General features: G+C 38.5%; 1 protein-coding gene and 1 long non-coding RNA gene across 8 annotated transcripts; both read right to left on the reverse strand.

The window, feature by feature from the left end:
• Positions 1-1200: 1200 nt before the first annotated feature.
• Positions 1201-37331, reverse strand: LOC130919357 (uncharacterized). The gene is made up of 3 exons (XR_009063947.1): positions 37254-37331; positions 1577-1667; positions 1201-1358 (listed from the first exon to the last, which is right to left on the reverse strand). It is a non-coding gene; the product is annotated as an uncharacterized LOC130919357 (long non-coding RNA).
• Positions 37332-59716: 22385 nt separating this feature from the next.
• elavl4 (ELAV like neuron-specific RNA binding protein 4) lies at positions 59717-239873 on the reverse strand. Of its 7 annotated transcripts, none has more exons than XM_057842254.1 (9): positions 239283-239873; positions 238610-238750; positions 183691-183777; positions 171847-172093; positions 132127-132230; positions 116607-116760; positions 89381-89606; positions 73448-73486; positions 59717-66135 (listed from the first exon to the last, which is right to left on the reverse strand). In XM_057842254.1, the coding sequence occupies exons 1-9, from the start codon at positions 239328-239330 to the stop codon at positions 65808-65810; spliced, it is 1374 nt and encodes a 457-aa protein (XP_057698237.1). In that variant the 5' UTR covers positions 239331-239873; the 3' UTR covers positions 59717-65807. The 7 variants fall into 7 exon arrangements, with proteins under 7 accessions (XP_057698237.1, XP_057698236.1, XP_057698241.1 ...); XM_057842253.1 differs by having other exon boundaries at positions 89381-89614; positions 116606-116760; XM_057842258.1 differs by lacking the exon at positions 238610-238750 and having other exon boundaries at positions 89381-89614; positions 116606-116760.
• Between the last annotated feature and the right edge of the window lie 1004 nt (positions 239874-240877).

A 240877-nucleotide genomic window follows, 5' to 3' on the forward strand; every position in this document is an offset into this window, starting at 1 on the left:
AGGCTATTTATTAGTCGACTTACATTCCTACCATCACCTATGCCAGGGGTGGGCAAGCCGGTCCTCGAGGGCCGCAGTGGGTCCTGGTCTTTGTTCCAACTGACCCAGCACAGAGAGTTTAACTAGTTTATCCAATTAGGTTTCAGCAGAAATGAGAAGCACCTGCCAGCAATCGACTGATTGCACTTCAGATTGGTGAAAAGGTGTCCTCTTAATGGGTTCCAACAAAAACCCGCACCCACTGTGGCCCTTTGTGGAATAGTTTGCCCACCCCTGACCTATGCTCACAAGCTGTGGGTTGTGACTGAAAGAACAAGATCCCGCATACAAGCGGCCGAAATGGGTTTCCTCCGTTGGATGTCCGGGCTCTCCCATAAAGATAAAGGTGGCGTAAGTGGCATTCATTGAGCTAAAATGTCTCTCCGATCCATCCTCTGAGATACCTATCCCTTTCAATGGCACTGAATGAGTTAACTTCAAATGGCTTGCACTTCAATGGCAGTCAATTACAGTATTAATTGATGAATGTTAGGAAACAACACGATCCTAACTGACAAGAGCCACCTTTTCATTTTCATTTGATGGGAATTGTGCAATATACCAACATACTGCAGATACAGATATGCAAATATTCTATAAGTTCATATCCTGTAATATATGTAGATGTCAATTGCCCATGTCTCATTTGTCATTGTGAATTTATCATTGCCTAGCCAGAAACATATCAACACTACAGCAGTCTTTTAGTGGGAGCGTGGAAACTGATTAATTAGCAGGCAAATTGGGTTAATTAAGGTGCTGGGAGCTTGTATTCTAAATGTACTGGGTGAGTCATTGGTTTCATTTCACCCTAACAGCTCACAGTTTCATTGTTTCAAATAGAATCATGTTGAATTTACATGAATGCTCCACACGTTCCTATTACAGAAAAGCACAGTGTACTTGTGTTAAGACTGAGTTTCATTTTAAATGACTTTTATTTAAAGCCCAAGACTCCAGCAGTGACAGAAGCCCAATAGAGGGTCGGATCAAGCTGCTCAACTACAAGAATTTTCAAAGTAACATTGCACCAAATGGGAATGGTTGAATATTGAAATAAAGTATGTTTTCGTAAGGTGTTTCAAACTCTTGTTCCAAAGGTAGTGCTTACTATGTCTGCTCAGTGAACATTTATCATTGTTGCACATTCCTCGTCTTCTCACATTGACAGTCTTTTCATGAACTGCACTTGATCCAGCCACATGATCCCTCTCATTGAATTCTGCTGCTCTGCGGTCGGTATGATTGCCTTTTGGCAGCCTGTTGTGCGCGTTGACATGCACAGTTCTGTTGTTTGACGCTACAGAGGCACTGATGGCCTGCGGGTATTAGGAAAAGGGAAGTACAGATCAGGGATGATGGTAAATTTTATCACGACTTTAGCACCAGGAATTTCTCAGTCTTCAAATTAGTAGCTAGCGATTCATATGATGATCTTAAATACTCAGAAACCACATTTACTCATTTAATTAATTGCATGTCAATAATTGTAGTATGAACAGCAATATTTGAGTGACATCACATCGTTTTTTTTCACCTCAATTTTTTTGTGGGAACGAAAGGGACTCCCCAGCAGACTGTGCACGAGTGGCCGAAGCACTCCTCTCTATAGTGGTCGCATTACACATCTAAAAAAAATAGTCATGCTTTAGGCTGCATGGGTAGTTCGAACAATGATCTGCATTTTGAATTTATTTGACTATGTTAGAGCTGTTAATATAGTTTTTATTGGCATGCTAAACAGGCACCATTGCCTCACGTTAGCTTAGCCACTCCAAAGCCCAGAAACTAAAAAATAACTGACAAATTGCACGGAATTTGTTGAATTCTACTCCACCAACTAATTAAATCCCCGCTAACTCAAAGATTAAGCCTAATGTCAAAAAATTTTACTCCCCCTTTAAAATAAGGACTTAGCCGTTAAAGTGTTGCCTATAAAAGGTATAAAGCAATAAAACAAACAATAAAAATGAATTAAAATGATCAAGAATCCTACGAAATATTTCAACATTATTTTTCAAACAGATAATGTGACTAGTACCTAAGAGACTATCCATTTGCTTTGCTTAGCCAAAACTATGGATTTTTTTTAAAAACATAAGCTTTCAAAAGCTTCAACAACAACTGAGCATGAACTGAGGATTGAGTACGAACAGTGTCAAGATACATATTGTACCTTAATTTTATTGCTGACCCTGCGTTACGGGGTCATCAACATGCCCCCCCCCCAAAAAAAAGTCAAACTCGCCTATAACAAGCGCTTGTCAAAATGCTAGAATTCAACAAGTGTCGTTTTCAGAATATCCTAAAAAAACTGTCAACATTTTGTATGAATTCAAAATGATTTTTTCACTTTAGAAACTTTCACTTTAATGTAAAGCTGTGTTTAAGAGTGAATTTTGTTTTTTAAGCTGACCTATCATAAGCTTTGAGAAAACAAGTCCAAAATTTTTGAGGCGGGTTCACCATGTTGCAGATACAGTAAGTTACTAAAGCCCTTTTCACACACATATCCCGGTAAATTCCCATGTAAGGTGGCGCGAGATTTACTCGCGTTGTTGCTTTCACGCATTTAGACATGTCCCGAGTTCACATGTTCCTGCTGGCATGATTTTAAAACCCAGACATTACATCATTTTTGGTTGGCTGTCACAATGTTGATCAAATCGTGTTTTGTTCCAGAGGGAGCGATCCCAATGTCGTAACTGCAGACAATTCAAACCCATCAAGACAGTATTTAAGCCAAGGCGATTCGAGAGAAGGGTGTCGGGATGTTAACTTGCTGGGCGCCATTCGACACCTCTGCCGCCCTTGTTTTGAAATCCCCTACGTTGTGCTGGTATTTCATATGATGGCTTCTAACCGATGGCGAGCCAGCCCAAAAGTAGTCAGGGGAAGGAAGAATCCCGCTGGCTTTATTTTGTTGTCTTATTGCCGCGGACCGGTACCGGGCCGCGCAGAAATAAATAATTTATTAACGACTGCATTCTGGCCGATTGACTTTGGCCTGTGCCGCTTAACACACCAATATCCCTGTCTACTCTAGATATACAACTACAGGATAGGAGGTCGTCATAGAAATGCATTGATTGGACTGTTAGCAGTACGTCTTGTTTTGTATATCTATGTGCGCTTGGCCTCGATAATAACGTATGACGTAGGTCGTCGCCCATCACATTTGTTCCCGGAAATAATTAGCCCCCACACAAGAATGACTGAAAAACAGACGTCTTTGGACAGATTTTTTTACGGGGAAAAGAGAACCTGACGAGCCAAAAGATGAGCCTACAACCTCGAAGAAAACAAAATCTATGCTACTTTCCAATCACTAAAGACCCACGAACTGCGAAGGAGTGGATTCGTGACCCCTGAATAAACCGAGTGATTCGAGCATGTCTGTGCAACAGGAATATCAGCTTGTAGAGATCGCAAATCACGGCGACCTTAAACATACATTTGAACAACAACTTTACCGAGGTTCTGGATTAAAGTCATTTCGGAATATCCTGATATCGCCAGGAGAGCGCTGAAAACTGTGCTACAATTTTCAACATTGTATCTTTGTGAAGCGAGCTTCTCTCACTCTCCCATCTCGGGACCATCTCGTCTAAAACGAAACAAGCTCAGGCCTCCCACTGATACCACGGATGAATTGTATTTTCCCTGCACTTAACACGACGGTGCTAAAACCAAATGTTATTTCATAGTTTGCTGTATTTTTCTGCTGCACATTGCCGATGTTCTGACAAATTGGCATGCGCGTAACGTTAAAAAAGACCGCGAATGCAGAGATTCCAAAGTACACACTCAAAACTTTCTTTAAGGAAAGGAACATTAAGTTATGTTTGCCATGTTAGCTGCACACACAACTGCACGCAGCTCTGTCACTTAATGACTTCGCCGTGTCGTTAAGAATTAATTTACACCATTTTCGTGTTGCACATGTATGTTTATGATGTAAATAGTTTTTTAGCACCGTTGGATATAATTGAGAGTCCAACTGAATATAAAAGGCTTTTTTCATCGCCTCAAAAGCTTTGGGAGCAAAATTTTATAAGGGTGGAAAATTTGACAGAACACTGGCCCGTGAAAAAAAAGACCCAAATCACACCGGTCCGTGGTGCAAAAAAGGTTAGGGACCCCTGTCTTATCAGCTCTCTGCCTACTGCTTAGGTTAGTATTATTGATCCCCGTTGACCCATTGTCACAGACCCATCGTGTTATTCCCACTTTTCCGGGATTGCGTGTATATTTTTGTTTGTATTTAACAAACCTTTGAACGCTTCCCTCCGTTGTTTTGTGCTTTGAAGTACGACCTTGTTTCCGCAGTAGCGGACCCAAACATCGGCAACAAAATAAACCACACATTTCCAGAGATGGACGATGGACTCTCTCCAGCTCTACGACTCCGTAGCAATTTAATTTCGTTATTTTTTCAATTTAATTTAGCTATTTCCAGCTTTCTATGTTGATTATTGCGATGTTTGTTTACTAAGAAATGTGAAATGTCCGCGTAATCTCCGTGTCAGTCGACCTGGGAAATTTGTTTCACACATAAGGGCTACCCGTTTGAATCCTGCAATTTTCCTGGTATTTCGGCGTGTGTGAAAGGGGCTTTAATAGCCAATTGTCTCATCTTCTGTGGCCGCATCCCTCCCCCAAGTTTGAAAGATCTTGAATTTCACAAAGAAAAAACACATGATTAGGTGTGAATGGTTTTTTTTCTGCATGGGACTGACTGGCAACCAATCCATGGTCCACCCCGTCCATTCTCCACAGTCAGACCATTCCTAAATAGGGCAGGAATTATAAAAATTGGATGCATATCTTCAACGCATTAGATGTAAAAACCCCGAAACATGAAAAACCATCAATGATATATGTTTAGAAACCCTTTACTCCGCAGCACATTTATAGTAGCATGTGAGTGAAGAGGAAACGAGTCGAGGCAAGGACGCTAAAGTCGACGTTCTCCGTTTACTGTTTTTTTAATTCTCTTAAATGAACAGAAGATGACAACACACAATTCATATAACAAATTAAAACAGGAATTATGAATAAAACATGGAACAAAGTATTAGATTGAATGAGTACAAAAAGACAGGAAAGAATCATTTTAGAAAGCCCAATTGTAAACCAGGCCTCGCCCCCATCATTGATGGAAGAAGAGAAAGCTTCTCTGGGTGAGTTGCACTGAACGCCGAGCCGTGTAGAGTTTATGTTTCTTATGCAAATCAGACAGTTCATCTCTGCCTCCGGGGCATAGCCATAGTTTCATACGCAATGGAAAATACAAAGTGTAAACAATACATTCCTACGTCCCCCCTATCATATTTTTGTGGAAGAGAGTTCAAATGTTTACAAGAAAGGAGTACAGGTACTTTGGGAACAAGCCTGAAGATGGTAAAAGAACAGCAATGAATGAATACGTATACCGTATTTTCACAACAATATAGCGCACCGTATTAAAAGGTGCAGGCTCATTTTCGGGTGATATTTTTGTATTTTATACACACACAAGGCACACCGCATTATTGGGCACATGAAAAACACACTAGCATGCACGCTAGTTTATTTATTTATTTATTTATTTTTTTAAAGGCAGCGGGAGCTAAACTGAGTTTAATTGTACTTTATTAAAGAATTTAACAAAGTACATTAATCTTAATCAATACACAAATCCATCAAAGCCATCATCATCTGTATCTGAACTGAACAGCTGGGCTGCTTCTCCATCAAACACGGCAGCGTCTTACTCTTAAAAATCAACGTAGGTGGCAGTTTTGACGATAATTACACATGATTATATAAAAACATATTCCTTTCATGACACATATTAAAAGGGGTTGGAAAATTACAGTAAAATTCCTTTTTTTTGAATGGCGTTTTTACGGTGCGCCGCACAGCCCAAACCATTTGACCGACCGCCACTGTTCGAATGCCGAAACGACCAAAATTTACACGAGACTCGGAGACTTTTTCAAGCGTCCCGAAAAATTTGCCATTCGGCCATGAAGGTGGATTTTTCGGTAAAAAAAAAAACAAAAAAAATTCAATAATTTACGCAAGAACAAATCCAGGATGGTAAGGGGCATAAAAGTTGTATGCAGAATTTGGAAAAAAACCTACAGTTCCCCCCAAATTTCCCCAAAACTGTCCCATTCATTTCTGATGGGATGCCATTGACGGCAATGTATGTCCAAATTTCCCATTCATTTTCAATGCCAGGAAAACAAGGTCCTCGTCATTTTTTACCATGACATCCCATTGACATTCAACTGGTGCCCAAGTAAGTCGATGGCATTGACAGCCATACACATCTATGCCATTGACGGCAATGTACGTCCAAATTTCCCATTCATTTCTAATGGCATTTACATATCATTGACGCCCACGTACACAGATGCCAATGGGGGTTATGCACGTCCATGCCATTGACGGCCATGTATGTCGATTCTCTCGATGCCAATGTACTTGCATTCCATTGACGCATATGTAAGTCGATGCCATTGACGGCACATTTTCCATTCATTTTCAATGGCAACAAAAAAAAAAATCTGTGTTCCCATATCAACTGTGAGTGACCGGATATCATCAGGACGTGTCCCCGAAATGTCCCCAAGTCAACAGAGAGTGACCTGATATCAACAGGATGTGTCCCCGAAATGTCCCCAAATCAACCTGGGCGGGTCTTACATTTGTATATACTACAGCTAATCCCGAAGTAGTTTCTCCGGAAATATCAGTTTCTAGTTAATACAGTGCTCTTTTTTAGTTCGATGAATTTAACAAGTTCACATTTTTATAAGAAAAATTAGAAGGACTATGGGGAAAAAAAAAAAAAAAAAAGTTATATCAACTTGTTTGAAATCTTCGTTTACCAGTGAGGATGACAATGTGGATTTATGATTTTGAGTCTTAATGCAGTATATGGATGATGAGCTAGATCTCTATCGATATTTTGTCCTACCACGGGTGGTATTAGCGGGGGATTGGGACTGAGCATGACCACCTATTGCGAATCTCCGCAATTCACACTCCCTGGTAGAAATTCCACCTACACACAAAGATGTCGAATCATTCATCCATGAACAAATGTGTGGATTCAACCATATCAATTAATAATTCAAACAAGCATGTAAGCAATGTATTATGCATATGACAACATGAATAAATAAAATTATAATAGAGACATAATGTGCTCAAGTACGTTATTATATGTATACGTAATTATAATTTTGAGCTGGTTCATCAACTTTCAAAACAATCATCACATACCCAAAAATATTTTAAACTATAATACACATTAAACTTGTGCATTATTAGAATGACAACAAAACGATTAGTCTTGTATCCGTTCCATAAGACATGTAATGCCTTTCCTTACCTATTAATCAATACCATAACAGCCTTCTCAATGCGCTTTCAGTCAATTTCCAGTTTCCTAATGAAGGCACATTAATTATATTGAATTGTTGTTGCTGTAATGCAAGGGGAAATGAGGCCGGGGGGTTGGGGGTTCCAGCTATGGAAGTGACTCACCTGACCACTGGGTGGGGTTGTTAGTCCAGCTATCATCTTCCAGGTGAAAGGCCAACCGTGGGTGTTATTTTGGAAGCGTTTCCGCAAATATGAAAACATTTAAAGCAAAAATATTGAAGGGAAAAAAAGTGAAATAAGGATTATGTTAAAGCAACCACAGTCATGTTTACTTTAATGACTTCTGGTCTCACCGTGCCAATGTTCTGCTTTCATCTAATAAACAGCAAACCCAACTCTAATGAATATGAATGTTTGTTTTTTTTGTATGATGGTAACAATAACAACATCTTCTCAGGAAACGCCATTTAATGATGTCAACTCTCACCATCTGTTGTTCAAAAACAAGGTGAGGAAGTCTTAAAAAAAATGAACACACGACTGATTAATATCACAATTATGAAGATTAGCTACGATTAACGAAGGCCGACACAAGACAATCATTTCGGTGTTTCCCATTTCATATTCAGATTTTGTGCTGTTCCAGCCTTAGGAAGGAAAAAAACAAAGCCACTAATCACAATAATGTCCCGGGCAGACTTTAATAGCTGCATTAGGGTTGATATACCCCTGGGGTGAATGGGTTATTGCTCATAAAGCAGAACCAGTCTGACTATGATATCAGATTGTGTTACAGGTTCATTGAAGGCAAGCCACATTATAATTTAGACATCAAGTAAATGATCAAATGCAAAGTAATTGTAATAAAGGGAGGCATCTGGACAAGAATATATTAAATATTAAGTGATGTGTCTTCAGCATGAAAGAGCTCAGAAACTGTTTGTATTTTGTATACACGTTTGTTGCTTTACAAGTGATTAGAGTGGATTTTTAAAAAATAATTTACTGTAATTTTTGGATTATAAGGGGCACCTGTCTATAAACCGTACCCACCAAATTTGACAAGAAACCGTAGTTTCTGCTCTTGCACTCCTCTTTAAAAGAAACTGCTGTATTTTAAGCCAAAATAACTGTTGTGTTTGATAGACAAATAGGTCTATATGCTGCCATAGCAGATTCATGGCGCATTAAGCCCCAGAACCATTTTCAATTTGCCCATTTTACCCTGAAAACCTCCGTTTACAGACGTCGCGCAACCGCTTTTGTTTCAAACCAGCCAGAAAAGGAAGGTAATTAATTATAGTTATTATTCAAAATGTCTGTCATTTTTAGCTTCGAATCATTAATTGATGTCTAATATTTCGTTTAGAAAAAAAAAAAACGACTTAAAAAAAATATTCACTCGCATATTTTTAACTTTTAAACAAATTACGCCACAATGAAAAAAATGGTGTGTGTAAAAAAGTGACAGATATTTACCTCATAACTATCGCTTAATTGTATTTTTTTTTTTGGTTTCTGTTGCATTTTTCCGAGATGTTAGATGATAAATAATTGATCCAATCAAAGAAAAAAAAAAAAAAAACGTGTACTAAAAAGGTAAATATATGAAAAAGAAAATCTCGACCACTCCTTGTTGTATTACCCTGTTTCACCCATAAAATTCCCAAAAAATGCAGCTGTTGCCATTCACAGCTGTGTCTTGACACTCTGTGATACATGCTACATGGAGTTTTCGGATCGAAACAAGGTAAGAAGAAAGTAAAAAGTCCTCTCTCCCTCCCTCCCTCCCTCCCTCCCTCCCTCCCTCACTCTGTCAAGTCAGCTGTACGGTGCGTTCAGGTACACCACGCAAAACACATCCGCCACATTAAAACCCCATTCGTTACATTATTGCATTCGATTATTTTATTATTTATCTGATTGTATTCATAATTAATTTGTTTTGCTCTGTGTAATTGCTATTTGCAATAGTACGATCAGCATTTATTAAGGGCTTAGTGTAGGTTTTCAGGCTGTGGAACGAATTAATTAGATTATAATTAGGGCTGTCAAAATTATCGCGTAAACGGGCGGTAATTAATTTTTTAAATTAATCACGTTAAAATATTTGACGCATTTAACGCACATGCCCCGCTCAAACAGATTAAAATGACAGCACAGTGTCATGTCCACTTGTTACTTGTGTTTTTTTGGTGTTTTGTCACCCTCTGCTGGCGCTTGGATGCGACTGATTTTATGGGTTTCAGCACCATGAGCATTGTGTAATTGTTGACATTAACAGTGGCAAGATACTAGTTTATTTATTTATTACAAATTTTACAAATTTTATTAAAACGAAAACATTGAGAGGGGTTGTAATATAAAATTTCTATAGCTTGTACTAACATTTATCTTTTAAGAACTACAAGTCTTTCTATCCATGGATCGCTTTAACAGAATGTTAATAACGTTATAATAAACAAATACAGTACTTATGTACTGTATGTTGAATGTATATATCCGTCTTGTGTCATATCTTTCCATTCAAACAATTTACAGAAAAATATGGCATATTTTATAGATGGTTTGAATTGCGATTAATTCCGATTAATTAATTTTTAAGCTGTGGTTAACTCTATTAAAAATTTAAATCGTTTGACAGCCCTAATTATAATGTATTCTCATAGGAAAATCCTGCTCTACATACGACCATTTCGACTTACAAACAAGGCCCTGGAACGAATTAACTTCGTATGTAGGGGTGTATATATATACCAGTAATATTGCCCAGTTCTACATTTTAAGCAGTACATAGCATACAGTTTTTTTTAAATATGCACTGCTACGTGAATGAAAATGTGTGTTCTATATCAATAAAGAATCCACAACGGCAACATTAAAACAGGTTGTTATTGAGGTAAAGTCATAAATGTTTGTATTATATTGCTGTGCAATAATCCTGGTATGTAAATCTGCATGTTTAGGTTTAGACTAATTGATAAGACTTCTCAATTGCATCTGTTCATAATCAGACTCGGATGAAGCCGAAAAAAAAGCTGAACTTCTTTGGTGACTCTGATGTTAATGTGCGATTAAAATAATTAACTGTGTTAATTCTGAGTTGACTACGAGTTAATTTGTTAATTTGCCGGGCCTTAATTATTTTACGTCGTCATACATTTGAATTATCCCATGTACAGTAAGCGTACAGAATTAATGAAATGGTTTCTAACATACATTAATAATGTTTATCACTGCACAAACCAATATTTCAATGCCCGTCCAAAAGGATTATTAAACGTGTGTAAGCAAGCATGTCCACACATACCGAATGAATGTAATCAGGCCAGAAAAGTGTCAGAATTGGCCAGTAAAGACAGTGACAGTCACACAGCGGGGCCAATTGTATGAACTAATGTGTGAGGAATAAATGTTGAAATAAAGTTCAAATGGCATGTGTGTGTGCGTGTGTGCCAGCTGCTGTTTCATGGCAGATTAAAGCCTCCTGTGGTCAATTTGCTCTCCCTAATGTCAAGTCCCCTCCAACAACTGGAATGACTGGTAGCCTAGCAACCATGGCCACAGCTAAGGGAAGCGCATCCATGCATACAAAATCCACACTGCTTAGGTGTGTTTATGTGCATTTATATTCTGCATGTAAATCCACCACGGTCACACTGATTTATTCCACGGTGTGTGTGTGTGTGTTTGGGGGGGGGGGGGGGGGGGGGTTGCGTGCGTGTGTGAGAGTCTAGTCTGTTTGTTGAGTGAGGAAAAACCCCAAATCCCACGCAATTTCAACTCCCATTTTCCCTTAAGTTCCTCTTTTACGGCACCATCTTGCCTGTTCAGAAACAACGTTTCCCTCTACAGCTTTTGTCTCCAGCCTCTCAATCTTTGGTTAACTTTTTATTGAATAAAAGCTTTAAGCTGTCCTTAAGGTTATTTTTTACCACCACTATATTACATTTTAATATAAAATTGTTTTTGAAATGAAAGTGGAAAGTTTTTTGAAAGCACAATTTTAAGAATGGTTATGAATACCTTCATTTCCTGCCAATTCAGATGCTTATTGGAGTGTAAAAATGAGGTATGACATATTCTAGAGGCAAACATATATGTATAAATATTAGGGCTGTCAAAATTATCGCGTTGACGGGCGCTAATTAATTCTTTTAATTAATCACGTTAAAATATTTGAAGCAATTAATGCATATGCCCCGCTCAAACAGATTAAAATGTCAGTGTCATGTCCATTTGTTACTTGTGTTTTGTCACCCTCTGCTGGCGCTTGGGTTTGACTAATTTTATAGGTTTCAGCACCACATGGGCATTGTGTAATTATTGACATCAACAATGGCGAGCTACTAGTTTATTTTTTGATTGAAAATTTTACAAATTTTTATCAAAACGAAAACATTAAGAGGGGTTTTAATATAAAATTTCTATAACTTGTAGTTCTTAAAAGATAAATGTTAGTACAAGTCTTTCTATCCAAGGATCGCTTTAACAGAATGTTAATAATGTTAATGCCATCTTGTTGATTTATTGTTATAACAAACAAATACAGTACTTATGTACCGTATGTTAAATGTATATATCTGTCTTGTGTCTTCTCTTTCCATTCCAACAATGATTTACAGAAAAATATGGCATATTTTATAGATGGTTTGAATTGCCATTAATTACGATTAATTAATTTTTAAGCTGTAATTAACTCGATTAAAAATTTTAATCGTTTGACAGCCCTGATAAATATATAATATATATAAATATGAAATCACTTTGAATAACTTCTCACCTCAGAAACTTTCACGAAATTGTATTTTTGTGTTCTATTCTAGGCAGACCTAGGCACTGAGAAAAAAGCTGAAACATACCGTTTTCTGGTTTTTGAGTCACTTTCACCAACTTTTAACCTGGCATGCCGAATTGATTGTTCCCTATATCCACTACCAGGGAGTATTAATTGGCGTAATTTGGCGACCAAGGCGAAGGTTTAGCTTGGCGCACCCCAAAAGGACAGTATACCGTGCTACGTCTTCATACAAAGTTAATTCGTTCCAGGACCTTGTTTGTAAGTCAAAATAGTCGTATGTCAAGCAGGATTTTCCCATAAGATTACATGATTATTCATTCCACAGTCTGAAAACCTACACTAAATCCTTAATAAATTCTGCTGGTACCATTACAAATGGCAAATACACAAATAATTTATTACCAAAAAAAAATTCTGAATAATAATATCATGATAATAATAATTTCTGATGGGTTTTGAGTGCTGTACCTAAATGCACCACTTGGCTGACGTGACAGTGGGATAGGTGCGGTAGAGATTTTACCTTCTCTTTTAATGTTTTTTTGTTGTTGTTGGCGTCAACTGCGGAGGACAGTATGAGAGTTGTGTTGCACAAGTTTTGAAATAAATGATTAAAACCTGATGGAGCTGGTGATTTCTTTGCCGATGTTATAACAATAATAATTGTCACCTTAACTTATAAAGACTGGCAAACGGAGGTTGGAGGAGGACCGACAAGATTTTAAACATTCTACGGCAGTATTGTCGAGGAAGATCACAGACGCTCATACCATGCTCATGTTTTTTTATCATTTCCAACTTCATTTCATTGATAAACGTCATCTTTTTCCTTTTTTCACCACCTGCACTAACCTCTTGATTTCTTGCACAAGAAAATTGGCCATGCGTCGGTCTTTCGGTAAAACAGAGCAACTGCGGTGCTGTCATAAATCATCGTATTTCGAGCATGTCATCAGATATAGAAACAAATGGAGAGTCAAATTTTACGTCGAAAAGATCGTGTGTCGAGGTACCACTGAATTGTACATATTGTATACACAGGTAATCATCGGGTTACAACGTACCTGACTTATGTGACCTCGACTTTACGACACCGGATTCTCTTGCCTGCCATTTTTTATTTTATTAATATGACGTATAATACATGTTTTTGGATAGTTATTTTTGAGATTTAGGTGGTATTTTGGGGAATTTAGAGGGTTAATTCCGACTTTAACGGAAATTCAGGTTACGTCGCCAGCATAGGAATGGAACTCGTTCATAACCTGGGGACGACCTGTATTGTATTTCCACAACTTCAAGGCTATATGTCACCTCAAACGAGTCGATAGCGGTTCCATTCCCTACAATAAAGTCCCATTTAAAGCGCCTGTTTTTCCTCCACCTCCTTTCATCGCTTTTTTTAAAGCACTACCTAACGGCTTGGACATTTACGTATTAAAAGTCCTAAATGTCATATTGAAAGCAACAGAAGTGAGACATTCATTTTTCAGTAGTACTAGCCGCTAACACAGTGAGATGATGCGCAACCACTCCCCCTTTATACGTTACAAAATGTTCTGGAAGCATAGGGTGAGAATTTTTTTATCTCCAGAGTATTTTTTTTCCCCCAAAGCAATTTGGCGACACCTCCATTAGATGGAGCCCTAGGCAAGCGCCTAGCCCGCCTATGCCCAAGGCCAGCCCTTTCCGCTACGAATATTTTCCACATATCAATCTGGGAAAGATCCAATCAAGACCTATTTCATGGGAGGAACCTTCAAAAATATACAGCTGCAGACTGGACGATGGATCTTCTCGTCATTGTCATCGTTTCCCGTCATAAAGCTTTTAATGACATTCTTCTTTGCTCCTTTTAATAAAGAAATTAAATGTATTTCAGAAAAAAATTGGGAAATCGACTTATCTACAAAATACCCTTTGCATTCCACCATAGTATTCAAGCAGATAGTCGCTTCCTGGTCACGTCTGCAGCTCCCGCCTCTTTCTCTTGAAAATCGGATGACCGGGGAAGTGCTTGGACAGTTGAGGTTTGCAAGACGGTACTGCATGATAAATCAATGAATCAGGAAGTACTGTCTTGCTTGCAGGGCTACCAAATCATAGATATTGATGAAAAATCCCCGTGGATGGTGGCGCGAATTTTCCACACATGACAAAAATGAGTGTCAGAAGTCAGTCTCCATCTATTTGAATAAAGAACACTTGCTGGAAGGAGCAAATATGCCTTATGGATTGTTTGGCCACTTTGTCATATATTATGATTTTGAATTTCCTCAAGTTTGAAGGTGAAAAATGTGATGACATCAACACACCTAATCTGATTTAAATTATCTTTGCAGTTTTGAAGAGATTGTCCAAAGCAAAATAAGGACCCCTCACTCAAATGTTATTTTCCCATTTTTGACCCAAGAGTCTGATTTTGGCTCATGTTTAATACCTTTGCATTTTTTATGTATATTTTTGTATGTGCAAATAAACAGACGTGCACACACCTCATATACCGTATATAAAGGGTAAGTGTATTATTGTTTGTTGCTACCCAACCTACCTGACTGCATTTTTAAAATTATTTTCTTTTTAAAAGAATGTTTGATGAACCTCCATTTGGATGTTTCATGCTGCAGCTTGACAAAACAAAACATCGCCAGCTTCTAATATTATCATATAAATGAGTCTCACACATCTTAATCAATGCACCAGTCAGATCCTGACATTTGAAAAAGAAAGCAACTCTTCATGTCGCGGTATTGATAATCTGGTAATTTGTTCTCTACTTGGAAAGTGTGTTGTTTTGAGTGAGTTCACTTATAGTTACCGAATCTCCTTCCATGTTCCGATTGTCTCCACACGAACTAAGGTAGACTTGTCAATCGAGAGCTCCCACTACAGTAATTGGAGTCATTGAAATGGAGAGTGATTTTGGATCGATTGGTTGAATGAGTCAAAAAAATAAAAATACATTGCTGGCCCAAAGTATTGGCACTCTGCAATTCTGTCAGCTAATGCTCAATTTCTCCCAGAAAATGATTGCGATTACAAATGCTTTGGTGGTAATATCTTCATTTATTTTGATTGAAATGAACAAACACAAAAGAGACAGAAAAATTCTTATAATTTCACACAAAACTCCAGAAATGGGCTGGACAAAAGTATTGGCACCCTCAGCCTAATACTTGGTAGCACAACCTTTAGACAAAATAACTGCGAAAAACCGCTTCCGGTATTCATTCTTACAATGATTCTTACAATGTTCTGATGGAATTTTACACCATTCTTCTTTGGCCAATTGCTCCAGGTCTCTGAAATTTGAAAGGTGCCTTCTCCAAACTGCCATTTTCAGATCTCTCCACAGGTGTTCTATGGGATTCAGGTCTGGACTCATCGCTGGCCACTTTAGAAGTCTCCATTGCTTTCTCTCAAACCATTTTCTAGTGCTTTATGAAGTGTGTTTTAGGTCATTGTCCTGCTAGAAGACCCATGACCTCTGAGGGAGACCCAGCTTTCTCACACTGGGCCCTACATTATACTGCAAAATTTGTTGGTAGTCTTCAGACTTCATAATGCCATACACACGGTCAAGCAGTCCAGTGCCAGAGGCCGCAAAGCAACCCCAAAACATCAGGGAACCTCTGCCATCTTCGACTGTGGGGACCGTGTTCGTTTCCCTTGAAGGCCTTGTTTTTTTGCCCTGTAAACTCTATGTTGATGCCTTTCCCCAAAAAGCTCTACTTTTGTCTAATCTGACCAGAGAACATTCTTCCAAAATGTTTTTGGCTTTCTCAGGTAAGTTTTGGGAAACTCCAGCTTGGCTTTTTTATATCTCTAGGTCAGAAGTGGGGTCTTCCTGGGTATCCTACCATAGAGTCCCTTTTCATTCAGATGCTGACGAATATTACAGGTTTACACTGTTGTACTCTCGGACTGCAGGATAGCTTGAACTTGTTTGGGTGGTAGTCAATGTTCTGTATCCACCAGCTGCACAATCTTCCGTTGAAATCTCTCGTCATCCCCCCCGTCCACATCTAGGGAGGTTAGCCACTGTGCCATAGGCTTTAAACTTATTAATGACACTGCGCACGATCGACACAGGAACATTTAGGTCTTTGAAGATGGACTTGTAGCCCTGAGATTGCCCATCCTCCGTCGCAATTTTGCTTCTCAAGTCCACAGACAGTTCCTTGGTCATTTCTTCTCTCAATGCTCAATGTGGTACACACAAGGACATAGGACAGAGGTTGAGTCAACTTTAATCCATTTTAACCGGCTGCAAGTTTGATTTAGTTATAGTCACCACCTGTTATTTGCCACAGGTACGTACCAGGTGCTGTTAATTACACAAATTAGAGAAGCATCACATGATTTTTCAAAGGGTGCAAATACTTTTGTCCGGCCCATTTCTGGAGTTTTGTGTAAAATGATAATGATGTAATCCCCCCCTCCCCCATTCTCATTTGTGTTTTTTCGTTGCAATTAAATTAAATGAAGATATTACTTCCAAAGCATTTGTAATTGCAATCATTTTCTGGGCGAAATGGAGTATTATCCGACAGAATTGCAAGGGCGCCAATACTGCAGTGTATGTTTACGGAATATCTCTTCCATGTTCCGATCGTCTCCACACGAACCAAGGTAGACTGGTCAATCGAGAGGCGTCACAACTACTGGAATGTGGAGTGATTTTGGATCGATTGGTTGAACAACGAATAAAAAAAAAAAAAAATAAAGATATGAAAAAAAATGACAGTGAAATACCATTTTCTGCCAGTATGGATTTGAATGACTAAATACCTTTGGTGATAGCCAACTAAAACAAACCAAATAGGTAAAAACTTTCATCAAAAGAGCAGCTGAACATGCGCCAGCGATTGTGCTTACACTTTGATAAAGCAAAGAATAATAACAGGATGGGAGATCCATGAGCCAGCACTAGCAGGAATAGCAGTAGCAACAGAAGCACTAGATTACATTAGCAAGGCATGAGGCAGCCAGAAGGTCAGTGAATCACATAGCCGTTCAATACAAGTCAGATGACACTAACAGAGGCGTCCGAGCTGACTGCTGAAGAGCTCTCGTGGTGCTGACAGAGAACATTGCTCGCTCCCAACATCGCGTTTTTATGCCTCAGCATGCTGTGTCGATGCATGTGCTAAAGTGTGCATTGTGGAAGGACCTTGCTGAGTTGGGAAGGTGCTTCATGCTAGCACTCATGTTACATTGAGGCAAACCTGCAGAGTTTTTTTTTTTTTTTTGCATAAGGAGAATGCGAGATAAGTTTCTGCCAGAGCGATGTAGAAAGAGACTTGTGACACCCGCTGATCTCGCCGCGAGTGGTTACGTGGTTCGCAGCAATGTAATAGTTTTCGATGGAACTGACAACAGTAATTGCAACATTTATGGTAAAAATAAGTTGTTAATAACGGCATTAGAGTATAACTGCGTTAATAACAGCATTATTTTTTTCTAATTAATTATTTTTCCCAATTTTGCAACGCCATTACCGTTACTGAAGATGTGAAGGGGCGCGTGAGCGATGTTACTACAATTTGGTTGAATGAACCACTTGTTGTCTGATTTTGTCACACCTGCCTGGGAGGTAGCAGACTGGGAGGGGGGAGGAGGGAAATGGCTGTTGCAAACGCGATGCTAGGTGGCTCGGTGCATTAGCATAGGATTCGCGTTCCTGTTAGCATTAAGCGTGGCGAGCGTCATCTTTAAACCCTCTTTTTTTGCATACAGTTCGTGGCGTCCAGGTGGGAACAATTAATTGAAAATAATGTAGCCTACTGTTTTCCTGTTGAGTATACCAAGTTGCCGTTGCCCTTATAGATGCCACAATATAACAATACACATTTATTATTATTATTATTACCAAATATAGTCACTTGCCCGAAACTTTTCTTGAATGACGTATCCGTGTGTGATTTAAAAAAAAATAAAATAAATAAAAACAACGAGAGCAAAGACAGGAGATGCAGGATATTCAGAGCCTCACCTGTATATTGAAAAATATATACAGTGGGGGCAAATAAGTATTTAGTCAACCACCAATTGTGCAAGTTCTCCTACTTGAAAAGATTAGAGAGGCCTGTAATTGTCAACATGGGTAAACCTTAACCATGAGAGACAGAATGTGGGAAAAAAACAACAGAAAATTACATTGTTTGATTTCTAAAAAAAATTATTCCAAATTAGAGTGGAAAATAAGTATTTGATCACCTACAAACAAGCAAGATTTCTGGCTGTCAAGTAGGTCTAACTTCTTCTAACGAGGTCTAACGAGGCTCCACTCGTTACCTGTATTAATGGCACCTGCTTTAACTAGTTATCGGTATAAAAGACACCTGTCCACAACCTCAGTCAGTCACACTCCAAACTCCACTATGGCCAAGACCAAAGAGCTGTCGAAGGACACCGGAGACAAAATTGTAGACCTGTACCAGGCTGGGAAGACTGAATCTGCAATAGGTAAAACGCTTGGTGTAAAGAAATCAACTGTGGGAGCAATTATTAGAAAATGGAAGACATACAAGACCACTGATAATCTCCCTCGATCTGGGGCTCAGTTCTTCTGGCTTAAAATACAGCAGTTAATTTAAAGAGGGGTGCAAGAGCAAAAACTGCTTTTTCAGCCTTGTCTGTGTCTTCCGCCATATATATTAGGGGTGTGACAATACACACAAGTGCGGGTCCAGTACAACAGGAAAAACAAAAAGCCTTTTTTCTCACAGCATTTAAAAGCTAAAGTTTGTATAGCATTACACTCCTATAGGTGAAAGTGTGACCTATGTTTCTTTGGAATTAAAAAAATAAGTTCAATTCAATCAGTTAATAAAAACATATTTGATGTGGAAAAATGTTATAAAATGTTGATGTGAAAGATGTTATATAATGGAACATGTAATAACGTGTAGAACATCAAAAGTAAAGTCACTTTGCTGAGTAACTAATTATTCTTAAAATGAGGTAATTGAATTACAAACTCAATTACTTTTTGGGAGAATTAATTTGTAAATAATTACTTTTAAAGTAAGATTAAGATGTAATATTAATAACACTGGTAAAAATTGATAAAATCACATTATCTAAGTACTTGTTTGATTATCTCATTAGGGGCCAGCCCGCGTCGAAGCGATGGATTGGAACTATTCGTGGCTCCGTTACCCGGAAGTAAAATCGTATAATGGAACACTATTGGAGTGTCGCAACTCCTCTTTCTACATCGCTGTGGCTTCTGCAAGACAGAGCAAGTGGCATTGTGTGTGTGTGTGTGTGTGTGAGTGTGGGGGGGGGGGGGTTGTTTTCTTGAAATTACAATATTTAGAATTTTTTAGGTTACTACTTCTTGTTTTTGTACCATTGTTGTGTGTTTATTTAACTAAGTCAATGTTGACAAACAATTTTGTAATTCATTTTTTAATGCAGTCTTGTTTTGTACACGCTGTCAGTGTACATATTAAGCAAAATGATGATACTTAATGTCAGTTGCTAATAAATCAAAAACTGTTACAAAGACTAGATGATGCCCTGCGAAATCACCACAAATCAATTTGACCGAGAATGCCAAAATTTGTTGCCCATTAAGTTGGAATGAATTCTGTTTAAATTTTATTCTTCTAAAAGTGTAATTTTACAGGTAGTGTATCTAACCGACTAAGTAGTCGCCACTCGACTGAAAAACACCCCTTCAATTCTGATTACTTAACAGCATGATTTCCCCTCAGGATAAAACGCATCCTATTTTACCATCAAAAGAAAAAGGACCTTCATGTACTAAAGGCTTGATGCGCTTTCTAAAAATCAATTACACCTGCTAAAGTGCCATGTCGCGAATGAAGCTAAATTCTGAGTGTCTGTTATGTCTTTCACAGAGCACATTGACTTAGATATTCTCTCTCTACTTTTAATGGGCAGCACTTACAGTAGATGAGTAGTTCGGCACTCTTAGCCCATTATACTGTTAGTGGACACACAGTGCAAATCAGGTGGGTCAAAGATTTTAGTGTGCTCCATCGGTGAAGTGCAATACTCGGTTGAATTCTAATTAACCTGCTTTAAAGATGGTTGGACCTCTTCTAGTGAAACGGAATAAGGACGAATAGTTACATTCGCTGTTAGTAGGAATTATACAAATAATATTGACTGATTGCCTGAAGTAGGAGTCGAAAAAATAAAGACATGCAAAAATACAATTTTCTGCCAATTGGAGATTGTCGTCGGTTATAATGTGTTGAAAGTCAAATCAAAGTTGGTTAATGAATGACATCACTGATATCTTCCAAGCACAATACAATGGCCTCCACTGTTCTGATTGTTATGATTATTTTAAATCTTAAAAATTGAAAGAAAATGATACAATATTTGCTGATGTCACAAGGTTTTCCACAATACAATTCAATTCAAAGGCCTTTGATCAGTTCAACTCTATATTCGGCACTCATTTCACTCATGGGCTGCCATTGGGAGGTCTGGCAGCGATTCGCTGCATCCCAGTCGAAAAAGGTAGGACGTCTAGCACCGTCAATGACAGTCAATTAATTAAATATTTATATAAGTTGGCTGACATAGTATCTCTAGGAAGAAAAACATACTGTAACTACAATGACATCCAGTCCCATTTTGACAGAAGTTGGTGACCATTATCTTCAACTTCCATCACATTCCATCACAGTGTACATGAGGCCATAACCAGAGTGTAGTTCAATTTTATTCATTTAAATGTTAATAATTTGGTTTACTTTGCATTATATTCGTTTATCATTTTTATGCATAAAAAATATAGAAAAATAAAAATTTAAATGTATAAAATTATAGTTAAGACCTGAGGTCTACATACTTGGACAACACATTTTGGGTCATGTAGGCCAGTGATACCCAATCACCAGGCTGGGAACCGGTGTTCGGCCATTCCTTACTAGCAGGGGTGAAAGTGGGCCAGAACGGTCAGGAATGCAGTTCCAGTATAAGATTCAGTGCCAGAACGCAGTTCCGGTATAAGATTCAGGACCGGAATGCTGTTCCGGTACACGGTGCTTTGATTCCGAAAATATGACGGCAACTGTTAAAACGCTTTGTTTAAAAAAAAATAATAATAAAAAATAAAAAAATTGCTGCCACACATGCATTTCATCTCCAAGAAAAAATAACAGTCTATCCAAACAATCCATCAGATTTACATAAGTGTTATCAACGAGCATAATAAAGTGCTTGTGTAACGTAATCCATTTCCACCGATATTTAATTTATTCCACGGACGGCATGGAGGTTTCCCCAACTGCTGCATTTATCAGAGTCAGACGATGATGAGTCACGTCAATGTGCGAATGCACGCAGCAAAGCAAAACGCCTGAACTAATTTATCCTTTCAATTGGCTGACATAGTGACATGTGATCACCAGAGATAGTTAGCTGTGATTGGCTCAAATGTGCATGTTTTCTGCAACAGCAAAAAAGGTTGTTGAATTGATGCGACAAAAAAGGGCAATGCAACATAAAATGGATCAAATCTTTAAGAGCAACGAAAGATTTCAGGAGACTTATTTATCATATTTCTCTGATCGGGAGGTTGAAAACAACTTAGCTGTCAATGTGCACTTTGGACTTTTATTCATTTATTTCATTTATGTTAGGCTACTTATTCATTTCGTTATGATTAAAAAAAAATCAATGTTTGCACGATCTTCAAAATATATTCCATTTCACTCTGAATAATGTAAGTCATTTGTACTTAATTTTCTGAATGTGTTACTTATATCTTTATTATTAAAAGAAAAGAAAAGTAAATGTTTACATTAGCGTCAATTTTATTATACATTCTATGTTCTTAAATAGTTAAAACTGAGATTTGACATTTAGTATGTGAGGAAATGAGGGAAAATAAAAATTAGGAAATGGAGGTTGGGTTATTGCTGTTTTTGTTAACTTTTATTTTGCAAATCATTGATAAAATACAATTTTGAATGAAAATCAGTTTTTGTATGTGTTATATAAATAACTGTGCTAAAACAGTTTTCTTTGCATTTCAGTAGTTTAAGAGGTTTGCTCCTCCCCCCAAAAAAATGAAAGGGAAAAAATAAATAAATAAATAAAATTTCTGGCTCCGTGGCAGCCTTCACTTTGGGGAGTTCCGGCAAGAAATTCTAGCCACTTTCACCCCTGCTTACTAGGCGGCGAAACGTGCTACACAATGCTCAGCGCACTTGCGCAAGCATCCACATGCATGCGCACATCAGTTAGAAGCGTCGAGTTCTCACTATTTTTGTTTTTATTTAGTTATTTAGAACCTTTTCACTGCCTCAAAGATCCTTTTTGCATGTATTACCCTCTCGTACTTTTAACCATTGTGTTTTTTTGTGTTAGCTTTGAAGCAGTTGACCACATTAGTCACGTAGTGTATTTAAACAGTCCTTGATATAACTACATTTAAGTATTTTCTACAGTCATTTTTCAAATACGTTATTCCTGTATGCATCTAAACAAAACAAGTTTAGAGTGCACAGTAGTTATTTGGGTGTCAAATTCAACTAATGTAGGACATTTCGCCGATGTACCGCCTGTTCTACCAAAATCTGCTACCGGTCTGTAGCGCATTTGCTACTGGCCCGTCGGGAAATTATATATATTTTTTTAACCTGTCCAGTTCAGACGCTTGACATGGGGAATGGGAAAATGATTATCCTATTGGTCTAAACATTTTAATTTGTCACATGAGAGAGTATGATATACGCCCATTGTGATTATTCATTGTGTTTTGTTTATTAGAACAATGCAGCAAAAAAGAAGGGGTGATTGGGGGACAGAAAGGAAACTAGAAAAGGAGAGACAGAAGGGAAGAACAAATAACAAGAGATACATTCAATGACTACGCTAACTATGAATATTAGGGGTGTGACAAAATATTGAAATGGTGATATATCTTGATACTTTGTATCCCAAAAGGTTATCGACATGTGCCTGCCAAGAATCAAGATATCGTTTTAAAAAGGTTTCAATGTCTAAAAAAAATAAATAAAAAGGAACCAACAAGGTGCTACCAAAATCTTCAACCATAATAGTGTAACAGTTTAATCTAAAGCTGCATTGACGGTGCTCGACGCCCAATCCATTTAGGCTGGGAACGTTCGTTCAAACATTCCCAGTCATTCTGTCCGATTTTCAGGGCATTTACAGGTCACTGGCTGTTCATTTTAGGGCATTTTTAGGTCATTTCCTGTTGAGTTTGAGTCACTGCCTATTTATTTGTGTGATTCCCAGGTCACTTCCTGTTCTGTAACTCAAAATAAACAGGAAGTGACCCATAAAATACCCCAAAATCAACAGGAAGGATCTGAAAATCAACAGGTAAATTACCTTAAATGGCCCAAAATTACCTCATTGTCTGGCATTGGCTGCCACTGACGGCCATAGACGTTCAATCCGTTTAAAGTGGGTGGGATGGCAGCGAATAAACGAATGTTCATTTGCTGGCACCCTCCCATTTCAACTGGATTTGACGTCTGCTAGTGATAAACTCATTACAATTCACAGCAGAAGCTTGTTTTTCTGTTTGTTAGTTGTTGGTCACAAATCATTCTCGGATATTCTACAAATGTATCGATAATCGTTGTAGCGCCATATCGTCAGATCATCGTTATCGTGAGCTTTGTATCGCAAATCGTATCGTATCATGAGGTACCAAGAGGTTCCCACTCCTATTAGGTGTTTCCCCTCCCTACCTGGTGTCTCCTCGGTTCAAATGGATTGGACGTCTACTAGTGATAAACTCATTCCAATTCACAGCAGAAGCTTGTTTTTCTGTTTATTAGTTGTTGTAGTATATCCTACAATGATTTCCTGACAAATGGATCGATAATCGCTGTATCACCATATCGTCAGATCATCGTTATCGTGAGCTTTGTATCGCATATCGTATCGTATCATGAGGTACCAAAAGGTTCCCACTCCTAATGAATATAGTAGTGCTATCGTAAGCCAATTGTATTTCCGGTTGACACCATGTGAGGGCCCTGATGACAGAGGAGAAAAAGGAGGGGGGAGAGTCAGAAAGAGATGTGATTAAGTGGGGTGGAGTGTACACAAATCAGCAATGTGAGGTGCAGAACCCAGTATTATGTGAATCACTAGTAAGTGTGGATATGTTGACATCCTATTCTATACTGCCTTATCGCTAATCCTGGCACCGATAGTGTCTCTATTTAAAAAAATTGTTAAGAACCGCAATCTGGCCTGTTCCCCTTGACCACTGTTGTTAATCTTACTTTTAAAAAGTGAATAATTACAGTTACAAATTACTTCTCCCAAAAAGTAATTGCATTAGTAACTCAGTTTCCTGAATGTAAGAGTAATTAGTTACTTGGCAAAGTAACTGGTGATAATTTTCATAAACAGGTCACACAATGTGAAGTTTAAAGGGTTTTTGGGACAATTGGCCTTAGCCCAATTCTTTACCCTAAACTTAACTAGACACAGGGGTATTGCGGATATTGCGATCACTAGATCTTTGCTATGCGTGGAAGTCATTTAATGTTGTGAATCAACCGTTAAAGTTATTAAAATTGCTCCCGTTATTGCATTAGTTCCCTTCTGTCTATTTTCGACATGTGTAAGTTTTAAAACAATTTCATCATTTAAAGATTTAAGTTTTGCCGATTTAGAAGCATTTTAGATAAAAAGTGGCTTAGGTTCGCTAAGAGGGTTCTCGACAACAGAGCCTTAATGAAAGGTTTACTGCTTTAAGATGGCGGCTGTTTACTAACGCATCTAGTTCTTTATCATACATGTTGCTAATGCCTCCGTGTCTGTCATTTGCATCTAGTTCAATATGAGATATCTACCAAAGCATCATGTGGGCGTAGTTTGTAGGCTATCGGCTACAGTCGGGTATTATTGGAGCCACCTAGCATAGTAGCATCGCGTTTGCAATGGCGTCACACTCCCTTGCCTCCTCCCCACTCCTGCTCTGCTCTCTCGTCTCCGTGAGTCCGTCTTTTTCAGACTTTTCCCGCGTCAGTCAACCAACATCGGAACGCATAGTAACCCACGCCTTTCCCGCCTCAGCAATGGTAACAGCCTTGCCAAGATGAGAAAAGTAATTAATTAGATTACTCTCTACTGAAGAAAATAACACCGTTAGTAACGCTGCTATATTCTAACACCGTTGTTAACAATGCTCTTGACACACCAATATGCCTGTCTACTCTTTTGACAAATCTGAGTAGATTTGAGTAAGCCGCTCTCTAGTGGTTGGTCTCCATTACTGGGGTGTTTGCACACCTATAGCAGCCCAGCGTCAGTCACTGTAAACAGTAACGTTAGCTGTTGTTGGCTTTGTGCGTCGATGTCTTTGGACAGCGTTTCTACGGGGAAAAGGCCACCTGCTGAGCCAGAAGAGGAGCCCACAACCAAATCCATTCTGCATAATATGTGGCTAAAAGCTAGCAAACGAGGCAACATAAGCGAATGCACTGAGAGCATCATACCTCGTGGCGAACCATATCGCTAAAGCCAAGAAACCTTTTACGATTGGAGAAGAACTCATTATGCCTATGACCAAGGATATTTGCCGTCAAGTTTTAGGAGAGGCCACTGTTAAAAAAGGTTGATTCAGCTTATGATGAGTTACATTTTCCCTGCACTTGATGTTTGTTTTTAGCCTTGTCATGTTATTTATATTCACTGTAATTTTCTGCCACACATTGCCGGTCCGTGAAAAAAAAAAAAAAAAGGCCGATATTACACAAAAATGTTCGGGACAGCTGATGTAGGCCACACTTGTGTACCAAGTAACAAAACTGTGGCCTAGATTACCCAAAATATGATGTCCACAGATGTGGATGCCAGTGGCCTATACTACGAAGCCAGTTTTCTGGCTTAGCAGGGTAACTTCGAGAGTAACTTCATCACGTGCGACCTAAGTTCGCAGCTAAGCGAGACTACGAAAGGTGGATATGTTGGAACCAAGAAGTGTTGCCATGGCAACACACGCCACACGCCAAACCTGGTCGTCTCAGAGTTAGATCTTGCTTAACCCCAGAATTCTAATTAACCACGCTATAATTAAACAGCACTCCTCCGCGGACGTGTCCTCCTGACAATGACAGCGTACCTGGACGACCCATACGACATTGGCGCGCGGATTGTGAGGGGCTCTCTTCGGAGTGCACGGGTTTTTGGAGACCGCCAGAATCCGCTGGCGTACCCGGAAGATGTTCTCCATGAAAGATATAGATTTTCAGCTGAGGGAATTCTTTACCTGTGCCAAGTGATCGAGGCGGACGTCACTATAATGTAACCCGCCGAAGTCAGGCCCTCAAAAACGGGCAGATTGTGTGCCTCTCCGTGCGCTCTTTCGCCAGGGACAATATATGCATTCCAATGGTGATGCTGAATATCTGCGTAAGAACACTGTATGCCGTGCGATTCGAAGTGGGGTATGGAAACGCTTCAAATTGATCGTTGAAATTGCTGAATGTAAACGAATGCGGAGCCTTGTTATTTCGTTGTGTAAATGAGTTAATAATAATCATAGAAATGTGCAGACTATTTAAACATTGAGAAAACTTGCGTTTTTTTCTGCCAACTCGAAGAGATTATTAAATGTCAAATCCACTGATAGGACAGACGCACAAATATAAAAGATATAAATGTTTATTGAATACTCATCTTACAGTCTTGTTTAACTGTGAAAATTCGTTACAAAAGACGGGCTTTAATTCACGCAACAACGCATGGCATCCGCGCATTTCCTTCTTCTCCTGAGTCCCCACAAAGATAACATAAAATTTTGGAGGGGGGGGGTCGGGCTCGGGCCTGCAGATCAAGTTAATTGATGGGCTCGGGTCGGGTCGGGCTTGATTTTTTAGGCCCAAACTAAGGGGAAAAAAAAGGACATACGTATTCATACAGCCAATGGGACTAAACATACAATTATCCTGCTTCATATGGTGATGCGCGATAAATTATTTCTTACTGGTAACGTACCAAATCTTATTTTATTGTCCTGACAGCAGGCTTCATTTCTTTGCATTGACATAAGTAAACTGGCATATTGACGCATTCACAAATCACACGATCTGTAAATTCGCTGTCAACAGACCCGTCGCGCTCTACTCGCCGAAACGGTGTTCGATTTCGCGGTGAGGGTGGATTTTAATTCCTCATAACTCCGCATGATCATCGCGCATTCCTTCTCCGTGAAGTAAGGTGCCCGTGCCAACGTCACAAGTAGTGTTTGACTCTGGTCTCCGCCCCCTTTTATGTGAACGCGCAGTAACTCTGACTGGGTTGACACAGGTTCGACTAATCAACCTCATAATCAGCGTTGTAGCACCGACTGACCACAAACTAGACAACCAGGTTTTGTCAACTCTGGTTACCCGCTGGTAAACTGGATTACTTTTGGGGAGGTTAAACTCAGTTCGCAGTATAGGCCACAGGTCTTTATGGGATTGTTATTATTACAAGACCAAAAATAGTCATTTGTCCCAGAAAGAGTTTATATGATAATATATGCACTTTTCCACACAATCAGGTCCATTTTACCTGAAGCAAAAAAAACAAAACAAAACAAAACAAAAAACATACAAAACAATTTTGATGTTGTTGACAATTTTGTCACTGAAAATTTTTACATTTGAATAAAGAAAATAAACACACAAAACAGCACGTTTTAAAGATATTACAAACTGTATTGTTTTGCATTTTGACTGATTTTGATTCAATCTCTTTTTAACCAATTGATATATAGATCGATTAATTGTTACACCCCAACTATTCACACTAAATGTGTATCTAAAACCACATGTGGGACAAGTATATTTTTTGTAGACCATCCTTTACAATTAGGATTAGAGGATTAGGTCAAAATGGATTTAGGCAAGACTTGTGTTTTCCGAAATTTCCGGGTTCTGTTGTTGTTTTTGTTGTTGTTGTTTTCCTATGTAGACCAGTGGCCTATACTACGAAGCCAGTTTTCTGGCTTAGCAGGGTAACTTCGAGAGTAACTTCATCACGTGCGACCTAAGTTCGCAGCTAAGCGAGACTACGAAAGGTGGATATGTTGGAACCGAGAAGTGTTGCCATGGCAACACACGCCACACGCCAAACCTGGTCGTCTCAGAGTTAGATCTTGCTTAACCCCAGAATTCTAATTAACCACGCTATAATTAAACAGCACTCCTCCGCGGACGTGTCCTCCTGACAATGACAGCGTACCTGGACGACCCATACGACATTGGCGCGCGGATTGTGAGGGGCTCTCTTCGGAGTGCACGGGTTTTTGGAGACCGCCAGAATCCGCTGGCGTACCCGGAAGATGTTCTCCATGAAAGATGTAGATTTTCAGCTGAGGGAATTCTTTACCTGTGCCAAGTGATCGAGGCGGACGTCACTATAATGTAACCCGCCGAAGTCAGGCCCTCACAAACGGGCAGATTGTGTGCCTCTCCGTGCGCTCTTTCGCCAGGGACAATATAGGCATTCCAATGGTGATGCTGAATATCTGCGTAAGAACACTGTATGCCGTGGGATTCGAAGTGGGGTATGGAAACGCTTCAAATTGATCGTTGAAATTGCTGGATGTAAACGAATGCGGAGCTTTGCTCTCATATACAAGAAATATATTTAACGGACTTTTCCAGCGTTATTTCGTTGTGTAAATGAGTTAATAATAATCATAGAAATATGTAGACCATTTAAACATTGAGAAAACTTGCGTTTTTTTCTGCCAACTCGAAGAGATTAAATTAAATGTCAAATCCACTGATAGGACAGACGCACAAATATAAAAGATATAAATGTTTATTGAATACTCATCTTACAGTCTTGTTTAACTGTGAAAATTCATTACAAAAGACGGGCTTTAATTCACGCAACAACGCATGGCATCCCCGCATTTCCTTCTTCTGAGTCCTCACAAAGGTAACATAAAATTTTGGAGGGGGGGGTGGTTGGCTCGGGCTCGGGCCTGGAAATCAAGTTAATTGATCGGGCTCGGGTCGGGTCGGGCTTGATTTTTTAGGCCCAAACTAAGGACATAAAAAAAAAAAAAGGACATACGTATTCATACAGTCAATGGGACTAAACATACAATTATCCTGCTTCATGTGGTGATGCGCGATAAATTATTTCTTACTGTTAACGTACCAAATCTTATTTTATTGTCCTGACAGCAGGCTTTATTTCTTTGCATGGACATAAGTAAACTGGCATATTGACGCATTCACAAATCACACGATCTGTAAATTCGCTGTCAACAGACCCGTCGCGCTCTACTCGCTGAAATGGTGTTCGATTTCACGGTGAGGGTGGATTTTAATTCCTCATAACTCCGCATGATCATCGCGCATTCCTCCTCCGTGAAGTAAGGTGCCCGTGCCAACGTCACAAGTAGTGTTTGACTCTGGTCTCTGCCCCCTTTTATGTGAACGCGCAGTAACTCTGACTGGGTTGACACAGGTTCGACTAATCAACCTCATAATCAGCGTCGTAGCACCGACTGACCACAAACTAGACAACCAGGTTTTGTCAACTCTGGTTACCCGCTGGTAAACTGGATTACTTCTGGGGAGGTTGAACTCAGTTCGTAGTATAGGCCACAGGAAGAAATTGACAGCCTTAATTTCAGACTGAGAAACTGTTCTTCTGTTCTTTAGTACCCAATAAAACACTCATGTTAAAGTCTTTAAAACTGCATAAGCACGAACAGTATATAGCTGAAGAAGCTTTATTGGCACCAACGAGTGATCAATAAAATCTAGTCTGTCCATCCAAAGATCTCAGTTTCAAGGAGTTTCCTTTCTGCCTAACTTTCCAGAAGATTACAGGGAACTAGTCACTACTTCTCAAAGAAACCTCATTACACTATCAAATTACATGTATTAAAGTGCAGAGTCAGGCCTTTTTGTTTGTAACTTTAGCCAACTAATCCTCCATCCTACTCTGTAAAGGATAAGACAATGAATCGATGAGAAGCACACAGGTAGAGATCTCGCCAGTGCTACTGGCAAGCCAAACGCTTACTCACTACCTATGTATATCTGGTGCGTGAATAAGATTCCGTGACAGGCAAGGCGAGATCTATTTTTCAGGAGAAGATTGAACTATTCATGAGATGACAGGCAGCTCACACGAGACTGTTCACATCAGCGTGTTTGGAATCCTTCAAAGCAAGGTCTTCTATATGATCTCATACTAGGAGGTGAAAGGGCTGCATTATTTAAAACCAGTGGTTTTTCAAAGTGGAAAAAAATATGACATCAGAAGTCAATGCAAAATTAAAGGCCAAAAGTCACACGTGCACAAATGCACAAATCTTTTCACATTCTCCAACTGAAGTTATTCCACAGCAACCAAAAGATACTTGACTTTGACGTTTGCTCAGCTTATCTGTTCAATTCAGGTTTGCAAACCACAATCACAGCAATGCCTGACCCAGACGACAATTTTTTTTGGTCGTTCCTGACAATCGCAGTGTCACATTACACGACATTTTGTGATTTTGGTGCATTTACAAGTCATTTCCTATTGATGTAGGTGTATTCTTGGGTCATTTTTTATTAATTCAAGTTCAATTTCAGGTCACATCTTTTTTGATTTTAGACAGAGGGACAGACGGTAGAGTAGCCAAAATATGTAATCAAGTAAGAGTAGCGTTAATTCAAAATAATATTACTCAAGTAAAAGTAAAAATTCCAAAATTTCCTCAAGTACAAGCAAAAATGTATTTTTTGAAAGAAATACTCAAGTAATGAGCAATATTGTGAGTAACTGCTTACAAAGTCAGATTAAAAAAATAAAGGTTTGTTTTTTCCTCAGCACAACTACATTTATATGAACTGTTTTTATTATAACTGTACTACAACATATTAGATGGCCATATTGAGCCAAAAGATGACACAAAAATCATCAAATTTCAGACCAGAACAAATGCATGAAACATCACCCGTCCAACAGCATGAGTGCCCTCTAGTGGAGAAAAAAATGTTACCTCTGATTGGTATAATGGAGTCATGTGGTTATTGTTATGTCTCATTGGTGAAACTGAAATGGCCACTGTCGGCATCTCTTGCAAAAATAAAGTCAATATGTAAAATAAAGATGAAAAATATAACGACTCTAATGCAGCCCAAAGTAGTGGGGTAAAAGAGTAGTGTTTCTTCACAAACCTATTCAAGTAAAAAGTATTGAGTGGTTAAACTACGCTAAGAAGTACATTTTTCTCAAAAAATTACTCAAGGAAATGCAACTGAGTAAATGTAACACGTTACTATCCACCTTTGATTTTGGGGCATTTCTGGGTCACTTCTCGTTGATTATAGGTCAGCACTGAGAAATTTCCTATTGATTCTGGGGCATTTCTAGGTAACTTTGTTGATCTGGGGCATGTTTGTGTCACTTTCTGTTGATTTTTGGGGTATTTCTGGGTTTCTTCCTATTGATATTAGGTCATTTCCATGAGAAATATAATTTTCAAAATTTCATTGTATTTAAAATATTCTATAAAGGGAACAATAACCCGAGAGCTGCTTCCTCTTGGTCACAGCTAGATGCCGTGGCGCATCATCGACTTAACCGAGCAGTGATAGAAGTTCAACATTGTAGATTGTTTTGATCCTCAGACTTTAAGACTTGTAGGCTTTAATAAGTCACAATTGTCTCTTCTACTAAAATATGTTATTAGAAACACATAAATTATGCCATTGATTTAAAACCTATAATATTTTGTACATGTTATGACCTACGGAGGGCGTCATGTTTTATGCACGCAATGGACGCTCGGGGTAATGACGTAGTTTGTCACTGTCACAAGACGAAGACTACCGGTGTTCTGCAATTCCTTCCTACGCGGCGAGACGTCCAACACATGCGCATATCGGTTAAAAGCGACTACTAACTATTTGTGTTTTTATTGAGTCATTTTATTACCTTTTCATCGCCTCAAAAATACTTTTTGCATATGTTTCCCTGTCATACTTTTAAGCATTGTGTTTTCTTGTGGTAGCTTTAAAGCAGATTGTTGATCTGTTGACCATATTAGTCACGTAGCGTATTTAAACTACATTTATTTGATATTACTACGTTTAAGTATTTTCTTAAGGCATCTTTAGTATGTTCTGTCTGTATGAATCTAAACAAAACAAGCTGAAAGCGCTTGGTAGTACTTTGGCTGTCTAATTTGCCTCTTGGAGGACGTTTCACCGGTGTACCACATTTTGGCAGAACACCGGTTTTGTCCTACTCTCAGCTCATCTCATCCAGTCTTTCCTGTTCATTTTGCTTTTGCTGCTTGTTTTGTGAAATATCGACAGTGCTGTCATGCTCATTAATGTTCCTCTTGGGTTCAAATTGAAAGGGCTCAACAGATGACATATTTAAGCCGTTACAGTCATACTCTGGAAGCCCCGGCAGCGTTATCCAGTGACGTCACTGCCCTGTGACTTCGTCAACAATGGCGACCTACTAGTTAAACTAATTTTACAAATTGTATAAAAACGAAATCATCAAGAGGGGTTTTAATATCAAATTTTTGTAATTCATAATAACATTTATCTTTTAATAACCACAAGACATTAAAGCTTGTTCAGTGAAAGAAGTCAAAAGAAGACACAGGCAATCGTTTGAAAGCTGCCCACGTGTTACATCGGACTGCTCTTAAGCTTTACGACCACACTTGTTCATCTGAGTCGCTGTGAACTTCCAAACAAGCTGCAACTTGGAACTGACACACTTTTGCCAACAGCCAGGTCCAAGGGGTGGCCTTTGTGCAATAGTTAAGTTTGCGAGTGTGAGTCAGTGCGTCTGCTGATAGCAGCATGTGGCAGACATTGCCATTGTACGGGTGTGTGTGTATGTGTGCGTGTGGTGTTGGCGTGGCAGAGCATTGCTGGAAAATAGAGCGAGGACGCTAGAAGCTGTTGGAAAGAGATGATTGGCTTCAGAACACGGTGGCCCCGTGGTGACAGATGGTTGGGTGGCGGACTCGCCGAGCTGAAATCACCCACTCACACACACTTGCAGTATTTGGCTTTTACCGACGCTTGCTTGCGTGTGCACAACAACACATGTGCACTATGGAAGACAAAAAAATGGCAGCACATGCACTGACATACAGTTTTGGGCAAAACTCTTTGGCCAAGATCAGCTTGGTTGTTTGATGACCTCGTTCACAGGTCATTTGAACATAGTAAAACAGTAAATAGTAGACAACACAGATTGCAGCAGCAGTTGATTTACCGAGTACATGTTTACCATCTTAAGAAGTCTACTTAATAGTGACCAGTCTCGGGCAGTTTTTCATTGTGGACCACTTTAATGTCAGACGGCAAAAACAGTTTTTGTTACTGAATAAGAAAAGGTGCACAAAATGTGTATGTGCAATGTAATAATTTCATTTAACATTTATCATAAGCTTCATAAAAGTATTGACGGGACATATTCCCCAAACACTGCGCCACGCCTTATAGTAGGAGGCCGTCCCACACTCCGCTTCAGTCGGTCGAAGTCGGTCACAGTTATTCTCAAACACATGCAGCGATCCAACGCCGGATTTATGTTGGACAAATTACGAAAGCTTTACCGCATACAAATAGGAAGGATTGTCTTAAGAGTGATTTGTTTGAGGTTTCAAGGTAATTATTATATTTTTCGTACCATGCATGCATTTTGAAACGTGAAAAAAAAATCAATGGGAGAAATTAACTGCTACGGCATTGGCATTATAATTCGCAATATACTTAAAATAAATGCTAACTGCCTGGTTTTTTGCTATTAAACAAGAAATGACACTGTTTTACGTTCATATCTATAAAGAATTCAGGGATGTAAGCATTTATTCACAAGAATTTTCAACGTAAAAAGCTCTTTGTGGTGATAAGGCGGCAGCACAGTGGTTTAAAGTGTAGCAGCACATTCAACATATTTACGTAAAATAAATTTCTAACTGCCCAGTTCTTTTGCTTTTAACAAAGAATCGAGACTGATTTACGTCCATATCTATAAAGAATTCATGGGTTTTAAGCATTTATTCACAAGAATTTTCAACGTAAAAAGCTCGTTGTCTGCGTTTCCACTCGGTCAGCTTTGACGAAAATAGACGCCCTAAAAATCGGCCCCACCCCCCGTCAATATATAATGAAGTCTATGCATTTATATTCTGTTTAAATCATGTTTTTGCTTAATTGAATAAGGTGATTAAATTTCATCAAACAACTTTGTTTTTCTTCGGTGAAAGGATCGCTATCAATGATAATCGATAAATTAAAAACACGGAACAAAAATGTTTTTGTGGGTCTATTTTTAAACAGATTAAAGGCATCTATTTATTTGAACAAAGTAATGTCATCTGCTTCAAGATTAAATTGAAGTTGGATCATGGAATGAATTGAGCTTGTTGGTCACGGTACCGATGTAGTTTGTTATCATAAAAGGACAGGCAACAAATGTAATGCAAATGTACTAAGAAGGTTGCTCAATTGTTTAGGTATACAAAGGGTGAATTGCCTAGGCCTCTGAAAGAGAAGAAAATAATATTTAAATGCAAAATATTACACTGCATACAAGCACAGCAATTTTGTGACGTTTGACCCACACACACAAAAACAGACCCAAGCATAGGTGCATGCGACAATGGGTATTAATGACATCATGAGCATAGGCCGGGGAATCTCGGATGGGAATCTTTGATTGGTGAGAATAGATGATAAAATGCTTGCCCGCACAAACAACAGACATTACCTTCATTTTGAGTTATCTTTGTTTTTCTCAACTACAGTATAACAGGAATTGAAATTCTGCATTTTTTCAATGTATGAATCACTATTCTTTCCACTGTAATGCAAAACATATGTATGTATTTATGTGTATCTATTGTCCGTCATTTTAAGAAGATCAAAACACCGTCAGTGATTAGAGGTTGAACTACAACCACGTAATCTTTCAAATCCTCCGAGTGGTGTTATTCCATTCTAAACAGATGCTTCGAGAATATTTGAACTATACTGAGTGACATTTTGAGTGACACGGTTGATCACAACATACTACTCAGCAAATTGGAACAGTGGGTAGGGCTTACTGACACTATTCTTCAGTGGTTCACACATTATTTACATGATAGGGATTTCTTTGTGTCAATCGAAAACCATCAGTCAGAACGAACCAAATTCACGTGTGGATTCCCTCAAGGGTCAATTCTTGGACCACTCTTATTTAACATCTGTATGCTTCCCCTAGCTTATGGAACAGTATGACATCTCCTATCACACCTATGCAGATGACAAACACAACTCTACATTTCTGTGTCCCCACATGATTATAGTCCCTTAGTCTTCCTGAGTAAATGCATTCATCAAATCACTGAATGGATGTGCCAGAATTTTCTCCAGTTAAATGTGGAGAAGACAGAGGTGATCATTTTTGGGCCAAAAAAGGAAAGGTCAAAGATAAGCAGGCAACTTAGATCAATGTCACTTACAGCTAAAAATCAAGTCAGAAACCTTGGCGTAATTATTGACTCAGACCTAAAATTTGGTAGCCATCTAAGGTCAGTCACTAAATCCGCTTATTACCACCTAAAAAATATAACCAGAATTAAGGGGGTTCTGACTCAACAAGACATGGAAAAACTTATGCATGCATTCATTTTCAGCAGATTGGACTACTACAACGGTATATTTACAGGGCTTGATAAAAAAATCAGTCAGGAGGCTGCAGCTAGTACAGAATGCTGCAGCCAGAGTCCTCACAAATACAAGGAAACTGGACCACATTACACCGGTTTTGAAATTGTTACACTGGCTTCCAGTGAGTCAAAAGATAGACTATAAAATTCTACTGCTCATCTACAAAACACTTAATGGCCTTGGACAAAATACATGCTTGATTTGCTAGATTCCTGTGAAACATCTAGACCCCTAAGGACTATGCTCATCACCTCTGGAACAAGTTACTTGATGGTCTAAAGTATAATCAAACTGTTAGTTCCTTTAAATCAGGGCTAAAAACACTTTTGTTTCACACTGCATATCCATAACTGTCTATATATTTCAATCTATTTGCTTTCTATTCCTCTTGTGCTTATCTCCATTGCTGAATTCAGTTATTAGCAGTAGTATTAGTATTTATTATTTTATTTATTTATTATATTTCTTTTATTCTATTCGTGATTAAATGTGATTTTTATGTATAATTTTACTTCCTATTTCGATTGTCTTTGTTTTTACGTTCTATTGATTTTAATGTGATTTTTATGATCTTCATGTGATGTAAAGCACTTTGAATTGCCTTGTGTTGAATTGTGCTATATACATAAATTTGCCTTGCTTTGCCTTGCCTTAAAACAGTAAAGCAAAATACTACTAAGTTTGCATGCCCTCACATCCCTTCCAGATGCACATTCAAACGAACAAGCAACCACCATGCGCTCTAGGCAGTGCCAGTATTTGGCTGTGACTGTGGGGGGTTTGCTGTGCGTCTCCCTGAGCAAACAGGAGGGGGAATGAAGGGGGGTCTGCTGCCTCCACCAGCCAACAACAGCACCCTCTCACTGTCACTGCCACCATTATCACAGCCATCAGCGTCCAAGCGACAAATAGCACCAGTGCGCTTGACACGGAGGCGCACGCCAAAAGCAAACACACGAGGGAGAAAATGTCATCATAAACTGAAAGAATATTTTTCTGTTGGGGGACAACACAAGCAGGGTGGATGCTGGCTTTGGATTACATCTCACATTGGCTACTTAAGGCCCAAGCGGTGACTTTGCACTAACAGAGCCCCCTATAAAGAAGATTTATGATCTACTTAAGTGCTTTGGCAAATGAGTTTGCACTAAATATACTTTATGCCTTTGTTGTGCTGACTATATATTTTTTTCAAATGGCTTCCATCTTCTACTGCTGAGGAAATGGATGCATGGTGGTTTGAAATTTTTTACAATCTGGGCTACATTGTGTTTTGCAATCATTATTCAACAACATCACAAAATCAGGTAAACCTAAATACATAAAACATAAATTATTCATTTAAACAGGTTTCTCACCTGACATGGTGACGATTCAGAATTCCTACCACTTTGCCAGATTATTTCAACAGAATCAAATTCCACTTAGGAGGTTCTTTGTGCCAGTGTTGGTGAGCAGGTGACACAAATTGGCCTAATAAGCTCTGCTTCCCATTCAGGAAGTTGTCATACGGCACTCCTGGGAGTTTTCATCGTTCCGGTGCGACATTTCCAGCATTCTCAAATCACACTGTTCTTGCTTAGGGGCGACAATCTGTTGTCTGTTGCTCACGCCGAGACGCGTTTCATGCCATCATTAGTGGGAATGAGCAATAATAGTAGTCGGAATCAAATGTGAAAACTGCAAATTGACTCATTTTTTAAACAACACAGCCCATGGCTTGGTGAAACAGAACACAATCTTTAGTCTTATTAGTTTAGGCTCCTGATACACTCTGCACTAACGTCTTTCAATGTGCTGGAAGTGACAGTGACTCCTTCTGCTGATGATGTGTTTGTCTGTTTGGATGTAATTAGAGTTTGGGATTGGTAGCAGAGGTGGGTAGCATAACCAAAAAGTTTACTCAAGTAAGAGGAGCGTAACTAAATACCGTAGTTTTTCGACTATAAGTCACAGTTTTTTTCATAATTTGGCTGGGGTGCGACTTATACTCAGGAGCGACTTTTGTGTGAAATTATTAACACATTATGATATCATTTCACATGTTCTTTTGGTGTTTTGGAGTGACACTGATGGTTTGGTAAAGTTGTTAGCATGTTCTTTATGCTATAGTTATCTGAATAACTCTTAATGGCTATGGCCACGTTCGCGTTCTGCCTTTGGCAATGTGCGTTCAATTGTATTATTGACTTTTTTATATTTAAATGCATGCTTTTAGTTTGTGGCGCTTTCACGCCCACGTGAGGGTGCACTCGCACTTGTTTATATGAAGAAGACCGCTCACATGCCAGAAGAAGACGGACAGCTGCGCAGCTTGAGTGAGTGGAGAGTTAGCGAGAGAGAAACACGGCTGCGAACCTATGTTCATTGTTTATGCTTGTAAAATATCTCTACAGAGGCAACGCCTGTGTGTATCATCTTTTCTGTTGTTGTTGTGTGTTTTCCACCCACGATCAGACACTTAAAGCCAGTTGTGTGGTTGTTTGAACGATGTGCTAATGCTAGCGAACGCATGCTAACCGTTTGTGTCATTGCTGTAACAGCACCTAATTATCATTTCTTTACGTTGATGCGAACCTGTTTGGTATCGGGGACGAAATTGATTCCGCAAATTATATGGACGTCAAGCATCGTCATTTGGGAGTTTAGCTCGCTGTATAGCCAGGACCGAGCCGTAGCGTCCTGGTGAGGACAGTATATTCGCATTTCGTTGTTCATTCACTGTACACTTATTCAGCATGTTTTTCCTCTATTGTATTTTTATATTAAATTGCCTTTCAAGATGACAGATCTGTTCTATGTGTTGGATTTTATCAAGTAAATGTCCCCCAAAATGCGACTTACACTCCGGCGTGACTTATATATGTTTTTTTTCTCTTCGTTGGGCATTTTATGACTAGTGCGACTTATACTCAGGTGCGACTTGTAGTCCGAAAAATATGGTAATGTTACTCAAGGAAAAGTAAAAGTACAGTTATCCAAAAATGTACTCAAGTACAAGTGAAAATGTATCGTTGAAAAGAACACTCAAGTGATGAGTAACACTGTAACTGCTTACAATGTTGGATTTTTTTTTGTTAATAATGGTATTTTCTCAGCACAACTTAATCTACAGTGGGGAGAACAAGTATTTGATACACTGTCAATGGGAAAACCCATCGGCACAACTTAATCTACAGTGGGGAGAACAAGTATTTGATACACTGTCAATGGGAAAACCCATCGGCAGTGTATCAAATACTTGTTCTCCCCACTGTAGATTAAGTTGTGCTGAGAAAATACCATTATTAACAAAAAAAAATCCAACATTGTAAGCAGTTACAGTGTTACTCATCACTTGAGTGTTCTTTTCAACGATACATTTTCACTTGTACTTGAGTACATTTTTGGATAACTGTACTTTTACTTTTCCTTGAGTAACATTACCATATTTTTCGGACTACAAGTCGCACCTGAGTATAAGTCGCACTAGTCATAAAATGCCCAACGAAGAGAAAAAAAACATATATAAGTCACGCCGGAGTGTAAGTCAATGGGAAAACCCATCGGCAGTGTATCAAATACTTGTTCTCCCCACTGTAGATTAAGTTGTGCTGAGAAAATACCATTATTAACAAAAAAAAAATCCAACATTGTAAGCAGTTAGAGAACAAGTATTTGATACACTGCCGATGGGTTTTCCCATTGACAGTGTATCAAATACTTGTTCTCCCCACTGTATATGAACTGTTATTATACTGTACAGTGGTACTTCAGCATATGATCGCTTCGAGACACAATCTTTTTGACATCCGTCAACATGCTCGAAATACGATTTATGACAGCGATTTATGAGTTTCTTTGTTTTGCCGTAAGACAGGCACACGGCGGATTTTCTTGTGCGAGAAATCAACATGGGTTCCAAGAATATTAGTGCAGGTGGTGAAAAAAAGGAAAAGGTGAGGTTTACCATTAAAATATATGAGTATGGTGTGCGCATTCGTGAAATGGCTTGACAATATGACCACAGAATGCCTACAATCTCGACAGTCCTCCTCTGACCTCCGTTCGCCAGTCATTTTAAATTAAGGTCCATCCGTCCTTCCATCCATCCAAACAACATCTACTGCTTAATCTGGGGTCGGGTGACAATTATAATTTTTGTAACAACCCCCCCCCCCAAAAAAAAAAAAAAAATTGCCATCTTTGTCAGGTTTTTAAACATTTATTTCAAAACTTGTGCAACACAATAAAGTAAAAAGTCCTCCCTCAAGTCTCTGGTACGTCAGCCATGCAGTGCGTTCAGGTACACCACGCAAAACACATCTGCCACATTAGAACCTGATTTGTTACAGGTATTATCAGTATTGTTACTTTTAGGATATTATTATTCCAATTTTATTCATAATTTTTTGTTTTGCTATATGTAATTGCTATTTGCAATAGTACCAGCAGTATTTATTAAGGATTAAGTGTAGGTTTTCGGGCATTGGTGTCAGAACTGGACTACAGCAGGACCCAGACACAGAGTTTTCTTGGTTACCAAAAATGATTTATTCAACAATGTCTCTCTCAAGGTAAAAACAAACAAGGCAGGTTCTTCTTCAAAAAATAAAAATCACTTCACCAAGGAAGGCAAAAACGTTATCAAAAACACAAAGTAGCAAACAAACTCAGAAATGCTTACAAATGATTCAAGATCGGATTTTCTTCTATGGCTGTGGGCAAGAAGTGAGCTGGGGTGACACTCTGGCACAAAATAAAGGGGAGCTTGACTATATATACACTCACAGAAGGTAATGGGGAACAGGTGGAAACAATAGGTGATTAGGTGACAAGAGGAAGGGCAAGTGCTCTGAAACAAGGAGGTTTGAGACTTACAAAATAAAGCAGGAAATGACCATGACACGACAGAACCTCACCACTGTGTGACAATTGGAACAAATTAATGGAATTATAATGTATTTTTATGGGACAATCCTGCTCGACATACGAACATTTCAACATTTTACCTTCTCCGTTTCTGCTGCTTCGAAATGCAGAATAGTAATTAGGACTGTAATTAAATGCTGAAAATATTTTAATGTGCCACAGGCAAGCTCGGTTTACTCCCTTTATAGTTTTTTATATTGTGTTGTTTTTGCAGAAAATACATCTGGACAGAGGATAGAGAGGAAAAAAAGATCGGAGGACAGTGATCCAAAAAAATTATTGAATATACAGTATATGCTACTTAGTAACGTGGCAAGCTTCATTACGACTACCTTTACTGAGGAGACACCACGTAGGGAGGGGATACACCTAATAGGAGTGGGAACCTCTTGGTATCTCACGATACGATATGATTTGCGATACAAAGCTCACGATAACGATGATCTGATGATATGGCGATACAACGATCATCGATACATTTGTAGAATATCCAAGAATGATTTCTGACCAACAACTAATAAACAGAAAAACACGCTTATGCTGTGAATTGGAATGAGTTTATCACTAGTAGACGTCCAATCCATTTGAAGTGGGAGGGTGGCAGCGAATGAACGAATCCCTCCCACTTCAAACGGATTGAATGTTTATGGCCGTCAGTGGCAGCCAATGCCACTGACACTGACAATGAGGTAATTTTGGGCAATTAAGGTCATTTACCTGTTGATTTTCAGCTACTTCCTGTTGATTTTGGGGTATTTTACAGGTCACTTCCTGTTTATATTGAGTTACTGAACAGGAAGTGACCTGGGAATCACCCAAAGGAATAGAAATTGACTCAAACTCAACAGGAAATAATAATAATAATAATAATAATAATACATTTTATTTCTAGAGCGCTTTTCAAACCACACAGACGCTTCACAAGAGACACGGAATAAGAGTACGATAAAAAAGGTATTAAAAGGATAAAAGATTAAAAGCACAATAAAGAGAAGTAAAGATATAACAGAGCTAGGGGTTATGGTGGGTAAGAAAGAGCAACCAGGTGTGTTTTCAGTCTTGATTTGAAAAGTGATAGGGTAGATATTAGAGGTGGGAATCTTTGGGCACCTAACGATTTGATTGCGATTACGATTCAGAGGCTCCGATTCGATTATAAATCGATTATTGATGCTCCAACAACCCCCCGCTTTTAATTTTTTGTACACTAGTTCCAAAATTGTTCAAAAATCCTCTCAGGCTAAACAAACTACCATTTCAGTATCAAGTTAACCGTTAAAAACAGTAAATAAAATACTCAAGTCCTCATTCTGTATCAGCAGCTTTAAACTACATTCAATTAATTTAATGTTGTGAATCAACCGTTAAAGTTGTTAAAATTGCTCCCGTTATTCCATAATTTCCCTTCTGTCTGCTGTCAACGTGAAAGTTTTAAAGTTAAGATTTTTCCGATTTAGGTTCGCTACAACAGAACTTTCTAGAGAATGTCTACTGCTTTAAGATGGCGCCTGTTTACTAGCGCAGAAAAGTCTGTCATTTCGCATCTAGTTCTTTGTATATGATCTAACGCGACCGTCGTCTATCATTTCACATCTAGTTCTAGATATATGTGATATCTACCATATCCGTATGTTGCCGTATGTTTGTAGCAACTAGCAACTGGGCGCTGTTTGTAGCGGCTGATGAACAAGAGAGTCTGGCTGCAGCCTGCAGCCAGACCCCTCTCGATGGCCGCAATCAGGTATTGTTTTTTTTTTTTTTTTTTAATCTAGCGGCATGAGTTGAACATGATATTTACTCTCGGTCCGTTCCTCATTGCGTCCTGAAGACCGCACTGACTGTGTTTTATTTCCACTTTACATGGTATACTGTAATTCAATAATCGGAATTTGGATGTTTGTGAATCGTTCTCGAATCTTCCACGGCCGAATCGCGAATAATCTCTAGTAGATATGCTGCGAAGATCAGGGGGTAGGAAGTTCCAGAGGTGGGGGGCACACTGACTAAAAGCTCTGGAACCAAATGTGGAGAGGCGGACATGGGGGATGGACGAAATGACCAATAAATGCCCTAAAATGAACCGCAAGTGACCTGTAAATGCCCTGAAAACCCCCAGTCTAAAAGGATTGAGCATCGTGCACCGTCAATGCAGCCTTAGAGTTAACTGAGACACTATTATGGTGGAAGATATTGGTAACAACTTGTTGGTTCCTTTTTATTTATTTTTTTTAGGCATTGACACGTTTTCAAAACATTATCTCGATTCTTGGCGGGAGCATATCGATAGCCTTTTGGGAAACAAAGTATCACGATATATCACCATTTTGATAGTTTGTCACACCCCTAACACCTAATAACCAATAGATGGGTAGGGAAGATAGGTGAGATTAGGGTGCGACAGGTCACAACCAGTGCTAATGTGGAGTAGAGAGCGCAATATTAAGACAAATCACCTGTGCGCAGTAGCGAGTCGACATCTTCATTTTGACCGCAGACTCGCTAAAACGGTCTCGACAGTTATATGCCAGTGTGTGTCGTGATGTCTAGTGAAATTATCTAAAATGAAGCATGCTTGTTCCAAGCTGTTTATTTGTCAAAGTTGAAGAACTTTGATGATAGTTTATGTCACACGAAATAAATTGGATTTTTTTTTTTTATTTTTTTTTTTACAGTATATACAGTACAAGGACTACATAAGAATGAAAGAATTGTGTTATCAAACTTTGTACCTATTTCTATACTTTTATTTGTTTGTTGTTGCCTGTTAGTGTTAAAAACAGTTAAAATACCCTAAAATGGTTTGGCATTATGTAGAAATGCATTGTGGTGGGTAGTAGAAAATGAGTTAAAAACTTACAATGGTGCGAACATTGAGCCATGATATAGATGGAGGTTGACTGTATGTGCTTATCAGTTTGGGTACAGTTACACCACATGGTAGCGCACACAGCATGCGCTCTTGAGACGGACCATTTTCTTATTTGCATGTGCAAAAAGTTGCAGCTGAGATGAACTGAGCTATTTTGTGCATCATGCAGCAGAAAACATGCTAGCGAGCAAGAGCGGCAGATGGCGCGTAAATAATATATACGCTCTCACGAGAGCACCCGAGTCTGTCTGGTTTGAGTTTGATGCACCAGCCTGGACTCCCACTCACAGTGACCCTGTAGTTGTAAAAGACCAAAACGTTGCCTTCACGTGAGCCAAGAACAAGATGATCCAAGGTCAACTACACGCCAAACTTATTCTTACCTGCTTTAATCCTGCCAAAGCGATGTCATTTTGCACAAGGTAAAAAACTGTGATTCATTCTTTGCCATTGTTATATTTACATGACGACACCTGCTGATGAGTTTGTGTGTGTGTTCCAGAGGGAACGCCTACTGCAGAATGGAGCAAATCGCTGTTGCGGAACAGCACTCCTGTTGGCTAGAGCTCCTTGGGATTCAATATCTTTTCGCAGGGGCACTTCATCTGGCCATGTTCTTGTCATCTCAAGGGCCTTCTCTTGTCACACCATGTTTTCACAAACACCACAAAAAACCCCCAACACATTTTATACTCCACACTTGATACCTTTTAAAAAAATCAAAGTATCCCCCCAAAAAGTGAAAACATCTTAAATGTAAGTATTCTCCGATTTTGTCATTCTCCCTGAAAACAGAGTGGCTATCTTTCTTTAATCAAAATAATACATTACAGAATATCTGTTTTTACTTGGAGAAAATAATTGTAAAACATCAATGCCCATTTTCTGACATGTCAGACTAAAACTGAAACTCGATCAGAATCAATTCATGGTTAAGAATTTTCTGCACTGTCAATTACAAATAATGTAGTTTTTAAAAATAAAGGTTAGGGAAACAGTATTGTTTTCGTCAATGACAGGACCATTGACTGACTCGCTCTAGCTTAGCCACTCCGGAGCCCTGAAACTAATACATAACTAACAAACTGCACGGAATTTGTTGAAATCAACTCCACCGACTTATTAAACCAATGCTAACTCGAACATTGAGCTGAAGGTAAAAAATTCAGAACTTCTGCTACTACTACTACTTCTACTTTGGAAAACTTTTAACAGATACAGTTTGTGGCGTCCACGTGAGTTTAATTCACTGAAAATAATGTACTGTTTTCCTGCTGAGTGGGTATTATCATCACGCAGATGGTGGTGTCCTTGTAGACTCTACATTTATGTGCTCGTCTGTCAATGTTCATTTGTTGGAAACCTTTTATTTGTTTATTTATTCATAAAACTTTTGAAGTTTATCGACGAAAACATTTTGAGTAACTCAACTAAAACTAGACGAGTTTTCGTTGACTAAAACTAGACGAAGACACATTTCTAAATGACAAAAATATGACTAAGACTTAAGTATTTTATTTATTCATTTTTGTTTATTTAAGACTAAGACCAAAATTAAAAGGGCTGCCAAAAACTACAAACTGATGGGAAATAGTTTTTCTTTCCTGATTAAATAAAGATTTAAATTTAAAAAACAAAATTTTACTATCAAATAATTAAACATACGCTAAAATGTGACAAAACAAATGTAAAAATTAGTGCTGTCAAAATTATGTTGTTAACGGGTGGTAATTAATTTTTTAAATTAATCATGTTAAAATATTTGACGCAATTAACGCACATGCCCCGCTCAAACAGGTTAAAATGACAGCAGTGTCATGTCTACTTGTTACTTGTATTTTTTGTGTGTGTTATGTTGCCCTCTGCTGGCGCTTGGGTGCGACTGATTTTATAGGTTTCAGCACAATGAGCACTGTGTAATAAATGACATCAACAATGGTGAGCTACTAGTTTAATTTTGGTTAAAAATTTTACAAATTTTATTCAAACAAAAACATTAAGAGGGGTTTTAATATAAAATTTCTATAACTTGTAGCCTACTAACATTTATCTTTTGAGAACTACAAGTCTTTCTATCCATGAATCGCTTTAACAGAATGTTAATGCCATCTTGCTGATTTATTGTTATAATAAACAAATACAGTACTTATGTACAGTATGTTGAATGTACTGTATATATCCGTCTTGTGTCTTATCTTTCCATTCCAACAAAAATTTACAGAAAAATATGGCATATTTTATAGATGGCTTGAATTGCGATGAATTACCATTAATTAATTTTTAAGCTGTGATTAACGCGATTAAAAATTTTAATCGTTTGACAGCCCTAGACAAAATATATCAAAACTAGGGCTGTCAAACGATTAAAATTTTTAATCGAGTTAATTACAGCTTAAACATTAATTAATCGTAATTCATCGCAATTAATCGCAATTCAAACCATCTCTAAAATATGCCATATTTTTATGTAAATTATTGTTGGAATGGAAAGATAAGACACATGACGTATATATACATACAACATACTGTGCTGTATTTGTTTATTGTAACAATAAATCCACAAATGGCATTATTAACATTCTTTCTGTTAAATTGATCCACGGATAGAAAGACTTGTAGTTCTTAAACGATAAATGTTATAGCTACAAGTTATAGTAATTTTATATTAAAACCCCTCTTCATGTTTTCGTTTTATAACATTTGTAAAAATTTCAATCAAAAGTAGAGTTAATATAATAATAAGAAGAATAAAAATAACAATAATAAAAATAGAGTGAAAAGTTTTACGTGTATTTTGCATAGCTAAATTGATATGGAATGCCAGTTTATTTAGCATTGTTGTTTAACTGTGTGTCAGAATAGGGCCTCATTACTATAGACTGAAGTGCTTTTCTTTTTGAGAACATTTTTTTTTTTTTGAGAGATAGAAATATTATTTTTGTTGTGCTTTCATTAAAGGATACTTATGTTTGTTGTGAAGGAGAAGCTTATGCCAATAAACGGCGCACCTGTGTCCACTCGCCTTTACTGTATAACATATACAGTGGGGAGAACAAGTATTTGATACACTGCCAAAAGGCAGTGTATCAAATACTTGTTCTCCCCACTGTATCTGTACATATCTTACCCAAAATAAAACAAGAGACACATAATTGCCACTAAAAGAAAGAAAACTTACCGAAATATGTGTGGAGCACAAATAGCAATTTGCATTGCATTGTGAATACAGCATAAACGTCTCACAACTACTAATTCTCCCACGTTTAGAAGACATAACATGAGTATGGAACGGCGCTGCCCCCAAGCGGTCGGTGGCATTCTCTTCACTCTTAATGTCCATAAACGGCCTCATTGTAATGTTTGAGGCAATATGCCAGCGGGTGCGTTAATTGCGTCAAATATTTTAACGTGATTAATTAAAAAAAAAAAAATTAACGCCCGTTAACGCGATAATTTTGACAGCCCTAATCAAAACGTACAGATATTGTGCAGTATTCTTTATCCTCTTCGATTTTAAGATTTTGGAATACTTTACTCCCTAGTCCCTACTAAATTGTTATTCATTTTTGTATGTTGAACACAATCAATCAATTCCTCCAAAATCCTGTATGAGCTGAACAATATTTAACAAAGCACATAAGTTATCTAAAGACTGTTGAAGATATAAAGAGCAGCTTGCCACGGATCAAAGGAAACGTGGTCTCAAAGGCTAATAAAACAATCTGTGTGATCGCTGCGTGTGTGCATGCTTGAACAGAAGGAAAAGAGGGCCTAGCTCTCACGCACACCTTTTAATAAATAGCACGCACTGAAGTTATGAGTCTTCAGATTCAGAGAAGCAGACAAAACGGGTGAAAGGAGCAACGCCGTTAACGTCAGAGCGTACCGAGGGGAGCTGGAAAGAAACAATAGCTCCCCCAGTGCAGATTTGACTAGGGAAGATTTGCCAAAGACAAGGAGCTCCTTATGATATAATATGCTTCCGACTGTGCCTCCTCTCGCTTGTCATTTGGCTGAGCTGCCTTTTGCATCGCGGCGCGGCAGGATGCTGACATTCACACCGCGGAGCGGGTGTTATTCGCTCTCACCAAAGCAGATGAAAAGTCGTTTATATAGAAGCTGAGAGTCAGTATCATATGGTTGCAGCAGGTGACGGAACAAGGCGAGCAGCCTCCCGTGCTGTGTGTTTTATTTTGGCCTCTTCATTTACAGTGTTTTGTGAATTGCCTTCATGAAACCTTATTTTACTTAGTAACATTCATACGAGTTCTTTAGAACTTTTTTGTTCTGTTCGCAGGTGAGTTGGCGTTCACCCCAAGATACACCTGCAAGAAGTTATATAAAACACGCTAAAAACACTTGCTTTATTACAGTGACAAATATAATAAACATTGCCTGATTTCAGACACAATAGACCCCAATCACCAACGTCACACAATCACGTGATCGCTGAATTGTGCCGCCATATTATCCGTCATTGTGTGTCCGTATTGTCAATGATCTTAGTTTCTAAAGGTGGATTCACTTGCAAATTATGGAAGTCCCGGTGCTTTCAGACGCTGTAAACTCATTGGATTTGTTGCATAAAAGCCGTTATTTGGAAAAGCTTCGGTCAATCAAGTTGCCAGATCCATATTTGATGCCCAAACCGATGTTTCCTCCCGTCCGGTCCCGTCCCGTGCGTCAGAGCTCGTCCTGAGACCACAAAATTTCCAATCATACTCCAGTTTATGTCACGATGAGTAATGGTAAATGGTGTTACACTTATATAGCTTTTCCACCTTTCAAGGCGCTCAAAGCGCTTTACACTATCTCACCATCCACCTACTGGTGACGCAGCACCAGGAGCAACGTGGGGTTCAGTGTCTTGCTCAAGGACACTTAGACGTGTTCATCAGGGCGGAGAATCGAACCCACAACCTCTGGGTTGGGGGACAATTACTCTACCACTGAGCCACACCACCCCAAGGATGAGGAGTCGGGTACCCAAAATCGGCACAGGCCCGAATATAAACCGACATTTGCTGAGCGTCACCGTTGTCACGATAAATAAAATGAAACTTGATCGACAATGGGCCGGTGTGTGCCGAAAAGTAGCTGCCCCGCGTGAAATGTCCCCCCTGACGGGAGCGCTTATCTATAACGCTTTATTGACGTGAAAACATTAGATGTTTTCATGGACGCATTACAGTAATGGATTTACGACTGTAAGATCAGTTTTAAATAATTAAATTCCACAAAATATTAGTACTGTATTTTAGTAACAAATTGTGGACTGGGCCACATAACCATCTTTGAACAGATGTTGTGTGCTGCTGTTCTGTATTAGTCTACAGGTTTATACGACCATATCCCAATGACAATTACACAGGTATGACATTTATTAGTTCAAGCAGAGTAAAATAATATATATTCACGGTACAAGAAAGTCATTTCTGTGTGGGCGCTCCCGTCAGGGGGGACATTTCACGCAGGGCGGCTATTTTTATGCACAACACCTGTTGTTTCGCTCACCTTCTTGCTGCGCGACCGTGGCGACGAGCTTCGTAGTCTCTGTCTGATGATGTCTGCGATCGTGTTGGCGTCATATTGATGTTTTCGCCGCTGTCTGATGGATGTCGACACAAACGCATCATGGACCAAGATAAACAAACCGTGCTGCTTTAGAGATTTGCCCTTTTAACAATGGGCACACAGCAACTACTAAAATGACCGTTTATCTTCTCTGTTACTGCAACCAACCGCCACACATGCCTTCACCATTTTGATTAATCAATGTTAACGATTGTCAGGAAGATTTTTGGGTCCGTTTACTAGGCGGTGATTCCTTAGACAAGCAGAAAAACATGCAGTAATAGGAGGAATGTACGTAGCGGTAATATGTAAACACGATGAGCTGACGGACAATATGGCGGCACCAGTCAGGGGGGCGGGGTTGTGACGTCACGTGATTGGGGTCTATTGTCTTCAAAAAACAATTCTAAGAAATTTGGATAAAAAATAGGGCTGTCAAAATTATCGCGTTAACGGGCGGTAATTGATTTTTTAAATTAATCACGTTAAAATATTTGACGCATTTAATGCACATGCCCCGCTCAAACAGATTAAAATGACAGCACAGTGTCATGCCCACTTGTTACTTGTGTTTTTTTGGTGTTTTGTCGCCCTCTGCTGGCGCTTGGGTGCGACTGAATTCATGGGTTTCAGCACCATGAGGATTGTGTAATTATTGACATCAACAGTGGCGAGCTACTAGTTTATTTTTTGATTGAAAATGTTACAAATTTTATAAAAACGAAAACATTAAGAGGGGTTTTAATATAAAATTTCTTTATCTTGTACTAACATTTATCTTTTAAGAACTACATGTCGGAGTCCGCGAGCGCGGCAACAAGGTTGGACTCACAACAGACAAAAAACGACTGAGGGGAGCGTACAAGGGCTTATTAAATACAAAACAAAAACACACGCGATCGCGGTAAAAAGGGAAATAACAAAAAGGGTCCGTGACAGGAGGTCGACGGGGATCAATATACAAACGCGAGGGCAAACCAAGGTGGTAGGCAGAGAGCCAATAAAACAACAAAAATACACTCACGTACCTGCACAAGGTAGAGGCATACAAAACTAAAGCGACAGGCGACCAAAACCCACGGCAGGGGCGAAATTACACAATTAACAAGCTACTCAAATACGAGGATGTCGAATGGCGACCAGCAAGGAAAATATCTCGGCGTCCTTCCAGTGGATCGCCTGTGTCTTTATACTATTGTTGATTAGCAGTGATTAGCTGCAGGTGCGATGTCGGGAACGCCCCACAGCTGGTTCTGCAACAACACAAAATCTGACCAGGAGCAGAACATGACACTACAAGTCTTTCTATCCATGGATCGCTTTAACAGAATGTTAATAATATTAATGCCATCTTGTTGATTTATTGTTATAGTAAACGAATACAGTACTTATGTGCAGTATGTTGAATGTATATATCCGTCTTATCGTTCCATTCCAAAATAATTTACAGAAAATTATGGCATATTCTATAGATGGTTTGAATTGCGATTAATTACGAATAATTAATTTTTAAGCTGTGATTAACTCGATTAAAGATTTTAATCGTTTGACAGCCCTAATAAAAGCACTACACACTTAAAGTGTGTATGACACCAAAAATCATGTTTATTTAATATTTCACGCGGTGTTTTATGCTCCTGAATGAAATGGACCGCTTCGATGTGTGTGGAAGAAATCGTTTTGTATATTCAATTTTTGAACCCCACGCTATGAAAATGAGTGACTGAGTGACTTTCGGTTTCAGTCTCGGGTTTAGGACGAATGCGAATGTGATGTCACTCGGGTCAGCATCTCACAATATAGCATTGCTTTATAGCATGCAGATGGACTGCGGATTCATCTGATTTTGCAGATTAATTCGTTTATTTTTCGCATCACGCCAGCCAAACTGCTGTAGAAAATTTATGCTGCAGCAGCGAGATGTGTGTGAGCCTTTTTGGGTTTCAAAAGGTTCCCGTTCACCGCGGATATTGGCCAAAACAAGCCCTACTACTGTGGGACCATTGGACTTAAAAGGAAGTGGGTAAACATCGTATTTTGTATTATGTCATATACTGGGATCATTGCACGTTTTAATACGGAGGTGGGAATTTGTGGCTGATTGTCCACCATCAATGTCACTCGGGTGACGACCGGCGGCTTGTTTGCACACCCCCCTCTTTACTCTGCTTATTGCCCTACTTCGTGTGCCCGGTGTTCTGTCAAATTTTCAACCCCATCAGAAATTGCAACTTTGTGTTAAAAATAGCTGTGAATACAGCGATTACAAATTAAACATTTATTTACGTTTGATCATGGATGGACATGTAGAAAAGTTCTCAGACACATCCTGCCCTGTTCAATCGACACAATCGACAACCCCGCCAACATGTGATATGTCCGGGCTAGTTTTGTGTGATTTTTTTTTGCAACGAAAAGCAAGAATAGGACTTTGAGACGTCACTCTGTTCGGGTTAGCATGTCGGCTAGCTGTCACGCCTCTTGGTTTGTTTACATTCTCCAAAACCGGGGCAGGGAAATGACAAAAGCCTGACTAACTACGGTGGCATAAAATATGGTTCGGGAGGTGCGGAAGTAAAGGAGAAGTCGACAGTGTTGACCATTATAGAGTAATTTTGCCATGTCGTACTGAATAAATGCATTTTTATTATTTCATATTCCATTTAGCACAAGACTGTTATTTGTCATAACCATACCATTTATTTAGCATTGGGGAAAAGTAATTCGATAAAAAGAATGCTGTAAAAATACTGGAGTAGTGAGACTGAAATGATGACATTTTGAAGCTCTCTTTGTCGCATTTTCCTCGTTCTGAATAATTCCCCCTCAATGGGTTGAATTCTAAATCATATGAAACCATGACCCTGCCGACGTCATCCTCCTGTTGGGGACGCTAGAGCCCTATAATGGTAGGCGTGGCTAAAAAGCGGATTAAAAGACTAATTTCTTGTCATCTGCGCTTTGCCAAATTGTTGTATATAGTCGAATTGTTCAAAATATGACACTAATTCACCTAAGAATGCTATTTAAGACTTTTTTATCCTGTCGTACGCACTTTAAAACCCACATTTTGTTCACAAGGAGCAAACCTGTCAGAGGCTACCTAGCTACAGTAGCTGGCTAACAAGCAAGCGAAACTGACAGTGCAGTCCACATCATTCTTCAAATAACACAAAACGACGGGCTTGGACATTCAGCATTAGGTTCTTAACAATTATCCGCTGAATAATGGGTTTAAGACACTGGTAGTGCCAGTACGTCTGAAGACAAGCACAGTTAGCGCAGTCATCCACGTTACTACCAGCGATCATCCGAGGCGAGCAACTATCATGACAGTGAAACAACCAGACAAAAATACTTGGAATCCTCTGGAGCAGGGGAGACAAACTCATTTTCATCATGAACCATATTGTAGTTAGCCTTTCCCTCGGAGGGTCATGATTGTAAAACTGTCTTAAATGTTTTTACAAGCACATTGGAATTTGTTTATTGATATTAAGGGTCATCCATCCCTCCATCTGTAAAGCTTCTTCCCATTAGGATCGCAGGTGTGCTGGAGCCTTCCCCATCTGACATTGGGCAGGAGGTGGGGTACACCCTGAACTGGTCGTTGGCCAATTGGAGCCAAATTTACAGGTTCATTATTTAAACCCAGCTTTTCTTACCACCCAAAATGTTTTTTTTTTTTAAATCATTCATAGTCTTACATTGTCTGCAAAATGTAATTTAATAAACATAAAATTAAAATGAATGAATTGCTGTCGCCTAAAAATGCCATGAAACACAACGGCTAATAATGAAGCGACTGTCTTTTATCACTTACTATCTTTTAAGACTGAACAAGTAAATAATTGTCATTTTAAAGGGATCCACAGATAGAAATACTGGTAGTTCTTAAAAGATAAACTTTATTATGAGTTAAAACAATTTCATATTGAAACTCCTCTTGATGTTTTCGATTTTATACATTTGTAAAAATAAGTTTAGCTAGTAGGTCGCCATTGTTGACGTCGCAGGGCGGTGACGTCACATGGTTACGCTGTCGGACTTCTAGAGTATGATTCTAGCTAGCGACATAAACATGTCATCTGTTCAACCCTTTCAATTTGAACCCAAGAGGAACATTAATTAATGAGCATGACAGCACTGTTGATATTTCTCAAAACAAGAAGCAAAAGCAAAATGAACCGAGAAGACGGGATGAGACGAGATTTGAGTAGGGAAAAAAAATACGGTGATCTGCCAAAATGTGCTACACCGGTGAAAAGTCCTACAAGAGGCAAATTTGACACCCAAAGTACTACCGTCTGCTTTCAGCTTGTTTTGTTTAGATGCATATAGACAGAATATACTAAAGATGCCTTAAGAAAATACTTAAAGGGGAAATGTGAACTAAGGTTGGCCAACCATGTTTTTGAATAATATCAATGGCTAAACAATTATAAGCATATTTTCATTTTTTTTTTTTTTAACGCAACCCTTCCAGATTATTTGTTTAACCCATAGCAACGCCCCTGACAACGAAAATGCTTTTCTTCGGCAATCTTCGGAAATCTTCGGAAATTACGTCACACCGGGAAGTGCGAGGGAAGTCCGCCATAGAACAGTATTGTTTGTTGCATTGCTTCTCGCTAAGATGCCACGGTGGTGTGTGGCGATGTTTTGTTCTCACTCAAACAAAAAGTTGTATGAGTGGCCAAAGGATAGCAGGGCACGTAAATGGACATCTTTCGTTCGCACGAAGCGAATGAATTTCACGCCATCATCGAGTAGTGTTCTCTGCTGCAAACACTTCGAAGATGCCTGCTTCCTTAACCGGTCTGCTTATGATCAAGGATTAGCCAAAAAGTAAGTGTGATTTTTGGATAGATGACGGATGACTTTGTCAAAGCACAGCTGCCAACTGTTGTGGAATGTACAGTAGAAGCTAGCGACGTTAGCCGAAAGCCAACTCGTGGCAATAGTCGTGGCATAGTTGTTGTTGTGTTCGATAGTGTTACGTCCCAAGGACGGCTCGCGAAGGGCGTAACATAAAACGAGGCACACAATTTCACAAGTGGCACAAAATTTACACAACAAACTCGCAATGAATATGGTAAATGGTGTTATACTTATATAGCGCTTTTCCACCTTTCAAGGCAATATGTACAAAATATAGATGAAGCGCGGCTTCAGGGTAAGCCCAGGCCAAAGCAACAAACAAAAGGAATCTACACTTGAACCCCAACCGCTAACTAAACCCTGATCATGAAAAAGAACGAAGAAAAGACATCCACTAACCTAGCTTCTTACGCAAAAAAAAAAACAGGAGAAAACGGGTTGAACAGAAATGGCGACTTACCCCTTCTTGCTTCAGTGCTCTTATTTACAGTGGTGAACAAAAACGATCCAATAACGAATAAACACAAAAGAGCTCACCGAAAAAGCGGGAGTGTATCAGACTAGTGATCAAATGCAACAGTTGGCGAGCTAACAGCTGGCGAGGAGGACCGCGGCAGAATGCTGTCAAATGTGAACGCTGACAGCTCAAGTCCCGCAGTAAATCATGGGAAATGTAGTCTCGGGACAACACTGAAGTGGTGCTTTGTAATCTGTTTGCTTGTGTGAAAAAACTACATTTCCTCACGCCATTAGACGCCACTTCCTGCCGTTAGCCCCAGGAAGTAGTAATAGCTGGTAGTACGAGGCGAGGCGGAGATGAGCGACAAGCAAAACTTTGTGGTCGAATGTGGCGGCAGTCCGCTATTATTTTGTTTTCTTATTGTTGCCACAATAAAGTGGAGAAAGCCATCAACGACTCATCTCCCCCCCCAACGTTTTTATATTATTATTTTATATGCATGAGCGCTGCCGGATCTGCCAAAATGAACATGCAGTCTGATTATTATTTTTTTAAACAATGTCATCAGATAGACAAAAACATAAAATTATGTGCAAATGTCTGCATCTTCAAATCATGAAAATAATAACAGCCTATATCTTACCAATCTTGTAATCTCGATGGGTCTTGTCTCCATTCGATGTCAGGTAGTCTGGGCACATTGTTTGCATCCTGATTAGCGTCTGGCTAATACATGTACGATCCAACATAAAATTCCAACCTCCTCCTCCTCTTCCTCCAACTCTTCAAAAACTTGGGTCTCCTCACTTGCGCTTGATCTATCACTTATATCGCTGTTTGAAGCATTGTTTGAAGGGCTTTGTAGGGCGGCCGTATGGAGCGCTGCCATCGCTGTTCTCGGTGTGACGTATCACTTCCGGGTTCATCCCCTTTCAGGCTCGAACTTCGGAAACGCGATTATTTTGTCAAATATACAACATATAAATTATTTTTTTCATGCTTTATTTGTTGGACAATGTTTAATTACTTTAATTGTGACCCTATTTGGCATGTTATGAAATTACTTCACATTACAGCTTTAAACATAGTAATATCAAATAAGGGTGGTTTAAATGCTAAGTGACTAATGTGGTCAACAGATCAACAATCTGCTTTAAAGCTACCACAAGAAAACACAATGCATAAAAGCATGAGAGGAAACACACGCTGAATATATTTATTCATTTTCCACGCCGCTTTTCCTCTCGAGGGTCGCAGAGGTGCTGGATATTTTTGAGATAATAAAAAGGTAATAAAAGTCTCAATAAAAACATACTCGCCACTTTTAACCAATGAGCGCATGTGTTGGACGTCTCGCCGCGTAGAAGGAATTACAACAATTGTGGCTTATTAGAGCCTACAAGTCTTTAAGTCCGAGGTCCCTCTAAATACCGTATTGGCCCGAATATAAGATGACCCCCTCTTTTTCAAGACTCAAATATTTCAATGCAAAAAACACCGTGTTATATCCGGGCCAATATGGTAAAAAAAGACTACTCTGAGCCTATTTAGGGCTTTAATGACAATTGCCATTTTTAAAAATTGCAAAAAGAGTCACAGATAATATGCAAACTCCTCAGAGGGAGGCTGGAGCCCAGATTTTAACCCACGCCCACTGTATGTGGTAATCAGTCATTGGGTCTGTTTAAATGGACACTTTTATTTGGATTAAAAGCCTGGTTGGAATAAAAATGCTTCATGTACACACCCATTTCGGAATATTGTAACCTGATCCAGCGCATTCTGATCACAATTTCATTCCGAAAGAGAAAGGTGGTTTATGCTGATTGATAATCCGATCCGTGCGCATTTAAACAATGTATTCCAAAATTTTGGAACAAACCCTCCTTACCTGTGACGTCAGTATATGTGTTTCTATTATGCTCAGAAGCTAGTAGAAACAGAGCGAGCAGAAGACAGGGTAGGCGCAACTTGCACAAGACTTAACTGATTTGTACAGTATATGAGACGAACACATTGCTGGAGATATACAAGGGAGGAGATAAATTATACGAGATATGATGTTGAGAGAGTTGACTGTGGAAAAATGCACGAAATAACACTATCGTTTCAGGTCTAGATGGACTGAACAATGCTTTTTCTGATATATTTAGTCACGCAAAACGTGCAAATAACAGTGACAATAAATCTTTTTTAAAACTTAAGCCCCTTTCACAAATACTGTATATCCAAGTAAATTCCCGTGTAAGGTGACGCAGGATTTACTTGCGTCATTTTTTTCACGCTTGTAGAGATATCCTGGGAATGACGTGGGTTGGACACTTTCACAGAGTTGTCCCGTGTTGCCCACTAGCACTCTCTGTACGGGGAGGGCTGCTGGCTAAATTTTAAACTCGGACATTACGTAATTTTTGGTTGGCATCAGCTGTCACAATGTTGGTAAAATCGTATTTTGTTACAGAGCCGGTTTTGGGAGCGTTCCCGATGTCGTAACAGCAGCCAGTTCAAGCTCATCAAGACTGTATTTAAGCCCAGGCGATCCAAGAGAAGGATGCCGAGATATTAACTTGCTGGGCGGCATTCGACACCTTGTACTCTCAAATTTCGTGCATTTGCTAGCTTGTTTGTCTGCCACCCTTCTTTTGAAATGCCCTACGTTGTGCTGTAATTTGAGTGTATTTGTTTTGTCGTCTTATCGGCTCTCTGCTAATCTCTTAGGGTAGAATTATTGATTCCCGTCAACCTACTGTCACGGCCCCATTGTGTTATTCCCCTTTTTCTGCGATTGTGTGTATTTTTGTTTGTATTTAATAAACCCTTGGACGCGTCCCTCCGTTGTTTTTTGCATTGAGGTAAAACCTTGTTTCCGCAGTTACGGACCCTAACATCAGCAACAAAACACATTTCCAAAGATGGATGATGGACTCTCTTCCTCGACCTTCCGATCCAGTAGCAATTTAATTTCGTTATGCTTTCAGTTTAATTTAGCTATTTCCAGCTGGCTACGTTGATAATTGCAATGTTTGTTTACTGCTTTTCATCATAGACTTCATAATGATATTGACATGTCACATCCTCAGACACTGCGTCACGCCTTCATGTAGGGGGCCGTCCCACACTCCGCTTCAGTTGGTCGAAGTCAGTCGCAGTTATTCTCAAACATGTGCAGCGATCCAACGCCAGATTTCGGTTGGAAAAGTACGAAAGCTGTACCGTTTACAAACAGGAAAGAACAGGAGTGATTTGTTCGAGGATTCAAGGTAATTATTATATTTTTCATACCATGCAAGCATTTTGAAAGTTTGTGAAAAAAGATCAAAAGGAGAAATTAACCGCTTCAGCATTGCCGTCATAATTCGCAATATTTACGTAAGATAAATGCTAACTGCCCGGTTTTTTGCTTTTAACCAAGAATCGAGACTGTTTTTTCAGAATTTTCAACGTAAAAAGCTCTTTGTTGTGATAAGGCAGGGCCACAGTGGCTTCAAGACTAGCAGCACATTCAACATATTTACATAAAAAATGCTAATTGCCCGGTTTTTTGCTTTTAACCAAGAATCGAGACTGTTTTTTCGGAATTTTCAACGTAAAAAGTTCTTTGTTGTGATAAGGCGGGGCCACAATGGCTTCAAGACTAGCAGCACATTCAACATATTTACGTAAAAAAATGCTAACTGCCCAGGTTTTTTGCTTTTAACCAAGAATCGAGACTGTTTTACGTTCATATCTATAAAGCATTCAGGGATTCAAGCATTTATTCACAAGAATTTTCAACGTAAAAACCTCTTTGTGGTGATAAGGCGGCGCCACAGTGGCTTAAAGACTAGCAGCACATTAGACATTTTTATGTCAAATAAATGCTAACTGCCGGTTTTTTATTTTGTTTTTTTTGTTGCTTTTAACCAAGAATCTAGACCGTTCTCTACATATATCTATAAAGTATTCAAGTATTTAAGCATTTATTCACAAGAATATTCAACGTAAAAAGCTCTGTGTTTCCAATCGGTCAGCTTTGACGGAGATAGGCCCCCTATTAATCGACCCCGCCCCCCGAAAACTTAGACTTCATAATATATGAATATTATGAAGTCTATGTTTTCATCATACTGCGAAAAAAGAGGAAGTCACGATGGCCCGCCATGATACTTACGTCATCAGCCATCGTGCTGTGACACAGGAATGTGTAACGCTCGCTTTCACGCACACCTCTTCCCGAGAAAGTCCCGGACATTATACTAAGACGCGACTCTTTAAATGTCCACGTAATCTCGGTGTCATTCGACCCAGGAAATTGCTTTCACATACTAGGCCTGCCCGTTTAAACAGTGTTCAGGTGTATGTGAAAGGGGCTTAAACTTCTTACAGTATTTGCCATGATTACGACACCACATGAACGCAGCCAATCAGTCTGCGCACACTGAAATACTTTATTCCAACGGACGTTGTGATGCATGAACACGCAAGACCTATTTGGATCAATATTCTTAGTGTCCATGAACACAGTGCATCCAATCCTAATTTTAATCCGAAACGCTAATCGGATTGAAGAAATTTTGTCCATGTAAATATACCCATTAAGAGGCATAATAATAACGCTAGCTTTAAATTGTAGGCCTAACACTTTTGCTAGGTTTCTAGTGTACAAGCTTAGTTCAAATGAGTCTTCAATGTTAAGTGATTGGAGCTTTCTAAGCCTGAAGGAAGTGGACTCAAGTTGACTCCGCTTTGGCATCGACCTTGATGAGTGTCAGGTCATTAAGTTTCTAACAAAGCGAAAGGGAAGACAAGTGTGTCTGGACATATCATTTTCTAACAGCCATCATTTCCTCCACAAGCTCAGTAATACTCTCTGGTGTGATTTAGGTTTTATAGGTGTCATTATGGTACATTACTGCCTTGTCTGTTCTTCTTTGAATAGTGATTTTCAGCCTCCTGGCATAATCTTCCTCTCCCTCTCTTTTCTTCTGAAGGAGGAAAATATGAAGTAAAAAAGAAAAAAAAATCATTCATCATCAGTAGAAAAAAAAGTGTATTTCAATGTCAAGACAACAACAAAACAATGTGCTGTAGTAATCAGTGCGTGAATCTGTGTGTGTGCACGTAATCACTTGAAAACCACACCTCCGAGCTCTTGACACCTCATTTTATTGTCCCAACATTCAAAAGTACAAATAATTCAAACACAACAGTTTTATGAAAAAGAAAAAACAAACATTTACAGCAAGATTTTCTATTTTGTTTCCAGTTTCAGAAATGACCTAAACTAGCAAGGATAACATGAAGTCATTCATCGCAGTAATTGGATTAATAATAAGAATAAGAATACTAAGAATAATAGCAATAATAACCATAATCATAATAATAATCATCATCATTGTTAATAATTGTTAAGTAATAACATAAGCAGTAGAGAATAGAGAGAAAGAGAGAGAGAGAGAGAGAGAGAGATAGAGAGAAAGAGCCACAATCCACCGGGCTCTGCCAACTTTTTTTTTTTTTTTTTTTCGTTTTTTTGTCTTTTAGGATTTTGTTTTATAGATTTTTTTTTCAGATAGTAAACAAACACGTCTCGGGAGGGGAAAAAAAGAAAAGAAAACTGACAAGAAGAAGAGCCGAGTTCCTCTGTTCACCTTCCCTCCTCCACTACTGGCTGCCTTGTTCCTACCGGCAGCCTGCCACTCAACGACTATAAGGCGCTACAGGGATGGTGGGAGCCACTGGGGTGGGACATGGAGCCAGGTGACACAGCCCCATGACTTGCACCACACACACAGGAGGACACACCTATACTTGCCACATGATTATGAGCGTCAGAACAATCGAATGTTATCAGATTTAAGAGCTCTATTACATATTTTACTTAATAATATTCAGAGAGGTATTTGATTCATTCATTTTGGTTTCCAGTCAACGGCTGGAAAGATTTAAACAAAAAAACAAACAAACAAAAAAACATAACACAGAGGAATAATTATGCATATTCAATGGAGATACGTACAGGTTTTTGGAATTCGTTAAGTGAGACAAAATGCTAACACACAATGCATACTCAGGAAAATTGGGTTTTTAGTCTGAATCTCAGAACTGTCACTTAGAAAATGCCTCCCCAAAAAAACCATGTGCCATGTTTGCCTTTAAAAAGTCTTTACCAACTGTCCTTTGTTTACAAAAACACTTAGACAATCATTTTGATCACTTATGGAACATTGGCCCCACCTACTCCATTTGTTCGGTATTGGGTTAAGCAGCAACAATATAGTTTGCAACTTTGTGGTAATTTCTTTTTTCTCAGTGGTCATGATTGACACTATTCTAGAATACCAACCTTGAAGTGAAACTGTCTGAGGTGAGGGTTTATGCAGTAATTTACCAAGTATTTGGATTACCGTCAGAGGTGGGTAGTAACGCGTTACATGTACTCCGTCACATTTACTTGAGAAACATTTTGAGGAAAATGTACTTCAAAGGTAATTTTACTAAGCCATACTTATGACTTATTTCTTTGAGTCGATTTGTGAAGAAAAAAACACTACTCTTACCCAGCTACTTTGGGCTACGGAAGAGTCGTTACATTTTTCCTCTTTATTCTACATATTAGAATCATTATTTTTTCACCAGTGATGCCAAGAGTAGCTCTACCAATTTCACCAATGAGACGTCGCAACAATAATCACATGACTCCATTACACCAATCTGACGGAAGCTTGCCGTTCTGATCACACCAGCCTGTTCAATCACGTGGTGTCTTTAAAGCACTGTAAAAATGTAGTATTTGACATACAGTAGAGCACTGCCCTTAACATGACTCGAATGCACAGATTTAAACCTCTCCCCCAGTTTTTATTTTGCCACAGAAAACCGGAGATATGATTCTTTTAAATTTCATACTAGTAACTATGAAGGAACTATTCACTATTCAAACTAGTTACTATTTTCTCCACTAGAGGGCACTCATGCTCTTTAAACGAATAATGCTTCATTTTTTGTTCTCTTTCGCTGGAATTCAATGACTTTTTTGTTTTTTTTTGTTTTTTGTATTTCTTTGGCTTAATATGGCTATGAAATGTGTTATTGTACAGTATCATTATAACAACAGTTCATATAGATAAGTTTGTGCTGAGAGAAAAAAAATACCATTGTTTAAAAAAAAATCTAACAATAATAAGCAGTTACTCATTTCTTGAGTATCCTTTTCACTAGATACATTTTTTTTTTACTTGTACATGAGTACATTTTTTTGGATGACTACTTTTACTTCTACTTTAGTAACATTATTTCGAAGTAACGCTACTCTTACTTGAGTAACATTTTTGGCTACTCTACCCACCTCTGACTATCGTGTACTGTTAGCAGAATGTCTTTCGATCCGACCTGCACTGAATAGCAAAAAATCAGTAAAAAGTTTCATAGTTGACTTTGGATGCTACATGGTGGCAGCAAAAGAAAAATTGTCAATGGCAGGCAAATAGTTAAATACTATATAATTTGGTCAACTTTAAAGTGCTACTTAGGACCTTAAGCAGTGTGTATTTTTTTCACATTAATTTAATCAATTGTGTTTTATTAATATTTTTGAACTATTTGAATTTATTTTTTTACATTTATTCATGAAGTAATGTTAAAAATACAATAATTAATCATCATCATAATAAAAACAATATTGAGACCTGGGGTCGACATATTTGGACATCACATTTTGCGTCATACTAAGTAGGCCACAATATCAACATTTTGGTATATACGTGTGATGTCCATGTATGTGGTTACCACCAAAAGTAGTCACTTGCCTGATAAAGAGTTAAACAGTGATTTAGCAGACCAGGAAAAAGCAGGTTTGCGATTTAAGGGACAGCACCTTCCAGAATAGTGGTGTCCAAATGCAACACCAAAAACTTTATGTAATTAAAATTGTGATATTAAAGGGCAAATATGTGATACAGCTCTCGTATCGGATCTCATTAGACTGTGCAAACGGTCATAATGTTGTGGGTGATCGGTGTAAACAAACACCCAAACGGAGACACTCATACACACACATAGGCGGAACACAGGCACGCATATCAGGAGGTCATACAGTGTAGGCAAGTGACACATCAGAACAACATTCTACTGGGGTCGTTGCATAAATTCAAGCCCCCGACAATGCCGTTACGGCGACGAGAGGCATGAGGGGGTCTGTTTGTGTGTATGACGGCGCATTTGGTAATAATGATGTCGCATGAGATGCGTGCGTTTTACTGACACGCACACGTCCTTCATGCTTTGTAACAAAAGAATCCAATTCTATATATTTATACGTCTGAAACCCTACCTTTTACCTTTCAAAATATATAATATATATCATATGAGAGTATATAAAATATAGAATCGGTACAATCCCTTTTCATCCCTCCGAAGTACTTCCTCAGTATATTAGTTTTCTATTTTTAAACATGACGCAATTTGAAAACTTGAAAAGAAGTCTCGAAAACCAATTTAGTCGACCCTCAAAACAGAGCGGGCGTTATAACGTCGACACGCCCGAGCCTCCGTGAGTTGAATGTTACAGTAAATACGCAGACGTATGCTTTCAGACGTACAGTTTTGCATAAAGGTTTCATCACAAAGCGGTAGTAAGTGGAGGGAGGGTGTGGACGGAGTGGCTTTAGAGAACTACACAAACTTATCACAGGTTATATTGAACCAGAACGACTGTTTATAACATTCTATTAAGACTAAACTTCATTGGAAAAGATCTAAAGATTTCATTTGGAACAAGACAAGAAAAAAGCAATAGCAAATTGAACTATTAATAACTAGGTTATGCATAGCGAGTAACTGTTTCTAGTAATAAGGGAAGAGCGTTCCCTGACCCTCCAGACACTTTTTTTTTTTCTAGTTTTCCTGACTTTTAGATTTTTTTTTATATGGTCATTTTGATATATTGGTACAAAGCACAAACGTACTAAAAGTTCTCTCAGTGCAGTGGACTACTGGAAGAGCTTCTCCACTAGTCGCTTTGTTCCCTTTAGCTCAGAAACGCCCCCCTCCCTGTACCAGAATCACGCAAAAACACAGACAATGAAACCAAATAAATACATAAATACACAGATAAATTAAGTGGTTCATAAATACGTAATAAATACAAATAAATAGAAAAATAAATAGTTGAAATAAAATAGATAAGTAAATCCAAATACACTTATATTCAAAGCTTTTTGTTCGGTTTCTTTTGCCGCGGTAGGTAACATAAAGTTAATCCAAACCTTTTTTTTTCTCCACAAGCAACATGACAACAATTGAACAGTTTCCTCACAAGTTTTTCTAAGTAACTGAACCACCACTTCATAATAAGTTGCCATATGAAAAAGACAAGCTCCAACTAAAGAACAGTGACAACTCAGATAGTACAGTAGATATTGTAAAACAAATGTAGACTATGTATATATAGATATATATATAGATAGATCATCTATTTGTACAGAGCAAAGAAAGACACAGTAGTCATAGATCGCCTTTTCAGGAAACAAATATCTAGACTAAAGGAACTAGCTAATCATCGGTAAGTTTGGACAAACGCTTCACGCTCGGCAAGTAACGCAAAAGCCAGCAAGCCAAAGAAACAAGGCAAAAGAAATAAATTATATTTGTTCAGTGATTTAAATTTTTTTTTTAAATATATATTTATATAGATTTTTTTAAATATTTTTTTTTACACTACCCAAATGTGTTGATCTGTTTTTCTGCAACAAAATAGTCTCACCGGACTATTTGGGCCAACAATAATCAAATAAGCTCAATTCAATGCCAACATCAACATAGTATTTTTTTTGAAACAACACATAGAACAACCAACTCGGATATTTAAGATATGTGAATAATGCAGTATAGCACCTACTGTTGATCGCTAAAAGGAAGTTTGCACACAAACGCAGAGCAAAGAGAAACAATATCATGTATAGTATGCCTTCTAAATGGATAGATGTGCATATATTTAGGTACTGATAGCCCGTACGGACTGTTGACAATAACAGGAAAAGAAGCAGACAAAGGGTCTCCTTGCTTTGGGCTCTGGACGATAAGGATGGTTCCCCTCTCCCTTCCCTTGTGGGTATTCAATAATCACGCACTAGTACATGTGTGAAAAATTAGCAAAATCACCCGCCTTGGTTTGACTTTTTCACAAAACCTTCCGCCTAGAAAATGGCCGCCGCCGACGTGGCTTCCTCGGAAAACAACGAGCGCTGAGCCTAGAAAGTACCATGGCAGAACGACAAGACAAGGTGGCGCCCCCCCTCCCCTCCCAGTTAGCCAGTCAAAATATTTTTCTCTTTTTTCAAATCCAGATTCTTGTAAAAATTTCTCAATAATTATTATTTTAATTATCATTTATAAAAATAGATTCTTCTTTCTATTTATTTTTATCTTTTTTTTTTCTAAACACATTTTTTTTCCAAGCAAAGAGATCTTCTCTTTGGCAACAGTGTTATTTTTTTTTTTCTATTTTCTTAAATTACTTAATGTGTCTTCAGGAAAGCTAACCCATCCCCCACCCCCGTACCCCATCTCCCTGTGAGGAAAGACGTTATGTTTTGTTTGCGATACAAAACAAAAACAATGTTAGAAAGTCTTTTTTTAACCTTACTACATCAGAATCTGTGGGAGTGTGAAATCCCATCTAGAATCAATAAGGGGAACTTTTAATACGACTATAAATGAATGAGTGGTTGGTTGACCAATTGTTAAAAAAGAGCCCCCTCCCGACAGTGACTGGGAGGTACAGGATAATAACGACAGTGGATCCGGATATATAAAAGAAAAAGCTAATCCTCAATCGAGACAGTGGTCTAAAAACGATATTCTCTTCTCTAAAGTTAGGGGGGATTTGCTACTGTTTAGACAGAAGAGAAAACTCATTTTAGCAACCAGAACAAACAGAAAGAATATACAACAAAGAGAAGCCTGCATTATCTCAGGAACTTCCCCAAAACTTAGGAACATTTTCTTCATTTTTGTAATACTTAGGCAACATTGGCTTATAGGTCCAAAGTTATGATATAAGCCATTTCTAGTTCAATTGGGTTGGATGCTTGCTTTATGTTCCAGTTTGGGAGGTGGTCATGATGGTGACTGAAGGGGCTAAAGGGAGGGGTGGAGGTGGGGGATGGTGGGGGTTCTTTTTGGAGCGGACAGAACGCAGCTGCGGCTGCCGAGCGACTGCTTCTACCTTGTTCGAGTTCAGGACTTGTGGGTCTTGTTAGTCTTGAAGGAGACTTGCAAGACGCGGTCACCCAACCTGTAACCGTTGAGACTGGCGATGGCCATGGCCGCCTCGTCGTAATTTGTCATGGTGACGAAGCCGAAACCTTTGCACTTGTTGGTGTTGAAGTCTCGGATCACCTTGACGTTGTTGACGGCGCCGAACGGCCCAAAGAGCTGCCACAGCACGCTCTCGTCCGAATCTGGGGACAGGTTGTAGACGAAGATGCACCACCCGGTGCCGGTGTGCCCGGGGATGTTCATTCCCACCAGGCTGGTCATGCTGTCGATGGTGATGGGAGAGAACCTGAAAAAATAAGCGGGAAAGACAAAACATAGACATTTAAACGTATGGGAAAAGGAACGGAAAAACATCTACATCAGCTTCATGTATTTCAACAAGGTGCTGGAGTGTGTCTGCGGGAATTTTTATCCAGTCATTCAGAAGAACAGTTGTGAGGTCCCTCTGAGACTAAGCGCCGTCTCATCAGGAGTCTGCCCAGACATTGTAGGCAGTGCATACAGATTACAGATTCAGAAAGATTCTTCCATTCCATTAAACATTTTTGTATTCACTGTGGGAAAACTGATCTCTGGAAGCAGATCCCCTAGGACCCAATCCGTTGTCACATCATGAGCAAGCCCAAACAATGTAGGGACTGCATGCTGGCATGTGGAGACTGCACATGCTAAATTTACAGCTATGATTGTCAGTATGATTTGGGATCCAGTCCTCACTTTGTTTATTACTCTTAACTCATTCACTGCCATTAACAGCGATAGACACCAAATCCATTTTAATAGGGATGACTGAATCATAATCAGAATGCATTTATTGTCAGCGAACACAAGCATAACAAAATTTAAACATTGCAAAAGAATGTGGTGAAAGTTAAAGAAAATGTTTCATAACAAGGCTTCAACCTTAGACAAAATGGATTGGATTTCTAGCTCCGCCAATGACAATGAAACATGAGCATTCACAGACTGTGTTCCCAGTTTAAATGAATTGGACGTCTATACCAGCCAATACGTTGATTTACTAAATAGCAAAACCTTTAGAGGAATAGGAAGGTTGGGGACGTATTTCCTTAGTTTCAGTGTTGTAAGTAGTAATACGCCATAGTTACTATATGGTCAATGTAAAAACAGTTTATATTTAAACTCTGGTTTGTCAATCAATGTCATTGGTAGCCAGCGAGTTACTGATTTGACGAGTTCAAAAGCAAAAGCAGACATTTTTCCATTGTTTGGGAATTCATAAAATTATTACATATTTTTTTAAATTTGGTGTTCCCAGGTTGAAGGTAATCACTTTGAGTTAACATCAATTTAAAAATTGAAAGGGTAATTTGGAAGAAGCAAGGTAAAAGCAGACGACTCCATTTTTGGAACTGAGTATAATAATAATATTTGTTTATATTTTTTGTTATTGGTAAAAAAAAAAAATATTTTGTACATTTGAAATGCATTCTGCAATCGAACGGCTAATATGAATAAAATCCAACTTTTATTAACGCTTGAATTTCATGTAATTGCAAAATCTGACAACTGCAGGAAACGAACCGCCAAGTCAAACATTTTCACATGCCCACCCCCCAAAAAAACAAACAAAACAAACAAACAGAGATGTTAAACGTTATGCTTAGTGAATAAAAATGAATAACAGGTAAACATACAACTGCTCTTACGACTCAATTCCATTCTTTATATTGATTCAACTGAACCCTTTAACTCTTCATCCCATTACTTGAAGTGAAGAGATAAATTACATTGATATCAGAGTCTGTCATATTCAGTGTCGTTAATAACAGCATTAGAGTATAACAGCGTTACTAACGGCGTTATTATTGTCAGTCGTGAGTAATCTAATTAACTTCTTTTCCCATCTTTGCAATGCAATTACTGTTACGGACAGTGTTGTTAATCTTCCTTTAAAACAGTAATTAATTACCATTACAAATTACTTCTCCCAAAAAGTAACTGCGTTAGTAACTCAGTTACTTGAATGTATAAGTAATTAGTTACTTGGCAAAGTAACTGGTGATACTTTTCTTTTTTTTTTTTTTTTTCCTCAAAGCAAAAAAAAAAAAAAAAACGTTGGTCACACAATATGAAGTTTAAAGGATTTTTGGGACAATTGGCCCTAGCCCATTTCTTTACCCTAAACTTAACTAGACACGGGTATTGCGGATATTGCGATAACTATATAGTAACCTTTGCTATGTGTGCAAGTCATTTAATGTTGTGAATCAACCGTTAAAGTTGTTAAAATTGCTTCCGTTATTGCATTAGTTCCTTTCTGTCTATTCTCGACATGTGTAAGTTTTAAAACTATTTCATCATTTAAAGATTTAAGTTTTGCCGATTTAGAAGCATTTTAGATAAAAAGTTACTTAGGTTCGCTAGGAAGGTTCTCTACAACAGAGCCTTCCTGAGAAGTCTACTGCTTTAAGATGGCAGCTGTTTACGAACGTATGTAGTTCTTTACTATACATATTGCTAATGCCGCCGTGTCTGTCATTTGCATCTAGTTCTGCATATACAGTATGTGATATCTACTGAAGCATCATGTGGGCGTAGTTTGTAGGCTATCGGCTACAGTCAGGTATTATTGGAGCCACCTAGCATAGTAGCATCGTGTTTGCAACGGTGTCACACTCCCTTGCATCCTCCCCACTCCTGCTCTGCTCTCTCGTCTCCGTGAGTCCGTCTATTTTTTACTTATCTCGCGTCAGTCTAACAACATCGTAACGCTTAGTAACGCACGCCTTTCCAGCTTCAGTAACGGTAACGGCGTTGCCAAGATGAGAAAAGTAATTACTTAGATTACTCACTACTGAAGAAAATAACGCCGATAGTAACGCCGTTATATTCTAACGCCGTTATTAACAACACTGGTTACGGAGGATGTAAAGGCGCGTGTTGCTGCAATTTGGTTGAATCACACGCGAGATGTCGGAGAGACACGGAGAGAGCAGAGCGGGAGGAGGGAGGGGGTTGTGACGCCATTGCAAATGCAATGCTAGGTGGCTTGGAGCGTTAGCATAGCATTCGCGTTCTCGATAGCATTAGCATTTAGCGTGGGGAGCGTCATCTTAAACTCTCAGCTTTTTTTTACATATACAGTTCGTGGCGTTCAGGTCGGTACAATTAATTGAAAATAATGGACTGTTTTTCTGTTGATTATGCATTATCATCGTCAAGTGTGCATTGTCCTTGTAGATTCTACAGTATAATAATACATTTTTGTTGTTTTTCATTACCAAAAATAGTCACTTGCCCGAAACTTTTTTCGTATCCATATCCAAAGGGCGTATCCATTGTGTGATTTTTTTTTTTTTACTTAAAAACAACTAGAGCAAAGATTGGAGAGGGAAGAGATTAAGAGCCTCACCTGCATATTGAAAAATATATCTACAATATATGGCAGAAAACAATGACAAGACTGGAAAAGCAGTTTCTGCTCTTGCACTCCTCTTTAAAAGAAACTGCTGTATTGTAAGCCAAAACATGTTGTGTTTGATAGAAAAATATGTCTATATGCTGCCATAGCAGGTTCATGGTGCATTAGGCCCCCAAACTATTTTTAATTTGTCCGTTTTACCATGGAAACCCCCGTTTACAGACGTCGCGCAACCGCTTTTTTTTCTCTTCTTACTATCGCATTTTCTCCGATATGTTAGATGATAAATAATCGATCCAAACAAAGAAAAATACAAAAAAAAAACAAAAAAACAAAACAAAACAATTTTAAAGGGTAAATATTTGAAAAAGAAAATCTCGACCACTCCATGATTTCTGCGATTTCTGCATCACAACCCTTGTTATATTACCATGTTTCACCCATAAAATCCCCGAAAAATCCAGCTGTGGCCATTCACAGCTGTGTCTTGACACTCAGTGATACATGCTACATGGAGTTTTTGGATCGAAACAAGTACGCGATAATATCACGTTAAAGTCATGGCGTCTGTAATTCTGCTCTCGCATGCTCTCACCTCAAGATAGGGTTTTGGTGTTTATAAACATAAAAAAAATAAATAAATAAAAGGCCCTCCTGTTCAAAATTTTTCTTCCCCCAGAAAATTAAGATTTTAAGCTTTCCAATGATGTATCACACATCCATAACGGACAAGTTTTAAATTTTGCCAAATTGGGGGTCTCAGAGCGGAACTTCAAGTCACCTTAGTGCAGAGGTGCCCAAGTCCAGTCCTCGAGAGCCCCTATCCAGCTTGTTTTCCATGTCCCCCTCCTTTAACACACCTGAATCAAAAGATCAGCTCATCAGCAAGCTTTGAAGGAGCCTGACAACGATCCACATTATTTGATTCAGGTGTGTTGGAGGAGGGAGACATGGAAACCAAGCTGGATAGGGGCTCTCGAGGACCGGACTTGGGCACCTGCCTTAGTGTTTTCCGCCATGTATATTCAGTACGTACCTCGTAACATAGGTCACGGTTCGGTGCGGGTTTAGTATAACAGGAAAAAATAAAAAGGCTTTTTTCTCACAGCATTTGAAAGTTAAAGTTTGTATACCATTACACTCTTATATAGGTGAAATTTAAAAAATATATAAAAATTTGAACTATAGTTTTTTGGAATGAAAACGACCGTTCAATTCAATCAGTTAGTATAAACATATTTGATGTGAAAGACGTTATAGAATGGATCATGTCATAACATATAGAACATAAAAAGTAACATTAGTTACTTTGCCGAAAAACTAATTACTCTTACTTTGAGGTAACTGAGTTACTAACTCAATTACTTTTTGGGAGAAGTAATTTGTAACTGAAACTTATTACTTTTTTAAAATAAGATTAAAAACACTGGTCATATTCATTGTTGCTGCTATCCTCAAGATTTTATCGACTGACTTGATAGCAACATCAGTGAGGGCGTTTTACATGTTAAATATTTATCCAACCAGGATTAATTTAGCATTTCCAACCTGGCCAAGAGGCAGCAGGAAACGGAAAAACAAGGCAAAGAATGTGGGAACCGAATCTCAAACATTTTCCAACAACTGAATTTCATGGCATCATTGGTGGGACTATTTTTATGCAAACAATCATATTTTGCAACGATTCTTAAATAGAACCAAACATGTACCATATTTTTTGGACTACAAGTCGAACCTGTATTTAACTCGCATCACCCCAAAAAAAAATGCACAATGAAGAGGAACATTTTTTAAAAAGGTGCGGTTGAGAGTTTGGAAAATACGTTATTTTCAGTGAGTTAACAAAAAATCATGAATGCAGACGTACTTTTTGTCAGCTTTTGCATTAGAACTCTTCAATTTCAACTGTAATTTTTCATCATCACAAGCTAGGATATGAGGTTTACTTCTGCACGTGTTTTAGACATTCTACTAGCTTCATTGTCAAATGCCTCCTGTCAGGAATTACTACATATCTGCCAAAGGAGATGCAGATGAAGGTTTTCTCTTGGCGCCCTTGAGTGGCTCCTTCAAAAGCGAGATTGCAGAAAGTTGTTGAATTAAATCGTTGCTAGAAATTCATCAAAGATCACGCACCAGGCTACTAAATCTCTTCTCATTCGCCTCGTAATCTTCTCCCTTTTCTTGCGATGCAAAAACATTTGAATCCTCAGTTGACTTCACTTAATTGCCTTTCCGCTCAAAGGAAAGCGAAAAAGAGGGAAAGAAAGTGCCCATTTTGAAATAAAAAGTAAATGAGATAAAGAGGTTCATTTCTTATGCCACTTCTCTTCAAGAAACAACTATAGGCATTATTGGGCATGCTTTAATTGAGATTTCCGCCTTACTGCAGCTGTCTGGGAAGGCTGCTTTTTTGGCGAATGGGAGGGAGGGAGCAAAATGGAAAGTGGAAGCACTTTACAGCCCAGTGGCATTAAGGTACAAAGCGTATTCCTCCCACTCGTCTCTGAGTCTGCAGGGTGTTCTGTACTATTGCAGGGCTTGTGGCACTGATCGATGGCGCTGCTAGCTGCTCAGGGCCCCCGCCCTTATTCTTATCTCGCCAGTGACTATATATGGCCCGCAATCACTATGACCTTCCTACATGACTTTGATGGCGCACAGTCTGTTCCTGGCCGATGCGAGGGCTTGAGACGATTGAATCATTGACTCCAAGGTCTTACCGCAATCATTTGCCTTCATCGATTAAGTACCGCAGGGCGTAAGATAAAGAGATTATACTTGACAATATACATCAATCTGTGGGTGAAACAGATTGTTGTAGCCAAGTGCATTTTTTTTCAAGATCCATCACTGAGTAACATTGGTTTTGAAGTAATCTTGTTGGAAATTGTATCTAAAAGTTGTCATACAAGTAACACTTTCTGAGACTTTACTTTGCATTGTGTGCTTCTCTGAGTGTTTGAGCATAAAAAGTGCATTAAGAGGTTTAGTAGAATCAGGGAACAAACCCTAACCAGTATTCCAGGCGAGAACAAGGGTTGCATAGCAACAGTGTCAGCTGACCACCTTGTTATGTCCTTAGAAAAGCCAACTACTTGCAGACGACATGCTTTGCAATCAGCATGCTTGATTCAGACTAGGGACAGGCATAACAGTTGATAATTTGATGAACTGATTGCGAGATTAACAGTTGATCAATCTTGTCTTGAATGCATTGAGCCGAAATTGACAGAACCGCTTGACGCGCTGTTGATTCAATCCCATCTCAGACGGCTTTTCATTTTATAATTTGTCATTGCTCAAGAAGCTAAGCTGTCTCCAAATGGTGTCCCAAGTGGCTGCAACATGCAAGATTGCCGCTGTCAGCACATCACAACAATGGTTGCTACACGCCTGGTTATGTAAGACCTACTGTATGGTAGCAACAAAGCAAAGAAAAATGAGGAATGGAGGCAAAAAGGAGGGAATTCGAGCAGTGCAGAGCAAAGCCGGAGCCATCTGCAGTGAAACATTTCCTGTTTCCAAGGATCCAGGTTCACCCAGCCTCATCACTTGTACTTTTTAAAGCCTGCTCGGATCACAGCTTCCGCTACCAAGACTACTGGCCAATCTGTACATTTGGCATAGATTGTACGTCACGTGTCAACCATCTAACTCTGAGCAGGTAAATAGGATTTAACAGCAATAAAAGCTTGAACTGGGATGGGGGTGGCAGTGAACATTCACTGCCAGCACCTCCCATTTCCAATGGATTGGACGTCCATCTCCGTCAGTAGCAGCGAATAATTTAATATCAAATGTTGTTTCAAGAGTAGGACGAAGCGACAAGGTCAGTGAACCTGAATCCCAAGGGGGGAAAAAAAATAACAACAACACCTAGAAATCAAGAAGTCAAGAACAAATCCATTCTGTACACAGAAACAACCCATAAAATAATCCAAACAACACCAGCACTTGTCATAATAAAAACAAAGCAAATCCATCACCACTGAAAACAAAGATTTCTGCTATTTAAGTGCTTGTTAGGCTTTTGAAAAACACTCAAGCTCACAAGTAAAAAAACAAACTAAAAACAACAAAAATGCAATCCACCTTGAAAAGTTATTCAACGTAAATTTACAACAAAAACTGCACCAAAATAACAACATGAAAATACTGGAAAATAATTGAGTCAACATGGACATCTGGCATTGGGTGAAGTTTTAATTACCTCTTTACGCCATAGGCCATATTAAGCAAATTGTCCAGCCTGTAAAGAGAAGGAGGGTTCTGGGGTTAATGGTGGGCAGATGGTTGACTTACTCAATGGAACTAATGTTGAGTCCTGCCGGAACTGCATGATCCTCCTCACTACACAACATACGAACCCATCTCAAGTTACGTTCCCCATTACACTGAGGAACCCCACCAAAAGAAGCTGTGGTTAATGAAGCTAAATTCCCACTGCTGTAGCACAGCTCTATATTAGCTTCTGCCACACGAATGTACTGTATGTTATCAACACATGAACAAAACTGAAAGTGCTTTCGTTTCAACCTACACAAACAAGTCAGTTTTGTAGAAACAAATACTAATGCTGGAAGAAGTGTAGCATTGCATAGCCCAGGGGTAGCGGAAGCGGCTAGGTTAGCTCTAAGCAAAAACCAGGAAGAGTTTGTGCCAATTGTTTTGTTCCACCACATTAATTGTGCTGTATGAAGCAATCTTCAAATTGGAATGTCAGTAAAACTACTTAGCATAGTTTTTGGTCTATCACCTGGCACTACCCCCCGTTTTTAACTCATATACTTACATTGCTGGCCAAAAGTATCGGCACCCCTGTCTAATTCTGTCAGATAATGCTCACTTTCTTCCAAAAAATGATTGCAATTACAAATGCTTTGCTAGTAATGTCTTCATTTATTTTGCTTGCAATGAAAAAACACAAAACAGAATGGAAAAAAAAAAAATTAAATCATTATCATTTCACACAAAACTCAAAAAATGGGCCGGACAAAAGTATTGGCACCCTCAGCCTAATACTTGGTAGCACAACCTTTAGACAAAATTACTGCGAACAACCACTTCCGGTATTCATCAATGGGATTTTTACAATGCTCTGCTGGAATTTTAGACCATTCTTCTTTGGCCAACTGCTACAGGTCTCTAAGATTTGAATTGTGCCTTCTCCTAACTGCCATTTTCAGATCTCTCCACATGTGTTCTATGGGATTCAGGTCTGGACTTTTTGCTGGCCACTTTAGAAGACTCCAGTGCTTTCTCTCAAACCATTTTCTAGTGCTTTTTGAAGTGTGTTTTGGGTCATTGTCCTGCTGGAAGACCCATGACCTCTGAGGGAGACCCAGCTTTCTCACACTGGGCCCTACATTATGCTGCAAAATTTGTTGGTATGCTTCAGACTTCATAATGCCATGCACACGGTCAAGCAGTCCAGTGCCAGAGGGAGCAAAGCAACCCCAAAACATCAGGGAACCTGCACCATGTTTGACTTCGGGGACCGTTTTATTTTCTTTGAAGGCCTTGTTTTTTCCCCCCTGTAAACTCTATGTTGATGCCTCTTCCCAAAAAGCTCTACTTTTGTCTCATCTGATCAGAGAACATTCTTCCAAAACGTTTTTGGCTTTCTCAGGTAAGTTTTGGCAAACTCCAGCCAGCTTTTTTATGTCTCTGGGTCAGAAGTGGGGTCTTCCTGGGTGTCGCCGACGGATAGTATGGGTTGACACTGTTGTACCGTCGAACTGCAGGACAGCTTGAACTTGTTTGGATGTTAGTCGAGGTTCTTTACCCACCATCCACACAATTTTTCGTTGGAATCTCTCGTCAATTTTCCTTTCCGTCCACATCTAGGGAGGTTTGCCACAGTGCCATGGGCTTTCCACTTATTGATGACACTGTGCACGGTAGACACAGGAACTTTCAGGTCTTTGGAGATGGACTTGTAGCCTTGAGATACCCATGCTTCCTCCCAATTTTGCTTCTCAAGTCCTCAGACAGTTCTTTGGTCTTCTTTGTTTTCTCCATGCTCAATGTGGTACACACAAGGACACAAGACAGAGGTTGACAGAGGTTAATCCATTTTAACTGGCTGCAAGTGTGATTTAGTTATTGTCACCACCTGTTATGTGCCACAGGTGCTGTTAATTACACAAATTAGAGAAGCATCACATTATTTTTCAAAGGGTGCCAATACTTTTGTCCAGCCCATTTTTGGAGTTTTGTGTATAAATGATAATGATTTAGTTTTTTTCCCATTCTCTTTTGTGTTTTTTCATTGCAAGCAAGGTAAATGGATATATTACAACCACAGCATTTGTAATTGCAACCATTTTCTGGGATAAACTGAGCATTATCTGACAGAATTGCAGGGGTGCCAATACTTTTGGCCAGCAGTGTATAGTCCTGTGTTGCTAATTTACAAAATTTTCCAGGCTAATGAGCTGCATGTCTTTTGGTGTCAATATTCCATAATACAATGTCAAAACGTGAATTAGTGCAGCCTACGTAGTTTTCTTGTCAGATTTATATTGTGATCCCTCATTACTTCGCGCTTCAAACTTAGCGCCCTCAGTCCATTTTAAATAAAAAAAAAATACAAATGAGCTGTCCCGATCCGACGACGCAGTCTCATTCTCCCTCCTGCTCCTTTTCTTGGTCACGCAGTAAACTGGAGTTGCTTATTAAAGTTAACGATGATTGACAGACGTTAAGGTTTAATCTTGCCAGAGATGCCTGGAAGCCGAAACTTCAAAGTGGCGCATGCGTCAATCATCGTTTAACCTGTTAAACAGTTGCTGTGGCAACTCATTCTGTACAAGTGAGCAGCGTCAGTGGATTTTAGTGGATTCACTCAATGAAGCATTTAATAAGCATTTTTGTACCTTATTCTTGTTTAAAAATAATTCGGTGGGACAGTAACATGTTTAACACTTAACATAATTATTAGATTTGAAGTGCTTAAAAACCATTCATTAAAATATCTAAATACATTAAAGTCGTTTTTGTAATTATTATTATTTTTTTATATTAAACATGTCTTGTATGTATGACTTTCCAATCTTATATCTACATAAATACATTGAACACACATTTTGTGCTGGGGGGTGCTGCTTTGCCGGTTCTGATCCCCATTAACCCTCTTAAATGAGAGATCACTGTAGTTCGAAAATTATAGCGATCAAAATTGTCTGATACAGAGTTCTGTCAGGTTAATGGCATTTGAATGATGGTTCGTGAGAGATGATAATGATTTTACCCAACATTAACAAAAGTGATCATCAAACCTGTCTTGAATATTTAGTGTCTTTCTTACATCTGTTGAAATATCTGAGGACACAGTCTTAGCGACCCACAAATACAGGAAATAAGACACCCATCAAATATGTCTAAACTCTTATTGAAGCCACAAGATGGCGGCAAACAATATTTTTATATTTGGCATGATTGGTCAGAGCTCAAAAATACCATAACGAATAGATTCCTGCAAAAAAATGCATATAGGCAAATTCCAAACTGCAAATTCGAGGATGTTCATTGTACTTTTAAAGTGGTTTGCTAATAACTTTGACTTTTGAGTCTATTTATGCGTCCCTTTAGAGCCCATCATGTGTGAATGAGGGGGATTAGGAAACCTGTGGGCTATGTAAAATGGTGGTGGAAGGATGCAGTCTGCTTGGTGACTCAGTGACCTTCATTCCTTACTTGCTCCCTGCCTGTCCCATGTCTTATTAACTCTTAGAGCCTAATGGACAAGGGGCATGGTTTATTGAGCAACAGCTGGCTAGAGACACCTCGTTCCGATAAACCTAACTTGGCGACAAGGGTCCATCTACTTTTGGGTAGTTGTGCACTTTAATTACCACTTCCAAGGACACAAGTGTCATAATTGCTATTTAGATTTAAATAATAAATCTTAATTCAAACATTGTGTGATTAAAATGTTTTTCAAAAAGTGTTCTAATTTTCCGTAGTGATTAATATAATGCAATGTAATGCAACTATGAAATATGCAAGTATTCCGTGACATGACATTTCACACAAGAATACATTGATAGACTGATATTATTTCAGTAGCTCTATTGTCATGATTGTCTGCCTTGGTACAGATTTTTTTTCTTTTTTAGAATGAATAAATTCTAAAGGAGTGTTTAAGACTACTCTGAAAACATTTGCCGGTTGGTATCACCTTTGTGTTGAAAGAGAGAACAGGTTAAAAATGCTTTATGTTTCTTCCTTCATCTGTTCTTTTACTGAATTCGAGAGCTTTGCATGTTTTGCATGGCTCATTTTGATAAAATTTTTTCGACACACTTGTAACGTAGGCTGTCAATAAACAAATAAATAAATAAACAAACAAACAAACAAATAAATAAATAAATAAAGTTATCTGAACTTGAAATTTTGAGTGAACCAATTTCACTTGAGGTTTTCAAGTTTTGATGGAAAACAAAACAAACAAACAAAAACGACACTGTTAAACTCACCATGCTAAGTAAGCTACACTTCAGCTAAGTAGCTTGAACTGACAACTTTAAGTAAATTGGACTTCAGTTGAAGTAACTATATAATATTTTTGCTCTAACCAGGGATCGAACCCAGGCTGCAAACGTGGCAGAAGGAGCACACAGACAACCGAGCTAAGTAAACACAGTGACTGATTGCCTGCTCTTTTGAAGGCATTGGTAGAAAGGCTGCAATAGTGCCGACCTTAACATATCAAGGTCAGTTTGCTTAGGCACTCTATCATGCAATTTAATACAACTCAGTTAAGTAAGTTAAAAATATTAACTTGATAAAACAAGTTACGAAAACTCAAAATAGCAAGTTACTTAAAAGAACTGAATAATTTGAGCTAAGCCTACAGTAAATCTGTAGTTCACATGACTAATAGAAAGTTTAATTTTTTAAAAGTGTAGTAGTGGTGTATACTAGGGGTATGCCCAATTCAATCACGTGATTGGAAATCGGGCCGATCGCGCCATTTTTCAGAGGACTGGAATCGGTTGAAAGGGATCGAGTTTTCAATATAGAAACAAAAAACAAAAACAGAACAAAAAATATATATATACACTGCTGGTCAAAACCATTGGCACCCCTGCAATTCTGTCAGATAATGCTCAATTTCTCTAAGGAAATGATTGCAATTAGAAATACTTTGGTAGTAATATCTTCATTTATTTTGCTTGCAATGAAAAAACACAAAATAGAATGAAAAAAAAAATTAAATCAATATCATTTTACACAAAACTCCAAAAATGAGCCAGACAAAAGTATCCTCATCCTCATCCTCACCCTAATATTTGGTTGACAACCTTTAGAAAAAATAACTGCGAACAAGCGCTTCCGGTATCCATCAATGGATTTCTTACAATGCTCTGCTGGAATTTTAGACAATTCTTCTTTGGCCAACTGCTCCAGGTCTCTGAGATTTGAAGGGTGCCATTTTCAGATTTCTCCAAAGGTGTTCAATGGTATTTAGGTCTGGACTCATTGCTGGCCACTTTAGAAGTCTCCAGTGCTTTCTCTCAAACCATTTATTGGTGCTTTTTGAAGTGTTTTGGGTCGTTGTCCTGCTGGAAGACCCATTACCTCTGAGGGAGATCCCAGCTTTCTCACACTGGGCCCTACATTATGCTGCAAAATTTGTTGGTATTCTTCAGACTTCATAATGTCATGCACACGGTCAAGCAGTTCAGTGCCAGAGGTAGCAAAGCAACCCCAAAACATCAGGGAACCTACGCCATGTTTGACAGTGGGGACCATGTTCTTTTCTTTGAAGGCCTTGTTTTTTTCCCCCGTAAAATCTATGTTGATGCCTTTTCCCAAAATGCTCTACTTTTGTCTCATCTGACCTGAGAAAACATTCTTCCAAAACGTTTTTGGCTTTCACAGGTAAGTTGTGGCAAACTCCAGCCTTTTTTTTTTTTTTTTTTATGTCTCTAGGTCAGAAGTGGGGTCTTCCTGGGTATCTTACCATAGAGTCCATTTACATTCAGATGCCGACGGGTTGACACTGTTGTACCCTCGGACTGCAGGACAGCTTGAACTTGTTTGGATGTTAGTCGAGGTTCTCTATACACCATCCACACAATCTTTCATTGAAATCTCTCGACAATTTTTCTTTTCCGTCCACATCTAAGGAGGTAAGCCACAGTGCCATGGGCTTTACACTTATTGATGACACTGCACACGGTAGACACAGGAACATTCAGGTCTTTGGAGATGGACTTGTAGCCTTGAGATTGCCCATGCTTCCTCACAATTTTGCTTCTCAAGTCCTCAGACAGTTCTTTGGTCTTCTTTCTTTTCTCCATGCTCAATGTGGTACACACAAGGACACAGGTCAGAGGTTGAGTCAACTTTAATCCATTTTAACTGGCTGCAATTGTGATTCAGTTATTGCCACCACCTGTTATGTGCCACAGGTAAGTAACAGGTGCTGTTAATTACACAAATTAGAGAAGCATCACATGATTTTTCAAAAGGTGCCAATACTTTTGTCTGGCCCGTTTATGGAGTTTTGTCTAAAATGATAATGATTAAATTTCATTTCCCATTCTCTTTTGTGTTTTTTCATTGCAAGCAAAATAAATGAAGATAGTACTACCAAAGCATTTGTAATTGCAATCATTTTCTGGGAGAAATTGAGCATACATATATATTTTTTTACTATATTTTTTAAGGGCTAAAAGGTAACAAAATAATCCAGAAATACAGTGGCATTGTCAAAAGGAACAAAAATATATGCGCCGTAACACTACCAGAAAAAGCGGAAGAGGAAATACAGTACTGTAACTTCTTTGTAACTTTTGTTCAAATAAAACCTCCACACCACCCAAAAAAAAAAAACACCCAAACAAAAAAAACAACTTTTTTTTTCAAATCGGATCGGAACTCTGTGTCGGAAGATTCATACATGCGACATGCGATCTGGACATCACTAGTGTATACCCTACTAATAATGTGTGGTGGTGCGTGCTGTGATATGAGCAAAATTCTTGTTAACATACAGCAGCTCATTGAAAAGAATTAGCCATAATTAGCAAGTGGCATATGATAACAATGAAATGCAGTAAATTGATGTAAATTGGAGTGTGAGGAAATTGTCAAGAACGCTTAGAGAGAGCTATAGGGTCAAGAGCAGGAAGGCATCTGTGGCCGCTGGGCTACAACACTACAACCTGCTGCTAACGTCCTTTCAGAGACACACACAAGCACAGAAGCATGGTACTTAGGCATACCTACTGTGCATATGCTCAGCTTTTTGTGCACTGCTTCTCAAAACTAAACAAACAATAGGGGCCTTTGTTTCTCTCTCAGTGCGTGTTAAACGAAGAATAGGCGCGTTTTTTGTCTTTTCATTTTTTGACACAAAAATCTGGTCCGCCATAATTGGTTCCTGCTCTGGATATAATAAGGGTAATTTGCTAATTAGCGCCATTAGTTAAGGGCCCCAAAAAAATCGGAAGCAAGCTAGGCTGCAGGGCTTGCTGTATTATACGAGGGTCCATTATGCCCGCTACTTGGAGTGGGACTATGCCGACACATTGTGCTGCACATTGACTCAGCTTGTAGTGGATCCAGAACATTATGTAGCCACTAATAAACAAATGCGCTACACAGCGGAACCTCAGAAGGAGAAGCGCCCTTGAAGGTGCATAACTCAGAAATATAAAAAAGAAAATACCAACATATTTTATGTTATGTTTACTATTATATATACTAGTATACATAAAAAATACTATTCAATAGTAAAATATTATACCCACAGGTGGGTAATAACGCATTACATGTACTCTGTTACATTTACTTGAGTAACTTATTTAGAAAAACGTACTTCTAGGAGTAGTTTTACTAAGACATACTTTTTTTTTTTAACTTTTATTTGAGTAGATTTGTGAAGAAAAACGCAACTCTTACTTTGCTACTTTGGGCTACACAAGAGTTGTTACATTTTTCACTTTTATACTAAATATTAGATTTTTTTTTTTTTTGCTAGCGATGCAATTGGCAAGAGTAGCGCTACTAATTTCACCAATGAGACGTCACAACAATAATCACATGACTCAATTACACCAATCAGACGCAAGCTTGCCGTTCCATGATCATGCAAGCCTGTTCAATCACGTGTCTTTAAAGCACAGTAACAAATGAAGTATTTGACATAGAGCGCTCCCCTCAACATGAATCGAAAGCGTGGATTTAAAACTCTCTCGGTTTCTATTTGGCACTGATTGACACCGGAAAACCGGAGCTATGATCCTTTCAGTTTCAAAATAGTAACTATGAAGGAATTACAGTATTCACTATTCAAACTAGGAACTATGTTCTCCACTAGAGGGCAGGGCACTCATGCTCTTTGGACGAAATAATGCTTCATCACTGTTTTTTTCCTCATTGTCTTTAATTTAATGATATATATACAGTGGGGCAAATAAGTATTTAGTCAACCACGAATTGTGCAAGTTCTCCCACTTGAAAAGATTAGAGAGGCCTGTAATTGTCAACATGAGTAAACCTCAACCATGAGAGACAGAATGTGGGAAAAAAACAAAATCACATCGTTTGATTTTTAAAGAATTAATTTGCAAATCATGGTGGAAAATAAGTATTTGGTCAATACCAAAAGTTCATCTCAATACTTTGTTATGTGCCCTTTATTAGCAATAACGGAGGCCAAACGTTTTCTGTAACTCTTCACAAGCTTTTCACACACTGTTGCTGGTATTTTTGCCCATTCCTCCATGCAGATCTCCTCTAGAGCAGTGATGTTTTGGGGCTGTCGTTGGGCAACACGGACTTTCAACTCCTTCCACAGATTTTCTATGGGGTTGAGATCTGGGGACTGGCTAGGCCACTACAGGACCTTGAAATGCTTCTTACGAAGCCACTCCTTTGTTGCCCTGGCTGTGTGTTTGGGATCATTGTCATGCTGAAAGACCCAGCCACGTTTCATCTTCAATGCCCTTGCTGATGGAAGGAGATTTGCACTCAACATCTCTCGATACATGGCCGAATTCATTCTTTCCTTTACACAGATCAGTCGTCCTGGTCCCTTTGCAGAAAAACAGCCCCAAAGCATGATGTTTCCACCACCATACTTCACAGTGGGTATGGTGCGATTCAGTATTCTTTTTCCTCCAAACACGAGAACCTGTGTTTTTACCAAAAAGTTCTCTTTTGGTTTCATCTGACCATAACACATTCTCCCAGTCCTCTTCTGGATCATCCAAATGCTCTCTAGCGAACCGCAGACGGGCCTGGACATGTACTTTCTTCAGCAGGGAGACATGTCTGGCATGCAGGATTTGAGTCCTTAGCGGCGCATTGTGTTACTGATAGTAGCCTTTGTTACTGTGGTCCCAGCTCTCTGTAGGTCATTCACCAGGTCCCCCCGTGTGGTTCTGGGATTTTTGCTCACCGTTCTTGTTATCATTTTGACGCCACGGGGTGAGGAGGGAGTTGAAAGTCCATGTTGCCCAACGACAGCCCCAAAACATCACTGCACTAGAGGAGATCTGCATGGAGGAATGGGCCAAAATACCAGCAACAGTGTATGAAAAGCTTGTGAAGAGTAACAGAAACCGTTTGGCCTCCGTTATTGCTAACAAAGGGTACATAACAAAGTATTGAGATGAACTTTTGGTATTGACCAAATACTTATTTTCCACCATGATTTGCAAATAAATTCTTGAAAAATCAAACAATGTGGTTTTCTGCTTTTTTTCCCCCCACATTTTGTCTCTCATGGTTGAGGTTTACCTATGTTGACAATTACAGGCCTCTATAATATTTACAAGTGGGAGAACTTGTGCAATTAGTTGTTGACTAAATACTTATTTGCCCCACTGTATTTTTTTAATTTCTTTGGCTTAATGTGGTTATGTAATGGGTTATTGTACAGTATCATTATAAGAACAGTTTATTTAGATACGTTTGTGCTGAGAGGGAAAAAAATACCATTGTTTAAAAAAATAAATAAAAAGCAGCTACTCACAATGTTACTCATTACTTGAGTATTCTTTTCACTGGATACTTTTTTACTTATACTTCAGTACATTATTGGATAACTACTTTAAGTCTTACATGTGTAACATTATTTTGAAGTAACGCTACTCTTACTTGAGTAAAATTTTTGGCTACGCTACCCACCTCTGATTATACCTTACGTGTACAATTAGGGCTCATTGAGTATTTTTACATTTATAAAACTCAAATTGATTTGTCAATAATGTGAACGTGCCTTTTAGCAATTTTATCCTCATGAGCACTGGATTATTAAATTGGGGGAAAAAAACAACAACAAAAAATACACGCACATTTTAAGGCAGTTTCCAACTTCCAGAGTGTTGCGTTGTGAGGTGGGGAGCACAGGGACACTGTGAGGAAGTGTCCTGTGGTTGTGATTTGTGATGAGAAGCGACAGCTCTCCTGCCGTGCCTGTAAATTGGCTTGGCGTATCACAGACACACAGCCACGCTACATCGCTCAGGTGTCACACCAGGAAAGCGGCACTGCAAGAAAAATACTTTCCCGCCGCCGACTTTGACGGAGAATAAACAGCACTACCGGCTTAGTGTTATTGAAAGAGAAAGGAATTTGTAGGAGTGTGTATTTTATGACAATCCTAAAAATTTCCAAGTTGTATTGGATGATGGAAAGTCATCTTTTGTTTTGTGTACACGCGGTGAGATGAAATGAAACCTCTAGGAATGAATTCACCAATATTTGCTGATGTTTACAAAACCATATTCCAAACAACTACAAACAAACTGTGAAACCGGAATGTGACCTGATAGGTTACAACATGATAAAATGATAGGGGAGAAAATACTGTCCTGAGCAGCAAGGCATTGTCAGCATAGGATGTTCTACTCTAAATAAGTAAATATACAGACCTCATAAATTTCTAACCTTGCCAAGGAGATTAGGCTTTTGTTGCCGTTTGTTTGGTTGTTAGCAGGATTATGCAAAACTATTAAACCGATTTTTTTTGTGGGGAGAGAAGCATTGCACTTTGGTGTGTACCTGGAATTAAGAGCTTTATGTTTTTTTTCTAATTTTTTTCTGCCTCCCTCCAAAAATATATAACCACTGAATATGCAGGAGGTGGTTTTCTATGACGTGTAAAATTTGGTGTTGATCCAAATAAGAATGGCGAACCTTAGACCTCACTATCAGTTGACGGGACACGGGCCGATCCGTAGGGGGTCTATTTTCAAAAACTTAAAATTCAAATATTTTCAAAACCAAAGCCGCTAGCGACCTAAAACAGGCACCTCCCTTGGGCATAGCCTATATGAGTCTCCATGAGCAGGGACATAAAAAAATTCGAAGTCGTTCCCTAATAAAATCCCGATTACAGGGTAATTTTTTTTTTTTATTCAAATATAACAAAACTGAAAATGGTTTTAAAATTCTCAAATTTTACACTACATGCACAAAAATCACCAAATGCAGAGATAATCGCCTATTTTTCCAGGAACAATAGCAATATTTAACATGTCATATAAGTTTTTGGCCAAAATAGCAACTTAATTTTTTTTTTTTTGTGTGTGCAAGTTTTCAACAGTTAATAAATCACTCAATTTTCACATAAGAAACTTCATACTTGAGGAAAGCATGAAGAATTATCTTAATTTTACTCCGCAAAAGCAATTTTTTCTATATACAATCACAATTTATATAGATTGAATCCCGATGTTACTATTGCCTCAGCACGGAGGCACGTCTGCCGGCTATCTGGCACTCATCGTTTTTACTGAAATGTTACATAAAGTAAAACACTAAAAGGCTCATTTTTAAATTTTGTATGGACGCAGAAATGTCTAAATTACTACTTTTTTGCCAAAAAAAAAACAGGCAGTTGGTCAAAAATTACCTGATAATTTGAATGTAAACTTGAGCTACTTTATAATGATAAAACATGGCGGCCATCAAAAAACAGAGATTTTTAAGTTCATAATTCTTGTAAATAAATGCATATATCCCTGGAATTTCTATATATATATGAACATAGAACAGTCTAGATTCTTGGTTAAAAGCAGAAAAACAGCAATTATCATTCATTTTAAATAAATATTTAAGGATAAAATTACGCTATTGTGTAATCCAATGTAGCGGCCGTCACAAAACAAAGAGCTTTTTTAAGTTAAAAGTGCATGCATGGGCCTCTTTTACATACTAATTACCTTGAATGCTTGACCAAATCACTCTTGAGACAATCCGCCAGCTTGTATGGAGTAAAACATTCATCCTGTTTCCACCTAAATCCAGTGTTTGAACGCAGCATGTGTTTGAATTTATCACAGTGAAAGCCTATTCAGCTCTGCCTGGTTCGGCCCCCAACGGGAAGGCGTGGCGCAATGTTTGTGGGAGTTGTCTTGTCAACTGATAGTGAAGTCAAGTGAAACCTTGGCGAATGATAGATTTTTTTTTTTTTTTTTTTTTTTGGTAATTCATTTATTTATTTATTTATTTATTTTTTTTACAAATTTAATCATGAAGCACCCTCGTGAGGATAAGCGGTTCAAAGGATAAATGAATGTATGAATCTTGAAGCTACCGTGTGTTAAGGATAATGTTTTAATGGTATTAAATAATAATCAAGTGTTTTGGTTTATATTTACAGTGTACATATTACATACCGTATTGGCCCGAATATAAGACGGCCCTGATTATAAGACGACCCCCTCTTTTTCATACAGAAAATAATTACAGTACATCTGAAACAAATGATTATAACAATATATTTGAGAGAAAAAGCATGTTATTTTGCCTCATTCAAATCTTGATATCTGAACATTTAAATATGTAAACTAAAGTGCCATCACATTCATGAATGAATAGCTTCTGGTTTTTGAAATGTTAATAAACCAATCTATTGTGATAAAACAACAAAATTGCAAAAACTGCATTCACCATCAAAGTGAAGTCTAACTGTAACTTTAGTCTTGAAACAAATCTGAATAAGGAAAAACATTGCAATAAAATAATGCAAACTGGCTAAACTAAAAAGAGTAGCTGAGATCTGTCATGACAGAACATCGCTTCAATGATATCTGGCGCCATCTAGCGTCGTGAATGGGGAGAGTAGCTGAGAACTGTCATGACATAACATTGCTTCAGTGATATCTGACGCTGTCTAGCGTCGTGAATGGGTTTAATGTCTAGACCGCGAATATAAGACCACCCCCTCTTTTTCAGTGTTATTTTAATGCAAAAAACACTGCCTTGTATTCTGGCCAATACGGTAATAGGTATTTTATCGATGGTGTCAATTACTTTTTTATGCTTTTCATGGCAGGGCTCCTTTCCCTTGCTAATAACAGTTTACTGTATTTGTGCTTTAAAACCCACCTCTTCACGTTGTATTGGAAAGAAGCTACAACGCTGCGTACTGAACTAGAAAGAGACTTTGTATTGATGAGCCAAGCCTCAAAACCTTGCATTATGAAAGTAATGTTTTAAGCAGATGGCTGACAATAAATGTTTTTTTTTTTTCATAGAATCAATTCCATTGGAAGCAGGGTATTTTAATGAAAACCGTCACTGTAAAACAGTTTTTTTTTCAATTCTTGCACAAAAACGCTTTACACTTTTATTGCACAGAAACAATCTCCGCATAGAAAGTGTTTTTATGGCCATGGAGAGGAAATTTGATTATTTTCTAACTGCATTTATAAACAAATGCATTTTTGCCCAGGGATGCAGGAAAGTGCTGGCATAATGGCAGTGTGATGAAATCAAGGGAAACACAAATGTGAATGACAGAACCCCACAGTCTTGTATAATAAGTTCCTCTCTGATGTTGTACAGCATAGCAGTTTGAATTACGGACACATGCATTAAGGAGCAAAGTTCATGTCTGTTCTTCTGATGGCTACACACTCGTCAAGGCAAAATATTAATAAGAGGTATTCTAAATAATCGCTGAGTTGGGGGCTGAGGAATGGCTTTTGTAGATTGTTTTAATTGTAATATGGTTTCACTGTTACAGTGCTGAAAAAAAAAGACATTTGCCTGCTTCTCACAATATACTGTATCTATTTATTTTGTAGCTTTCAATGGTCACAATATACTTTCATTCCTTTTTCCCAAATCACATTCAACTCTACACTAAATGGTTAATTCCAGCAAAAACAAAAAAACAAAACAAAACAAAAAAAAAAACAAAGCCATTTGACTTACTGGTGTGTTTCGGATCATTGTTCTCGCAGAGAATACATGTGCGCTTCACTTTGAGGATGTGAGCTGATGGCAAGACATTCTCTTTCAGGATTTTCTAGTAAAGAGCAGAACTCACGGCTCTATCCATTACAGTAAGACATCCAGGTCCTACAGAAGCAAAGCAGCCCCAGACTGTCATACTAACATTACCATGTTTAATTTTCGGTATTATGTGCTTTTACTGAATTACTATGTTATGGGGGTAATTTTTGTCAGATGGCCACTCCTAATTAAGTTTTAAGTTTAAACGAATTGGACGTTGTCAATGGCAGGCATTGGGTTAAATTGATGTTAAATATTTCATTTTAATGTTATTTAATTAATTAACATTTTATTCATTAATTGAAAAATATATTGAAATAATAGAAATACAAAAAAAGAAATAGAAAAAGAATACAATTATGATTGATAATTCAAAAACACATATTATAATTAAGAACTGGCGTCCACAATATTAACATTTGGTATACAAGTGTGGCCTACATGACCCAAAATGTGATGTCCACGGATCTGTTTTTTTCAAATTTTATTTATTTATTTATTTATTGACCAAAAGTAATAATTTGTCCTGTGAAGGTTTAAAGTATAGAAATGACTTTGTATCCCTTTTAAGAATGCCAATGTAAATTCTCTCTATTCGTCATCTCTTCCTAAAGTTCATTGAATCATAGCATTTAGTTGCCACTTGTAGCTGGCTTCATTTTGTCAGAGAGGTTCCACTCTAGTGATTTCTTGATTGAGCAGATTTAGAGGTAATTAGGCTTTGTTGTGATTGGTGAAAATGAATTCAGCTCTTCAAACGTGATTAGCCACAACTAATTAATGATTAATTTTTTTCTGTGCAATAAATTTAAGCAGTTGAGCAGGGGGTCACTTCTTATCGCAGTGTAAGTAAACTAAGGCTAAGTTCATACTACTGGTCTTGATGCACGAATCTGATTTTTTCGTGTTTTTCCAACGCGGGTCAGGCATTAACTTGACGGTCTGAACGGGACAAGTCGCATAGAAGTGGACCATTTCAAATCCGATCTGAGCGACTTTCGTATGTGGTTCAAATCCGATCTGGGCTACATTTTTTCAGAACGTGACTGGCGGTCTGAACTGTCAAGACTCCCAAATTGGAATTCATGCAGAAATTACGTCAGCTAGGAGCAAGAGGCATGGAGGACGGCAGCCATGTAGGCATTAGCGCCTAGCTTGAACTCTGCTTTTAAGCACGAAGCAGGCTTGACAACGGTCATAAAAAAATAAAATGAAGAAAAGGATAAGCCTTACAATTTTCGATTTTTATTCTGTGCGCATAATGTGCAAAATTTCATTATTGCACACGTGGCCAAGTCGGGGCAAAGTGACGCACCCACGTCATTGCGTTCTATCAGTCTATATAAACTTTGAATGTAAGACTAAACGGGGATTATTAATGTCTGTTATATGTGTGCTCTTTTTGGAAATCAAAATATGATCACTCTGTAATGACATACAGCTAGCATGTGTAATTTGTTTTGATGCTTCTGCGCATCAGGTCTCTTTGCTGAGTGCATCTCGGACTTAGTGCGCATGCGTGATACTTGAATGGTCTTAATGGACAAAGGCAGTCCAAGCGGGCACGCCAAAAAAAAAGATATGGCAAAAAATCGGATTTGTGCGTTAAGACCTGTAGTATGAACCTAGCCTAAGACATAAAAAACTGAGTATCTGTACTTTAACATTGCAACATCACATTCATAGCTAGCGTATGCACCTAGTTTCAAACAACTTTAGATGTTTTTTTTTTTTTTTTATTTTGTCTGAATTGAGTCATCGCCTGTTGTTTAAAGTTTTAGTGAATTTCACACACCAAAAATACAAATTTTTACTAACTGATCCTTCTAGCTACCTCTCCTCCTCAAAGGTTTTCTGTCCAATCCCCAGTACTCACCTGAACCTCTGAGCCTGGTGGTGAAGGGGCCCGGGGTATCGGCGGTTGGGGGACTGGTAGAGTTGCGAGAGTAGGGCCTGGCTGGTCTTCTGACTGGGGTTGTTGGCGAACTTGACCGTAATGGGCTCGGCCGCACCCGATGGCTTCTGTCCATTGAGGCCTTTGATGGCCTCCTCAGCCTCTATCCTCTTATCAAAGCGGATAAAGCCCACACCCCGGGAGCCGCCTGTGGGGCCAGCAGATCAAAAACAAACAAGGGCCCCTTTTTACTTCACAAAGTTTGCGCACAGTGGATACATCACAACTACTTGAACATATCACAACCACTTGAACATATCACAACATAATTGTAAGATAAAGTATTTAGCTTGTCTTGTACTTTACAAACAGTGTACATTAGGGGTGTGACAAAATATCGAAATGGTGATATATCGTGATACTTTGTATCACAAAAGGTTATCACAAAAGGTTATGCTCCTGCCAAGAATCGAGATATCGTTATAAAAAGGTGTCAATGTCTAAAAAAATAAATAAATAAATAAAAAGGAACCAACAAGTTGCTACCAAAATCTTCTACCATAATAGTGTCTCAGTTAACTCTAAGGCTGCATTGACGGTGCACGACGCCGAATCCATTTAGACTGGGAACGTTGGTTCATTCGAAACCAGAGCGTTCACAGTAGTGCTGCAACGATTAATCGATTAACTCGAGTATCTGATTAGAAAAAAAATATTCAAATCAAATTTTGCTGCCTCGAGTATTCGTTTAATTAAAGTGGCGTTGTAATGGTTTGTTTTGAGAGTGTTTGCATTTAGTTTTATTGATTTGGGTGGATACGCTGCCCTGTAGTCTGCCTCATTTCACATGGCTGAATCCAGCTGCTCCTTGTTAAGACCAACATAAGCACATTTTTTGTTTGAGCTCATTTTTTTTAATGCATTTGTAATTTAGTTTAAAGGTACATTTAGCTGTTGTTTTGTGGGAATATGTGTTTGAACCATTTTATAACATTTAAAGTAGCGGACTTTTGCTTTGTAAGTTAGTCAATTGTTCTTTTGTTGCACATATATCCTCATTTATTTATTTATTTTATACCGTTTGAGGCTCTGGTCAGGTATTTTAATTTTTTATGTTCCTTATCCGATTACTCGATTATTCAAACTAACTAGTTCATCGATTAATTGACTACTAAAATAATCGATAGCTGCAGGCCTAATTCACAGTCATTCTGTCTGATTTTCAGGGCATTTACAGGTCATTTTCCTGTTGAGTTTGAGCCACTGCCTATTCATTTGGGTGATTCCCAGGTCACTTCCTGTTCTGTAACTCAAAATAAACAGGAAGTGACCTGTAAAATACCCCAAAATCAACAGGTAGATGACCTTAATTGCCCAAAATTACCTCATTGTCAGTGTCAGTGGCATTGGCTGCCACTGACAGCCAATGAACACGATGTTCATTCGCCGCCATCCCTCCCACTTCAAACGGATTGGATGTCTACTAGTGATAAACTCATTCCAATTCACAGCAGAAGCTTTTCTGTTTATTAGTTGTTTGTAGAATATTCTAGAATGATTTCCTCACCAATGTATCGATAATCGTTGTATCGCCATATCGTCAGATCATCGCTAGCGTGAGCTTTGTATCGCAAATCGTAAAAGCTGCACGACTCCTAACTAAAACCCGCAGGCGCGAACATATCACCCCGATTTTAGCATCTCTTCACTGGCTCCCAGTACATTACCGAATACATTTTAAGATATTATTATTTGTTTTTAAATGTTTGAATAATCTTGCGCCGCCATATCTGTCAGAACTGCTTCAGCCTTACAGTCCAACCAGAACCCTCAGATCAGCTGACCACCTGCTTCTAGAAGTCCCAAGATCAAGGCTGAAGCTTAGGGGTGACCGTGCATTTGCGGTGATGGCGCCTAGGCTGTGGAACCAATTACCACTTACTATTAGACAGGCCCCTTCACTTACGGATTTTAAATCACGCCTTAAAACAATTTATTTTTCTTCACCTTTTAATGTGCAATGACCGTTCATTTTATTTTTGTGTTTATCTTTGAAAGTTAACTTATTTTGCTGTTTTATGGTATGTAAAGCACTTTGGTCTCCTTGGCGGATTTTTTAAATGTGCTATACAAATAAAGTTGATTGATTGATTGATTGTATCGTGAGGTACCAAGAGGTTCCCACTCCTAGTGTAGATAGTGGTTAAATAATTTGTTGGTATAAAAAAAAAAAAAAAAAAAAGGTTACCAGAACATAATTTGCTGAGACAAACAATGACATGTCCTACTTCTGAGAGCCATTCCAACAGAAAAAATACGTCCCGGTGTGTCAAAAAGAGATAAAGCCCCTCTCAAGGCCATGTGTGTATTTTATAAATATTATGAAGGTTTTCTAAATGATTAATAAACAACTACCTCAGAGACTTTCACTTTTGCGTACTTACATTGTGTTTGACTGTACTTTTGGAAGCAAACCTAAACCATCATATGCACGGTCACCCCCCCACCCCCGAAAAAAAAAAAAAAAAAAAAAATACAGATAAGCCCTGTCTAAACCAACTATAACTTGTCCGGGAAAAAAGAAAAATTCGACTCATACAGATTTGCCCGTTTTTGACTGCTTTCACAACAATTTTCATAAAAAATCAAAACAAGGGTCAGAAGACAATTTATGTAAGACGTTAAATGAGAAACATGCCTCTGGGTTTTTTTTTTTTTTTTTTGCCATTTGTCATATTTTACAATATTGAAATTTTTCAAATTTGAAGGAGAAAAATGCATTTACCTGGCAAATTCTAATTGCATTCCAAATATTTTTGTAATTTGGGAAATCTCTTCCAAAGCACAACCCTCAAGTCAAAATTTTTAATCAAAAAGTGACTTTTTTTGGGTGGAGTAACATACATACAGCGCATACAGTACATTTACAAAAGTATGGTGTTGAAGTCCGGTATGTGTTTTAGGCTTTAGTCAGTCCACATGATAATTTCACAATACATACACAGACACAAAAACGTCTTCATTTATTCGTATGTTGTGACATTTGACTTGTTTACTCAGCGATTTGTTAAGTCATAAAATATTTAGAGGCACGGTTCCTGGTGATCTTTTGTTTGTGACTTTGCAACTGCACACTAAATGATTAATTCATTAGGTTCTAACAAGATCTAACACACAATTGCAGCAACAAATCTGACTTGACTTAAATATTAATGCCCAGTTTTGATTGCCACATACATATCCATTTAACTATATGCATTTGTTCAGAAATCTTATGATAAATCCCATTTGATTCATACCAAAAGTCGGTAAACAAAAATGTAACGCCTATCTAATGAAACTAAGTATTAATAACTTTGTAAAGGACCGTATTAGATTGTGTACCTACTAAGTTGTCCAATGAGTGCATACAGTATATACTGTACATTTGTTTGAATGTGTGTGTGTGTACACTACATGCATTTCTAGCTATTAATGGATGCTGCGCCTTGTTTTAATGAGGCTGTCTGGATGGCCCAGAGGGTACTGGCTCAGTGACAGCAACATGGTGCCAAGGAGACTATTTACATAATAGTGTGTGGTGTGTGCACACAGGCATGTCTGTGTGACGGCGAGCGAATAAAGGCAAGGTTGAGAGATAGAGGGGGGGATTTTTGCGTTTGAGCGTCATTGTGTGCAGTCTCTCTTTCTCACACACAAAAGGGCCACCTTATTGTTATTCCACATTTTTGTACATGTCATTCCTTTCTCTTTTTTCATATTTTATTTTGTCTTGGCTTCCTCCCATGCTGCTCGCTCTCTCGAATTCTTATCCACGGAAGCACCCCCGAACACCTCACTTGGCCTTTTCTTCTCTGCTTCTCTCCAGGATGCTGACACTACAAGGTTATTTACTTTCCAGGCAAGCGTCCCCAAAAAAGGCAACCTTTTAAAAGCAACACAAAGCTTGATGCTCAAGTGCTGAATGTAAAACTTTGGATGGAAGGTCATTTTGGGTTGAATACTGTTTTCTGAATTTAGATAAAAGTGTACTAAGAGTAGTGTACTTTTTAAACTACTTCAAAGGCTATTTAAATTCTTAATGGGATATATTTAAAAACAAGTCAAATAATCTGCTATCATAAAATGAAATGAAAACGCATTTTCAGGCTGTCAACAACATGCCTTCGCAACATGTGTCAAAATACCCCTAACCGTTAAACCATTTTACCCCACTGGCAAATCAAATAAAAGTGCAATCATGCGTTTGGGCTGATAATGAAATGGAGTGATTCCTCAATATCATATAAATTCATGCATCCACACACACAAGCTCACCAATAAATTGTTTTTCACAAGAACATAATAGCACACTATTTGCACTCTATCCATCCGTTTTCAACAACACTTGTGGGTGAAAAGATGACACTGTGGACTGGTCACCAGTTTATAATAGGACACAAATGAAGACATAGAATCATTTACACCATCAGTGAACCCATTGAACCAGCATTGCCTCGACGGAAGTCAGGCCACTAAACACATACACCGTCCCGGACCAACTCCCAAAATACTGTATATTTTATTTATGTTTGCGTTGATCTGACCTACTTTTTTTTTTTTTTTTTTGCTAATTTAAACAGGATGTGCACTTTTTCCATTTCAAAAACTAGAAGCATTCCTTAAGATTCAATATGACCCAATTTAGGGTAAACATAGCTAATTAGACACTAAATACTGCTCCGGAAACACATTTTAGCTTTAATACTGTATGTATGTAATGGATGGGAGGGGGGGGGGTATGAATAAATTAACCCTTTATAGGGCAAGTGACTATTTTTGGTAAATAAGATGAGAAAAAGTCCACATACCAGGACATAACATTTTGGTCATGTGGGCCACATTGACAACATTTGGTAAACAATCTGATGTCCACATATTTGGATGCCATGTCTCAATTATAATTTTATATTATTTTATTAGTAATCATTATCATACTTTTGCACAATGGAATATTATTTTTTATTTTCTATGAAAAATTACAAATATAAATTAATAAAATGTTAAAAAAAAGGAATATATTTTTGAAATTACATTCTATTTAAATAAGAGCTGTATATGTATATATCTATGGCGGACAACACAGACAAAGCTGAAAAAGTAGTTTCTGCTCCTGCACCCCTCTTTAAATTAACTGATGTATTTACCGGTAACTAAAAGAACTGTTGTGTTTGATAAAACAATATGTTTATATGCTGCCATAGCAGTTTCATGGGGCATTAAGCACCCGAAGTATTTTTAATTCGTCCGTTTCACCCTGGAGACCCCCGTTTACAGACACCGCACAACCGCTTTTGTTTCAACCCATCCATAAAAAGAAGGTAAGTGATATATTTATTATTTGAAATGTCTGTGCTTTTTAGCATAAAATCATTCATTGATGTCTAATATTTAGCTAAAAAAAGAATAAAAAAACTTTAAAAAATTATTTACCCGCATATTTTAAACTTTTAAACAAATTACGTCACAGTGAAAAAAATAGTGTCCGTAAATAGGTCACATATAGAGTATTTACCTCTTAACTGTCACTTTATTGTATTTTTTTCGTTACTGTTGCATTTTCCTCGATATATTAGATAAATGATCAATCCAAACAAAGAAAAAAAAAAAAAGTTTAAAGGTAAATATTTGAAAAAGAAGATTTAGACCACTCCTTGATGTCTGCGATTTCTGCATTCCAACCCTTGTTATATTACCTTGTTTCACCCATAAAATCCCCAAAAAGTCCAGCTGTGGCCATTCACAACAGTGTCTTGACACTCAGTGAGACATGCTACACGGAGTTTTGGGATCGAAACAAGGTAAATACGTGATAATATCTCGTTAAAATCATGGTGTCTTTAATTATACTCTCATGCTTTCACATCTAGTTAGGATTTAGAGTTTAGGGGTTTAAAAAAATCTTTTAAAGGCCCTCCTGTTCAAATTTTTCTTTCCCTGGAGAATTGAGATTTCAAGCTTTCCAATGATGTATCATACATGCATATAGGACAATTTTGAAATTTGGCCAAATCTCAGAGCAGAACTCCAAGTCACCTGAGTGTTTTACACCATATAGTGTATATATATTAAAACCTTCATCAATTAATAATTAATATGTGTTAACTCACTTGTCTATTTGGACAAACACTGAAATATTTACATTTTTTCTTATTGTCGTCTAGTCAGTGTAGTCGTCCCCCAGCCCCTCGTCTCCATGTCCCCTGACGATTTTTTACAATTTCCTCCTCTTAACTTGTTCCAGCGCACCAGCCGTGAATTTTAATTAGTTTGTCGGAAGCACAAAAATAAAAATTCAATATGGAACACACAGTGCAAACAAATATTTTCATTTATTTGCCTCTCCCTGAGAGGGTATGTTCGCAAGCCTGTTTGTCAACAGACACTGAAACTACAAATTGTAATTTTTTTTTTTTTTTTTATTATGAAGGGTGGTGGTGAAGTGTGGGCCAACCTATGTTGATGGCACACTAAAAGGTTGCTGCCTTGTGGAGGGATGAGTGACATTATGGAAATACTTAAAAAAAATACATTTTAGTCTTTATTACAAACAACCTCCCTCTGCTAAACTGCCAGTTTACCACTTTGCATATACAGTGTATATATATATATATATATATATATATATATATATATATATATACATATGCCGTAATTTTCACACTACAAGGTGCACCTGACCGTAAGCTGCCACCCACCGAATTTGGCACGAAAATGGCCTTTGTTCATAGATAAGCTGCACTGGACTACAAGCCGCAGCTGTCCTCACTGTATTATGGGATAATTACAACATAAGATATTAACCGGTAACACTTTATTTGACAGCGGCATCATACGACTGTTCTTAGACCAAATGAACCACCATCATTGCTTCAAAGAGCTTAATTTGGCCATCACTGCTCCCTTGGGGGAGACAGTCAACCTCTGCTGCCACCTGCTGTCCACACTGTTGTTGTCCAACATGCCTCCTAGCATGCATCACAGTGCTACAGATGTAAATAACAATCGAAATATGACTGTTGTGAGCTAATTATTTCTTCAGTTACTGTTCCAGTTGTTCCATTAATTGCTAGTTATGGTATTTGATAACACTTTATTTGACAGTGGTGCCAAAAGACTGTCAATAGACAATAATAATTATGAGATGACACAGTCATGAGCATTAATAAATGCCCTCTAACAGATGTCACTTAGTGTTAGCCGGTAAATTATCTTACTTTTGAATGGATGTAAAAGATCCAAGCTGGACATTAATGGAGTTAGTAACCTTGTTTGCCGGATGTCACTTAATGACATAAGCATTCAGTAATGCCGTGATAGTGTCATGTAATAATTATGACGGTCTTATGACAGACTTATATCGTTGTCAAATAAAGTGTTAACTCTTAATCCAAATAAATTTACAAATAACCTGCACTGGACTTTAAGACTTTATGCCACAAGATTCAAAATGAAGGAAAAAATTAGCGGCTTATAGTCTGAAAATTACGTTACATATAGGGTTGTTCCGATCATGTTTTTTTGCTCTCGATCCGATCCCGATCGTTTTAGTTTGAGTATCTGCCGATCCCGATATTTCCCGATCCGATTGCTTTTTTTTTTTTTGCTCCCGATTCAATTCCAATCATTCCCGATATTTTTCCCGATCATATACATTTTGGCAATGCATTAAGAAAAAATGAATAAAACTCAGATAAATATATACATTCAACATACAGTACATAAGTACTGTATTTGTTTATTATGACAATAAATCCTCAAGATGGCATTTACATTATTAACATTCTTTCTGTGAGAGGGATCCACGGATAGAAAGACTTGTAATTCTTAAAAAACAAATGTGACTTTGTATATTGTGACTAAATATCGCCCTTTAGTGGATTTTATGAGCTTTCAGTAAATGATAATTCAGCCATTTAACTTCTGCCCAAATGCATGATGGGAAGTGCAACCATGACTGTGCGTAATGGTACCAATTGATATATGTTCTCAGCGTTGGGAAATATAGTAGGGTGTTAAGAAAAAGATCAACTACTACCTTCCTTCCCCACATTGCTTCCCACGATATTTCTGATCGTTGAGAGAGGGGTTGTAAGGCTTTAGCCAATTAAAAAAAGGCCTCAAAGGCTGCCAAAATTCTCTCTACTCATTTTACGTTGCCTTTTAGTTCTATTTATACGTAATACATTATACATTGAACGCGACAATGCGTGAGTGGGTAGTGCAGCGCATGCGTTACTTGCGTTAAATATTTTAATGTTATTACCGCCGTTGACGCGATAAGTTTGACAGCCCCACTTTAAGCCAAAACTAAAGACTCTGGATGAGTGTAAGACATTTTGTCTGTAACGTTAAATAAAATTAGAAAACGATTTAATTAAAAAAAAAAAAATATATATATATATATATATATATGTATGTATATACACTCACCGGCCACTTTATTAGGTACACCATGCTAGTAACGGTATGGACCCCCTTGTGCTTTCAGAACTGCTTCAATTCTTCGTGGCATGGATTCAACAAGGTGCTGGAAGCATTCCTCAGAGAGTTTGGTCCATATTGACATGATGGTATCACACAGTTGGTGCAGATTTGTCGGCTGCACATCCATGATGCCAATCTCCCGTTCCACCACATCCCAAAGATGCTTTATTGGATTGAGATCTGGTGACTGTGGAGGCCATTTGAGTATAGTGAACTCATTGTCATGTTCAAGAAACCAGTCTGAGATGATTCCAGCTTTATGACATGGCACATTATCCTGCTAAAAGTAGCCATCAGAAGTTGGGTACATTGTGGTCATAAAGGGATGGACATGGTCAGAAACAATACTCAGGTAGGCTGTGGCGTTCCAACGATGCTCAATTGGTACCAAGGGGCCCAAAGAGTGCCAAGAAAATATTCCCCACACCATTACACCACCACCACCAGCCTGACCCGTTGATACAAGGCAGGATGGATCCAGGATGGACGCCAAATTCTGACCGTACCATCCAAATGTCGCAGCAGAAATCGAGACTCATCAGACCAGGCAACGTTTTCCAATCTTCTATTGTCCAATTTTGATGAGCTTGTGCAAATTGTAGCCTCAGTTTCCTGTTCTTCGCTGAAAGGAGTGGCACCCGGCGTGGTCTTCTGCTGCTCTAGCCCAACTGCCTCAAAGTTTGACGTACTGTGCGTTCAGAGATGCTCTTCTGCCTACCTTGGTTGTAACGGGTGGTTATTTAAGTCATAGTTGCCTTTCTATCAGCTCGAACCAGTCTGGCCATTCTCCTCTGACCTCTGGCATCAACAAGGCATTTCCGCCCACAGAAGTGCCGCTCACTGGATATTTTTGCTTTTTTGGACCATTCTCTGTAAACCCTAGAGATGGTTGTGCATGAAAATCCAAGTAGATCAGCAGTTTCTGAAATACTCAGACCGGCCCTTCTAGCACCAACAACCATGCCACGTTCAAAGTCACTCAAATCACCTTTCTTCCCCATACTGATGCTCGGTTTGAACTGCAGGAGATTGTCTTAAACCATGTCTACATGCCTAAATGCACTGAGTTGCCGTTATGTGATTGGCTGATTAGAAATTAAGTGTTAACGAGCAGTTGGACAGGTGTACCTAATACAGTGGCCGGTGAGTGTATATATATGTTAAAAAAGGCATGTCCGACATTTTTTTGCCGATTCCGATACTTTGAAAATGACGTCATCGGACCCGATCGATCGGCATCTCTAGTTACATACATATAAACTATCAACTATTATTCACTAACATACTAATCCATTGTGTTTGTGATTGGCTCGGAATTCATGATGCTGAGGTGGAACATAAACGTTTTCCCACCTGCGCTTGTTGCTGAAATGAGTCACAATCCTCAACTAATTCACTTAATTTCTGCATTTAAAAAAATTGGAATATACTGTACAGTAAATTAATACCGGTATATCTGGCTTTGACACAGCTGCCAGACGTCTGTGCTGTGAGTTCACCTCAAGGATATGTGATGAAATTGTCCTGCTGTACTACATTAAATGTCACTGGGGATCAGGTCAAAGTGACTTTGCAGGGGAAACATGTTCTCTAAAGGCACTACAAGCTCCTAGAGTTGTTTTCAATGAACATTTAATTTTCCCTCAACACTTGTGTCTCAAATCATTTTTCTTCATGAAATTAATGTTCCAACATCCTTCTCAAAAAAATGGGGGAAAATTGTTTTTAATGAGAAATTAGCATGATATTATGAAAAACAGAGGGATAACAAGTGCTAGTGTTTTGTATATTAAGTGGTTTTAATATTAGTCATTTTGTTGCATAGCATAAAGAATATATGCCAGTAGCCACGTTTACATGCTGACTTTTATTCATACCGATTCAAATCATTCCGAATGGAAATTTCACATCAGCTGTTTACATGTCACTTCATCTATTCCGATCCAGCGTTTACATGTGACTGCCTTTATTCCGAAAGGACGTTTGACAACTGCCGTCTGACATGCGCAGATTAATCAAAACAAAGCGTCACGTTGCAAAACATGGAGATCGATCGTCAGATCAGCTGCTGTTTTAACTTTTCGAGTGGAAACAAAACTTCAGAATGATACGCCGTTCATTTAAAAAGTTGTGTGGGTGCGCTGTGCGTGTGCTTGGAAGCCATGTTGCAAGTGACGTTACTTACGTCACCGAGTGACGTCACCACGTCAGTACGGAGCATGCGCAGAAAGAACGCAACCAGACACCATTCCGCTTCCCTGTTTACATGATATAATTTTACTTCTAATCGGTTTGGGAAAAGGAATATTCCACCCCTGTGAATCGGAATGAAATTCCATTCGGTTTGGGCCTGTTCATTCCGAATGAGGTGTTTATATGGAACACATTTATTCGGTTTGAACAAATATTCCGATTGTAATTGGAATATTTGGCTCCATGTAAACGTGGCAAGTGAATCTGAGCTAAATTCTGTCGACATGTATTGTTCAACATTTTTTTAATAACCATTGCTTAAAGAGTTATAAAAGCAAGAAAATAAACTTATTTGTACTATTTGCCAAACTGCTAGTGAGTTGAGTTCATACCAAAATACTAGAACAGCACCAAGTACTTCAAAGTACCGTACCGTATTAGCATTCCCAACTGAACTCTCACACTAATTTCTATAATTTCTGTAAAAAAATATTTATAATTAGCTATGCTGTAGACCACCCAGATCATCTACACCTAACATCGTTGTTTTTCAAACTATATTTTTAAAATATAGTATACCTCACAATGGTAGAATGTTCAAACACTGCCACAGAGCTACAGTAGAGGTTGAATAAAATGAGCAGCGAGTCTCGGGTGTCCACCCTAATGACTGTCCTTTCAACTAGCCCCAGAAGCCTTGGCTACTTATCACCCACCTGACAGCCATAGAGCCAACATTAGAGCACAATGTACTTACTTTAGCTACTGCAATCTGTCTCTTTCTCACTGCGCTCTTGCTTCTTCTAGCCTTTCATTTTTTTTTTTTTTTTTAACTCTACCTCTCCTACACGGTAATCAACAGAGGCTTATGTAACTCCTTCTACCTGTGCTTATCTCTCTCTAACACACACTGACAGGCGCATTGCCTGCCTTACTAATAACACGCTACCTCAATCTGGGGAGGGGGAAACAGAAGGAGGAAGGTTGGAGGACAGAAGCCAGCGTTTGAGGTGGAGATGGGCGGTGTGGGGAGGAGCAGGAGGGAAGCGATGCGGATGGAGGGAAATGGCAAAAGGATAGAAGGTGATGTAGAATGTTGGGAGGTGACATTAAAAAAATGATAAAAGGACACTATGCTCTTTCTGCTCACTCCAACCCAAACATTGGTAGTCTTTGTCAAAGACAAAAAAAAAAAAAAAACTGTATAATTTAGAGAACACTGATCGACTCTAATGTTCGAAATATCAGCTGCTAAACGCAATACTCTAGGGTGGCACTGCTTTTTCATAAATGAGGCTCAGAAGTGAGCTTATTTTCAACAAAGGATGATTGCTACGGACTTCTGAAAAGCGAAGATGCTTCATAGCTTTTGTAGCCATTTTAGATTTTTTTTTTTTTTTTTTTTTTTTTAAATCTTGAATTCCCCACAAATTTGAAGAAGAAAATACGTGATGACTTCTTCAAACATAATAAGATTTCAAAAAGGTTGTGCAGTCATTGAAAGCTCCTCAAAACCACATCAGGACCGCCAGAAATCAGATTTGTCTATTTTAACCTAAGAGTCTGTTTTCAGTGTAATGTCTTACATTTGTGTATTGCTAATATATTGTTTCATCTTATTGAGGTGCAGAGAACATCTCTATGCACAGTATTACCCTGCAAAAGTTGTAGTACAACCTGGGGGGCACACTGCCCACCCACGGACTTCTGCCAACTCAAAGAAAACCGGATGTAGTACTAATGGCAGTCTGGGCACGGCGTATGGTATCCCATTCATATAGTACTGGTGTGTTCTACGTTTTAACCTTTACGTTGTTACCTCCTCTTTCACCTTAAAATAAATAAATAAATCAAAAATAAAAAATGAAATGAAATGTTGGTTTTGCTCCTAGGGGGCGCTACACACATTTACGCATATTTGAATGTTTTTTATTTATTTATTTATTTATTTTTTTACATTTTATCAAAGTTTTCACCAGTGTTCACCTTGCTGTTGAGTAGGCATGTGCCGGTTACCGGTTTCACGGTTTACCGCGGTGTGAAAACGTTAGGGTTTCAAAACCACTAAAATTTTCCATCAGACCGTAGTACGGTATTCGCCATTTTTCATGTGTCAAAAATGCAGCCAGAAGTGGCGTGGCGCGGCAGCGCTCACCCCCTCCCGTTTGTTTCTGTGTGAAAGTGACGCTAAACAGCAAGCAAACCCAAAAACAAATACTCCAATCATAAGTCGTTCTTTTCTTCAATTTATTGAGCTCTCAAATCGTGGTAAGTGTAATATACAAAATAAATACATTTAAAACGTTGTACAATTGTATTTTGCCATGTGTGAGACGTGAGTAGCTTCAACAGATTAGAACCATGGAAAAGTTCGCTAAAAACAAAACACATATTTTCCTTTCAAATTCGATATACGCACTAACTAAAGCTTACAAAGATGAATGTTAGCCTACGCTTAGCTGGAAGAGCAACTTCGTCGAGTGTTACAGCCGCAGAGTGAGAAAACAAGCTTGATTTGCTTGAATGAAGGGGGAAAAAGGCATAGCATCAAAGATCGTTAATTGACGACAGATGATCTTGCCCTAAGCACAAATCCACGTTTGTTAGCTCAAGAAGAGGTCTCACTCCCAATGTTTTTTTTTTTTTTAGATGAAACCTTTCCACAACAATATTTACATTTTAACTTTTACATTTTTAACTAACTTATACTAACTTGTACATTTTTAACTAACTTATTAACTTATGAATTCTTTATGTTCTTTTTAACACAAAGGCATGACCAGATTTGACACAGTGGCTGAAAATGGCAAAACTTCACTTGAGCTTTTCCACCCTCAAAAAAAAAAAAAAAAAAAAAAAGTCAAAAAAATTTTATTCAGAAGTGTTTTTACTTTTTTACAGAAATTATTTTGTTCTTGCTCTAATCTTAAGCAACTTGAGCTGTGGCTGTGGGTATAGTCTATTAGTTATATTTTAATTTTATTTAAAATGTTGTTTTTTTATTGATAATGTATTTATTTTAACAATATATTCATGTTCCAATTTGCAACTATGTTCTGAAAAACAAAAAAAAAATCCTGTTCAATGGAAAAAAGTTTTTTTTTTTTAAACCATACGTCTCAAAATAACACATTTTGTAGCTATAATTGCAATACCGTGATACCGTGAAACCGCGGTATTTTTGCTCACGGTTATCGTACCGTCAAAATCTCATACCGGCACATGCCTACTGTTGAGTTTGGTGAGTTCTGAAACATTCTGAGGGGGTCAAAGTAGGGCTCAAAGAGTAGGCGGGACAAAGAATGACTACTAGGGGGCGCTACATAGTGTATTTAGAATTTGTCTTTAGGTTTTTTTTTCCTCCCCCCAGGTAAGACCAATGCCCACCCACCCACACCTAGCATCCTGGTAACACCACTGAGTACAATGTTATACTGTATTTTTCGGACTATAAAGTGCTCACTAATTTATGTTCGCACATAATGTGTGCCAGACTATAAAATGAATTAGTGCATCAAAGTACAGTGTTACCTTTACATACTGAAGTTAATTTGTTTCAAGTCATTGTTTGTAAGTCGAACTGGTTGTATGTCGAGCAGGATTTTCTCATAAGAAGACATTATTATTCCATTAATTTGTTCAACAGCCCGAAAACCTACACTAAATCCTTAATAAATACTGCTGGTACTATTACAAATGGCAATTAAACATTAAAGAAATTGATGATAAATAAAAATTGGAATAATAATATAATAATAATTCCTATAAAAATGTAACGAATCGGGTTCAAATGTTGCGGATGTGTTTTGCGTGCTGTACCTGTACCTGAGCGTGGCTGACGTGACAGTTGTTGGCGTCAACTGCGGCGGGGCAGTCGGCGTGTTTTGTTGCACAAATTCTGAAATAAATAATTGAAAACCTGACGAAGATGGCAATTTCTTTGGCGATGTTACCGCAATAATAACTGTCACCTTAACTTATAAAGAGTGGCGAACGGAGGTCGGAGGAGGACCGTAGAGATTGTAGACATTCTACGGCCGTATGGTTGAGCTACTTCACGGATGCGCACACCAGGCTCACATTTTTCTATAATTTCCAATGGTAGAACCTTATTCCTTTTTCAACACCTACACTAACCTTCTTTGAACCTGTGCTGATTTCTCTCACAAGAAAATCCACCATGCGTCCGTCTTTCAGGAAAACAAAGAAACTGCGGCGCGGTCATAAATGGTCGTTTCGAGTATGTCGTTGGATGAAGAAAGAAATGGCGAGTCAAATATTTTACGTTGGGTGTCGAAAAGATCGTATGTCGAAGCGATCGTATGTCGAGGCACTGAATTTATCATTTGTTCTTACTTTTCAATATTTTAAATACTGTTTTATATATTAATTTTTTTAGCATTTGTTTTTATGGGTAGACATGTGCCGATTACCGGTTTTAAGGTATACCGTGGTATGAAAACATTAAGGTTTCACAACAGGAAAAAAATTCTATCACACCTTCCCTAAGGTATTAGATATTTTTTATGTCCCAAAAATGCATGGAGAAATCCCTCACTTGAAGTTTTAAGGCCCAACACTCCTCCACCGGTTGTTGCTCAGTGTCAGTGAGTCATCTGTGCTACAAGATGGCTGGAGTATATGGTCTCGACTGCCAAAAGTCTTGGTTTTGCCTATATCTTGGTGAGTTCTGGTCTTTGGCAAGTCTTTGTCTCGAAGAGTGTGGTCTTTAGCACAACACTAGCATAGTGTCCATTGAAGTTAAAAAATGGAGCAAAACCATTCAAATTTTTTCTTTTTATTACAGGCTGAAGACCTGTCAAGGCGCCACTTAAGTAGTTACTGTTCTTCTTGTTCTTTTGAAATCAAACTTTGAAGATTTTTTTTCCCTCCATCATTCTTGAACTGATTGTCTTGTTCCTCATGTTATTAGTTTATGTTGTTGTTGTTTCTTTTCTGAATAAACATGAATTACGTTATGAATTCCAACCATGGTCACAGAAAAAAAATGTATCATTGGCTGCCATTGATGGTAACGGATGTCCAATCCGGGCTGGCAGTGATCTTTCCAGTCAATGGCAATGAATTAGTTAAAGTCGTATTTCAAGACACCATTGCCAAAATGTTCAAGATGAATTGATGTTGGAACATTTCCCCCACACACCCATCCCGTTTACAGTGCACACTTATAGCAAACCCATTAAAATAGTTGTACAATGTGCCAACTAAATCAAATGATTGGACTCTCCGTTCCAAAGGAGTTATGGTATGGCAGATGCAGAAAGAAATGCTTCTCTTGCAGTTCTTTAATTAAAGCGAAATGGGGGGAAAAGCACTGTCCTTGTTTTAAGTAACATTAGACTGCCGAGCTACAGATGGCATTTGAAAAAGTAGCCAGTTAAGAGAAGCGCAGACTTTGAAGAGTGGAGGTGCCCTGTGCTTTAGCCTCTGTCAGAGTGAAGATTCAACCATCTGCCTGCTTGCACGTGTGTAACTGTGTGACTCGATATCTGCATGTGGGTGTGAATGTGCGTTAAGCGTTGGCCACCAGGAGTTGTGTGTTCTCTTAAGATAATAGAAAAACTACTAAGGGAAAGCACAGCGAGTCAAGGCTGTAGCTTTTTTACCAGCAGGCTTTTTAACTTTTCTTGTAAATACTTGAACGAAAATGTAACCAGTAACAACTGTTTCTTTAAATACATAGCAGCAAGAACTTGAAGTAGTTCTAGGGAAAAAAAGGTTATATGCTCTTTGTAGTCCGCGCACGTTATGCTGCAGTTGCTTTGTTTAATTTCGTAGTTTAAAAACGCTTTACCAGCAGCAGCGGCATCATCTGAATCATAATTTATTGCTATTTTGATCAAGAACAATGCTCCCATCCATCCAAGTTAAACTGAATACCAGCTAATTATTCATTCAACGTGCAAAACGCACTCGTTGGAGAGAACACAGGCAATCACCATCATCTCGAGTTGTGTTTGCAAGTTGTTACCATGGAGATCTGTAGCAGCACAACTGAGCATCCTACAGTGATCAGCACTTTACTTTCACATCGACGTTTGCGAAGGCCCAGATGGTGCTTGTAATGTATTTGCAATCATTGATTAGTTAGCATTGACCTCTGTTCACATCCAGGCCAGTATTGATCCAAAGCTGTCACAAAGTCCCAGCTTGGACACCTTTCCCTTGGGTCTGAAAGCAAAGGCAGAGGGGGGGAAATCTGTCTTGTATTACTACTACATGGATTTAGGCAGAGGAAGAAAAAACAGAGGAAGCAAAAGTGATGATCCTTGCCAGTCTCTGTGGGAAATTTAAGGGGATTTACTTCCAGCTACTTCAGATTACGTATTATGCGAAGTCACGGTCCAGTGGATGGAAAACAGTCCGAGCCGTCCTACTCTTGCTCATTGCGCAAACCTTGTATTTACAGTGGTCTCTTGACAAATGACTGCCTGTATTTGGGATTTTTTTGAGATTCCTGCTGTCGTTCAGACTTGTTTGATTTGACTTGTGAGAAAACTTTCAAAACGTACTACGACCACCGTGCTCAATCCCTAAACATCTAATCAGACCAGAGACATTAGCAGCACAACCGAAGAACGCACATGCCCCTTACTGGCTAACACGGAACCTACAAGCAACAATATGTCTGCAATGAATTAATGTAATCAATCAGCCCTTAAAAGAAAAATATTAAAAATCTGGCTCCGAAGATCGTGGCGTATTACATCGATGGAATATATCAATCAAATTTCCTTCTGATCGCAGCATGAATACCCAAGAAGTAGCAATTTTTGTTAGTGTCCTCTCCAAGAATAATAAGAACCAGAACAAAGTTTTTGAGACCTCATATCTCTAATCTAATAAAACCTGGGAGATAGTGAAGATCTCTTCAAAAAACAAGACAAGGGCTTGAGTTAAGCTGTTTTTGCAGTGGACATAAAAAAATATACAGTAGATTTTTATCAATACTATATCATAGACTTCACTATCAGTTGATGGGACAGCTCCTATAGACATTGCGCCACGCCTTCCGGAAGGAGGCTGACACAGGCAGGCAGAGCTGTGATAAACTCAAACACACGCTGCGTTCTAATGCCGGATTTAGGTTGAAACAGGACATAGGTTGTACTGCATACAAGCAGGCAGGAGTGTCTGATGAGTAATTTGGTCGAGGATTCAAGGTAATTATTATATAAAATAGCACCATGCATGCACTTTGAAATGTTGTGAAAAAAATGAAATGAATGGAAAAAATTAGCCTAACATTAGCTTCAAATATTAATGTAAAATGAAAGATAACTGCCCGTTTTATTGCTTTTAACCGAGAATCTAGTGTTTACGTTCATATTAGGGGTGCACAATATTCATTTTTTGAAACCGATACCGATATCGATAACTTCTTGCTCCTCAAGGCCGATACCGATACGATAATCGATAATATATATATAATTTTTCAATGTATATTCACCTGAGTTTTTGAACACCTGTAGGTCAAAAATACTAGTGGTTGATTCAGCTTAGATTTGCCTTTGACCGAACCAGAATTTTCATGATGACATGAACATTATTATAATGAACAAAACAAAGACAGTAACAAAACTGCATACTGGAAAAACAGGAGGGGCAAAATATTATTAATAGGGCCGATGATATATTATGTTATCGGATTTATTGGGATGACGTCATAATTCCTATTATCGGACCGATAATTATCGTGCACCTCTAGTTCATATCTATAAAAAAAAATCCGTGATTTACACATTTATTTACAAGAATTTTCAACATAAAAAGCTCTTTCTTTTGTTACAGCCGCAACATTGCATTACTCAGTAGCCTAATAGTTAGAAATATTTACAAAGCCTTGGAGTGGCCGATAGGTTGGAAGAGGAGCAGCGTCGAGGAGTGCAGGAAGGAGATGGCAAGGGACTTGTACAATTCCAGAAAGCTGACCAGGGCCCACAGGTCATAGGCAAAGAGGCTATGTGATTGTTGAAAGATGAGGGCCAGATACCTTGACAAAATGTGCTGAGCCAATTATGACATTGGAATTCAGTAAGTTCAATAAGTTGTCATTGCATATATAACAATGTAAATTTTGCTTTTGTTGAATAAAATTAAGATGATTCTGCATGCTTTCCTCAAGTATGACGTTTCTGATGTGAAAATTGAATGATTATTAGCTGCTGAAAACTTACGTTAAAATTGCACTGAGTAAAAATAAATAAATTGCTATTTCAGACAAAAACTTATATGACATGTTAAATATTGCAATTGATCCTGAAAATATAGGCAATTATCTCTGCATTTGGTGATTTTTGAGCATCTAACATAAAATCTGAGAATTTTTATAGCTATTTTAAGCTTTGTTATATATAAAATAATCAGGATTTTATTAGGGAACGACTTTAAAAAAATTTATGCTGCCGCTCATGGAGACTCATAATATATGCCTAAGGGAGGTGCCTGTTTTGGTTTTAGGTCGCTAGCGGCTTTGGTTTTGAGTTTTTGAAAATAGGCCTCCAATGGATCGGCCCCAAACCTCGTGTCCCATCAACTGAAGCCTATGACGACATACTAACAGAGTGCGAAATTATTTTAGCATAGTACTATTTATCTATTAGTCCTTGCTCACATTTTGGACATATTCATTGCAATCTTAAAGAAATAATATCACTACTGCGAAAATAAGAGCGCACTGTAAAGGTTGATCCTTTTTGGTGTGAACCTTCATTGATAGATTTTCCCCCAGACTAAAACCAGACTATTTGATTCTTTGACTCTTTACCGACTAAAACTTGTTGAGTATTCATTCACAAAAACTAGGCTGAGACTAACAAATTTAGAAATATAACCAAGACTAATAAGTATTTTGGGCCAAAGACTAAGACTAAATCCAAAAGGGTTGGCAAAAACAACACTACACCCAAATTTCATTTTCCACTGGTGTCCCACAGGGCTCTATTCAGGAGCCACTTCTCAAAATAGATTCTACGACTGTGCAATATTTTCCTGAAGGTCACCATCCATTTTCATGGCGTTGTAGCTGACAGGAAGCTGTACACCAATCCCACAGCTAGTCTTCTGCCTTCTTTCCCAGATTTACATTCATATTTTCCAATATTTTCTCAAACTGAACAGTGACTAGACAAAAGTTACTGGTGTTTGCACTGAAACAGTTAAAAAAAAACAACACATTCTCATCCTAAATATCAACAACATGTGCCAATTTGTACATTTCCAAATATGTAATCAACTTCTATTTTCTTAACCAATTATTAGATTATATTAGATAATTCATATCTGGGAATACTGTGAGGAAGAGTCATTCTCGTTGTCTGTCCTCTTTCTTGCTACTTATTTTTCTGGCAGTTAAAAGAGAGTTTTAATTAACATAACATATCTCTCTTGATGACAATGTGCGTGTGCTTGTGTTAGTGTCTTTGCCCATGTGTGCCAATAAGGAAATGGTACTGCAGCTTTTTTCTCCTGGGGACCCTCTTAAATCCTCCATGTTTTTAATCACCACCAACTCCTACCGTCTAATTAATCATTAACATTTCTCCGGCTGATCCTTAACCTTCTGGGGACACCTTCAGGTGCATCCCCGGTGTGTGTGTGTATTTCAGTGGTAGTCGGAGGACCATTAATGGCTACTGCGCACATCGTTTCTCCAGTCATACACCAAGCGGCTCAAACTTACAATTTACTTGACTGACGACATTGACCCAGTTTTAGACTTTGGACAATTTTTTATCCTTTTCCCGCCCTACACAGAAGTAACATTGTCATGTGTAGATGCTCAGTCTACCAGGTCATGGTATGAATAAGAGCGCATTCCCTCCTTTTTTTACATTAGTGGTGTGTATTTTTGTTGTTGTATTCAACACCTAAAGATCCTTTTGAAATGAAAGGATCTTTAACAAAGAAAAACAGTTCGGTTGCCTCGATTCAACCTTTGCGGATCAGACGTACCATCTTCATCCGAAATGGCAGCAGCTGAACGAAAAGCTTGTTTTGCATGTTTTAAATCAAAGGTGTCAAACTCGCCGCCCGGGGTCCATACTTGCTCCGCCAGGTCATTTGGGGTGGCTCGCAAGACTAAATCATGTACCCCGATATCATATTTCTTTATAAAATAAAATTGATACAATATTTCTTTAGTCCTTGATGAAAGCTCGATGACTCCAGAAATCAGAGAATATTTTCCCCTATTTTTACATTTAAAATACCATAATTTTCGGACTATAAGGCGCCTCTGACTATAAGCCGCCACCCACCAAATTTGACACGAAAACAGCATTTGCTCATTGATAAGCTGAACTGGACTATAAAGCTGTCCTAAACCAAAAGATACTAACCGGTTACACTTGATTTGACATCATACGACTGTCATAAGGCCAAATGAACCACCATGAAACTTTGAACCAATTGGCTGCAAAGCTTCATTGCTTCAAGAAGCTTCATTTGGCAATTACTGCTCCCTTGAGGGAGACAGTCAACCTCTGCTGCCACCTGCTGTCAACACTGTTGTCGTCCAACAAGCCTTCTAGCATGCATTGCAGCGCTACAGATGTAAATCTCAATCAAAATTCATGTTCTGTGCTAATTATTTCTTTAGTTACTATTCCAGTTATTTCATTAATGGCTAGTTATGGTATTTTGTAACACTTTATCTGACAGTGGCACCATATGACTGTCATAAGGCCATCATAATTATGATATGACACTGCCATGAGCATTAATGAATGTGAATGACAGATGTCATTTTGTTTCATCTGGCAAATTATCTAACTTTTGAATGGCTGTAAAAGATTCGAGCTGGACATAAGTGTAGTTAGTGACATAATTTGCTGGATGACACTTAATGACATCCCTCATAAGCATTCATTAATGCCCATGATACTGTCATGTCATAATTATGACGGTCTTATGGCAGACTTATGACACCACTATCAAATATAGCATTACCTATTAACCCAAATAAATCAACAAATAAATCGCACTGGACTATAAGCCGCAGGATTCAAAATGAGGGGAAAAAGTAGCGGCTTATAGTCCGAAAATCACAGTAAATGAGAATTCATATTTTTAAAATTTACAAAATAAAGAGAATATTTACAATTTTTTTTTCCTTTTGATTTTTCTGGACAAAAAAATAACATTTAAAAAATATTTAGTTTTCTTTTTTTAAATGAATGAAAATATATCTACTATTGGGAGGCTCAATACAGTGGTTTTTGACAATTTTCAGTAAACAATGTCTTAAAAAAGTGGGAGCTTCATTTGATAATCGATTTGTTATCGATTAAATCGTGGCATTTCTTGTTTCACTGCTATTGACAGCCTCTAATCCTTTTTCTATTGGACATATACTGTAGTGTCGTCAATGGCAGCCAATGAGTTTAATAGGGTTGGCTGTCATAATAGCCCTATGAAAGAAACCATAACCACGATGTGGCCCACAACAAAGATGAGTTTCACTCCCCCTTTAAATTGATCGGCATTCATGATTAGCATTTTTACAGGCGGAAAACTATTTGACCCTAAAAAAAGAACAAATACAAAAACACAGAACATTTTAATCATCCCCAAAATAACTCTAGTGGTTATGCAAATCTCCAAATAATTCACTGATAATTTTGTGCAAACTTATTCTTTAGTCCTATCTCAAGTACTGTATCACTCTTTTTTTTTTTTTTTTTTACCATGCCTGAAGGTTAATGTGAATGTGTCCTGTATTTTACTCTAGCCTGCTAGTGAAAGCTCACCAAACCTCTCTTGACAAAAAGAGGCTTGCCATTGTACACAAAGCAAAAACAACAACAGTTAGGCCCCAAATTACAGTGGTACCTCTACATACGAAGTTAATCCGTTCCAGGACCTTGTTTGTAAGTCGAAATGGTCGTATGTCGAGCAGGATTTTCCCATAGGAATACATTATAATTCCATTAATTCGTTCCACAGCCCAAAAACCTGCACTAAATCCTTAAAAAATACTGCTGGTGCTATTACAAATGGCAATTACACGTAGCAAAACAAATAAATTATAAATCAAAATTGGAATAATGTAATAAAAATAATAATAATAATTCCTGTAATAGTGTAACGAATCGGGTTCTAATAAGGCGGACGTTTTTTTGTGTACCTGAACGCACCGCGGGGCTCACGTGCCAGAGACAGACCGGTGAGCTTGAGTTTCACTTTCACTTTGAATGTTTTCTTGAGAACACCATCAATTGCGGCAGACAGCAGGCGTTTTGTGTTGAATAAGTTGTAAAAGAAATTATGAAAACGTGGCGAAGCTGGCTATTTCTTTGGAGACAATAAGAATTGTCAGCTTAATTTATAAAGACTGGCGAACGATGGTCGGAGGAGGACCGTGGAGATGTATTGTTGAGCCATTTCACGGATGCCCACCCCACGCTCATATTTTTCTGTCATTTGCATCTTCATTTCGAAGGTAAGCATCAACTTTTTCCTTGTTTCACCACCTGTACCAACCTTTTCTGAAACCTGTGTTGATTTGTCACACAAGAAAATCCGCCGTGCATTCGTCTTTGGTGCTGCCATTGTCGTCGTATTTCGAGCATGTCGTCGGATGTAGAAACAAATGGCGAGTCAAATTATACGTCGGATGTCGAAAAGTTCGTGTGTCGAAGCGATCGTATGTAGAGGTACCACTGTATTCTTAATCCAAACACCTTTGGGATTATACTGAATTTGTAACGTTGACTGCTTTTATTTTAGTGAAAATGAACATTTTTAATCATGATGATAAAATATTTGATGACTGTATTCAATACACTTGTCCAAACTAAACAATATTATGCAGTGCAAATTGACACTAATTAAAAAAACAAAAATCACTATTAGGGGGAAAAAAAGAAACTTGAGAGGCTATTGATGTCTTTCCTTAACCCTTAAAGACCTTTAACATGAAGCAATTATCAGAGAATCCCAAAATTCGGAAAAATAAGGTCCTAATGAATCCTTTTTTTCAAATTTGTAAAAAGAAATGTCAAAATGAATATGTTTAATAAGCACTGTAATATCTACTTTATAACCCTAGCTAAATCCTGTTTTTTTTTTCTCATGGAACCTGCAGATTCATGTGTTGACTTGTATCCATCATTTTTTTTTTTTTTCCCCCAAAAAGAAATGTAAAAATTCTGAATTACTCTCAAAATCATGAAATTTTAGGTGTATCAAATGTGATACATTTGGCAATGAAGGGTTAAGCGGTAATATGCCAAGGTTACTGTGTGGTCAATGTAAAAACAGCAGCATATTTTTAGAGCAACTCTGATTCGTCTATCACCGTCAATGGCAGCCAATTAGTTAATTCCTTGTTTTTTAATTTATTACAACCGTAAAAGATGATTTCATATGAACGTACTTTGTATTACCAAACAGTCACGGAAGAGCATTGTATCTTGGCTCTTGGCCACTGGCAAGTTGCAATTTGCTAGATTGAACCTATTTTTCACTTCTACTGTATATTATTTTGGGGTTGGTGTATAAGAAAGCCTCTCTTTCTCCGCAAAAGTGACCGCTTGCAAGTCAAGAATGGCAACATGATGAATTATTGAGTCAGAAGTGAACTAGAGCTTCGGTGAATGCATAAAGAACGTTGCCTTGGCGTGACCAGCCTCAGGTTTGTTTTATTCATAGTATGTGGCCTAAGCTGAGCTGCTAAAAATGGTTGATGAACATGCGTGTGGGTGTGAACAGATGTGTTTTCTGTGGCCTTGCTGTGTGTTGCGGCTTGCGTTGCTGTGCCAGGATTCCCAGTGGTCTCTCTTGATTTCACAGTTACACGACATCAGCCTTTGTTTAAGTAGAAGATGCACTCGCCTTTTTAAGTGTCTGCTGATAGCTATAGAAATGATCTTTTTGCAGCTACCCTTTGCTCCATCCCTCATCTCATTTCCTCTTCTTCACACGTACAGTACAGTATATCTATCTTCACCCAGTGCGCTTTTATTTTCGCCTCATTGGTTTCCCCTCCACATCGCCTTTGTTTTCCTTTCCCGCTTCTATAACCCTATCTCCTTCTTGCCCCGCCGTCTACAGGCGGTCCAGCACTTCAGTGCCACCACTGATTTATTCTCCTTCATTAGTACACATTGCACATAACACTAGGGCAGGTTGCAGCCTGTAGGCACGCGTGCTCAGGCACCCTACTACTTTCCTCGCAAACAAATGCGTACACACCAATATAAGAACGCACAAGCGACCTAAAATGGATCTAAGATGCTGGAAGGGCTCCATCTTAAATGCAATGGGTTAATGTAATTCATTGTTTAGGATGGAGTGTAATTGAGCATCTACTGTATGTTCAACAGCTTGTGCTTTGTATGTGACGACTTTTTAAACAAGATCCTCTCTTGCAAGAGGATACTAACATTTTATCTGAATTGATTTAATTTTTTAAACAATTTTTTTGGGGTCATCAGTTTTTCTCCTCCTACAGTTGCACTCAAAATTATTTAAATCCCATTAGCCCATAGTGTTGTAGCAAATCTGACATTTATTTATTTTTATCTCATTCATAAAAATGTTTTTACTAAAACATTATACTATACTGCAGTGGGCTATGAATAATTATGATATATATTTGCAGAGGTGGGTAGTAACAAGGGGTGTAACGGTACACAAAAATCTCGGTTCCGTACGTACCTCGGTTTTGAGGTCACGGTTCGGTTCATTTTCAGTACAGTAAGAATACAAAATGCAAAATATAAATGTGCTATTTGTTTATTACACACCTTTGTGCTTTCAACAATAGGAACATTAGCCTATACAAAGCTAAAATTCTGGCCAAAAAGTAGCGGGTATTTAAAGATAATCCAACAACAATTTGCCTTTCAGACCCCGCGTATAGGTCATTTTTCTTTCTGAAAGAAAGAAGAAAAAAGAAGTCCTGTGCTAAAGAGAAAAGCAATTCCAATGACAAAGATTTTAACATGTATTTTAAAAATGAAATGCCTCAATTTATCTTTTTTTTTTCTTTTTCTTCTTATGAACGGTTTTCAAAAGCTTTATTGGTGGATTTTCTCAAGTTAAAGCGCCACACAGAAATTAATCAATTTAATTGTGTAAGCAGGATCTGTGTGTTATTCTTATTATTTAATTACAGGTGTTTTAGCTCATTTCAATTTATTTTACCTAAATGGGCTATTATTTATTTTATTATGCGTTTATATTTTACAAATGTGATGTAGTATTCATTTATATTGTATATTTTATGTTGTGTAACTTTAGTTCCTATGTGAATATTAGTTCCTACTTGTCTTGTTGTGGTAGGAGGGTTTTGTATTGAACACGGGGCCGTGTTGGTTATTATTATAGCAGAGAAGACATCAGTAAATCAACAAAGACAAGTCAACTGTGCCCCGATCTACCACTCAAGAGATCTGATGGACTCAAAAAGTGGGTTACGATTGCATATTTGTTTGAAAATCGACCGGATCCACCGTATTTTTACACGAGTGACTTCCGGTCTGCCCGTTCCTAGCTACCAGTAGTAGTATTGACGCAGCATGCAGGAGGGTCGCGTCTCGCGTCAAATAATAAACTCTGCCATTCTTTTCGCGTGCGTCATGTTGAACCGCTTCTGGGACGCGTCTAACATGTGGCCGCACTGCGACTGTTGTGCATTGGCTGATTGACTTTAACGCCCGCGTTTCACTGCGTTCTCACGGTGGCCACGTTGTCGCGCCGTTGATGTTTCTGGGTTATACTGTCCTACCGTGTTGGTCCTCATTATAGTAGAGAAAACGGAGCAAATATAATCTACAAAAAGAAACTGTAACCCGATCGACTCACAGCCTCGAAAAGTAAGGGTTACATTAGGTCAGAAACTCGTTCGGTACGCCTCCACTCCGAACCGAGCACCACGTACCGAAACGGTTCAATACAAATACATGTACCGTTACACCCTTAATAGTAACATGTTGCATGTACTCTGTTACATTTACTTAAGTAACTTTTTGAGAAAAATGTACTTCTAAGAGAAGTTTTACAAAGCTATACTTTTTACTTTTACTTGAGTAGATTTGTGAAGAAAAAAAACGCTACTCTTACTCCACTACTTTTGGTTACAAAAGTCGTTACATTATTCCCCTTTATTCTACATATTAGGTTTATTTATCTATTTTTTTGCTAGCGATGCTATTCCCTCGAGTAGCGCTACTAATTTCACTAACGAGACATCGCAACAATAAACACATGACTAAATTACACAGATCAGACGCAAGCTTGTCGTTCTATGATCACGCAAGCTTGTTCAATCATTTTGTGCCTTTAAAGCACTCTAAAAAATGAAGTATTTCATATAGAGCGCTGCCCTTAACATAACTCGAAAGCGTGGATTTTAACCTCTCTTCAAATTTTTAAAAGCAGAGGATTCTGTTCCATCAAAACATTATCGACAGTGTGTTCGCTGGTGATAGTCAAAATAAGGAGTTGCTAGCCCCATGGATACCTGTGACCTGGTCGACAAGGATGCGGGAGGTGATGATGCGTCCATACTGCGAGAAGAGTTGCTCCAGCTCCTTCTGGGTCATTGTCTTGGGCAGGCCACTCACATAGAGGTTGGCGTCACGAATCGAAGCTGAGCTGGGTCGGGCGTACGAGACCTGCAACACATAAACAACGGTCTCTTAGGTGAACCAACAAAGGAGATCATTTTCAGTTTTGATGAAATTAAAGCGTAATAACTTTGATGATGCGTCCACGAGCAAGCGGACGAGTGTGTTAATGGATGCTGAGGGAGAAAAATGAGAAGCGTTACATTTGGGATTATCTCAGCGAGGAACAGATTCAGCACCTCGGAAAAATTGTGATATAACATTCAAGCGTTTTCTGGGTGAATCTTAAGACATGTTTTTCCCCTCAGGTCGTTCGACCTAGTGTTTGAAAAGGAGAGCTCAAATTGTCTGCACAGGAGTAAAAGTGAAGACTTGGACCATTCAACGCTTGATTGAGTTAAAATAAATTCTTATTATTAATAATAAATAAATGAAAGAAAAAAGATATTAAAAATACAACACTCCTTTAAGCTATTAACGGGTTCCTTAGACATGCACTCTGAAGAAAAGCTGTCAAAGTTTTGTTTTAATAATAATTATATATAATTAAGCACATCAATAACCATCTGAGTATGACTTTCATGTTGGATTCACATAAAACCACCTTTCCGTGCCTTTCCCACCTGAGATTTGCGGTCCACTTACACAAGACAATTTTTAACTAACAACTGAGAAAAATGCCCTTTTGGCTGCTTGTTTTTAGAACAATGGCCTTTCGGAGAGCAAAATAGGTCCCATCGCAAGGAAAACACCGGCTTATTGTTCAACAACAACAGGGCATTTTCTCCATTTTCACTCTAAATGGCAGCCAATAAGTAAAAAACACAAAGTCAGAACAAGCACTTCAAGAGAAATGAGAAACACAATTTAATATAAAAAAAGGTTGACACTGCGAGGAGGTGGCTCACTATTTTACATCAAATAATATATTCAAGCTTGAACAGACTGTTATATTCTACCTTGACACAAATGGTGTTCAATCCATGTTATATTTGTTATGTGACAGCACAATATCCGGAGGTAGAGAAATGTAACATGAGCAGCATGATCTTTTACTAATGTCTTCACGTTTACGCAAAGTTCATATATTGTTTTAATTTACAAAATAAAATTTACAGGTGCAAGGTAATATTTTCAAGCCCTCACTAAATACTAAGGGTGAAGGTCAGCAATTTCATGATGACATGATACAAACTTGATTCTTTGGATAAAATACAATATTTGCCAATATTATTAACCCTGATGTGTTTGAACATTTTGCTGCTAAAACATTTCAGATATTTGAATCAAAACAGATCTTTTCGGATAACGGCAATACGAAATGGATGTTTGCATTAGGATATATTTCGACTTGATTGTCCTTAACAAATTGATATATTGATCTGGATTGATGAGTTGTTACACTCCTACTAAATATGATTTTAGGTCATTCAATTTCTTTGTCTTTGTCTTCATCAAATAGAATAGAATAGAATAGAATAGGATAGAATAGAATAGAATAGAAAGCCTTTATTGTCCTTGTACAGAGTACAACGATATATAAAGCTCTGCCACCACATAAAATGGAAGAAAAAGTACAATAAGGCCAATATAAAAACACAGGTCACAGAGTACACAGATTGGGAATAAAGTTAGTAAGTGACCAGAGGTGCATAGAGTAGCCAAAAATTTTACTTAAGTAAGAGTAACGTAAAGAAGTATTTGTTAAAAAGTATATTAAGTAATGAGGAACATTGTGAGTAACTGCTTACAATGTCTGATTAAAGAAAAAAAAATAAAGGTATTTTTTTCTCAGCACAACTTCATCTATATGAACTGTTATTATACTGTATTATAACATTTACTCAAGCAAAAGTAAAAGTAGTCATCCAAAAAATGGACTCAGGTACAAGTAAAAAAGTATTCAGTGAAAAGAATACTCAAGTAATGAGTAACATTGTGAGTAACTGCTTATCAATTTAATGATTTTTCAACTGCTATTTTTTCTCTCAGCACAAACTTATCTATATAAACTGCTGTTATAATGATACTGTACAATAACCCATTACAGAAACACACACACACACAAAAAAATCATTGAATTCCGGCGAGAGGAAACAATAAGACAGAAATGAAGCATTATTCATCAAAAGAGCATCAGTGCCCTCTAGTGGATAACATAGTTCCTAGTTTGAGTATTGATTACTCTAGTTCCTTCATAGTTACTATTATGAAATTAAAAGGATCATAGCTCCGGTTTTCCGTGGTCAGTCGGTGCCAAATAAAAACTGGGAGAGAGGTTCAAATCCGCGCTTTCGAGTCTTGATGACGGCAGCGCTCTATGCCAAATACTTTTTTACTATTTTTTTACGGTGCTTTAAAGACGCCACGTGATTGAACAGGCTGTTGTTATCAAAGAACAGCAAGCTACTGTCAAATTGGTGTTATGGAGTCATGTGATTGTTGTTGCGACTTCTCATTGGTGAAATTGGTTGAGCTACTCTTGGCATCACTGGTGAAAAAATAATGAATCTAATACCTAGAATAAAGAGAGAAAATGTAATGACTCTTGTGTAGCCCAAAGTAGCAGAGTAAGAGTAGCATTTATTTCTTCAAAAATCTACTCAAGTAATAGTAAAAAGTATGGCTTAGTAAAACTACTCTTAGGAGTTTTTTTGTTTTTTTTCTCAAAAAGTTTCTCAAGTAAATGTAACGGGATACATGTAGCGCGTTACTACCCACCTCTGTAAGTGACTAGCAGCAAGTGGTGAATTAGTGGTAATTTCACAGTGCGTTCATGACAATTTACAGTACTCAGACTAGGAGGCAGATGGCTGACTTGATATGATAGTGCAAATGACAGTTTGTGTAAACGTACTGATGTGACTGAGCAAAAATGCTATAATGCAATTGTACAAATATTGCATACGCAGTACCCAGATTGAGACAGATGTCTGAGAACTTATTACTTCCAATGACAGAGACATTTCAGTGCACTGCAAAGTATGACTGAGAAAATACTTGCAATGTTAATTGGTTTCCATTTTTATACCAGATTATGGTAATATTTATGAAACTACTATTATAACTACTTCACATTTCAAACTTCACACCCTCTTCAGTCCATCGCAGATTTTTTTTGCAATTAAAAAAATAATAAATGCAGTATTTTATAGAGCTGTCCCGATCTGATCACGTCTCTCATTCTCACTCCTATCACTTTTCTTGGTCAGGCAGTGCACTGGATTTGCTTATTAAAGTCAACGATGATTGACAGATGTTAAGGTTTGATCATGCCAGAGATGCGGGGAAGGCGAAGCCGTGAGCGTCAATCATCGTTTAACTTGTTAAACAGTTTCCGTGTCAACTCTTGTGTGTAAGTGACCAGCTTTAACGGATTTGAGTGGACGCACTCAATGAAGCATTTAATAAACACAAGCATTTTTCTACTAATGACAAGCATTTTCTACTTTATTCTTGTTTGAAAAGAATTTGGTGGGATAGTAACATCTTTAAAACCTATCATAATTACTGTATTTCATTTGATATATAAAAGGTTGAAACTCGGACGAATATATACAATCAACATACAGTACATAAGTACTGTATTCATTTATTAAAACAATGAATCCTCAAGATGGCATTTACATTATTAGCATTCTTTCTGTGAGAGGGATCCACGGATAGAAAGACTTGTGACTTTTTATATTGTGACAAAATATTGCCATCTAGTGTATTTGTTGAGCTTTCAGTAAATGATACTGCAGCCATTCAACCCAAATGCATGATGGGAAGTGGACCCATGACTGTACGTAGTGCTACCAATTACAGCTGTCCCGACTAGTCGACATAGTCGACGTCATCGATGACGTAAATCCGTCGACGAGCACAACATCCCGTCGACGGTTAATGAAGGGTTAAAAAAATATATGCGTGGAAAGTTAGAATGTCGGATGCTCTGTTTGCAAGCGGGGAAAGCGGCACAAAGCCAAAAAAAGCGCACCAGAGTGTCCAATACATTGACTTATTTCAAAGAAACAAAGGAGAGTATACTCTTCTGTCCTGTCTCTTCAGTGCCAAGCTTGGCTGCGCGTCGGCCGTGAATAAACACCTCAAGCGCCTTCACGCAGTTTGTAATTTTTTTTTCTTTCATTTTTTGTACACCAGAGGGTGCTGTCGCCTTACTAAATAATAATGTTTCATTGACAATGGGCCTATAAGTGCTATTAGTATTGTTCTTAATGCTAATTGAAAGGTTTATTTCATGTTATGGTTTATTTTAATGTATAGAAAATTATATAAGGTTAAAAGGTCATAAATATATACAGTATATACAGTCATTGCACTCAAGGGAGAGATTGTCAATGATAAGGTAATAAGGTAAAGGCAATTCATATAGGCAATTCATTGATATATAAATAAGGTTTAAAAGGAAAAAGGTGAAAAGTTTTTGTTAATTTCTAATTGTGTTGCTTTATTTGTGTGCACAGTAGCTCTTACGGTGTGTTTACATCAAGGATGGAATAAAAGTTGTAAACCATCAGTTTAAGAGACCATCTTTTCAATCGGGATGCTACACTAGTTAATTCTATCAGCATTTGAACTCATTGTTTATTTGTGATTTATTATTGTTATTTACGTGTTTATTTGTACTTTAATAAATAATTTGAGTGTTCCAATATGTTTTTTGTGAATTGATAAGCGTCAACAAAAATTTCATTGCTAAATTAGTAAAAAAAAAAAAAAAAATTATTAGATTAGTCGACTAATCGTAAAAATAGTCGGCTGACTAATCGGGAGAAAATTAGTCGTTTGGGACAGCCCTACTACCAATGGATATATCTTCTCTGCGAAATAACTTAAGGTGTTAAGAAAAAGATCATTTGCTACCTTGCTTCCCTACATTGCTTCAAATGATAATTCTTATCGTAGGGTGATGGATTGTAAGGCTTTAAAATAAGGCTCCAAAGGCTGCCAAAATGCACTCTACTCATTTTACGCTGCCTTTTATCTCTCTAAATGGGTAAAACAGCGCCATTACAGATTGAGCGCGACAATGTGTGAGTAGGTCGTGCAACGCTTGCATTAATTGCGTTAAATATTTAACGTGATACATTTTAGAAAAATTAATTACCGCTGTTATCGGTACCTTAAGCCTAAACTAATGACTCTGGATGAGTGTAACATATTATGTCTGTAACTTTAAATACATTTAGAAAACGATTTAATTAAAAAATATATATATTAAAAAAAGGCATGGCCGATATTTTTTTGCCGATTCCGATACTTTGAAAATGACGTGAATGTTGACATCTCTAGTGTAAGGTGTTACAACCAAGCTTTGGATGACAAAAAAATGTATGGAGGCACACAAGCAAAAACAATTGACATGCTCCATTGAAAACATTCTGACCAAAGTAAAATACTCTACATGTACCAAAAAAATCGTCACACTGCAGGAACAAAACATTTTCCTTTTACTACCACTTACCCTCACCGGTACACACAGTTCGTCATTGTCATACATTGATCATCACACATCCACTGAAGCACATGTCCGAACACACACACACCTTTCAGTGCTGTTTGGCAGCCATTTCCGTTCTCTTGTCACCCTAGATGTTTCCAAATGGCAGCCGGCGTCGCTTTCTGCAAGTGAACTCTGCAGCTGTCACACCGGGTTCCAAACATCTTCATGTAGACCTGATTTTGCTCAGGCAAAGTTTCAAGTAAAATCCCATTACCACTACTGCTACTGCCGTTGCAACCGAATGGAGCAGCTTTTGCCTCGCAGTGCTTTCATTAGCGCTGACAGGTGGGGGACATAAGCCATCAAGTCAGGTTAAAGTCAGGCAAATATGGTGGATATGTTGTATGTCATATCCTTGAACAAGTCAACTCTCAACGAATAGTTGGCTTTAACTCCATATTTCAACTTTTGCTGGTCTTTGCCATTGCCCCCGCCGTTTTGTTCTTCATCTTAACGTTAAAAGTATTCTCTATCTGGACCTTTTTCTCCCTTCTCTTCTCTCTCCCGCTTGCTGCCTCATTAAACTTCTCCTTCTTCCTCACATTCTGCAGCGCTTTCCCCCTCTTTTTCGTGCTCCCTCATTTTCTCTCCTTGTCAGCCAACTGCAGATGTCTAATCCATCAACACCTCCTCAAGCTGTGAGCGCTATTGTGTAAAACTGTGGTGCAAAGATGTGTGCGGGGAGTGCATGCATGTGTGTGGAAAAGTTGGAAAAACTCAAAGTGTTAAGATTAACGTTTGCACAAGAACAGGGCGTTTGAATGTGTCTGAGACGATGCGCACATGTGTCACAGGGAGCCTCCGCTACCTTTGGCACGCTGCTTCCCCTCACACTTCAGTCGGGGCGCGGTATCGCAGGCTGACAACATCGGAGGTGTCGAGATGGAGGAAGCCACACAAAAACACTCAAGGATTTAAAGACTCAAAGACACAAAACATCGCCAGAGGACACGTGAACCTTTGGTCACAAGTGTCCTGGCAAAAAGCAGGCGGGTGCACTCTTTATTGTAAAATAACACACTGGCTTTTAATTGACCCCGTTGCTTTGGAGGCGCTTGGGTCTACTGTCACGGGAAGGCCATTCATATATTTAACTCATTGGCTGCCATTGACTGTGTTTGACCAACAAGGGTGGCTTTAAAAATAAATTGTATATTGTAATAAATTAGGGCTGTCAAAATTATCGCATTAACGGGTAAAGTTGCACAGATACCGACACCAGTATCGGCAGGGGGTGCCGATCCGGCCAGAATTGCTGGTATCGGTATCGACGAGCACCAACATTTAGGGCGCCGATACCATCTACTGGAATCACTTGAACGCAAATGTACTGTCCTCCCCACGTGAGCTAACTTCCCAATCCCAAAACATTACATCTGTATGTCTTTGTCTCGAAATTACCAAATGAAATTATCACCTTCGTCTTCAATATTAAGGATGTACACTACCACGCATATCTGCGATGTTAAACTGCTCATCTAACATGGCATTCACAAACGATTAGCATGCGTAAGCTAACGCTTGCTGTTGTAGCGCCGATGGGATCAGAAAGCTTAAGACCGTGGGAGACTAAGAAAACTCATGGTTTCATGATGAACAATGAGTGGCAAATTAAGAGCGCCGTACTTCAAACTCATCCTGTTTATGAAAGTCAATTGTCATATGCTGGTGTTGTGCAGTAATGAGCAGAAGTGACCTTCTGTGCCCAGAAAACACTCAAGCGGCGCAGCGCGCACACGAGACATCATCAAATAGCAACCTAGATGTCCGATGTTAGATCCCATGCCAACTCTCGCGTGCAAACACTAGGTATCATCAAATAGCAACCTAGATGTGCTACATTAGATCCCATGCCATTAGCTGCGTGAGCCCAGAAGGACGCGTAGTCCATATACGACATTGATGAATTAGAAACCGCCATGACTGAATGGAAGCAGGCCAAATCAATCCATACCAGTGACTATAGATAATGCTGCAAATACTGTTAATTCAGTACATGTTACAGATGGACGCAGACCACAAATAGGATGTTTTGCTTATATGGTAAATATAACTGCTATGAGAGCTGCAGCAATCAACAGTGTGCCCCACTTTACAAACAGTAAAGATTGTTCTCAGCACTTATATACAAAATTTCTTGAGATCAGTAAGACGTAAGCACATAAATATTATGCACTAAAATGCTTGTTTATATGATGGCACTGTTATTTTTGCTTGTTAGCAAATTGAAAAAAAAAAAATCATCATAATAATAATAACAGTTGTATTTTCTGTTTCAGAGCATTAAATGTGTTGAATTGTATCGAAAATCGTACCGAACCGTGACTTAACTGTATCGTTGCATCCCTTATATTTGTTTTTTGCAAACAGAGTGGTATCGGAATGGTATCGGTATCGGCCGATACTGCACAGCCAGGTATCTCTATCGGTATCGGGCCCAAAAAATGGTATCGGTGCAACACTATTAACGGGCATTAATTAATTTTTTAAATTAATCACGTTAAAATATTTGACGCAATTAACGCACATGCCCCGCTTAAACAGATTAAAATGACAGCAGTGTAATGTCTGCTTGTTATTTGTTTTTTGGTGTTTGGCGCCTTCTGCTGGCGCTTGGGTCCAAATGATTGGAAGTCTGTGTTGTGTTACGTTTGTTACGCTCCGAATCGCCGAGTTGCAATAAACGTTGATTCAAATGACTTCAAGAAACTAAATTCTGTGCTTTAAGAAGAGTGAAAAAAGCTGAATTTAACACAGAGGAAATAATTCGACCAATCAGAGTGAAGTATTACCGAAACAAAATGGTGACGTCATGTACCCTAATGGTCGGCAACAGATCGCCGCATACGTTTTCTTCAACACAACATTGTCGTGTCAATTAAAAAAAACTCTGTCTTCATATGTATATATATATATATATATATATATATATATATATATATATATATATATATATATATATATATATTTATATATTATATTTCTGTCTCCATCCCTGTACCCGTGTGTAATGCGCACCCATGATTTTACAAGTTAATTTTGGGAAAAAAAGTGTGCGTTATATTCGGGAAATTACGGTATTACAATTTATATAACACTCACACTAAGGAAACACATCAACATCATTTCTACTGTTCTGGCGGCTTTTATGTTGTAGCATAAATAGGGTTGGGCATCGCTTGAATTTGAACAGTTCCGATTCCGATTCCACGTTTCTATTCCGGTTCCAAAACATTCTCAATTCAGATTCTTTTAATAGGCAGTGTAAAAAAAACTGCATGGTTTATATTAATTCCTTAACTTCTCGATTATTTTTATAATTATATGAACTTTCAATTAACTTTGCTATGAATTTCTCTCAGGGCTATTTTTAACACTTATATGAATATCAGTCTTTGAACTTGAATGTGATGAAGTTTCTTTCTGCAATAGTGCACTTTTACAAAGATGTTTATTTTTCAAAAGCTCACGGAGAAAACGTTTCCACATATTCTTTAGCCTATGTTTTAGAGTGTCTTATGCTGCAGGCATTTATTGTATTGCATCGTTTGTTTTAGGTGGTATTTCTACAAGTTAGTTAAGGGCTGGCAGGGAGTATATTGTCCGTTGATCTTAAATTGACTACTTTTTCAGTTTGATTTCTTTCTCAACTGTTATATTGTTCATCCGTCCACAATATGTCACTATTGTAACTCCGGACTCAACAGTTTTTCTTTGGATTTGCTACGTGCGCTTGGCTTCCCCCAGTGGTGACTTACTGATAGCAGCAGGCAAAAAGAACACGACTTTAGTTGGAAAAGAATCCTTGAAGTGTACAGACGCTACACACCTCCTCTGCACAACACATCGTTGGGAACCCTTGATAAAACAAAATCTGTAAGTTTGCACGTTTTAACAGAGGGTGATATAATATCGGTGTGTTTATTCTGTTATTTTGTTGTCATTTATGTGAAGCGAAGCAACACGTTTTTGTGCTAAGCTAAATTAGCTAAAATTAATTATGATTTGCTCATAACGCAGCTAGTCTTCATGTGGGTTCTTCTTCGTTGTGGTCGGCAGCTATTTTTTACGGTTGGCGGTCAGGGCCTCAAAACTTTAAAAAATTTGAACGGTTCTGGGAGAATCGGAGTGTTAGTCCTGGATCCCATCAATGCTCGATGCCCAACCCTAACCATAAATGAACTAACTGGTTCCAAATGACTGCAAAAGACATCCAATGGCACTGAAACTTGATCATCCAACGCAAGCCATCCACGTTAAAATCAATTTGACGTCTGTTGCTGTCTATGGCAGTGAATGAAGCGATTCATTCATTTACAGAGGTAACTGTACCTCGACATACGATCGCTTCGACACACGATCTTTTCGACATGAGACGTAACATTTGACTCACCATGTTTCTACATCTGACGACATGCTCGAAATACGACGATTTATGACAGCGCCGCAGTTTCTTTGTTTTGCCACAAGATGGATGCACGGCGGATTTTCTTTTGAGAGAAATCAACACGAGTTCCAAGAAGTTTAGTGCAGGTGGTGAAAAAAGGAAAAAGGTGACGCTTACCATTGAAATGAAGATGGAAATAAAAAAATATGAACGTGGTGTGCACATATGTTAACTGGCTCGACCATACAGCCGTAGAATGTCTCCGATCTCGACCGTCCTCCTACTACCGTTTGCCAGCCTTTATAAGTAAAGGTGACTATTTTTATTGTGGTAACATAGCCCAAGAAATCGCTAGCTTTGTCAGGTTTTTCATCATTTATTTCAGAACTTGTGCAAAACAACATGCCTATTGTCCGCCACAGTTGACGCCAACAACAAAACATTAAAAGGGAAAGTAAAATCTCTACCGCACCTTTCTCTCTGTCACATCAGCCACGCGGTGCATTCAAATTACAGCACGCAAAACACGTCCGCCCCACTAGAATCCAATTTGTTACATTATCAAAGGAATTATTATTATTTTTAATATTACTATTCTGATTTTTATTGATCATTTTTTTGTTTTGCTATGTGTAATTCCCATCTGTAATAGTACATAGACTTCACTATCAGTTGACGGGACACGGGGATCGGGGCCGATCCGTAGGGGTCCTATTTGCAAAAACTTAAAATTTAAATATTTTCAAAACCAAAGCCGCTAGCGACCTAAAACCAAAACAGGCATCTCGCTTAGACATAAATGAGTCTCCATGAGCAGCGACATAAAAAAATTCAAAGTCGTTCCCTTATAAAATCCCGCTTCATTATTTTGAACGTAAAACACTCTAGATTCTTGGTTTAATACCAAAAAACGGACAGTTATCATTTCTTTTACGTAAATATTTCCAGCATAAGTGACACCCATTTTATAAATGGATTTTTTTCACATTTCAAAGTGCATGCATGGTATTATTTAACATAATCATTACCTTCAATCCTTGACCAAATCACTCTTGAGACACTCCTGCCTGCTTGTATGCAGTAAAACCTTGGTCCTATTTCCACCAAAATCCTGCATTACAGAACGCAGCGTGTGTTTGAGTTTATCACAGTGAAAGCCAACTCAACGTTCTGCCTGGGTCGGCCTCGTACGGGAAGGCGTGGCGCAATGACTATGGATTGTACCAGCAGTATTTATTAAGGATTTAGTGTAAGTTTTCGTGCTGTGGAATGAATTCATGCAATTATAATGTATTCTCATGGAAAAATCCTGTTCGACATACGACCATTTTAATTTACAAACAAAGCCCTGGAACGAATAAACTTCGTATGTAGAGTTACTACTGTATTGCTCTAATGCCGCCAACTCCATACTAAGGAGTTTAGGATGCAAAAAAAAAAAAAAAATTCACCTTCACTCATTTGCTCCCAAAAATGTATAAATACGTTCTATTTTTAATTGTTTCAGTGTTGCAAAGACGTATTTATACGTCTTTTTCATTATGTTTTTTTTTTTTACAAGAGACATGTCTGGGTTCTGATTCAATTTAGCTCCAAAGCACAAAGCTGAAAATCCATTTTAAAGCAATAAAATTGGTCACTGGATGGCAGTAGCGCATTTGGTAAGACCTGCAACCCGATTCAACGGCAACGAACGGCTGGGGCGCCGGCGGAAGACGACCGAATGGATAACAACCTAGAGGAAGCCCGGGATGCCAGGCTCTGGACGACCGAACAGAACGACCAGGACCACCAGTGCAGCGGACAATGCTGTTGAGTCCGTGCTGCTTGCCGAGCAGACCCCGTGGTGACTTAAAAAAATCCATCTTTATGAGACAGGCGGCGATGAGGGAAAAGTTTACCACGGCTGTCGCAGCCACAACAGCGTCATCTCTCAGTTACTGTATGTGTAAATAAATTGTTACTTTGCTATTAAAAGCTCTATTTGTCTTGTTGTTTCTGTTATTTTATAAAAGGAACCATTATTCAGATGTCTGGGATGCAACTAAAGCAAAAAATAGCTCACGTTAAAGTCAAAGTTATGTTTGAAATGTATACTTTCACATAAAGCTTAACTCCTCTGTTTTTTCATCAGAAATGGGAAAATTGCTCAAACTAAGCTATTTTCTAATGCTGATTTCTAAAGAATGGAAAAAGATATGCACTTATTTTTTTTCCTGCTGAAAGAAGAGAGTCTAATCTTTCTTTTGGTGGGTTCCATGATTATATATCAAGAGAACAGAATTTTCTGTGGGCCTTGCAAAATCATTCCAAATCCATTAAAACGGCCGGGAGTTGCACCGGTGAAAATGGCTGGAAGTGAATGAGTTAAAGATGAAACGATGAGTTTACACATCTCTGATGAAGGTGGAGGAGTACACATGGAGCTTACATGCAAATACAGTATATGCAAACACAGACTTTATTAAGGATTTGGTGTAAATTTTTCAGGCTGTGGAACGAATTAATGGAATTATAATGTATTCTTATGGGAAAATCCTGCTTGACATACGACCATTTTGACTTACAAACAAGGCCCTGGAACGAATTAACTTCGTATGTAGAGGTGCCACTCTATTGCTCTAATGCCGTCTACTCCATATTTAGGAGTTTGGGATGCAAAAATGTTTTTTTTAAAGATTAAAGATGAAACGATGGTTTTATACATGATTTGTTGCTGTGTTACCATGTTGCCCTAAAAGCTCTGATAAAGGTGGAGGAGTGCACATAGAGCTTACATGCAAATATATGCAAACACGGATCGCTGTGTATCGTACATATGGATGCAAACATAAACGTCGCCACGGATCCAAACAAAAAGAAGTGCACATACACACATTCAATGGCTCTACACACGCACACATCACATATGATTGTGTCTCTTGGCAGAGGTTCAGCCAGAGGCGGGCCGCGGTGCTGAACCCGGGCCAGACAGAGCGCATCGGCAGGAGAGAGCGGGGATTCTCAGAGGGTTTTCACAACTGTGGGCTAATCCCATCCTATTACATTAGATTACATCAGATTAGATGTGATGAATTTGATTAGATTGGATCAGATTAGAACAGTTTGACAAGGATGTGGATCCAGGGATTACCCCAGAGCCACAGATTACTGGTCCTCTTGAAAGCAACCGGCTCAGACACAGTGCCGCAGAGGGAAATACGTCAGGAGAAGTAAAAAAACAAACAAACAAATACAACTTTATGGTGCTTTTGCAGTGAGGACAATAGCGTGATATGTCCTTAAAAGTGCGATGACAGCTGTCATCATGCATGCCAATTGTATTAAACATAATAAGAAAGACTTCAAACATTATGAAAATGGCATGATGACATCTTGTTATCTCCCAGAAATGCCTCAGTAATTTCAACATGAAAAATTGAAATCTGCAAAGTAAAAATCTCGTTCTTTTTTACGTTGTTGTTTTTGCCAATTATTTCTGAGACTCATGCATGTTAATAACAATTCTGCCTCCCAGATAAATTACCAACAACATCCCAAAATAACTATAGGAAAAGCAATGCACTTTTAATTTTTTTGAATAACATTTGTAAATATACATTTTTTAACAGTTATTCTTTATATTTAAATGCACCAAAATGTTACTGTGGTATTCAAATAGTAGGTTGCAATATTATATCATTGGGATGGCTATACAAATGAGACTTTCTTTTACATTGAGGAATTAAAAAAAAAAAAAATATATATATATATATATATATTAGGGCTGTCAAACGATTAAAAATTTTAATCGAGTTAATCACAGCTTAAAAATTAAATAATCGTAATTAATCGCAATTCAAACCATCTCTAAAATATGCCATATTTTTCTGTAAATTATTGTTGGAATGGAAAGATAAGACACAAGACGGAAATAAACATTCAACATACTGTACATAAGTACTGTATTTGTTTATTCTAATAATAAATCCACAAGATGGCATTAACATTATTAATATTCTTTCTGTTAAAGGGATTCACGGATAGAAAGACTTGAATTCTTAAAAGATAAATTTGAGTACAAGTTATAGTAATTTTATATTAAAACCCCTCTTAATGTTTTCGTTTGTATAAAATTTGTAAAATTTTCAATCAAAAAATAAATAGCTCACCATTGTTGACGTCGTCGAGCGGGACATCACATGGGCTCTTATACTTCTTTCTTCCACAGAGTCTTTAACTACGTAAGGTAGTGATTAAAATACACCACAAGGTGTCTATGACGAGTTTTAAATTAATCAGAGATCTAGCCAAGGCAAAGTCTGAGTAAGTTTTATGTGTATTTTGCATAGCTATTTTGATTGGGAATGCCAGTTCTCTTTGCATTGAGCGCTGTTCTTTTTGTGAACATCCTTTTTTTGAGAAATAGGAATATTATTTTTGTTGTGTTTTCACTAAATGATACTGTAGCGACTTCATTGTTCCGCCCAAATGCATGATGGGAAGTTAGGCAACCATGACTGTCAGTGGTGGCTGCAAATGGTATCCATTATGTTCTGCGTTGTGTTCAATTAAGTGTATTCAGAAAAAGATCATCTCCTGTGAGAGGTAGGAATATTATTTTTGTTGCGCTTACACTAAATGATACTGTAGCGACTTAACTGTTCCGCCCAAATGCATGATGGGAAATTGGGCAACCATGACTGTCAGTGGTGGCCGCCAATGGTATACAGTATGTTCTGCGTTGTGTTCAATTAAGCGTGTTCAGAAAACGATCGTCTCCTCTCATTCTTCCCCACGTCTTTCGCCACAATAATTATCATTGTTGTGAAAGAGTTGCCAAAGCTTAAGCCAATAAAAGGCGCGGTCCAATAAACGCCTGTGTCCGCTCGCATCTCTCTGCCTTTTCAATCTCAATGTGCTAGAACGGCACCATTGTAAACTGTTTGAGGCAATGCGTGAACGGGTCATTCCATGCATGTGTTTATTGCTTCAAATATTTTAATGCGATTAATTTAAAACATTAACAACCGCCCGTTTATGCGATAAATTTGACAGCATCAATATATATATATATTTTTTATATATACTGTACATACTGAATATATAAATAACTGAAGTAAGCCAGTATAAAACAATATGAAAGATGATAACTAAGGTAGTGTTTATTTTTTCCAGGGTAAACAAAAGCGAAATTTATCACGCAATATCTACACAAAAATATTTAGCCCAAACCTGCATCTCATAAACACTTCGGCCTGTTTTACTACTGCTTTTTTCAACTGATTAACAAACACCTGCTTATTATTTTAAGGTGTGCTGATGTCAAACGTTAAGTATTTCTTTGGCGGTTGGTGCAGGAAACATTAAGATACAGATTTTAAAGTAGAACAAATTGGCAGACCTACTGCACCTGACAACAAAATCGTTAACTCACAGCCAATCGCTATTTTACTGTGAGATTACAATGTGGAATATGGCCATATGGATATTTTGACCCGCTCTTTGAATGCATGCAAGAAAAACAGTCTTTTGTTACCTTGATCGTTTTGGTCTGAAGTCGGAGTCCATTTAACGTGTTGATGGCTTTCTCTGCGTCCTTTGGATCAATGTAGTTGACAAAGCCATAGCCGAGACTTTGACCTGAATGGAGAAGGAAGAACAAGCCATTAGACCCCCATCAACATTTCCATTTATAGTCCGCATGATGCAACACATAATCAATATGGACAACTTATGGGAGATACACTTGTGCAAAAATAGGGCTGGTATCTCAAACATGTTAATTAGGTGAAAATAAAGTGCAAAACTGAATCAACATGGTAGCTGCCCGAAAGTTTGATCCTTACTTCGGATTGCCATTGTTGATTCCAGTTTGCTGATCACGTATTAGGATCACAAAATACACTGGACTGTAATACCATAATCACTTTCAAATTTTGACAAATAAGTAATCAATTTTATATTCTGAAAAAAATCTTTTGGTTATTTTTGGTATATTGATGATGGTAATTTTTGGTATGTTGATGACAGGGCCGGCCCAGCCTATACGCAGACTATGCAGCTGCTTAGGGCCTCTGACCACTAGGGGGCCCCCAATCTGGCAATTGTTTAATTTATATTCTATTTTGTTTACCACAGTTTGCTTTATTTTACTTTTGTGAGTTTTGATACTTAATTTCAAGCTTAAAAAATAAGTTCTTCTTTCACTTCTTTATTTTCCCTCTTTTAAAAAAGGTTTGGCACTATCTACCGTAAGTCCTGACAATCATTTGGGGTGAGAAGTTTGAAGTATGCAGTGCAACAAAATCTGATTAATATACATAATAAGGACGTATGAGTTGGATCGCATGTATGGGTTTCACAGTACACTGTGACGAAATGGTGTGCCAAAAATACGGGCCCCTTGGCACTATTTTGCTTTGGGCCCCCAAATGGCCTGGGCCGGTCCTGATTGATGATGACCACAAAGAGAAAGAGGAAACATTTGAAGAGACTCTCGGAAAGTATAAAATTGTTTATACCAGCGGTGTCCAAACTATTTCACATAGGGCTGCAGTGGGTGCTGGATTTCATTCCACCCAAACAAGACGACACCTGTTCACCAATCTGGTGTTTTACAAGTGTACGGTAATTTCTGCACTATAAGGTGCACCTAAAAGCCTTTAATTGTCAGGAATGAACGGGCAGGCAGGCAGGTTGTTATGGACCCAAATGCAGGGAAAACGAAAAAGGCAGCGAGGCAGGTGGCAGAGAACTCAAAAAGGCTTTAATGATAACTAACAAAAGGCACAAAGTACAAAACAAAGGCTGTGGTGATCAAAAAACTATCAACAAATAACTTAGGTCACTAACAAAGGCTGAATATCAAAAACTTACTGAGACGAACACGAGGGCTAGGACAGGACTTCAACTTTGACGCAGGCACAGACATTGACATAGACATAGACAATGACGCAGCAAGGAGTGAACAGAAAATGGGAGCATATATACACAAGCAGACAAGGGATAACGAGACAAGGAACAGCTGGGTAACACAGGTGGATGCAGATTGCCGAATACACTGGGAAAACACACACAGGTGAGAGTAATGGGTAATCACAGGACAAGTCACACAAGGAGAAACCAAACACAAAACCTAACAGTACCCCCCCCTCAAGGGACGGATCCCAGACGTCCCGAGGAAACAAAAAGTCAGAAGGTTGCTCGGAGGAGGGAGCAACACCAGCCCGTCACGGCCAGTCAGGCGGGCGTCCAGGACGCCAGACGTGGGCCGATCGCACGGGTCGATCGGGAGGGCGCCCGGGGCGCCAGACATTGGGCGACCGCACAGGCAGATCAGGCGGGCGTCCCCGACGAGGTAGTGCTCGGTTGTCCATACCGCCACGTTTTGGCAGGAAACGGGGAGCAGCATCATCGGGGCGAGGGTCCGGAACAGAGTCGGAGTCGTCGTGCGGACCAGGAACAGAGTCGGAGTCGTCGTGCGGACCAGGAACAGAGTCGGAGTCGTCGTGCGGACCAGGAACAGAGTCGGAGTCGTCGTGCGGACCAGGAACGGAGTCGGAGTCGTCGTGCGGACCAGGAACGGAGTCGGAGTCGTCGTGCGGACCAGGAACGGAGTCGGAGTCGTCGTGCGGACCAGGAACGGAGTCGGAGTCGTCGTGCGGACCAGGAACGGAGTCGGAGTCGTCGTGCGGACCAGGAACGGAGTCGGAGTCGGAGTCGTCGTCGGTGTCGTCTGCTGGCGGGACAGCAGCGGTGTCGTCTGCTGGCGGGACAGCAGCGGTGTCGTCTGCTGGCGGGACAGCAGCGGCGTCGTCTGCTGGCGGGACAGCAGCGGCGTCGTCTGCTGGCGGGACAGCAGCGGAGTCGCCGTCGTCTGCTGGCGGAACAGCAGCGGAGTCGTCGTCGTCTGCTGGCGGAACAGCAGCGGAGTCGTCGTCGTCTGCTGGCGGAACAGCAGCGGAGTCGTCGGGCACTGGAACGAAGGTCAGACGGCGAGGCGCCGGGACAGGGACTAGGCGACGAGGCGCCGGGACGGGCACCTCGGGCAGCATGGGCGCGGGAGGAACTGGACTGCGGGGAGCCGGCGCGGGAGGAACTGGACTGCGGGGAGCCGGCGCGGGAGGAACTGGACTGCGGGGAGCCGGCGCGGGAGGAACTTGACTGCGGGGAGCCGGCGCGGGAGGAACTTGACTGCGGGGAGCCGGCGCGGGAGGAACTTGACTGCGGGGAGCCGGCGCGGGAGGAACTTGACTGCGGGGAGCCGGCGCGGGAGGAACTTGACTGCGTGGAGCCGGCGCGGGAGGAACTTGACTGCGTGGAGCCGGCGCGGGAGGAACTTGACTGCGTGGAGCCGGCGCGGGAGGAACTTGACTGCGTGGAGCCGGCGCGGGAGGAACTTGACTGCGTGGAGCCGGCGCGGGAGGAACTTGACTGCGTGGAGCCGGCGCGGGAGGAACTTGACTGCGTGGAGCCGGCGCGGGAGGAACTTGACTGCGTGGAGCCGGCGCGGGAGGAACTTGACTGCGTGGAGCCGGCGCGGGAGGAACTTGACTGCGTGGAGCCGGCGCGGGAGGAACTTGACTGCGTGGAGCCGGCGCGGGAGGAACTTGACTGCGTGGAGCCGGCGCGGGAGGAACTTGACTGCGTGGAGCCGGCGCGGGAGGAACTTGACTGCGTGGAGCCGGCGTTGGCGGAACTTGACTGCGGGGAGCCGGCGTTGGCGGAACTTGACTGCGGGGAGCCGGCGTTGGCGGAACTTGACTGCGGGGAGCCGGCGCGGGAGCTTCGGGAACCCACGACGTCAGCACCGCCGCCCGCCGTCGGCGTTGACGGCCACGCCGAGGCTTTTGCTGAGGGCCTTCAGGTGGCAGGGGCGGCAGAATAGCCCCATTAGGCCGCAGTGAGCCTGGGCGTCCCCGCAGACCACCCCGGGGGGGTCCCCGATAGATGGCCCACCGGGATCCCAGGTAGGAGTCTTTGGCCAAGATTTCAGAACGGGATATAAAGTGCGACGGGTGGAAAGAAAAATTACCAGGGGAAACGGAGGGCGTGAAATCAAAATCCAGGTCGGAGTCGGAATCAGAATGGAAATCATATGAATCGTGATCTTCAAAATCAGAAAAATCTGAATCTAAAAAAACGTGGCGAGGCAGAATATAATCAGGGGAACATGCGGATGGTCGTCGGCGTGTACGCCGGTGCTGGATTTTTCCCGCTGGGTCCACTAGTGGCTGCGTCATTCTGTCAGGAATGAACGGGCAGGCAGGCAGGTTGTTATGGACCCAAATGCAGGGAAAACGAAAAAGGCAGCGAGGCAGGTGGCAGAGAACTCAAAAAGGCTTTAATGATAACTAACAAAAGGCACAAAGTACAAAACAAAGGCTGTGGTGATCAAAAAACTATCAACAAATAACTTAGGTCACTAACAAAGGCTGAATATCAAAAACTTACTGAGACGAACACGAGGGCTAGGACAGGACTTCAACTTTGACGCAGGCACAGACATTGACATAGACATAGACAATGACGCAGCAAGGAGTGAACAGAAAATGGGAGCATATATACACAAGCAGACAAGGGATAACGAGACAAGGAACAGCTGGGTAACACAGGTGGATGCAGATTGCCGAATACACTGGGAAAACACACACAGGTGAGAGTAATGGGTAATCACAGGACAAGTCACACAAGGAGAAACCAAACACAAAACCTAACATTAATTTTCTCAAAAGCCAACAGTGCGCCTAATAATCCGATGCACTTTTTATATTGGTTCACCATGGCATGACAGTCCCTTTAGCACAGCTCCATCTAGTGGATGTAGACATGTGCCAATTACCGGTTTCAAGGTATACCATGGTATGAAAATGTCAAAGTTTCAAAACTGCAAAAATTTTCCATCATACTGTCCCTAAGGTTTTAGGGTTAGGGTTCATTTCCCATAAATGCATCCACCCCCCCCCCCCCCCCCCATTGAAAAAAACGAAATCGCTGGTATGGGAATACTTTGGCTACAGAAAGTTACAGACGGCCGCGGCTTAGAGGAGGAGGGCCAACTGACATGTAAAACATGTTTGTGGAGGGTGGCTGCCGAGGAGGTAATACCTCTAATATGATTTCCCATTTATGCAAAATTAAAGGTTAGCAAACACTGTCATGAATGTTTCCCACCAGCGTGTTTAGTGTGTTTAGTGGTGGTAAAACGCAGTGGCGGACTTGGCAATTTTGGGGCCTAAGGCGTACATATCCAGGGGCCCTCTTCATGGGTCAGGGGTTAAAAAGATGAGAAGGGTGTGGAGGATATATATTCCGGTACACTAGGGCTGTCCTAAACGACAAATTTTCTCCTGATTAGTCAGCTGACTAGTTTTTATGATTAGTCGACTAATCTAATAATTTTCTTTTTTTTTTTTTTTTTTTTTTTTACTAATTTAGCAATGAAATTTTTATTGACGCTTATTAATCCACAAAACCATTTTGGAACACTTAAATTTGTTATTAAAGTACAAATAATCATGTAAATAACAATAATTAATCACAAATAAACAATGAGGTTAAATGCTGATAGCATTTACTAGTGCAAAAGAATGGAAAGTAAACAGATTCAGAACACTGACTTTGCCTTTCCAACATTATTCAAAACAATTCTTAAAAAAGAATCCTAGCATTATTATTATAGTATACTACTATATATACAGTAATAGTAGTATAGTAATTATAATCATTATTCATTGCCAATAATATTTGTCATAATGAGTGTCATTTGAAACCTATTCTTAGTGTAGAATCTGTATTCTTTAATATTTACTCAACATATTATGATATTAATTCTGAAGTATGTGGGATTAACTCCAGAAATCGTTATTTATAAGACAAACATGACGTTCTTTTATTTTGAAATGTTCACCGGAGGTACGTTCGCTAAACCGTTAACCGAAAGCTTTACACTCCGTAAAAAAACATTCTTCGTCATTGCTTGTGGCGTCACTAATGGATTTAATTTTTTTTCGTTAGCAAATGCTGTTAACCAGCTGTTGAGTGTTATTGTATGACTGATTGGAACTGTACTGCATTGTTTCGCCACAGGGTGTGCTGTCGTGTATTTTATGTTCGGTGTGAAGAAGAAGAAGAAAGTTAAAAGAGGCATTAGCGGCCTGTTCTCAACTTCTCCCTCACTGCACTTTGGCTCTCATGGAGAGCACGTTCGCTCATGTGTTCGAAATAAACGATAGCTGACGTGCAAAGTAGCAAGTGAGCTGTAAAAATAGCGAGTTTAGTGGCGTGAAAAACGCAGGAGAGCTAAGTGAAGCTAACGAACAGCTAAGCAGAGCTAAGCGATGCTAAAACGAGCTAAGCGAAGCTAAACGGTGCTAAATGAAGCTAAGCGACTGTGATACTCAGTCCATTGTAGTGCGTGTGTGTGTATGTGGGGGGGGGGGGGGGTGGATAATATAAATGCAGCATTCAAATGGCTTTCTTTTCTGTTTTGTTATTATTGTTTGGTATGCTGACATAATTATACATGACGAATAGTTGGGGGTGCTGCTGGCTCCGGTGGCCCAAGCGCTTGCTCGTTGGGGCAAGGGCAGCTGGTTGGGGGTCCCCTACTGGTTGGGGGCCTAAGGCGATCGCCTACTTCGCCTGAATAGCAAATGGTACCTATGGTAAAACGTGTTTGTTATTTTCTCTCTGGCAACTGTCTGTGTGGAGAAAGAGAGTCTGCGTATAATGTAAAAATGATACGAGTCATACACATGTGCTTTTTAGTCATACACATTTGCTTTTTATGGAAACTAATTCAATTATTTTTGTTCTGATGGTGATCATGTTGAGTTGTGGCTGTGGGTTTAAGCTCATCTAAAGGACTGCATTTATTCTAATTTTGAATATTTAGTTTTAAAAACAAATTATACTTATATTCCAATTTGCTAATATGTTTTGAAAAATAAAAATCCTGTTGATTGGAAAAAAGATTTTTTTTTTCAACCCAGCATGGAAAATGAATGAATGAATGAATATCTCAAAGTAACACATTTTAGAGCCGTAATTGCAATACCGCACATGCCTAAATGGATGAATAATGCAACCCCAACCACTACTACTACTACTACTACTACTGCGTCTTACAATGTGGTGCGCCCTGTATATGAAAACAACTTTAAAAAGGGACATTCATTGAAGGTGCACCTTATACTCTGATGCACCTTTTAGTGTGAAAGATACGGTAATCAGTTGATTGCAGTCAGGTGCTGCTTATTTTAGCAAAAACGTCATTGGGTAAACTGTCTGTGTAGATTGGGAGGAACAAAAACCTGGACCCACAGCGGCCCATGAGGAATGGCTAGGACTTATTCAATACAAAACTCTTTGTCCCAAGGTTATAATAGTCTTGGATTATTATTATTAAATATTTAAATGTATATACAGTATATGTTATACCATTGATATAGATTAGTTTTATGTACTTTTGCATCCCCACCCCAAATGTAGTTAATTATAGACTGGATTTTCAAGTTTTTGTAGTTTTTCTCATTTTTCTTGAATATATCAGTTTAGTTTTGATTAGTTTTGGTGTTAGTTTTTATATATTTGCAATTATTTGTCAAGTTCAGGATTCAAAAGAAATAGAATAATTAGGGCTGTCAAAATTATCGCGTTAACGGGCGGTAATTAATTTTTTAAATTAGTCACGTCAAAATATTTGACGCAATTAACGCACATGCCCCGCTCAAATAGATTAAAATGACAGCACAGCTTAATGTTCGCTTGTTACTTGTTTTTTGGTGTTTAGCGCCTCTGCTGGCGCTTGGGTCCAACTGATTTTATGTGTTACACCATGAGTGAGCATGGTGTAATAATTGACATCAACAATGGTGAGCTACTCGTTTATTTTTTGACTGAAAATTTTACAAATTTTAATAAAACGAAAACATTAAGAGGGGTTTTTAATATAAAATTTCTATAAATTGTACTAACATTTATCTTTTAAGAACTACAAGTCTTTCTATCCATGGATCGCTTTAAGAGAATGTTAATAATGTTAATGCCATCTTGTTAATTTATTGTTAAAATAAACAAATACAACCTTTTGTGATGGCACAATACAGATTCTGTTGGTTATCATTTTTCCTTTTAATAATAGTTTTTAATTTAATTCAGTTAATAAAAATAGTTTTTGTCATTTTGGTTAATGTTAATAACTAGAGATGTCGATCGATCGGGTCACGTCATTTTCAAAGTATCGGAATCGGCAAAAAAAATATCGGACATGCCTTTTTTTAATATATATATATATTTTTTTAATGAAATCGTTTTGTAATTGTATTTAACGTTACAGACATAATATGTTACACTCATCCAGAGTCTTTAGTTTAGGATTAAGGTAGGGTTATCAAATTTATCCCGTTAACGGCGGTAATTATTAAAAAAAAAAATTTTTTTATCACGTTAAAATATTTAACGCAATTAAGGCATGCGCTGCACGACCCACTCTTGCATTGTCGCGTTCAATCTGTAATGGCGCCGTTTTACCTATATATAAAGCTAAAAAGCAGCGTAAAATGAGTAGAGTGAATTTTGGCAGCCTTTGGAGCCTTTTTTAAATTGGCTAAAGCCTTACAATCCCTCTCCCTACGATTAGAAATATCGTGGGAAGCAATGTGGGGAAGAAAGGTAGTATTTGATCTTTTTCTTAATACCCTATGTTATTTCCCAACGCAGAGAAGATATATCAATTGGTACCACTACGCACAGTCATGTTTGCACTTTCCATCATGCATTTGGGCAGAACAGTTAAATGGCTACAGTATCATTTACTGAAAGCTCAACAAATACACTAGATGGCAATATTTAGTCACAATATACAAAGTCACATTTATCCTTTAAGAATTACAAGTCTTTCTATCCGTGGATCCCTCTCACAGAAAGAATGTTAATAATGTAAATGCCATCTTGAGGAATTATTGTCATAATAGACAAATACAGTACTTATGTACTGTATGTTGAATGTATATATTCGTCCGAGTTTTATTCATTTTTTTCTTAATGCATTGCCAAAATGTAGTATATGATCGGGAATAATTATCGGGAATGATTGGAATTGAATCGGGAGCAAAAAAAAAAGCAATCGGATCGGGAAATATCGGGATCGGCAGATACTCAAACTAAAACGATCGGGATTGGATCGGGAGCAAAAAAACAATATCGGAACAACCCTATTAATAACCTTGCTCTGTCATCACTCAGTTGATATTGCTTGCTCAGTACAACTTTGTAGACCTTTATTTCCTTTGGCTTACGACACTATTTGCATTTGTTTTATTCATGTCAGACATATGAAGACATGACAGAGATACTGTAAATTAGGATGGATGACTAGTGAAACATAAGAAGCGAGGACTATGACAGTGAGACTCAAGCAAGCAACCCAGCAATTAAATCATGACACTAAGTGTATTTGAGGGCATATTTGGCTCTCTTTAGAGCAGCTGTAAAGTGTCCTCAGCAGCAGATATCATTTAACTGTGAAGCAAGCCTGACGTCTCCCCCTACAGATCAAGCCTTTCAACAGGCGTTGGACTTTAAGCAGACGCCCGCAGCCATGGGGGATCTTCACTCGGCTTGTTTTCCTCAAACAGCCCCGATCCACCAACGCGAGCGCAACGTATCCCCGTCGGTGCGAGAAGGGCAGCATGCAGATATTCATGTTAATGGGAACAGACAGCGGTTAGTAGGAGACAAAGTGAATTGCAAAATATAGAGTGCGGCTGTTTCACAGAATAAATACGTTTGGGCTATGGGTACCAGCTGTGTGTATTGAAGAAGCCAGGTGGGACTTGTAGTTCTAACATCAAAAAGCTGATGATTTTTTTCTGCTCTGCTCTCCTCCCTCTTTTCTTTGGGATTAAATGTGGATTATCGCAGGCTCTCTATTGTTAATTAAAAGACAGACATCCTGGAGAGACTATTGCTATTTATAACTAGCAGTCCCCTCTTCTCGCTCCTCATCCTCCTCCTCGTGGCTGACATCAGGTGGTAACTTTGGCACTTTCAATATAGCTCAACATATAATTTGCTTGCATGCCTTTTTTTTTTTTTTCTTTTTTTAAATAAGTGGTGCTTTTCAATCACATAATGTTCAGGTGAAGGAGCTCTTTATAAAACAAGAGGAATTTATTATGCTCGCCATGATAAAACCTCTGCGTATGTAGGTTTAGTTTAGCTTCCTCATAAATTGTGGGTGGTTTTCGATTCTAACCCCAATTAGGTTAAGAGCAATAAAAATGGAAGGATGGACAGATTGGTACAACCTATTAGTCATGATTGTTCTTGTTGGTTGTTGGGGAGACAAACTAAAATTTCTACTGTTCTGTTATTGACTGATGAATTGGAATAAAATTTTGGTAGGTATATTCAAGGGTTAGGTTTACATACTTATCGATCATTAGAGTTTGATTTTAATTTTTATTTTTTTACTTTATGACTCACGCGGGATTGAAATGGAGCTATGTACACATTGTGACGTAAACTTGCAAAGATCATGGAACGGTAACTCGAATGTATTGCATTAGGTGGTTTTAGTGTGTTCACACTTGGTTGTAATATTGTCCTCAGTATTCACTGGTGGTGGAATTCAGGAGGATCAGGAAACAATTTGGGGATTTACATGACAATACATTTCAACAGCAAACTGGAATAATGGACCAATAATCCAGACCATACAGTGGTATGAAAAAGTATCTGAACCTTTTGGAATTTCCCACATTTCTGCAGAAAATCACCAAGAAATGTGATCTGATCTTTGTCAAAATCACACAGATGAAAAATCAGTGTCTGCTTTAACTCAAACCACCCAAACATTTATAGATTTTCATATTTAAATGAGGTTAGTATGCAAACAATGACATAAGGGGAAAAATTAACTAAGTAAACCATCACATTTAAATATTTTGTGGCCTCCCTTTTGGCAGCAATAACTTCAACCAGACACTTCTTGTAGCTGCAGATTAGTCTGGGATGTCGATCAGGACGAATTTTAGCCCATTCTTCTCTACAAAACTGCTGTAATTCAGTCAGATTCCTGGGATGTCTGGAATGAATCGCTGTCTTTAGGTCATGCCACAGCATCTCAATGGGGTTCAAGTCTGGACTTTGACTTGGCCACTCCAGAACGTGAACGTTTTTTTTCTTCTGAAACTGTTCTAAGGTTGATTTACTTCTGTGTTTTGGATCATTGTCTTGTTGCAGCATCCATCCTCTTTTTAGCTTTAACTGTCTGACAAACAGCCTCAGGTTTTCCTGCTAAACATCCTGATAAACTTTTGAATTCATTCTTCCATTAATGATTGCAAGTTGTCCAGGCCCTGGGGAAGCAAAACAGCCCCAAATCCTGATGCACCTTCCACCATGCTTCCGGATGGGAATGAGGCGTTGATGTCGGTGAGCTCTTCCATTTTTCCTCCACACATGATGTCGTGTGTTACTACCAAATAATTCAACTTTGGTTTCATCAGTCCACAAAATATTTTGCCAAAACTTTTGGGGAGTGCCCAAGTGCATTTTTGCGAACATTAAACGAGCAACAATGTTTTTTTTAGACAGCAGTGGCTTCCTCCGTGGAGTCCTCTCATGAACACCATTCTTGGCCTTTAGTTTTACATATAGTTGATGTGTGCACAGAGATATTGGACCGTGCCAGTGATTTCTGTAAGTCTTTAGCAGACATCTAGGGCTCTTTTTTACCTCTCTAAGTATTCTGTGCTGAACTCCTGGTGTCATCTTTGGTGGACGGCCACCGCTTGGGAGAGAAGCAACAGTGGCAAACTCTATCCATTTGTAGACAACTTCTCTGACTGTCGATTGATGAACATCCAGACTTTTAGGGATGGTTTTGTATCCTTTCCCAGATTTTTACAAATCAACAATCCTTGATCGCAGGTCTTCAGACAGCTCTTTTGACTGAGCTGTTATGCACATCAGACAATGTTTCTCGTCAAGACAATTCTTACCAGGTGTGTGTTTTATAGTAGGCAGGGCAGCTTTAAACCACTCATCAGTGATTGGACACACACCTGACTTAAAAACTGGTAAAAAATTGGTTTCAATTGCTCTTTGAGTCTCCTTAGGGAGAGTGTTCACTTACCTTTCCCCCCTTTTGTCATTGTTTGCATGCCATCCTCATTAAAATATGAAACCCTATCAATTTTTGGGTGGTTTTAGTTAAAGCAGACACAGTTTTTACATCTGTGTAATTTTGACAAAGATCAGCTCACATTTGATGATGATTTTATGCAGAAATGTGAGAAATTCCAAAAGGTTCAGATACTTCTTCATATCACTGTAACTTATTGGCTGCCTTTGACAGGGATTGACGAACAAGACTTGTCCTAAAAATGAACATTTTTTTTTCATTTACCACACAGTAACTTGGGCATATTACCGCTTACAATACTGAAACTCAGGAGACAGATCAAGAAACCTTGTATTTTCATAACAGCTTCAATTTTATATGTTTAATTAACCCATTCCCAGCAGTGATGGCCATAGCATTTTGTGACATCCAGACCAAATGGACTGGATGTCTCGCAGCGTCTATCACCATCAACTGCACTGAAAAATTGACTGAAACACGAGTTGGTATTATGTTTATAAATTAAATTAAATTATTATTATTATTAAATTAATAAGATGAGTTTTGAATTGGCCGATGGTTTTTAGGTACACTAAATTATCCTAACTTTTCTATAATCAGAAATATGATGAATTAATTCTGAAAACACCACTGGGCATGTTGTTTTTTTTCACTTTTCACAGTCATCTATTTGACCCTCAAGACCACTAGAGAAATAGCTCAAAGCGCAGATCCCATGAGCACATATGTACAACTAGTGGTGCATCAATTGCTTGCTACACTTCAGTCAAGCTTTTACCATCTCTTTCACCCTTGCCTCCCACTTTCTCACCCTCTTCCCATCATCTTTAGCAAGAAATGTGAGGTTTGACAAGCACTGTTACCAGAAGGTTAGCTGGAAATTAAGTGTTCTGGTGAAGAGCACTCATGTAGGGTAGTCTAGAGGGGCTGACAGGTGCTTAATGGTACCGAGACTCTTTGCACTCACACAACCATTCAAGCGGCCAAACTGGGCCAACTAGATATGATGTGAATACTACCACTGTACACTAAGTGTCCATTTACAGTGGATATGAAATGTCTACACATCGCCCACACACACCATGCTTTTGTGATATAAAAAAATTAGACCAAGATAAATCTTTCAAAACGTTTCCCCTCATTTCTGTGACTGATAACGGGTGCAATTCAAATGAATTAAAAATACATTTGAGAGCAGAAGTACAACTAACTGAGATAACGTGGTTGCACAACCTCTTAATCAACTCTAATGTGGCTGTGTTCAGAATTAACAATTCACATTTGAGTTCATGTCAATTTTGAGTCAGCACACACCCACAACAACGAATAAATTGTCACTTGACCCATATAGTGAAAATCAAGTTTGTGTTAATCCAATTTAAATCTGTTTGGTTTGTGAGTTCAGGTTATAAGTTTGTGCGCTGCACGGCAACAACGGCTGGCATCCCAATAACTATACGCCTCCACTACCTGTTTGGGAAACTTGGGGCCCTCAGCGCTTCAGAGAAGAGGATAAAAGACAGACTTGCAGCCTGCCATCACTTCCCATGTAAGCATGCAGATGAGGGAAGAAAGAGGCATACGTACATCTGCCTGCAGCACCAGGAAAGACCCAAGAGGGGATTCCACCCACCCCTTCCCTGCTGCTACGGCGCACCAAACAGCAGGAAACAACCAGCAGACTGCCCACATTGAGCATGGATTGGTGGGAGAGGCAACGCCAACGCAATAGACTGGCAGATATGCACACATGGGCACATACTTAATCACCCAATCTCAGCAGTACATACAAACAAACACGAGCATTAAAGTGTCATCGCAGCAGGACAGTGAGGGCAAGATGTATGACAGTCAATGAATCATGGTGTGCCTGGAGGAGAAGCTGTTACTAAGTTACTAAGTGGAGAACAACAAAGAAAGACGAAAGAAAGAACACTTCCAGTTATTTTTATACCATCTTCCGTATGCGTGCATACCTGCCCAAATGCACATCCCTAATAACTGGCTATAGCACCGGGCTGGGTGATATGGCCTAAAAATAAAATATCAATTTTTCTCCACCAAAAATGTGATTTATGATTTTTTCCCCCCAATTTTTTTCTCCGCTAATCCTACTTTTTTAAAGGCGACAATAAGATCAAAAGAGAGAAAGTGCAAAACAAGTTTAAAAAAATGTTAAATGTTGAACAAAAACAACAAATAAAATGCAAAACGTCTGTCTTTAATATTATCTTTGGTAACACTTTACAATAAGGGTCCCTTAATTAGTTAATGCATTTTTAGACAATACCTAATGTTTAAGTAACATTACAATAATTAATATGATTGTTGATCTAATATTTATTATTATATTAATTAAGATGAGATAAAGCATTAGTAAATGCATTAGTTTATGCATAACCAGACAGTAACTAATGGTTTGGTAAAATTAAAAAAAAAAAATATATATATATAGGCCTATATAGGGTTAGGGTTTGTTAACTTAAGCATTCATAATTTCTTAGTTAAGGGACACATGTGTTAGACTTTACAGTAAGGGTCCAAAAAGCATTCAGTAATGGTTAATAAAGGTTAAGGGGGGGGGGGGGGGGCATAAGCATTTAGAATTTCTTAGTTAAGGGACACATGTGCTACACTTTACAATAAGGGTCCAAAAAGCATTCATTAATGGTTAATAAAGGTTAAAGGGGGGGAACTTAAGCATTAATAATTTCTTAGTTAAGGGACACATGTGCTACACTTTACAATAAGGGTCCAAAAAACATTCAGTAATGGTTAATTAAAGTTAAGTAATACTTATGACATACGCTCACGTGAAATAATACTATACTTAAGGTTAGGTTAGCAGCACCCAAGGACTCACAGAGCAATGTTTCTCATTTTAAAATAAAAATCACTTACTAGTACCAATATACATTAATAACTATTTATTAATGCACTAATTTATATGTGAATTATCATTAAGTAATGTATTATATATATTATATGTTATAACCTAACCTAACCTAACCTAACGTAATGCATTAACTCATGTTAGTTAATATATTAATAAATGTTAGATAAGGGATTAAATGAATTATTGTAATGTTACTTAAACATTAGCTATCGTCTAAAAATACATTCACTAATGTTAATTAAGGGACCCTTATTGTGCAGTGTCCCCTAATCTTTCTCTCTCCCCTTATTTGTGCTATCAGCCTACAAATACCAAGTAACAACTACACAATGACACAAACTATTATTCATTGAACGCCGTCATCTATTGAATGACTGGTTGCTAAATAACCTTTTTGGTAAAAAGCAACAACAAAAAACTTTGAATTACTATTATTTTAAAAAATATATACTCGCAATAAAATTTTTAAAAAAATCATAAACTCTATCACTCAGGCCGACAACAAAGCCACACTCGCCTGAAGAATCAGCCCTTCATGCTGCCTAGACTTCACACCTGTGTCAAGTCAAAACTCAGTTGACTCAGATATTGACTCAATTTTAAAATGGGTCACTGAATTACACACAATATCGAGTGGCAACGTTAAAAACATCTGACGGGTATCATTTGGATAAACGTGTTATTCTCTTTTCCTTTCATAACTTACACGTTAATCGATACTGCTCCAGTTTTATCCTCATAGAAATGGTATAAAAGTAGCCATGACATATTTTGAAGAAAAATTATGTTCAGTACTGCTTTAAGATACGACTTTGACTTATGACTAACCTAAAAAAAAAATTTTCCAGTATCAAAATAAATAGAAATGCCTTTAATTCATCCTTCAAAGCATTATATTTTTGCAACCTTTGTGAGACGTTTGTTGTGATTAAGGGCTATATAATTTAAATAAAAGTGACTTGAGTTGAATGGAATAAGAATTGTAATCAGTTGCGGGTCCTTCTGGTATATTCAACATTGCTACTGGGGAGCAGTAAAATAAAGTCATGGAGACACAAACTAAGGTTCAAGGTGCTATAAGTGACAGAGTAAATAGAAATAATTTGTCATTTTTCATTAAGAACATATATCTGTGTACTGCATAGGTTGATCTGACGGTTAGTGTTAGAAAATACTAGGCAGTTAAGTGGTTGTTTAAAACAAAAATAAAGCAATACTTGATAACTTTTCAACCTTCCTTAAAAATATTCTTAACTTTTGTGATTAAACATCAATTCACAAGTAGTTGAATGAAACCTATATCACAGCCCTAGGACGTCGTTATCACTTACACCGACACTAAGCAACTTCGAGGAGGGTGGTAGGAACCCTGCCACACAAAAAAACCCTACAAATGGTCTGCCTGTTTTACATCATACGTCACTTCCCCTTTTTTCATTTTGTCTCAAAGACAGAAGTTTATTTGAATGCCCACGCACGAATACAGGTGTCATGGCGGAATTATTATATTTTTTTTGGTTGGGATCTGTCTGATATTTATCTGTTTCATGGTGCGAAACTCATCAGTATGTAGGCCGCGGAGGCTGGGGGGGCGCAATACCGTACGTACGAACCAAAGTTAAACATTAAACATTTCAACATTGTCATATGGTATTGTTGACTTTAAAAAGCGTACAGCATGTAACACGTCACCTTTGCTCAATATTATTCATGACGTTAGCAACCGTTGCTAGGGGGGTCAAACTCGAGTTTGTCCCTAATAGTAAATGAATGGAAATAGTGTACGAACGAGATGTTTACTGAGCCAAACCTACCAGTTCTGTCCGAAAATGATTTTGCTGATGCCAGATTCACTGGTTAAGATGTGGAAGAAAATAAAATGTTCGGTTAGAGATGGTTTGAGTGTCGAGGGCTGAAAAAAAACAGGAAAAAGAGCCGACCTGATCCAGAGGTAGCTTTTTTATCGACACCTTTTTCTTGTGTGCATTGCCTTACGCCACTGACGATGACATTCTCCTGTTTCAACAAGCTATCCTTTACCACTATATGCCCTGTCTTTCTTATATATTATATCCTCTGGTTGTCTTATGTCTCTGACGGTTCTTGGGTGTCATTTATATTGCTATTTTTTAGGGCTGTCAAAATTATCGCGTTAACGGGCAGTAATTAATTTTTTAAATTAATCATGTTAAAATATTTGACGCACTTAACACACATGCCCCGCTCAAACAGATTAAAATGACAGCACAGTGTCATGTCCGCTTGTTACTTGTGTTTTTTGGTGTTTTTTCGCCCTCTGCTGGCGCTTGGGTGCGACTGATTTTATGGGTTTAAGCACCATGAGCATTGTGAAATTATTAACATCAACAATGGTGAGCTACTAGTTTATTTTTTGATTGAAAATTTACAAATTTTATTAAAACGAAAACATTAAGAGGGATTTTAGTATAAAATTTCTATAACTTGTATTAACATTTATCTTTTAAGAACTACAAGTCTTTCTATCCATGGATCGCTTTAACAGAATGTTAATAATGGTAATGCCATCTTGTTGATTTATTGTTAATAATAAACAATACAGTACTTATGTACAGTATGTAGAATGTATATATCCGTCTTGTGTCTTATCTTTCCATTCTAACAATAATTTACAGAAAAATATGGCATATTTTATAGATGGTTTGAATTGCAAATAATTACGATTCATTAATTTTTAAGCTGTGATTAACTCGATTAAAAATTTTAATCGTTTGACAGCCCTACTATTTTTGTGTAGCAATCGCAAATGCTACTCGGTGACCGCCAACAAAAACTTTTGATTTTTTTATATTAATAACAAATCTTCTATTAATTTATTTACACTTCCCCTTACTGAGGTTGTTTCTTTACAACAGAAAAGGTACCTGTAGGCATGAACAGGCTTACTACAAAAAGACCAAGGCCAAACATGGCTAATTTATTTAAATATGAGTATTTTAGAAAAATAGGCCTACAAGACTGGTGTGATATATAAATAAAATAAAATAAGAAAAATTCAGGTCATTAATTGTCAGACAGAAGCAGCACGCCAAACTAAACAATAAGTACAAATATGAAAATGGCTTACCTCTTTCGAGCAGGCTATGGATCATGATTGTCATCTGTAGGACCATGGCCCCCATCAAAATGTTTACTACATATGATGGTAAATGGCTTCATTTCGCTTGCGTTAAACTGGTCTATTGGACGTTCGCACAAGTTGAACCATTATTCACATTTTTTCCCTCTGAGTTTTTGGCTTTGGGAAACGTATATATATATATAAAAAAAAAAACATCCTTCATATGTGGACGGTCGTAATGTCTACAGTCGTTTCTACAAATTCCATAGCAGCAGTGTTTACTCTGCATGTTCTTTTTTTGAAAGATTACCGGCAGAAAGCAAGCAGTACTAGCATTGGTGGTATGCGAGCGCGCTTCTATGTTGACCCCTTTTGATTTAAGATGGTGATGTCACGCAGCCTCGCGGTCTAAAAATAGCATTCACGCGGTACGCTATTCAAAAGAATTTCCTATCCGCCAAACCAAAATCTTTTTATGAAGTGAACTGAATGCCACTGTAGTGCAATCATATCCTAAAATCTTTTCTTACAGTTATGAAGACTTGCATGTCAAAAACTCTGAAGTTTAGTCACTTGTTTCTCAAGACACCACTGTAAAGTAACAGCAATCAAAAGCAGATTTTGTGAGTTAATCAATGTTAATTAATTGTGCTCATTTGTAATCTCTGACAGTGAAAGAGTGACAAGGTTACAGAACCCGGAGTCACAGTTGTTAAAAATTGTTATTCCATAACGGTCCAGTATCAATTAAAAGCTATTGGTACAGTCAGGCTATACATAGACTATGCAGCTGCTTAGGGCCCCTGACCACTAGGGGGCCCCCAATCTGGCAGTTGTTTAATTCATATTCTATTTTGTTTACTACAGTTTGCTTTATTTGACTTTTGTGAGTTGTGATACTTGATTACAAGCTTGAAAAAAATAAAAGTTCTTCCTTAACTTCTTTCTTTCCTCTTTTAGAAAAAGGTTTGGCGCTATCGACTGTAAGTACTGACAATCATTTGGGGTGAGAAGTTTAAAGTATGCAGTGTAGTGCAACAAATCTGATTAATATACAAAATATAGACGTATGGGTTGGATTGCATGTATGGGTTTCACAGTACACTGTGACGAAATGGTGGGCCAAAAATATGGGCCCCTTTGCATTATTTTGCTTAGGGCCCCCAAATGGCTTGGGCCGGCCCTGGGTACAGTGTATCACAAAAGGGAGTACACCCCTCGCATTTCTGCAGATATTATTTAGGTATATCTTTTCATAGGACAACACTGACAAAATGACACTTTGACACAATGAAAAGTATGTGTTTGTGCAACTTATATAATAAAGTTAATTTATTTTCCCCTCAAAATCACTCAAAATTTACCCATTAATATCTAAACCCCTGGCAACAAAAGTGAGTACATCCCTTAGAAACTACGTACATCCCTAAATGTCCAAATTGAGTACTGCTTGTCATTTTCCCTCCAAAATGTCCTGTGACTCGTTACAGGAGTGCTGTCAGCATTGCTGCAGAGATTGAAGAGGTTGGGGGTCCGCCTGTTATCACTCAGAACATACGCTGCACTCTACATCAAATTGGTGTGCATGGCTGTCACCCCAGGAGGAAGCGTCTTCTGAAGACAGTACACAAGAAAGCCAAGGGGAGGGAAAATGACAAGCAGTACTCAATTTGGACATTTAGGGATGTACGTAGTTTCTAAGGGGTGTACTCACTTTTGCTGCCTGGGGTTAATATATAAATGGCTACATTTTGAGTTATTTTGAGCGGACAATAAATTAACTCTATCATATAAGCTGCACACAGACTACTTTTCATTGTGTCAAAGTGTCATTTTGTCAGGTCCCATTATAAGATATTAGAGCTGGAACGAATACTCGAGCAACTCGAGTAACTCGAGTTTAAAAACTCATCCGAGTAATTTTATTGACCTTGAGGAATCGTTTAGTTTTGCCAGCTCTAAGCATCACGTTTTGCCTGGACTACTTTTATTTTTTTATTTATTTATTTATTTTTATTAAACCTGTCCTGTTCAGCTGTTTGACACAGAGAATGGAAGTCTAAGTGCCGCCCAGCAAAGGAGCCACCGTCCCCCCCCCGGGACCCAGGGTGGACCCAGGCCTGGACTACTTTTAATGCGGGACAAAGCGCTGATGTTACCTGCGTAAAGGAAGAACCAATAAAAAAAAAAAAAAAAAAAAAAATTACTGCAGCCGACAGCCGCTACAAACTACGCCGATGTTGCTAAAAACTACGCCCGCATGATGCTAGTGTGGTAGCAGGTAATGTCCGATGCGTCTCATAGATATCGCATGCATTTAGTACTAGATGCGAAATGACAGACTCTGCTGCATCTGGGCAGAGTTAGTAAACAGCCGCCATCTTTAAGCAGTAGACTTCTCATCGCTAATAAATATAACGTTACTGTCATTCGCTCACGTAACGTTAGCCCTGCAGAGGGCTAGGTTTCTATTGATTATGACCACTGTCGATGCGTGGCTAACGTGTCTTACATACAGGCTTTATTTAATCTGTAAAAACACAGCGCTGTAGAGTGATGAGGGTGTAAAATTAAAACATAATAAAGCTAGCTGTCAGTTTTAGCTCAGTAGTCATTGCTGAATAAAACACCAAGTGGCACTGGTCCCTAATGTGCTCTAATACAGCAGGTATCATACATTTATTTTGAACACTGCAAAAACTCAAAATCCTATTAGTACTTACAGTTTAGACTAACTTAAAACTTATCTAGAACTTAAAAATAGCTTGACACAAATGGAAATTAAATTGAAACACGTGGGAAAAACACGTAGCTTTCAAGTGATGTGTGTTATCAAGCGTAATTACATTTTTAGGTAAGAAATATGTTTTTTTTATAAGATCTAGAAGTTTTTTGATTCAAAGCAGTGAATTGTTTTTTTCTAGTCACATCTGAGATGCAATTGTTGGCTGTTTTCAACAATGTACTGTACATCGAAAATAAAGGCATTGATTGACTGAAAATGGTTCAATATTGGATTAAATGTCTTTTTTTCTCATGTACATTTATAATTGCTTTTTACCTAAAAAAATGTTTTATCCGATTACTCGATTAATCAATAGAATTTTCAGTCCATTACTCGATTACTAAAATATTCGATAGCTGCAGCCCTAAAAGATATATTTAAATATCTGCAGAAATGCGTGGGGTGTACTCACTTCTGTGATACACTGTAGTTGAGTGGTTACATCAATGCCTCAATCACAATTGCCAAGTGATTGGTTTTGAGGGTGTTGTGTCCGTCGTTTACTCATAGTCGTCTGGGACATTAGTCAACCTGTGGTGAGCTGATGCAGTATATTGTCAAAAGGATAGATGGATGTAAATTACATTCAGTTCCCAAAAGGGCTAATTCATGGCCATCAAGCAACAGGTGAGGTGTATTGACACACTTGTAATGGAGTCTGGGTCGACCTAATGGATAAAAAAATAAAAGGCCATACAGTATCTTTTGTTATATTGTTAGTCTGGCTCAGTTCGCTTAGCTCACAAACCACTAACAGAATTCACCTACTCAGCATGAGTATATTGGTAATGCCAATTACAGAAAAAAAAAACCCCAAAACAACAATTTCAGTAAGTACAGCATGTGACATCAAATAAAGAAGCTATTAAGATGCATGATGAATAAGCTCTAATGGGATTTTAGCTCACCAAAGAATTGTCTTTTCACTGATAAATTAGCTTAATGGAAACACTAACTTATATATTTTAATTGTCAATTAAAACCAAGGAACCCAATGATGCATTGCTCCTCTTAATGTCCTTTTAATGAGGTTAGATATTCATTTTCCATTGATTAGACTACTGCTTGCTTGCTGTGCCAGTTTTGCCATTTCTTCCAGCGACTCAGGGAAATGCAGAAGTGATAAAAGTTCCCTGCTTAATGAAAATTATGTCAATCTAATAATTCAACTAAATTGGAATCTTGTGAGGCCTAACAATACAGTTGGCTTTGGTGTCACAGTCCATTCAGTAAATGTGTTAATGCAAGCTCTGCCAGAAATGTAACGTATATAATAGCCAATAATGGGTGTTTACCAAAATAACAGCACATTGGCTTTATTGCCTGTACTACAGTGTAGAGTAGGAGGGTGTTATTTTGGCACGCTTATAAAGACGCATATAGGCAATTTAGCATGCTAAGAAAAAAGGGCTGCTATTTCTTCAGAGCAGCTTGTGAGGCTAAGCCATAGTATATATTCTATTATGAGAGTTTTTGCACTTGTGTAGCTGCATGTTAAAAGCCACTTGAACGTCAACAATATATCATATTATGTTAAGGTACATATATAGACAAAGTCATTATGGATGTATGCATGCTGCACCATGTACAATGTAGAGATATATTTATATGCAACAATACGTCGCACACAGTGAGGGTCACAATCATGTGCAGTAATGTTTATAAGGAGGTTGGCAGCCATTATTTTGTCCCTTTTGTTGTACTTTGCGATTATAAGAGCCCTGTAGTGCTGACATGAAAGCATCCTCATCTGCTTCTATCAGGCGAGGCTCACAAGGTACTCTTTGATCTAGAGTGCTTGCTCCCATGAAGAACATTTTATTTGACGTTGTTCCATTGTAGCTTTATTACTCCTTTGGAAATATGTAGTTATCCATCACAAAGCAACTTGAACCAATCACGCCATTTTGGCAAAACACGCCTACATGTCTGTTACAAAGGCAAGTTTGTTATGTACTAAAGAATATACAGCATGTTTCATTTTTCATTATTCCAGATTTGAAAAGTATTTTCTATATTAAACTGACTTTGTTAAAAAATCAGAAAGGGGTAGTTCAACCTTAAAGGTTCCATTGTGATTAGTTTGAACCAACCTAAATGGCTGTCTGGTTCTTACGCTGGCAGTTGAGAAAGCATTATACAAAACATTGTTGGAGAGTCAGTTTAGAGTCAGTGATGCACATTTTAGAATAGGCAATTTACCGTAATTTTCGGACTATAAGCCGCTACTTTTTCCTTCATTTTGAATCCTGCGGTTCATAGTAGAGTGCGGCTTATTTGTTGATTTATTTTAGTTGATAAGAATATATCATTTTACAGCGGCGTCATAAGACTGGCATAAGGCCATCATAATCATGACATGAGACTGTCATGGGCATTACTGAATGCTTATGACAGTTGTCATTATGTGTCATCCGGCAAATTATGTCACTAACTCCATTTATGTCCATCTAGGATCGTTTAAATTCATTCAAAAGTGAGATAATTTGCCGGATAACACACAATGACATCTGTTATAAGCATTCATCAATCCTCATGACAGTGTCATGTCATAATAATGACAGTCTTACGGCGCCGCTGTCATATAAAGTGTTACCAAACACCATAACTAGCAATTGAATCAACAATGAAACAACTGTAACAGTAACTGAAGAAATAATTAGCACAGAACATTAATTTTGATGGTTATTTACATCTGTAGCGCAGCAATGCATGCTAGGAGGCATGTTGGACAACAACAGTGTTGACAGCAAGTGGCAGCAGAGGTTCACTGTCTCCCCCAAGAGAGCAGTGATGGCCAAAGGAAGCTTCTTGAAGCCAATTTAAACCAGTTGGTTGCAAAGCTTCATGGTGGTTCATTTATTCATATGACAGTCATTAGCAGTGTTGTCAGTAATGCGTTAGTTAGTAACGCGTTACTGTAATCTGATTACTTTCTTTCAGTAACGAGTTATCTAACGCGTTCATTTTTCTACACCAGTAATCTGATTAAAGTTAGTGTCCTTCGTGTCTCTGCGTTACTATTTTTTCATTGCCTCATAATATATGTAGAATGAAGAATATTGTAGTCATGTACGAAGAGCATTTTGAATAGAAAATGCTAAAATTAAAGGTTCCCGGTACGTGTTTCCATGACAACCACTTAGCTATCTCCTGTTTTGGTCTCGCGTCACATGTGTTGTGGGACTGAAAGGCGTGGGCCAGGCGGGTGGACATTCGAGCCGAGTGTTGAGACGTTGCGAGGGAATGTTGATCTGTGGATATCCATGAATGAAGGTGAGTATTTTTCCTTCATTCTGGAGGGTATCAGCAAAAGGTTGGACCCCCTCCATGCGCCCCGTTTCGTAACTTTGCCGTAGCAACGACGGGCAGTCATCGCTCCAAGTTGGCAAGCTTTGTTTACATCATATGTGCGTTGCACATTTATGCCGTGAGGCGATGTGTTTGTTTAGAATCTGTGGGATGTGTTGTAAGTCTGATTGAGTGTAAAGTGCTTAGTTGCCGTCACGTTTTGTGGCCAAGTTGACTGCATGTGTGTTGAGAGGAGTACTTCCAGGTTTTGCACGCGCATCCGCGCCCGCCACCACCTTTGCAATTTTGTGCAGTCAGTTTGCATTGTTTTACATTGGCACTGATATGCTGTTAACCATAACCCGAAATTCAGAAGTTTTGACATTACGCTTAATCTGAGGGGTTAGCGGGGTTTATTGGTCGGTGGAGTTGATTTCAACAAATTCCAAGCAGTTTGTCAGATATTTGTTAGTTTCAGGGCTCCGGAGTGGCTAAGCTAGCGCGAAATTCTAATAGTCCCCTTTAAATTCAATCATCGGAAAGTCAATAATATGTGATGACAGTTTTCTGTTGTCATTCCTATGTTGAGGCGGCAAAGGGAGAAAAATGGGTAAAAAGTAACTGATAGATTACTTTTAAAGTAACTTAGTTACTTTGATAATGAAGTAATTAGTAAAGTAATTAGATTACTTTTTTGAGGCGTAATCAGTAATCAGTAATTAAATTACTGTAGGAGTAATCTGTGACAACACTGGTCATTAGATGCCACTATCAAATAAAGTGTTAATATCTTTTGGCGTAAATATCCAATAATACAGTGAGGACAGTTGTAGCTTATAGTCCAATGTGGTTTATCTGTGAACAAATGCCACTATCCTGCCAAACTTGCTGGGTGGCGGCTTATAGTCAGGTGCGCCTTATCGTGCGAAAATTACTGTAAAATCTGTCTGAAAATATGGTTTTGTAACTAAAGAAGTTAAGAGGATTGGATACAGAGGACAGGATGTTTTTGGGTTAATTCAAAATAAGGAAAATGGTATCCACTTTTTTTAACACTTTGTTGAGCAAGTGCCTATTTTTAGTAGTAGTAATTACAAAATAAATTCAAAATTCAAAAAGATGTTTCGTCCACATAAATGGACATCACATTTTGGGTCATGTTGGGCACAATATTAACATTTGGTATACAAGTGTGATCGACATGACTCAAATGTGATGCCAAATTTCAATTATTATTCGAGTTTTTACTATTAATTATTAACTGTAGCTATAGTTTAATAAAGCTAAGCTATAAATATGTAAAACATGCATATCCTGTCCACGAAGTTCATGATGTTTATTGCATCAGCACTATATCTTTCAGTCCAAGTGTCTCCGAGAGGTCAAGTTGTCTAGAATTAGTCCAGTTCAAAGTACTGCTTTTATACTGCTATATATGTCGTAATTCATTTATATAGGTCAGCAATTTATGAAGGGTTACAGAGGGTTAGCAACATAGAAAATAGGAGGAGGCAATTCGAGTAGGGTTGCACAAAGACACCCTTAAAACAATGGACTGCAGGGCCTTAAATTATGGCTGAACTGTACAGTGGGCAGTTTAAATGGTTAAATTCATAAAGAGAGCAACATCCCCCGCACACACACATATCTACAGTGGACCCATCTCCCACTCATTCATTCAACACGTCTTTCCCTCCTGGGTTGCCAAGGTAGCAGCCAATGTTGCAGTCAGGAGGCTCCCACTCGCCGTTCCCAAGGCCTAGCTTCTACCAACACACGCAGACACACAATTGCCCACCTCCAAGCTCAGGGACAAACACAAATGCAAACGTAAACCACCCCCTCATGGTGGCTCCCTGAGCTGGGGGCCAGCGGACTGAAGCCTGCAGTGTGTGGGCTGGCGGGCTGGCTGTGGAGCAGAGCTATAAGGCGAGCTGACAGCAGACAGAGGAGCCCCTTTCAGTCTTGGATAACCCTGTTACATCAGCCTTGCGTAAACTGTCCTCCTTCACCTACTTGAAGTCCATCTGAGAGCACTGAGGGAGGAGAGCAAGGCCCACAAGCCCTCAGTTATTCACCCCTAGCGTCAAAACACTGGTGGGGTAGGGAGGGAGGGAGCGACCGTCTGGCTCTTTACCTCTCAGGTACCATCCACCCGGAGGGACATCGGGTGAGGAATTCAACCCTGAGGCACTTCCATCCTTTAGATAGGACGCCAGCACAGGGGACAGCCACATCCTCTGTGTTCCATGTAAAGGGCACTCAGAGTGGAACAAGAAGGGACAGAGGCGGTCTGAAATGAGGGTCACGGGCGGGGCAGTGCAGCCGAGCGAGCTTTCAGCATGTCCAATTCTGGGTCCTAAGGAGACGGAGGGGGAGGGATGGGGGTTGAAATTGGGGAAGGGTGCTCGCTAAAAGGAGTGAGACAGGACGTTGCTGGGACGCGGGACGCTGAAACTTTAATGTGTGTCTGCCTGCTTGTGTCTGCACTTCTGAGCCTGGCAGGTCTTTTAATACCTGGCTTTCGGAGACGTCAAACTCCTTTTTCATCCAGTTCCCTGTCAGCCTCGTTCACGCTATCTTTACCCTTCAGACCATTTCATGCTCAGATGAATGGGAGATGGAAGAGCCGCTCTGGATCTTTTGCGTAATTGTTATGGGAGGAATTTCAAACTTGAAAACGTTTGTCAGCATAGCGAAAAGTGTGTAACCAATGTCTTTTCATTAAGTCCATGTTCACACCGCAGTGCACGATGGCCAGTTCAGATTTTTTTGTTATTACAATTTTTTTTGTAGTTGTTCTTATTGCAAAAATATGCAATTTGCAGTGTGAAGGAAATGCGTTCGTGACATCCTGCGTACACGCACTGTAACGTCGTCAAGTGTCACTGTGTTCATGGAACTAAATATGGTACTTCGGGAGGTCTCCGCAATCACGCTTTTTTTGGCAACTCTCAGGATTTTGTGCTATCAGGATCAACATTTTTTTCAAACCTGGTCGCTTCACTTGTGGTATCAAGATAGAAGAGTTATTTTCTGCCACATCGGCCGGCATTGCGCGTCCGTGTCCGTTTTGGCCGACAGTGGTGATGTATTTCAATTACATTGATCCCTCACTACTTCGTGCTTCAAGCTTTTTTTCAATTAAAAAAACAAATAAATAAATCCAGTGTTTTTATAGAGCTGTCCCGATTCAATCACTTAGTCTCTCACTCTCCCTCCTGCTGCTTTTCTTGGTCAGGCAGTGCACTGGAGTTGCTTTTTAAAGAGTATTACAACACCTGGGGAAAGGCTAATATTCCATCATTTATCCATAAACGCATGCCTTTTGGATTCATATCATGCCACTTCGTCTAATTGCACACATCGCAACACCAAGAAAATGATAGAAATTTGGATCGATTGTCAAGCTAAAACGACCAGCGCCCGAGATCCCGGAAATCTAGCATATTGTGTGCGTGACGTCACAACTAGGAAACAGCCGGCTCAGTGCTTAGTACTGAATGGCGGCGATGATGGCGGACAATTTTGTTTCCAGTTGCAGCGACGAATCCGACATAAAGAACGTTCTTCTAATGGTGACGAGGAGAGTTATGAACCTTTCTTTGGTGTTTTGGGTTATCAATTTGAGCCCAAACGAAAGCCAAAGCAGCCTAATGAAACAATCATTGAGGGGAGCAATCAAACTGATGAAACGCCGGCAACAGATCATGTGGGAAACACCGAATGGTTTGTTTTGCATTTCTTTTTGTGAAGCTGATACACCGTGACCACAAAATAATGTATAGAATAATTATCATTTATTGTGCTATCATAGGTTTTCACTCTGCAGACAGACACAAATATGAATGGGATTAGAGGATTTGTTGTATATATTTTACAAGCGATAATTTATACATGTGTCCAGTCCTATATCCAATGCGTGATGTTTTTTTTTTTTTTATAAAAGAGTACTCACTCTGGCCATTTCGAACTTGGCTGCTCCGCTGCTTTGCTTAGCCTGGTGTGGTGGGGTGGTCTCATCAGTGCCAGTCATCGTCCTCTTTCTTGATATCTCGGGACATTTAGGTGGCTGTGCGTGTATGGTGGGCAACGCATCTGCTTTCAGCAGCAATTTCTTAGCAAATCCTGATTTCATTTGTCCATAGTTCGAATAGCTTTCAGGTGTAAAATGCACACCACACAAACTGTGCCGGAGGCTGGGTCTACAAAACTAGCCCTCTTTGCACCGACAAACTTTACTCATTGTCTGCGTAGTCCAGCTCTTTTTCTCGCGTTCGGTAACTCATGCGTACTACATTGCGACAAATGGCTATTTGTACACCACATAGCATGACAGGTTTGAACAATTTTAGCGATTTTTTGATACAACACGAACGCAACTCTCTTGTCGATAAACAACGATGGCATCTGCCTCGACCTTTTGTTTCCTGGCTGTGACGTCAAAGCCCCATTCGGCTGTGTCCGGAATACTTTCAGAAATGTTTGTAATTTTCGATCTATTTTCCATAATTGCTCACGAATGTGATTTATTTTTTGGTTAACTTTATTAATATTTGTTATCCTCGCCACATAACGGTTCTATTGAGATCTCACAGCCCCTTAGTATTATAATTCTCTTTAAAGTTAACGATGACTGACATGCGTTAATGTTTGGTTTTGCCAGAGATGCTTGGAAGCTGAAACTTCAAAGCGCCGCATGTGTCAATCATCGTTTAGCTTGTTAAACATCTGCAGTAGCAACTCTGTGTGTAAGTGAGCAGCGTGAGCAGATTTAAGTGGACTCATTCAATGAAGCATTTAATAAAGTCAAGCATTTTTTTTTACGTTACTCTTTTTCCAAAATAATTGTGTGGTACAGTAACATGTTTAAAACATCATAATTATTACATTTGAAGTGCTTAAAAACATTTACTAATATATATATATATATATATATATATACACACACACAAGTTTTTTTTAATTATACTTTGAGGAAAAAAGGTGAAAAAATGTGTTTTATTTGTATCTCTTTCCAAAGCTAAATATGAATAAATACATTGAACACACGGGGGGGGTTGGGGGGCAACTTTGCATTTTTTGTCTTATCGCAATGGGTTCTGGCCCCCATTAACTGCGAAAAACAAGGGTTCACTGTGATGACATATGGGTTGCAATCGTATTGCCTGGAACTCCGGACTCACTGCTGTTTCAGCGATAGAGTCTAGCGACCGTTCCGCGGATCAAATTCCCAAGGCGGAGCAAGCCACAGCAAACAGACAGTGGAGTGGACCAATCAGCGATGGACGGACGTGACGTTGGTAAAGCGACAAGAAACTCTAGCGCAAGAAAATAAACATACGGGGAGAGCTGTATTCAACATGGCTAGCGCAAGACAGACTGTTGGTTTTAGCGACTCGATGTGTTTTTGGTCATTTAAAACTGAATTTACCACGGATTGGAACATATTGTCGGCTCTCCCGTTGGCTATTTTTGTGTTGTTATGGCGTCTACTTCTGAGGTGCAAGAGTGACGTAGCTCGTTAAGAACACGTCACGCAAGTAAACGAATCTGATTGCATGATAACTTTCGTTTGGGCTCGAGAGGCCAATGAGGAGCTGGGTCCCAGACTGTTCTCCCGGTGTTTGAAAAATACAGGGAGAACAGTATTTGCAAGCAATCGTAGAGATATGTGTTCATACAGCAGAGGATTGAATGGAACATAGAACAGAGTATTGACCAGAAGTGTGAATGGAACCTAACTTAATACAACTGTCCTGCTTTTTACCATGAAGTGGAAAATCGGCTGACGGAAACCTTTTTTTTTCTTTCTGGAGAAAGTACAACACATTTTGAGTACTTTACATATTAACATTGATCATCATAGAACTCAAAATTATCTAGTTTTTGAAAAAAACTGTCTAAATGCTTTTAAGTGCCTACCAATATAGATTTGGCTGGCAATGAATTAGTTAATGGAGCATGTGATGTACCTGTGATGATTCCAGTATATATGATTTTTTTTTGTGCGAATAAGAAACGTGTTGGCGGCAGGTTTATACATGCTGCCTGTCAGCCGAGGAGCTCTGGCTTGAACGACTCCACAGCTGACATCACAGTCTATTTATTTTTTATAGCCAACATCTGCTTGGCTTGCTACAGTGTCATTACGATTTGCATCAGCTCAACAGATTCCTTGTATAAATGAGATACATTGAAGATGACTATAGTAGTATGAAAGAAGAGGTATTCATTAAATGTTTTTAAGGATGGCATCCTTCATGTAGACAAAAAACATTTGGCATGAAATGTTTTCCTTAAAGAAAAAGAAAAGAAAAAAATCAATTCCTATTCCAGCTTGAAATGTGATTTTCTTTTTATTTGTAAAAAATATATAATATATATCCTTTCCTGTATTAGACAGCGGGCAAAGTCCAAAAATAATAAATAGTGTGCATTATTGCTTTCAATGTGATTTTTTCCCCCCCAGCTCTCAAAATGCCTTTGAGGGATTTTACAACCTCGGAGGTAGTGAATACTTTCAATACTGTAAAACTGTGTTTTAATTGGCGAAAGGTATCAAGAGCAAGTGGACAGAGTGTCAAAGCATCATGCCTTTTCTATTGACAGTGTACCAACAGTTAAAGCGTCCATAAGCTGGACTCTTTACACAAACATTGACACGATTTTTACGTCACATTTGCATTAAAAAGTATACAGTGGGGCAAATAAGTATTTAGTCAACCACCAATTGTGCAAGTTCTCCTACTTGAAAAGATTAGAGAGGCCAGTAATTGTCAACATGGGTAAACCTCAACCATGAGAGACAGAATGTGGGAAAAAAAAACAGAAAATCACATTGTTTGATTTTTAAAGTTGGAGTGTAAAATAAGTGTTTGGTGACCTACAAACAAGCAAGATTTCTGGCTGTCAAAGAGGTCTAACTTCTTCTAACGAGGTCTAACGAGGCTCCACTCGTACCTGTATTAATGGCACCTGTTTTAACTCATTATCGGTATAAAAGACACCTGTCCACAATCTCAGTCAGTCACACTCCAAACTCCACTATGGCCAAGACCAAAGAGCTGTCGAAGGACACCAGAGACAAAATAGTAGACCTGCACCAGGCTGGGAAGACAGAATCTGCAATAGGTACAACGCTTGGTGTAAAGAAATCAACTGTGGGAGCAATTATTAGCAAATGGAAGACATACAAGATCACTGATAATTTCCCTCGATCTGGGGATCCATGCAAGATCTCACCCCGTGGCGTCAAAATGATAACAAGAACGGTGAGCAAAAATCCCAGAAACACACGGGGGGACCTAGTGAATGACCTACAGAGAGCTGGGACCACAGTAACAAAGACTACTATCAGTAACACAATGCGCCGCCAGGGACTCAAATCCTGCACTGCCAGACGTGTCCCTCTCCTGAAGCCAGTACACGTCCAGGCCCATCTGCGGTTCGCTAGAGGGCATTTGGATGATCCAGAAGAGGAATGGGAGTATGTGTTCTGGTCAGATGAAACCAAAAAGAACTTTTTAGTAGAAACACAGGTTCTCGTGTTTGGAGGAGAAAGAATACTGAATTGCATCCGAAGAACACCATACCCACTGTGAAGCATGGGGGTGGAAACATCATGCTTTGGGGCTGCTTTTCTGCAAAGGGACCAGGACGACTGATCTGTGTTAAGGAAAGAACGAATGGGGCCATGTATCGAGAGATTTTGAGTGAAAATCTCCTTCCATCAGCAAAGGCATTGAAGATGAGACGTGGCTGGGTCTTTCAGCATGAAAATCATCCCAAACACACAGCAAGGGCAAAAAAGGAGTAGCTTCGTAAGAAGCATTTCAAGGTCCTGGAGTTGTATAGCCAGTCAGTCTCCAGATCTCAACCCCATAGAAAATCTGTGGAGGTAGTTGACAGTCCGTGTTGCCCAACGACAGCCCCAAAACATCACTGCTCTAGAGGAGATCTGCATGGAGAAATGGGCCAAAATACCAGCAACAGTGTGTGAAAAGCTTGTGAAGAGTTACAGAAAAGGTTTGGCCTCCGTTATTGCCAACAAAGGGTACATAACAAAGTATTGAGATTAACATTTGGTATTGACCAAATACTTATTTTCCACCATGATTTGCAAATAAATTCTTCAAAAATCAAACAATGTGATTTTCTGTTTTTTTCCCCCCCACATTCTGTCTCTAATGGTTGAGGTTTGCCCATGTTGACAATTACAGGCCTCTCTAATATTTTCAAGTGGGAAAATATCATTCAAATATCATTCATGTAGACAAAAAATATTTGGCATGAAATGCTTTCCTTAAAGAAAAAGAAAAGGGAAAAAAATCATTTCCTATTCCAGCTTGAAATGTGATTTTCTTTTTATTTGTAAAAAATATATATATCCTTTCCTGTATTAGACAGCGGGCAAAGTCCAAAAATAATAAATAGTGTGCATTATTTCTGTCAATGTACTTTTTTCCCCCCAACTCTCAAAATGCCTTTGAGGGATTTTACATCCTCGGAGGTAGTGAATACTTTCAATACTGTGAAAGTGTTTTAATTGGCAAAAGGTATCAAGAGCAAGTGGACAGCGTGTCAAAGCATCATGCCCTTTCTATTGACAGTGTACCAACAGTTAAAGCGTCCGTAGGCTGGACTCCTTTACTCAAACATTGACACACTTTTTACGTCACATTTGCATTAAAAAAGCAAACATACAGGACGACACCACTTTCACAGGTGTATGCCTGCGGTTTATATAGTGTGGCCTGCGTGTAAGGCAGTATTAAATAAAAGAGTAACCTCGTTGTACCTGACGTGTTATGAAAACACTAAGCAGACACAGATATCAGGTAAGCTAGCAGCACTCGTTTGGGGAGCAAGCCAGACTCCTTGAAGCAGTGTTTTAAACAGTTCAAGTCAGCTAGTGTGTGACAGGTGGTGATCAAATCCCTGACCAGCCAGGCCCCACGCCAGAACTGCCGAGTGTCCCATAGATGACTAATGTGCTCGCACCTTGTCAGTGCACCTCCACGAGTCACTCAAGATGCTTAAGACTGATGTCTGAAGGATTGAGAAATACAAGTAAGAAAAAGAATTGCACGTTGTGGCATTTTCATTAAGTACATCTGCAAAGCCTCACGAGGAGCTGTATTACATCTCCTTTAAAAGACAAACTGAATAATTGATGTTACAATAGTTTGACTATTCCACCAAGTATGAACTGTTCAAGAGAAGACCATTTATTTTTGGCAGATTTTTTGATTTACGCATGTTACGATGAAAGCACATACTGTATTTAATTTGACAAATGAGACGAAAGGATGGAGCCAATTTTGTTGGGTGGAAACGCCCTTATTAATATCCTCCAATGTACTGCTTATGTGGCTAATCTACAGTATTGGCTCCCAAACCTGGGCTTGGCCCAAAAAGGAATGCAGGCCATTTGTAACTGTTTATTTTAAGACATTTGATTAGCATTTGGTACTATTTTATATGCAGTGAAGAAAATAAGTATTTGAAGACCCTGCTATTTTGCAAGTTCTCCCACTTAAAAATCATGGAGGAGTCTGAAATTTTCATCGTAGGTGCATGTTTACTGTGAGAGAGATAATCTAAAAAGAAAAATCCAGAAATCACATTGTATGTTTTTTTTTAATGATGTATTTGTTTGATATAGCTGCAAATAAGTATTTGAAAACCTGAGAAAACGAATGTTAATATTTTGTAAAGTAGCCATTGTTTAATTAGAAAGTTCAAACGTTTCCTGTTGTTTTTCACCAGGTTTGCACACACTGCAGGAGGGATTTGGTCCACCCATCAGTCAGGTTTCTGGGCTGTCACTGAGAAGCAAGGAGTTTGAGCTCCCTCTAAAGGTTTTCTATTTGGTTTAGGTCTGGAGGCCAGTTAGGCCATGCTAGAGCCGTGTTATGGTTTTTACGGAGCCACTCCTTGCTTTTTCTGGCTGTGTGCTTCAGGTCATTGTCATGTTGGAAGACCCAGGCACAACCCATCTTCAATGGTCTGGCTGAAGGAAGGAGGTTGTTTTCCAAAATATCACAATGCAGGGCCCCAGTCATCCTTTCTTTAATACAGTGCACTCATCTTGTCCCATGCGCAGAGAAAAACTCCCAAAGCATGATGCTACCAACCCAATGCTTCACAGTAGGGATGGTGTTCTTGAGATAAGACTCATCATTCTTTTTCCTCCAAATATGATTAGTGGAAAATGACCAAAAAGTTGTATTTTACTATAATCTGACAACAAAACTTGCTTCCATGACTCCTATGCATCATCCAAATGGTCATACGCAAACTTAAGACGGGCCTTGACATGTCCTGGTTTAAGCAGGGGAACCTTCCGTGCCATGCATGATTTCAAGCCATGATGTCTCTGTGTATTACCATTAGTAACCTTGGAAACGGTGGTCTTAGCTCTTTTCAGGTCATTGACCAACTCCTGTCATGAAGTTCTGGGCTGATTCCTCACATTTCTTGGATCATTGAGACCCCACGAGGTGATGTCTTACATGGGCTCCACTCTGATTCAGATTGACTGGCATGTTTAACTTCTTCCATTTTCTAATGATTGCTCCAACAGTGGACCATTTTTCACCAAGCTGCTTGGCAATTGCTCCGTAGCCCTTTCCAGCCTTGTGGAGGTGAACAATTTTGTTTCTGAAGTCTTTGGGCAGCTCTTTGTCTTCACCATGTTACAAGTTTGAGTCTTACTGATAGTATGGTGTGGTCAGGTGTCTTTATGATGATACCGACCTCAAACAAGTGCATCTGATTCAGGATAATGCACGAGGAGCTGGACTTTTAATTAGCGGACTGACAGTTCTTTTAGGGTCAGAATTCTAGCTGATAGACAGATGTTCAAATACTTATTTGCAACTGTATCAAACAAATAAATAAATATATATATATATATATATATATATATATACATATATATATATATATATATATATTTTTTTTTTTTTTTTTTTTTTTTTAACAGTGGTGTCAAACTGTACCGCAGCGTTTCCTAACCTACATAGAGCCAAGACAGCCATTTTACAGCAGAAAAAAAACTTCTCACCTAAATATGACTTCATAAATAATAATGCTCTTGTCTGAATTGACTAAGAAATGTGCTTCTTCAGTTAAAAATCTGGGTCAAAGCTTATACACCTGCTGGAAGCTACTTTTATTCTGTTATCTGAATCGTAAATGTTGGACATAAAGGTTTATTGTAACTTCTGCCATCTAAAGGAGGAGCATAAGTTTTTTTCTGCCTGTCACTATTAATTCTGGCATTCATAGTAGAAAAAAAAGACATAATTATTCCAATATAGACTACTTTTCAGTTAAATTAAGTGAAATTGGATAAACCCCTGCAGCATCCCTGATAATCACCACAGGCACACTGTGCCTTGGGACTCCTGCCTCCACTTTATTATACAAAGACTGTTCTAACAATTCCCAGTTTTTGGATATTTAACTCATTGCCTGCCATTGTTGGCTTGAGACGTCCAGTGCATTTGAACTGGGAGGGCTGGCAGTGATCATCCACAACGTCAAACCGGGTCGGATGCCTGTCACCATCAACAACAGCAAATTAGCTAAAAATAATTGTGAGTTAAAAATAATTGTTTTGTATGAACATTTTGAAGTCTATTCATGTATACTAAGGGTGTAATGGTACATGTATTTGTATTGAACCGTTTCGGTACGTGGTTCTCGGTTCGGAACGGAGGTGTACCGAACGAGTTTCTGACGTAATGTAACCCTTACTTTTCGAGGCTGTGAGTCGATCGGGTTAGTTTCTTTGTATAGATTATATTTACTCTACTTCTCTACTGTAATGAGGACCAACACGGTAGGACAGTATAACCCAGAAACGTTAACGGCGCGACAACGTGGCCGCCGCGAGAACACAGTCAATCAGCAAATGCACACCAGTCGCAGTGCGGCTCAACACGACCCTCCTGCGTCAATACTACTACCGGTAGCTAGGATCAGGCAGACCGGTAGTCACTTGTGTAAAAATAAGGTGGATCTGGTCGATTTTCAAACTAATATGCAATCGTAACCCACTTTTTGAGTCCATTTGATCTATTGAGTGGTAGCTCGGGGCACAGTTGACTTGTCTTTGTTGATTTACTGCTGTCTTCTCTGCTATAATAATAACCAACACGGCCCCATGCTCAATACAAAACCCTCCTACCACAACAAAACAAGTAGGAACTAATATTCACATAGGAACTAAAGTTATACAACATAAAATATACAATATAAATGAAAACTACATCACATTTGTAAAATATAAACACATAATGAAATAAATAATAGCCCATTTAAATAAAATAAATTGGGAAATGAGCTAAAACACCCATAATTAAATAAGAAGAAGAATACACAGATCCTGCTTACACAATTAAATTTATTAATTGCTGTGTGGCTCTTTAACTTTAGAAAATCCACCAATAAAGCTTTTGAAAACCGTTCATAAGAAAAAAAAAAAAGATTCATTGAGGCATTTCATTTGTAAAATACATGGTTAAATCTTTGTCATTGGGATTGCTTTTCTCTTTAGCACAGGACTTCTTTTTTCTTCTTTCTTTCAGAAAGAAAGCTGACCAATATGCGGGGTCTGAAAGGCAAATTGTGTTGGATTATCTTTAAATACCCGCTACTTTTTGAGCCGAATTCTAGCTTTGTAATGTTCTTCTTGTTGAAAGCACAAAGATGTGTAATAAACAACTAGCACATTTATATTTTGCATTTTGTTTTCTTACTGTACCGAAAATGAACCGAACCGTGACCTCAAAACCGAAGTAAGTACCGAACCGAGATTTTTGTGTACCGTTACACTCCTAATGTATACCTTTTAGTGTTCGATCTTGAATCTATAATAAAAAATTGCAGGATGTAACAAAGTGTTAGCCATGTAGCATCCAGTTGGCTGATACTCAACAGGTTGGAGTAGTTTAACAACAACTGAATTTACTATCAAACTCAGCCATTAACTCACTTCCTAGTCTCTTGGAAAATCACACTTGAGGGGAAAAACTGGTCAGAAGGAGACAATAGTAATAACGACAGAGTGCAGTATCCCAATGTTATTTTGGTACACAACAGTCTTCATTATCCTTGAATGCCCGACTCAATTTTGTGGCCTATTACGGCAAAAGAGGAAATGACTCTGAAGAGGCAGGACAATGTATCCTCTAAACTTGGCTTGGACTACTCTGGTCATGTCACTCCAAAATACCTATCTTTAGGGTAAATCAAATGCAGTGATTTTGTTCTCTACACATATTTATTTCAGTATTGATGTCTTCTTTGCTCTATGTGCTATCCAAGCAGTGCTCTGTTATTGCTGCTGCACGTTTGCTCTTTAATGAGATTATCAGAAGAAGAGTGTCAGTAAGTAGGATCTAAAATGAAAGCCATTATGGAGCATTATCCAAGAGATGCACCCGCTCCACCCCCCATGATCCATCTGCCGTACGACCACCCACACTGCCACCGCGACAAGATTACCGCCGTGATTAGCAACAGGAGGCTCTGCTTAATTCAAACAATTCTGGAGAACATGTGGCACTTTGCTGTATTGGTGAGTCGCGGAGCTTGAATCCACACGGAGGAAAAGGATGTTGCAAGAGGCAAAGTGCAGCTGTCTGCTGTGCCAACTTTGTCATTAAATTAATTCTTTGGATTGGGGTCATTCCATGTCAATTCAAATAAACCTCCAGAACCTCTCAGTGACACCTCTTCGAAAGATCTGTTATGCTTTTAGTACCTTATAATTTCAAATGAAAGTATCCAAGGTTTGAGTCTCGTAGGTCAAACGTTTTTTTGTGTTATGGCCCTTCAAGGTTTGGGTGCCACGCCCACTTTTGAGATCCTAGAATTGCACACTAAATTTTGGACCATATGTATGTATTCCAGCTATTCATCAATGTATTCTATCAGAATCTGCAAAATATTCAGGTACTGGGTGTTAATGTCAATTCTATTTATAAGGCTTTGTTTTTATTACCAGAAAGATGAATAGGAGGTTTAAACAACAATTGACCTACTTTCCGGACAAGATTTTCGGGAAATATCCCAAAATAGGACTATATGCAATAGCTTAATTCATAGTGGAGGAGTTGGATAATCAACATTTTTTATTGGCTAAAATGTTGATAAAAGGCGAATGTTGATGAGGTAAATAGCGCATTCTGAGCATCATGTGGCCACATATCCCATTAGGGCCTCAATTAGGTGGTCCGAAATGGTAATTTTGTCCCATAGCCATGTTTGGAGCCTGCACGCGCCCCCAACAGAGCCTCAAATGCTTTGAAACTCTCTAAATACATTATGTAGCCCACAAATATGTTTGATAAATGAGTTAAAACCGAACCCACACAAGATGTTATCATGATATGGACAAGGAAGATGTCAAGAAAATGCATCGTGTCATTAAAAAAAGAAATCCACTTAATGTATTATCTTTAAATATACAGGTTGACACAAAAGAACAGGAACCTTTAACAATCCAATAAAACCAAGATTGATGGAAGAAAATTATTTGACTCAATGTAATTGAAACATTAAAACATGCCAGAAAAATCAGTTCAATCAGTTAACATAAACATCTCTGATGTGAAAGATGTTCTAGAATGTATAATGTAATAACTTGCAGAACATGAAAAGTAACATCGGTTACTTTGCTGAGTAACTAAATACCTTTACAATGATGCAACTGAGTTACTTCTCCCAAAAAGTAATTGAATTAGTAACTTGTAACTAGATTAACAAGATTAACAACACTGTACAGCACATTACTGTATTACTGTATATAATAATTAGGACTATTAGGACATTCAGCCATAGTGTGATCAAAGCAACTGTTCCGGGCCGGTCCCTGCCGGTCTGTTACTGTTTTTCTCGAAAGTTTTCACACATTTTATTGTTCTAACTTCAGATACAATGACCACAATTCATGCTATATGCCCCTGATTCAGTCCATCTATACTATAGACACAATTCCTGCTTTACACTCCAATTGCAATTCTAAAACGTTTTTTTTTTTTTTTTTTTTTTTTTTAAACAATGTACACATTTGGGCCATTTTTTCTGTTGTTGCGTGTGGAGTATAGGAGAAGTGAGTTTAAAAAAAAGTGTAAAAAAAATGTAAAACTCCATGAATAAATGTAAATAAATAAAGTAGCTTGACTTGAACTGACACAAACTATCACATGAATAGTTCAACCATGGTGTGTTCCCCTCCGTTTGGGCCGCATACCAACACAATATATGTCTAGTGATTCTATTTACATATGAATGGTTGCTGTCTGTCAGACAACGGCTTGCTAATTCAAATGCACTTGGGTCATTTTGGCCACCTATGTTTTTTCCTCAGGAGAGGCCAAATTGGCTATTGCTTGGGAATATTAGGAGTATTTGTCTTGGGAAAGGCCAAGTTGCCTCTGCTGGGTTTTCTGGTGCTAAATTACGTAGCTTAGGTCGATCGATGTACGAATCCATTCTAGAAATTTGCTGTTGAGATTCTTCATTTACTGCTGCAACATCTCAGTTCACCATGCTTATCAAAATGACAGTGTTTATTTGCTGAAGGTCACAGTCTCAATGTGCTGCCACTTGCTCATGTCTGCCAATATGTATTTTCACCCTGTAGTACCTCTATTCAGTCTTTAAATGTGTGTTCTGATAGACAGGGCCTGAACACACAGTTATAGCAATTTACAGGTCTTTACCTAACTTAAAATAGAAAATGAGAGCCTCCAAATATGATCCAAAATTTAGTCTGCAATTCTTGGATCCCAGAAATTTCAAGGGTGAAAACCTGAAACTCGTTTGCGCTAAGAGAGTCAAAGTTGGTCATATCTTAAGGCACTGATAAAAATAAAACAAATTGAAGAGATGTCGCTGTGGATGGTGTGTGAATTGATATAGAATGACCCATTGGTGTTTCGTGATGAAAATAAATATAATTTAAGCTTAGTATTCACCACTAATATACAGGATTAACAGTGTACAGTTGCCTACCTGTGATCTTGTCGCGAACCAGTTTGCAGGATTCAATCTCTCCAATGCTACCAAAGAGGCTGCGGAACTCTTCCTGGGTCATGTTCTGTGGTAGGTAGTTGACGATGAGGTTGGTCTTGCTGTCGTCGTTTGTAGGCCCGGTCTGCATGGGCGAAGGGCAGCCGCGACTATTAGTAGTCGGCCCGTTGGCTGTGGTGCCACCTCCGCTTGGACCATTTGTCACCGGAGCCTCCATGTTACTGATGATCTGAGAGAATCAAGAAGGGAAAGATGAGACAATGGATTAATGTGTGTAGATTGATTTTGAAATGGGCTACAATGCAATAAAAACACATTTTCAATCTTGAAAGTTGTTTCTGAGCTTGACGTTTCCAAAAATCGACAATCTATTTGTGCAGATTTATTGTGGTCTCACCGTCTCTTCAATACTATTACACTGCTTGCGTAACCGACATTATTTACAGTATAACATGGGCGAAAATTGAATCCAAGAGATTTTATGTTGTTGAAAATTCCACTTCTAGCTGGAAAGGACAATATATAAGGTCAAGACTATATTAACACAATGAGTTATCACTTTATGTTCCATTTCCATCTAGGAGATACCCATTCAACGAATATAAATGAACAACAATCTATCATTTATAGATTTGGCTAAAATCAGCACCTTAATTTGGAGTGACAACTTCACTTATATATTCAGTAATCTTACTCTAAACATGAGGATTGTCATTCTAAGGTGTATCAACATCAAAGCATATAACATATTAGAAACTGGGGCAACCCTTTAGCCAAATACTGCATTGAACTGCTGCTGCTGCTGCTGTGGCAGAGGAAAGTTCAAACTGTTCGCTGGTTTTGAAGAGCATCTCAGGATCAAAGTGTTCTCAGAGGAACTGTGAGCTTGCATAAGTGTGTGAAAATAAGCTAAATAAATAAATTAAAAAAAAAAAAAAAGGGAGGAGTGCGAGCCAGAAATTGAAGGAGGAAGGTAAGTTGCTTTCGCACCAGCGCCTCCTGATGTGTTTTTAAATAGACTCGTCAAACTGTCGTTGAACATTACGCTCCAAAAGCAATGGGTGGAGTCACAGATTTGCAAACGATTTGTAAATAAAGTATGAACATATCTGAGAGAGACAACTCGGAAGACTCTTCACTAGAGGCAGGGGTTCCCAAACTTAGGATCTCACTTTATGTACAGTATAATGAACACAGTAAATAAGTGTTAATCGGTATAATTCCTAAATTTATCTTCAAACCACAGTCAACGCATTTCAATAACAACAGTGCATTTTTACCAGTAATAGCATTTTTAGCATGCCACGTCACAGTAAAACCCAAACTTAGATGCCATTAAGTTTTCAGCAGATCCAAACCCATTGTTGTCATCATCATGGTTTACCCATCCAGGCACATCTATTTTTAACTATTCTGAAATACACAAAAACAGACTGAACTTGGAAGTCGACAGAAGAAGCACAAAAACTTTAATTCTATTTCTGGAATAAACCACCACACACACACAAATGCACACAGTGAGCTAATTATACAACTAAAGGTGCGTCTTAAACTAATTTAGTTATCACTTTGTATTGTTGTGGTAAAAAATGATCTCTCTGACTAGAAATGTATCTAACAAAAACGTGCATCAAGAATGCTATACTCAAATGTGGGGAAATTTGTTACACAAATGTAAAAATAAATAGTATTTACGCAAGCTGAGATATGCAAAACACAAATTAGAAAACAAACTAACAAAAGCAAAGACAAATTTAAATTTTAAAAGACAAATTACATAAAATGTGAAAGAAATCATGAGTCATAGAAAACAAAACATGAGTCACTTGTCAGTTGTGATTTGTTTCTGACTTTCTTTTTATGACTGGCAATTTGTTTTCTGTGACTTTCTGTGATTTTTTTTTATTGTAACTTGTGTTTTTTTGTGATTGATGATTTATTCAGTAGCTTGTTTATTTGTTTTCTGAGATGGATATTACTTTCGTTCATTTGTTTTCTGATTTGTGTTTGTACTTCTCAGCCACTGCAACTATAACTTAAGTATCACGTGAAGTTTGTTTCTGTAACCTACTGCTGCTGTGTTGGCCTGGTATTGGCTTCATTTCATTAATGGTATTTAATTACATTTAGGTCAGAAGGGAATGTTTGTGTTCTTCTTTTACGCCACGCAATTACCACTAGGAGCTTATTAAGATCATTGTTTACATCAGTACTTCTCATATAGTGAGGCGTGCTTTTTTGCTGTACATAAAGTGTACTTGCACATCCACTCAGTGGGTGGCGCTCTCATTTTCAGAGTGTGCGCAGTATTTTTGAACCTAGCAAGAGCACACAGAAAAGAGATATGAAGAGCTATGCGCAGTTTTCGAGAGCCGTTTCCCGGCTGGACTCACGTAGTGACCCACTGTCTTCGCCGGTTCTCACGTGTCCGCCCGAGAAGTGCCATTTTTGGCTTGGGATAGTCACGACAGCCGCCTTCACCTGCGGTTATCCCCTGGCCGCCGAGAATGCGCTGTTTTCGGGCCGTTTGGCTTTTGGCTTTGACTTTTAATACAGTGAGAGACGAAGAAAGACCACTCTGTTTACTGTGTCTAAAAATGATTGTATCGGACAGCGGGACGCCAAATGAATTAAGACGTCACTTAAAGACATTAGACCCCAATCTCATTGATAACCGCTTTATTATTTTTCGGCGAAAACGTGCTGAATATTGCCAACAATCGTCCCGCTTTGTCAGTGTCATATCAGTAAACCAGTTAGCACTGTTAGCATGCTCAGTGCAAAATAACCCCACACCTTTGCAAACATTGCAAAGGAGGTGATACTGCGAGCAGCAAAAATAAAAACTGTCCCTCTGTCCAATGACACTGTCATTTTTCTTCTATTCCGTTCTGTTTTTTCGGTCAATTTTTTTTGGCATATTGTCCTCATGAGTTAATGTTTCTAATCAATTTGAATGTATTATTATTTATTGATTTCATTACATTTTTTTTTCAGTATGAAATGGTCAAAAATGTACCTTGAGTGTATTTTTACAGTTTGGATGTGACTTTTTTTTTTTTTTTTTAATTCAGGCAAATTGATGCGCTTTAAGTCCTTTCTGTTACAAACAAAACAATGTTAATAAAGTTATAATTTATTATAAGTTGATCAATGTTACTTTTTTTCTTTAACAGAAAAAAGGACACAATGTTAGGCAGAGGTGTACTTATAATGGTTATTTTATAGACAAATGATACAATTTACAGTGGCGGCCGAGAGTTTGGGGGGATGCGAACATTTATGTCTTCCTTGGGGTGGGCGTAACCCAAAATAATTGAGAAGCACTGATTTACATAAAGTAAGCGATCCATCTTTTCACAAAAACATTAAAACGGAGAAGCATGCCACTACCGCTGCGCCCAATAGGCGGAGTTTGACTTTTGGGGTGGGGGGGCACAACATGCTGATGACCCCAAAACGCAGTGCCAGCAATAAAATTAACTTACAAGAATATTTATAATAGTAAGTTGACAATCAGCGTTTTTTTTTTGTTTCCCATCATTCTTGAGGGGTATTATAAATCAGGCTGCTTAGGCAATACTTTTCGCAAAGATCGTCATCCATTGATTATGGTTCGCCCGCCGGTGTCGTGCCAATGTAGTTACCGAAGTCAAAAATTGTATGCCCTGGGCAGAGCCATATGGAGGTAGATTTGTGTCTTTATTATTCAATCAAAAAAAAAGTTGCTTCAGTAAAAAACAAGTTGCTTCAATCAAAATATATAGTTTCAATTAAAAAAAAAAAAAAAAAAGTGTTTGAATGCAAAAATAAATTTGGAACTAAAAAAAAATGCACGTGGAAGCTATTTCTCTGATTGTTTTTTATTGGAGTCAAGGCTTTTTTTTTTTTTTTTTTTTGATTGAAGCAACTTTTTTGATTGAAGTAATGTTGATTTGTATTTGGGCCGCATTTTGGCTGAGACGTTTTTGTCTTTATTATTTTATTATTCAATCAAAAAATAAGTTGCTTCAAAAAAAGATATTTATTTTCAAAAAGAAAAATCACTTTAATCAAAAAACAAAAAATTTCAATCATAGAAAACATTTTCGAATGCGAAAAAATATTTGAGATTGAAAAATTTGCATTTGAACACTTAACTTTTCATTGAAAAAGTTTTCTTTGATTGAAGGACATTTGTGTCTAAATCATTCAATCCCCAAAAAGTTGCTTCAATCAAAAAAAAAATATTTTCAATCAAAGAAAAAAATAAATTGAAAAATTAAATTGCACTCTGCTATTTTTTATTTATTTATTTTTTTGTTGAAAATTATATGCAAAGCAAATGAGTGTCTAAGGTGCTAGTCACATGATCTGTTTGAGAAATAACTTTGACCCATTATAAAAATATATTTTTTTGGTCATTTCATTCATTTTTGTTGCAGTTTTATTGCTCTACAACTTTTACGGGGGGGGTGGGGGGGGGGGGGGGGTTGGCCGCCGGCCCTCCCTTAAAATCTGCTTATGCTGCGCCCCCATGATGCAATCGTACACAATCACACACAGATATTCACAATGAGGCTACGTCTATACTAGGATGGATATGTTTTTTGTAATTCAGACAATATTTTTTACCTGTTTGCACTACGTTTAAGGTGCGTTTATAAACGCAACACTCCTGCAAGGGAAGCCTGCATTGTCGCAAACAATGCCTGTGCAAAAAGGAGAAGCCTCGTGTGTGACGTTATCATCTCTGAGCCGGAAGCTTATAGTTTTTCGGAATTGTTCAATGTCTTCTCCTGACCTATTTAAACGTAAAATTTACTAGCTCTTTCAGTTGTAAAAGGAGTAGCAGGAAAGCCGTGTCTGTACCATTTGCCTCCGTTATTTACGATGTTGTAATGCCACACCAAAAAATGGCGATGGCGTCACTTCCGTTGGCTCCGATTTTTACAAAGATACCCGGCGGCGACACTAGACCGGATATCAGGCGTTTAACAAATTAGCTCCTCTCTAGCATGTGTTATAAAATGTCCGGACAAGAGGCACATTAGTGTGGCCGACATGCTGTCTAGTATAATAATTTGAACCTTTAAGGCCATTATCCTTTTCCAGTGTCGACGCAGCCTGAGTCTGCACTCATTCCCACAGAAAGATATCTTCAGTTTAGATACTTACACATGCACACTCAACAGGAGAAAACAATGGGCCTGAACCCACAGCAAAAAGGGAAAAAAACAGACGGGGAGATGTCTAAAAGCTCGCAAGATGAGAGCTGCATGCAAATTGTTCTTTTGACAGTATCCTTCCCTGCCCGCCTCTCTACCACAACAAAGGCAGCCACAGTGTGAGTGATGGTGTGTGTGTGTTGGAGAAAGACAGAACAGTATGTAACCAAACATAGTTGACTGAAGAGGGCCTTATTATTAAATGTGTTTGCATTCCCTGCTGAGCTGCTCCAGTCTATCCCAGCCTTTCAACTCGATGGGACATTTTTCAAGAAGTTTGCGCAGCAAAATGGCTGCCTCTAATTAGCGGGGTCCAGCAGAGCCTGAGCGGACATTTGTATGTCCTTGCATGTCTCCGCATGCCTATGCCCACCAGCATTTGAGGTCCTTAACATGCCACTTTATAGTAGTAGTGAACATGGTGGCTGCTCATTCTCTCTCAGTTTAGGTAAGAGCTATGGTCAGAAGTATAACAATCCTCCCCCAGTTGTAAGCCTTTCGAAGCAGCTTCTTCCACCAAAGTGTAAACATTTCCAAATAAATGCAGTTTGTTATGCGAGAATTTGTAGATCTAACATAACCTTGGTGATTTGGAGAAAACGACCTTATTAATACATTTCTGAAAAAAAAAAAAAAAAAAAAAACAGTCTACTGTCAGCCTATGCATGGTATCTTTTATTTTTGCAATTTAGCATCTCTTTAGAGGACAATTACTCAATTACTGATGGCCATAAAGAACCGCAAAAGCCATCAAACTTTGAACGTTTATTTGGGATAATAGTCTGTGGTATATTTATTGTTTGAACAATTATATAAGCACTTATAATAACTTTTTAGGGATCATCAGTTATTGGTAGAAATTTGCTATTCACAGTGAAGCTAAGAGGAGGTCTTCTATAGTTTAAATGCATCAATGAGACTCCAAATAAGTACACATAACAAATTACTTCTTGTACTGATACTATGTTGATACTTGCTTTAAGGCAGGGGTGTCCAAACATTTTGAAAAGGGGGCCAGATTTGGTGTCGTAAAAATTTGGGGGGCCGACCTTGGCTGACTTTTTTTACGTAGAACAATTAGGGTCGTCAAAATCATTGCGTTAACGGGTGTTAGTTAATTTTTTAAAAAATTAATCACGTTAAAATATTTGACACATTTAACGCACATGCCCCGCTCAAACAGATTAAAATGATAGCAAAGTGTCATTTTCACTTGTTACTTGTGTTTTTTGGTGTTTTTCCGTCCTCTGCTGGCGCTTGGGTGCGACTGATTTTATGGGTTTCAGCACTTTCAGGCTTCAGCACCATAATTATTATTGGCGAGCTACTAGTTTATTTTTTGATTGAAAATTTTACAAACTTTATTAAAACGAAAACATTAAGAGGGGTTTTAATATAAAATTTCTATGACTTGTACTAACATTTATCTTTTAAGAACTACAAGTCTTTCTATCCATGGATCGCTTTAACAGAATGTGATTAATGTTAATGCCATTTTGTTGATTTATTGTTGTAATAAACAAATACAGTACTTATGTACAGTATGTTGAATGTATATGTCCGTCTTGTGTCTTATCTTTCCATTCCAACAATAATTTACATAAAAATATGGCGTATTTTATAGATGGTTTGAATTGCAATCAATTACGATTAATTAACTTTTAAGCTATTATTAACTCGATTAAAAATTTTAATCGTTTGACAGCCCTAAGAACAATATATTTAAGCGAATTTTAGCAAGCCATTCTGTGCGTCACATTTGCTTTATTTATTTTTTAAAAATTATTTAATTAATAATTTCAACAATCTCACAACTAGCCTTTGTGGCGTTCTCTTTCGACTCTCGGGCTCTTGCGAAATACTACTGTGAAATAAACTAGCTTCAAGTTGCTTCAATTTCTCAAAAGGTATCTTCCCTGTAATCTTGTCGTACATGTCAGCGTGTCTTGTTTGATAATATCGCCTCACATTGAACTCTTAAAAAACAGTGACTGTCTCTTTGCAAATGAGGCGGGCACAGTTGTTGCGTATTTTAGTGAAGAAACAGTCCAATTTCCACCTATCCTTGAAGCGTCCGCCGTCACAGTCAACTTTCTTGTTGATTGTCGTCATTTTAGAAAATTGGGAGTAAAGGGTCACATGGGGTAATGTTGCTTAGAGTGCTGCTGCCTTTTAGTGGGTAAATGATGAGTAGCATTTAGTGTGTAAGCTACTTCATATGCTGGTAGCAGTACTGCTGACCAACTTATTAAGTCTGTGTGCGGGCCAGACGTTATTGATTTTAGGACAGACGCTGGGGTCCGGATGAAATTTGACCACGGGCCGCATTTGGCCCCCGGGCCGGACTTTGGACATGTCTGCTTTAAGGTATCATATTTGCCATGGACACACCCTAAATATGTACTTCTTTCCAGGGCAGTAAGGCAGTCAAAAGTGTGAGTGAGGGCTACTTTTACTGATATAATGAATTTCATTTAATGTTCTGATTATCTGCCAGTCTTTTAGTTTCACTCTTTCTATTTGCTTGATGTCAAGATTGTGAATCAAAGCTTCAAACTACTCTGAGGAAATATCTTAGCATTGCAAAAGGCAAAGCAATCGGGATCAAGGTAGGCCTACTTCATATAAAGTGCTGCTGCGCCATCTTTACAATGTGAAAAACACTAGTCTGTGAAAATGATTACCTTCTGTAGAAATATGTGTGCAGATCCATATTCTGAACAATAGTTACCAGCTACAGTTCAAACCCCATCTTTCATGCACTGCCATCTACAATTTAAAAACTGGAGGAGCATAGATAGGGGTGCAACTGCACTTTCATTCTAAACAGTTTCCACTTTAGTTTTGCTGGGTGTGGTAACACAAAGTGAGGCTTTCAAGATTTCAAGATGGATGTGGACCTATGTGTAAAACAGTGTTGTCGTCAACGATGACGATAACAAAAATATATCGTCGACAAACTAGTTTTTTTTTTCGTGACAATGACGAGACAATAACGAGCTAAAAATGTGTCTTGGGGGACTAAAACGTAACAAGACAAATTACAGTTTTTGTCTGACGAGAATGAGATGAAAATGTGTCATAGTTTCGGTCACATGTTTCCAATGTGCAACATAGTTAGACTGCTTCGTAGCAGTGTCTGGTTGTGATTGGCTGATGACTAGACCCCATCAACTCACCCAACTCACCCCCCCCCCCCACACACACACACACTCGCACAACCACGACAGAAATATAAATCTACATGTCGTCTTCTTTGCCCCCTTCGAAGAGTGGTATTAAAAGATTTTTTTCCGCCAACACAGGCAGCAGCAACTGCAAGTAATGTAAAAAGACGTCAATGTTGTGGAGGTGGGGAACACGCCACTAATTTTGCTACTGAAAGTCTGACCTGCATCAGAGTTAGCATAACATAAACTGTGTGAACATGCAAACCTGCAAAACTCAAGTAGGAATCTGTTTAGAAAGTGTCCTCCTGTATGTTTTCTAATGTTAACATAAATTAAACTGTGAGAAATGTAATAAACCCTGCTGCAAACTACAGAACCAGAAAATATGAGAAAGAAGCTGCTTAGAGAGAGAGGTCCCAGTCTGTGTGTGTCAGCCAATTTTCCTTTTTATTTTATTTATGTGGCCTTAATGCAGTCCAAAGCTTTCATTTTTTGTTGAATTTGGCTGTGCTTGTGGACGATAGGCTCCATTTTATTTATTTTTGTTATTTCCCGACTAAGACGTTTTTTTCAGTGATATTTATTTTATTTATTTAGACAGACAATGTTGAGTGGTCTTAAGATAAATCTTTATTTTTTGCATTCCTGGATAGTTAAGAGATTATTAACAAGTTTGTATTTATTGTGTATGTTAAAATAATTTATGTTAAAGTATTGCGATTCAGATTTGCTAATAAAATCCAGACATTTATCCTGTAAGTTTTCAGAATTTTTCTTGAGTAGTTTTTGTATCGTCCCTACCAATGTTGAGACCAAACCTATGCCTTTCTCTACACACCTCATCTTCTTTGGATGGACTGTTGCTTTTGTAGATCAGTGATTCACAATCAAAGCACATTGTTTGTGCAATAAGTGATCAGCAGAATGTCTGGGGATTTAGGCCTATATATCAGTTGTCCCCAACTTTTTTGCACCACGGACCGGTGTTATGTGGGCCTTTTTTTCACAGGCCGGCAATGTGTGGCAGAAAATGACAGTAAATATAAAATAACACGTCGAACAAAACTAAAAACAAATGTTAAGAGCAGGGAAAATGTCACTCACCATACACTGAACCTTTTTTTAACAGCGACCTCTCCTAAAACTTGTCGGCAAATATCCTTGGCCGCAAGCATAATGAGTTCTTCTCTAATCATGAAAGGTTTCTTAGCTTTTGCAATACGGTTCGCGATGAAGTATGATGATCGCTTTGTCGCCTTGTTTGTTAGCTTTTAGCCACATATTATGAAGAATGGCCTTGGTTGTAGGCTCCTCTTCTGGCTCAGCAGGTGGCCTTTTCCCCGTATAAAAGCTGTCCAAAGACGTCACCACCCATAGCACACAGTCAACAGCAGCTAAAGTTACTGTTTACAATGATTGGCGCTAGGCTGCGATAGGTGTGCAAACACGCTATTAATTGCGGCCAACCACTAGATGGCGACCTATACAAACCTTTACTCGGATTAGTCTATAGCAGAGGTCACGGAACCGCGGACCTTGGTCCGGTTCCAGTCCCCCAAGCCGTCTGGACTGGTTCTCAAGATGTCCGGACTAATACACGTTGCAACAACAAAAATCATTTTTTTCTGCGGGTTTGCAGAGCGGAGGTGGGCAACAAACAAACACCTTCGCGGTGATGCGCGTAAGCCAGCCAATGGGAGTGAAGCATTTGAAAGTTATTTTTAGAACAACATGTCTCACACTCCCTTTCCAGACTGCGCGGAGTGACAGCCAAAAACTAAGCCGAATGAAGTTGGAGGAAGAGACGAAAAGGTACGGCAAATGGCGTGCTCAAAACTACGCAAGATTGATGCAGAAAACAGTGTTTAAGGAGGAGTAGACCAACACATTTTTGTTCATTTTACCTGGCGGCAGCACAAGACCGCTACGCCTCATCTGTTCAGAGACTGTGTTCTACCAAAATCTGCTACATCGGCGAAACGTCCTACATTAGTCGAATTTGACACCCAAAGTACTACTGTGCGCGCTAAACTTGTTTTGTTTGAATGCATACAGGCAGAACGTACTAAAAATGCCTTAAGAAAATACTTAAATGCAGTTATACCAAATAAGGACGGTTTAAATACGCTACGTGACTAATGTGGTCAACTGCTTCAAAGCTAACACAAAAAACCACAATGGTTAAAAGTATGAGAGGGTTATACATGCAAAAAGTATTTTTGAGGCAATGGAAAGGTTCTAAAAAATTAAATAAAACAAAAATAGTGAGTACTCGCCGCTTCTAACCGATGTGCGCATGCATGCGGATGCTTGCGCAAGCGCGCTAGCGTTGTGTAGACAATTTGCTGCGTAGTAAGGAATGGCCGAACAAGGGTAGCGCTTGTAAAAAGCAGCAATTTGAAAAGGCACTATGAGACGAAGCACGCAGCTTTTTCGCAAAGTTTCCCTATGAACTCTGCCATCCGTTCTCAAAAAAATAGCGGAATTAAGGGCTCAATATGATCGCTTTATTATTTATTACTAATTAATTATTATTAAATATTATTTATTACTTACTATAAATTTATTTTTTATATTTTTTTTTACATTTTTGAATGTTGTAATTATCAGCATGGCCACGTAAAGATACGTTTGTATTTTTTGGAAAAAAAAGAAGCATTAAAAATATTTCCGGACCCAAGATTGTTGTAATTTTTTAATTTCGGACCCAGAGGATTTTTAATTCATGACCCCTGGTCTATAGAGTAGACAGGGATATTGATGTGTCAAGAGCCACAGGTTGGATTGCAGTCATTAATAAATTATTTATTTCTCTGTGGCCCCGTAGCAAATACGCCACGGACCGGTGTCGGTCCGCGGCCCGGTGGTTGGGGACCACTGCTATATATACATACATGAATTGATTTTTTATTATTTGTAATATAAGATAATCATCAATAAATGCCAGTAATTATGTCAATACTGGTATCGTAATTGCTATTTTATTTATTTTGCAATATCGGTAAAAAAAAAAAAGAACTGTTATTTTTCATTACTTGTAGTGTATAACCAAAAATATACTGTTTTTCTGAGTGTAATAGAATTTTCAGTGAATGTAGCTTGTGAATAAAAATAATTTTGACATCACTGGTGCACTAACGCTCAGGCACCAAGACTGTCAATGTAAATGTAAGGACACATTTGATCTTTATAGGTAGATTTAAACTGGGACCTCAGTCTTAAAATCCTCTTTGCATCAACAGCATTGTTGTGGCTTTTTATTCATATCTACACAAAACACCCATCCTCCAATATACACATTTCATCCATCCATGCTCTAGCTTCAACCGTCTCAGTCAGCCGGATCTGACGTGCAATAGTGTCAATACAGTGTAATATCAGATCATATTACTTGATTGTTGTGTAAAATGCCCAGGCCATCCATTTGGCAGCAGCAGTAGACTCCTTACCATCTTTGGCTGTGTCAGCAATCCCTTCTCTGCCCAGCCCTGGAGCTGCGGGAGCTCTGCCTGCCGCCACTGTGTCTCTGTCGACCCCTATGGAGCGGAGCACATGGAGGGAGGGAGGGATGCACAGCCCACCGTCAGCATCATATACTCACTTTGCACTTTGTTTAGGATAGCATTTGGGATTGGTTGTTCATTTGATGGAAAGAAGCAGGAGTGAAGGGGGGGATGGCAGCTGACAAATATACTATGTAGTCATTCAACCAATAAAACAAAAATGGCTCAGTGGAAATAGGTGGGAATAGTAAAAAGATATAAGAGCATCTGCAGTAAGTGTAAATGAAAACGCCTCATTTGTAGATAGAACTGTTCTGTTTATAGGTAAGATGTCGCAGGGGCTTTTTCTTCTAAACGAAACCATAAAGACCATAAATTTAGCGATAATGTATTGGCAACCAGCCTCTGATTGATTGACTACAACAGGACTAAAAGTTGTGTCTTAATAGCATTGCCTCTGTAGTATTTCTTGCTGTGGATGGAAGAATCTCCACAGCGGCTTGGGAAAAAAAAAATCAAATGGTGTGTGTTGCAACCAGCAGATTGGTGTGGTCCCCGCAATGACCTCGGGTTTATGAGTTTATAATGAGGGTTTCCCTCTTGCTATCCGCGGGTAAACAAGCCTGCGGTTGAAGACACAGAAATGTCACAAATGAGCAGGAAGTCTGTTCAGCAGCTCTCGAGAGCGAGGCAGGCGGGGGGCAGTAATACCTACGGCTATGGATGCCACTAGTAGCCAATTTAGCAGGAGAGGAGAAAAAGAGGCGGGATGACCTCTGCTTTCATTTACTCCTTCAGAGGGATGAGGAGAGGGAGTAGGCGATCAGTTGGAAGGAAGAAGAAAAAGGATGAGCAATACGAAAGATGCTTCCCATGCTTCAAAGAAGGGGAAAGACGAGGTTGGACAGAGAGACAGGGAGAGAGGGAGGCTGTACTGCATATGTTCTCTTGTCAATGTGTCGTGTAAACCTGGCGAAGAATGCATAATGGAGTTTAAATGAGAATCAAGTGTCAAAAAGAAGGAGGATCCAGTAGGAAAAATAGGCCAGTGGTTGTCCAAAGTAAAATTGATTATTGAGCCACCTTTGTTTTATTCTGATGAAGACTGAAATATGTTGTGTATATAAGACAGTTATCTAAATGGTTTTGCAAGACATGAAAACCATTAGTACAATGAAACAAATGAGTGTGACATTTGTACAGTGGAACCTCCAGTTTTGCTGGTCACCCTGCCATTTGTTCGGCTTAAGAGAAAATTAGCCAGTCAAAATAATACAACTTTTATTAACTGTTGAGGCAATAATTATGCCATTATTAAACAAAACTCAATATACATAATAAGTTATTAGAACAATCAAATTGTGTAGTAGAAGGCCTTCTCAAATGTCAATATAGTGGTACCTCTACATATGAAGTTAATTCGTCCCAGGAACATGTTTGTAAGTCGTAACGGTCGTAAGTCGAGCAGGATTTTCACAAAAGAATACATTATACAGTGTATCACAAAAGTGAGTACACCCCTCACATTTCTGCAGATATTTAAGTATATCTTTTCATGGGACAAATCTGACAAAATGACACTTTGACAGAATGAAAAGTAGTCTGTGTGCAGCTTATATAATAGAGTGAATTTATTCTCCCCTCAAAATAACTCAAAATATAGCCATTAATATCTGAACCCCTTGCAACTAAAGTGAGTACACCTCTTTGAAAAAACGTACATCCCTAAATGTCCAAATTGAGTACTGCTTGTCATTTTCCCTCCAAAATGTCATGTGACTCGTTACAGGAGTGCTGTCAGCATTGCTGCTGAGATTGAAGAGGTGGGGGGTCAGCCTGTTAAGTGCTCAGACCATACGCCGCACTCTACATCAAATTGGTGTGCATGGCTGTCACTCCAGAAGGAAGCCTCCTCGCAAACAGTTTGCTGAAGACATTTCAACAAAGCACATGGATTACTAGAACCATGCCCTATGGTCTGATGAGACGGGCGGGCTTCCTTGTGTACAGTCTTCAGAAGAGGCTTCCTCCTGGGGTAACAGCCATGCACACCAAATTGAGAGTAAGTGCGGCGTATGGTCTGAGCACTAACAGGCTGACACCCCACCTCTTCAATCTCTGCAGCAATGCTGACAGCACTCCTGTCACGAGTCACATGACATATTGAAGGGAAAATGACAAGCAGTACTCAATTTGGACATTTAGGGTTAGGGATGTATGTTTTTTCAAAGGGGTGTACTCACTTTTGTTGCCAGGGGTTTAGATATTAATGGCTATATTTTGAGTTATTTTGAGGGGGAAAAAATTAACTCTATTATATAAGCTGCACACAGACTACTTTTTATTGTGTCAAAGTGTCATTTTGTCAGCGTTGTCCCATGAAAAGATATACTTAAATATCTGCAGAAATGCGAGGGGTGTACTCACTTTTGTGATACACTGTAATTACATTTATTAGTTCCACAGCCCAAAAACCTACACTAAATCCTTAATAAATACTGCTGTTACTATTGCAAATAGCAATTACAAAGAGCAAAACAAATAAATTACGAATAAAAATCAGAATAATAATAATGGTAATAATAATAATAATAATAATAATAATAATACCTGTAATAATGTAACGAATCGGGTTCTAATGTATCGGACTTTTTTTGCTTTACCTGAATGCACCGCGGGGCTGACATGAAGGTGAGCAGCAGAGCACGGTTCTATTTTTACTTTCTGTTTTGATGCTGGCGTCAACACCAGCGGACAGTCGGAGTGTTGTGTTGCACAAGTTGATGGAATAAATGATTAGAAACCTGACGAAACTGGTGATTTCTTTGGCCAAGTTTACCACAGTAAGAATTGTCACCTTAACTTATAAAGACAGGCAAACGGAGGAGGACCGTCAGCCGAGATCGACATTCTACGGCCCTATTGTCGACCCAGTTCATGGATCCATACACCATACTTATATCCATGCTTACCCTTTGCTATCATTTACATCTTCCTTTCAATGGTAAGCGTCACATTTTTTTTTTTTTTTTCGCCACCTGCACTAACCTTTTTGGATCCAGTGTTGATTTCTCTCACAAGAAAATCAGCCGTGCGTCCGTCTTCCGGCAAAACAAAGAAACTGCCGCGCTGTCAAAAATCGTTGTATTTTGAGCAGGTCGTCAGATGTATAAACAAATGGCGAGTCAAATTTTACGTCGGATGTCGAAAAAAAATCGTATGTTGAAGCGATCGTATGTTGAGGTACCACTGTATATCTAATCCCCAAAAAATTCATAGCAAGCATACAGTAAATTTTATATGCCAGCACTTGTCAGAACATAGTATTCTGATTCAGACTGCATTTTTGGATAGTATAATTAGTTAAACAATCATGTGATTGATCAGGTTTGTAACATATAAATTGTCATTGCTGAATATTTATTGTTTTAAATAAAGGGGCCGAAAGTGGCTGTTGCATGTTTTTAAATTTTGTCTGCAGTTCTACATCGATCATGGAAATGTAAAACAAAATTGATCAAAACTACATACCTTTGATTACCAATGACAATGTTTATAGCCACAAAGCAATCAAAGGCCAGCTAACAGCTTCTGCTACAGGTTATATACAGTTTTAAATTTGATCAGGTTCCAAATTGTACATTGATACAAATGTCAATTTAAGGAAGTTCCACTGTAACACTTTGCTGCTTGTTATTCAGGTGTGTCAAATAATTCAACCTGTTAAAAACTGTCAATAGCGGATGCACATTTCAAGTCGCAAAGGATGAAATTTGATGGCAGCTTGTTAAATTTGCTCGGGACTCAAACACCAAACCGAAACGAGAAACCAGAGAAATTTTGTAGACCTTGGCAAAGATATAAAGCTACAATTACAAGCCAAACATGCATTATAAAAGATAACACTATATCACAAAGCCCACTGCATATCCCGCATGTTAAAATATCAATCTATTAATAATGACGCAGAAAAGCTACCCTGAAAGAAGGAAACATTAGGCAGAGGTGAAACATCAAAAGCATTTTTCACCCATTCAGCAAAGCTGTCGCTTCACATACGATGTCAGTGCGGTGAGGTAATGTGTGCCGCGACAAGCAGACAGTGCAGCATCATCACAGCATCTACACACGTGCTGATCGCATGTAACAAGCAGCAAGCAGATGTATGTGAGCCTCCATTCGTGGGAGTATAATGTCAGCCAGCGCACAACAGTCAATGCTCAACCATTCGTTAAAACAAACCGTGCCGGGCATACGACAGACACGCACTTTGCATGCAACTTCATCCATCATAGTCACGCCCTCCTTGCGTTGGTCTCATGCATGCATTGTTGGATGAATTCTCCAAAAAGGTGCAAATTGCATTCAGCAACCATTTAGATGGAAATCCGTTCATGGATACATTTTGAATTATTCAGGGAGTACATTTCAGCCGGTGCTCAGATGCTGGGAAAACCTATTATATAATCAATACACTCTATAGGGCCATTAATATTTGATGCCGCAAAAGTGCTTCCTGTCTCCTTGGTCTCATGGTGTCTGGGTCCTGCAGTCTGCCTCCAGCAAGGGAAGGGAGTGCACATTTGTATTTGTCTGGCAGTCAAAAATACTAATGGAACAAACTTATCTTTGCTTTACTGTTTATGAATCCATTTTTCCAAAGCGCTCTTCTAATGTAATATGCTCTTGTAACTATATTTCACTTTGGACAGTTATGTGAACAATTTCCCAAGTCATCCTATCGTGTTTTGACCTTTGTCACGCCACTGCAGCTTTTACAGCATAAAGCAGCACTGGACTATGGAGAGTGCTGAGCCAGTGCAAGCTTCCCTCCCCTTCTTTCTTTTAGCCTCGCAAAGCTCAGACAATCAATGTTGCCTGACTTGGCCGGGAAGGATGGAGGCTGCAGAGAATGCAGAGTAGACAGGATGCTGCAGGAGCTCTCCGCTGACAGACGCACTGCTTGGCAGCTACAAAATGGAGCCAGTGTGACTCGCTAGACTTTTGTCTCACCATCTTGTGTCAGATATTGTGATTTCCTTATGTTGGATGACTGTTTAATGGAAAATTACTATTTGCTAAGAACATACACCACAAACATTGTAATCATGCTGTGAAATTTTGTGCTAAAAGCCGTTATTGTCTACAATAACAGGATACATCAAGATACAGTACCGTATTTTTCAGACTATAAGTCGCAGTTTTTTTCATAGTTTGGCTGGGTGTGCTACTTATACTCAGGAGCGACTTATGTGTGAAATACATTATGATATCATTTCCCATGTTATTTTGGTGTTTTGGAGTGACACTGATGGTTTGGTAAACTTGTTAGCATGTTCTTTATGCCAGGGTTCGCTACTTTTCCTGTCGTGTTTTCCATGTCTCCCTCCTCCAACACACCTGAATCAGAATAATCAGGATCATTATCAAGCTTCTGGAGAGGTTGCTGATGACATAATCATTTGATTTAGGTGTGTTAGGGGAGAGAGAAATGGAAAACACGACAGGAAAAGTGGCACCAAGGTCTGGATTTAGTGAACCCTGCTTCATGCTATAGTTATCTGAATAACTCTTAACAGCTATGGCCACGTTTGCGTTCTGCCTTTGGCAATGTTTGTTCAATTGTATTATTGACTTTTTTATATTGAAATGCAAGCTTTTAGTTTGTGGCGCTTTCAGGCCCACGTGGGGGCGCACTCGCACTTGTTTACGTGAAGAAGAGCGCTCACACGCCAGAAGAAGACCGACAGCTACATAGCTCTGAGTGAGTGGGCGAGTTAGCGAGAGAGAAACACGGCTGTGAACCTACGTTCATTGTTTATGCTTATAAAATATCTCTACAGAGGCAACGCCTGTGTGTGTCATCTTTTCTGTTGTTGTTGTGTGTTTTCCACCCGCGATCGGACACTTAGAGCCAGTTGTGTGGAGGTTTGAACGATGCGCTAATGCTAGCGAACGCATGCTAACCGTTTTTGTCATTGCTGTAAAAGCACCTAATTATCTTTTATTTACGTTGATGCAAACCTGTTTGGTATCGAGGATGAAATTGATTCCGCAAATTACACAGACGTCCAGCATCGTCATTTGGGAGTTTAGCCCGCTGAATAGCCAGGACCAAGCCGTAGCGTCCTGGTGAGGACAGTATATTCGCATTTCGTTGTTCATGCACTGTACACTGTACACTTATTCAGCATGTTGTTCTCTATTGTATTTTTATATTAATAAATTGCCTTTGAAGATGACATGTCTGTTCTATGTGTTGGATTTTATCAAGTAAATTTCTCCCAAAAATGTGAATCATACTTCGGTGCGACTTATATATGGGTTTTTTTCTCTTCGGTGGGCATTTTATGGCTGGTGCGACTTATACTGAGGTGCGATATGTAGTCTGAAAAATACGGTACATCAGTTACGAGTCTTTTGAGACACTGCTTGGTCAACCTTTTGCTTTGTGTTGCAAGTCAATGTTTGAATTATGAAAGACAATTATAATTTTGTATTTAGATAATCATAATACAGTGCTATTGTTCTTTATGAAAAATATGAGCTGCTCCACTGACGCCTAATGCTTCTCGCAGTGTCAAAATGAGATGACGCCCTCTGGAAACTATGTGTGAATTTTTTGGATAAAAATTTTCCTAGAGGGTTTATGAATACACTCTAACCTCAGAAACTTTCACTTTAAAGGGTTACCTCTTAAAGGTTTGTTTAAACATACTTTTGTAAGCAGACGCATCATAAGCATTAGGAATGGACTGAAAAGAAATACCCGAAAGTTGCTCATTTTTTAAGAAGATTTCACCATGTCAGCTGAAAAATGCAATACCCAGGGAAGCAGGTAGTGGTGCCATTTTTTGTTTTAATTAAAAGAAGTACATGATTTTTTTTTTAGATTTTTATAAAGGACTTTTTGAAGTACTTCTCTGGGCAAAATGCATTATCTTACAATTCTAGATAAATAAACAACTAGTGCTGCAATGTTTAATCGAGTAACTTGAGTAATTCGGTTAGAAAAAATTCGAGGATTTATTTAATTAGACTGATGTTGTAATGGTTTGTTTAGAAAGTGTTGCATTTAGTTTTTTTCATTTGGGTGGATACACTGCCCTCTCATGGCAACAGAGAAAATGCTATAACTTGTCTCACATGGCTGAATTATGTTAAGACCAACATAAGGTATGTTTCTGTTTGAGCTAATATGTTTGTTTATTAATTCGTTATTTAGTTTAGAAGTATAGTTAGCAGTTTTTTGTGGGACTATATGTTTGAATGATTTGTTAACAGCAATGCAAAAAAAAAAAAGTTAGCATTTTACAGCATTTAAGCTAATGGACTTTAGTGGTTCTTTTGTCGTGCTTAGATCCTCATTCATACATATTTTTAAAATATCATTTGGGGCTAAGCTCAGGTATTTTAATTTATCTTTAAATGCATTAATTGCTCTTTTGAAATGAAAGTGCATTTCTGCATATAATCTAAAGCCTTATTTTTGACCCACATTTCTGGTATTGGTATACTGACTCACATATGTAAACAAAAAAAGTTTTCCCCATGCCTATATGGGTTTCTACCAGATATTCCAGTTTACTCCACATCCCATCCAACCATCCAGATTTCTATTCTCTTGTCTTTATGATTCACCATTAAATATTATTCTACACACCGTTTTGAACCTGTGCAATAAAAATAAACGATTCATGTACTGTATAAAAAAAATATGCCAAGAACAAGCATAGCACCAATATTCAGTCCTGCCTGTTTTTCTACAGTATACAAGTGATTGTATTTGTTTCTTCTTTGCCTTTCATGTCTTTCTAACTCCACCAGCTTCTTGTGAGCTCCAAAATGTCTTGCAGGTCAGACAGATGCTGGGCTGGATCAATTGGCGAAAGTAATCTGGGACTCGCACACACACACAGATGCTCTCATATACACACAAGATCGCGCCGCTCTTGCACTCTCACCGGCCTGCCTCCAGTCTCATCGATCAGCATCTACTTTACTAAATGGATTCTTCTCCTCCGCCTCTCTTCAATCTGTGTGACTCGGAATAATAAATGTTCCAGAAAACGCGAGATGTGTATCTAAGCAATTTTTCATTTAACTTTGGCTCGACTCCCACCACTGTTTTTCTTCTTTCCTTGTGACGATTCTGCCTTTCAGCGCGATCGATGCTGCTATGCAACACCCCCTCACTGCTCCTGGGTAATCAGCACATACTTGCATATGGTCAGGGGTCACATCATGACAGGATGATGCAAATTGCCCAAGGGGTCTAACAGACAGGGTCTATCAATATCTCATTTGGTTTTCTCAAGGTTTGTATTTGCGGCTTTACCATGGATAATTAGTGCCACACTTAAAAGGAATGAGCATTTTATCTTCTTAAAAATTTGAATTTTTGCTCACAAGTTCCCATGAAAAAAGTAATTGGTTGAGCATGTCTTCATATGAATTCGTGCACCACATTTAAAGGGGAAGAGAGGGGGTGCTTTGATTGGGCGATAGCGCCGTTTAACGCCACCAACGAAGCAAATAGGCCTTTTTTCACATATGGCGGCTTGCACTCGTCTGTAATTACCAACATTTGTTCAGAAATGCTTCCCGCACAGAGTCAAATTTGAGCCAGATTTGCTTTGATTTTGTTAGCATAATGTACAATGTTATTCATGTAAAAATCCAACTATTTGTGATTTTATCATCACTAAATTCATAGACTTCATAATATTTTGAGGGGACACAGGGCGTGGGGCCGATTAATAGGGGGCCTATCTCCGTCAAAGCTGACCGGGTGGAAACACAGACAAAGAGCTTTTTACATTGAAAATTCTTCTGAATTAATGCTTAAATCCTTGAATTCTTGATAGATATGTACATAAAACAGTCTCGATTCTTTGTTAAAAGAGCAAAAAAACGGGCAGTTAGCATTTATTTTACGCAAATATGTCGAATGTGCTGCTAGTCTTTAAGCCACCGTGGCGCCGCCTTATCACCACAAAGAGCTTTTTACGTTGAAAACTCTTGTGAATAAATGCATAAATCCCAGAATTCTTTATAGATATGAACGTAAAACGGTCTCGATTCTTGGTCAAAAGCAAAAAATCGACAGTTAGCGTTTATTTTATGTATATATGTCGAATGTGCTGCTAGTCTTTAAGCCACTGTGGCGCCACCATATCAACACAAGGAGCTTTTTACGTTGAAAATTCTTGTGAATAAATGCTTAAATCCCTGAATTCTTGATGGATATGAACGTAAAACAGTCTCGATTATCTGTTAAAAGAGCAAAAAAAAAAAAAAACGGGCAGTTAGCGTTTATTTTATGTAAATATAACGAATGTGCTGCTAGTCTTTAAGCCACTGTGGCGCCGCCTTATCACCACAAACAGCTTTTTATGTTGAAAATTCCTGTGAATAAATGCATAAATCCCAGAATTCTTTGTAGATATGGACGTAAAACAGTTTTGAGTCTTTGTTAAAATTGCAAAGGACCGGTTAGCATTTATTTTACGTAAATTTTGACGCCAATACCGTAGCGGTAAATTTCTCCCATTGATTTTTTTTTAATGTTTCAAAATGCATGCATGGTACGAAAAATTTAATAATTACCTTGAATCCTCGAACAAATCACTCCTGAGACAATCCTTCCTATTTGTATGCGGTACATCTTTTGTACTTTTTCAACCTAAATCCGGCGTTGGATCGCTGCACGTGTTTGAGAATAACTGCGACCGACCTCGACCGACTGAAGCGACTGTGGGACGGCCCCTTACTTGAAGGCGTGGCGCAGTGTCTGGGGAATCTGTCTCGTCAATATCATTATGAAGTCTATCCTAAATTATCATAAAAATAAGATGTATCCCCTTTCATAATATGATTTGGATCTCGTTAGATGGACTTTATTATTTTAAATGTTTTTCACTAAAAATGTCAACTTCTAACTCGTTAGCTGCCATTGGCGGCAATAGACGTCCAATCTATTTGGACTGGAAAAGGTTGGCAGAAAATAATCCTTGCCAGCCCTTCTCTTCCAGTTAAAAAAAAGATAGGTCGTCTATTTCCAATAATGGGCGATTTTCATATAAACGTTCTTTTACCAACTACCAGAACACATACTCTGTGAATATTCAATACATATACATGGGCTGACGGTTAAAGAGTTAATGTTACATTGTCATTTTTGAAAACTGACAATATTGACAATATTACTTACTTCACTTCATTACTTACTTCACTCTGGAATAATGAGATTGTTAATAATATATTTTACATACAATTATATTATCACTTTATTCACACGGAAATTTTTTTGTGTGGCCGCCATATTCCTTTGGTTAATATCAAATGAGTTAGTGGGTTAAACTTAATTTTAGGAGCGATACATACACTGTATTTATTCAATTTGACGACAGGGGAAAACATCACCATCAATTTCACTTATGACAAACAACAAGGACGAACAAGACCTGCAGTGATCTATTCATATCTCCTCTGTTTGTCTCTCTCACGCTCTCTCTCACACACACCCATGCGAATAAAGTACACATATGCAAGGAGGAACACACACTCAAAGATTTACATTCTCCTTTGCTGAGGACATTTTTGCGCTGGCTGAATCCCAAATCTGTAGCAATGCATGCAGAAAATTGGTGAGCATCTTCACTCTAGAGATGACACTTCAATTTGTGCAGCTACAGTGACTGGTGCTCTAAAGTTCCTCCCTTGCGGGGGTGTTAGATCAGCTGGACACCTGCCTCTCTGTTAGGCCACAGCCTGAGGCATGGGGGCGGGAGGGGGGCACTGGGGTTGGAGGCTGCTGGAAGAGGAATTGAAGGCTGGCATTCGCCTGGAAGCACAAGTCCCTGTCCCCTTGCCCCAGCCCTGACCTGGCCTCTCAGGTTTTCATCAAAGGTCTCCTGTTTTCACTCCTGTATTGGAAATAGTCTTTCGCCTCATGGCCCTTGCCTCGATTTCTCCATCCTATCCCGAGCTGCTCGTCAACACCGTGCCACATCGCAGTCTTCCCCTGAGCCGCCTACAAAGCCATTTCTTTCCCCCTTGAAACATCTTCATCAGCTTGCTTCACACTAAAATCAATGAGATGTTTGCCATGCATTGCTGTATAATCCCTGGGTGTGACGAATGGGAAGCGGGAGATCGCTGACATGGCTCTACGTTAGCATGTAGTGGTGAATTGGAGAGACTAAATCACTATCAAGTCCCTTACAGGACTCCATCTTTAATTTAGTGTCATTGACGGTTTTAGTGTGGCTGTCATGTGTCTTACAACGAGGGCCTCTTCAGTAATTAAACTTATTTATGATGAATGAGTACTGTCAGCCTGGATTAGGACTTCATCACGCGCACATTCAGTTCACATAAAAGAACCATAAATCCGCAATCACTTTTTTAATTTTCTCAAAATGCAAGCCATATATTCAATGACTTTAAAAACGCCCAAAATTTTGAGTTAAAAGATTTTGGCACATACGTGCTGAAATTTCTAATGAATAATAATAATAATATCACATATGTGTAATTCAACATGAGGCTCAAATCCTTGATAAGTTTATAAGTCAGTTATGATGTCATGACTATGGCAAGTAGGTTTGGTCTCAACATGCGGATGATATTACCTTAATGCACAAAATGCATACAATGATCCAAATAAGAGACGACTAGCTTGACTTTGTTGTTCCTTGCGGAGGCTGCCTCACCGCAGTAGTTTTGACGGATAGCAAAGTTAATGTTATGCTAACTCTGTTGCAGGTCGGACTTTCAGTAGCAAAATTAGTGGTGTTTTCCCCACCTCCACAACATTGACGTCTTTTTACATGACCTATAGTGGCTGCTGCTCGCCCCCCCCCCAAAAAAATCTTATAATATCCATCCTCTACGTAGAGGGTGGAATGTTGTCGACATGTATCTGTCGGGATTTGAGGGGGAAAAAATGGTCCGGCACATTCAGCAAGTGAAAGGGGATAAATGTAAGTCTGAACATAACGAAAATAATTCACTTAATAATGATAGGGTCTATTCTATCCTTACAACATATGGTAAGACAATCTAAAATACCTATATATTTGAACTTTTTTATTTAATGAAAGACATTGTAAGACATGTACGGTTGCTTAAAAGTTGGTGGGGACAATTTGAGCATCCTGAAAAGTTGCTAGTGTTATGTCCCTACAGTCCCTATGCAAACCTACGCCCTTGGACTAGGGGGGGACATCAAACGCCCCCCCCCCCCCCCCCTTCACGGACACTAATGTGATTGCAGTCAAATAAGTTAGCACAAGGATAGCAAACTTGAAAGAGGGAGTTTCTAAAAGACAGGCACTGTCAAAGTTAAGATAATTGCAAATGTTGCAAGAAAGAAACAGTGGAGTAACACATTAACGTCATCATCTACTAGACGCTAACGTGTATGTAACATATTATATGCTGTAATAAGTTATCAAGGCACAGCTTGATAAACAAAAAAGTTCAAAATAAACTTTAACCGCACAAGCTCACTCCCTAAATATCTCATCAGTCCAGAGACATGAAAACCACAACCTAGAAAGCGCAGACCCTCTACTGGCTACCTTGGAACTTAAAGGCATTAAATAAACCCAAATTAATGTAATAAATCAGCCCTGAGACAAAAACTCGTGCTCTAAGGATCAATGCCTATACATCCCTAGAATATACCTACCAAATTTTGTTCTGATCCGTCCTCGAATAATCGAGGAGTACCAATTTTAGTTAGTGTCATCACCAAGAAGAAGAAGAACAAGAACCAAGACTTTCTTGAGAGCTCCCTCTGGGTGGTTGAAAAAGTAATGAGAACATTCATACACAAGATCCCACAATGCATTAGCCAGTTAACAGCAAGCTGCCTCTCGATCTCAATAGCTGAACCCCTATGCCGCTTACTAACACAAAGCCACACACTCCAGAAGTCATAAATAATACAGATCGTGACCCCATTGGACACAATCGAAACAAGATAAACAATACAAACTACCGTAATTTCGCAAATATAACGCGCACTTTTTCTCCCCCAAAATCAACTTGTAAAATCATGGTGCGCATTATAAACAGGTAGATGGAGAAATATATATATATTATATATATATAAACCCGATTTCTTTTATTTTTTTTATTGACACGGCCTTGTTGTGTTGAAGAAACGTATGCGGCGATCCGTTGCCGACCATTACGGTACGTGACGTCACCATTTTGTTTCGGTAATACTTCACTCTGATCGGCTGAATGATTTCGTCTGTGTTAAATTCAGCTTTTTTTCACTCTTCATAAAGCACAGAATTTAGTTTCTTGAAGTCATTTGAGTCAACGTTTATTGCAGCTCCGCAACTTGGACCATAACAAACATAACAACACAGACTTACTGTGTCCGTTAACTATATCTGTCCCTCTGGAAACTCAAACCCAAATAACAATAGTTCCTTTTGTTACTGTCGTGTCAACAGCGATGAGCTCTCTCGGATTTCCGACTTACGTTCTCACTTTCATTTTACCGTATCAATCCATGGAGGAAACATTTATTCATCATGATGAAACGAGCAAGTTATACAGCAGCCTTTAAAAGAAAAGTCACATCTGTTTTGTTTTCTCCTGGATTCTGGTAAGTTCAAGAAGTTATCAGATCATATTACTACCGTACACATTGTCAGTTTACGGTAATGTTTTGAACTACCAATGTGCTATGCTTGTGCTGTGTTTCACCAGTCAGTAAAATGACATTTCTGTATCTGTACACGAGCTCTGTTTTCTTGTATTCTATTTATTGGTGCTAAAATTAGGGTGCACATTATACACAGGTACAATAATTTCCCCTAGATTTTACAAGTAAATTTGGGGTGCGCGTTATACACGGGTGCGCCTTATATTCGGGAAATTACGGTATTTTACTCTGTCATGATTGGTAGCTGTGGTGGTAGTTAGAAGAATTCCAGTAGGCTATCCTAAAACATAGTTAAAAAATATTAGAACCATGTCACATCATTTTACACTAGTGATGTGTAAAAAAACAAAATAATAAACCTCTGATTACATTATTATCTTTTTAAGTGGCATTTTTTCAAAATGGTTCTTGCATTGCATCATTAGATTAAAAGTGTACCTAATGTTGCTCTTGTGTGCTCGAGAGCTCATTGCCATGCAATATTAGAAATACAAAATTGTATTACAGCACACAAAGTCCTTGATGGAAAAAAAATGCTGCCTACAATCTAACATTCCCGAGAGAGAGTGAGAGAAACAAACTCATCTTAAACACCTTGAATAACAATTTTCTGTTAAATTCATAGCAGGTGTTCCAATTAAAACTGGTTTGAGGCTGCAAGTGTTAATGTTAGCTTTGTTAAGCAGGTATTTATAACAAAGCTATAAACAGCCTGGAGGTGCACGATAAGAAGAAAACCTACAGCACAGCATTTATACACACAGAACGAGAAAGAGAGAGAGAGAGGAAGAGGAACCCCAAGTAGAGGCAGTGCGCTTTCTAATCTAATCACTCCTCCCCCCCATCAGCTGCATCTCACACAGCACGCCTATATATGTGATGATCTGTGCCTTGCAGCAAAGGCATGGAGCTAAATCACGCAGGCATCAACCGACCGCTGTACTCGAGATTTCATTCTTTAGCCAAGAGTGCGACACGAAGATGTGTCAAAGCGTGTACTGTTGTTGTTTTTTTGTGTGTGTGATCCTAGATAATCTGGTCATTGATTCAGCTCCAAACTAGAGCTCACATAATCAAATGGATACAAGCGAAAGAACAGCCGTCCGTCATGTGTCTTAGTGAGTAAACAACACGATGGGGTAAATGGATAAATGGGCAGTGTTGTCAATGTTACTGTAACCATGTTAGAGGGACATTATGCCACCCTTTAGTGTATGAATTAACCCTTTGTATTGCAAGTGACTAATTTTTCTAATAAAAAAAAAAAAATCCTTAGAAAGACCCGGTGTTTACATAAAGTGTCACATGACCCAAAATATGATCTCAATTACTATTTATTTTTTATTATTAATAATTAATTTTACACATATTTCCAAGAATACAGACAATTATAGATCAATAAAATGTTAACAATAACAAAATTAAAATGAATAAAACCAGAACTACACTTTGGTTATGGTCACTCACTCTCTAAAAAAGATTTTGAATAATTTTATCGTATTTAACTCATTGCTTACCATGGACAACGAAACTCATTGCTTACTAGAGGTGGGAATCTTTGGGCACCTAACGATTCGATTACGATTCAGAGGCTACGATTTGATTATGAATCGATTATTGATGCCCACCCCCAGCTAATAGCTGCTTTTAATGTTTCGTACATTAGTTACAAAAATTGTACAAATATCCTCTCAGGCTTAAATAAACGACTATTTCAGTATCAAGTTCAAAACAGTTCAAAACAGTAAATAAAATACTCCAGTCCCCATTCTGTATCAGCAGTTTTAAACTACATTCAATTAATTTAATGTTGTGAATCAACCGTTAAAGTTGTTAAAATTGCTCCCATTATTCCAAAATTTCCCTTCTTTCTACTTTGGACATGTGAAAGTTTTAAAACTGTTTCATCATTTAAAGATAGATTCAAGCCCACCAGAAGCCAGGCTGCCTGTCGCGTGTTTTGTTGGGCTTGCGTGCGGCTGGTTGCTATTGGGCGCGCTCGGGTGGAGGGTCCTGGTGCCAGGATTGGTGGTGGGGCGCTGTAGGGTTGGTTGCCAACGGGCTTACACTCACAAGGGATTCACACGATTACTGGGTTCTGGATCACAGTAGTGATTTGTGTACACTCTAACCCTCCCAATCACTTAGCTTATAGTCTCCCCCACCCCCTTCTTTCCCTGGTCAACAGGCCCCACCACATGGTGTCAACCGGAAATACATCTAGCTGACGATAGCACCAACATTTTATTAGTGTAAACGTTCAATGTGTTTCTTGTTGTTGGTTTTCTTTCTTTCTTTTCATGTTTCTTTCTTTCTGTCCCCCCATAACCCCTTCCTGTTCACCAATTTGTCATAATAAATGAGATATGTTGAATGATCACAATGGGAGTATGTCATACTCTCAATGTGAAACATTAAAACTGTTCAGACCAACCGGACACTTACACTTCTATACTCCGTGTCAAACAGCTGAACAGGACAGGTTAAGAAAAAAAAAAAAAAAATCTATCCATGGATCGCTTTAACAGAATGTTAATAATGTTAATGCCATCTTGTTGATTTATTGTTATAATAAACAAATACAGTCCCTATGTGCCGTATGGTGAATGTATATATCCATCTTGTGTCTTATCTTTCCATTCCAACAATAATTTACGGAAAAATACGGCATATTTTATAGATGGTTTGAATTGTGATTAATTGCGATTAATTACGATTAATTTATTTTTAAGCTGTAATTAACTCGATTAAAAATTTTAATCGTTTGACAGCCCTAAAATAAATAAATAACATAAAATAAAGATAGATTCAAGTGAAGATTTTGCCGATTTGCCTGGTGGTAGTTAACATCAGATAGTGATCAGTTCTTCTTAAAAAATGGTGTCAATTTTAGTTGTTTTAATTCACAATTTTAAAAATTAATTTAAAAGTTTAAATACAAAGTTTACAAGTTTAAATATAGTTTTAACCAAACAACATGACCCTGCATTCACACCGCCTGTGGCTGCGACACGGTTGCGTGACAGCTTCGAAAACATCGCAGGTCAATTTCTACTGGTTGCGTTTGCGCTACGTTTGATTTGCGGCAATCAGACAGACGAAATCACGAGGCCTCTCACGAGAATGCACAAATTCAGGCACAATATGTACTATGTATGTCCTAACGTCACACACTTGAGAATAAAAGGCGGGTAGTAAAAGCAACATTTGTTTTTTGTTGTTTCATCACGACACAAATAATTAAATATAGATTATGGACTGAGTTTATCTTTTTCTGCATGAGGACATTATAAGATCATCAAACAAAATCTGTTCATGATAATGAAAAGTATGGAAAATAAAATAGCTTTACATTATAACATTTCACCTCAAAATGAATATTGACAAAAGTGCTTTATTTTGAAAGGAAACAGGTAGTTTTATTTTGTATGACTGCTACATATCCTTTCCAGCACATTGGTATTGTTGTAACTTCATGCCATCCAGAAAAAATAGACTTCTGCATCAAGCCTACGATTACCTGCGGCACATCGTAGACGATTTTGCAGGCGGTGGATATTGCCATATTGATTAACGTATTTTTCGGACTATCAGTTACAGTTTTTTTTCATAGTTTGGCTGGGGTGCGACTTATACTCAGGAGCGACTTATGTGTGAAATTATTAACACATTATGATATTATTTCACATGTTATTTTGGTGTTTTGGAGTGACACTGATGGTTTGGTAAACTTGTTAGCATGTTCTTTATGCTATAGTTATCTGAATAATTCTTAATAGCTCTGGCCACGTTCGCGTTCTGCCTTTGGCAATGTGTGTTCAATTGTGTAGTATTGACTTTTTTATATTGAAATGCATGCTTTCAGTTTTTGGCGCTTTCACGCCCACGCGAGGGCGCACTCGCACTTGTTTACGTGAAGAAGACCGCTCACACGCCAGAAGAAGATGGACAGCTACGCAGCTTGAGTGAGTGGGCGAGTTAGCGAGAGTGAAACATGGCTGCGAACCTACGTTCATTGTTTATGCTTGTAAAATATCTCTACAGAGGCAACGCCTGTGTGTATCATCTTTTCTGTTGTTGTTGTGTGTTTTCCACCTGTAAACGGACACTTAAAGCCAATTGTGTGGTTGTTTGAACGATGTGCTAATGCTAGCGAACGAATGCTAACCGTTTGTGTCATTGCTTTAACAGCACCTAATTATCATTTATTTACGTTGATGCGTTGGTATCGAGGACGAAATTGATTCCACAAATTATACGGACGTCACGCATCGTCATTTGGGAGTTTAGCTCGCTGTATAGCCAGGAACGAGCTGTCGAGTCCTGGTGAGGACAGTATATTCGCATTTCGTTCATGCACTTTACACTTATTCAGCACGTTGTTCTGTATTGTATTTTTTATATTAATTTGCCTTTCAAGATGACAGATCTGTTCTATGTGTTGGATTTTATCAAGTAAATGTCCCCCAAAATGCGACTTATACTCAGGTGCGACTTGTAGTCCGAAAAATATGGTAGTATGCTTGCGAACACCTACGACATCCTGAACGCAGCCAATCTTGTCGAAGCCGCAGGCGGTGTGAATTCGGGGAACCTATTAAAGTATTTTAGCTTAATGCTAACATACAACGCAAAACATCGTAGCGGGCTATAGAAATATCATCAACACTAAGGTCGTTATAACCTTTTAAGAAAAGAATATTAGAAGGTGCAGCTACACATGTAGAAAGATGACACATATACTCTTTATCCTCTTTAAAATATGACTTGCTTACTTACGGAGTCATACACACTAAAAGAGCCACAATGTCAAAGGGCATTAATGATTGAAATTGTGATACAAACATTATTTCCATTCTGTCATAACTGAATGCCTCTATAAAGCACAACACGGTATTAAGTTGATCAGTTTTCAGTGAAGCCTCCTTCCCCAAGGGAAAAAACAACAAATAAGGAAGCGTGTCTCGTTTCACCTGTCCACAATACATTATAATAATAAATTCTTCCCTTATATGAACACCTCCTACAAAAATAATTGGCACATGTCAATTAAGCCTTACGTTTCTCTTGAAAGAAATGAATAAACATCCCTGCTGAAATGGAATCCTTCAGTTGTCACACATAAGCACCACTCAAGGACCAATTATGCAAAACATAAATGCCTACCTGTAAATAGACAACTCACCCAAATACATATTATACATGGTTGTGGAATAAATGAATGCAACTCGCAACTATTTAGGGCATGCTATGCTAGAGTGAAACCAACCCTTTGAAAAGGAATTTATGCGAAAATATGTTCTTCTACTTGAAAAAAATAAATTAAAAAATATCCCTTTCCTTGATTTTGCTCTACCCATCCATATCCAGTTTACATGCCTCCCTCAAATAGACACCTCCTAAAATTGAACCTGGTAAGTCCTGACAGTTATGTAAATAAACATCTCCCGCAATGATGTGACGAAATACTGTGGTTTATTTTAATCAGAAAAGTGCAGTTCATTTGTACTTAACAGTACTTTACAGTACTGCGCTTTATTTTAAAATTGGTCATTGCTAGAATACGCTCAGTTTTTATTTAAGGTGGTACTTGGCATAAAAGTTTTGAGAAGTCCACCGAACTATACACTTTTTTTTTTTTTTTTTTTTTTTACAAATAATACAGTGCCTTGCAAAAGTATTTGGCCCCCTTGAACCTTGCATCCTTTCGCCACATTTCAGGCTTCAAACAAAGATATAAAATTTTAATTTTTTGTCAAGAATCAACAACAAGTGGGACACAATCGTGAAGTGGAACAAAATTTATTGGATAATTTAAACTTTTTTTAACAAATAAAAAACTGAAAAGTGGGGTGTGCAATATTATTCGGCCCCCTTGCGTTAATACTTTGTAGCGCCACCTTTTGCTCCAATTACAGCTGCAAGTCGCTTGGGGTATGTTTCTATCAGTTTTGCACATCGAGAGACTGACATTCTTGCCCATTCTTCCTTGCAAAACAGCTCGAGCTCAGTGAGGTTGGATGGAAAGTGTTTGTGAACAGCAGTCTTCAGCTCATTCCACAGATTCTCGATTGGATTCAGGTCTGGACTTTGACTTGGCCATTCTAACACCTGAAAACGTTTATTTTTGAACCATTCCATTGTAAATTTGGCTTTATGTTTTGGATCATTGTCCTGTTGGAAGATAAATCTCCGTCCCAGTCTCAGGTCTTGTGCAGATACCAACAGGTTTTCTTCCAGAATGTTCCTGTATTTGGCTGCATCCATCTTCCCGTCAATTTTAACCATCTTCCCTGTCCCTGCTGAAGAAAAGCAGGCCCAAACCATGATGCTGCCACCACCATGTTTGACAGTGGGGATGGTGTGTTCAGGGTGATGAGCTGTGTTGCTTTTACGCCAAACATATCGTTTTGCATTGTGGCCAAAAAGTTCAATTTTGGTTTCATCTGACCAGAGCACCTTCATCCACATGTTTGGTGTGTCTCCCAGGTGGCTTGTGGCAAACTTTAAACGAGACTTTTTATGGATATCTTTGAGAAATGGCTTTCTTCTTGCCACTCTTCCATAAAGGCCAGATTTGTGCAGTGTACGACTGATTGTTGTCCTATGGACAGACTCTCCCACCTCAGCTGTAGATCTCTGCAGTTCATCCAGAGTGATCATGGGCCTCTTGGCTGCATCGCTGATCAGTTTTCTCCTTGTTTGAGAAGAAAGTTTGGAAGGACGGCCGGGTCTTGGTAGATTTGCAGTGGACTGATGCTCCTTCCATTTCAATATGATGGCTTGCACAGTGCTCCTTGAGATGTTTAAAGCTTGGGAAATCTTTTTGTATCCTAATCCGGCTTTAAACTTCTCCACAACAGTATCTCGGACCTGCCTGGTGTGTTCCTTGGTTTTCATAATGCTCTCTGCACTTTAAACAGAGCCCTGAGACTATCACAGAGCAGGTGCATTTATACGGAGACTTGATTACACACAGGTGGATTCTATTTATCATCATCGGTCATTTAGGACAACATTGGATCATTCAGAGACCCTCACTGAACTTCTGGAGTGAGTTTGCTGCACTGAAAGTAAAGGGGCCGAATAATATTGCACGCCCCACTTTTCAGTTTTTTATTTGTTAAAAAAGTTTAAATTATCCAATAAATGTTGTTCCACTTCACGATTGTGTCCCATTTGTTGTTGATTCTTGACAAAAAAATTAAATTTCATATCTTTATGTTTGAAGCCTGAAATGTGGCGAGAGGTTGCAAGATTCAAGGGGGCCGAATACTTTTGCAAGGCACTGTAAATGCTTTGCCCCTACAAAGCAAAAGAATGTTTAAATCCACCAATCGCATTTGCCCAATTAAACGCCTCCCTCATATACACACCTGATATGCCTGGCAGTTGAGTAAATGAGCCCCTCCGGCTACTTTTTGAAGAAATATAGCAGTCACTACTTCAAACTTTGAAAATGGCATATTACAATTAAAGCATTTCCATGAATTCTAAGCACTCATCCCATAGCAATATATCACAGATATGTCAGATCCTGAATTTGCAGTCACTCCTAAAGCTACAGTCACATTTTCAAATCTTCTGTTCAAGTCATTATACAATCAATTTGGAATTTGACTTGTGAATTTATACTGAGCACATCTTGCGTGAAAATCTAATCTCACTCTGTAACTTGACGAGAGAGTGGTGCAATCACAAATGGCTCTGACTGCAGCAGCAGAGAAAGGGAGAGAGAGGTGAAGACACAAAAGCCTAAATGTATACCATCAGAGCTAACAGACGAGGCCTGCGGCACACCAGCTAAACCATTAAGTGTGGTGCGCATTCAAACGAGCAGATTAATCCCCCCTACTGCCGTATAGAGCAGAGTAATTGAAAATGCCCACAGGATACGATCTCTGCTGTTGGTATGGCGGGCTATATGCCACGGAGGCGACATACAGGAGGCGGCAGCTGATTGCCACAGTGTGAAAGCGTGATGGTGAAAAGCTGCACATTAATGAGCGAGTGCACGTTTATCTTTCCACTGACCTTAACTACTTCCCCACCCCCAAACGCAGCATATCTCTCTGACAGGTGCTGTTGCTGTTTTTTGTTTAGTTTTGATAGGAATCCCTTTTGCATCCAGTACACTGCAATGACACTGATATTTCTTTCATCAGAAAGCAGATACATAATTGTACGGACTGAAATGTTTTGTCAACAGCCACCAAACCTGATGGGGGGGTGGGGGGGTTGAATTATGTCATGTAGTGGTTTACTTACATTATATATTGATGACCTCATACTTCGTGTACCATGATACCAGTGTTGTTTTCGTCAACGACGACTATAATGAAAATATTTCGTCAACGAATAATTTTTTCATGACGACGACGAGCTAAAAACATGTTTTGAGGGACTCAAACATAACTAGACTAATGCCAGTTTTCGTCTGACGAGACGGGAATAAGACGAAAATGCGCATTAGTTTCTGTCACATGTTCACAAAGTGTGACATTTTTGTGTACTTAGCCTGTATTTTAGTTGTTTCTGGTTGTGTCACTCATTTGACATGCTCCGCCAACCGGCCTGACTCGCCAGTGTGTCCTCACTAGTCTCCAAGCTTGCACACACAGTAAGATTTGTTTTATCTTGGCCAAAGACAATAGGCAATGTTGCTTTAGGCTTTAAAGGTCTGTGCTGAGTGATCATCACACACCAAATGTAACTCATAGCATTAGCATAGCATTTGCATTCGCATTCGCATTACACTAATGCTAATGGCGATCGGCCTCTTAAACTAAGGGCCAACTTTTTTTTTTTACATACAGTTCGTAGCTTCCAGGTGGATATAATTAATTGAAAATAATGTGCGGGTCCCCTGCTGAGTATGTATTACCACCAAGTTGGTGTTGTCCGTGTAGACGCTGCAATTTGTGATCGTCTGTCAATGTTCTTTCAAAATAGTTGGAAACCTTTATTTTTTCATTTATTTATTTATGGAATAAATTTTTGTTTTAATTTTAAAGATAAAAATATTTTTAGTTAACGTCGACTAAAACTAGACGGAATTAGTCTTGACTTTTCGTCAACAAAAACTAGACAAAGACACATTTTGAGATAACTAAAATATGACTAAGACCAATAAGTATTGTCGTCCAACAGACTAAGACGAAAATTCAAAAGGCTGCCAACAACAACACTGCATGATACATATATTGCAATTAGGGCTGTCAAACGATTAAAATTTGTAATCGAGTTAATCACAGCTTAAAAATTAATTACTCGTAATTAATCGCAATTCAAACCATCTATAAAATATGGCATATTTTTTTGTAAATTATTGTTGGAATGGAAAGATAAGACACAAGACGGATATACACATTCAACTTACTGTACATAAGTACTGTATTTGTTTATTATAACAATAAATACACAAGATAGCATTAACATTATTAACATTCTGTTAAAGCGATCCATGGATAGAAAGACTAGTAATTCTTAAAAGATAAATGTTAGTACAAGATATAGAAATTTGATATTAAAACCCCTCTTAATGTTTTCGTTTAATAAAATTTGTAAAATTTTCAAACAAAAAATAAACTAGTAGCTCGCCATTGTTGATGTCAATAATTACACAATGATCATGTGCTGAAACCCATAAAATCAGTCGTACCCAAGCGCCAGCAGAGGGCGACAAAACACAAAAAACACAAGTAACAAGTGGACATGACACTGTTTAATCTGTTTGAGCAGGGCATGTGCGTTAAATGCGTCAAATATTTTAACGTGATTAATTAAAAAAAAAAAAAAAAAAACGCCCGTTAACCCGATAATTTTGACAGCCTAAATAAAAATATTTTTAGTTTTGAGATAATTAAAATATGACTAACACCAATAAGTATTCTCGTCCAAAAGACTAAGGCGAAAATTTAAAAGACTGCCAAAAACAACACAAACAACACAATACAAATTATTCAATTGGTAATATATTGCAATATATTATGATAAATGACTAAAAGTATTATTTACTTATATTAAGATCATATGGACTTGGCAGATGCCTGGCCTGTTCGGGGTATCATTATAGTTGTCTTTTGTGTGACTGTGACATATGACAAGATGAGCTATTGTGTTGCTAAAGATGAGATAAGGCAGGCGTAGGATGTGTCGTGCGACGTGGTGTTTGTAGACCGCAATGTGTCTATTACCAACCACAATAGTGCCATTTTGCAGCATGTTCAGTTTCATGTTTAATCTATAATTCATCTGGCTACAGAAATGCATAAATGTTTAATATGTCAGCGGTAGCGAGGCCTGTCGAAAGCGTGACCTTGAAATGTCCTTTAAACATCATTCAGCAACAGCTCAGGGGCCAGTTAAGATGCCAAAGCCAAACAACACGCACGCACAATCACGTACACACAGTCTGTCTGTCTTCCTCTTGCACACACAACAAACAACCTGTCTGCCTGCTGATACTTTACGCTGCTTTCTGCACTGCTTTGTTTCCTGGGATGCAAAATGCAGATGAGACGAGTCAGCCGCGTACGCACAGTCTCGGGAGAAACTGCCACTCAAATCCAAACATCTGTATGAATAGCAAAACACACAGCGTACAGTGGAGGATGAGAGACAGAAGGAGCGGGAGATAGAGAATGAGCAGCAAAGTGGCTAAGAAAGCCGCCGTTCCGTCTCTTCTTCGCTATCTTTTGCTGAACAAAGAGCTATATACACATGAATACCTCTTTCCTCCCACTGTATTTTCCATCGGGATATTTATTCTGAAAAGCAGCGATGCACAACAAGGGCTCGGTCTTGTGTTTGCTAGTGGGCTGAGGCGCTAACGCTCCCCAGCTGATTATGTGTCTGTCTGTAGCAGTTTGAGCTGCTGCCAAAGGAATTAGGTCTAGTATTTGTGAATGCTGCTCCCCTCACAACAGAATGACTTGCCATGCCTCTCAGATTCCTGGCTTTTTGAAATGCAAAGGAAAAAAAAAACAAAAAAACATTTTAAATAAATTAAGGATGTCGCTGTGGAAGCCTATTAAATTTTCAATGTGACCGTTTTGTGAGTCTTCATGTGTGTTTAGGCTTCGCACAAAAGGAATATTTAAAAACCAAAGCGTGCTAATTGGGACAGAGATTGTTACAGCAGCTTCTTATTCAAACAGGCTTTTAGCTCATTAAATGCTTCCATCCAGCCTTTGTTCAAAGACAGAAACATTTAGAGTCAATAAAAACATTTCTACTATAGTAAAAAAAGTAAAAATGAATATGAATAAAAGTCAAACCAAACAGTCTCTCTTAAACAGTATCATGACATGAGTGGAAATAAAAATATTAAACTGTTTGCAATTTTATTCAGTCACATAACAAGATTATTTTAAATTCACACTGAAATCACAATTACTTTTTAACACAGAAGGACTCACCATATTGGTTAGATAAAAGGAAAATTAAGAACATCATAATTTTGAAGGATTTTGTTACAAAGCAAAAAGTAATACCAACATATTTTTGGAAGAATTGATTATTTTTAAAAACATTTTATTGGCATTTAACTCGTTGACTACCAATGATAGTGCTAGACATCCAATCCATTTTGACTGTCATGGCTGGCAGAATCCAATGCAACAGCGCCTCTGCTGTTGTAGACCAGTAATGCACTAAATTTAGCCTCCATAGTCAGAATAAATCTCCAATTAATTACATATGGTCTACGTAATTCTAAACTTTCACATAATCCACAAATTTAGTAATATTTCCACCATCAGTTGTGTACACATAAAGTTTTCGAAATAAAGTAGCAAGAAACAAATCTCATAGTTGGTGGATTTGACCAATATGGCCAAAAATAGCCAGTGACATGGGAAGTGGGGTGCTAAAAGGTGCTGCGACACCCTCTAGTGTTGGTCAGGAAAAAAGGTTTGGTAAATCTTTTTTTTCTTCTTTTTGTTAAAAATAAAAATACTAATTTTGTCAATAACATGGTCACTACCCGACACCTTGACCTTGCTTGCTATTGGATCACGTTGAATAAGGTGTTATTGGAAAAGTTAACTGTTGACAGAGGAAGCGTGAGCATGGCGCAAAAATGACTACCATTTTTTTCCCCTGAATAAAAACAGCAAAATCTTCTAAAATTGAATTCAAGGTAAAAAATGAAGATGATTAGATGATAGTTATATCTACTTTTGGTGTCTTTAAATAAGTAAGACGTGCTTGCACTGTAGCCATATTATTGTTTGTTGTTGCTGTTGAGCTGCTGCCGTGCACAGCACTGTTGGATATTCGTGTGCAATTTTAGTGTTATGAAAAGGGTGTGTTAAACTGAGGCTTATCGGACCTTTAAGTTTTCAAATTTGTTTGTGTATCATTGCACCATCTCTCTGCAGGGAATTGCATTATAATACATGGGCGCTTTTATTTCCAATACAAAAACTCCAACACACACTGTAGGTGAAATAAAAAGAACGTTGTCTTTGTAGTAGCCAAATTGTACTAAGTAAACTATCCAGAATGTCTGCCTACTTCCACTGTGAACGCCTTGTATGGGGAAAAATGACCAATTTGGACTGAAACAGCTGTTTTTGGATGGAAAACACTAAAAAACATCCTCAGCACCCCCTGCTGTGAGTGACTTCCAGCGCCCCTGAACATAGAATTTTAAACATAAAAATTTGTCCCATTACAATCTGACAATTTCTGACGAAACCTGCACCTTAACACGCCGACCTATCAATGAGACACATCTATCACAGAAAATATGCAATTAAAAGCTATCGTAGCTCTAACACACACTTTTCAAGATTTGATTATTTTAACCAAAGATATTTGGAGAGTGATACAAAATTAATGTACGCATAGTCTTTAACATTATTTGCTCGCAAATGTACAATAAATCACGACAAGATAATGTACATTAACACACAAACCTACTTGCATGACTTTTTTTTCCCTTTTAAACTCATCTTTCTTGAGTTATATGGACTAGGACAAACTTTTTAAATCTGTTTTCTTCCAAGTTTTGTTTGAGTGGGCTGTGTTAAACAAAATATGTGTAAAGTTATCATATTTCTTTAAGCACATGGAAATACGGAAAGACTATATAAGACTATATAATAAACATCTCCGATCAGCATAATGTAAAATCTACTGAGTTAGGTTTTTTTGTATATGTAATTTTCCATTATTATCATTCTGGCTTCTCAGATAAGTCATGATAAAGCACTTGTTTCTATTATATAGTTCAATACTACACATCTTGATATATATATATATATATTTTTTTTAAAACTTTCATTTACTGTATATAGAGTGGCTCATCATTTTCTAGCATGAGAGTAACACGCGGTGATCTTACGTTTCTCTGATCTTCACTTACATTTAATTCACTCCACATATATTTGTTGGCTGCACAGCCGCTATAATAAATTCCTTACACACCCCATCCTATTAGCATTGATGTGTAACCTTGGAGCTCACCGTGTTCCGCCTGAGGGTAATAGAGTCACTGCATGTTGGTATCCTCGCGTGTGTATGAGAGTGTGTGTGTGCGTGAGGTGATAGCTCAGGCGCCCCGCTGGCTCACATCAGAAGGCTCAAATCACACCTTCTACAGTGATGACTTTTAACTCCTTCTTTTCTATTTTCACCTTTTCCTCTCTTCAGCTGCATTTGATTTCATAAACTCTCTGTTCATGTCCATCCATCCACACCATTTTTACTCCCTCCATCAATCATGTATTGCTGCTTAGCATCCGTGCCTCACTTAACTGTAAAGCTCTTCGTATCTAGGAATTGGGGTGTCTGATTAGCATTTTGCTTATATCAAAAGTGAAGCCAGCAACATACACAACCAAACATTTACTTGCAGACGGATTAATTGTCGTGCTGCAAATGCTCTTGCTGGCAAAGGCAGAGTCGATGCACTCTGTAAAACTAATTTTGCAAACAGATGGACGCCTCAGGAATGCAAATTGTAATCCTATAGACTCCGGCGCCGGAATTGGTGGCGCAGTATCTGCAATGAAACAGAATTGGGTACACCTGACAGTTTAGGAGACAGGAGGAACAAACATGGCTGCTAGTTCTGTTTGTAAGGCTCTTCCCTTCTCTTGAAGGTGACGGATGGCAATTGGCGAAATGGATGCAAAGTTGAAGAGAAAGAAGCTCAGGTAAGTATGCACATATAAATCACAAGCATAAATGCCTAGCTCAATGTATTTTCATTCACACACTCAGCACCATCTACAGCATTACAAATTGTAATCCAGGGCATGAGCGTAACTCAAACACACCTACTCCCCGGTACACAAGCAGCATGACGGATAACATGTCTACTCACCTCATTAGCATGTGCTACTTTGCATACATGAATGTGGCAGAAATAACAGCACCAGCAAAATGCTGAACAATTCACATTGTGCCTCTTGCTCAAGTATAGCACACATGCAGGTAAATATTTTAGCGTGGTGCAAAGGTCGAAAAAGCAGAAAAATACAATTGAACCCCTCATTTGCTGTTCCATTTCTTCACGTACACACGTGCACCTTGCAGAGTAGTTTCTACATCTTCTCAATTCTTTGCAAAATATCTGCCACTGAACTTCTCGTTCTTGTGTAAGTTAAACAACAGTGAGAAATGTCTTCAAATTCATTCTAGTTGAAAATATAGTGAGGATGGCACAATACTGTGTAATGGCAAGCCCGAAGCTTTCTTCCTTACCATCTTAAACCCATTCCACTCCATTTGGGAGACGCCGGTGGTTGTCTCACGATCTTTCTTTCTTTCTTTGGCTCACTCTCTCGCTCTCTCCTGTTCTCTCTCTCTTATTCCCCACACACAGCAGCTACAGCAAATGCTTCCGCTGAGAGAAGCTACTCAATCTCAGCCCTTTCCTGTCCTAGTTTGCAGCGAGAGACTTTTCTGCTTAAGATTCTGGTCCTCTGCTTCCTCTTCTTGTCTTCTCCGTGACTCAGTGGCGAACGGAGGTGTGCAGCGCAGGCATTGCCTTCTTCCACAGATGCTGAGAGCGGAATGATGAGCTTGGATGTGACTGCAGCCAGCATCCCGCCCCCCTCCCTCCCTCCACAGCCACCCGCCCAGTCCCCTGCTTCAATGGAGATCAGTGCCCGCCCACTCTCTTCCACCTACCCACAAGTCTCTCTTAGAATCAGTCATTGGCGTCTTGGCTTGCCCGTCAGATCACCCCTCCCTCAGAGTTAACACCTTCGCTCTCCGCCTGGCTCCGAGCCCTCGTCGGCACACGCCAGCCTTAGCCTCCTTTTGGCAGAGAAAAGGCTTTTTGAATCCCAGCAAAGTAATCAATCGCCGCTCAGCTCCGTGCCTGAGTGAGCCGGGGCAGAGCAACGTGGAGCCGGGCTCGAGGAGAGTGACTGCAGCCTCAGGCGCTTTGGTAACAGGATGCCTGCACAGAACTGTGTATATAAATTAGCTATTACTGAGTGTCTCCTGTACATTTGCATTGGTATGTGTATAGCGCTGCCTTTACTCTCCTCCACTGCCTTCCACACATTCAACAACAAATAGGTCTTTTAATATGGTGAAAATTAACATTGAAAATTAGACCTTTATAGGGCACTCATTTACCTCATTGGCTGCCATTGACAGCAATGCATGTCCAATCCATTTGGACTGGAAGAGGATGGCAGTGAAACATAAGCATTCATAGCCAGTCCTGCCGTATTACATTGGCACTGGCAGGAAATTAGTTCATTATTTATATTCATTCATACTATTTAACTTTAGAGTGTTATTGAAATAACAGTGTATCACAAAAGTGAGTACACCCCTCGCATTTCTGCAGATATTTAAGTACCGTATTGGCCCGAATATAAGACAGTGTTTTATTTTCATTGAAATAAGATTGAAAAAGAGGGGGTCCTCTTATATTCGCGGTCTAGACTAAAAATTATACCCATTCACGACGCTAGATGGCACCAGATATCATTGAAACAATGTTCTGTTATGATAGATCTCAGCTACTCTCCCCATTCACGACGCTAGATGGCGCCAGATATAATTGAAGCGATGTTCTGTCATGACAGATCTCAGCTACTAGTTTAACCAGTTTGCATTATTTTATTGCAGTGTTTTTCCTTATTCAGATATGCTTCAAGACTACAGTTAGAGACTTCACTTTGATAGTTATTGCAGTTATTGCAATTTTGTTGTTTTATCACAATAGATTGGTTTATTTACCTTTCAAAAACCAGAAGCCATTCATTTACGAATGTGATTGCACTTTAGTTTACATATTTAAATGTTCAGATATTAAGATTTGAATGAGGCAAAATAACATGCTTTTTCTCTCAAATATATTGTTATAATTATTTGTTTCAGGTGTGCTGTAATTATTTTCTGTATAAAAATTTGGTGTTCAAAAAGTCTTTTTTCAAATTTGAGTCTTGAAAAAGAGGGGGTCGTCTTATAATCAGGGCCGTCTTATATTTGGCCCAATACGCTATATCTTTTCATGGGACAACACGGACAAAATGTCACTTTGACACAATGAAAAGTAGTCTGTGTGCAGCTTATAAAATAGAGATCATTTATTTTCCCCTCAGAATAATTCAAAATATAGCCATTAATATCTAAACCCCTGGCAACAAAAGTGAGTACACCCCTTAGAAACTACGTACATCCCTAAATGTCCAAATTGAGTACTGCTTGTTATTTCCCCTCCAAAATAGCATGTGACAGCATGGCTGTCACCCCAGGATGAAGCCTCTTCTGAAGACGATACACAAGAAAGTCCGCCCGTCTCATCAGACCATAGGACACGGTTCCAGTAATCCATGTGCTTTGATCACATGTCTCCAGCAAACTTTTTGCAGGCTTTCTTGTGTACTGACCTCAGAAAAGGCTTCCTCCTGGAGTGACAGTAATGCACACCAATTTGATGTAGAGTGTGGGGTATGGTCTGAGCACTAACAAGCTGACCCCCAACCTTTTCAATCTCTGCAGCAATGCTGACAGCACTCCTGTAACGAGTCACATGACATTTTGGAGGGAAAATGACAAGCAGTACTCAATTTGGACATTTAGAGATGTACATAGTTTCTAAGGGTTGTACTCACTTTTGTTGCCAGCGGTTTGGATATTAATGGCTATATTGTGAGTTATGAGTTATTTTGAGGGGGAAATAAATTAACTATTATATAAGCACACAGACTAGTTTTCATTGTGTCAAAGTGTCATTTTGTCAGTGTTGTCCCATGAATAGATATACTTAAATATCTGCAGAAATGCGAGGGGTGTACTCACTTTTGTGATACACTAGTGTATATAACTAGAGAGAGTATTAGTGGTTTTTTTACATTTTATAAAATTATAGGAATGGGACATTGACTGATTATTAAAATAACAATTAGATATAGAAAAACGTAATAAAAATACAAATATTTAGTTGCAGTTTGCATTCTAAGCAATGCAGACGCGTTGTCACTGATTGCACTGTTCCTGGTACACCGCTTATACTGGCTGATATCCAGAGGTGGATAGTAACGCATTACATGTACTCCGTTACATTTACTTGAGCAGCTTTTTGAGAAAAATGTACTCATAAGAGTAGTTTTACTAAACCATACTTTTTACTTTTACTTTAGTAGTTTTGTGAAGAAAAAAATGCTACTCTTACTCCGCTACTTTGGGCTACACAAGACTCGTTACATTTTTCCTCTTTATTCTACATATTAGATTTTTCTTTCTTTTTTTTTTTTTGCTAGAGATGCTATTGCCAAGAGTAGCGCTACTAATTTCACCAATGAGATGTCGCAATTATAATCACATCACTCCATTACACCAATCAGAGGCAAGCTTGCCGTTCTATGATCTCGCCAGCCTGTTCAAACTTGTGGCGTCTTTAAAGCGCCGTAATAAATGAAGTATTTGACATAGAGCTTTCCCCTCAACATAAATTGAAAGCAAGAATTTAAAACTCTCTCAGTTTTTATTTGGCACCGACTGACCACGGAAAACCGGTGATATAATCCTTTTAATTTTATAATAGTAACTATGACGGAACTACAGTATTCACTATTCACTCTAGGATCTGTTTTTCCACTAGAGGGCAGTGCACTCATGCTCTTTGGATGAATAATGCTTCATTACAGTTTTTTTTTTTTTTTTGCTGCTGGGATTTATTGATTTTTTTTTTTTTTTTAATTCATTTCTTTGGCTTAATGTGGTCATGTAATGGGTTATTGTACAGTATCATTATAAAAAACAATTCATACAAATAAGTTTGTGCTGAGAGAAAAAAAATACCATTGTTTAAAATAAAATAAAACAAAAATAAGCAGTTACTCAAAATGTTACTCAATACTTCTTTTCACTGAATATTTTTTTTACTTGTACTTGAGTACATTTTTTGGATGACTACTTTTACTTTTACTTGAGTAATATTATTTTTGAAGTAACGCTACTCTTACTTTAGTAAAAGTTTTGGCTACTCTACCTACCTCTGCTGATATCTACATATTGAGGCAAGTTTGTTGTTTAAAAAAAAAAAAATTATATATATATATATATATATATATATATATATATATATATATATATATATTATTTTGATGAAACAATAATCCATCGACTTTCATGGAAGACTACATAGATCTGAGAATATTTTTGGTTGAGAGGCTGAAATTCAGAGGATTTGGACATATTATGTCAATCTTTCTTAATCCAAATACAGTATAGCTTTCATGTAATTTGATAATCGATTAATGTCGATTAATAGATTAATTGCTGTACCACAAGATCTGTGATTCATGTTTGCGGTCGTGAAAAATAGCATTGCGTCTTACATTGAGCTGTACTTTAACATACATTAACTGCATAAAATGGGAAAAAAATGATTGCAAATGTATTCCACAACACTGCAAACACAACACTATTCCAACTAAAAGTGGGCTTTAATATCGTCATAAAGCAAAATTATTGGTTGAAATAACTATCTGCTTTTACTATCCATTATTGAATGTCAGTAATTATAAAGTCAAGACGACAACAATACGCACATAGAGAGTAATGAAGTGACAAAAAGGTACAAAGTTAACACTCCTCATCATGGCCATTTTGGGATTAATTCTTTAAAAAAAAAAAAAAAAAAACTCATATAAATAAGAAAAACAGCACAAGCAGCAACAGCAACAGCAGTACATTGAAGACAAATTATGCAACAAACCTGCGGCCTAACCCCCGCCCCCTGGCACACACACAGAGACTACAACTATGCCAAAATCCATGCCGATGAAAATATGAAGAACACAATCCCATTTACTTCTCTATGTTAAATTCTCTAAATCTAAGGGATGGTTGGGAGCTGATAACAGTCAGGTTCCCATTGGTTGGTGGTAGAAGTGGCTGAGGGACGGCACCTTACTCCTTCAGGCATTGAGTGAAGAGGATGCACGCACCTTATCATAATCATTTGTGTGTATCACTATTCAGAATAGATAAAGCAATAAAACTCCATGGTCACCTCATCAGTTACACTGAAAAAAAGGAGATTAATGCCAGAACTGTCTTTGTAGAACAATAATCCTGAAAATTTCCCTGACACATTAATTAATTAATTAAATAATTTTCAATACATTTATTATTGATTGTGCTTGTGGTTTGCAGTGGTGAAGAACTGAACTGCATCCAAGTGGGAGTTGTTTTTTCGTTTGGAAACGAGTGATGGGGCCGATCCGATCTATTATCGGTATCAGGTCCCAATTTAATTCACGGACCAGATCGGGCCAATCTGTGAAAATTTCCGATCATTTCAAGGTTCATCAATCAAGGCGTATGAATGTGCTCGTGTTCCATGCGTTGTCAAAATGTAATTAAGGGAGCAACAATACAGTGTTTCTATATTTTATCTTATCAACAGATACCTAATGCTAATGCTTAATTTGGGGTCTAAATTTGTGAGCTATGGCTATTTTGCCTGTTTACAAATCAATCACAATTATCGGTTAATACTGAGTCGGCTGTGTTCGCCGTACACGGACGGACGTGTACAGTATAATCTTGTATAAAATGGCTGTATGGTCTACGTATTGTTCTCGCTAAGAAGTTGTGTTTAGTCCAACTAGACAACAGGCTACACTCTGAAAGGATTTTGCAATGTCTTCAATGATATACATAATGCATTTACTACAACAAACATAAATTAGTAAATCATATTAGTTGCTAATAGAGTAGTAGCAAATGTCAATGGTTAGCATGTTAGTGCTCAGACGTCGTCACTGAATGTGTCCCAAATATATCTAAAAACTCGCTTTAAGGGTTTGTTTTACAAACCTTTAAAAATTTCACAAGCATTAGCGCATGCGCATGGATTCGAAGTTCTTTACTGAAATACGTGCTTCGTGTTTATTATACTGTACGTGGTTTTCATGTGCAAATGAGCATTCTTCTCCTTGTGTGGGTCTATGTGCATTCTTCTTCGCAAGTTTAAGCCTAAAGCATTTACTGCTCTATGGACTACGCTATGTGTCACAAAATACAGTAAAAGACTGAGAAGCAGAAAAGTCTGGTATCATTAGGTATTGGGATCAGATCAAAGGTAATAAAAATGTGGAAAGGTGCATCCCTATTTAGAAATGATATGAATAAAAATTATACAGTCATAAATGTATTGTCATCATAATTATCCTTTCACAGTAGCTGAATTTTAATATTTCATTTACAGTATTTCCTAATGCCATTATTCCTAGTACAGTATGTATGGACTTTTAATATAGTGGACTATTTAGATTACTAATCAGCCAAATGAAAAATAGATTTCAGACACTGCTGCGGTGTGCTGTTAATTATGCCATTTTCCTTGCACCGAATTTGAGCAACATCAGCAAATGAAGTTTGCGTAGTTAATATGCTATAGAATAAAAACATGATGATAAAATTATAATATTTCCAAAAAGTTGTATATATATATATATATATATATATATCTTTATCTCTTGTATTTATCATTTATCAAAGAAATTTTACAGCTACAAGTCATTAAATTGTCTTGTGTCAGACATAAAATGCTATTCTCTGGCTATTCACTGCCCTATGCTATATATTGCTTTTATAGTGACCTTTTTTTGTTCATTACTTTCAAGACGTAAAATTGAATGCATTTCAAGCACTACATGGGGGCATAATAAAACCTTGCTGTACCTTCGAATATTACAGTGGTACCTCTACATACGAAGTTAATTCGTTCCAGGACCTTGTTTGTAAGTCGAAATGGATCCATGTCGAGCAAAATTTTCACATAAGAATATATTGTAATTCCATTAATTCATTCCACAGCCAAAAACCTACAGTAAATCTTTAATAAACTGTGCTGGTACTACTACAAATGGCAATTACACATAGCAAAACAAATATATTATAAATAAAAATCAGAATCATAAATACAAATCAGACTAATAATAATAATTCCTGTAATAATGTAACAAATCGGGTTCTAATGTGGCGGACGTTTTTTTCTGTACCTGAATGCACCGCGTGACTGACGTGACGGAGAGAGGGAGCGTTGCAGTTGAGAGTTTACTTTCGCTTTTAATGTTTTCTTGAGAATACTGTCAACTGCGGTGGCCAGTAGGCGTTTTTTGTTGGATAAGTTCTGAAATAAAGGATAAAAACCAGATGAAGCTAGCGATTTCTTTGGCGATGTTACCACAATAATAGTTGTCATTTTAACTTTTAAAGACTGACGAACGGTGGTCGGAGGAGGACTGTGGAGATGTATTGTTGAGCCAGTTCACGGATAAGCATCCAACGCTCATATTTTTCTTTAATTTGCATCTTCATTTCAATGGTAAGCGTCACTTTTTTCCTTGTTTCACCACCTGAACCAACCTTTTCAACCAGCCGTGCATCCGTCTGCGGTGGTGTTTGTCGTCGTATTTTGAGCATGTTGTCAGATGTAGAAACAAATGGCGAGTCAAATTTTACCTCGGATGTCGAAAAGATCATGTGTCGAAGCGATCGTATGTCGAAGTACCACTGAATTACAAAAAGGAAAGTTCCCTATATACTGTAGTGCACCATATAATGGACAGTGTATTCCTAACGCATTAAATGTAATAACCATAAAACTCTTGCACTAGATACTGTTCAAGTCTACTTAATGTTGAGGAACGTGTGGCCAGTCAGTTTTTTTTTTTTTTGTGTCTGTTTTGTTTTTTCCCCCCAATTTTATGCAGGGGCTTTGTTTATGTTCTGGTTTTAGCAAGCAACTTCCATTGTTGTTGTAGTTTTTAGTCTCTATTTACTCATAGCTAAACACAGAACAAGAATCACTGTGGATGAGGATATGCTTGTATGGTTACCTCTGTTGTTTGCTGTTTAGAGTTAAGGAAGCGCAACCAATAGGTAATGCCTTAATTGTTTTGTTGTAGCATGTTATACATCACATCCGTAATTAGTGGGTTTCATTTAAATCAATTAGAGTCAACTGTTGAATGTGTGTGGGTGGACGTGTGTAGTTTTATTCAAGAAAATGTTTCCTAATGTTTAAAAAAATATTATAGAAAAAAAACCCAATGATAACATGAGAAGGATTATGGTTAATGTCTCAGAGAGACAAGAAGGGGGAGCTCTTGCTTCCTCTAACTTGTTTTACCTGACAAGTCAAACTACTGCCACGCACACCTTATATAGATATGCATTCCTTCTTGACACATGCATGGAACATCTACGTCATCTACTGGATGTGGATTATCTTTCTGCTGACAAAGACATCATCAACATGTCATTTGTAAAATAGGCAGTAAATTGGAATTCATGCTGGTTATGGCACATAAACAACTGAAGACCAATGGAGGTACCAAGTATTATTATAATTTTAACACCGGCAAATAAATCGCCAGCTTTGTCAGGTTTTTATTTATTTATTTCAGAAATAATGCAACACAACACAGCTACTGTCTACCGTAGCCAACACCAACAACAACATGAAAACTTTACAGCACCTCTCTTACTCTGTCGTCAGTCACATGGTGCATTCAGGAAAATGCAAAAGACAACGGCCACATTAGAACCATGTTCATTATATCATTATTAATATTATTTATTATTATTATTCTTGATTTGTATTTTAAAAAATATTTGTTTTTCTATGTGTAGTAGCTATTTGTAATTGTTCCAGCAGTATTTATTAAGATTTAGCATAGGTTTTTGTGCTGTGGAACAAGTTACCGTATTGGCCCAAATATAAGACGACCCTGATTATAAGACGACCCCCTCTTTTTTTACAGTACATCCGAAACAAATGATTATAACAATATATTTGAGAGAAAAAGCATGTTATTTTGCCTCATTCAAATCTTAATATCTGAACATTTAAATGTGTAAACTAAAGTGCAATCACACTCGTAAATGAATGGCTTCTGGTTTTTGAAATGTAAATAAACTAAACTAAACTAAACTAAACTAAATATTGTGATAAAACAACAAAATTGCAATAACTCCATTAACCATCAAAGTGAAGTCTAACTGTAACTGTAGTCTTGAAACAAATTTGAATAAGGAAAAACATTGCAATAAAATAACGCAAACTGGTTAAACTTGAGAGTAGCTGAGATCTATCATGACAGAACATCGCTTCAATGATATCTAGCGCCATCTAGCCTCGTCAATGGGTATAATGTCTAGACCGCGAATATAAAACGACCCCCTCTTTTTCAGTGTTATTTCAATGCAAAAAGACAGCGTCTTATATTCGGGCCAATACGGTAATCGAATTATAATCTGTTCTTATGGGAAAATCCCGTTCGACATACGACCATTAAGATTTACAAACCAGGTCCTGGAACAGATTAAATTTGAATGTAGAGGTACCACTGTATCAGGCTGCATGTGCAATAGGGATAAGTATGATTAAGTAGATTGTGATTTATGATTATTAGAACTTTTGTTTAGCAAAAAAGTTCCGTATAGCAGCTACATCAAATTGATTTAACGACTTTATAATGGTAAATAGTAGCAAAATAGCACCTTGTAGTTCAAACAGCATGTTAACCCTTTAATGCCAGCAATATGAAGCAATTGTCAAAGAATCACAAAATCTGAAAAATAAGGTCTTAAAGAAACCTTTTTTTCAAATTTGTAAAAAGTAAAGTCAACATGAATATGTGTAATAAGCGCTCTAATATCTATAACCCTAGCTAAATCCTGTTTCTTTTTCTCATGGAACCTGCAGGTGCATGTGTTGACTTGCATCCATCTTTTTTTTTTTTTTTAAAGGAATGTCAAATTCTGAATTAGACTCAAAATCATGAAAATGTAGGTGTATCAAATGTGATACATTTCGCAATAAAGGATTAAACTAAGAAAACAGACAGATCTGTCCCTCATTAATATATCGTTAGCCTGTCATTCCATTAATTACTTCCACAAGTTTGTTTTTTACACCTTGACATTTAAGTAAAAATTTAAAAACATAAACATTTGGAATTTTGAGTTGAGCATTTTATTCTGCCAGCTGGTTTGCACTAGGTATCTCATGGCACTGATACAAACAATGAAAATCAGATTGAATTAGTTCAAACATAAACATAACCAAAAATATTTTAAAGGCCAGGTCTTCGAGACTAAAACGGAAGCATGCCAGCATATACACTTCACTATTGACCTCTCCAATCTCTCTTGTCAGCAACATTTAGCCAGTCAGCATAGTGCAGCTAAGTGCTTGACATCCGGACCATTCCTGCGATGCATTCAGTTAGACACAAGTACACAGGAATATACTAAAGTCTAATTTTCAAATTTCACATACTCTCACCTCATGTAGAGATGACAAATTGTGCCTTATGTAAAACAACAGTAATCATGAATAACACAAAACATTTTTTTTCTTTTTAATTTCTTTTCAAGGAAAATGTAGACCTCTATAGCATCTGACATTTTCTTTCTATTGCCACCCTGAGTTACTAGAGTCAGAAACCTCCCCTTCACGAGAGAAAATATATGTTTTCTCACAAGTGAGACCATAGTACAGAATAAGCTTTTACAAGTAAACAAACATGGATGCATAAAACACTGAGGAGCGGGCAGAGAGTTGATCCATCCATTACAATGACTCATTTTGGAGGGAATGGGAGATGTCGAGTCTTACGTTTTTCAAGTGGCACTACAGAGCAAGTAAAATAGGTCATAAACAGAGCAAGAATAAACACAGGTTGACTTTGTTGGCATTTTACAACTTCCTCAAGGTTTCTGTAGTAATAAGGCAATTGAATTGCTAAATTTAACCATCAAGTTTCCAGGAAGCATGTGTTGGACTGCGTTGAATTTCATTATGAGCCACTATTACCAAGCAGAGGGGGGAAATGCTTTGTTTGATTAATTAAACATTAAATTCAAATATGGTCATTTGCTTGTGGTTGAAATTATTTGAATTTTCTCTTTGTTAAAAAAAGGTAGCCAAAAAGTAATTAGGGGTCAAAGCTGGACAACGAACTTGTCAAGCAGTCTACCACTACAAACATTAAGCCGACTATTGAGGTCCAGAATTACGTTGCAGATTTCAAAATATTTTTATCAATGTTGAACGGAACCCCATGCTACTCATGAAGCTGCGTCATCAGTAGGTGAATGAGAAAATCGTGTCAAAGCACTTTGAGTATCTTTGGGCAAGGCCACATCCTACTAACTCTTGGATGTCTTATTTTGAAGAATATAAAGGCTGATTCACGGAGGGTTGTAAATTCTCAAACAGCTTCTCTTTTTTTCTTTTCATTGCCATCAACTGTTTAAAATTGAGGCAGTTAAGAATGAGAAACAAATGAAGGGCCCTCATCTTCATTTATCTTAAGGCCAGCATTGCAAGGTTATTTTCTCAATTAAAAAAAGGATCCGTCTAAGCTTTTTTGTCTTACTCAGAATATGAATGTCAGTTTTCTGCAGAACCCAATGGCGTGACAGGAACATGGTTTTTACAGTCCATGGGAGTGACTGCATCTACTTGGCCATATACACAATCTGCTCCCCTCTCCAGTCTTTTGTTAGTGTGCGCGTGTGTCACTATCAGAGATGAAAAGATGAAGCCATGTTGCTGCCATGTCCTAGTTAAGGCTACACGCTGTGCATTACAATATTGGTTATGGACAGATGGAGGGAGTGGTTGAGATATCCTATCAAAGTCATTTCTTTGGCTTGAATCTTACTGCTGTTACATTGGCCTTCTCTGTCAAGATAAGTGAAATTCTTCACTGCACACAGGGCAGGGGAGCAGCAAAACTCATTACCATAGTATGACCTTGTAAGGACGTTGCGTTCATTAGTAATAAACAGTGTATTCCCTCTGGAAGAGATATTCATAAAAGTGTTGGTGTTTTCTATCAATATTCCAACTGAGGTAATAATAGTAATAATTAGGGCTTTCAAACGATTAACATTTTTAATCGAATTAATCACAGCTTAAAAATTAATTAATCGTAATTATTCGCAATTCAAACCATCTATAGAATATGCCATATTTTTCTGTAAATTATTGTTGGAATGGAAAGAGAAGACACAAGACGGATATATTCATTCAACATACTGTACATAAGTACTGTATTTGTTTATTATAACAATAAATCAACAAGATGTCATTAACATTATTAACATTCTGTTAAAGCGATCCATTGATAGAAAGACTTGTAGTTCTTAAAAGATAAATTTTAGTACAAGTTATAGAAATTTTATATTAAAACCCCTCTTAATGTTTTCGTTTCAATAAAATTTGTACAATTTTCAATCAAAAAATAAACTAGTAGCTCGCCATTGTTGATGTCAATAATTACACAATGCTCGTGGTGCTGAAACCCATAAAATCAGTCGCACCCAAGCGCCAGCAGAGGGGGACAAAACACCAAAAAACACAAGTAACAAGTGGATTGTGTTGAAGTGATTAATTAAAAAAATTAATTACCGCCCGTTAACGTGATAATTTTGACAGCCCTAATAATGATAATAATAATTTAAACAATTAAAAACATTAAGATTAGCACCGCCAAGTGATCTGTGATAGGAATTTTGGGAGACGTCAGCCATCATAAGGACATTTGTTTTGCTTGGACTTGCCCAGAAAAAAAAAGTCCAGTGGCAGTGAACGCAACTCACTTCACATTAGAGACTGTTGCAACAGATTGGCAAAGAATGAACAATCTAAAAACAAACCAAAAAAATACATGAAAAAATGTGAAAAATTACTTTGCGATTGGCTGACGACCAGTCCAGGGAATAACACACCTCGCGCCTAAATTCATCTTGGCCAGTCTCCAGCACACATACGACTTCAAGGAGGTAGAAAGAATAGAGGAAATATCCCATTGCACGTGGCCATGAATAATTATGCTACAGCTGCTGCTACAAAAACAACAACAATGAAAACAACTACTCCTACAATCATTTAACTACCATTACTACTTCCACCGTTAATACTGCTGAAAACAAATATACAGTATGAAAAACAAAAAAAAAATTGGGAAAAATATTTATAAATTTATTTTATAAATTTATAAATATTTAACTCACTGGCCCAAGCCCTGCCAGTTCAAAGGTATTTGACAACTATCACCGTCAATGGCATTGAAAAAGACAAAAATATAACACATAACACTTTGGAGCACGGCGTGCCTGCAAGTCTCCAACTGTGAGTGGCGGGAAGCTTGGGCTTTAAGTGCTCGACCTCACAAGTGCGCTTCAGTCGGTGCTTCTAGCATGCTAATTCGCAACGAGAGAACTGGCTAATTGTCATAAATCGTCCGCGCCCTTGACTCTACCCTGCCTCTCCACTGTGAACCCCTCCTCGTCAAACACCTTAATGGAATAACCGCACACTGTTGTGTCTCCCATTCGGTCTTTATCCTCAACCAGCTCACAAGGATTCTTATTTACTTTGGCCTAGAAATTGTAAATATCCCGGTCTGAACAAAGATTAAATTTGCTGCAAGCATGGTATTGTATGCCGTGGCACAATATTCAGCCAGCCAATGTGTAGTTTTATGATAACATGGCTGAAAGAAGAGACAAATAATAGCATACACCATTTATCAGATTTGAATGTGCAGCGTGCACAGTGATAATTGTGACCGCTTTTGCTTTGGGTCGTTGTTAACTGTCAAGCACAGCGTTTCAACACCTGTCTTGTGCGTCTCTCTGTATAATAAGGCTTTCTATTTAAAGGAGGAGGAGAAGAAGAACCAAATATCCCAATTTCTCTTTGAAAGAGAATTAAAAATTATGTATTCAACTGCCTGGCAGCCTCTGACCAAAATTCGCCCAAACATGTATTTGCAAGAATAAATACAATTCAAATTCTCACAAGCTACACCAATTACACCAACAAAGGTCAGCAGAAAACTAAAAAAGTAGGCCAATGAGCGTGATATATTGTATTTTATAGTCTCACAAAAACTACCTTTCTAAGAGCATTTTGTTCCTCTTTACAGGTGCAATATTTATCAAATTTACATTAAGGTTATTCATTGCATTCTAACCTGGTACTCTTTGATGGACAAGCTAAAAAAATGTCCTTTGGGATAAAAACCTGTGCTTCCGTTCACAGAGCTCAAGCACACAATACTATAGAATCAAACCTATTGTTATTATTATTGGTTTTTTTTTTTTCGGCAAGCAGCAGCCACTGTATGTCATGTAAAAAGACGTCAATGTTGTGGAAGTGGGGGAAACACCAATAATTTTGCTACTGAAAGTCTGACCTGCGGCAGAGTTAGCATTACATTACACTTGCTAACTTGCAAAATTACTGTGGTCAGACCATCCTCCACAAGGAACAACTAAGTCAAGCTAGCTGTCCCTTATTTGGATTATTGTTTGCATTATGTGCATTACGGTAATATCGTCCTTACAATTATTGAGACCAAACCTACGCCCTAGTTTGTAAAATATCTGCAATATATTTATTATTAGTAGTACAAGTTGGAGTGATATTATTTAATCAACTACAGAGACGGCTTAATTGGCGTTATGACCGCGATTAGATTGGAGGTATTTGTAGACGTCTTATAATAGTACAAATGGTACCTAGATGTTCATACTAGGGCTGTCAAACGATTAAAATTTTTAATCGAATTAATCACAGCTTAAAAATTAATTAATTGTAATTATTCGTAATTCAAACCATCTATAAAATATGCCATATTTTTTTGTAAATTATTGTTGGAATGGAAAGATAAGACGGATATATACATTCAATATACTGTACATAAATACTCTATTTCATTATTATAACAACAGATCAACAAGATGTCATTAACATTATTAACATTCTGTTAAAGCGATCCATGGATGAAGAATTGTAGTTCTTTAAAAGATAAATATTAGTACAAGTTGTAGAAATTTTATATTAAAACCCCTCTTAATGTTTTCCTTTTAATAAAATTTGTAAAATTTTCAATCAAAAAATAAACTAGTAGCTCGCCATTGTTGATGTCAATAATTACACAATGCTCATGGTGCTGAAACCCATAAAATCAGTCGGACCCAAGTGCCAGCAGAGGGCGACAAAACACCAAAAAAACACAAGTAACAAGTGGACATGACACTGTGCTGTCATTTTAATCTGTTTGAGCGGGGCATGTGCGTTAAATGCGTCAAATATTTTAACGTGACTAATTTAAAAAATTAATTACCGCTCGTTAACGCGATAATTTTGACAGCCCTAGATCATACGCATTCCTATCGCATCCCACCCACCTATCCATATCATCTCCAGGGTGTTCTGGCTTTCTACTGGATGCAATGACTTCTAAGTTTTAAGCAACAACATACCAGTGCCAGTAAAGTTAAGGGACATTACAAAACTGATACAATTTGAAACTAAAAATCATAGATGATGATTTAAACTGCTAATACATTTCCGTTAAATACATGAAACTATTCATTAATTGAAAGAAATGATGATGTTAATCCAATGAGTTGAAATTAAAACAATTATTTGGGCTATCAAAACGGAAAACCTAAGTTAGGCTGATTCAGTATTAACTTCTCAAAGCAGTATGATGAGCCCTATACTGTACTTTTGATAGCTACACAGTGTGCTGCTTACCAAGGCTCTTCTTGATTTGCCCTTGAAGGACCAATTTAGCTCCTCTTTACAAGTTCTGGCAGCCCAAGCATACTTCTGGGCTACTCAGACTGATGATCGTCTCTTTGCTGGCAGGTGTCCACCCTCTGCCGGTAACAATCAACAAATGAGAATTGTAGGCTTCAACTTGCCTGTCAGTCTTTCGGTCTGTGTCTGTCTCTCCAGAGACAATTTCAGATATTAGGCAGCTATTAGAAGGATGTGGCAGTAGGTGCGCAACAATTAGAGGCTTGGACAGTGTTGACCGCTTATGTTTCTTCAATGTTAAGAGCAGGAGCTTTTATTTCCATGAATCAATGGCGCACACAATGTGGATACTGATTTGAGGTAATTTCATGGTCCAAGGCACAGCACACCTGCACTGCTGTTGTATGTTAAATCAAATTGGCTCTCGTCTGTCTCTCCAAAAAGAAGAAAAGACCATCTGATTCTTCTCTGCCGGACTGCCAGAGTATTTAAAACCACAGCAGAGCAAATGATGTTAAATTACTGTATCTTGGGATCACATTCAACTTCACAGTGAGTCAACAAAGCACTAAATTCACAATAAAAGAAAATACCCCATTCACAAGTGTGAAAACCTGCCAAACCTCAGCCCTGGAAGGCACTCACAGTAGTGAGAACACTTTCGATAATACAATACCGTTCATTGCAACCAAAAATAATTAAATCGTCCGTTTGGATGGAATCGTTTACGTTGGTAAAATACATCGTACAACAATCCATCACATTAGGTACATTTTTTGAAAAGCTATCAGTAGCCAAGATGTAGTAATGAAAATCTGATGTGGAAATATTGAACATTAGTGAGCTAACTGGAGACACGGCAGGATATTCTGTGTTGAATGTGAGAAAACACAGCCAACTTACAAGGACTAAACTAAACTAGCAAACCCTCCAATGGGTTTTCGTGAACAGTTGTTTTAGATTAAGACCATCAAGGACGTGTAACTTTGAACTAAAGTAGCTGGTTTCCCTCCTACATCCTCCTACATGCCAGGCATGGCAAGGCATCAACTTAACCCCTGCCTGCGTCACAGTGCGTGGAAGAAACTCCTCATATCAGAAGTGAATTCTTCATGCTGATCCTGGATAGAAGCTATACGCTACATTTGTCACAGCCTCTTCCACCCTTCACATTAACGCAAAGCTGCTTGGTGAGGGAGGCTACAGCTTTGCAGACTCCTCATGTGACTGTCACTAACAAAGTGTGAGCATTGCAGTAGAAATGTTCATGTTTTAATAAATAAACCAGAAGTCAATGGGTAAGAGTCTGTTTTTAATATGCTACAGTTGTATCCAAACATATAAAGACATAGAGGGAGTTTGAAAACATCCAAATGACCGAACTTATATCATTTTTCATCGAGAAAACTAATTTGATGCTCAAATCTTGTTGTCTTTTACATGTTCATAGTTTTTTCATCCTAAAGACCTTTTCATAAGAAATCCGTTTTTTTTTCTCTCAGTGATCCTGGTTGTACCATCACAACCAGAATTGATGATTGTGCCTAGCTTTCCAATGCTACATTATAATGTGAAATACATCGGCCTACTTGACAAATGGCAGAATGGTCTCACAGTGACAGCAGAATAGAAAACCTACGAGTAGCATGCTAGCAGCTAGCTGCAAAAATCTGCAGCTTGCTCCTGTTGCGGCGTACTCTTTTTTTTTTAGAGTTTTTAGAGGGTGGTTTGAAGGTAACCTAAAAAAGGAGCAATTCTGTGGACAAGATAGGATCTGTTTACATTATCTGTCTTTTCTGTCAGTTTTTTAAATAGATTTTTGTCAAGAATGGGTCCGCCATCATTTTAACGTCATTTGCTCACAAAGCCGGTCCAAAATTAAAAAACGAAACCTTGATATATTGTTAAAACGTACTGTATGAACCTGCCCAACACATTTATGAAATGATCTTTGAAAAATAAATACCGTATTGGCCCGAATATAAGACGGCCCTGATTATAAGACGACCCCCTCTTTTTCAAGACTCAAGTTTGAAAAACGACCTTTTGAACACCAAATTAATTTTTACACAGAAAATAATTACAGTACATCCGAAACAAATGATTATAACAATATATTTGAGAGAAAAAGCACGTTATTTTGCCTCATTCAAATCTTAATATCTAAACATTTAAATATGTAAACCAAAGTACAATCACATTTGTAAATGAATGACTTCTGGTTTTTGAAATGTAAATAAACCAATCTATTGTGATAAAACAACAAAATTGCAATAACTGCATTAACCATCAAAGTAAAGTTTAACTGTAGTCTTGAAACAAATCTGAATAAGGAAAAATATTTGCAATATAATAATGCAAACTGGTTAAACTAAAAGGAGTAGCTGAGATCTGTCATGACAGAACATCGCTTCAATGATATCTTGCGTCATCTAGCGTCGTGAATGGGGAGAGTAGCTGAGATCTATCATGACAGAACATCGCTTCAATGATATCTGGTGCCATCAAGCGTCGTGAATGGGTATAACATCTAGACCGCGAATATAAGACGACCCTCTCTTTTTCTGTCTTATTTCAATACAAAAAAACACCTTCTTATATTCGGGCCAATACGGCAATCATTCCCTTCTCCTATCTTGTAAGTGGAATTGGACACGTTCAGAAACAAAACAATAGTGATCTTAAAAGCGCCTTTTAGGGTAGTCTGAGCCAAAAGGCAGCTGCTTGCATTCAGAACTGAAAAGAAATAAACATTTCTGTCCAACATCTAAGTTTTTCCCCTTCTATTTATTTTTAATAGATTGTACATTCCAACAGGTAAAACACAATATATTTAGTACTATTAATATTTTTGAATTATGCATATATTAGTATACTGTATATCAATACTCACCTCCTCTAATAGAAATTGAAAGACTAATCTGTCTAAAGTTTGGAGAGGTAATACTCAAAGTCACTAGCGATCACAAAATTCAGGCAAGATATTTTGATTTTTTTACTTCAATAACATACATATTCTGCAAGGGATTGTATACGACCTTAGCGCTTCCATTTGAGTACTATTTTAGTATTGTTTTTGTGTTTTATGGAACAAATAATGGAGGGTCTTAGAGGATGTAACCAAACATAAATGAAATGTTTGTAGAGGTGCCCAGAGAGGCTTAGCTTGCAATTGGCTGTTGATTCTAGCATGTGTGTTGGCACTCAGCGGGTATTCTCTACAGGATTCTGGTGGATTATTGTCCATTTGGACAGCAGAGTGTCCGCAGCTTGGGGTGACATTCAACTTCATTCAACTTGGGCCGCCCAGCAGCTCACCGCCTGACAGGCTGCGGCGTACAATGTATGCTTTGTACAGTCAATCCTAGAGGATATATGGATATAAAATCCCGCACAACAGCATGACGTTACACACGTTTAAATACGTAGCGCTACAGTAAGATGGGTCAGTTGAGAATACTGAAGCGCAATTTGGAGCAGTGGCGAGGAGAACAGCTCGTTTTGTGTTTGATCCCGGTCGGGGTACATCCATGCTCACAGGGTGACCGCTGGGGTCCATCTGGTGGAGGCTTTAATCAACCCCCACCCTCGTACATGTGCACATAAAGTATATACGCATAGCTCACAAGAGGTACATTTTTTATTCGGTCATATATAATTATTATAATCACTCCTTCGGTTATTTTAACCTTCAACAACCTCATTCGAAGCTATGCGAAAATTGTTATTCAATCAACACCTGCAAACAACAGATGTTTCCTACTTCTTTCAAACATCTCAAACTAGCAACGCTTTAATTTATAAAGGCACCATGATATATGGCTTTTGATCAGGCATAACCTTTGATAAATGACACACATCCTGCTTCCTTTGCAGGCGTGGCCCACAGCACCAAGCGGCTAGAACAAGGAGAGTCTCGGCAAAATCCAGCTCTTGAAATGTCACTTCACGCTTAACTGCACTTTCTCATGCTCGGAGAAAATCCAATGGGCAATGAAGAAGAGGGCAAAATAAAAATCCACTGATTTCAGTTAAATGCCCTCATGCTCGGAGACATGTTTCAGTTTTTTTATGTTGCTGGAACACATAGCCAGTTGACGAAAAACCAAAAGCAAGATGCCAATTCTTATGTGGAGTATAATGCAGCTTCCAATACCAAGTAAACTGTCAAAATGAAGACATGCTTTCTTCTTCAAAATAAAATAGCGGAAATAGTAGTTTTTACCACTTTTAATGACCCTTACTCAAAAATATATGTAAATGTCAGGATAGTAATAAAACAATAAAAAGTAATTTTATAAACTATCCCTTAATTTTTGTCAGAGTAGAGCATGCCTTTGTTTTCATCTGTGGCTCACTTCATTTCATATCACAGCGGAGCCTTTAAGGTGTTGCCTGAGACATCTTTTTGAAGCAAATATGTCTGGCAACTACTGTCATCTTCGGACTAAAAGCTGCAGTTTAGAACCCTGCCGCCTCATAGTCCAATGCGTTTTTCTCATGGATTTTTACAGGCTAATGAGCTGCATGTAAATATCCCAAAATACAATGTGGATACTGGTGGCTTATTGTCCAGTGCATTATATATACACATACATACATATACAGTATATGTAGCTACATACATACGTGCATATATACATTATACGTATATACATATGAGTGTGAACAAATACAGATACAAATACGGCTTATAGTCAGGTGCGACATATAGGCCAAAAATTACGACAGTCTGAGTCTTGACTATACCATGTCCAATATCTGAAATATTCTCATACTTCTGACCTAAACAAGCCTGGAAGCTCTGCAATTTCAGGGTTGTTACTCGTACTAGCCACGTCTTCTCCTCTACTCCAATCCACTCTACGCATGTTAAAGAGAACTAGCTGTGGCCACAATTTTGCTCACTCTGAATAAATGACTCTCCCTGGAAAAAATGTGTCACATGACACAAAGTTATAAGCTTGATGAAGAGATAGATATTCTATTTAGTCATTTATAAATGTTCAATATCATCCCAATCAAAATGTAATGAACATCTAGTTTGTCAATGGCGGCCAATGAGTTAACAGCCACAAGACTTCAGTCAACGTCATGAAATGTACAGTTTCGGTGGTTTCAAACAAGGGCGTAGGTTTGGTAGGGACATAACACTAACAACTTTTCAGGATGCTCAAATTGTTCCCAGCAACTTTTAAACAACCTTATTTGCATTATATAATTACTTCAGTTACATAGGTAATTCACATTGTCGTCCCATATATTGTAAGGATAGAATTGACCCTGCCATTATTAAGTGAATTATTTTTATAATGTTCAGACTTAATTTACCCGTTTTCACTTACTGAATGTGCCGGTCCATTTTTTCCCCTCAAACGCACGTTTGATTGGCTGATGATGACTTGCATTTATTTAAAATGTATTAATTTATTTTCTACATTATTTTTTAAAATGTGTTTAAAAATGTTATTTGCAGCCTATGCAGACATTTTTTCATATTATAATAATCGAGGTAAAAAGTTTTCATTTTTTGTCGAGTTTGGCTGTGCTTGTAGACAAAAGCAGTAGTGTTTTACCTGAAGGAAGGCTCCATTATATTTATTTTTGTTATACTCTGACTAAGTTTTTTCAGTTACATTTAACTTATTTATTTAGACAGAGAATGTTGATTGGTCGAAAGACCATTTTTTTTGTTTTTTTTGCATTCCTGGATAGTTAAGCGACTATCAGCAAGTGTGTATGTTAATATAATTATGTTCAAATATTGCAATTAAAATTTGCTATTAAAATCCAGGTATTTATTCTGGAACTTTTCAAAATGTTTCTTTAGTAGTTGTTCAAAACAAAGGTTTGAATCAAACGGTGTATCACCTGAACCAATACATGTGAAAGTTAGTATATACAGTGGGGAGAACAAGTATTTGATACACTGTCAATGGGAAAACCCATTGGCAGTGTATCAAATACTTGTTCTCCCCACTGTATCAATACAGATTTATTTTGCATTGATCATTTAGCCCATCAATTAATTAGGTTCATATTTGTGAGAAATGTAGCCCTGATCCCCGTTCACCCAATCTGTTTGGCCTTATTGATGTCCCGTTCCCAGCAAAAAATGTACATGCAGGGTATATGCTGTTATATCGTCTCTATCAATGTTGAGACCAAACCTATGTTTTAGTTTCAAATTATATAGACTCTAAAAAGTCGGGCCATTAGTTGCCTCATATTGTTCAATGGTTACAACAGTCACTCATACATCACTTAGTCATGGTAAAAGACAATGTGTTTCCTCATCCTGGGCAATTAGTGAATCAATATCAAAACACAATTGGCCGTCTAACTATCACTTTCAAGGGGAGTTAAACGATGTTGTTCATCAACATGTCAGAATCCTCGACAAAGGCAATTTTTCAGGTGTTGGTTGGCATTTGTCAGCTCAGCATCAACATGCTCATTTCCACAAAAGGCTGCTGAATCTTCCCTAATAAGGGGTCTTCACCTGGAAAATCTCCAAAGTACAATATTGCAAATTGGGTGTTCCAAAGGGCATAATCTTTGAGGGGGAAATTGAATGTTGCTTCGGGCAGGAGATTTGGTTTTCATTACAAATTGGAATCTGATTTGTCTGCAATGACAGAGTTGAAGCTATCATGGTAGATTATTGCAGACACAGGCAGGCCAGTGAAAGGCTTTGTGATGGCTAATACCACTTTTGTCAATGTTCATAAGGCTGACATGTATTGTGTATATAGTTTGATGTCACGTTCACTAGATATCATAATCACCCATCTAATTAAACAACTAAATATAATATAAGACGATGCTGTTTGATACAACAAATACATTCAAACCAAAATTGAGTTCTGTGTATTTTTTGGTTCATAATTACTGTTCAAACTTGTGAGTGAAAAAGGAAATATGCCGAATTGACCAGTACTGATCCTAATAATATCATTTTGACTCGATTTGAAATTGTCCAAGAATGCCAAAAAAATAGTTTCTGAAATTAATTTTTTTCCCGATCCTTTATGACTAAGCCGACTTTTTTTTTTTTTTTAGAATTAAGCAGAAACAGTGAATTGCGGCAAGTCAAATTGTTTTTCTATTCAAACTATTGAACTGCACATGCAAACACTGACTTGAGATTCTCAGTAGAAATGGTCTAAAATACAAATAAACTGAAGCAATTATGTGTCTCTAAAAGTGTCCTTTATGGCTGAGGTTTATGCCATTTCCTCATGTCAGGCTTTAAATATAAATTTGAAATTCATTTAGATTTCTCTCGAACTTTTCAGTTCAGTGAATCCATTTATTAGCAAACAAGTCAGTCAGGGCTATACAGCAACATTTAGAATTGTGTTTATTTGTTGGGGTGCTTTAACTCATCACTATTGACGGCGCTAGATGTACAGTAAATTTGGATTGTGAGAGGCTGGCGGTAAATGGTCACTGCCAACCCTCCCAGTTTTAATGTTTTGGACGTAAATCGCTGTGGGTGACAGGCAATGATTTAAATACTATGAAATCTAAGACAAAATTAACTTATGAGTGTTTTTGGAGGGCATGACCAGAGTGTTTCTGTTTTTAAATGATTTTTCTGTTTATATTCATATTTTATTAATGTATATATATTTTTTAATCTATTCAAGAATATATAATAATAATGATTAACAATAACAAATAATATACATTTCATTGAGAACTGGCAGCAACATAGGTGGACATGACATTGTGGGTCATCCAGGCTACAATAATAACATTTGGTAAACAAGTGTGGCCTACATGATCTTAAATGTGACATCCACGTATGTGGACGCCAAGCCTTTAGGGGGATTTTTTTTTTTTTTTTTTTTTTTTTAATGAGCAGAAATAGTCACAAAGTGTTTTCAAATTGGTCTGCTAATTGTCTTAAATATGATGACTATATACACAGCATACAGTCCAAGGTAATGTGTAGTTGGAATCATAGGTCATTACTTACGGGTCAAAATACGGAAAGATAAAGGGGTGACCTTTGGGTGGGCGTTAGCTTTCTTGTTGGTTCAATGGTCTTGGGATCGTATAAAGCCTTTTAGTTGTTCTAAACTACAAAGCGGATGTCTTGAAAAACATGCTTTGTGTCGAAGCGCACATTAAGCCGCACCCATTGTATGTGCTAAATTGTGTGTGAATGAATGTACTGTAGACTCGGAAAGGAAAATGGTCGTGGAAGAGAGTGCGTGAGTGTTGCGCATGTTTGTTTGTATGTGTGTGCGTGTTCACGAGCCTGCAGACACCTGCTCCGTTCTGCAGTGATGGCTCCCAAAGGGACACAGGCTCAGCTGCTAATCACAAGGCCCTCCCTGCAGCACTGGTGGCCAGTACATGTACTCACGCACACACACATAGAAACACATACGTGAAGTCTTTCGGACCCCCCAAGTAATGTCTCTCAGCATATCTGTTTCCTGCAACCGACACACCACATGTGCTCATATCAAGAGCAAACACGACATGATTTATACACACACATAAACACACGCTGCACATTCGCATGATACGGTCATGCAGTCATAACATGCTCTAGTTCTAAATACGCTATAGGGCAACCCTATAGCTTCTAAGAGTATTTACAGAACAAAGCATTTTAATAGGCTACCGTTTTGCCCTTCGGTTTTTGTTCATACTCTATTGAATGAATTTCAGCATGCAACACTATTAAACGAAATAAATTACGTTTGTTTTTGCAAGTGTGTCACTCATCAACCAGCACAAATATATTTCTATTTTATGTTTTTTAACATCATTTCTCTGCAGCGTCGTGCGGGCGATGGCACCTGCGTGTGCTTTGGTGACAGCAGCAGGGCCGCGGCGCATAAACGAGCTAATTTCCTCGATGTTAGAGAAGACTGCAATCAAGGATAAGGGGAAAAGCGACGAGCGGCAGATGGAAAGAGCTAATCATTATTGTGGTACAAGGAATGACCTCTACCTCTTTAGAGGCGCACATTTTTGTTCCTCATTGGGTTCAGCAGAGTGGAAAAAAGTGGTTCATCTGAGCGCTTTTCTTCATTTCATTTTTCTTGTCTTTTTTTTTTTTAGATGTTGAAACGGAGTGAAAAGATTAGAGTTGCCAAACAAAGCGTTGTGTCACATCGAGAAAGTCAGCTGCCTGCAGTGGGCAATCAGCGGAGCTTTCTAGAAATTAACAACATTCAGCTGGGAAGCACGGCACACTGCAGCTTTTTAAATGTGGCCTTCTTGAAAATTAAATCTCGGCTGACTGAAATATGGAACAATTTGCAATTCAGATTTTCCTTCCCTGCTCCTTTCATTTCAGCGCCTTTGTCTATGGTTACACGACTCGGGTTGCATGGTCATTCGGAATCTGTACACGTATTCTTAACTGTAAATCACGTTTATGGTTGTTAAATGTATGCTAAATAGCACAATATTTAATTATACAACTGCAGACAACCAGTCAATAATACTCAGCTGTACTGCTTTTACTTGGGCCTTTGAATTCCAAATGAAGCAGTTTGTTTATGAAAACTAAAGTACGGGTTAGAGCTGTATTTTCTGAAATAAATAAATAAAATAAACACCAAATTTATGTTTGCAACGGCTTGCCTGTAGCTATCACAGAGTTAAAGAATGTAATGCTGCTTGTGAAGATTCTTACGATAAATCGACCAGAATTTTCCACTGCATTTGTCTAATGTATGCAAATGATCTCCCTAAGCTTAATGAAGGTGCCATTAATCACGACGGTCTTCTTTAAACAGGGTAATCATGCGTGTGCGTGCACACACGCACACATCGACCAAATGAGCAAAAGCACAAAAATAAACCACCACACATTTTGGCATGGGATGTAACAAGGTGCGATGAGGAGTTATCAATTATAAAGCTGTTAAATCCCCGCTCTCAAATTTCTCCCCCTCTAATCACATTTATAATCAGCAGTGTTAAATTCAAAGTGATCTTTAACTCGGTGCTCGCCCGCCTCAAATTTAGTTTTTCCATCAGACTCTTGCGAAAATAGTGCATCAAATGTGTAAATATGCCAATCATTCTCGTATAATAAATTCAACTTATTCTTACACTAGTTTCAAGAAATAATTCATGGGGTAGCAGCTTCATGCAAACAGCAGATAACACAGTAAGTCTTAATGGGCATTGTGGACAACAAAAAACCCAGAGACAGATGGCTTTGAACTGTTGTAAGAATGCAGAACGAGAAGTGGGGTGGAAAAAAAAAATGAAAACACTTTTGAAGCCCAACTCCACATAGACGTATTTCACCGCTTATCCTCGCCGCGCATTTGCATAGAGTTTGCCGAAAACCCCTTGGGTATCGTCAGCAGCATGACAGTGGGTTATGAAAGCTTCCGGGAAGCTTTGGGGTGTGGATCTGAGCCAGTTTGAAGGGGAGGCGAACCAATGGAGCACCCACAGCTTCATGTCGCCTTAATGCGGCGAGTCAGGGATTTTCTTACAACGTTTTTGCTTAAATGCTCTGGGTTTTCTGGTGGCCCTTCTTCCCTGTTCCGTTCCCTTCCCTTGAAGTTATCTTTTCTAGCGGGAATGTCAGCAGAATGTTGACATCAATGGGAACACTTCCAGATTATTATCTAGTCATTTTGTGACAATATCATCGCAAACAAGCTAGTGTTCGAATCAAATTTTAATGCCAATTCTCATTCCTCTGTTCTCAGCCTTATTTGATTTTTAGTAGTATAGAGTGATACAAAATTCCACAACAATAAATTATTTTAGCCATGCAGAAAAACTAACACATGCACATTGTACACACACAAACACCTCAAATTCCCTTGATAACAGTCTGTCTGGCAGAGACTAAAGACAGAGTAGGCGCAGGGTAATTGAACAAACACAACAATGTAAATATTAACTAATATCATCCATTGAGAATACTGGCTGGATTGCACAATTGATTTGTTCTCTTCCTATTCTCTTTCTGCCCTTTTGCTTCTTTCCTCACCCACACACAAACAACTCGCCACCCCGACCCTGCTACCTTTCATGGAATTACAGCACACGCCTGTGTTCATTAAAAGATGGAGACTTATATATGGAGATACAGTGCTCTGTCTATATCCTCTTACCAGGGATGACCTGTAGCCCGTCTGGGCGGGCGATGACGGGAGATCCCTGGGAAATAGCGGCGAGTGCGACTCGGGGACGGAGCCCATGCCACTGGCTGCTAGTCCCGAGAGTTGCCCGTACCTCGCCATCATCTTGAGATGCTGCTCACAGAACACACACACGCTCACGCATTGACGTGGGAGGAGAAGGGAGGAGAAGAAGGGAAAGGGGTGGGGGGGGACAGATAACAGCAGGTAGGAAGGACGATGATGAATATTAAAAGGACAGTGGGTGTGTGTATGAAGAAGGAAGCGTAGAGAGAAGGAGGGGATTAGGGAACATTTTTGCTCTCACACAAAAGCACGTGAACACACAGCGCTCAAACTTACAAGCATAACAAGGCACAGTTTGAAGCCCCAATTTCACAAGCAAGGTTTGATCATTATGAAGGCTACCTTTGCAACAATGAGGTGATGCAAATTATGGGCACGAGCTCTCCATTTACTATTACAGTAGAGCAGCCGCTTGTTCTCCATATGACCAGATATGAAAATGAGCTGGTGATATCAATCGGTCTTGTGGCTACGAGCACACAGAAGTGCACAGACATGCACACGAACTGACACGCACATGACAGAATGGCTGGCAGCAGACAGGTGAGGCATGGAAGAGGAAGAAGAAAAATGTCTTTACCTCATTGCTCAGCAAGGCAGCGTTGAGTGTTCGGCTTATTTCGAACATGTTCAAATTCGGTATATTATTTTTCTGTCCTCTGTGTATCAGCTTCTCCTCAGTTTTTTCCTCCCCTTTTTCTTTGCTAAGATTGGGAGTCAGTCCCAGAATCAGAAAAAAAATAAAGAAAAATCAAGCAATAAAAAAACCAAGCAGGAAAAAAAATCTGGAGGTGTCACTTCTTTAAGTCCTTTATTTTCTCTCTTTCGCTCTCTCTTTTTCTGATCTTTTTTTTTATTTTTAGCTCTCTCCTGTCTTTCAGATGCGCCTTGTTGGCTGTCGCTGAAATAATGCCGTTCCTGTCCAGGTTCCCCACACGCGTCTTGAGTAAATATTTTTCTTTCTTCTTCTTTTTTTTTTCTTTTAAATCTCCCAGGAGTCAGCACATTAAAAGGGGAAGTCGGTAGGTCGGCTTGGCGGGCTGGCGTGCTGCCTTATCTATCCCCCGCACACTGGCTCACACAATACGCTCCGATCCTCAAACTGCTCGCTAGCAGATTAGCTGTCCCAAAACATAGCACTTAGTTTAAACTCCCCTCCCTATTGCTCTCTCTCTCTCTCTCTCTCTCCCCTTCTCTCTCCCTGTATCGTACCCTTTGCATTCCCGCCCTCCCTGCATCACTCTCTCTCTAAACCCCCCTCACAGCTCACGAAATGATGCAGCTTCAGTTCACTTGTCCTACCACAAGGTGGAAAGACTGTTCTAGCACCATGGACAGCATCTCCGCCTTCCTCTGCGTGCCACTCCTATATGTTTGATTCACTTCTCTTTTCTTCTATGTCTTCTACACGGCAAGGGAACATTTGCACTTATGAAAGCACTCCCTCGTGGACCATTAAAGCACAGGGCAAGGATAAAAGGATTGGTTTGTGGTGTGAGGACTAATGTTTCCACGGTGTTATCTAATTAATGAAACTGGATTCAAATGTGAAAAAGGGATTATGCAAGACATTTGGCAGCGGAAAGAATCTGGCATGTGTTTTCATGATATGAAAGGTAAAGCAAAGTGAAAGGAAAAGAGTACTTTTGAGTGGCCAGCAGACGAACACAAGCGAGGGATGGGCTGATGTGAGCATCAAGGTCAGGTGGCTGTCCTCTTCCTCAGCAGGGTGTGGCAGGGCCATGACAAAGCAGCCAGACGAGTCCAACTATGTAACAGACAAGAAATTAAAAAAAAAAAAAAAAATCCTTAGCCAAGAATCTCATTCGGAATATCTGTACTTTTACTGAAGGAAATCCTAGTGAATAAATCAATACAGTATTCAGATACTGTATGTCCACTTATGTGGATGTCAAATCCCAATTATTTGTTATTATTAGGGCTGTCAAACGATTACAATTTTTAATCGAGTTAATTACAGCTTAAAAATTAATTAATCATAATTAATCGCAATTAATCACAATTCAAACCATCTATAAAATATGCCATATTTTTCTGTAAATTATATATATATATATTCTGTAAAATAATTTGTTGGAATGGAAAGATAAGACACACGATGGATATATACATTTAACATACGGTTCATAAGGACTGTAGTGGGCAGTTCACTCT

The sequence above is a fragment of the Corythoichthys intestinalis genome, chromosome 7 (assembly GCF_030265065.1).
Source record: "Corythoichthys intestinalis isolate RoL2023-P3 chromosome 7, ASM3026506v1, whole genome shotgun sequence".
Classification (NCBI taxonomy): domain Eukaryota; kingdom Metazoa; phylum Chordata; class Actinopteri; order Syngnathiformes; family Syngnathidae; genus Corythoichthys; species Corythoichthys intestinalis.

Coding starts and splice junctions, on each gene's coding strand:
- elavl4 (XM_057842253.1), bottom strand. CDS start 239,330: ATGTTCGAAATAAGCCGAACACTCAACGCTGCCTTGCTGAGCAATGAG. Junction 132,231..171,846: donor GGTTCGCGACAAGATCACAG/GTAGGCAACTGT, acceptor TTCTCCATTCAG/GTCAAAGTCTCGGCTATGGC. Junction 73,487..89,380: donor CACCAGGCTCAGAGGTTCAG/GTGAGTACTGGG, acceptor TTCTCTTTACAG/GCTGGACAATTTGCTTAATA.